This window comes from Rhea pennata, chromosome 4 (genome assembly GCF_028389875.1).
Source record: "Rhea pennata isolate bPtePen1 chromosome 4, bPtePen1.pri, whole genome shotgun sequence".
In the NCBI taxonomy this organism is placed as follows: Eukaryota; Metazoa; Chordata; class Aves; order Rheiformes; family Rheidae; genus Rhea; species Rhea pennata.
The window spans coordinates 71,856,146-72,083,512 of record NC_084666.1 but is presented as its reverse complement, the minus strand read 5'-3'; the positions used below and the strand labels follow the sequence as shown (position 1 = coordinate 72,083,512).

At 41.3% G+C, this 227,367-nt stretch overlaps 9 protein-coding genes and 1 non-coding gene across 14 annotated transcripts; 6 read left to right on the top strand and 4 right to left on the bottom strand.

Moving 5' to 3' along the window:
• Positions 1-5,498: 5,498 nt before the first annotated feature.
• Positions 5,499-13,046, top strand: JCHAIN (joining chain of multimeric IgA and IgM). Its single transcript, XM_062575049.1, has 4 exons — positions 5,499-5,627; positions 9,897-10,038; positions 11,008-11,088; positions 11,623-13,046. Exons 1-4 carry the CDS (start codon positions 5,564-5,566, stop codon positions 11,822-11,824), a joined length of 489 nt encoding a protein of 162 aa, XP_062431033.1. The 5' UTR covers positions 5,499-5,563; the 3' UTR covers positions 11,825-13,046.
• A 26,937-nt stretch (positions 13,047-39,983) lies between these two features.
• SDAD1 (SDA1 domain containing 1) lies at positions 39,984-59,958 on the top strand. The gene is made up of 22 exons (XM_062575048.1): positions 39,984-40,129; positions 40,465-40,569; positions 41,259-41,357; positions 41,547-41,657; positions 43,042-43,113; positions 43,206-43,306; positions 44,866-44,923; positions 45,846-45,920; positions 46,775-46,876; positions 47,421-47,490; positions 48,322-48,425; positions 48,709-48,766; positions 49,451-49,509; positions 50,187-50,263; positions 51,749-51,846; positions 52,295-52,371; positions 52,763-52,895; positions 54,564-54,661; positions 55,114-55,304; positions 55,800-55,884; positions 56,280-56,441; positions 59,721-59,958. The coding sequence occupies exons 1-22, from the start codon at positions 40,040-40,042 to the stop codon at positions 59,769-59,771; spliced, it is 2,076 nt and encodes a 691-aa protein (XP_062431032.1). The 5' UTR covers positions 39,984-40,039; the 3' UTR covers positions 59,772-59,958.
• A 2,299-nt stretch (positions 59,959-62,257) lies between these two features.
• NAAA (N-acylethanolamine acid amidase) lies at positions 62,258-76,725 on the top strand. 2 transcript variants are annotated; one of them, XM_062575046.1, is made up of 11 exons: positions 62,258-62,548; positions 63,256-63,420; positions 65,303-65,429; positions 66,170-66,260; positions 69,595-69,671; positions 70,713-70,885; positions 71,734-71,796; positions 72,398-72,464; positions 74,561-74,589; positions 75,513-75,594; positions 76,420-76,725. In XM_062575046.1, the coding sequence occupies exons 1-10, from the start codon at positions 62,343-62,345 to the stop codon at positions 75,586-75,588; spliced, it is 1,074 nt and encodes a 357-aa protein (XP_062431030.1). In that variant the 5' UTR covers positions 62,258-62,342; the 3' UTR covers positions 75,589-75,594; positions 76,420-76,725. The 2 variants fall into 2 exon arrangements, with proteins under 2 accessions (XP_062431030.1, XP_062431031.1); XM_062575047.1 differs by lacking the exons at positions 74,561-74,589; positions 76,420-76,725.
• A 7,828-nt stretch (positions 76,726-84,553) lies between these two features.
• PPEF2 (protein phosphatase with EF-hand domain 2) lies at positions 84,554-102,787 on the top strand. The gene is made up of 16 exons (XM_062575044.1): positions 84,554-84,614; positions 88,685-88,812; positions 89,617-89,674; positions 90,881-91,056; positions 92,718-92,832; positions 93,706-93,752; positions 94,226-94,392; positions 94,476-94,512; positions 94,604-94,753; positions 95,708-96,043; positions 97,863-98,048; positions 98,731-98,873; positions 99,584-99,690; positions 100,852-101,015; positions 101,623-101,710; positions 102,338-102,787. The coding sequence occupies exons 1-16, from the start codon at positions 84,554-84,556 to the stop codon at positions 102,514-102,516; spliced, it is 2,142 nt and encodes a 713-aa protein (XP_062431028.1). The 3' UTR covers positions 102,517-102,787.
• Positions 102,788-104,197: 1,410 nt separating this feature from the next.
• On the bottom strand, positions 104,198-120,215 carry NUP54 (nucleoporin 54). 3 transcript variants are annotated; one of them, XM_062574241.1, is made up of 12 exons: positions 120,099-120,215; positions 114,935-115,018; positions 114,675-114,809; positions 113,740-113,969; positions 110,819-111,006; positions 109,945-110,141; positions 108,171-108,225; positions 107,550-107,643; positions 106,388-106,495; positions 105,860-105,994; positions 105,341-105,451; positions 104,198-105,001 (listed from the first exon to the last, which is right to left on the bottom strand). In XM_062574241.1, the coding sequence occupies exons 1-12, from the start codon at positions 120,142-120,144 to the stop codon at positions 104,873-104,875; spliced, it is 1,512 nt and encodes a 503-aa protein (XP_062430225.1). In that variant the 5' UTR covers positions 120,145-120,215; the 3' UTR covers positions 104,198-104,872. The 3 variants fall into 3 exon arrangements, with proteins under 3 accessions (XP_062430225.1, XP_062430226.1, XP_062430227.1); XM_062574242.1 differs by having other exon boundaries at positions 105,860-105,979; XM_062574243.1 differs by lacking the exon at positions 120,099-120,215 and adding an exon at positions 117,833-118,031 and having other exon boundaries at positions 105,860-105,979.
• Positions 120,216-121,038: 823 nt separating this feature from the next.
• Positions 121,039-147,561, bottom strand: SCARB2 (scavenger receptor class B member 2). 2 transcript variants are annotated; one of them, XM_062574245.1, is made up of 13 exons: positions 147,394-147,561; positions 140,501-140,658; positions 136,477-136,624; positions 134,787-134,975; positions 134,220-134,311; positions 133,358-133,477; positions 132,246-132,424; positions 131,541-131,659; positions 129,348-129,421; positions 127,391-127,442; positions 126,563-126,721; positions 126,358-126,427; positions 121,039-124,081 (listed from the first exon to the last, which is right to left on the bottom strand). In XM_062574245.1, the coding sequence occupies exons 1-12, from the start codon at positions 147,508-147,510 to the stop codon at positions 126,398-126,400; spliced, it is 1,437 nt and encodes a 478-aa protein (XP_062430229.1). In that variant the 5' UTR covers positions 147,511-147,561; the 3' UTR covers positions 121,039-124,081; positions 126,358-126,397. The 2 variants fall into 2 exon arrangements, with proteins under 2 accessions (XP_062430229.1, XP_062430228.1); XM_062574244.1 differs by lacking the exon at positions 126,358-126,427.
• Positions 147,562-154,353: 6,792 nt separating this feature from the next.
• Positions 154,354-169,191, top strand: FAM47E (family with sequence similarity 47 member E). Its single transcript, XM_062574971.1, has 8 exons — positions 154,354-154,358; positions 154,426-154,786; positions 155,390-155,547; positions 156,108-156,258; positions 160,517-160,660; positions 166,978-167,130; positions 168,410-168,481; positions 169,129-169,191. The coding sequence occupies exons 1-8, from the start codon at positions 154,354-154,356 to the stop codon at positions 169,189-169,191; spliced, it is 1,107 nt and encodes a 368-aa protein (XP_062430955.1).
• A 2,635-nt stretch (positions 169,192-171,826) lies between these two features.
• On the top strand, positions 171,827-173,645 carry STBD1 (starch binding domain 1). Its single transcript, XM_062575035.1, has 2 exons — positions 171,827-172,124; positions 172,364-173,645. Exons 1-2 carry the CDS (start codon positions 171,827-171,829, stop codon positions 173,182-173,184), a joined length of 1,119 nt encoding a protein of 372 aa, XP_062431019.1. The 3' UTR covers positions 173,185-173,645.
• A 5,760-nt stretch (positions 173,646-179,405) lies between these two features.
• On the bottom strand, positions 179,406-217,865 carry CCDC158 (coiled-coil domain containing 158). The gene is made up of 23 exons (XM_062574970.1): positions 217,777-217,865; positions 212,172-212,292; positions 211,697-211,806; positions 211,088-211,415; positions 208,768-208,844; positions 207,693-207,803; positions 205,683-205,797; positions 202,631-202,750; positions 199,947-200,144; positions 198,171-198,653; positions 197,226-197,415; positions 196,086-196,238; positions 195,487-195,599; positions 193,931-194,089; positions 191,993-192,085; positions 190,522-190,647; positions 187,818-187,978; positions 186,615-186,674; positions 185,189-185,248; positions 184,780-184,847; positions 183,066-183,278; positions 180,684-180,788; positions 179,406-179,482 (listed from the first exon to the last, which is right to left on the bottom strand). The coding sequence occupies exons 1-23, from the start codon at positions 217,863-217,865 to the stop codon at positions 179,406-179,408; spliced, it is 3,330 nt and encodes a 1,109-aa protein (XP_062430954.1).
• On the bottom strand, positions 200,577-200,650 carry TRNAT-AGU (transfer RNA threonine (anticodon AGU)). Its single transcript has one exon. It is a non-coding gene; the product is annotated as a tRNA-Thr (tRNA).
• Positions 217,866-227,367: the final 9,502 nt, after the last annotated feature.

Genomic DNA, 227,367 nt, shown 5'->3' with positions numbered 1-227,367 from the left:
CTCTGCGCTTAAAATGCGGAGCCATTAGTGCTGCCTAATACATGTGTTTAATCTGGGTTTGAAATGATTCCTTATAATCTGGCAGTTGTCATTTCTTACTTCCCTTTTCTGCCTAAAATGTTCTGGTATGAAAATACAGCAGAGTGGGCCTCGTGTAGGCAGTATAACTGGGTGCAGGTGCCATGCATCTTTCTAGAAGAGGGCAAGCCCGGAGTCACCTGACACAACGACAGTGCCGTAAAACATCATCGGAGAGCCTAGGATAAGGCTTGAGTTCCAGTATGTCTCAGCCGATGCCCTGCCAGGATCAAATCCTGCTCTGCTTACTCAAATGGAGCAAGAGAAATCACTGGAATATTTAGGATGGAGAACACATACTGCCTTTGGCCCTCAGAAAGTCTCTCTTCTGTGACAGAAGATATAAATTACTCGTATTTTCTTCGTTGTGTGTGTTGTGTTTTAAAACCCAGTTTTAAAAATCGTCCGGTGAAAAGTTGCCATTAACCTCCCTTCATGGCATCCTTTTCCAACTGTAGTGCCTGCAGTTATGTATGCAGTTGTGTCTGTCACAGCTATGTATCAATGTCTTCCTGCAACATGGGCTCCCTGCGCCTCTTCTGGGTTTACGCAGTTGATTTCTTTTTAGCACCTCCTGCCCCTGGCAGTGCCCCCGTACAAGGAACACCCTGAAAACTCGGTATTCCTAGGTAGAACTGGTAAGACTGCCCCTGAGAAGACCCTGTGAAATTCTAGCTCTCAGCTGAGGTGTTTCTGTTTTGAAAATATCTCACTACCATGGCTTTTGAGTTCAGCTGCAAGTTCAAATTTGCTCCTTTTCAAGTTAAACAGCTGAATTATATATGAAATCACTCCAGATCTGGAATGTAGCTGAATTTATTTCTAAGTAATGATCCACTCAAGTAGATCAGCAATAGACAAGTAATAAATCTGGAAGAACACATCTGTAAGAAGTTGCATGATGTAGGTAGCTACTAAAGTAGGGGGACTTACGGGGCCTTGGAAGGTATCAGAAATTAATAATGTCACAGAGGAAGAAAAGAGCACCTCTTTTCAGAGGTTTTCCTTCATCTAAAAAGCATAGGCATAGTCACACCAGCCGTCTGTATATTAATCTTACAACAACTAAAAAAAACCAAGCAAGCTAAGAACTGCACCTGACATCTGCTTGCTTGTTAACCGAAACTTCTTGTTACTCAGTTCCTTTACGCCAGACCAAAGTTTCAGAGAGCAAAAGAAATATCTGAAAATCTCCCTGGACACATCTGAGGGAGAGAAGATTAACTCTTCTGACTCCTTCACTGACTTGCTTCTCTGCAGGAATGTAGGCATCCCCCAGTAGAAACCAGGCCTACTCCTCAGACAAGCCTTCAGCCTGTAAGGCTAAGGGTGGCTGTAAAGCCACGCTGTTGCTGCTGCAGCACTAGCTGTGCTACCTGGATCAGTTATTTTATGTCAATAGACAGATGAGTCCGGGGCATTAGTAAATTAACAATTCTGATTTTCAGCAGCCAAGGACCCCTGAGAGCAATACAGATCACTTTTAAGGCAATTCATATTTGTTCGTGTTTATTGCCACATCCCATAGTTTTGCTCATTCATTTCTGTTGTCGGCTGTGAAGTACCTAATCCAGCCTCCCCCTTTTCCTATGGAAAAATCAAGTCAGCACTGTGCCAAGTGGAAGTAATTCTGTTTTAAAAAATACAGATAGCTGTGCCCCAAAGGCAGAGAGAGCCACAGTAATCAATTTACAATGATCTCAGAAACCCAGAGTCTCATAAATTAAGTACCATACACCCTAGCAAGAGGAGGTCTGTGCAAAACAAGTGCAGGTGCTTTTTTATTTAAAAACCTAGCCACAGAACAGGTGCTGTTTTATTTATAAATACTTTAGTCACCTTTCTGTGAAAGAAGACCAGTCAAGCTAATGTCAAAATTAACTGAAATAGATGAGGGGGTGCAAATTTGCTCACTTTTTGGTGCGTCGTTTGGATTCTGACAGGTCTGATTGCAGAACATCTCAGTTACGAGCCTTTTTCTGACACGCTCAACTTCTCCATGTAGTCACCTCCAGGTCAAAATTTTCCATACACGCTCTTGCTCCAAAGATATATTTTGCCTCAAAGACACCTTGTCCAAATCTGTCTGTGCTTATTTTCAGGTATCAGCTCCCCTGGATACAGGCCTGCATGAAAGAGAGTAACAACCATAGCTTTTTTGATGAGCAAGGCATAGCATTCACTGAGTTTGTTAGCCATATCTAGGTGGAAATTCTCACTTTATACTTATTGGTCATTAAAATACAGCCATCTCTGCCTATAAGGCTTTATAATCATGCTGTTTAGTCCTACCAATTTTTGTGAAGTCCATCCAGAGAAGCCTGCAACCATTTTCTGCATGGTTGTCCCTTTGTCAAGTTGAAATTGCAGGTAGCTTTTGCTAATGTGACTTAATGAAATCCAGGTATATTTTGTTCCTGACTGAGTTTTCCCATGCAACTGCCTTCACAGTGTAGTGCCCTTGGTTTGTTAAAATTTTCCCTTTCAAAATCTAGAGCCTTTCTGACAGACCAGCTTCACTTTAGACTCTCATCAGTTTAAATGGAATTGACAACTTGTCTCTTGACCCAAGGTTATTTTCTATGAGCAGAAAAGAAAATAACACCTAGAGATATTCTAATGCCCTTCAGGACCTGCTGAAGGACCTTCCCTTCTGGGAATTGGAGACAGCCTCCAATTTGAGCCATTTTACCCAGCATCAGGAACTGCTCAAGCTGATCCACACTGGTCTGCTGTGAATGTCAGTGGAATTACTGCTCTCAATTCCATGTTCAGTGACCACTGCAGGTCCATTTTAATCCACCATTTCCTCTGCTTCTGAGTGAGAAGCTATGAGAAAAGAAAGCCAAAGGACAGATTGCCTAGTGGATGATGCATTATCTGGAGTTACTCTGTGCTGTGATACCACTGTCCTATTCACTTCTCACCCAGCCTAGCAGGGATGCACAATGACACAACTATTTTGCCAAGTATTCCTTCACCTTTTCATACCTGCTCAGCTTTTCACCTGGCAAGTCCTAGTCTAACAGGTCTGGGGCCAACTGGAGGCACAGGGCAAATGCAGGGCAGCTGAGTCTGCAAGGCTTGTTCTTATTTCTTTTCAAATTCTTAGTTACTCCTCCACTAGCCCCTGCTTTGCAGTAGGATCAGGAGTCTGGCTGCCTAATCAGCCCAAAATCTGAGCCTGAGGTAAAGGTTTGCCAGCTCTTCACTGAACTGCCACAATTCTTTAATGCCTATTTGCCCAGTTCAACGTATCACACAGCAAAAGGAAGACAGTCCATAAAAATAACAGTCCATGGAAGAAAAGATCCACTGAAGGCTTTACAGTCTAGGTGGTAATCCTCAGAGAAATACAGGTGGCTGAGAGTGACTAAAAATGGCTCTCAAGTTGCCACATAAAGACAAAAGGGACTGTGTGTACAGACATGCAGATTTAGCACCTGAAATTGGGTGATGCTGAGTACCAGCAGTCAGGGGAAACCACCAAAATCATCAGAATCACACAGTGATTCAAAAAAATCACAATTCTGCAGACTCTTCCCTCGGGTTTAAAATACTTATGGATGCATCTGTCTGCTTTTTGTGAATGCCAGATTTTTATGAGTGCAGATGAGCAGAACTGGCCAGAACCAGCCTCTTTTGCATGTGCTTGATTCTGCTCTCTGCCTTGCCCCTTCTTGTATATATTTTCAAACTTCTTTGATTACAAGAAAAGTAACTGAAACAAATACTGCTCTAGATAGAAAACCTTCTGTCCATCCTTTGTTAGCCAGGTTTATTTATAACATTCTACAAAAGGTGAGGCAGAGGGAGCATTATCCTGCTGTTTCAGAAAAAAGCTCCAATTTAAACTCTCTTGGCAATACTTTCTAGCAAGGGTGAGGAAAGAAAAGTAAATTCGGCTTTTGTAAAGATGCAGCCGTATTAAGAGAGTAGGATTTGACTCAAAGAGTTATGGCATAGCTTGGTGTCCTGCTTGGAGATGGGACTCGCACCCATCATCTCCCACTACTTCCCCGAGGAAGCCTCGCGTGCCCGGACAGCTGATGCAACACAAAAGCTCTTTGCATCATGCAACAGTCTCAAGAAATGTTTGTGTCAGGATGAAAGCTCAGGACAGAGGTCCCAGAGTCTTTGAACAGCTCTGGGACCAGGATACCAGGTAGCAAGGTTGCAGGAAGAGCCAAGGGTGGGATGTGCTGTGCCTGTATCTAGGCATTGGGCAGCTGCCCAGCTACATACGGAGAAGTTGGGGCAGCACAAAGAGATTTGCAATGTGTTGCTGGTTTTAATTCAGAAAAACGTCTGTTGCAGGTACCAGAAATAAAGGAAAGCCTGGTCTAGTGTTATAACCTTGGATACAAGTGGGTTTGTTAGCATCACACTTTGCTGTGCCTTCTTTCTACCGTCAATAAAATGACAGGCAAGGGGATTTTATCTGCTGTTGTAAGGTGTTTGGAGGTCTGTTAAAGGTCAGTTATCGGGCCAGACTATTAAAGACTGAGTTTCTCTTAAAAAATGGCCTTTTCTGTGCAAGACACATGCATGCACTACGGAGACATCCTAGTCATTGCAAGTTACATAGTAATATTTTTTTCAGAGCTACACAGGTGATCCCAAATCTGAGACAGTAAAAAATGGGTTCTCCAGTACTCCTTTGTGTTCCAGACTGAGCCAAGTGCTTTAGGAAAAGCTTGCTTGACAAATACCTCTGAGCGTTTAAAATGCTCCCCTTTACTGGCAGAGAGTTGCCTTGGTCCTCACTCAGAGGCTTTCCTTACACCCCAAATCCCATGAGGTGCCTTTTCCATTCATGAGGAAAGAGACACTATGGTGCAGTAGACAGAGTCCCGGAGGAAGAGCTTAGCTTTGCCACTGACCTGCTGTTGCTTTGCCTCTTTTACCCCTCCCACCTCTCATCTTGTCTGCTTTGACTGAGAGCCTTTTGGGGGCAGGTTTTAATATATGTTTGCATGGCATCTAGTGCAAATAGGACTCTGATCTTAAGGTCCAGAATGTTCCTATAATATGGGTCAAACTAGCCTGATTTATAGTCTGATTTCTCAAAACTAGGAGGAAGAGCTGTTATCCCTTGGCTATCTGTACACTTTCCTGCCTTGCACTCTTTGCTCCCAGACGGGAGAGTGCCACTGACCCTGGTGGTAAGTCGGCCCCTAAGGACCACAGTGATTTTGCATTCCTATGCACTCAGCAGCTTTGCTGCTGGTTACGTGATGAACAAAATAAAGATGTGCAGTAATAGTGCAACCCCTGCCCCCATCCACCTTTGAAAGCCAGAACCCTTTGTGCATTAAACCATTAAACGTGCTTGGTTTCAGTCCCCGAGCCACATTTTCCACAGTATCAGTGTTAGCGGGCTGGGCTGTTTATTTTAGGAAACAAATAGCTGTATCATTTGCGCGCTCCCTTATAGGCAGATTCAGGTTCTGCACTCACGTTCTTCAAAAGAAGGAAAGGCAAGATGAAGAGCTCTTTGTTGCTGTCGGTGGCCTTGGCTGTATCCTTGGGGTTCATTCTTGTGGCAGGTAGGTGAGAAACAAAGACCATAAAAAACTGAGCTTAACAAAACAACAATGTATTTTGTATAATTTACCATTAATAATATTAACCATCAAAATCGAATCTCAGAGCCTGCTCAAGAAGTTTAATTCCTATTGCAAGGCTAAAAGAGTGATGACTGGCTGCAAATTTAACTTTTTACAATTAACCATTCCTAACCAGATTTCTGAGGCAACAAATCACAAGCTTGAATGCTTGCTTTTCTGCAGTGCTAGGAAGATTGCAAGACTTTTACTGATGTAAAAGCTTTTAAATTCTTCTGGATGATCCTGTCATATGGCTATAGATGGCTCATTTCTGGTCACACTGTAGTTTAATATCATGTAACTCTGTTGATTCTGGTGGAGACACTCTTGATTCACACCAGATATACTGAAATTGGACTCTCATCAAGCAGACTAGTCAGTGTGATTCACAGATAGTTGATATTGACTGTATTAGTGCCAGATTTTGATATAATTGTCTGAGGCCATCTGCATTCCTGTGGTGGATTTGGTCCACAGAATTAAATCTGTGTTCAAGGAAAAGAATCTCAACATCACAAATAAGAACCTCTTTGAAGTTCCTCTAACTTTCAGCAAAAGGCTTATTACATACCCAAACAGCTCATTTAAAGCAGTGTTTCCTATGAAGTGTGACTGACTGCATAATCCATTAGCTGCAATTGGAGAAAATGGTAAATATTGACTGTTGAATCTGTGTTAGTTCAACAGAGCCCAGTCTGGCTTTCTCCATTCATACTCATGGCTTGATATATGTGTGTGTGTGTGTGTGTGTGTGTGTGTGTGTGTGTGTGTGTGTGTGTGTGTGTGTGTGCATGCTGCTTAAAGGAAAGCAAAATTTGAGTTACTTGCATCTGCAGCAGTGACATTTACACTATTTGTTTTGAAATTAATAGCTGTTTGGTCTCTCTGGACCTCTTTCTGCTTTAATTAAGTAGCTGCTTTCACATTCAGCAGTTTGAACAGCCAGTTTTGGAATGCACTTGCTTCTTTAGTACGCTGCAGCTTATTAGCTATGGATTTTGTTGGGCTCCATCTGCATGTATTGCTGCATATCACAGCATATTACAAGACAACCCAATATTAAAAGACAAGACATTTTGTCAAAATATCTCTGCATAGCATCCGTTAGAGAGGGAATATGATATTACAGTAAGCCATGCAGATGTTTAGGCATTAGGAATTTTGCATTTAACTACCTTCTGCATGCATTGCTGCATATCACAACATATTACAAGACAACTCAATATTAAAAGATGCGATATTTTGTCAAAATATCTCTGTGTAAGCAACCATTAGAGAGGGAATATGATATTATAGTAAGCCATGCGGATGTTTTGGCATTAGGAATTTATGCATTTAACTACCTTCTTCTCCCAAAGGCGCTTTTCTGGGTGATACTTTGAGTTGTTGCTGATAAACCTCAAAAATCCTACTCACAACGTTTTAGGTAACGTTGTCAACAACTTTACCTAAAAAATGTGCAACACCTGTGTGTTGAATGATTACTGAAAATATAAGTAGGTAGAACTACATATGGAATTAATTCAGGATGGTAGTTTTAGAGTATATTCCTTACAGTTTGTCTTAATAAAGTAGTACATTTGCTAATGCAATTTTATGCATAATATGAATTAGAACCTGCTCTAAAGCCAGGCAAAGCCAATGGGAGTCTGACTTCAAGACTGGCTTTGGATCAAGGTCTTAGAAGAATTGTGCACAATGTTGCATAGAACACAGTGACAGATATCAGAGGGAGATGGATGTGGCTGCAGAACATCTGTAAAAGAAGAAACACCAAGGCTCAGTAAGGCAGAGACTAGAGAGGCTTTTCTAGACAGCCTCTGCGTCAGGGGGGAAGATGTTCATGCTGAGTGATGAGGTGGCAGAGAGGAGGCATGCAGAGTCTTTGGGGGAGGAGGAAGAGATACAAAGACAAATACCATTAAACCCCAAATAATGATTTTCTCCTTTATCACAATGGGTCAGATATGGGTGTGGATTTCTGCCTTGGGGGGGCACAGAGCAATCAGTCAGAGGTGTGACTGAACTTTTGCTCCATATTCATTCTTTTCTGCGTAAGTGGGGCGGGAAAGGAGATGCAAAATAAGTGATACTTATTTTAAAATAATGTGGAACATTCTACTGCTCAAAGCAAGGGAGTGTAGTAATTTCCTTCCTGATCTAAAAATCACAAAGTGAATATTCTTCAGAAGGGATTCTGCTGCCAGTTGTCACAGGAGCAGCATTTGCAACCAGTGTATAAATTGTAAGGTCATTCTGAGGATTGATTTTAAAAAGTTTCAATGCCTAAGTGTTTCACAGCCATGAGGGCTGGCAAGATCTCAGTGAATAACCATCCAGCAGAATGGAAACAGAGGAAACCGGTGTATCGTGAAAGCAGGAGGACAGCTCCAAAAAACCCTATGCAGAAAACCCACAGTGCTATTTGCATTGCATCATATGGACTAGATTCTCCAGTGGCAGAAGTGGGCTCTGCCAGTTGATGCTGCGGAGGACTGGGTGCTGTTTGGTCCTGCAGACAGCTTCGGGCACAATTAAGCAGCTAATGATCAAAAAAGTACCGTATCCTGACAGACCCCCACTACCCTCTTGTTCCTACAGGCTTTGAGCACCATCCCTTTCACCTCTCTCCCTTTCACCCTGTAGCAACAAGTTCTATTGCTCGTGCAAACCAGCAGCATCAGACATGAAAATGAAAAACTAGATGTGAGCTTGTGCATGGGACTGGCTAATTATTTAATGATCCATTATTTGGTGAGTCAGAAGAAAAGTAATTCACCTATTAGGACAAAAGCTTCTAACTCAGTCTGAAGTTCTCCATAGATGCTGTGATGAACACAAATGGACTTAGCATGCTGCTTCTTTCTCCACATGTTTAAACCAATGGGCTAGGAGAGCAGGCAAGCTTCCAGAGCTATGAGGTCCATCTGAGCCCAGTAGAAGTTGTCTCCGTCCCTTACGAACAAAATTTTATCACAATGCTTTTGGTGCTTTGAAGCAGGCTGGAAATGCTATAGGAACATTGCAAAGCAATAGCTGTGAATCTAATCTTAGTAGCATTTATAAATACAGAGGGAGGTGATAATGACCATTTAGGAGGGATGTAACTCTGCTATGTAAGACCTGTTAAGGGTCTAGAAACCAGAGGCTTAGAGAGAACAAGTTACTTCAAATATGTCTACTTGCTCAATGAGGAAGTACGCATTGCACACCACCAGCAACACTAGAAGAGTCTTCTGGGTGACAGACGGAAAGTTTTGCCCTATTATTTTGACTGAGTTTCATATTGAATGATGTGTTAAAAGTGAAGGAGACAGTCACAGCCAGGCTGGCTCTTCTCTGTTTGAGTAAGAGTCTTGGATGCCAAACTGAAGTCCATTAGAAACAGGTCAGAAAGTAGTGGTTAAAGTTCTCCCTGCAAACCGCATGTGTCAGTGGCACTTGCCTTTCATTACCAGGTCACCAGGGTGGCAGGTTGCCTTCCTACTGGGTCCTTTAATGCTTTTTGGCATTTGTTCCCTAAGGCACCTGGGGACAACGGACCGCTGTAGGAAATTGGACAAGCCTGACAGCCGCATTGACAAGGTCATAGATATTTATTTAAAGTCCAGATCCAAACTAGAGTTCAGATTGCCAGAATAGTCATGAAAAATGATACAGAAATTGGATAACCTCCCTCTAGACAGTTTTTCAACCATTGTTGCCTATGTTTCAGAAGCCACCAGAGCAGCAGTGGAGTAGCCCAGCCTTGTTTGACTACAGGAATTGCGTGAACGGGAGCCACTACCTAGGTTTCATGCTGTGTTTTCATGGTTCATTCTTAGGCCATGTGCTGGATACACAGCACACTTGAACTGCCAGTCAAAGTGCCAGGTGTAGCTGTATGGGTTGCTTGGGTACTTTCTGTCTTCTTGTTTCATAAGATACCCCTGCCAATTTTCCTTGCTCAATTTCAGTTTTCGTCTTTGCCTCCCCATCATTCCCATTTCCTCCATGTACAGGAGCAGACTGTAGGCTGAGCAGTAGAGAGCGCTGAATTCAGCTTTGCAAAGGGACTCAGTCCTACCTGTAGTGACCTTGGCTTCAGTCAATCCAGATGCCATAATGGGGAAGCACCTCTAGGAGGTTCTCATCGCTTTGCTTTCTGCTAGAGCAGCTTGCAAGAGAGTTTTCTTTTTGATGCTGAGATTGCATACCCTGTACTTGCAGGTTATCCACGGGCATATGAGGATGAGAATAAGGAGTATCTGCTGGTCAACAACAAGTGTAAGTGTGTAACAGTGACCTCAAAGTTTGTCCCCTCTAAAGAAAACCCTGAAGAAGAAATCCTGGAGAGAAACATACGCATCATGTAAGTAACAGGCACCTCTTACATGGAGATGGTGAAAGGGAGGTAGTGTTTCTTGGTTCCTTTTGGTTTGCATTATTTCACATCTACTGGCATTTAAGGTGCAAACAGGTTTCCCCACAGGCTGTTTTCTATACTGGCCTAGAGTGATTACTTTTGCTCCCGTCTCACGCCTCGTCATGTTTTCCTAGCTCAAATGTGTCCAGCTAATGTTTGCCTCGCCAGTTACAAGAAGCATCTTTATGTTTTAAGAAGTCCCATTGCAGCTTTGTAAAATGCACTGTTCCACAGTCAGTCTAATCTGATACCAAATTTGTCCCATGACATTGAACTCTACCATTTCCAGATTAGATCTCTATGTTATGAATTGAGCTATTTGGGCCTAGGGAAAGCCAGTTAATGCTTGAAATACCTGAAAAGGTCAATGGCATGAGACAGATTTTAGTTCAGACTGAGATTTCTGTCCTCTTTATTCACAGAAATCTGCCAAAATGTTTGACAGGGGGTGGGGGAGAAAAGGAAATGGATCCAGTTCAGTTTGAGCTACAGGAGTTTGAGGAGGGCTCATAACAAGGAAAAATACTAATGAAATGCCTCTGTCTCAATATCCTACAAGTCTCACATAGGCCTCTGCAAGCCCAGAGTGGTAAAAGTAACACCACTGTTGGCACCTTGGAAGCATCAGTAGTGAAAGGCAGCACTTTCAGAAATTGCTGCATTGCTTTTGGGGAAGGATTCACTATCATCCAGACTTCCCATAAAATGCCTGGAAACCAAGCAAAAATCTCTAGCCTTTGAGGGCACAGAAGGGCCAAGATTTCCCATCTGGTGCTTTACCAGGGAGAAGGGTCAGAAAGAAAATAACCTGAATAAAGAACAAGATGAGAGCTGAGAACACATTATATCAGAAAAGTAGTTTTGTGCTTAATAAGCAGTTTTCATCAGAGCAATTCTCACCCTCCCTTCCTCTAGAGTCCCCCTGAAGAGCCGAGAGAACATCTCCGACCCCACGTCCCCACTCAGAACCACTTTTGTCTACCGTATGTCTGACCTGTAAGTAGTCTTTACAAAATTTCCTAATGCTTAACCTCCTTGCAGCATTACCCATGGCAGTTACCAACATCCTTGAAAGCCAGTAGATAAAGTAAGGCAAGGTCATACAAGACAGTTTTCCCTGGAGAGCTAACAACTGCTACCTATTCTGTTACAATGCCTTAGCCATAAAACAATGCTTTCTTCCAAGTGAAGAAATTACTCTTCCTGATGAATTCCCATAGAAAGCTCTCATACTTGCATGGTAAGTTTCATTCCAATCCCTTGTTGGAGATCCCAAGCTCTGTTCATCTTGAAAGTCTCCAAAAGCAGGAAAATACACCTTTCCTGCTTAATACTTCTTTTTAGGGGCCTGCCTTATGAATAGTGGTTTAACAATGCTGTTTGCAGCCAGAGAACATCTGATAGGGAGTTCCTTTGTAAAACAGGTGGCCTAGAAAGGCCAAGCTGCCAGATAAATGAAAGGTTGAGATTCATCAAGGGTGTCTTTTAGTGACAACTTTTAACATTTCTTCTCTTCCCTGTCTCTTCCAGATGCAAAAAATGCGATCCCATAGAAATTGAGCTAGGTGGTGAGATATACAATGCTCAGCAGAGCACCTCCTGTGATGGTACGGAAACTTGCTACACCTACAACAGAGAAAAGTGCTATACCACAACCTTCCCATTCCTCTACCGCGGGGAGACAAAAACCATTCGAGCAGCTCTGACACCAGCGTCCTGCTATGCCGATTAGCTCAATCCATTGCTGTCCTAATGCCTTGCTGCATTCTGTTTTCCTATCACAAATACATTTATGCTAGCAGCATAGTACCTAGACAACAGTGTCTGAAATATCAGCTCTCAGAGTAATGCAAACTTGTTTCTATTTGTTTTTAAGCATAAAAAGAACGCTATTCCCCAAGAACAGCTGCTGAGTGTCAGATATACTGTTCTTACATTCTTGGCATATATTTGCAACACCATTTACATCTCAAACACTATCATCCTATAGACTGATCCTCAGAAGGTATAAACCTGTGTAGTTCCATTGAAATCAAGGGAACTACACCAGTTTACAGCAACGGAGCATTGATTTGGCTTGACAGCCTTCAATTAGTCCTTATCTAAGCAAGGCTGTTACAGACATCAGCAGGAATGTCTGTGCATTTGCTCTCCTGAGCAATCTAAACCAAACCTCTGCACAAGCTGGTAGCATTATTAGAAGTCTGGTGTACAATCATACTTGAGAGAGAAAAGATGAGGGGCAAGACTTTGAGAAATCATATTTTCAAAATATTTTGTAAAAAAATAAACCCTAAACCCTTCTCTTGCTTTGGTAATCACAAACTTCTGGTTTTCACAAACACTTAGAGAAGATCAAAAGATGCTGCTGCTCCGAAGCTTTTCACAAAGGTGCCAGGACCTCAGGTGTTCCAGGAATAGTAAACTCATCCAGGACACATTAGGTATTAAGCTTTCCATGTTTATGTACTGATAATGATTCATTCCTCTGCCCCTGCTCCCAGCTGAATTGCTGTTTTAAGAATCAAGTTAGCTTGAGTATTTTCTTCCTGGTTTTGCATTCAGATCTGCAAGAAATCCCATGGGGCTGCTCCAATCACAAGAGCAGGTCCCTAGTTAGGTATTCATTTAATCTGTCACCTCAGTTCTCTCTTCTTCATATAAGAAACCCTCATTGAATAAAGGAGCTGATTCCGTGTAGTACATTACATTTATATGCATTATACATGGTATTGTCAGTAGACGCATCACATATGCAAGTGCATTCCCCAGCATTACATTTGGGAAAACTGGTATGTTTTTTCTCACTGTTGTTAAAAGTTGATTGTAAAACTTTAAGCTGTTCTGAGAAGCCCTTATTGGGCTTGACACATTACTGCAGTAACAATAGAGCAAAACCCTGATGCCCATAATTTGAGCTTTGTTAGTGAAATATTAAATATTTTTCTGCAGCAGTCTGTGTGTTAAATTCCAGTGGTGTTCAGAAAAAAAAAGCCAAATCTTTAATGATGCTTCCCCACTTCACAGTGAATGGCATGAAGAATTCTTCCCTACTTCCTACTTATATGGGCAGGTCAAGGCACCTGAAATACTTAGATAGAAATAATGATACATTTGAGGAAACTATGACACATTGAGGTTGAATAGGTTTATGATTTTAGGATCTGCTCTGCACTACTCTTGTAACTGTACATTGATGCTTCAAGGTCGTGTGAGTCAGCAAGACCAAAATGGGAAGATCTGCACAACACCTAGATACTGCTCAACACTGGAATCTGTAGGTCTGAATTTTACTGGTCTGTTAAGAAATACCTTCAAGATAGTGTACGTTGGGGGTTAGTCATTTCTACACAAGATCCCTGTCCTAAAAAGGAAACCTTTCAGTGTCCAATTTTGAAACAAGAAAAAAAAAGATAAAATGAAAAATACCATAACATTACACTAGAGTTATATAAAACAGCCTTACAAAAATATCAATTGCCTCTGTTTACTGCAAAAAGAGGATAGCCAGTTAAAAGGAGAAACCAAACAAAAAGGGGCAAAGACTTGTGCAACATATTGATATGACTGTCTGGAAGTACTCCTGTGATTAGGTGTTCAGCTTACTGAACTGTATATTCTGACTGTATATTAGGCTCAAGTAAAAGCACCAAAACTGGTGTATGTTTGAGCATTGTCCCAAGTCCAGACTGAGCAGGAGCAGATGGTCACAGATCCAGACAACAGTTCAGGAGAGTGAGTGCAGCTCTTGGCCCTGCTGCAGGCTGCCTGTGAGAAGCTGTGTAAGCTATGTTAGGCTCAGGCACAGCTATGGTTACAGGGACACCACAGCCCAGCAAGTCAAGCTTCACATCTGGCACTGCTTCAGTCAGCAGACAGGTAGGCACCAGCTGAAGCTCCAGTTGCTGGAGCTCCCCCAGCTTCAGTGCCCCTGCCAAGCTGGGAAACCGCCACATATGGCCCAAGAACCCTCTCACTGTTCCCTGACCATGCTCTGCTCAATCCAGCAAGTGGCTTAACCCCTGTACGTGAAATTGTAAGATGATTTAGACTGAGGTCCCATCTGAAATGAACTAGTACCTCATCTTCTTTACCTTTTTAGGACTAGCTCTTAGTCCCTAAAAGAGGGTTAAATGTACAATTAAGTCAGAGATGCTAATAAATAAATGGATTAAAGAAACTGAAGTGTCCAAGCATTACAGTAAGAATGGCTACAAAACTGCTTAGGGGAAAATAAGATCATATAATATTTGCCTATAAGCAGAAATGTATAATACACGAAAACATGACCAAAGAGGACATTCAGAAAATGGTGTGTGTTAACAGCCTTTAGATCCACATAGCCCAGAACTGGTGAAACACTTAGAAAACAAAATCAGATGTTTTCACACTGGGCAAGATGATGTCAAACTCTTATCAAAAGAAACTACCCTCTAGGATATAGTATCACAAGGTGTGCAGGTAAGAGGAATCGGACATAGACCATTTTCAAAGCAGCTGTACACAAGTGCTTGCTTAGAGGATCTTGGGAAGAACAGGCAACAACCAGGAAATGGGGGCAGGAGAGGGAAGAGACAAACAAACCACTTTCAAAGTCCCTATATGAGCTGCCTGTTTTTTTTTAGAAAAGCAGGATTCATTCCTCCATCTTTTCTGAGAGGGAAAACCCAAAATAGCTATCCCAATCCTGTAACTATGAATGGGCTGGGCTGCCAAGGTTTTAAGTGAAAACTCAAACTAAGTGAAACATGTAAAAAAGACTCCTTTTATCTGAAAGATCAGGACTATAAAACAGGAGGAACAGATCTACTTGTCCCTAAGAGCACACATGGACAGGTCTGGGGCCTTCTAACCAAGGGAAGAGGTGCCGCTGGACAGGAGTAATGCCTCTTGTTGGGGACTGCATTCTTTGAGATGCCGATGAAAAGATGCTTTGCCTTGAAAGACCTTCTTTCTGAGAGTGTGTGGTCAGACTACTTGAAGATGGTATTGCTTGTTAGTCCTGATGCTGGGCTAAGAGCCTCCCTTTAAAGAGAACAGCTCCATCCTGCGCTTCAGGTGACTGCAGGGGGCAGCACTTTCTACTGTATGCAATACCTTTCTACCAACCCAGTTCACTCCGTCCCTTTCTTTCCAACTCAGATGAGCTTTTCAGCTCTATTCAATATTTTTTGAATATTTTGCCTCAACCTTTAAGCTAAATTGATTTTTTGTATAGGACTCTGTAGAAACACATTTCTATTGCATCTGCTTACAGACTGGTTCTGCACTCACCTCCTCCCAAACCTGTTCTTGTCAATCTTCTGGCAATTTTGCATGCAAGAGGGATTTCTTGCTTTTTTAAGGTCCTTCTGAAGGCATAGAAATTTATTCTTATAATCCTGTTTCCAGCCTAGGGAAAAAGTTCAGGAAACTGCAAAAACTGAAGTGCATAAAGTTGAGCAAAAATAGTCTTTGAACATATTGTTTTACAGTAGAGAATTCAGCATATAAGCAACTCCTTATCAAAAGTAACTGCTGGCCAGCAGGCCAAACTGCAGTTGAACTCAGATAGGCCAAGGACTCTAGGACAGCCCAGTTCCTAGAGTGTACCTGAAGTGTACAGGCTTCAGATCTGAGAGACTCTGCTCTGAAAAAATCCATTTCTGCAGTTAGACTGTTTCTAAGAAAATTGTTCCTTCTATTGTTATCCTGTTTCTGCTTTTCTGATATACTGGTGAAGCAAAAGTATTGGAGGCCATCTGGAATCCCAGCTACAATGAAAGTCTTGCAGCAAACCAGTGCTTTATCTCCTACATGTAGTAGTATAGGGCTATGCATGATTGCATTTATCTTTTAGATTTTTTGGTATATTAATAGATAATAATCTATGATTTTGATGGCATCTATATTACAAAAGGCTGCTTATGTCAGTTTTAGCTGTGGGCATGTTGGGATCATCCTGCAGTGTATAAAGCAGTATAGTTCTCTCAGATGGAAGGTTTCCATTTTTCTCTAGATATATAAACTGCAATCAGCTAGTTCTTACAGAAATCATATAGAAGGACTTATTCTATAAAGCAGCAAACCCATTCTGGATACTTTCAAAGTAGTAAGTTAATTGTGGACAAGGCTCTTTGATTAGAACAGCGTATTACAGTGCAGCTGAAGTCTTCAAGCCAGACTGAAGCACTACTAAGCTGTATAAGTGTTCGGTGTCTAGAATTTCTTAGTCCATGTCTGACCTCCAAACTTGATCTGGCCACTTCTGCAAGCTATCCTCAAGTTCACTCCAATGTGAGATTATTCTCCTACAAGCAGCTCAGCTACCACCTCCTATTCATTTTAAGAAAACATTTTTTTATTCAACAACTATGAAATAATCTTCTCCAGTTTTGTCATGCCTCTTTGGGCAATGTTACTTGCAAGCTTTGGATGTTTCTCATAAGCTCCACCGTCATCTCCCCCAGCCAGCATTTTCAGAAGGAACTAAAACAAAAGATTCAAAGTGTAAACATGATACTTATCACTGAACAAGTGAAGAAAGTCGCTTAGATATGAAGAGGAGTCAAAATCCCATACACACACTGCTCACATTGCAGATTGTTCTTATATGATACAAGCCCCCAAACCCAGCAAGACTCCTTCCTGAGCCTTCAAAGAGCAAGATCCATTTTATGCCCAGTTATCCACAGCTAAGGTAGTGCTGGCTTCTACACACCTTTCAAAGGGTCTCAGCCTCTCAGCCACATTAGCTGCAGAGCCATGCTACTTAAGCGTACGTCAAAATAGCTGTTGTTCATTTAAGGACAACATTAAAATATGGCACTGTATCCTGTGTTGCTCCTTCAGGCTAAGCCTAAGCAAGGGGATCCAGTACTGCTTTCAAGCTCCCCTGCTGAATGAGCCCCTTGTTGCAGCTGGACACCCTGACTGGGAGAAACTCATCCCTCCCCTGCTCTCAACACAAGCTCTAACACTCAGAGGAGCAGGGAGCCAGAAGTCCCTAATCCAGCTAATTGCATGGCCAGGGCCCTGGAACAACACCATAAAAGCCACAGGCTCACTGAATTGGAGGCACAGACAATACCCTTGGCAGGTTCTCCCAACTCACCTGAGGCTTTCGGTAGCCCTTTCTTTCCAGGAACTCCTTAAAGGCAAGTGTACTGTGCAACTGTGGAATTTCCATCTCCTAAATTAATTTCAAAAATAGATAAATCACACAAATTTATAGACAGCTTCATCAGGCCAAACAAAACCAGAAAACATCTGTCTGGCTCTCAAAACTAATCACTAAACTTTAACTGGTAACAATAAGTTGATGTTTGATTTGCTCTTTTGAAAAACATGAATTTGCTTCATGGACTTGATCTTTTTTCTAGTCAGTTTTAACTTGACTCTATAATTCAATGGTCTGTGCAATATGAAATAATTGTTCTCCCCCCCTCAAGCTCCTCCCATTCTCAGCATCTTTGGGAGGGGAGGTTTATTTTCTATGCAAGTAAAACACTACCACCTTCAATCTGTGGTATATTCCCAGGATGAGTTGGGAGTGGCAGAAAGCTTTGCCTTTGTTCTTAGGCAGTAGTCACAAAACAATGATCTTTGCCTTTGTGTTCTTCTGAGCTTAGCTGCTCCCAGGCATCTTGGTTCCAAGAGTCTCTTTTGACAGATGCAATTAAGCTATCCTGTATTCTGGCTTCAGAACCAACCCCATTCCGCTTGTCAAATACTAGCATGTATCACTATATTCCCTGGTTTGGAATCTGGCTCTATTCCAGCTTTTAATAAGAAAACAGCAGTGGCGCTCATCCAGCATACCGACCTTCACGCATGGACAACTGGTTTAGTAATGTACAACTCCTTGGTTTTACCTTTGGAAGGATTTCCCTCTAGACCATGAAGAAAATCTTCTGCTTCCCTTATGTTCATGTAGCAAGCATGGAGTACATCCCCCTCTTTTTCTTTTTTTTTTTTTTTTAAAAAGGAATTAAACCCACATCCAAATAAAACCAGCAATTGAAATAATAATAATAATAATAAAAAAATCTGCTGGCTCTTCAAGCACCTTTTAATAACCTGAAAAGGCCAAAGTACAGCGCTAGCAGCCTTTATTTCTCATCATTCCTTGGGATATTTTGGGCAGGCATCTGCTTGTACCACAGTTAACCAACTCGTTTGTAAAGTCAGATGTAACAATAAAACAAAATCAAGTGAAAAACACCCTACAGTAGTCTGAAAAGTCACATGCTGGCTTTTAGCAAAGGAATACATTTTGGCCACATTTAATACCAAGAGCATTAAAGGAATTCCATTTACAACAGTTCAACTAAGTCTGGATTTGCGCTTAGTTGCCTCCTCAAGCCATCGTCCACATGCAGGTGCTGTAAAACCCCAGTCTAATTGAGTGAACTGGCCTCTTCTAACAGCATTTGTCTCGGCTTAGATAACACTGGTTGTTCTACATTTGTCTGTAGTTGTTGGGCATATTACAGCACCCAGAAGTGTTCCCATAATAACATAAGCTCTCCCATTTCTATGTCACATAAAAACAAGGTTGCAGATTGCCTTACACTCATGGTACCTTTTCAAACTGACGCTTTCCATTCCCAAGGCTATTGCCCGCTGCTTCCAGAGCTTTTAAGGGTTCATTCCTTTTCTGTTTTCTCCATGTTTTGGGGTCAAGGTACCATGATCCATATCTGATCTCTTTTGGCAGTGAAAATTCCTGTGAAAAACACCATTACAATGTTCTCATCATGTTGGCATTTGTCCTTCGTGCCATATGGGTCTACAGACTGGTAGTATCACAGAAAACTAATACCGTCTATAGAGGGTCTAGCAGCAACGATCTTTTATCCCAAAGTTACATAGCAAGTCCGATGGTTGGTGCAAGTGTACGACTGTTAGAAGCTGCTTCTGTAAACCTCTAGCCTCAAGCGCTTTAACCACCATTTGGCTGTCTCATTTTGCAAAGACTCTGTGAAGGAGGTCTGAGAGATTTATACTTTGGGAGTTAGGGGCTGAATAAATGCTTCATTTCAGAATGTTTGAGCCTTAAAACAAACCTAGCTAGAGGGCTAGGGAAAAAAAGCAGTGCCAAAACTGGACCAGCTCAGGCATCTTCTATAAAATTTTCCCACAGAGGTTTTCCTAAAAATCTTCCTCCAACTACAACCTCAGTGTATTACCTTTTATCTACCTATTCAATGATTTAAGAGAGTAAATGCAGCAAGAAAAGCAGATAACAGTAGAGACTGGAAATCAAATGTTCTGTTTCAGCTTCTTCTGGTTACTTATGCCACCACCATTCCCTCTGCTTTCACATGCCAGGGGCACAGATCTACTCAGGACTAAGGTGTTTCAGAAGCACCAACTACAATATCTAACAAACCACCCTTTGAAATGAATCAGAGACCACATCCTTCACATGATCCAAAGCTCACACAATATTCCAAAGTGCTTTCCCAGTCGGTCAATTGCCATTGAGTGCAAAGCTGCTGAGAATCCTCTGCAGTTTGACCAGCAAAAAATGCTATATCATTAAAGCCTAAGTAATACTCTCAGGTCTCATTCTTTGTTTTACTGCTCTGCCACATTTTAAAATAGTAACTGTTCTTCAATAGTTCCTTGTACTACTACACTGAATTCTTAAAACGCATCTGCAGACAAAAATAACAAGTGCTTCTGGAAAACCAGGTCCCTTCCTTGTTTCCAGTGGACATCCTTCCCCAGAAACACATCCAAAATATATAGGCTTTTGAAAATGTCAACATGGGCTTATATACCTTAACATGGCAGGGCCGGTACTTTGTGTGATGAGAACTCCTGCCAGCAGCCCAGGGAGCTGAAACCTCCCGGCCCTTTGGCTGCTCTGCTTGGATATTGCCAAGTTGTACAATATGAAAAGGTGTGGGGAGGAGGGCCTTGCTTTCACAGTTGGCACTGAACAGGTTCATGAGGGCATCTTTGTCAATGTTGCAGTTCCCTCCTCCCTGGAATAAAAGCATCAAGGCAATCTCAGAATGGACAAAGACAGTTTCTCCCTACAACCTTTTTCATGCATGTATTTGCTTTGCTTTTACACACTGCCTCTTTCCAATCCTCCGAAAGTATATCTATAGTAACAGTAAGCCCAAGGTCACAGTTTGAGCTGATCTACAAGTATGCTTGTACTGGCATCATTGCAGTGAGCAGAAGGTATGCCCAAAGTCAATTTGGGACTAAAATATGAATTGGTGTATTAATGTCAGGTGAACAGGGAATGCTCCAAGGTAGGGAGTTAAAGTGACTCATACACTGATGGCTCCTTCTGGGAATCCCTCATTAAGCAAACTTACCTGGCAGTGTTTCTGCTTATCCTTGCTTTACATTTCAGCAGACTGAATCCTGTTTGCCACAACATGACAGAGCTGAGAGTCAGAAGCAAGGTTTTCTTTGGCTCCTGGATTAACACAACCAGAATCTTTTTTTTTTTTTTTTTTTTAAATATACACACACTACCTAAATCTAAAGACATTTGACCTAGGTGAAGTCATTGGTTTCTAGAAGAAAAATAGCAGATGGTGGCAGGTTTTGGGGCAGAAGTCCTCCCTCCCTGCCCCCCTCACCTCTGTCTCTTGCAACTTACCAAAGTAGTAACCCAGCAACAAAAATGCTTGGTAACTCGCTTTATATTTTCATCAAGAAGAGCAAAGTAATTCAGTTTGGTCACCTTTTCTCTTGCTGCTACCTTCTTGGAAAACCACAGATACATGTTTTTGCCTTGAGACTCCTTGCTGCTGAAGAGATTAATACAACAAGTTTGAAACACCTCTTGATCAGTTGCAGCTATAGTTGTCAGTTCTAGCAGACAACCTAAAGCTGGATCCTGTGTTTGCACCTCTGCACCACAGTTCGCATATTTTGCCACCAGACACAGCAGCATTTTTTGCATGGAGTAGCATAAGCAATTTGAACCAGTTCTAAATATCCGCCTCATAAAAGGCAAGGCTCCACCTGCCACCTAGCAAGAAAGTGCCAAAATTTAGATGCAAGACTTCAGATTTCAGAAATAACCTACAATTTTCAAAATAGAAAACAAAAAAGATTGCAGTCATGTACAACCATTACTATTCCTCTCATTATTAAAAAGCACCTAGAGAAAAACAAAATACTGCTTATATTCTGCCTCAGCTGATTCAGGCTGTAAAAAGTTTTTTTTGTTTGCTTTTTTTTTTTTTTTTTTTTTTTTTTTGCATCACTCAACACAAATCTTGACTAGACTCTGGACAAGTTGAAAGATATAAAATGGCTTATCAGTGGTATCATTTGAGGAAGGTAGAGAAATTCATCCTCTACTGGCAGTTGCTCCTTTGACAGATTTTTCGTGAAAGGACTAGCTGAAGTAGTTTTTATAAAATGCTTACAGGAACACTAAGTCTCAGAAGGATAGACAACACTGAAGTAAATTAAATGTTAAGCTGATCAGCACTAGCTGAGAGGTTTCCCTGTAGTAGGTTTGGTTTTGTCTGGTTCTGACTGGGAATGTGCCTGCCTGCATGAACCTGAATTTCCTCTTTCCACACATCTCGTCTTAGAGCAAGGAGGATTCAGAAAGCCCTTAACATTGCTCTCCATTTCATCCTGTACTCACAGTGGCAGTGTCTGGGGTCCTGTTGATTTGGTTTGCTTGTCCTCCTGCATCTCCTCAGGAGGCTGGTTCTTCTGTTTATAATCATTGTATCCAACCTTGCTGCTCAAACACATTTCAGGATACAGGACACCAATGACTTCTTGAAAGAGCTGCAAGCCCACCAAAAAGAGAACATATGTTCAAAAATACTTTGTGGATGAAATCCTCTCGGGGGCTATGTGAAAAACTGCCCAACATGGAGGCCTCATCAGCTCTGTTAGTAGAGCATTCCATAAGCCAGAAGATTCACGTTATATATTTTTCTTAGAACTGCTATTGCATTAGTTGCAATTCAGGCTGCTTACCAGCTCTCCAGATCCTACTAAGTTGCTGCTCTCTGCCATCTTCCATGTCAATCCACTATTCTGCATGTGAGATTTTCCTTCCAGTGTTTTAAAGTTTTCTTTCCAGTACAACCCCTTGTTACATGACCTCATTGCCCTGACAGTAGTAGTCTGGGGTGGGGAGAGCTCCACTGCTGCCTGGTCTTACAGAAGATGTCAGGGACTCAGCTACCTTCTCTGAATCCAGAGGTTTCGCCCAATACAAATTGGTATTCTTTTAACAGGTAAAGCATTTTCTGTAATCAGTTGACCATCATTATCAGGCACTAGATTTCCGAATTGCCCATTGGTAATACTGTTCATAAGTTATTTGCTGACAACTCAGACCTGATGTCTAAAACTCTGGTTAAATTAAGTATCGTTTACCCTGCTTAAAAATAAAGTTGTGTTTAAGTGACAAGAGAATTCATATGCTAAGTTAGTTTCCTGGTCTAGCTCTCTGAAGAATCCTTGTTTAACTGGAATTACAAAGTCATTACCTTTAGAAACATACTTTCTTACAAATGTAGGTAGACCACTAAAGAATGGTGACTCAGGAAATACTTACCTGTGCAACATAATCCCTCCTGGCTTGCTGCTGCAGGCTAAGCTTGGAAAGACAGACCTGTATTTTGCACCTCTTCCTTTCCTTCCATTTAGCCGTGCAGGGAGATTTAAGTGTATTGGTTTTAAGGATAATCGGGACAGCTCGTTTTGTACCATACACAATCATGTTATCGGATGAAGGAGGAAAGCCATCTCTGAAGTCATCTAAGCCTTTTTTCAGGAATATCCAGCGCTGGCCATTAAGGGACTCTGATAACATCAGTTTGCTTTCTCGAAAGTAGCTAGACATTTTCTTAGAAAATCTGAAAACAAATTGCATTTTTTAGAACTTAAAGGCTGGATTCTCATGAAAAGCATTAGAATATGTCCTGAACATCAAGCATACAAATGGATATTCAACTCCAAGTACATTAGTCTACATTGGCTAGCAATTTCATTGCTCTGCTTTAGTTAAAAAGCTTATAAACACTAACTTCTGTATCAAAGACAACTGTCAAAAATTAGAATTCCTATCTCATAGAAATCCCTGACACTTCAAAATTGGTTTTCAAATAGAATTCTTAGGAACACTACAGAACATGTGTCTCAAAGTATATATTACATATACATGTATATTACTTGAACTACATAACATTTTAAAGCTTAGTTTTGGCCATTCCCATCATTAAAATGCAATATATCTATTTACAATAAATGCTGAGATGCTGCTATACAGCCTTGCATACATCTGTGCTGCTCTCTAGCAAGAAGAAAGCCAGACTGAGATTTGCAGCTACATAGTAGAGGTGAGTGGTTCTTCATAGATGCTTTAGGGCCAAGTGTTAAGCAAAGCAGTCAAATTCTGGGAGAAAAATGACATCATAGCCCCCATGCAGCACAGCTCCTGCCTCCACAGGAGCAGTAAAGGCATAGGAAGGACAGTGCACTCCCGCTCCACACTCACTGTCCCTCTCCACAGCTCTCAGTCAAGGCAGTGAGTGGGCAGAGAAGGGACTCAAGGTTCTTTATCTTTTTTGTCAGGATTTATGCACAAACAGCACTGCCTCAAACACTGCATATAGGTATCTGGTCAAGGCCTATGTGTAAACATCCTAACCTGGAGTTTGCACTCGTCCTCAGTCCAAATGACCCCTACACTCTCGACACTACTTTGTAGTCCTCACTGTCTCCAGAGGCACAAAGGTCCTGCACATTTATCAGGTTCTTAGGACCCTAGGTAAACTCTGTGGCTTCTTGTCTGCAGAATTCCATTAAATCCCCTCTCCTCACCCCTTGCGCAGTTTCACAGCCACAAATACCTTTTACTTACCAGACTTCCAGATACCTCCTCCAGAACCTGGAGTAGCTGCCTGACTTGAAGTTGGAGCCGAACTGGAACCAAAAACACAAATGAAACAGACTTGCTTCAATCCAGCCTGCCCAGCTTCAATTTGCTGTTACTCACTCTTTACTTGCTTTCAGGCTCACCTAATTCACTTTCTTTAACCTATGTTTCACTGTTCAAAGCTGCACAAGGGGCTACCATACCAGGCCACTTACCATCCGTATACAGTTTGAGACATTTGTTTACCTGTACCAGCATACTCAAGCAACTGATTAGAAATGGACATGCATTTTCAACTGCTACTTTCAGTGCCTTCATAATAGTCCTCATTTGCTAAAGTATAACAAAATTGAATACATACAAGATTTACATTAGAGAATGTGTTTTTCATTTGCAGTAGCAGATGCCACTGGATTATGCTATGTCTCATCACCATTTAGTACTAAATCAGTATTAAGAAACTTAAATAGAACAAGAACTGCAAACAGAATATTACATACCTGATATTTTACAGCTCTGACTGAAGATTTCATAGGTAAAACTAGCATTTTTATTCCATGATGATTGATATATAGAAATGTAATTCAAAGTGCAAGCAAATCTGAAGTTAACATTTTTCCAGTTTTGCTTCAGGCAAAGGCAGCTCTAGTTTTAAGTCCCAGCTGATAAAATACACAGGTCATGTTTGGATTTGGTTGTTGTGGAAACCAGACCTATTCATTATCTGCCTGCAAAGGCTCTCAGTCATACACATCCTGACACAAAAATACAGAGAATTCCCAAGAGCTATAGAGAGCAACTTGGGAATTAAGTTGAGTTTCATTTCTTTAACACATATTTGCTTATGTTTAATATCAGTGCTTTGTTCATGACTCAAACCAGGTCCTTTCTGCTGATGAAAAACAATGCAATGCTTTGTGCAACATGCCTTTACTAACAGTTATTTAACATTGATCTCCACAGAATATATGAAAAATAAGTATGTGGGTCAGGTCCGATCTTGTAAGTTAAAAGACCAAACTTAGCATGGTTTGAGTAAAGACAGATGCATGAAATCCAAAGCAATTACTTGTGAGAATTAGAATATACCTGTGTAGCTCTCTCCACCAGGTTGTGAAATACATTCTACTAATTCCTGATCCAATTCAAGGCAGCATTTTTGATTTACAGAGAGCTTGATCTATAGCTCCAACTACAGAACTGAACTGCTAGTACAATAGAATACACAGTAGGCTGGAACATTTCATTAGTCTCCAGCAGGAAGGCAGGCAGCAGTTTCCTGGGGCTATAACCCAGCAAAGGCAAAGCCTTCCCGTGCAACAGAAACTCCTTCTCCCCAGAATTGCCTATGAGGAGGAAACAGAACTCAAGTCTGAAAATCCCATCCTTGAGAAAGGTACCATATTTGTTTGTGGCTTCTTTGTTTATGTAACAGAATGATCAGTCACCTCATTGGGGCAAAAGATAAAAAGACTGAAAAGATGAAAGGCTAAAAGATGAACTAGACAAAAAGATGAAAGACACATTTTTATAATATCTGTCAAACAAATTAGTAAGAAGACTGTACTAGAATAAACCACCAAGACATAACATCGAAAAGTATACATTTATTCACTTTGTGCTTTCTCCCTGCAAGAAAAACAGGCATTTTCCCTTTTTGCCATTTCTCTGCCCAACTTCAGAAATTCTTCATGCTTCAGTGTTAAATGCAACAAAATGCCTTGAAAGCCCTGTTCTACCTTAAAGAAAAAGACTGGTGCAATTGCCTGAAGGAACACACCACATCTGGTGTGCAGGGTGGCAATAGCACTACAGATTTGCCCCAGAGTCACCTTTGGATGGACTTAATTCAAGGATGGACTGTAACTATACCATCACAACCACTACAACCACTGAAAAGCTTTTGCTTCCAGTTGAGAGGTTCTCCACTTCTAATGCAGCTAGGTACTGGACACCAGAGGTCAGGCCAAGCCTGCCTGTCCAAAGCAGGTAGGTTACAATGTATGTGCTCTCAGGACCGATTATTCAAAATGTTTCAGAGGAACTACAGAAATACCTGAATATTCAAGATATGTTCTTTTGGATTACTGGAGTGATATAAACTACAATACTTGATTCTGCTGCTGTGCCACAGCTCACTTACATTCAGTTTTCACTGAATGTATTATCTCACTTTGGAGGCACAGTTCCCCTTAAGCCTCAAATTCCTTTCCTTTGGTTCTACTATGTGCTAATAAACCTCTTTTTACCCTATAACAGAAGTCTATCACACTAAAGGACTAACACTAAATTGAATATGTGTTCCAATGTGACTGAGTTCCGTTAATGAGAATATCAGGTACATTTTGCCTGTGATGTCTGATTTGTCTGGCATATATCTCCCTTTTAGGAATATAAATAAAGACTTTGCTATTAAACAGTAGGCAGGACCACTACCCTTCCTACCACACCCTTCTTAGCTGAAAACTAACTCTAGCAGTGAGAGAGGCCGTGGGAATAGTAAAACAAAGAAAGATAAAATGGGACAGGAAACAAGGACAAGTATACAAGACCAGAATGTGAAGACAAGACAGGAAATTCAAAGTGAATAAGAAGAAATCATAACTCACAGTATGCAAACAGTAGCCCTTTTAGCAGAGGCCAGGAAAACCAATTTTTTTTTTTTTTTTTTCCCCCAAGGTTTTCCATCTCAGTGACTGAACCCCAGGCATTTACAGGGACTCTCTTCCCCATTTTGCAGTACAGTGCAGAGCCTTACACTTAGAGGAAAATACAGTTTTCCCAGGATAAAGATGAGAACCGTGTCTACTCTGGGCTGTCTATATAGAACATTACACTTTCCCTTCCAGTGCCAATCTCCCCTTCTTTGAGAAGGCAAACAAGCCACAAAGGTGTTAGTTCTGTGGTTAGCCCAAGTCACTGTGGTTAACTCAGTGCTGATTAAAGAGTCTCAGTCAGGAGAAAAGAGGAAACAAAATTCCTTTTTCTTTAACAGCATGAAACACACCTACAATAACCCAGGGCATGGCATGAGTCAGCTGATATTCAACTATAGGATAAAATCATATTTTAAAATCACTGGTGAGGGACAAAGTCTGTATCTGAAAGTGATAAAGTTGAAGGAAACATATGCCTTGGATGGGGGATTTCCCTGTCTGACTGCCAATAAGAGGTAGTCAGTGGAGTTGCATATAGCCTATATACCAGCATGGACTAGTCTTTCCACCCACATTTATTCATCCTTTACCTGGTAGGCAGCAGAGAAGCACACTCAGAAGGCAAAGCCATGGTGAATGAAGCTCCTGACATTTCTGTCATTCCTTCTCTTGACTATGGCTGCAGTGCAAGGTGCAGAGCTATTTCCCCTTGCAGTCAATAGTCTTCGTCATCTTCCATCCTTCCTTGCTCCTACAGTAACTTATTTTAAACCAGCAGCTTCTCCACCCTGTAAGGGAAGAACCATGTCATTTTTTGCTCTGAAAACACTGGAGTAGAAACAAAGCTTTCTTGTTCTGCAGAATCAAAAACTTTAGCAAATATATTTAACAAATAGCTTTACTTTATCAGGTGTTAGAAGAGAGTTCAGCAGCCAGTCATCAGCAGAGATCTGAACTCAGTTACATCCTTCACTTCTGCCTGAGACTCAGCACATAAATGAAAGGAGCATTGGAATTGTTTGGTCATCAGTGCACTGTACTTGTAACAACTGTCATTGCAGGAATAATGGTATCCTTTGCCAAGGGACACTATCCTCGCAAAGGACCTGGCCTGTCAGGTGTCAATCCCAAACATACCAGAAAGCTTGAAATATATAGACCAGGAATCAATTGTGATCACACTGACACAATGCAAGTAAATAGTAAAAGTGTGCAGAGCACACTGCACAACCACAGTTAATATTATGCTCCAGCAGCGCTGAGATGCTTATTGACTTTTCTTTCTGACAGTGCAACACTGAAAAACTCTGGAAAGAAAAGATGCCTGAGCAACAAATCTAAAAAAGGTTGATTATTATAGAGGTAGGTTACAAGAATTATTTTTATGCTTTTACAGCTCGAAATTGTTAGGAAGGCAAATGTGTAGTACAACTTCAAAGGAATGTAAACTCTAGATCAAAGAGTATTTTTGTTCCTCAGCTCCTCTAGGTCCTGGTAATTGATAAAACATCTCTTCGAGCTATCAAAGTGTCTTGTCACACTCCATACGCTGAGACTGACAACTGAAATCTAGAAATGGTTAGAAAATTCTTTGTAAGAGTTCATTTTAATTAAATGCATAGAGCACCTGAATACACCAGATCAGATTCTTTTAATTGCTAAACATCAAACCCATCTGAACCTGAAAACCAAGTCCAATGGGTAATGAGCAGATTTCTTATCCTGAAGCTTCACTTTGGCATATGCTGTCACTTCCCCTCATTCTAAGAAGTCACGTTAACTCAGATAGATTGTGTTTATATGTTCAATATAATTTGGAATCAGGTTCTTCACTTACTGAAGAATTATCACTGTTATCAGTAGCAGTCAGACCAGAAGGTAAATTTGTCATCAGCTCTATGGATTTGATAAATGAGGACTATAATCCAACAAGATACACAAAGTGGTTTTCATTAAGCATAAGACACCGGAGGTTTCTCCTATACATGAAGCTAACAGTAATACTTAGCAATAATATACACTGCTGGTCACCATTAGCTTCTCCTCCCCCGCCCCTTTTTAAATAGGAAAAAAAGATTAAATCACAACTATCTCTCATTTGAGTGCCCATTTGCCACTCAGTTCGGCATCTGTGCCTTTTACCATAAACTTTGCTTCTCTCTGAAGAAAGATTGGAAAGGGGGCAGTTCTAGGATATCCGTTGGCAAGGACGAGGTAGGGTCATTTCCTGTGGCCCCTCTGTACTCTCACTAGCACTTCTAATGCTTTAGATGAGCTGCATTTTTAATATTTTCAACACAGTAAGTTCATATTCAATGGACTCAGAGGAGGCTGTTAGTGAGCCTGTGTAAAAGGTCTCTTAGAAGGGAAAAAAAATCCAGCCCATTATATCTAATTACTAGAAAACGATTAATTTGGACACACACACTAAGTTCTAAAACAAGAGAATTAACTTATTGATGTAAAAGGCTAAGCCTTGTCATTACATATTACAGGAAAAAGGCAGAGGCCTTCAGCTTCTCTTGAAGCTATTCTCAAACCCCATTAAGTTGATTCTTCCATAGTACTATGAAAAACCAGCCACACTAATCCATCAGTCTCTTCCTCAAAGACCTTCAACATATGCACAAAAATCTACAGGCAGACCCTGCAGTACCTTCACTAAAAAACTACCAAAGCTAATAGAAACAATTCCCAAAACCTTGGTTGTTTGAAAGCCTGTTTATCCTCCAAATGCACTATACTTTATCCACAGTTTCCACCTCACCAACCTCACCATTTTCCCTGCACCCCATCAAAACTGTCAGCTCGTACTGCTGGTTCTCCACAGCATCAGAGCATGCTTTGAGTGCCTGCAGTAATACTACAATTGCCCAAACATCATACTCCAGTTTACCTAGTCCAGTTTCACTCACGAGCATCTTCATTTTCAGCACCAGGCATTTCCATATCATGCACAAGCCTCCTTAAGGAGGAAACTGTAGTCAAAATCCTTACAAGAAATTAACCTAAAATTTAGAAATCACTAAACATGCAAGCCACTAAGTGGTATGTTCCAGGCCAATCTGTCTTAACCAGAAGGGATATGGGTCAGATATAGGTTGACTTGAATTAGTGTTAGCTGTTTGAGGTACACCTATTTTGTACTCAGGAATTGTATAATAAGGTAAAAAAACAAGCCCACAGAATAAATAAGCAGAAACTAAGGCAAACTTTCCAGGATATGCTCACCTATTTGAGTACCTCATTTTCTGGGTTTTCAGTTTGACATACTTAAATATCCTGTTGTAAAGAAATGATAGAAGAACTACACCTGGCTGTGAGTCCTAGAGGCTGAGAGCTGCACACAACCCATTCTCTTCCCAGGCCCAGTAAGCCTGAAATCATACGAGACCCAATACTTAAACCCAGCAATAAGCATTCACCACCAGGTAAGATCTGGACTAAATCAGTGCTCTTATGTGAAGATAAAGTGTGCTGCAATTGGATTCCATGTTCTACTCAGTTTGTAGCAGAGGTAGGCCTTTGGAGTTATTTTATAGGAAAAAAAATATTTAGTATGTGTAAAGATTACTGCAAAGCTACACAAAGAATCTTCACCTTATTGTCGTTTTGTCATATGACATCCTTTTATTTAAGGGAAATCCTATAAACTTAAGAGAATACCTCTGCTGGCTTTAGGCACACGATTCACATCCAAACTCTATATTCACTCTTTCTGTGGTTAATAGCTTTAAGGTCAAAGACCAGTGCATCTCTCTTCTCTAGTCATGCAGACTTCTCAAGTGGTTCAGCCCATGCTTTTTATCTTTAAAAGAACAAACTGCATCTACTATTTCATATTTGAAGTACATAGCACAACATACAGATACTACCTAAAGTAGTCAATCCATTGAATGCTGAGAGAAAGATATCTAATCATCCATCTGGACAACATGAAACAATAATATTCATTTCTAGAACAAAGTAGTGTTTCAGACATCTAACTACAAGAATGATCCATTTAGGAAAACATTGTGCTTTGAACCCAAGTCTTCAAAAGTCAGTGGAACTATTTTTGACCTGGACATCCTAAATCTCTTGATGTGCAGCTACAGAAGCCACATTTTATTACCTCGATCATGCATTAAAAGGAAATATGCAGTCAGCAAGTCTGTGTGCTATTTACCTCCATCAGAGGTTATAGACAAACATGACAGAAAAAGCAAGCAAGGAGAGCATTTCTTGTACAGTACAGAGCAGGCTGATGTTTAGCCATATTTCGTTACTATTTCAAATCCATAATGTGCTTCTGAGCACAGGTTTGGTGCACCATTACCATCTGTACCCTAGCATGTGCAGCAAAAATATGGTCTACAATTTCCTCTTCAAGTGTGCCAACCAAGCTGTGAGCAAATTCATGCATACTAAGAGGCATTATTCTTACCACAGAAAGTAGCTCCTGCAGGAAAGTCCAAGCCTTAAAAGAATCCCAAGAAAACACAAACAGTCCTCAAATTCCTGTCTAGCAGGAAGATGAGTACAGCAGGGACTTACCCAGACTGGCTAGGGGCTCTTCCAATACCTTATACTGTCCACAAGATCAAGTTTCTTTGCATTTGTCATGGCTTCCTCTTCCATATAGCCCTTGTTACAAACCATATCCCTGCACTCCTCCCCTCTGTAGAAGGCAGCCTTAGATTGTCTTATATCAAGTCTAGTACAGAGCAACCTTTCTTTGATTTTTGGGTTTGATGTTTCCACTTAGGTGGAAACTGTATTGCAAGCCTGTTTCAATAATTTTTTTTTTATCACAGTAACTCATTAAGTAATTGATGCATAGATACGTCAGTTTCTTCACTTGTTGCTTGGCTTGTGAGCATCTACTCTGAATTCTTACCCATCATGGCCATATAGATCACAGCAGGAAATTCTTTTCAGATGCAGCAATACATTTGCAGGGAGAAGTACCCATTGCCTAGCCTTCAAACCTTTTGTTCAACTATCTGACTGAATAACTAACAAGTTTCTGCTCCCTGTGTCAACTGCAATTTTAACAGTCTCCTTGAGAAGCAGAAGAAATCAGTTCTTAAGTTCTCTATAGTGAGGTATGGTTTCTGCATTATTTCCAGTCTTTTCCCTATAAAGCATACCTCTGAGACCTTGCTCCCAGCCTTCTTTCTTAATTCTGAACCATCCTCCTCTGTTTATACATTCAAAGACTACATCAGCTCTCTAACTTAAAAGATTATCTGAACTTGATTAGTGAATAATCACTAAAATAGTCACCACTTCCCAGAACAGAATCCCAAGTATTTTGTTTGTTGGACCATACGTTATTTGCCACTTTTTATCAGCTTCTTATTGCTAGACAACTAGGCAAAGCTCACTTTCAGCAAGACCCACCCTCTATTACAAACTGCTTCTCCAATACGTTTGTCATTTGACAGAAATGGAACCAAAAGCCATAAATATTTGACACCTTTGTTCAGGCCCCCAACTGAAAAGTTAAATACTTAGTTTCCAGAGAGACATAGACAAAATCAAAAATGGCATTAAAATGCCATGTGAAAATATGGCTTCTATGCCCAAAGCAAAGCAAGTAGATAACTGCAGTAGTAAGAGCAGTATTTTCCATGTAAACTTAATTATCCTAACAACCTGAAACTGATCCAGACCTTCATATCAAGGATTTTACAGAGATAGTAACTCAAGTCTGAAATATGCATCTGTTTCATCATCTTATTATCCATTTGGACCAAAGATATTTGTGGCAGTGGAAGGATGCTCTGCCTCCCTTCTCTTACTGTAGATGCATTTCAAGTTCACTGTATTCCATCAAGCAGTAAGATCCTATGGAAACAAAAACACTTCCTTAAGTTTAACTAAAAAGCAGTTTACTGTGTCTAACCACTGCAAGTTTCTTGCATCTTGCAACAGAACACACTTAAGCAGTCAGTGCCATCAAGTATATTTTTTAACTTTGAAGTATTGTGGAAGCAAACAAGCTATAAATATGGCTTCCAAAAGTAATACATATAACCCAGATCTATGGGCCAGCCAGGCCAGAATTATCTGGGACAGCAGGAGTAAAGAAAGCACAGAACAGTCCACTCTTCACACCTCAAGGTTTGTGCCAGTAAAAGGAAGGTTGGCTTCATTCTGTATAGAATATACACAGTGACTACCACTTCTGACTAGTGCCATCAGGTACTATGCCAGAGTTCAGTTATTTTTATTGCTTCCCATGCATTCACTAATTACTTTTAGCAGACAAGTTCTAATTATACATATCCTAAACACAGATGCTACAGTAGAACAAGAACTCCAAAACTGACCCTTCTGCTATTAAAAGGCTGTTGACATCATACTTAGCTTACTCTATTTACCTCAAGAGCCTTGCTTTTCTCCTGTCCACCCATCAGCAAAAGCACATGCGAAGAGTGATCCTGTTGAAAAAGAATGATTTGTAACTCAGAGACAGGTGCCTTAGAAATTATGCTCTTACAGGCCACCCATTTCATGCCTGTGAACAGCAGCTATTACAAACTTGTTTGTGATTGTTGTATTCAACTACAAAAAAAAAAAAAAAAAAAAAGGCAAGAATCAACAGTGGTAGGTCAGCTTCTCTGCAACAATTTGAGGGCCAGAAACACAAATGAGGTAAGACCAAGTGTACTGTATGAGTTAACTGAGACCCCAGACACAGTCCAAAAACACTGAACTCTACAGCCAGATTTGAAGCAGCAGCCAGGACTGTCTTCTTCCCATCTGCTCTTCCCCCCATCTGCTCTTCCCAGAAAGTCACCACTGAAGCCAGAGGTAGGGGCTGACCAAGGGTGGCTCCAGACACCTGTGGCACACTGATAGTAACAGTCAATATGGCCCAGCCCCCTCTGTGCCACCCCTTGCCCTAGGACCCTTATTGCAGGAAGGCTCTAAAGGAGCCTGACTGCAGCAAGAGGAGGAGCTGTATTGTTCTACCCTTGCAGTGATGGTGGTCCAGTGCAGAAGTGCCTTGCCCAAAGTTTCTGAAGGCTGGCAGACTGTGCTGCATGCAAGAGCAACTGTGCAGCTTAAAAGCTTGCTTAATGCAACAAACCAAACCAACAGGGCATTTCATGGATATCCATTGACCACATAATGTGATAATACAGAATTAGATATAGGTCCACACAGAACAAAAGAAGCAGTATCTGCCAGCCTTCAGATCTCACACCTCTTACAGGAAGCTTTACACTCATCCAGGTATACTATCACTGGAAACACTATTTAACTAATTAAATAAAGTAGTAATAGCTAGTCTGCAAAGGGATATCCTGATAGTAACTTATAGATTTCTTTTTCTCTCTTCTTAATTGCTCACTGAATTTGAGCTACTGATTTAGTATTAGAGTACTAAATACCATTTCATTAGCAGTGATATTCTTCTATTTATCTGCTATATAAAAGAGTAAAAATTATTTAAATAAACTAACATGAGGAATTTTTACAATATAGCCTTAAAAATATTTGAAAGAAACTGGAAAAAGGAAAATCCAATTTTTAAGCAATAGCTTAAAAAAACATATATAGACCAAAAACACCAGCTAAATATTTTCTCACTTCCCCCCCCCCCCAACACACACATACTATACTTCATTTTGGGAAGTAAATGGCTATTAGAAGTCTCCATATATTTATCTACTAAACCAGCTCTTCTTACAACACACATGTGGAACACTTCCTAGCTTCTATCCAAACAAACAAAAAGCTGAAAATAAAACTTCCTTTCTCTATGAAAAGTAACACATTTCATTGAAAGAAAAAAAAAAAAAACTAGGGACCTCCCACATGACTTAAATAATGCTCAGTTTGATTAGCTCATGGAAATCAGACCAATCAGTGTGCAGGAGGGAAAGGACTCAGATTATAAATACTCACGTGGAGGGTCTTAGCTTTACAAGTATATTTATGTTCTTTAAAATAGTTAAGAGGGCTGTAGATTCATTTTGTTAGTGGTGTGATCTTGGTCTCAGGATGAAGTGCTTATTTGCTATTGTACTTTGTCTTACACTAGTGGCTGAAATTCAAAGTAAGTAGGTAGGACAAGCTTAATGTGTTTTTATGTGTGTAAAGCTAATGAATTAATGAAGCTCTACATAATTATAGTCAGTATAGCTATTTCCTCTATTATGGATAAACAGGCTTAATTTACATAATAGCTTATTTTTGAATAATTGATGTGATAAATGTGTGTGTGTATATATATATATATATATATATATATATATATATATACACAAAAATCCATGAGGTAGTTAAATGTCAGTAGGAGAAATGAACTTAGTTATAATGGTAACTTTTTTAAGTAATTACTTCAGAGGTAGTTTAAGCTTCTCCATTTCTGTTCCTCTATTGTCATTTTTTTCTGGTCTCTTTAGCCCCTTACAGAGGGTATTGTCTCTGCACAGAGAAAGGTTGTAACCTTGTCTTTACAAGAATTCTAGGAAACTTGAAGTGTTTCCCTAGGGCTGCTCTTATGAACATGTGAAGATTATGTGAGTAAAGACTTCATTTCTTTGCACAGCTTCCTTATAACAAGATTGCTTTTTCACAGTTCTTGAAAATACTAAGCTTAAGTTAATGGAATGTTCTTGTCCTAGAAGAAATAAGCCTATTTAAGTCTTCATCTTTAACTATTAATTTAAAGAATAAGCATGTTATTTTGATTTTTGGAAGAGCAGACCTCTGAACAGATACAGCTTAAGAGTGCAGAAATGAGTGTTTATTGGAGAAAGAGCAGGACTGAGTTGTTTAGGTCTGCTGTTCATTTTAGTGCTATGTTGTAGCTTTCAAAAGACCAAAGATGCCTGAAGCTAAGCATGTCAAGATGATGTGAAGTGCTTAACAAAGAAACAGTAAGAACAATACATAGAAGTCATGTTTGGATACTAAAGAGCTTCTTTTGTCTTAATGGTTAATGGCAGCCCATAGTAGGGCTCTATTTTATCTCAGCATTCATTGCAGATATGCAGACTGAGGCTAAGCCTTATTTCTTTGTATCTGCATAAGCATGTAAGGAGTGACAAATTGTTTGTGCAGAAGTCAGTATAATCAGGGATACAGGACAGCCTGCTGCCCTGGTTTATGCTATCCCTTATGAAATGAATCTTCTTAAAGCTGTGAATAAAGGAGTTTGTGAGAGGAAAGGTATGACTTTTCCTGTTTGTTCTAGCTCTGCACTCAACCCTCTGGCTGCTTCCAGTCTGGGACCTCTGTGTGAAGCAGCAGTAGGCAGTCATGAGAAGGGAATACCCTTGTGAAGGGCTTGCTGCTGATAGTTCAGCTCTTGCTGTTACCAGTAGTAGCATCTAGCTTAATCTACAATGGGAGGAAATGCTATAGCAGATGCCTGTACTCATTGTGAAGAAGGCAGACTTGTAAATTGTCCTATGAATCCAGATTGGAGGGGGAAAAAAATCCTGTTAAGATTATCTTGCTAGACTTGCAAGAAAACCTCATGTGTGAGTGACTAGCAGAGACCTGTTCTGAGTGATGTTAAGCAGCTACAGAGCCTCTAAGCATGTCCTTCCCCCAGAGGCTCTGTACAGCTCTCTGAAGATAAGCTGCAGCTGAGGGTTTTCCATATCCAGTTCTGAGACTCAAGCACCTGTGGCATCACTGGTGATTAACACCTGGAGCAGCAGTGTCTCAGCAGGCACTGTACATGCATGTGCTTCCCACTCAGAAGCCAACTGTTATGATGGTTATAGTACCCTTGGGGTGTCCAATAGCTTCAGGCTGCAGCATCTCTTGTTTCTCTGTTACCAAGTACTTGCTTGAGCAGCTGAAGTGACTGTTTTAATCAATTACAGTAGTAAAAGTGAGCCTCCTACTGAGGATTTCCCCTTAGACTGAAAAGTCCCTGCTCTGTTTTGCCGATAGGACTCCAGACCAATAAGTATGAAGCAGGGAAAAAGCCTAGAGTATAAATATATGCTTCAAAACATCTCCATAGGTTTTTCCTGTCTCTGGAAAGCATTCAAAAATACTACAAAAAAACTTTCATTCTGACCATCATGAATAAAACATTTGTTCTTGTTCTTTGCTTCACGTTTGTGATTTTTTCACTGCAATTCAAGGTAAGAGAATAGAATTTAATATATTTGTGGCATTGATAAAACCTGAGCTGTACTTAATTGTGAAGATCTGAAGAACTGTAACATGTGGAATTCCTATTTGGTTGCAGAAAGAGGCATAAATGCAGAATTAATGTTTTGCTACTGGGTTTTAAAGTTGTGCTTCCATATAGTGATCGCTAGAGTAAGAAATCAGGTTAATGAGGTCCTTGACAATCCCTCCACACCTGCCTTTATTGGTTGCTCTTTGTTTCCTCACCCCACCCCATCCCTTATTATCCAATATCAAACTCATTTATTTGACTAATCTGTGCAAATAAGGCGCACTGTATCTGTTTCTTTTGGAAAGAAACACAAATAAATGGCTGAGGGCAGGACAGAGTGAGTTCTCTTAAATGAGTTTGCTAAAGTAGCTATATTACCAAAGTGCTATTCATGGCAAAAATATTGCATTTATCATAGTGCTGCCTGAATGCAACTAGATACCGAGTGGGAAGGCAGGGCTTTGATTCAATAGTCCTGAAAACCATGGAAGTCCATGGAGGAGAGTGGCGGTTCTAACTTTGTCCATCCAAAGTTCTTAAAAAAAAAAAAAAAAAAAAAAAAAAAAAAAAATACTCCCTAGTAGCACTGTCTGTGTGTTCACAGTGCTCTTAGGAAGTAATTCAAAATTTTTTAAATTATAAAATTATAAATAAATTTTTACTGAGATTATGTGAGTACAGACTCTGCCTTCTAACAACATATAAACTGCATAAGATGTGCTGAACATGGCATTGGTTTAGAAAAACATTGAGATTTAGGTGTGTTAGAACACGTAAAACGTTAACAGGACTTCATGTTTTGTCATTCAATAATTATTCCTTAGGACACTTGAGATATGGTGTTCAGCTTGGGATGTAGTCAGAGCCCTGAGAATCTCACTAATGACTGATACGTTGAATACGACCAGCAAACGACTAGGATGGGACATTCTCTTCAAACTGGTCATTTCAGTGCTACAGTGAAGTGAATGGTAAAGAAAAGATGCCTGCACCCTGATTCTAAACAGGTGAAATCCCTAATGAAGACTTTCTTCATAGACAAGTAAGACTCTTTTTTTTATTTTTAAGTTCTGTCTTTGCTAGTCTTGAGGAGTAAAGAGCTCACTTGGTCTTCATGTCCCTAAGATCTACTGGGGGCTGCAATAGCACCTCTGTGTGGATCCCTCCCGAACTGAGTCTCAGCTGGAGATCACAGAATCAGCATAAACCTACTCAGGCCTCAGATATGCCCCTTCCCCTGGACACAGCCCTGGCTGCAGTGCATAGACTTCATGGTCCTCATGCCTGCTCCTCACAGTGACATGGGCTGAAACCCTGTATTGCTCTAAAGCACTGGAGTGAGGAAATAGTGCTGATAGTCTTCCAACCTTTACATGCTTCAGTCTCAGCAGATAGGTGACAGCTTGTGATGTGTTGTTACCAGTAACATCAAGAGCTACGTAATTGCAAAGGGCCATATCCAATCCCTCAGCAGCATTGGCTTCTGTGTACTGTGATGCTTGCAACACCTAATTTTTCAAAACTACCCTTTTCCTACAAAAGGAAGTGAGATTCAGTCAGTGAGTCCAGAGTCACTGGGCTAGAGTGACATGATGTTAAGTGAGGGAGGAGTCATTCAGGAAAGTGGAGAAGTTATATTTGTGATACTTGATTCTACTTCTGTTTTTGACAGGGTTGCCCAAAGCCTTTCTTAGTAAGGAGGAGGACACCAGCAGGAACTTGCTTTTCTGGTATTTTAGATCTCTGGATACTTCCCCTCCTAGCAGCAGTAAAAAAGCAGATGCTTATTTCTCACAGGCCTGGCACAAATGTAGATGCTAAGACAGCCACTGAGTCATCTCAGCAGAGCCTCCTGTGACAAACTGTCATTGCAGGGTAATGTGCTATCTCTGTGGTGACAAAGCATGAAACATCATGTTTGCTAGGCATGATGAGCTTTTGCCTATGGCCTTTCTGTCCAAAGGCTATAATGAAGCCTGAATTAATCTGGAGTCTCCTTGTAGTGTCTAGTTGCACTTGCTTTACTGTTTTGCATGATCAGTCAAAGCTGGATGGTACTGGAGAATTACACAAAGATAAAGATATGTTGTCTCAGTAATCAAGTCATACATTATCTATACTGGCCACACATTCTGAAAGCTTTCTTTTTCCTTAGCAGATGCTATATGAGAATTACTTCTATATGTACTCCTTGTTTCATTTTATTCTACCATCTGAGTTGCATGTGGCAGTAATTCTTCAATAAAAGGAAGCTATTGTCTAAAAAACCTGTAAGAGATCTTTTAAGAAATAAAAGCCTCTATAAGATGCACAAGTGACTTTTTTTTTTTTTTTTAAGTTCAGATGTTGCTACTTTGTTTCACTGTGCTAAAAATGTATGTAGTGGGGCTTTATGCAGCATAACTATTTTAGCAGAGAAGAGTGAATACAGTAGATAGTAAATTCTTTAAATGCTTTGATTGGTTGAGCTTACTAAACACCTAGGAACTGCCTTGGAGTAATATGCTAATACTATAGTAATAAAAAAATGATAATAAATAGCAAGAATGTTTTGGCCTTATGGATTGTTCAATAGCCTAGAGTATCCCCTGTACTAGTTTCCAAAGCCCTTGGACCTGATTCTGTTGGGGTGGGGTGAGAAAAGAGAATCTTTTCAGCTGCACGTGGCCTGGTGCTACCAGTAGCTGAGAATGGGGTGGAAGGGAGGAGGCCTTCAGAACAGTTCTCACATGTAGTGCAGGGCTTTTCAGGCCCAATCTCTTGTGTTTCTTTACAGGCCATGATGGCCCTGTCTCTTGGGAGAAGCCAGTTGTGTCACAGCTTAATTCAAAGGACAACATAGATTATAGTTGGCATTGCTGGAAGACAAAAGGAAGGGCAAAGGTGGTAGACTTCCCTTGCAGAGAGTGGTTCTGTATGGTTGTGCAGGAGCTGAAAAGGGACGACTGCTATGAAGTCGTTGTCCCAGCCGCCATCCTTTTTTGGCCTGCAGCAGCCGTTTCAGTGATGTAATTCTCTGACTAGTATTAGCTAATGTGCACATTGTCAGCCCCCTCCGCTGTGCCTGCACGCAGCAGCTGCCAAACACAGCGCGACAGGCGCCGCGGCGGCGAACCCGCTACTCGAAGAAGTTTGTCCCTCCGCGGCGCTTGTCAGGGGGCGGGGCCGACATGGCGGCGCCCAGCTGATAGCTCACGTGGCTGCGGCGGCGGCTCGCCGGGAGGTGCGGAGGGGGGCGGCAGCAGCAGCGGCAGCAGCAGCAGCAGCAGCAGCAGCAGCATGTCGGGCCGCCAGGGGAACAAGCTGCCCAGCAACCTGCCCCAGCTGCAAAACCTCATCAAGCGCGACCCGACCTCTTACACGGAGGAGGTGAGAGAGAGGGGGGCGCCCCAGTAACAGCACCCTCCGCGGGAGTGGTGGGGGCGCGGCCGAGGCGCCCCGGAGTGTGGGGGTGCTGGGGCCGGGTCTAATCAGGAAGCTGCGGGGGGCTTTGGGCGCTTCTCTGCTTTAAGGAAAGGAAGAAGACGATTAAAGAAAAAGAGAGAGAGAGAGATGGGCTCTTTGGGATCCCAAGCACTGGGCTCTTTACTGGTGCGTGCTGGTGGAGTGGGATAGGGCCTTGTTTCTCTGCTCGAAAGGGTAGGAAGTTAATTCTGCTGTAAAGGCTGCTTTGAAGGAAACACTGTGTGTGTGTGTGTGTTTAGTTTCTCCAGCAGTATCACCACTACCAGTCACATGTGGAGATTTTCACATTCCAACCGGATAAGCCCAGTAAGGAGCTGGCGGAACTGGTGATGTTTCTGGCACAGGTAAGCTACTGTTCTTCTGAAGGAAAACTTTTGAGCTAGCCTGAGCCATTCACCAGGCATGAAGTCTTCAGCTTGAATACGATTATGAAAGAATACGTTTCACACAGTTTTGCTGTGATGGCCCTGAAGGCATTGGCATTGTTGTAAAGCTGCAAAGATTTCTGTAGCAGTATTGTCTGTTTCCAGGAAAGCAAGTTTTTTTTTTTTTTTGGGGGGGGGGAAGTTTTTATAACTGCACAGTGTATTTTAAATATGGACAGCTGACAGTAATTTGTTTGTAGTTGAGTATAGTTGGACAAACTCTTTTCAGTGGTCCCGTGTGACAGGACAAGAGGCAATGGGTAGAAACTGAAGCACAGGAAGTTCTGCCTGAAGGTGAGGGGGAATTTCTTCACTGTGAGAGTGACAGAGCACTGGCACAGGTTGCCCAGAGAGGTTGTGGAGTCTCCTCCTCTGGAGATCTTCAAGGCCCGCCTGGATGCAACCCTGCCTAACATGCTCTAGGTGACCCTGCTGAGCAGGGAGGTTGGACTAGATGATCTCCAGAGGTCCCTTCCAACCTTACTGATTCTATGATTCTGTGGAAGAAGAGCTTTCTAGGTCATTTATCATAACTCTCACTTTTTTAGAGTTATTGCGTAGGTGAAGTTTTTCTATTAGAGAACTCAGTTAAGACTGTCTTTACCCAGGTGGCCCACTGCTACCCAGAACACATGGCTAACTTTCCACAGCAACTGAAAGAACTGCTTTCTTATCACCATACAGTCTTGGATACAGATCTTCGAATGGTAAGGCTGACACTGAACGGTCTCGTGCTTGTTAATAACAAGTTTTAGGCAGATTGCATCCTGCAGTTAAAGAACACCTGTATGAGATTAGAGCCTACAACTTCCTTTTGATTTTTTTAATAACTATTGAAACTGTGGAGTGTTACCGAAGTGTGAGTTTTGGTTCTGATCCCTGCTTCTTTATTACAGACGTTCTGTAAGGCTTTGATCTTGTTAAGAAACAAGAATCTAATAAATCCTACAAGTTTGCTGGAACTCTTCTTTCAACTGCTGCGGTGTCATGATAAACTTCTACGAAAAGTAAGCTATACTTACAATACTGTTCTTGATTTCTACTGGGTTTTGACCACCTTAAAAGAAGTAATGCAGCACTGGCAGGCAGCTGGTTTGCTTTTCTTGGTAGCAAAATAGGTAAGCTTAAAATAGCTCTTTTCTTCAGCCACTGTGTATGCCAAAGACAAGATTTGATCTATATGTGTGATTAGCAATGACGCATGCTGCTGTAAACTACTTGACGTAGTATTGCTGTTTTTAGACCTGTTCTACGTTTGAAGTTGAGCAGCTCAGAAGTGTCTGTAGCTGAAAACTGTAAGCACATTGCTGTCAAAATAGTGATCATTGAAATGTTGTGAAGACTTCTAAGTAAAGATGCTCGTGGTAGCCATATGGACCCTTGTAGCCAAGAAGGCCAATGGTATCCTGGGGTGCATTAGGAAGCAAGTCGTCAGCAGGTCGAGGGAGGTGATCTTCCCCCTCTACTCAGCTCTGGCGAGGCCTCATCTTGAGTACTGTGTCCAGTTCTGGGCTCCCCAGTACAAGAGAGACATGGAGCTACTGGAGAGAGCCCAGCGTAGGGCTACATAGATGATTAGAGGCCTGCAGCATGTCCCTGTTGAGGAAAGATTGAGAGCTGGGCCTTTTAGCCTGGAGAAGAGAAGACTGAGAGGGGATCTGATCAATGTCTACAAATACCTTAAGGGAGAGTGTCAAAGGCCAGACTTTTCAGTGGAGCCTAGTGACAGGACAAGAGGCAGTGGGCACAAACTGAAACACAGGAAGTTCCACCGAATATGAGAAGGAATTTCTGCCCTGTGAGAGTGACGGAGCACTGGAACAGGTTTCCCAGAGAGGTTGTGGAGTCTCCTTCTCTGGAGATAGTTAAGGCCCGCCTGGACACAGCCCTGTCTAACATGCTCTAGGTGGCCCTGCTTGAGCAGGGAGGTTGGACTAGGTGATCTCCACAGGTCCCTTCCAACCTCAACCATTCTATGATTCTGTGATATTTAATTTCTTTTTGACATAAAAATGAAAATAGTCACTTCCTACACCAAAGTTACTTAACTAGCCATTAGAACATACCTGAACTTGCAAAAATGAATCAAGAAAGTGCTTTTTGATTTTGCTTTTTTTTTAAAGCTATGCTTTATGCTATTCATTTTTCTGCCTCACTGTTTGTACTGTAAATTAAGCAGACTGTTCAGATACATTAAATTGAGCATATCTGAAGCTTTACAGGATAGCTTGTTGTTTTTCCAATTTTGCCTTCCAAAAGGCAAAATAATATTTAACACAGTGGTTATCAGTTCTCTCTCTCTCACCTTAGTACTTGGGGAGATTGTAGTACATCTGTGGTGCTTCCTGCATGACTTCTGTAGGTAATTCCCTCTTATCTCTTCATTTACAGACTTTGTATACGCACATTGTGTCAGACATCAAGAACATAAATGCTAAACATAAAAACAATAAAATGAACACAGTAAGTATTTTAGCATTCAGATTTATGTCAGTTTACCTCTTCATATGGTGAAAAAATTCTAATAATAAACTTTCTCTTAACTTTTTTCTTAGACACTGCAGAATTTCATGTACACTATGTTGAGAGACAGCAACCCCACTGCTGCCAAGATATCTCTGGATGTCATGATTGAACTTTACAGAAGGAATATATGGTAGGATGGCAATCCCAAACTGATTCCCCGCTTACCATGGGACAGTCCTCTTAACATCACTCTTGGAATGTAGTGCAAAACCTAACATGGAGGGGCTGTGGCTTGGCATATTTATCCTGTTTGTGAACTAGATTGAATCTTAGACATTTTATTTTACAAATAATATAGAAATTGCTTGTAGTATAGATGAGTAAGTGCTGTGCATGACCTATTTTTTTTGAGCTTTTTCACATAAATGCTAATACAATGGAGAGATAGGAAATTTGCTTTTTGTTTTTCTTTATAGTTTGCAAGATCATTCTAGATGACTGATCTAATAGATTTTTTTTTTCTTTTTTTCCTGAGGGTATAAGATAGCTCCTATTTTTAGTAAATAGTGTCCTGAATAATTGCAGCCTGCAGCTTAGAAAAAATGCTGGAAGGGGTAACAGCACACTGAGTACTGTCAGTTGTTCTTTCATGCCTCAGATGTTGTGAAGTCATTCTTTATTGTTTAAAAAAAATGCCCAAGCAGATGTTACCTAGTGGGAAATTGTATGAGAAGATGGCATTTGTTTACTCTCACCTGCTTCTCGATTGCAAAAGCACATTATAATTTTTAAGCTGCCCAGTTTCTACCTCCCTTATTCTTCCTGGTTCTTGAACAGAAATGAACTGTATGAAGAAGCCATATGAATTTGGCTAGTGATACTGCTAGTGTGCAGTGTATCTGCTGCTACAGAGGCAGAACATTAATGGTGTGGTTCCTGCGTTCTTACTTGGGGAGAATTCCCACTGACTTTTGCATGAGTTGTGCTAGGATGTGAATGTCACTACTGCTCTTTTTATGCATTACAGGGAGGCAACGGCTGATGGAAGGAATATTGTACCAGCATGTAGTTGAGCTTAAGGAGTTCTGATGTATAGTGTTCCAGAAAATACCATCTATTCTGTGGCACAAACAAAAATGTCATGGTGGCTATGTTAAGATTTCTGGTGTAGCAGTGAGATGAGAACTGTTACAATGGAGAGAAAACAGGGACAGCTTAAAATATACGAATGTTGTTCAAAGGAAAGGGTTCTGCAGTTTTAATAAATAGTTTTGTAAGCACATGAGATTTAGCTAAGTTCAAATTTTTATATTTCTTGTAAACCCTTATTTTTAGGAGATAAATTATAAACTATCTCAAAACTTTTCAGCAGCTTTCTAGCATAAATCAGAATTCTGCATTGATTTTATCAGGCAGTGTTTTTATTTTTATCAGTGGAAAAAATGTAACAACTGTCTTCCATTATTCTACTGTAGATTCATTTTCATTTTCACAGTTCAGCTGCCCCCTTTTTTCCACAATATGAAAAACATAAATGTGTCTGTTCATCTAGATGAAGCCACTGTTATGTTAGAAAAATAGAAGAAAATGACATTCAGAAACATAACTGTGAGCCTATATGAATATTGAGGGATTTGATTCTAATGAGCCTTCATGCTTGTTAGGAGTCCTATTTTACACCCCTACATTTTCTAAGAATGTTGAGATGGCCCAACTTGAAGTAAAAGATGATGTCTTGTTTTATTCCAGGAATGATACCAAAACAGTAAATGTTATCACGACTGCTTGCTTTTCCAAAGTGACGAAGGTGAGAACAAAAATGATCTGGTGTAACAGTGGGTTTTACCAAAGCTGTTACCTCCCTGTGGATGAACCTCTATTTCTGTACCCTAATTGCCGATGAATTTCATCGATTATTTGTCTTGTTTCATTTTCAAAGTATCACTGATACTGTGGGAGGAGGAGGCATTTAGTTCTTACCTGCAAAGCAGCAGAATTGGCAGCTTGTCTTCTAACAAGTGCAGGTTGGCATAGAGGGCAGGATACTTTCCAGTTAGTCAGAAGTAATTGTCAGAGTGTCACTGCCTTATAACTGGTACTGTAAGGCTTTCATTTATGAGATGTGAAGACAGTTGCTATCCTGCTTGTGGTTTTAATAGATATGAGGCTTGCTGCCATCTGATTAGGTTCTACAGTGCTGGACATTCTAAGAAAGCATATTATGGTTTGAGAAAAGTTCTTCCATGATAAAGATTCAAAAGCTGTTCTATATAATACTAACAAAAAAAAAAAAAAAAAAAAAAGTTGGGGGGAGAGGAAGGAAGACCTGACCATCCCATATAAACTAATTAAAGCTTGGAGTTCTGAACGTCGTGGCTCAGGTATTGGCTATGCAGGAGTTCTTGATAATTGTGGCATGGAGCAATTAGATTGATACTACTGTGAAGAACCATAGTAAGAGAATTTGCATGTTAAAATTTGCTAGCAGCATTGTGGAAGCCCAGCTGCTTGCTGACTCTTCATATGCTTCTGGTTTGCTGTTGAGAATTGGCAGCAAAGGCCAGCCGTGTTTGTGCATAATGCGTGTGCTTTTCAGTCTTTGATCTGATTTGTTTTCTGTTCATACAAATGATTGGAGTGGCTTGGTGTGACTTAAGATAGGGATGCTTGGCTGTTGTAACTCCCCTGTCTCTTTGTCCAGTCCTACCTAAACTTACTTTGCTTTTCAGGTATTAGTTGCTGCTTTGAAGTTCTTCCTTGGGAGAGATGAAGATGAGAATCAAGACAGCGACTCAGAATCTGAGGTGGATATTGCAGTTAAATCTTCCACTCATGATTCTTCAAATGCTAATAGAGCTATCATCCTGCTAAACCTGCGTACACTAGTCTGTCTGTTTCTGTATTACTGTGTTTTCCTTGTTTCCTCAACTTGTTTGTCCACATGACAAAAGCCTTTAATGTTTTTGAAAAGCTTCTAATGATTTTGACAGCTGGCTACTATTGATAGCAGGATGCCTTTGCCATCTCTCTCCAGATTGATACTAAGAGTTCCTCCCTTCTCTTGCTGCCATTGTGCAGGAATCAATTTATTGTAACAGCTAACCAGGCACTGGTTCACCTGGTTTGTTCAGCTAATGAATTGCTAGAAGTGTAATGCCCTTTTGTGGGGAAAGGCTTTCACCTGGTAATTAGAAAGGAGAGTTAATTTTTTTGGGCTCTACTTTGGATTTCTCTTAGTCTTTAGTTCTACCTCCTGGGCTCTGTTTCTCATTTATGTACAAGTGAACATAATTCAGTGAAATATGTTATCCTGAGAATGCTGATAATGTGATTTCAGTCTTGAACCTCAACATACAAGGATATCGTTTATTTGGGTGCCACTGAATAATACTCTGTGATTACCTAGCTATAAGAACTACTGTGTTGCTTACTGTTACCTCTTTTTAATCTGTTTTGTATGTAGATATATGGCTAGTTTTTTAGAATCAAGATTTTAAGTGCTAATGTTTATGTATGATCAAATTTAGGATGGAAGAGAGAGAGGGAAGTTTTCAAATATAGTACGTGATCCTGAAAAATATTGATATTTTTTGTTTCTCTGCTTCCCATTGAAGCCTGATTGCACCTGAGTCTTATTTTCCTCATGTTCTTTCTGAAGGATGATGGCCCCACAGCCAGAGATCTGATGGTGCGGTATGCAACTAATAAAAAAACCACCAAGCGCAAGAAGAAACTGGAGAAGGCTATGAAGGTCCTCAAGGTGAGGAAATTAGCATCTGACTTGTTAGCATTTTTGTGTAACCTTTCAAGTGCAAGAATTCTGTTGTTTTTAGCTAGCTTTTGTCCTCTCTTGTAGATAAAGCTCCTCAGGTGTTCTAGCATCCATTGGCTGGGTGTATGCCATGTTTGCCTGGGAGAGAGGTCTTTTAAAACAGATTTGTCTAGTATAAGCTGTGGACTAATTTTAGTCTAGGGTACCTCTCATGTGGTCCCCTACTTGAGTACATTGTGTCCCGAAGTAATTACTATCTGCTGTCTAAATGGCAATTTGCTAAACAGAAACGGCTATCTCGGAACGAGTATCTGTACTTACTGGGTAACATTTATGCAGCTCCTGTTGCCTCTGAGGTCCAGTGGCTGAAAAACATATGCAATTGAAAGAATGTCTGTCTTGTTAAAATCAAAGCACATTTCTTTGAAGGGAATAATGGGGAATAGCAGCTTTCAACAGCAGCCTGAAACTGAGGCATCTACAGCTTTAGGGGAAAGAAAAAATGTCTCATTTATTTTTTTTTGCCATACAGAAACAGAAGAAGAAGAGCAAGCCAGAGGTGTTCAACTTTTCTGCTATTCACTTGATTCATGATCCCCAAGGTAAGTAGGGATCCTGTTCTGTTTTGTGTTCTTTTTCGATTGTCCTGCAAATGCTAATATTAGAGTGTTAACAATTGTGCAACCAGAATAAAAATGGCAAGTAGTTGCATATGCAACAACGTGATGCTTGTAGCATGCTTTCCCAATGTCTCATAATACTTCAGAAAAGTAATTTAAAACTTATTGTGCTTGTCCAAGTTAATGTTACACTTCTGTATCTTCAGACAAGGAAGGAGCAATGTCACATTCATCCACTTTAGCTTGCTACACACTTGCCTCTTCCTTGTATGTGTCAGGGCCATAACTTATGTAAATGGGGAATACTTTTATCTCTTATTAACTTTGTTTTTTAGGTTTTCTCTTTAGTTTTGATATGAGTAAATTGTTTTGGTGGTTAAAGATGGGCTACCAGCATTTAGAAATTAATTTGTTACTAGTCTGACATTTGTCTAATATTGTTTGACTTTATTTCAGTCTGATATATTGCACCTGTGGGGATTTTGTTTTTCAGGTAGATCCAAAATGTATTTAAAAACTCCTAGCTTTAAATGCTAATCCTGTATTTGTGATGTTGTGGAGCTTCAGTTTTCCTTTATCTTGCACCTGTGCACAGATTTAGACTTTTGATGCACATGACAGGAGAAAGAGCTGCTCAGAAGCAGTGTTCTTGGGCACCTTCAGTTTCTTCTAGCAAGGACACTGAAGCTTGAAAAAGCCTGACCGCCTTTTTAATCTGAGTTTGGACTGAATTCTACGTTGTGCTCTATAATCTGCCTTGCACCTGTTTCTTTCTCTTTTTTCTTTCTTTCTTTCTTTTTTCTTTTTTCCTAGAGTTTGCAGAGAAACTGCTGAAGCAGCTGGAGAACTGTAAAGAACGATTTGAAGTGAAGATGATGTTCATGGACCTCATTTCTAGGCTGGTTGGAATACATGAGGTACCTACTAAGTTAATGTTAGTGGGTTATTGACTTACTGTGAGAAGCTTGCTTGCAGCTTTGTAAGCACTGCCCTGCTTCAAATATGGTACATGTTAAGAAGAGCCATTTTCTGGATTTCACAGAGATTGAGCCTTGTATTTCCTTTGAACAAGTGACTTTCCTAACTCCCCTTATTTTCCCCTTAAGCTCAAATAGGAGAATGTCTTGTCGTGGCCTAAGAAGGCGATCTCAGTTAAAGGGGAAGAAGCTAATCTGCCAAAATTTTTTTCTTTCTCCACAGCTTTTCCTTTTTAACTTCTATCCCTTTGTTCAGAGATTCCTACAGCCCCATCAGAGAGGTAAGCAGCTACTGGTAGATAATAATGCTGGTCCATTATGTCACATACACAGTCAGTTAGTAGAAGTGTTACTGTAAATGAGTAAGCAACAGTAGCTTAGTAGGGAGTAATAGGTTGGAATAGTCCAAAAAGGTTGGATGAAGGAAGGTCAAGAACACAGGTGATTTTCCTTTCCCCTCTCCTTGCCTCCCCCAGTTCTCCTACTGGGCAAAAGGCCCCAGTTGCCAGAAATGCAGGGCCCTTCAGACTAAGGGGGCTAGGTGTCACAACTAGTGGTGTTAGCAGCTGAGAAAATCCAGAAGTGGAATAGAAATGAACCTGCTGAGTTCCTAGTTCCTTGGAGATTCTGACAAGCTTAGCAAAGCTATGACTGCTTTTTGCTGCTTTGTTTGACTGGTGTTTCAGTCTAGAACTGGAGCATTTAAGTGTTGCTGGCAGTCTAAGGGCACGCGCTACCATTGGGTGGATAGCAGATGAGCTCCTGATGTTTGAAGGCAGAGGGTGATACAGAAGAAATTGTAGTACAAGATGGTCCAAATAAATGCCGACTGAAATGTTCTTGATACTAAGAGACTGGGTGCCTTGTTGATTTACTGTATTTGTGGAGGTGTTTATCAGCTCAGTTTATCAGAGTAGGCCACAGCAATTTACTTTGACATCTTTTTCCATTTTTTGTTTTTCCAGAAGTGACAAAGATTCTTCTGTTTGCTGCACAAGCTTCACATCAGCTAGTACCACCAGAGGTCAGGACTCCATCAAGTTTCAGTGACGTTAAAAATAGGCAGCAGGCCAGCATGGAAATATAATTGCTTGAGTGCATTGATTGAGTGTGAGGAAACAGGGAATCTGGTCAGACCCCTTGTATTGAATACCAAAGCAATCCCAAAATGATTAAAACTCACTGGCAGAATATTTCTTTAGTAAGATTTGTTGGGAGACTTATGTAATGCAAAAATTCCTTTTTGGAGATCTACACTAGTGCCTGGGCATTTTAGTTACTGACTCCACGTCTCCATTTTGTCCTATGAGCTTTATAAGCCCAGAAAGAAAAACAAAAATCATCAAAAAACCCAATTTCTCAGTGGTGCCTGCTATTTTTCTACAGGATAGCTCTTTTGTTGATATTTTGGATGGTTTGAAAGGCATATGTGAGTTTTTGTTCCTGTTAGCTGCTTTTTTAAGTTCTGAGGGGTTGTTTTGTATAAAGAGAAATAACCTTCACCCCGAATATCTGCATTTCTGCAGGAGAATCTATATGTTGAAAATATCTGCAGGTTACAGTGACAAGACCTGGGCTCTACCTTTCTGTGAAAAGGGGCTCTGTTGCCTGCTATATGCTGTTACTTAACAAAATGTAAACATTATGACAATTTTTTAAATACACATACTGCATTTTGAATACTTCTTTTTTTCTTTTCAGATTATCCAGTCAGTGTTAATGACTATAGCGAACAACTTTGTCACCGACAAGAATTCTGGAGAAGTTATGACTGTGGGGTCAGTACAAAATCTCATGCAAACCATAAGACTGTCTTGGAATGTGGAAAATGTATTTATTTTTAAACCACCTGCAACTGATTCTTATCATTCATGCTATGCTTTCAAGAACCTGCTGGAATAAAAAAAAAAAAATAGGGCAATTGAGGTGGGGAGGGGTTGGGGGGAGAAGAGGCAGTGTTTTAAGTTGTTAAATAACTTCTGAATGCTTCAAAATAGTGGGTTCTCTAGTATAGTCAGTGCTATGACCAATGGGCACAAACTGAACCACAGGAAGTTCTGCCTGAAGGTGAGTGGGAATTTCTTCCTAGGGAGAGTGACAGAGCACTGGAGTAGGTTGCCCAGAGAGGTTGTGGAGTCTCCTTCTCTGGAGATTTTCAAGGCCCACCTGGATACAACCCTGTCTAACATGCTCTAGGAGACCCTGCTGAGCAGGGAGGTTGGACTAGATGATCTCCAAAGGTCCCTTCCAGCCTTACTGATTCTATGATTCTATGCTCCATTCTTGTTACTTCCTCATTTGGCCTTGTGCTTTTATTGTCCATGATACTATGTTATTTCTATTTTGAGGATATAAAAACTGTAGTCTGTGAATTAAAATAGCCTGTATTTGTGTAAACTCAGTGATTGGACAGCATTGTAATTCAGGACTTGGAGTTTACATGTTTAGTGGAAGAAATTTCATTACTGGTACCAAATTTAAATATTGCTGTTAGTGAAATATAGCATTCTTGCTTTGACCTCTTGAGAGAGGTATACTTTCATAAAACCTCTTGTATAAACAGTGTGGAGTATGATTAGGAAATGGAGGAGAGAATTGTGCTGTCCTGAAAAATAAAGGAACAGTTGGCAGGGGAACACAACTGTTTGGAACTATGTTTTGATTTTTGAGCAGATTTTTTGGTTTTTGGGGGGTGGGGTGGAGGTTGCTGGTTTTTTGGTGTGGTTTCAGTGCAAAAGTGAAGCTTAGTATAAAGCATATGCATGAAGATAGTTTAAAAGACAATTTATGTGAGTGCACAGACCTCTGATATTCTGTTCTTGGCCTGTTTATGGTTGACTGAAGAACTGCTGCTTGATTTTGCCTGGCTTAGCCATGATGATTATTTGCCTACCTTTTGCTTCTCTTTTTGGACCTAGACTTCAGTCGCCATTAGGCCTATTCTCATTATTCTCATTAGGCCATGAGAATAATGGCACTGTCAACAACTTAATGCATTACATTTCAAGCAGTCAGGCACTGGCAGTCTGCACAACTGGAGATCCAACAAAATAGCAGCTGGAGGGTACAGAATATGAGCCAAAGAATGAGGATTTTGGAGAACTGTGGCAGAGACTGCATCTTCTGATGTTCTTGTCTTTTATACCTAGTTTTGTAGAAATGTCCTGTAAGATTCTTTGATTCAGTCTATTGCTGGGTCAGTCTCAGTTGGGAGTCTCTCCCAATTGTGTTACTGAAAAAATATTTCATTTTCAATTTTCTAGAATCAATGCGATAAAAGAAATCACTGCAAGATGTCCTTTAGCCATGACTGAAGATCTGCTCCAAGACCTTGCTCAATACAAGACTCATAAAAATAAAAGTAAGTCTATTGCATGGATATGATTTTTAGATTTTCTTTTTTCTCTTTCTTGTATCGTCTTGTCTTCCATTGCATTGTTTACAGCCTTCAGAAATGTAATGTGGTGTTAATTCTTTTTACTGTGAGATTGAGTGATTTAACTTCTAATGGTAGTCTGTCAAATTTCTCTACTTATTTTGAATGTATGTAGGTAGATGACTAAAGCAGGTCAAAGGTAGTTGTGGCAGGGGAAATAGCAAAACTGAAGAAAACAACTGTTTGCTGAGGAAGATTTGACCCTAAATAACAGTTGGATCTTGGAGAAATGAGTGGGAGCTTTGATTTCAGAAAAGTCTATGAGTGGGCTGTAAATGCTTATTTTTTGAGCAGGCTTTTCTTTTGCTCGAGATTCTAGTTTTTCTCCCCTGTACTTAATCCCGATTTTATTTATCTTTTATTTTGACGATAGATGTGATGATGTCTGCAAGAACTCTAATACACCTCTTCCGTTCACTGAATCCAGAGATGTTGCAGAAGAAATTCAGGGTAAGTGTTTGTGCACTGCATTCATCATAGAAACAAGCTTACATGCTGAAAAGTGATGCTGATGCAACTAATCTCCTTATGCCCTGGGGAATGCAATGGAATCACGCATGCATTTTAAGAAAGCATGTGTTCTCCCCATGCCTGCTTACTTGCTGCATTTTGTTTGGCATGGCTATGTTTTGTTTCAAGGCTTCTTCACTTTGAATTTATCGAACTCATTGATAGAAAAATTGTGCTACAGGAAGTTGACTATCTTCATAGAATTTGTTCAGCCTTTTTTAATAATTCAAGATCACTTATTTCATCAGAGAAAAGTCATCTTAAAAAATGAAACAGAATTTGTGAGATTGAAAACAGCAATCTGCTTAACATGTATTTTACTTACTTACAGGGTAAGCCTACTGAGGCCTCGTTGGAAGCCAAGATTCATGAATATGGAGAGCTAGATGCAAAAGATTATATTCCAGGAGCAGAAGTACTGGACGTTGATAGTCAAGAGGAAAAGAGAGGAAAACAAGAGGAAGGTTGGCCTTGTCTCTTTATTATTTCTGTTTTATGTATTATTGTTACTAAGACTGTTGTTGCACATAAAATGTGATGTTTGTCTGTTTAGTTTGCTGCTGTAACACTCTGCATGCCCTGGGCATGTCTGCATTTGTCCATTAAGAAGCACTGATTCTATCCTGGAGTGAGTGTGATTCATCCAGTGAAGTCTGATACTTGCTATAGGATAGACACACTTGTTAGAGCTAGAAAAGAAAGGGTCATGTTGTCTATGCAATTTATATGGGTGGGAATATTGTACAGCTTTGAAACTGCATGTGTTTGTCCCTATCGAAAAGGAAAGCTTTTTTTGCTTATTAGAAAACATGAAATTGAAAAAAAAGTATTTCAATTAGTAGTTAGTTACTTAATTTGTTTCTATTGTAAAAGCTCCACACAACCTGCAACACCTGCCTGAATTGGAAAAAAGGTGGGGAAGGACTTGAAACTTAAGTCACAAGAGTTTTGCAAATCAAGGCTGAGGTGCCATGGAGATGTATTAGAGGAATATATGTGCCCTGACATGCCCTTTTTCTTATTCATTTGAATGCAGAGATTAGAAAACAAGAACTTTCTCTGCCTTCAGTTTTTGAGTTGATTCTTAACTATTCAAAGTGATGAAGTTTTACAAGAAGCAATGTGTGTACTGTAGAAAACAACTGTCAAACTTACCTACAAATTGCATTGCTTTCATCTTTGGTTACATGATGGGGGATATCATGGAATATTGCTGAACACTGTAATGAGGATTAGTATCTGTGAACTACTGCATTTCAGATACTCTTCCAAGTACACTTTAGTCATCTTGAGGATCTTAAACGTGCATTCTGAGTTATGCTTTGCAAAACATAGGATTATTGTACAGTCTGCCTCTGTCATCTGTTAAGCAGCTGAGATGCTGACTTTTTGCAAGCTGCTTTGGCTATTTTTTATGGCTTGCTCTGTTTTGAGTGATGATGCGTACATAAATGCATTTCCTGTAAAGGCTCTGACGGCTGTTGTTCCAGTGTTGTTATGAGCTTGTAATAAAGAAGTATATTAAGGAGACTGCAGTTGACAGTAATGACAAGATACACTAGGTGTTTTAAGCAGTCTGTTTCAGGTGTGCGTGTTCTCAGATATCGTGCTGACCTATGCTGCTTTCACTATAAAAATGAGTGCTTGTAGCTGAATATGGTTGAGGCAGGTGATGTGGATGCACCACGAAATGAATGCTGAGATTTTTTTTTTTCTTTTTGGTATGATGGCTACCAGGGTTAGGTGCTGTGACACTCAGGACATTGCAAGCTGGACAGAAACTGGTAAACTGGTAGCACAAGTGGGGTTTGGAGCTGAACTTGCCAGTGGGAAAGCCTGGGAGCTACTAGCCTTTTCATTGTGGGTGTCTTTAGGAATATACCATTCAGAAAGAGCAATCAAATATACTTGAAGTATCAAGTGGCTTTTTAATGTCCCTGTGATTCTGAGGCTTGGGATGCTGAGATCTACAGGTGATCTGTTTGATAAACATGTTCCTGGGCATAAATGCAGTTATCAGGTAGATAGTGAAAGGCAATGAGAGCCTGGGACCTAATTTTTAAATTACTTGCAACTCAGGAAGTTGAAATGAAGCTGTACTAAAGGCTCTGTGTGCTTGTTCCCTCAAAAAGATGGATGGGAAAGTGCTAGTCTAAGTGAAGAGGAAGAGGATGAAGATGGGGAATGGATTGATGTGCACCACTCTTCAGATGAGGAGCAGCAAAAAGTAGTGAGTTTTAACTTTCTTTTACCCCACGTATCAATGTGATTTGCTATTAGTAGACCTGATTCTCTTGCTCTGTACCTTCATGTGGTTGCTTACAACTGTGCAGAGCTGCACAGTGATTTTACCAGAATCAGTGAGGTGAAGCATGTGTCTGCACATGTACTGAAGGATGTACGCTGAGGGGGAATTCTGTCCCAGTGCTAAATTCCTTCAAAGCTGTAATATTTACATACCGAGTGCTTTCTTTCACTCTGAATTATTATGAGCTGATGTATTCCTTTCCTTTAATACTACATGTTGGATATAAGAATATTGAGAATGCTAACAACTGATCATAGCTTTTTCCAGCATTATTGCCCTTTTATAGGTATGTGGGAAGCAAGGGTTGTGGATCATAGCGTAGAAATTGTTTTGCAAAGCTCTGGATGATTCTTCTTTTGTACTTTTTACGAAAGGCAGAGAAAATAAAAAGCATGCCCTTAGAGGAACGAAAAGCCAAAGCAGCAGCGGTCAGCACAAGTAGGCTGCTAACTCAAGAAGACTTCCACAAAATACGCCTTGCCCAGCTCTCCAAAGAGCTCAATTCTGCACCAGGAAAAGCTGCAAAGAGGAAAAACATTGAAATAGATGATGAAGAGGAGAGCAGGTAGAATATGAAATATTGATCACTACTTTTTCTCTACAGTCTGATGATTTTTAATTGCAGCAGGGTACAGAACTCTACTGTTGTATCAGGATACTCTGGTGGCATGTGGCAAATAGCAATAGGGCCTACCATGGACCCGCACCCCAGGGATTTGTTTATACTTGAGAGGCGAGAAAAGAGGAAGAGGCAAGATGGACTGATGAAAACCATGAGACTGTTTAGCTTGTTCAGACTGACAGGAATGGGTTTTTTTCAGTAGTAGTTGCATGCTTGTATCTCCAAAGTTTGTTAGATTATGTGATTAAAGGACTTGAAAAACAGTAATGAGAATTTGTGAGAGCTGTCCCAAGCACAAGGATTAGCCTGAGAGAGAACAAAAACTACTTTTGTGTGACTGTTTATACAAAGACAATGGGTCAGGAGGGCATTCTGTTTTTCTTGCCAGATGGTGCTTTGTGTGTGATGACCTTTTGTTGGATTTTTGTTTGTGTGTAGGGGAGAATTGCTTTCACTCAGAGATATTGAACATCTGCATAAGAAGCCTAAATCGGACAAGGAGACCAGATTGGCAACTGCAATGGTGAGGAACTTTGCTATTTCATATCCCCTATCTTTTTGGAGTTCTGAAGGGGTTGTATTTTCCTCTGTAAAATGAGGAGGTGGAGTTGACTGTGTAAGACAGAAACCTAGCTACCATTTATGCTTTGAGATATCTTTTCTGTACTATTTTTGCTGTTGCATTTTGGCCGAACCAGTTAAATGTTCACAAGTTATGATGGGAATATGAATACACAGACACCTGGTTTTTACCCTTGCTTAATAAATACAGCCAGTAGGGAGGAATGTGTATAATATTGAGAGTCATATTGAATCTGGAATTGTAGTTTCTGGCATAACATTGACTTAAGATGACAGGTTTTAATTGTGGGGAAAGGAAAATGACCCCATGTTATTAAAATATGTTTTCTATTCTAGGCTGGAAAAACAGACAGAAAAGAATTTGTGAAAAAGAAAACTAAAATGAACCCATTTGCTAGCTCTACCAACAAAGAAAAGAAAAAGCAGAAGAACTTCATGATGATGAGATATAGCCATAATGTCCGGACAAAAAATAAGCGTTCTTTCAGGGAAAAACAGGTAACATTCAATATTGAGGACAGATTGGGCAGTCTGAGTGATAAACTTATAGTTCGGGTGAGGTAATATCCATCCTGTGCCTTAAGCCTTTGGTATGTAATTGGATGGCTGAGTTGCTGGAAAGCACTGTGGGCTAGGCTGCCTCTCTTGAATCCTGCCCAGGTGGAGTGTATCAGAGATTGTGGGGATTGAGAAGAAGGCTTTTGTCTGTATCTTTATAGCATGAGTTACTCTTTAACATGCATCAAGGACCAAGCCCTGGTGCAAAATCATGCCTAGGCTACGAAGGCAATGATAATGCGGTATGATTTCCTCTGTATAAGTAAGAGAAGATCATAGGAGAACCTTGATGACGATTGCATGATGAAAGAAATGTTTCCTTGACATATTAGAGTTGTCTTTCAGAAACGGTTGTTAAATTACGTGTGTGTTTCTTGAACTCTGTATTCTTTCTCTGCCCTTTCTCATGTTACAGTCATATGGGCTCATTTGTCCTGGCCTAAGGTCGTTCAACAGCTTGTCAGAAATAGACTTAGGGCACGGATCTCAGTACCTTTTTTTTTTTAAGACTTACTTGGAACTGTTTAGAAAATCACTTCTTCAGCTTAGCATACCACCATTCTTTTACAATATGCTAATCTCAGTAGTGGAATTGCCAACTGATGCAGGTTTCAAAACAGCCCTGGCAAAACAATATACAGGTTAAACATGTCTGTTCTGTAGTCTAGTTGTTGCATGGTCCCACAGGCAGCTGTAGCAGCATAGCTGAAGAGATACCTAAGAAGGTAAAGCAAAAACCTTGGCATCTCTTTGCTCGTGAAGGCTTTGGACTGGGGACCCACACAATGCCCTCAGGGGCCTGCAGCTGAAGCTGGTAAGCACAAGGTGTTAGACAGCCCCACTCACACCCTTAGCTCAGCTGGGGATAATGCCTAAATTGAAGCAGCTGTTGCTAGAGCAAAAGCCTAGGCATATCCTCTTGCCCTGCTGCATTTCACCTTGTCAGGATATATCTGTGTTAACAACAAAAGTCTGCCTTAAAATCCTTTTATCTAACCTGGCAGATGGCCGATGTAGAGTGTTACGGGGCATTATAAAATTGAATGCTCTTGAACATGTTCCAGGAAAAACTTGTTGACTAATCCACTCATGCAGGCTTCTTGGTTTTGTGCAGATTTCTAATTTTTGTGTTTTCTTGCCAGATTCTGTCTTCTACTAGAGCATATTTAGTTTTTTCTTTTACAAAGCCTCCTTTGTAAGTTGTTTGCAGGATCCTATCAATAGGATAATGTATATTTGTTTGCCATTTGTTGCCCTAAAAGCAGCTAGACTGAAAAAAAAATCTGTATAGAACTCAAGAGACAGCATGTCTGAGGTGTTTCTTGTTGCATAGGAAGATTTGGCCTAGTATCTTGAGCAGTCTTTTGTTTGCTGCCTTTTGTTCTCCCTCTCCCCAAGTAACACTGATAGCATTAACCCAGGTCTCAAACAAAACACCAGCAAAATGTAGCAAACAAACTGTTCAGCTACTCTTAGGAAACTGCTTCAAATGTTCATTCTTTTATTGAGATTTTGAGTGAATTTTGAGCCAGAGAAGTTTGGAGTAGTCAGCCAGTAGCTGCTGGAATTCAATGCAATTTATTTTGATATGACAGATAAATAATCTTAAAAAAAACTAACCTCTGTTGTGGTGTCATTAATCACTCTTTCACAGATTTTAGATAAAAATTCTTTAAACTAGGCTCAGTTTTACTAAAAAGTCATCTTGAATTGTTTCAGTCTTTATTTTTGATTAATGTTTTGAGTTTAAGCATGATAGATAAATGTCCAAAGAAGAATTTTTTGACACTCTCTCTTTTTAATTAAAAAGTTAAAATAGCTTAGGCTGCCTTTCACCTAGGCCACAGCATCAATCATGATGATGTTGACCATGATTTGGGAGTGCTTCTTAGTAGTGAATTTGGAATACTGTAGTTGTCTGATACTGTATTGTTACCTGTTTTGGTGGTAGCATAAAATGGATAGTCCAGAGATACATCCCCCTACCAGTTTGCCTGAACTACACAGTAAAGTCTCTCTGAAGTGATACAGCACATGTAAAAGCTGTAACATCCCTTCCTTTCTCAGTTTGAAAGAAGCTCTGTAATACTCTTTCAAAAACTGCCTCTTAATCCTACTTAGCTCTCTCAAATGAACGGATGTGTTCAGGGTTTTTTTCTGATCCTTTCTAATAGAATAAAATGAGTCAGTAGAAGAGCAGTTTGTTACTTTGTTCTTTTTAATTATAGGCTCTACTAAGTGCCATACTGATACATATTGACCTTTTTTTTTTGTGATTCAACTTTAATTGTACTACCAAGTTCAGCTAAGCAACCACACCATTTCTGCCACTGTAGTCTTCAGCATTTCCTATTTACTACTCCCAATTTTACCTGAGTAGTTATTACTGCCTGTCTCTGAGCTGAACAAAATATTTCAGGAATTTTGCATCATTATGCATTTGCTCATTAAAAATTGTGTAATTAAATTTTAGTAAAGTAAACCATTCTGAATAAATTTTACCCCAAGTTCTTAGTTTTACAGATAGAAAGGTTACTGTTAGTATGCTTTCTGTAGAAATTTGTGGAAATGAGATTGCAGTTGCATCCCGGTATTTGACTACTTTTCAGCCTCTTACACCACACTTAGTTGTCTACAGTTCATTCATAGTGTTGTTTGAGGTTGTCTTTTTTCATCTTTTTATTTTATTTTTTTTAATTGGGTACTAGTAGCCATCAATTTGCACAATAAAGAGCTGAGGGTGGCCAGTTCTCTCCATGATCTGCAGCCTACCCTGTGCTCAGGGGTGTTACAGGTACACTGTTACTGGTGCCTGAATCAGCTGGTTTTAAAAGCTAGCACATGCGCATTTTTTAATCTTGGAGTCCTCCCCCCCCCCCCCCCCTTACCTGCAGTATACAAATGCCTTGGTAGATATGTCAGTATCTCTGCACGTGTGATGTAAGCTGTTAACCCAAACAGGAATTTTCTCTTAGGATGTTGGTCTACTTAATGAATATTCTATGCACAATTTTAATTGATGTGTAAATTTGAATTCTAGTGTGGTGATTTTGCCTACAGACATATCTGCTGACAGAAATAACAGTGGGAGGCATGGATGTGATTGGCATATTGAAGAGAATTGTCAATTTGATAGTGTTACAGTCTCCTCATCTAATTTGATACTTAAAACTAAGAGTTTGGAATACCTGAATATTCCACTGTTGTTTCATATTCCAGCTGGCTCTTCGAGATGCACTTCTGAAAAAGAGAAAACGGCTACTGAAATAACGAACAGTGAAGGAGAGAAATATTGCGTATACAGAACAGACTGATGAGGCCTTAATCCTTACAAGATTTTGATTATGAAAGCTTTCTAGGAAACAAGGCAGTTATCTTTTATTGAATTTAAATTATTTCCAGCTAACTGTTTTTGTATGTATAAGTATTAATTAAAATATACATTATTGTAAAAATTTTTTACTTGAAGCAGTTGATGGTAACTGGAAGGAAATCTAATCTTCTGGATCAGTCCAGAAAAAGTAAGTGTGTGTGCATGTGTGTGTGTGTGTATTTATAATGTGTATGCACATCTTATGGCTGTGATTTCCCAGACTTAAAAAATAAGCCATTTTCTGAGTAATCATTTTTACCCATTGAATAATAATAAAAAAAGAATTATTGTAGCACAGGTAAATTCAAACAGTTGATGGGAAGAACCACTTTACTACAATGTATGAGGAAACAAGAAAAAAATTAGTATATGGTTTCACATTTCCATTTAAATAGAAAGGCAGAAAACTAAAGAATCTTTGTGCATTTTGTGATGTGACTTGATTGTGGGTTTTTTGTTTTAGCATGCTTGAGAATAACACGGATTTGTAAGGTGGATTCTCCACCTTATACCAAGGGTTGAATTCTTGCTTCAGCCTTTACCTTAGCTGGGACCATGCATAGGTTCTCTTTCTCTTATTAGCCACCTGTTTTCATGCAACTTTTGGGAATGATGCATACTATCCTTTGTCAAATTTTGTTAGAAACTGATTTCCTTGTAGGGAAGAAATGAATCTTATTGCACAGTATAATGAGAAAGCATTTGTTTTTTCTTTAGGAAGCTGGGTTAATACTTATATCCTACACCAGAATTCCCTTAATGTAGATATCTGCTTCTTGTGTTGAATGCCAAATGAGACAAGAACTCCTTTTATATTGGAATATCCTTTTTTCTTCCAGGACCTGAACAGGGCCTGCTTGGTCAATTTTGATATGAGGATATTTATATTTAGAAAAAAGTCATTTTCATTCTTGCTGTTTATCTTCTCTTGTTATGTTTGTTTTCATAACTTGCTTCCTAAAGCAAAAAGCTTGTTAAGGCTTTGAAGAAAACAACAGAGTGTAAATCAACTGAGTTCTTCAAGCCAGTGGCTGCAACTGAAAATTAATATTCCTGCTGAGGGAAAGGCAGGGATGGTTGGATGGTGGCAGTAGCCTGACAGCACCTTGGAGGGGTAGGTAGCTGTGAAGGGACGCAGAGAAGTGGGAGCTATTGGGGCATAGGGAAAGAATGGTAGGCAGGTTGTTGAAGAGACCACAAGTACAGGGAGCAGTTTGGGAATACAAGACACATTGGTAGGAAATGCAGCTCCATTGTTTTCTCTGTTCCCCGACTGTTGTCATATTTTCTGTGGGTGTGCTGAAAATGAAATACTTCTGAATTTAAAGGGAGGAGGCCTTCACTCCCCCCACCCGGTTGAGTTTAGAAGCAACTGTCCTCCTGTTCTTCCTTCTCGATATAGTTTATAGAGTGCTGCTGTGGGGCAGGCATACAGAAAAAGGTGCACCTTTCCTCAGGGTTGTGGCCATTTCATCTCCCCTGGTTTTTAGAGTGACAGATTTTTCTAAGGCATGTGAGAGAGAGAAGCACAGGCTTGGGCAAAATGAAACAGTCTAAATACACCCTTTTGGGTATGTTTTTCTTTCTTTTTTTTTTTTTTTTTTTTTTCCTCCGTTACCTTCTCTGATTTCCTACCTCCAGACATGCCTCGACAGCCATGCACTGGCAGGAAGACGGTATCTGGGGGGGGGAGGAGGGAGGGGAGGAAGAACAGGGAGGTGGCAGAGCCCAGCGGTGCCCTGGCTGTGAAAAGGGCGGCTGATGAGAAAGGGGCAGTTGATGCCAGGGCAGGTGGGTGGGTGGGTGGGTGTGTGGTGTGTGTGTGTGTGTGTGTGGTGTGAGCGGGGGAGATGTCGGCTGTCCGGGAGGAGGGGCTGAACCGTACGCGCGGCGGGAGGAGCAAAGCGTGGGGAGCGAAGTACCGTTTTCCCTGTGGAGAAGCGCGAGGGCAGCCGTTACAGCCCGCGTGCGCCTGAGGGCGGCCGTTACAGCGCGAGGGCGGCCGTTACGGCGGGTGTGCGCGCGCGCCGTTACAGCCCGCGTGCGCCTGAGGGGCGGCCGTTACAGCGCGAGGGCGGCCGTTACGGCGGGGGGGCGCGCGCGCCGTTAAAGCGCGAGGGCGGCCGTTACAGCGCGAGGGCGGCCGTTACGGCGGGTGGGCGCGCGCGCCGTTACAGCGCGAGGGCGGCCGTTACAGCCCGCGTGCGCCTGAGGGCGGCCGTTACAGCGCGAGGGCGGCCGTTACGGCGGGGGGGCGCGCGCGCCGTTAAAGCGCGAGGGCGGCTGTTACAGCACCCGCCCCTCCGCCCCCCATCCGCCGCGGCGCCTGGGGCCGCCGCCATGTCCTGGCCCTGCCCCCTGAGCCGCCCCTCCGGGACAGGGGGCGGGGGTGGCCCGTGTCGCTACGAGCCGCCCCGCTCCGAGGAAGGCTGGGGCCGCTGTGTCAGCCGGCGGCAGTGTCGGGCGTCATGGGGCAGAGAGCGGCGTGGGGGTCTCCGCTGTGGGGGCTGCTGCTGGCGGTTTGCGGAGCGGCAGCGGCGGCGGGCCCCGCGGCGCCGCCGCCGCCGCTGCAGTGCAACGTGAGCCTGGACAGCCCCGCCGAGGAGCGGTGGCTGCCAATACTGCGGCACTTCGAGCCCGCTTTCCTGCGCGCCGCGGTCGCCCGGATCATCGAGTGAGTGTAGGGCCCGGCAGTCTTGTCTTCGGGGCTGGGGCAGGCCGGAGGTGTGCGCGAAAGGGTCGCTGCTGGGGCGAAGTGGCTGCGTGACCCTCCGTGGAGAGCAGCAAAGTGTCTGTCAGCCGGTCCTTTGCCCCCTAGGACGAGAGAATGGGCTGCGCCGGGTCCCTGCCACCCTCCCAGCAGCTAATGCCAGGAGCGGGACTGGGTCGGGGCCCCTTTCTTCTTCCTCTCCTCCCCCTCAGCCCTAGCAGTGGGGCTGGAATGAAGAAGGGGAGGTGATGCCACACAGGTTCTGTATTTCTCTTTATTCTTCATAAATTCTGTTTTTATGAGTATTAACCTGGGTAAAGGTACTACTGCATTATGTATATGCTTAGGAATCCATCAAAGGACGGACTGAAGAGATTTATAAGAGTCTGAAAGTTTGTGACTTGATCCTGCAGGCAGGAAACCTGTGCTCAGTGTTAGTTTCAGAGGTTGTGTGGACTTCTCTGGGGATGTGTAGAAGTCAGCAGGATTTGGTAAGGGATGGGGTGCAGGAGTTCAGAGTGGGAGAGGGTTCTAATAACTGATCAGTGCCAAATGGTGTAGGCTGATCTGAGTAGTAGTAGATTCAATGAGTGCCTAATTTCTGAGCATAAGTTGCAAACCTTTCTGTCTCATTCTTGGGTAATGACTAATTCCTTGAATGTGTTTTGCAGTGAAACTGTACCAAAATGGGTCCATGAAGTTATTTGGCCGATAGCAGCAGAACTGGAGTTCTTTATGCCCCAGCCCTTTGCAGGGGAAATTCTGGGACTGTGCAAAGCACTGGGAGTAAGTCTGGGAGATGGAGTTTTGCTTAATTTTGCCTATGAGTCCACAGCGTAAGTATCTGATACTGATAGAATCTGTTAAAAGTGGATGTAGAGATTCCTTTTAGTTCATTGAAGGCATGTATTTGAAGACACACGGTAGATTAATTACATAGTTTGTTCTGTTGGATTTTATATATTTAGCTGGAAAGTTTTATTCTCTCTTTAGGCAGTTTGTGTGCTGAATTGAAGAAAGCACGTTGTAGAGCAGTGTTATTATATACTAATAATGGTAACATACACCTATTTTGTTTGTGTACATCTACATTAATATAAGCATAAAAGTGTGAAAACCATTTTTGCTGGTAAGGAAGGACCATCTGTTCAAACTTTTTTAGTTTGTTACTCTTTTAAGATAAATCTAATGCATTCCTTTAAGTTGTTGGATTTCAGTAAAAAGAAAACAGGAAAAATTAGTTGTGCCTTAAAAAAATAGAATATGTTAATTTATTCAGCTTGTTAATTACATTTAAACCCTTTAGCTGGGATAAACAAAGTTGCTTCCAAACCATTGTCTGGATGGACCATCACAATGGTTTTATAATTTTTATTTTTTTATTTTTCACAATGCAAAATGGAGACAGTTACCTTATTGATCGCAAACAAAACCTCAGTGAAAAAAATACTAAGTTTCATTTCCTTCTTTTGCACTAGAAGTATGTAAGGGAGGCCAATAAAAACACTCTGTGTTGTCTCTGAGGATCATGAACAGTATTTCTCTGTCTTTGTTTTAATAAAAAATAGTTGCGTAGAAACAATTCTTCGCATTTTTGTTGCTACTTTTCCTGATCTCTGATACTCAGTTAAGAGTAATACTGTTTCTTTACAAGGATTAATACCTGATAAGATACAAATTTAAATGCTAGCACTTTTAGTTTTTCAGGAAGGATGTTCACCATTCTGAATCACAGTAAAGCCTATGCAAGTCTAAGATTTTCAGTGCTCACAAAGCTGAAGGAAAACCAGCAACCAGGAAAGAAGTACTTGTCTGCGTTTAGAGCTCTGAAAGGCAATGTTTTATATCACTGGATTGACAAATTTAGCATTCCAGAGAATAAAAGTTTTGAATGCCACACTCATTAAATATATTTAATAATAATAAAAAAATCTATTTCAAGAAAACTGAAACTCTTAATATTCAAAAAGTAATTACAGCACATTTCCTTTTCTGGAGGTAAGGTCTAGCTATTGTAGAAAAGGCAAACTTGAAGAACAGCTGATGTGCTCAATTTAAGAGGACTCTATTTAAACTTTTAATCTAATTGTAATTAAAATATAACAGGATCCAAATTAAAATAAAATTTAAAAAGTTTCAGCCTGATAACATTATGAATATTTTTAGATGTCACTTTTCATCTTGATTTTGAAAAGGTAGGTTTTGAAATTGTGGATTTTTTTTTAAGTGGAAATGGTGCTACCTACCTAGTCTGTAATGTCTGACATGATGAAAACACAGTAGGCATTTTGACTTTCTGAGCCAGGTGGGACCTGATAAGGTAAATGTTGTACAGTTCTGGATGTTAGAACTCTCTAGGAAAGAGCTCTCGTGGATATCATGCATGAGTTACATACCTACATACATAGGATGTTGTAGTGCTACCTAGTTATGTAGAGCTTTAGTCAGACTTGTCTGTGCCCTTTTTTTTTCAATTAGCAGTGAAAGTTCTTAAGAAATTCCATCAAAAAGTACAGGAGGAGAGTATTTTCTCAAGTCAGAAAGTGTTAGTGTTGTAGTGTGAACTTCTATTTGTATGTTTATATTAGTAAAATATTTTCCAAAAATAGATACTCAGTTACTGCTCCTGAAATGTTAAGCTAGTTTGACTAGCTTGTAATACTGAAAAGAGTCAACTTTGTTTTTCTTAAATCATTTTTTCTGCTTTTTGTTTTGAAGGTTTTGTACCAGTATTGTTGCTCAGGATGATAAAGGAAATATTTACCATGGTCGGAACCTGGATTATGATTTTGTAGATATACTAAGCAAGATTACAATTGATGTGCAATTTATAAAAAGTGGGCAGGTATGATCTGTGATTGACATGACTGGGTGGTATTCTCTGGAAGAGTGGTTTGCAGTTGTACCACTGTGTAGGCAACAAAATTTAGTGTAAAAATACCAATCTACTGAATTATCAGAATACTCTAGTTCCTTTTTCTCTAGGTGCATGAGATGTATGTCGGGTTGTTCTGCTTTCTGAGCATCCAGTTAGTGGGTAGATAGAACAGATAGAACAGCAAACATGATCTAGCTTCTCAAGATCATTATTTAGAAGGAAACATTGGAAGAAAATATCAAGACATCTAAAAACAAGAAGAAATGCTACAGAATATTGAAAAGAGATCAGTTTTGGCAGAGAGAGAGATTCCAACGTCCTTTTCAAGTGTTAATTTTCACAGCCAGTGTGTATGGTTTAGATGCTGAAAATCACCAAAAATGAAATGGTTGTTAACGCAGTCCTCTTTAACGTAGTTTTTCTTAATATTCATTAGTTGTTTCTGTAATGCAGAATTCTTTCTTTTTGTAAAATTTTGGTAGCAATTTGTTATCATTAAAAAATTAAATAGGTAAATTTTGGTCTGTAGGGTGTTTTTATAATTTACTTTGCAAGGTTTTCTCTATCTGAAGGCAAAGTATTCATGGTGACTTGTAAAATGATGTATGAAATTCACAGAAAAAATACAGGATGTTGTTTCAGAGTGTTATTTGTATTAAAGTGCTCTGTTCCAGAACGCTAAAATATTGTATGTTTTCTGATTTCAGATAGTATATCAAGGCACTACGTTTCTTGGTTATGTAGGCTTATGGACTGGACAAAGCCCACATAAGTTCACAATCTCTGGTGATGAACGAGGTAAAATCCATTTTCTGTGCTTGACATCATGTTCACTATTTCAGCTGATTGTTGCCTCTTCCAGTGCTGTTGCCTCATCCTCCTAGAGAGAAAATGCTGTAAGGATACCAGAAAGGAGCTGAAATTGAGACAGCTTCTCTGGCCCTCAGGGAATAAAGGCACATGTAGTGCTGCTTTTGGGCTGCTATGTAGAAGAGAGGTGTTTGTCAGTGCAGTGTTGTTTGAGCTTGAAAAGTGTCAAAGGAGACACAGAACTGTAGGGAAATCAGGAAGAAACAAATACATATGATCTTTTCAAGAGACATAATCAGAGAAGGCAGAGTAGGGATGGAGAGAAAAAAGATGTCCTGTCTTGTATAGCAAATAGACTGCTGCTTCCTGAGACATTCTGTTCCTTTCTCTTTATTCTGTTTTTATCTCTTCCTATAAAGACAATTTGAATCTTTTAATAAGCCCTTATACCAACATAAAACATTAATTTGTGTGTAATAAGTGACACCTCTCATCTTTCCTCTGCTCACTAATCTTTCCTCAGTTGCCTTTCCAGTATGTCCAGGCATTCTTTCAAGCCCCACTATCTTTCCCCTAGATCTCTCAGTCTTCTGTTTGCTTCTCGTCCTATCTTCTCTGTTTTATGTTGGTATAAGGGCTTATTAAAAGAAAGACAGAGGAAGGATCACTGCTATGTCCTTCAGCACTTGAATTTCATAAGCATTGATAGACCTGTCCAAATGAGAGCTCGGTTTGTCATCCCCCAACCCCCCTTTCTCTTTTTTTTAAGAACCAGTCATTTTATGTTGTTCTTTGGCTGTTTGTATGAACCAGCAACAATCTAGTCTGAGCTAGAAGCTAAATCTAAAATAAATGCTTACTTTTGACTAGTGGTAAGTAAATTTCCCTTTTTAATTTAGACAAATCTTTTTTTCAAAATTTTTTAGATGTTTTGTGGTTAGTATTCAATATATACATTATACACACATTCATTATCCCTTGGAGTAGGGATTCTAGTATGGAGCACATGTACCTTTTGATTCTTGTTTTCTTTGTTAATATTGCCTTAGTTCATTTCCTAGATTTTTATCGCAGATTATACACTTTTTTTTTTTGTTTGTTTTTATTCTTGTTTTAAGATTCTGCTTCTGATGCTAGTGTGGTTATTTATTCCAAAGCTGGACAATTATGAGCTAATATTGAGTGATACTAACTGCCTTTAATTCGTACTCAAAAGGAAATCAGGTCTTAAGTATTCTGAGTTTTTGTAAAAGATTTGATTTAGAAAATATTGCAGGCAGATCCTCTGTCTGTGAATGGATATAACCAGGGGACAAAAGCGGTGCTGTCCTGTTCTTCCTACTTTTGCTCAGTAGTGTGCTTCAAACCTAAGTATAAGATCATGTGAGGCAGCAGTGAGATGGTATAGTCCATGCACAGACCCATTCTGTGTACCTTACCCTGAAACAGGAATGAAGGACTGCAAAGTTGTGTGTGAAATGGGCTCCTCTTGTCCATCACAAACTGATATGCTGTCTGTCATCCACCTATATGCCTTGAACTTTGTTACTTTTTAATTATATATAATAGTAATTCATTCAGCTTACGCAGCACTTTATAAATGAATTGAGGCCAACTGCTTGCTTTTGTTTATGCATCACTGTACAACAGAGATAAAATTGAGGGAAGTGAAAGTATGCTTTATTGTTGGAGAGAAGGATGTCTCCAAATTAGGATGAAGGTCTTTCATGTGACAGAACATATTTTTTCTGCAGTCTTTTTCTAGTTTCTTTGGTATTTGAATAATTATAAACTTGACCTTTATATTTCCCATTTTCTTAGTTCTAATTTTCTCCGATAACACTCATTTGCTATCACTACCTTTTTCGTGGCTATTTTAAGATTTCTGCACAATTGTTGTTGTAAAATTTCAGTAAGATAAATCATGAGGTAATTTATGCTAATTGAGCTGACAGCTGTTGATTGTTATATAAATAGAGCTGCAGTCGTTTTGGTAGAATGCTAAAGCATTGCTATTGTGTGTAAAGCATTGAAATTATTGTTTCAGACTAGTTGAGTTTGTTGCTCTAGCTCTCTTGAATCTAGCAGTGTATACAAATTGTTCTGTCATCTTTATTTTCTATTTTATCATCTCCTTATTATCTTGCTGTACCGTCTTATGTCATAGTCACAAAAGTGTTGTAACTTCCAGAACAGACTGAAAAGCTAAAATCCCGATCTCTTATGTCGTTACATATCCTGAGATAGGTTCTAAAAAACAGGGATGTTAATCCAGCTGCCCCTGACTGAACTTCGATTGGGATTATGTAGTCTATTTATATTTCACCTATAGTTTCAGGTAGATGTTGTGCTCATCAGCTCCTTTACTGAAATGCTGTCATTTGACATTGATATGCAACTGCCCTGTTTCACTGAGGATTTAGCTTTCTGTGGTAATTCAATCACATATCCTTCCTAATGATTTATAAAACTGCAAAATTTTATGGCTGAGCATATGAGGATGATCAGAGGGCTGGAGCACCTGCCCTATGAGGAACGGCTGCAAGAGCTGGGCCTCTTCAGCCTGGGGAAGAGAAGACTCAGGGGGGATCTTATCAATATGTATAAGTATCTGAAGGGAGGGTGTCAAGGGGATGGGGACAAACTCTTTTCAGTTGTCCCATGTGACAGGACAAGAGGCAATGGGCAGAAACTGAACCACAGGAAGTTCTGCCTGAACGTGAGGGGGAATTTCTTCCCTGTGAGAGTGACAGAGCACAGGAACAGGTTGCCCAGAGAGGTTGTGGAGTCTCCTTCTCTGGAGATACTCAAGGCCCGCCTGGATGCAACCCTGTCTAACATGCTGTAGGTGACCCTGCTGAGCGGGGAGGTTGGACTAGATGATCTCCAGAGGTCCCTTCCAGCCTTACTGATTCTATGATTCTATGATTTGAAACATGAATTTTGTAAAGTGAAGGCTTTGAGGTATGTTAGCCTGATTACGCAGAACATGCTGCAGGTTTTATATATAGCTATCAGTGAAATAATATAACAATGGAAAAGGAGCATATCAGTATTCAGTGTTCTGAACAGTGTTGATAAACCCAAGGTAGCACAAGAGGCACCTGTTACTTTGAAGTGGCATATGCTTTGCCAGTCTGGTATAAGCTGCATAACTTTACTGATATGATGATAATGGCACAGTGAAAGAGTTTATTGCACTGCTCTTTTGTAATGCAGTGGAGGGAAAGAATGCAGAGCTAGGCCTGCAAAAGAAATGAAGACAGAAAGATATATTTCACAGAATGTAAGTAACATGCATTTCTATTTTTTTCCCCCCCAGAGGGTGGTAAATGGTGGGAAAATGCAATAGCTGCTTTCCTGAATCGAAATTACCCAGTCAGCTGGCTTGTCCGAGACGTAAGTTCACAGTATTCTCAGGTTTCACAGTCACGTTATTTGAACTTAAAATCTCTAACAAATTTGATGTTGTAACTGATACTTCCACAGAAAATTTAGTAGTTAAAAAAAAAAAAAGTGTGTTTTATAAGGGGGTTAAATCTTGTTCCTAAGTTGTCAGTGATATGTATGATAGAGGAAATTCTTGTCCTTTGGGGGGCTAATTCTTCTAACATTGACAACCGTGCCAAGACATCTTTGAGAGCTGTGCAATAACTTCCATCCCAGGTTGTATTTCAGTTAACCGGGGGCGATACAATAATAGGGGAGGTTGGGCAGTTGTTCTCGTAGATGATGATCCAGTAGTTATTTTAACTACGTTTGATATGTTATCAGTGAACTCTGTATTTGCAATATGTTGAGCGGTGCTACTTAAACTGGTGTTTTGTATGACACATTTTATGAACAGTGGGTTCAGATATTGCTAAGATAAAACAGGTCTGCTGCTTCTCAGATTCATCAGTTGAAATAAACATGAATGATTTGATTTGTAGGTAATAGAGACTCCCTGCAGAACTGGAATGTCTCCTGGAGACCTAATTGTTCATATTTTTGGAGTTTAAGGTGTGACTTAAGGCTGTGACTCAAAACTACTAGCAGCAGTGCTGCTGTCAGAGATAATTAATTGTTCTCTAGGGCTTTCCTTGTCCGTCTTTTTCAAAATGTTGTTGGCCTGATCACCCAACAACTTTGTTGGCCCAAATAGAACTGTTCATATATATGTGTGTGTGTGCGTGTATTTTTTTTGTTTTGCTTTCTTTGAATATTTGCTAAGCTGGGATTATTGAGTTCAGTTGCTAGCCATACCCATTTCATGGTCATAGGTTACAGCTGTGTTGGAAAGTTATTTTCAGAAAAATATTTTGAAATAGCACTTGGTGGTCAATTGTAATTTACAGAAAATCTGGGACTGTTGGTCTGTTTAAGATGTCTCTGTACTTGCTTTTGCACTTGAGTGTGCTGTGTGATTTTAGTTTCATTCTGGCCTTCTTTTTGCACTAGACCCTGAGCAGAGCAGAGGACTTCCAGTCTGCTGTTCTCAGACTAGCCAGCGTTCCCATCATTGCTGAAGTATACTATATTGTAGGAGGTGTGTCACCTAAAGAAGGCATGGTCATAACGAGGAATAGAAGAGGGCCAGCAGACCTCTGGCCTCTTGATCCTTTAAGTGGAGCGTAAGTAAAAAAAAAAAAAAGGTGTTGTTTTTGTCTGTCCTATCTCTTTCTGAGCGACAGGCAGGAATAATGGAAGTGCTTTCTTTAGCGGCGGAGGCTCATCTCTTACTACTGCTTACAAGACAAACTTTAGTGAGGCCCCCTGAAAGGAGCACTTGTCTTCCTAGAAAAAGAATGAAACCAACTTGTCAGGTTGGGGGCAGTCCAGAAGGACAAGAGTGGAAAAAATATGTATATTTGCTTTTTAGCCAAGTTACAAAAGAAATGAGACTTAAAGGCACCTCCTATTTGTCTGACAAGTATTGCATCAGTATTTCAATAATTGTATGTTAGTTTTGACCAAATGCAATAGGAGATTTGAAGTTTCAGAAATAATTATTCCTGTGAATCATTTGAAATCAGCAGCTTAATACATGAGGGAGACCCTAAATTATTGCCTTGCTGTGAGAACTGGTACTGCAGTCTACTGCTAAACATTTACTTGGCAACAGCCAGGCAGCCTACTGACTTTGCTTGCTTCAAACTGATGCTGCAGGCTGCATTGTACGCATACTGATGATGGTCGTCTCTTTAAAGGTCTGATTTTGCTTTTGTTGTAGTCAGTGGTAGTTTCATCACTGTCACCAGCAAGAGTTGAGAGGTCCCTCCTTTTTCATTTGTGTTCAGTAGTTTATAGAGGCTGCTATGTGTATCAACATGGGATCCATTTGACTTGCAAGAAATATAGGAAAGAGGCTTTTTAGGGAGCTTCCCCCTCCCCTTTGGCAATATGGAAATACTGATTTGTGGCCTTTATTAATTACCTGCTGACACATCTTTTGCTTCTGTATTTGTGTATTATGTTATAGGTGGTTTCGTGTGGAGACAAACTATGACCATTGGACCACCCCTCCACCTCTTGATGATCGAAGGTAAATCTAGTTTGGAGCTGTGCAGTGAGATACCGTTTTTGTTTTGAAAAAGTGCAAAGACTTGGATATATTCTTCTTTAACCAGACGTTAGCTTGGTGAGCAATCAGCTAGTTCAGTTTCTGTAATGCCTCTCAAATAGGAACAGAGGAGCTAAGGGGTAATATTCATATGTGCCAGAGGAAAGTCTATGTGATATTGAAGGAGATGCAAGGTGAAAAATCACAAGCATATAGCTTGTACCAAAAATTTCCATTTAAAGCAGAATGCATTAAAAACCATGGGATTTGGACTTCACAGTGAAAAAGTATTTGACAGCATTATTAAGAAACTCATAGACATATACAATCGTTAGGCTGTATAGTCTGCAAGAAGTAGTTGGCAGTTTCCTGTCTGTTTTGTACTCATAGGGTAGTAATAGAGTAGCTTTGGCAAGAAGAGACTAGATGCAGTCGCACAGCATTGTTTATTTTGCTCTAAAATGATATATATAAAAAATATTCTAATGTAAGGGCATTTTGTGAGAGATTTTTCTCAGTTGTGCTTTGTAGCTTTTGAAAGAGTGAAGTGTGTTTAATGATACTGCATTTTTTTTTCCTGCAGAACTCCAGCCATCAAAGCTCTCAATGCCACGGGGCAGCAGAATATTAATTTTGATACACTCTTTCAGGTATTTCTTTTAAATTCTACGTAATGGCATGTTGGTTTTGACTTAAGAATTCTCTTTCAAAGCAGAAGTGCAGTTGCATTTTTGGCAGGGATTTAAAAACTGTACAAGTAAGGCATAATGAAAAGGGTGTAGTGTAGGACCATCTTTGGAAAGCTTGTAAGCGAGCTTCATTTTGAAACGTTGTCTACTGATGGACACCCACAAGTCGGATTCTTTCAGTAATTCATTGTGTGAGTTGAGTCAAATCCAGATTTTCAGGGGCATTGTAGTTCTGGGTCTCTTTGTGTCTGGATGCCCAGATCGAGATATCTGGACACTGATTTTAAGCTCTTGTGAACTTCAATTAACAAACAGGTGCATGACTCTTCTGGACAGTGTTTTGATTTCCCACTGTGAATTCAGAAGGAGTAGACCTGAAGCAGTGCTTCTATTTTCTGGCAAATTAAACACAATTAGTAGGAAGACTTTGTTTCAAGAGAAGGCTTAGTTTAGAGTGTTCATTGAATGCTTCAAGGCATTTTGGTAATATATGTTGTGAAAGTATAAATTATTATTTTGTTGTAATGGGGGATTTGAAACATTGGTGCTAGGTTAGGGTCCTGATGTCAATACTCTCATTGAACTACAGATATTTCAGAGTTTTTTTAAAAAAATTGAGAATATAGTTAAATTATTTTGCATTTATCAAGAGTAATGTGTAAGTCTATTCAAGAATCAAAAACTACCTGAGTCTTGATGGAGATTCTTAGTATTACTAATCTAGAAATAGTTTGTTATTTTCAAAAACACTTAAAGGCTTTTAGAAACACAGCTTAATTAATTTAATTTATCAATTGTGTGCTGCTTTAACAATTTCAAGTGAGGTTTGATTTTTACAGTGCTCTAAGAAGCAAAGGAATGCAATATTTTTAGATTTTTAATCCTGTTGGATTTCAACAGTAATATCAAATTATAATTACCTCGTTGGTGGAAAAATACAGTTTCTTTTAACTAAAATAACTTTAATGATGGAAGGAAAATTGCAATGCTCCAATAGTTGTACAGTGAGATGATTCTGAGTATGTATTAGTAAAAAGAAAAAACCTATATGACTTAGTTTGGCACTGATCAGAAGCAACTATGCTTCTCATACAGTACATTAGTTAGTGATGGGCTCAAATCCTGGGATTTAGATCAGGAATTAAAAATTTCAGCTCTGTTTTCATGAGGATTTACGTTTCGCTCACCTTGGTTATAAACAGCAGTGAGTATGTGTGATGATGTACATTCTTTACAAAACATTTCTGAACTTCCCACATAGTCACTTCATAACAGTCAACCAATCCAGGTTTTTTTGATAGATGCATCAATGCTAAAAATCACTGGAATAACCCAAATTTCCATAGGTATGCATAGGAGAAAATAACATGACATCAGAATCAGGGGCATCTAGAACTAATTCTTATGCGTGATCCAAATTCTTCAGTTTTCTTTGTGTGGATTTCCTTATGTGCATTCAGACAGAAAGATTTTATTGAAGGAATTCCTATAACCTGATTATAACATTGTTATACTGGGGGTTGATACAAAGCTTATTGAAATCAACCAAAAGAGCACTGACACTTAATGGAATTTTTATCAGGTATATTGCATGGCCTGCAGTTGCACGCAGTTAGGGGTATGGACTACCTGAACTTTGTGTAGAAGTCAGCTTTGTTCATTTCGGGGGGCTGTGAATGGCTGTCCTTAGCTAACAGCCTTTAGTAGCATGGCTATTCTGTGGCTGCTAAAAGGAGAACATGAAAGGGTAGGAGGTGAATCTAGGACCATCATTTTTGTGCAGTTCAAGCACAGCTACAAATGCTACAGCAGGCAAAGAAAGTATTACAGAAGAGTGGTACTTTCTAATTAGTTTTGAGAACTTAGGTCTTGTATATTTCAGAGTTTTTATTTAAAATATTTTTGTGATACAGTGTGATGTTAAAAAGAAAATGGCAAGACTAATCCTTGATTCTACATTATTCATTTTCATAACTTAATCATACTGCTGTTTCTAAACAGCCTTTTAACTCCCTTTTCATTTACCAAAATGACAACTCTTCAAACTTTCTGTACAGGTGTTGTCAGTGAAGCCGGTCTTAAACGAGTAAGTATTAGGTTCAGTGTTGATCAGTGCTTCCTGCCATGCCTCAGGCCACTTAAAATCCAAACACAAGCTTCCCCAAGATTTTTGTGTATGTCTTTTTGAATATCTTGTGAGTTCCCAGCTTGGATTTCTGCTTGTGCACGTGGAACTGTGCCTTCACTTCCACAGAACTCTTCCTTCTTTTTTTGTCACTCACTTCCCAGCCATCAAACTGCACTTCCTTAGTTTGTCTGGTTACAGGAAGACTCTACCTTTTGTAGTACTGAAAAAAATGACTGCTCAAACCTGCAGCAGTACTTTCTGCTGAGTCATTTCTGCCTTTCAGTTCTGGAAATTTTGGATTTGTATTAACACTGAAAAATGGCTTTCCCTGAAGTTTCTGACATAGCTCTGCTTCATGTATGAAAAGGAAAAATAATACATGAGAACATGGTTTTTAGGTACAGGATTTCTAAAACAGAATCATTTCAGTATGCAATTACTGTTCTGCATTGTTACACAAATTGTGCCTCTGCAAGTTACCTTGTTTTGTTTTACTCTGGTTCATTCACATTCGAGCTTGGCAATGGTGTCTTCAAAGTCAGTGCCAGGACTTCATCTCTGTTGTCTTATAAATGTGAGCAAATTTGGAACAGGAGAAAATTATACCCACGTGACTGCTAAGATCAACAATGCTAATTTAATGCACCGATTAAAACAGATGTAGAAATATTTTCTTTGCTGTACTAAGTGGAAAACAAATCTGGTAAAAATTTGTGCCAAGAACCTTCGTTTTTGTCAGTGTCTTTCTAACACTACTGTATGTAAGCAGAACATTTGCTTCTGCTAAAATTAGTTCTGCTGCTTTGCTGGGTTTATAAATGAATCCTCTTGTCTTTGGAATGATTTTTCACTTGTTCACTGTTCTCTTCTTCCTCCACCAGTAACACAGTGTATACCACAGTAATGAGTGCTGCATTTCCAGATAAATACAGGACATGGATCAGAACTATGAAGTGAAGAAGGGTAAGTAGCATGCTGGTTCTCTAGCTACTTGTATTTAAATAAAAATTTCAAGTGAAAAGTCATTGAGGCATAAAGCACTGCAATGGCACTCAGGCAACCTAGTTTGAATTCCTGACTCTCCCTTGGTTTGCTTATTGACCTTGGGCAAATATCTTCCCTTGCTGTTTTAGAGAGAGAGTTAAGTATTGACTTCACAAACTCTTTATTACCTCAGGAAAAGTGCTTTATCAGAGAGAAGAGGATGTGTAGTGTTCTGACCAAAGGTAGCACTTTCCAATGTAAAGGGTTTTAGCTATTATTTTTACAAATCTCACTAGTGTGAAACATATCATGTGTCTTCACGTTGTTGGCTATGGCAGGGAGTCATGCCCATAGTGAACTGAACCCCAGCAGGAGAGGGCTGTGCACTTGACACCAAGAAAGATAAAGCTTATTCTATGACAGCCACTCACAGACAACTGACTGTTAGCATCCTCTGAGGGTTTTATCTTATAGACTTGCAGAAAAATCAAAGTGCTTGAACTCTGGAGGTGCTCCAGATTGTAGCGTTGATGTGTTCAGAGGAAGATTCTAAGTTACATTTAGTTCTGGTCCAAGAGACTCTGGTTGCATGCGATTGACAGGAGCATGAGAAGCTTCATTCCAATGTGAATAGTTAATCTGTGAACTGTTGTTGTATCTTACTGGTAGCAGTGGTACTGGACGTCTTGATTATAGGTGTCTCCTTTGGAGATTCTAGAGAATTTGCTTTCTTTCTTGACAAACATATGCTCTCGTACAAACCTATGCTCTCTTATTTATCTATCTATCTGTTTATTTCAACAGACAAAATGGGTGAAAAGCTGAAGGTTTGCAAGACCAGCACATGCTTTTAAAATTAATCTTAAAAGCACTACGGTTGTTTTGCATATTAATTACATGAACCATTCAGGTAATAACTTGGTAGTTCTTTGAAGTGTTACCAGATGATACTGTTAATGAATAGTAGTGGAAGTATGATTTTATTTTATTTTATTGATGTTCTAGCAAATGTTTATGGCTAAAAAGTATTTTTACTGTTTCTGGAAATAGTTATTGTGCAGTTTGAATGTACTGATGTAATTACTAATAAATAAAAAGTTTATATCTTCACTTGTCCTGTAGGTCTGAATACAAATAAATAAAGATATGCAGCTGATTGTTTGATTTATGAAGACTTGTAATGTTACCATTTATGTCATAGTCCTTTTCTCTGATATGTGATGGGCCTGTGATCCTTAGCCCAGCAGGGTCTGAGGCTATGCCCAGAGAGAACTGGCCTGAGTGCCAGGGCAGGCTAGGCGAGATGGCAGACCAGACAAAACTCTCCTGAACCCTGCTACAATTACAGAATGGGATTGCTGCAGGTTCACAGACCTTTTAATCCTGTGTTGATCTGCATCAGTTTGGCCATCTTGTCCAGATGTGCTCTGTGGGACCTTTCTCAGCACAGAAATTGTTGCATGCTTGTGAAGGAATGTGGCTCTGAGCAGTGTGGATTCCACTGCAGGCAGTGTCTCTCCCCTTCAGTTGTGGTTCATCAGTGCATAGGCCCAAGCTATTTTCACTAGGGTTGTGAAAGGTGAGTGAGAAGCATGTAGTCTTAAGGAGGTCCCTAAATAGTGTTGAAAACATTTGTTTTAAGTAGTAGAGAGGGTGTTTAACCACAATAGAAGATTCTCAGTCAGTTTAAGGAGTGGTTATTTGGTGTAAGGGAAGGAAATGTAGCTAGAAGGTGTAGCACTCTATGTAACTATAGTTTATTGTGATTTTATTCATCAGAACTCTGGAGCTGTTTATGGAGATGAGATGATATAGCTTTTTTTTCCTCTAATAGGTGAAAGAAGCCTGTGGTCTGATAGCAATGACATTAGAAAAGGGATGGGCTTCATGTATACATTTGAAAGTTGCCTTTGGTAGAAAGTTTACAACTAATTTCTCTAGGGCACAGGTTTTTTTGGTTGGCTGCTTATGTTGTGCCTGCATACTGTCAATTCAAGCGCTTCTTAGAAGTACAGTAGAAATGCAAAAGGGTTTGCAAAGTCAAGACCAGTAGATACCTTCACATAAAGCTTAAAGGTTTGATTCTTCATTGGACAAAATTCCCACTAATGTCAGTGAGAATTTTACCTGGGAGAGGATGATGCAATCAGATCTTCAAATGGAAAGTTTCTCCCATGACCTGGAGCACAGAGGTCCTTCGGTAATGTCTCACGTATCCAAAGTGGTGGATGTTTTACTCTGAGATAAGAACCCCTCTTCCTCCATAGTTCCTATGATGGATAAAACAAGCAGATATATTCTGACAGCATTTTAGGTTGTAGGAAGAATACTCCCTTGTGAGCAAGGTGTAGGGTACAGGGGGCGTGTCCCTAGGGCTAGAGCACTGTTTACAGATTGCAGTGCTGTCTGCAGTATTTGTACATGAGTTACGCAAACTTCCTGAGAGCGCCTTACAGAGGTGAAGGCCCTTTATCGTCTTGCACTGAGTCTCGCTAAGTGTCATAACCTGCTTACCTGCATGCTCTACTTCTGCCTGGATAAATGCACTGCAAGCTTTGCCTTGACCCAGTTTGCACATTGATGTTCTGAGCAGTCCTATGTCAGAATTGATGCTGTTGAAAAACAGAAGTTTTCTGAAAGACAACACAAAGGAGATCACACTACCTTAGAGACTTCGTATTGATACTGCTTTAATTCGCAGAGCAGACATGGACTCCTGATCCCAGCAGGTTTCCTTTATGCAACAACCACCCAAAAGTAGAGACAAAAGAATCCTCACTTGTGCAATTCAACATAGTCGTCTTGCCCTCAGCGGTGTTAGGCTGATTAGCTTCTGGCAATGATGTGGCCAGATTCTCTGTGGTTTATAAACTGATCAAATATATTCATTTTCATATTGTTCATGAATAAAAAAATAGAAGCTCTGGTCCTGTTTGTCTTGCCGGCTATTCAGAAATGCTTAGGTCCAGCCATGAAGTAGAATATTTTAATAAGATTTTTTTTTTTTTGAATTTTAAACAAGAAAGAAAAGAAACTAGTTTTAAAGAAGTCAATTTTATTTTATTTTGTTATTTTTTTTATAAAAATCTTGCATTTGATCAGTTTGTAAACATTCAGTCATCTTGATTCCCAGCAGAGCAAAGCCTATATGATAACTTGAATACTTCTTTTTGCTAACCAGGAGGAAATCGAACTTTCAGGTCATAGCAGTTTAATTACATGCTAAAAAACATAAACACTAAGCAAGTGGTAGATGATGTATTTTATGAAATAGATTATTTAGCCTGTGAGATGAATATTGGGTTGCTTTTGTATAAGAATTGAAATTTGATAAAAACGAGTGTCAGCGTTTTTAAGTTTTTACCATTTTAGTAATGCTAGATAGGTAAGAAAGCGTAAGATATAACACTGATACTTTTTAAAGGGTTTGGGGGTTTTGCAGGTTTTTGTTTTCTGCTCTTAAACAAAAGGAAGGATCATTTGTAGATAATCAAATAGCTTGCTGGTCATCCTTCTGCTTGTGATTTCATCTGCTTTGTATGTCTATTTTGCTTCTCACGCTCTAAAAACTGGCATTTTGGCTTTTTCAAGCCCAGTCAGTTCCTTGACTTGGAATTAATAAGTAAATAAATAGAACTAAATTAAATAAGTTATCCTTGCATCCTTCTACCTCTTGCTTCTATATGACAGACTTCCTGTCTACAAAGCCTAAAAGATTTATTGCCCAAAATCAGGAATGAGTGGAAAACTTTAGTTCTTTTTCTTCCAGAAGTTTGTATTAACAAAAGGCAACTGGAAAGTGTGTAGGAGCTGATTCGTCTTTTAAGATGAGAGAAGCCAGCGTATTGCATTTCTCATTCATAATCCCCTTCGGTAATCCTAATCTATTTCAGATCTGTGGCCTTTCTTAAGCATCACATGGGAGGGTTCTTAAGGCTGCTCAAAACAACTGTGCAGTAAATAAATTGAAGGCTCTACACTTGTTGCAGAACACCACACACATCTTATACTGCAAGTGCTAAAAGAAATGGGAGTTTCCACTGCATGACCAAGAAAGCTGCTTACTTGATATCTGAAGTTAGATATCTGAGAAGTTTCTGAATCAAACCAAGTATATTGCTTCAAAGATTATTGATTGTTTTGAGTATTGAATGATGATTATATAAGCATACAAACAGAAAAAAAATAAAAACAAACAGTGGAGTGCTTCTACACTGTTTATCCTTAAATTAGAAATTGGTGGCAAGGTAAGTTTTATTTTTCATTTTGTTTTCTCTGTAACAATGTTTTATGTGCAGAAATAATTACTAAGCATTCATAGTTTGAGGTGGAATATCCTTTGTATGTCAGACTATGTAAATTTATTCGGATTTTTCTAACTGAAATTCTCTTTTTTGGCGTTGCAGTAACTGTTCAGGTGCAGAACAGTACAGCATGTATAGAACAAAACAGGTTTCACTTTCTGTTTCCAGCTAGGAGCAGCTCTGAGTGGGATGTACAAATGGGACATAAATGTTTACCTTAGGAAGTAAAGGCGGGATCATCACTTACCCTAGTGATAGCTAGCATCTTTATTCTTTTGAGACTTTATTGGAATTTTTTTTAAATTCATTAGTAGATTTTAAATGACCTGCTACCTTTTCTCTTTTAGCAGAACTTAAATTTATTTCCTTCTACCACCCATTTTTTTCCACTGTTTTTTGCTAGTAAACTCTCGTTAAGTCTGTCTTGTCCTCTTATTGTCTTCCAGATTCATCTCTTTCTTCAGTTGTCCAAATGTCTGTAACATTGTTAAGACAGCGGGGATTCTGTTGTGTACATGAAGTGTGTCATCTTTCCTAGGAGCCCCCCCACCCCCCCCCTTTTTTTTTTTTTTTTTCAGAGTTAGCTGTTTACCATGCCAGAGCAATCTGGTACTCCTTGCAAAGGCCTTTAGTTTATGTGAATGGAGCACCAAATTCTGTGCAAATCTTTACTCTGAACAAGCTCAGTGACGCGATGGAATGTGTAGAGTTTAACTCAAAATGGTTTCACCTGTTTTTGTTTTGAAAGAGTTAAAAATAATTGATGTGGTAAGCCAGGAAGTTTCCCAAAGCTTTTTTTTTTTTTTTTTTTTTCCTGGTTTTGGAGTGGTTTTTTTCCTAAGTTGACACAAATTGATTTATGCAAGTCTTCCCTTAATCAATTTTATATCTTTTTATGTCCTTTAATCAGTTTTATGCTTGTGTTATTGCAAAAGTGAATATCTCATCCCTTTGCCTTAGAAGTACTTATACAATAGAGACACTAGAAACTTCTGACTTTTGGGGATAACTGGTGAGCAATGAAAGCGCATCTTCTGTGTATGTGTGTGTGTGTGGTCTCCAATTGAAACATTAAACTTTGTTGTTTTGTTAGTTGTCTACATCTGTATGTCACTCTGACTGCAGGCTTTTTGGTGACATTTAAGTCCTGGCCTGATATAAGCATATATAGCAGGTTTTATCTCCTTGCTTTACTTACAATGCATTTGCTACGGGATGCTCCTTGCAGCTTTGTGTCCTGGGGGGAAGTCATGAGCTGATGCCGAGGTGCATATGCATGTGCTGCAACTTCTCAAAAGGTTTGGGGAAAGCCTGTCTCAGAGGACTTTTAACTGGACCAAAGAAAATGTAGACATGTCTGCAGCTAGGGAACAGTGGCCAAGAGGAAGATGAGAAAGGAGCAGGTAGCTGACTGCTTCGCAGATGCACTGTTTCATCTCAACTGTTGTTTAGTATAACTCATATTTGAGGTAATGCCACTGCTGAATTTTCTTAAGTCTTCCAGGTTGTATTTTTTGGGGGCCCTGTTACTTTTTCTTCTTCTTTTTCTTTTTTACAGGTTTTCTTTTTTACAGGTTTTAAGGTGCATTTCAGGAAAAGTGCATTTCACTGCTGGGTGGATGAGGAAAGGTCAGAGGTGCTGAGCAGTTGGGCTGGTTCTATTTCTTCCTCACTCTTCCCACTCTTGGAACAGATTTGATGCTATCGGAGTCTCTAGTTTATTACTGTGCACTGCTTTGGTCAGGCCTCTGTTTTCAGAAGCATCTGAGGGTTAGAAGGTGAAAAATTTTGTAGATTCAGGAATTGCTTGGGAGAGACCTGTAGACAGATCCTTGAGGACAAGAGAAATAGGTAGGTGATGTTGCCTGTGCTTGTTCTCTGCAGTTGCTCCTATGGCACATTAGTGCTGGACCATACCTATTTCTGGACAGCCACAATTTATGTTTAAAGTAGGGCTGTGAAAAATCAACAAACTTTTATTTACGTTTTGGATGAAAGGGAAATGAGGCAAAGTTTTGTTCTGTGCCTCTAATGTTGATTTCAGAGAGATGTTGAAATTTCCATCTCAAAAAAAATCCCAAGATTGCATCTTATCAAAACAGACCATACTCCTGAACACGTCGTAGGCAAGCCAAGTGCCTGGCTCTGTACTTGAGCACTTGCTTAAAATTTGTTCTCCATTCTTTAGGAGTGATCTGGCAGTATTGCAATTCCTGAAAAAAGTATTTTCTCATGATTATGGTTTTAAAGGTACGTATAAAAAAGATGCTCTTCTCTTTTGAAAAGCTGAAGCATTTGGCTTTCATTGAAACCAGCAGCGCTGCTGAGGAACCTGATACTAAAGATACAGCTAGGCACACAGGCTGTATGTGCGCCTAGAATAAATTGACCACAGTATCCACATTTCAGATTTTTTTTTCCCCCTTGGGACTGTCTTGAGTTTTGTCCTGTGGACTGGTCTTCCATTAGTACTGGAGTACGTCTTTCATAAGTTTTTTCCTGAAATGGCATTTGCCTTATACAGGAGGAAACAAACAAGAGCCTTGAATGCTAGGTATTGTGATTTTTGTGCATGATTGTCCTTTTGGGTACTTACTAACCTGGAAAGTTGTCAGAGTGCCTTCGTTGTTAAGCATGAACACCATAAACTAACAAATGTAGTAATTTGGATGTAATTCAGCAATGGTTTCAGGCTGTTTTTCGGCCTATGTGAAATGAAGTAACGGTGTTATAAATAAAACCTACGGTGACTGGTACTTTGTTGTTAGCATTGCTAAGTATCATGTTGCTTCATCTGGTTAATGTGAAGATCCTCTTGTACAATTCAGCTTTCTGGGCAAGGTAGAGAATTTCAGCATTTTGTTCTACTTAGAAACCTCCTGGGCTGAAGTGTTATTTAGCAGGGTCTGCATCTAACTGAACACTTTGGATAGCGATATCATTCTTGTATAAGGTGACCTGGGCAAGTCATTTTCTTCTGTAGCCTCTCAGTTTCTGCACCTGTGAAATACTACTCCAGTTCCCTTTGCAAAGTTTTTGAGAACCCCGGAGTTTGAAATGGTTTACCAGGATCAGGACAGTGATGATCATTTTACCCTGTACTTCCTGCAATGAGCACAGAATTTCAGGTGAATTGGTCTTACGTGCTGACCTAGATGAACTGTGATTTTAGACTTTTTTCCTGTTCCAATCTGATATTTGATGCTGGATTTTGTAGCCCCTATTTTTACAGTTCTTGTATTTTTCATGAGACCAAAATGGATCATCTTTCTGCACAAACAGTGTGTGGATGTACCTTATACAGTACTGGTCATATTCTTTCAGTTAGCATTTGTGTCAGAATAAGAATCCATAGTTACTGTGTGATACTGCCTGGGACTGTTCTGGCAGTAGCAAGTGGTGCTTTGTGTTCCCTCCCCCCCCCCCCCCCCAAAGGAAACATGTCTGAGAGTGAAAGAAGGAATGTGCTGGTTCATTTTTGGTTCTTCTCAAAGTAAGAGTTTTCAGAATCTGACCTATTCTTGAAACAAGATCTGTTCGCTCTGGGTAGGGCTGTCTTTGCCTCAGTGAGATTGAAAGAAATCTGACTGTCCTGTCCTTTTATGCTGGCAAGGGTCTGAGCAACTGACTGATGGTATAATACACCCCTATGTTCAAGCAGATCTATGAGGTGAAGAAAAGCAGTATTTATTTAACAAAGCTGATTATTTTCTTATGACAGCTAATTGTTATTTTAGACTTATCTCCACTCCAGCTGTGGAACTGCAAATAGATTTAAATACCATCTGTGTGTTCATCCCTCGTAATTAGAGTAATCCTTCATAGAGTGGTATATATTTGTCTGCAGATCTTGAAATGAGCGTTAGTGAAGCCACAATTACTTTTTTGCTTCCAGATTAGTATTGAAAAACTTGTGTTTTTTTTCCTCTACAGTGTGTGAATGCCTCCAACATGCAGTCATGTGCACTAATTTAGCACCTTTTGCTTCATCCACTCCCTTCAATTGTGCATAAGGAAGGGGGGAGGCTGGGAGATTGGGAGATGTAGTCTGCTGAGAGCATGGCTAGCTTCTTCTACCCCCTCAGTGTGAAAATGTGCATATCCTTTATTTTTGGTCTGAATCAAGCTTATTTTAGTCTACCATTTGAAATGAAGGTCCAGGTCACCATATTGCCACGTTACTAAGAGTTTAGGTTTAGGAATCTAAAATTAGCCACATAAGGAATTGTGAGAATACATGACTGCCTGATTTATACAGCCACTGTACAACTATGGTATCTAAATATGTAATCTCTGATATATTTATATAACTAGTGAAGGTGCTGTAATTATTCTCATCGCTGACTTGAAATTTGGAAGAAGACAAACTGAAATTGTTATCAGTAGTCTTTCAGATAGTCTAGAAAACAACAAAGTGGGGAAGAACCTGGTACTAGTAGATGTACTTGGGCATAAGACAAGCCATCTGCTTGGTGATCTTAATAAGTGTTAATATGTTTAATTATAGACTCCCAGTGCTGTGGGACATGTTGCAGCTGGTTTGATTCTGACTGAATACTCTTTCCTGCATCCCTTGCATGGTTTTGGTGAGACTGGGTCAGTTCACAGCGTTCTAGGAGTATTGGCTGGAGAACATGGGATCTGGTAGTTCTGTAAATGGCAACTTCAAGTACTCCCTGCAGAAGTCTGAAAACGGTGAGTGATTCTTTGAAATGTAATCTTCTCCTGTCTGCTCATGCACATCCTGTTGGAAAGTTGTGGTGGATATATTTCTTTTCTGAATAACCTGGTTTTCCTGATACTATTGAGACAAGATTGTCTCTTCAAATACCCTCTGAAGAGGAATCTCAGCTGTCATGCTGAAAATCAGTACTAGGCTTGAGAAAATAACAGCCATTTAGACTAGAGTGAGATTAAAATCAGTCAAAACCTGACTGGTAATAAAGCAGAAAAAAACTAGTTCTGTTGGAACTGACACAGGATGAATTAATCAACTGCTGACTAATGTATGTGTATTATAACCTCATGTTCTGACTGTGAGATAGATGATACCACCAGATGCTTCTGGTGAACGACATGTTTAAAGGCTATTTTAGGGGTGCAGGTTTGGTAAAACAGAAGCATTAGCAAAGCCAAAAAAAAAAAGTTGATTCTAAAGGAGGTAAGATACTGTGGCTAAGAAAAGCTGAAAAGACAAGAATTGTGTGGGTTTTTTTTTTTTTTTTTTTAATATGTCAGTACAATGTCCTTATCTCTGCTCATAAGCTAGGCTTGTTTATGGGTCCTCCAAGATGTCTAATGATTCATTTTTATGAAACGCTCTGTATGATAATACCAGTTTTCTGTGTGTGTATTCTAGTCTGCTGTAGTACAAAAGCTGCTTATGAGTGAGGTTTCACACATAAGGAAACGTAAAAAAGTAAATAGATAACTAGCTTTGTTATTTCCTTTGGTCATCTTCATTGGCACTACAGCAGTGTGGTACAAACTGTTAGCAATTGTCTTAAAAGCAAAAACAATTATATTTAGAAATTAAAAAAGTGGGGATACTGTTGTGACTCAGCATTATTCATTTGTAACTTTTGTTTGTTGAAAAGCTCCGCCTGTTCTTTAAATAAGTGAGTTCGCCTACTGCCTGTAGCACCAGAAAACCAAGTACTTTCCCAGCAAGTTCAGGACTATTTTGTGACAAATACTATGCAGGAGCTTGTCCATAACAAAACAAAATGTAGAACTAGTTATGTGTTTGAGACTATGTGTTAGGTCTGATACTTTATCAAAAGCTTCTCATGGCTGTAAAATCTCTGAATTTCTGTGGGCCTTTCAAAACCATTTAGATCTGATGATCTGCAGATGTGGAGTTGCTTAGGAGCAGCCAAACCCTCAGCTGGTATCAGCTGACAGAGTGAGGCAGCGGGGCTGAGCTGACGGGGCATCAGCTACATCTGCCTGCTGTGGGGCCTGTAACTTGTCTCATAACAGCTGTGAGGCACTGACGGTGCACATGGAGGCATTGTGGAATGTGTGCCTGGTGTAAGTGTTACCATTTGCCTGCGTAGATGTGCAGCTTAATTAGTTAAATCTTATTTAATTACATCTGAATATTCGTAAAACTTGGGCTGCCTGTGTCAGTTTAAAGTGTACCAAAAGTAGCTCCTTAGCCTGTATTTTCACTCATTAAAATTTAACATAGTTCAAAACAGAAGATCTTGGAATAGGCTTTACAGTTTGATTAAGCTGCTGTTAAAATCATCCTCTAGCTATCTGCCTGTATTTCTGTAGTGCCCTTCTCAGGGAATCTTACTGTGCTGTCACTTTTCCCTGAAACAGACCTGAAAGGATGGTCTGAGGATGATCACTTCTAGGCAATTGATTTGATTATCTGTTATTTCAGGAAAAAAATAGGCAATATTTTTTCACATCTGATTTGTGTTTGCTGAACTATATTACTAGCATGAATACGCGTGTTTTACTCAAAGTGCTGCCACTTTGGCGTGCTTTCAGTGGCTTATACAATGATTGTGATTCAGTACTTGGATCCTCATAGAATATGGATAAATCTGTTTCTCTTCCTTTTTTATTATTTTTTTCTAAACTAGTACAAACACTGCCAGATGCAACTCACCCAGGTAAGCTGGTAAATTAGAATACCTGGCTTTTCCAGTTGCAGATTCACTTTGTGTAAAAGTAGCATAAGAAAATAATACCTTGCCTATCTGAAGCTTGAAATGGTGTGGATGGTGATATATGTACTCACTGCACTTGATAATCGATCTTTTGTAGATTCAGTGTTTAAAAGGGTCTGGTTTTCATTGGTGTATGTAGAGGTATAACTATAAACTTCTGCTTGGGTTCAATTGAAGAACATGTGAATTCTGCTGCAATAATAGGACATTATGTTGATTATTAAGGGAAGCAACATGTTTAGAAACTGTTTCTTTTAGAGACTGATTATCACTGTGTTATGTCTCAGCCAAATTACTATACAAGTGTTGGGTCTGTTTTACTGGTGGGTTGAGGAAGCAATGTCAGAAGTGCCAAACTGCAGAAAGAAAAAACAGCCTATTTTATTCTTTTCTGGTCCAGCAGGTCAGCAAGCACACTCGCACAAAGGCACAAGGTCCAGGCCAAGGGTAACATAAGTTATTCATGTTCTGTTCTGAAATTAAGACTGAGTCTTACCTTCCTAGGACTTCACTGGTGCTCAGTTCCCCATCTGCAAAACACCAATAGCTCTTCCCTTTCCATGCTCTGCCCATTCAGAGCGTGAGCTCTTGGGAGCACTGGCTGCTGCTGACTAGATGTAGGTAAAACAGCTACAGCTCCCAGACATTTTATGGTAATGTAATTTAGAAGGATTATTAGTTTCAGTGCATAAGCCACTGGGATATCTTTTCTAGGTAAAGGTCAAGTAATATTTCCTGCTGAAGTATGTGTGGGTGGTTTTTGTTGTGTAATACAAGCTAATTGAATTAAAGCGATCTCTTTGTCTTCTGCCAGCACTTAGCAACTTTCAGGAGGTTTTTTTTCCTTTTCTTTCTTTTTTCTTGTTTTTGTTTTTGATCAAACTTTTCCACTCCGCATACCCTATTGCTCTCCTTGCTTTGGTGCCTTGTTGAACACAGCAATGATCTCTCACAAACAAAAGGCCAGTCTCTACCAAGACAATGCAAGCTTCTGCAGCAGGGCTAACTCTAACTAAAGGGACACAAAGCAAAAGGAAAAGAAAGCAGTCGAGTAACAGAGCTGGTTGGCAAGGTGGTCTGAAGTAACCAGGCAGTTCAAGCTGGGTCAAGACCAGCTGAGGAGGATGGAAGAGTTTATAGAGGTACATACAGTTCTGTGGCAGAACATGAAAAAGGAACAGATAAACTACACCAGTGCACTTTGCTTTAAATATGCACACATGCTATCCGCAATAATCTTGTAATGAAAACCCCTGGAACTGGGGAAATGCAGAGGAATAGTTAGGTTTTAAACAGCAGGGCAGGTGGGCCATCATTTGGAGGGAAGAGTCTGGTGCCAGTGCTGGCTGTGGATTGAACAATTACCAGGGACCTGGAAATTCCTAGTGTTTCATTTCTTCTACACCACTAAGCAGCCAAAGATCCATTTCCCTCTTCTCAATATATGTGTTTATTTTGTCTTTATTTTACTCCAAGACAGTGTGATGTTAACATTTATGTCGGAACAGATCTGTTCTGAAGTTTGTCCAGAACTGTGATAACTCAGGTCCTGTATACACTTGGCTTAAAGGAAGTTAGACAAAGCCCATGTTTTTAAGGCTCTGGAAGCAGACTCAGTATCTTGTTTTCACCTGACTCCTTGAGTGGTTTCAGTCAAATCTCTTGCTTCCTGCAGCCCCAGTACCTAGACTGTAAGGTGGACATGATAATATGAAGGTAGAGAGAAAGTGATGATACTGTCTATTAATAATAAAGAATGTGGTTGGACTGGTAGGCACTAAAAGGTTGTTAAGTAACACTGGTACTGAGGAGCTGGCAGTTATGATTAGAAGTGCATTGGAGATCTCTGGCTTGGCAAGGTCAGCTTGCTTCTTAGAGTATGGTAAGGAGAAGTGAGTGTTCTGATATCTCCAATATTTAGGCTTCAGAACACCTTTCCTGAAAACTTAATCCTAAAAGAGAAAGGTCCCCCGTTAATTTTCAGGGTCAGGAAAGGGACGGGGTGTGTGTGGGGGGGGGAGTCCTGCAACTGCTACAGCAATTGCAGCTCAGCATGTTTTTTCTCTTTTTGTGTCCTAGCTTTCAAGGCAGCTGTCTTGATCCAGAGGTGGTATCGGCGATACGTTGCTCGGCTGGAAATGCGCCGACGGTGCACCTGGAGGATATTTCAATCCATTGAGTATGCCTGCGAGCAGGACCAAATCAAGGTAAAGTGCCAGAGAAAAGAGTTTGTGGGAAAAGCTTCCTCTCTGTGCAGTTTTAGTAGTGGCTGAGTTTAATTCCTACTTGTGTATCTGGAAGCAATCTCTGTGATCCAAAGCCAGCCAATGGCAAACTACTTTCTAAGTAGGGGGCTTCTTTCTGTCTGGGAGTGCAAATGTAGATGCATCTTTTAGGATGCTGTGCAACTTACAGAGCAAAAGAAATTGGCCTCTAATGGACTGTATAGACTGCTGCTGTAAAGGGAGCTAAGAGCGAAGACAGATCCTAGTGCCCACCGTGGGTGTGAGTAGAGTGATGGAGCAGTCTGCTGAGCAAAGCGCATCGTGTGTTAGGGTAGCTGAGTAATATCCATGTGTCAAGAATTTTGCGACCTTGTTTTAAATTCAGGGAGGATGTGGGCTTTTTCTTTTTTCCCTATTTTTTAATAAGCAGTTCTCAGCCTTTTAGAGCCTGTTCTCTGTTGCTTCTAGGGGAGAGTGTTACCAACCTGCTGCTCTTTGCCATTTTAGTAGACAGGGCCACTTCTTTGGATCCTCAAAGAGGAAGATAGTTTCTGTGCCACTGACTCACTTGTGGGCCAAGGACTGTGTTGTAACTCAAGCCCTTTCTCCTTTTTTGCCTCTTTTCCTGTCTGCTTGTGCATGATGAACCCGCAAGCAATGAATCATGAAATAAAGCCACAAAGAGCATTTAGTACCATAGCCCCTTTCTGAGAGTCAGAACATGAGAGGGGAAGCCTAGCTGTTTTGTTTTATTGTAGTGCTCTCTCTGTTTCTGTCTTCTTACAGCTTCACAACTTCTTCAGTTACCTGGTGGACCATTTCACACCAAGCAGCAGTAAAGAACGTAAGCTTCCTCATGCCGTTTGTAGACATGGCACCTGCAGCGCAGAAAGTTACACCCTGTCTTGATTTGTGGCTCTCTGCTGGCCCTTCAGGCTTGCTAAGGGACCCAAAGGGCCCTCCCTAGGTGTTGCTAATGAACAAGGGTGTCAAGAATTCGGATAGGGAGTGAAATATCTGGAGACTGTCAGAGCCGTGTGAAGGATGTGGAGAAATTCTACTTCATTAGGAACTGGAAGAGAGAATAAAAGCTTGGTATGTTTTGTAAGAGCAATAGCAGAAATCTGCCTTTTTTCAACAATCTCTGGTAACCTGGCTTCTGCAGAGTCTGCTTCTGAAACTAGAGAATCTGTCTTTAGGGAATCATGCTGCCTGATACCTGCTTTTTTACACTGAGTCTCTCATTCATGATTGTGGTAAGAAAAATGCAGTGGGAACCAATATAGTATCTTCCTTAGTCTGCAGATGATGGGATTATATGTTAGTTCTTAATGCTATGGACTTCCTAATGAAGGTTATTCTGAAATCTGATGGAAACACTTGGGTATTGACTGTTTACGCTGCTAACCTGAACCTGCTGAAGAGCTTGTTCCTTCATTTCAAGCTGCCTCCCTTTTTCTTACTATCACCCAAAATATTTTACAGCAAAGCTCTGTGGAACAAAGGGTCTTTTTTGCTGAGTGTCCATACAGGGCATAGCACAGCTCCTTGAGGTGGACTTCAACGTGTTACAGTAGTAAAAGAAAAATCATGTTTCTTTATACAAATTTTGTGCAATACTGGGAATGTAGATGCAGGAGTATTAAAAATGGAGTGTGACATAGAAGACAGTTCCTTGTTATACTGTTTGCTTTTACATGTTATTGTAAATAAAATTTCACTTAACTGTGACAGCCAACTTTCATCTGGCTCTGCCTAAGTATTGCAGAAGCTACTGTAATTGCTAGCCCTGCTTCACATATAGCACACTGACCTTCGGCTGAGTCTACTCCATATAGTCTTCTGCCTGCCTCAAATGTTGCAGCAGTGTCAAATTAGGAGCTATCGTCCACTGCTGCTGTTGCACATGAACTCTACCCTAAGCAAAAAGCTTTTCTTTCGCAATTTACTTGAATGGTGTATTGAATCAAGTCAACTTTTTCTTGTCTATTTCTCTTTTCTCTTCTTCTTTTTTTTAAAAAAAAACCAAACAAACAACTAACCCATCCAGGAGATTTCATAAGTCGCATGTTCATAAGTGGGGAAAGCTTCAAAGAAGCGGAGCTGGAAAAATACTGTGACTATGAATCCATGGAGGTGCCAGACTCCTACACTGGACCCCATCTCTCCTTCCCACTCCTTCCTGACCATGCAACTGCCTTGCTGGAAGCTTTCAAACAGAAACAAGTAAGGATCCCAAAAGTAACCACATTTCCCCCTTCTCCCCACTGGGGAACAAGTTGGGAGGAGGAGGAATATAGGGTGGGTCCCCTCCCTGCATCTGCACCAAGAATATCAAGTAGGTGATTTTTAGACTGTTACTTTCAGAGGGTGATGGACTTGATGTGTGCTTCTCAGTGATGTATGTGAAGACATAGAATCAGTATGGTTGGAAGGGACCTCAGGAGATCATCTAGTCCAACCCCCCTGCTCAGCAGGGAAACAACTGGCCCATTCAGGGATTGAACCCACAACCTAGGCATTATTAGCACCGTGCTCTAACCAACTGAGCTAAACCTAACCCCTAAGTCTCTTGACTACAGTCAGTGAGGGTGGCTCACTTGAAAACTTTATCTACTGGAATTTAGTACTAGAATTTGGCCTTCACTGTGTGTGTGTTGATGGCAAAGTGAAAATTGGCTTCATGTTCTCTCAGATGATCTGACAGAAGTTTTGAAGAGGATGTATATTTTTCCGTTGCTAAGAGGAGGGGAAGGGATTTCATGAAGCAAAAATTAATTGAATATCTGCCAGGGTTCGGGATAGATAATTTGTTGTTAGGCTTCCTAACAAACTAAATGAGCTGGAGTATGAACAGCTGGCTGGCTATTAAGCAAAGCAGATCACAAATTATCTGATAGGTACTTCCCCCTGCAATGGAAGGCTATTTTTTTTTCTTTCTGAAAATGAGGTTCTGACAAAACTGCAAACTTTTCATAGGTGTGTACCTATGTAAACCTGAATTTCACTTTAAAGGGAAAAAAAACCCACTATAGTCCATGTTGAAACATCCTTTTGCCATTATTTGTTGTAGTGCCTCAGTTTGTAGAAATATATAGAATGGCCAAAATGGAAACAGCTGATCAAAAATATTTTTGTTCCATGTAACTGATTTATGGGAAAAAAATAAATATTTCTATTTTAAATGTAAAATAAAAGCAAAGTTTAAAATTGTGGATTTTTAATGAGGAAGTCATCAAAAAATGCATTGCAATCCAGCAGAATTAACCATGCAGATCCTCCTACAATTGCAGTACTCTGCTTCCATCCATCAAAGTGCTGAACAGTAAAATAGGGAAAAATGCGGAGAAGGCTAAGAAAGATCTAGAGGATTAGCTGCTCCTTATGCTTGATACCAAGGTGGAATTGCTGCTGCTCTAGGGGTCATGTTGCCCAGTAGGCAGAACTTTGACTATGGTGGAGCAGGAGATTTGGGGCTCTTTTGGTAGTCATGTCATTAGCCAAGGCTGAGCTGTTTTGGGCAAGTCTTTTCTGTAGTCCGGTTGCCTGTTACTTGACTTGTCTTGTTTGTAAGCCTGTAGGTCAGCATGGACTGTCACAGAGAGCAATGTGTGGGCCCAGCTGTCTGTCAAAGCCTGGATTTGGTGTTGCAAATGGAGAGTTTTACTTAAAATTGGGAGAATAGTGAAAAGTTGTAGCAAGCACTCAGGATCGCTTGCTGAGTTCTGCTGTTCCTGCTGAGATTCGTACCCTTGAAGCCCACTCATTTTGCCATCCAGGCTATCACGGTGTCATCTTTGAATCCTTGGGGCCTGTGCAGACAGAGCTGTGCAGCTGCTCAACGGTCCCTGAATTCCTGCTCTAATTCCTTTGCTTTCTCCTAGTAGCAGCTTCATGCTCGCTATGTCTTAAACCTACTGCATGAGACCAGGAAACACCTCAAGCAGTTGCCAAACATCAGCCATGTCTCTACCCGCTATAGTGAGGAGGTCACCGTGTGCGGTGAGTCTGGGTGGGAGGGCACTGTGCAGGCTCTGGGAGGAAACAGCCACGTGGAAGGGGCTCTGCCGAGGGGTACCAACGATATAAAATGGTAGCGTGGGCACCATGCTATACTGAGCGTGAAACACAGATACAGTCCATTCATGTGGAAAACATGCTTTGTGTTGAGAGGCGACTGGGGGTCTCTGTAAAATACCCAGGTTTATGCTAAGGTGCTGTATTTGAGACGCTGCCCAGGCTAACCTGAACATTGGAGGGAGTAAGCCTCCAAGTAAGTCTCGCAGTATGTCATCCTATCAAGCACATTTGAAAGAGACAAAGCTTTTCAGCATTGTTTTTTTTTACTCCATTGTTTTCCTTCTCCATTTAAACTTTGAGATGTATCTGCAAAATATCCAGTTTGCCCAGAACTTGTGTGTAGGCAGCTTCCAGGAAAGAAGGCTCTTTTTAGTATCATGGTAAATGAAGTGATCATTGGCCATTTTCTGTGCAGACCCTTTTCCCATTTAATGATCAAGGTCAACAGTTTCTTGTGCCATTTTGCCCTATACTGAACAGAAGAGAGAAAAGGACTAAGATTTTAATTCAGAGTCTTCAGAAGCTGATGTAGGTTTTTTGCTGCCTTTCCTAGGCTTCAGCTCAAGCCTTTGCTTCATGCCCTTTTCTTCTGGGTACATTGTCTCAGTTTAAGGAATCTTGGACCTTGAACTTCCCAAAGCATTTCAGTGGTCATTAGTTTATAGAGGAGATATTTTATGGGAAGTTACTTTATGGGTGATTTTTTTTTTTTTTTAAGTTAAAAGTATTTACTTCTGTGTTAAATACCAATGAGGTGGCTAAACATACTGTGTCTTGTGTTTTTGTTCCTGTTAGGAGACTTGCATGGCCAGCTGGATGACTTGTTCCTCATATTTTATAAGGTAGGCATCATATTTGGTGAGACAGAGGCTGGTCTGACCATGTGTGGTATTGCTTTTGTCAGGCTGAGAAGTATATTGCAGGATTGGGCACTTGAAGTTTGATTAATTTTAAAGTGGCTTCACAAAGCTGAAGCTTATTCCTTTGCAGGCTTTTACAATCTGTTAGAGCCATTGTCATATTAATGCACATTTGAGAAATGTGTTTTAAGTGCTAATACAAGAGGCAGCCTTTTCTGGATGCCAGTTTTCCTTTATCAATGTATTTGCCACTGCAAGCCTACAGGATAAAGAAGAAAAGGTCAGGATCTATCATATAGCATAAACGGGGACCCTTCTGAGAGGTGTATAGCTAGAGGGTAGCTATCCATCTTCATACGTAGATCAGCGTTGTTGCAATCCAGAACTCCATGTGTTTGGGGCAGTGCTGTGGGGAGGCCTCTCTTGTAACATCCACCTGTTTCTTCCTTTCACAGAACGGCCTTCCTTCCCCTTCTAAGTCCTATGTGTTCAATGGGGACTTTGTAGATAGAGGCAAACAGTCCCTTGAGATCCTGATTGTCCTCTTCACCTTTCTCCTGGTCTACCCAAATGAGGTTCATCTCAACCGCGGGAACCACGAGGATCACATGGTCAACTTACGGTATGGATTCAGTGCGAGACTGATTGCAGTGTCAGGGTGCCACTGCAAAATCCCACTAAACCTTCTTTCTCTTGTTCCTTTAGCTATGGTTTCACCAAGGAAGTCATGCAGAAATACAAGGTAGGCGTACATTTGTCTCTTCCTCCACCACATGGGACATGGACTTGAAGGCTTGATGCTTCATCTTTTCCTTTCTGCCCTATTCTCCTAGGTGCATGGAAAGAAAATCTTGAAGATGATACAGAATGTCTTCTGCTGGCTACCCTTGGCCACCCTCATTGACCAGAAAGTCCTGATTATACATGGGGGCATCTCTGATACCACTGACCTGGACATGCTTGAGAAAATTCAAAGGCACAAAGTAGGTTTTCTTTCCTAAACACTGCAAGACATGAAAGTTAATTTGTTTTGAGGGGAGAGCTTTTGAGTACTTAGGAGCAAATGGTGTTTGCATTATTAGCCAATTCCTACAAGTAAGCTGCCAGGGAGGTCAGACCCTGGGAAGTTAAGTTTCTTCATGTTGACTTGGCTGGAGACAAGACAAATGAAAGGAGTTTGTTCTTATTAGCCAAAGTGTCTTTGGATACAGGTTTGGAATGGATCACTTTAATAATGTGTAGACAGAAGGCGTAAAGGGAAGAAGCATTCTTGTGTGTAAGGATTGTAGCTAGGACAGTGGTGGATTATGGCATGGGTAAATGGATGTGCTTGTGCTGACAGTGAGAACCACAGTGCAGATGGGACTTGGTCCCATAATCCCTTGGCATGAGTTCTTCCCTAGATTTCCAGAGAGACTGTGGCAAGTCTTTTAGCTTGTCTCTGCCTCATTTTTCAGTTGAGAAATACTACTTCCTTTGGAATAAGAGTCTCACTGTTCTTAGACCAGCTGTGAAATTTCTCTGTGTGCTCAAGTCCTCCTAAGGTTTAAGGTTTTCTAATCAGCTAAACCCTTCTGCATTCACTTCCGGAACGACAAACATTAATCTTTCCCTTGTTCTGTTGCCTGGTTCCCATTGCAGACTAAATCCATGTGATCTACCTTTTGTGAGATGTCTGAGCAGCATAAAATCAATGAAGAAAAGATGATCTGTGGTCAGGAAGGATGTGGGACCCCAGTTCTAAAACAATAATGATACATCTGAGAAAGCTGCTCTAGTAACCTAGCACAATTAATTAGCATTTGATGGCAGGGAGGAGAACTGAGGCTCAGGGGCCTGGCTGACTTGACAAATGCCCATGGAAAATGTTAGCATTGGAGTTCTAAGAGGTTTCCAAGCTCTGTGACCAGCTCACTTTTCTCTCTTACCTCTTTCAGTTTGTTTCTGTACTGAGAGGGAAGAAAAGAAAGGAGTCAAATAGAAATGTGGAAATACAGGAAATAAACGGGGAGAGCAAAGCAGATGCCTCCCCAGCAGAGCATGACGCAGCAACCAGTCCATCCCTGCAGCCCCGGCCGGCCCAGGCTCCCAGCATGGCCAACAGGCTGGAGTTCTCCAAGTGGATCCGGCAGACAGTGCAGGAGCAAATCGAGCGGTGCCGGCAGCTGGTGGACATCAGCGAGTCGGAGGAGGAGGAGCTCACCAACTCCAGCTTTCTCTCCATGACTGACTTGGATACACCATGCTGGACTCGCCAAGAGGAGTGGAAGCAGGTGAGTAGTGTAAGCGGGGCCCTGGGCTTGGTGAGCTGTGGGTGCTTCCTGCAGCCTTACTCTCTCTGCTCATACCAGGAATCTCGGTATAAAATCCTTCTTTCCAAAGGGGATTTTGCTGCCCTGTAAAATGGACTTAATGAGCAAGTCAGCTTTGAGTGCCAATGGGATTGCTGATGGGTTTTGTACTATTTTATACCTCCTGCTCTGCTCTCCCAGAGCGCCTGGTATTGGTCATTCAATGGTTATTGGTCAGGAAAGAGCTGTCCTGAGTGAGCATATGACCTCTGCTCCCTGGGGATGTTTTGTTAGATACTTGCTCTGCATCTGGCTCATCCTGTGGTACAGTTCCTTTGCAACTGAAGAGCTGGGCCCATGAGTCACACAGGAGGAGGAGGAGGAGGAAGTCCTAGACTGTCTGGGCAACCATACCAGCCAGCATAGCCGAAACTAAACTGGGCTGCCCATGCTGGTGCCAGCACAGATCACAATGTTGGGCAGCAGGTGTTCACTCTTTCGTGTCAGTCCCTCCTTCCCTCGGCTACAGCAGTTGGTTCGTTGTGTGAGAGCTGTGTCTGTGTGGCCCTGATGGATTCCCTCGTGCCAAGGGGAGCAGCTGTGTTTAGGGAGCGCTTCGAGGAGCCAGGTCCCCTGGGCTGCGTGCACCCAGCAGAGCAGCGCTTGACTGTTAACTGGGCACTGCGCTCCTGCCCGCTGCCCTGGCTCTTCCTGTGGTGAGCACGGCGTCGGCAGCGCGGCCAGGCCCTGTCTGGCAGGACCTGTGGCAGTGTGGGCTCTGGCTGCGTGCGAGACTAGTGCTAGCTCCTGTTTTGCTGGCACTTTTTTCCTGTCCTCATGAGTCAGCCTCTTCGCCAGCCTTTGTGGCTTCTGAGCTCAGGGCTTTGTCCCCAAACCTGCTGCTGAGGTATAAAGTGAGGTTACAGGTTTTCTTGGTTCTCAGTAAGAGAGAGAAATATTAAACAAGACTGACTGTGGAGCACAGTGGTTATGTCGTTTACTGAGTACATGGGGTATTTGCAGTCAGCTATGCAACTAATTAACGAGCTTGTCATTTGCTGATGGAGTCCTGATCTTGAGTACTTAAGAGCAGATGGAATTCGCATTATTAGCCAATTCCTACAAGTAAGTTGCCGAGGAGGTCAGACCCAGGGAACTTAGTATCCTGTTTTTGTTAAACAGGTTTGTTTGTAAACCTCTTCTGCAAGGTGTGAAAGAGCCGTTCTGTACCTCACATTACATATGATATCCTGACACATTGTACACCTTATCGGTGTAAAGCTGCATATTGAGGTCAGGGTTAAAGAGATTATACTTTAATCCATATAGTGGTTACTGAGCCAGCACTTCTGTGTACTGGAGGCTGCTGAATGTCCTGGCCAGAGAGCAAAGCAGTTTAATGGTGAGCATGCTCTTGGCCCTAGGATCTGCCAGGGGTTCTTGCTGTGGGACCTGTGTTTTGGGCTGGAGGAGGACAGGAAAACTCTATGAAATCTAGAGGGAGCGAAGGGAAGCCTTGTTTCAGGCCTGAGTTATAGCTACCCATCCCCACCCCCATCCCCCCAGATACTTTGGGTGTACTTGTAGCTCAAGGGCAACAGCATTGTCACCTCAGTGAGGGCTCAAGTCTGACAGCCCCACACAGCGCTGTGGGAGACTCTGACGTGGATATGGGAGGCATCTCTGTTCCCCTGTGGTCCAGTGCTGTATTTGCTTGGAAAACATTGATGGGTGATGGCCACTCCTGTGCAGCACAGTGATGTGGTACACGTTTGGCAGTAGACCTTTCTGATCCTTTCAGATTTTAGACATTCTCTGGAGTGACCCCATGCCACAGGAGGGCTGCAGAGAAAATACAGTGCGAGGTGGTGGCTGCTACTTTGGGCCTGACGTGACAGAGAAGATCCTCGAGAAGTACAGCTTGCAGTTCCTTATCCGCTCCCACGAGTGCAAGCAAGAAGGCTACGAGTTTTGTCACAACCGGAAGGTCAGTGAAGAGGACAGTGCTAAGGATACGTGGATTTCCATTCCACCAGGATGGGATTTCTGTGGTGGTGGTTCTTAGCTCTGTGTTTTTCCAGTGGGATTTTGTTAAGTATGTACAGAATCCTTGCACAGTCTTATCGAGAGTTACTGAAACGTGCGCCCAGCTGAGCTCTTAGGTCAGGACAGTTTGAAGCCACCCATGCTACCGGGGGCATGTGCTGTGCGGGCAAGGCACGTTTCTGTGTGGTAGCTGTGAAAAGATCTGAACCTCTTTGTGCCGTTGCCCTCACTTAAAGCAGCCATTCCTGAAGATGGACTATAAAAGGGTGTCGCTAAGCTGACGCAGCAAAGTTTTGCCTTGGAAGATTCAAAGTAGCCTCAGTGGCTTCCGCAGAGGTACCTTTGACTCTGCCCACTGCCAGGGAGAGTAGATGTTTGCTGGGAGAGTACTGTGAAATAGCAGAAGCCCAGCGTGGGGCTGGATCTGCATGAGGTCAGTGCTTGCTCACACCTCTAAGGCTTCCGGCCCGGCTGCCACCTTACTCTTCCTTTTCAACATAAAACACATTGCTTTCGCAGTCTGTTGTCTGCAGGTGAGATTGATTGTATTGTTTCACTGATACATATATATGTATGTGGGATGTATATACTGACTGTAAATGTCTGTCCTTTTTTTGGGTCAGGTTCTGACCATTTTTTCAGCCTCAAACTATTATGAGATTGGCAGCAACAGGGGAGCCTATGTGAAGCTGGGGCTGGACCTGGTCCCCCATTTCGTTCAGTACCAAGCGAACAAGACAGCCCATACTCTCACCATGACCCAAAGGCAAGGCTTTCCAGTTGCTCAGCTTTCCACTGCTGACGAATTCAAGTCAAATTCCCAAAGGGAAAACTTTGGGAGCTTTGAGAAAGTTTGGCTCCAGAGCTGAACTTTCACAGCTTGATTTACTGAAGATTGTTTCTTAGGGTGTGTAGTAGCCCTAAGGGAGGATTCAAGCTTGGGGGGGGGGGGAATCTGAGGAAGGTTCCGGGTGGGACTGGGGCGAAGGGAGTGTTGCCAGATCAGAAGGCGGCTGTTTGTTAGTCTGTTGTTTTCCAGCTTCTCTTTTCAATGTAAAGTTTTAACTTTTGATCCTTGTTGAAGTTCCTTTCCACTTCGTCACTGCACAAGTTGCACAGCTATTAAAAGCCTCTGTGACTGGTATTCTAGAAGTGAAACAGATATGGGTAAACACCAACTGCAGAAGTTAGCTGGGATGCAGTGTTCCTCCCTGGGCCGGAGCTGATTGCCATCAGCTTGTATGTGCAAGGATGAGGGGTTTGTGCTGTGCCAGGAATGCCCTGTACCGACTGTGGGAACTCTGCTCCAGGCATGCAGTGACTTGTGGCAGGCAGTGCGATTCATCGTAGCAGTGCACAGCTGTGGTGTGAGGGTCCAGGCAATCCGGGGAAAGGCCAGAGGAATGGGAAGATGTGGTCACTCTTGTAGTTTGTGGTGAGCCCTTAAGTGCTCCTCTGTCTGTCTGCGTCCTCCAGAATCAGCCGAGTAGAGGAGTCAGCTTTTCGAGCCTTGCGGGAAAAACTCTTCGCTCACACGTCAGCCCTCATCAGTGCATTCAAGGCCTACGATAAGGAAGATACAGGTAAATCTGAGCTACGACACACTCAGGTCAATTCCCTGACGGTACAGGGTTGGAGAGGGCAAGTTGGGCGTGCAGCTGGTTGGGAGGCTCCTCACAGAACTGTCGGCTTCTCTGTCACGAGGAGGCTGCGTCAGACTTGGTCAAAGCCTTGGTCCTGTTTGCTGCTCTTCAGCGTCTGTATTAGGAACCTGTTAATGCCTCAGAGCAGCACTGTAATGAGGAAGGTGGCGGGAGGAAAAGCAAGAGGCAATTAGCTCTCAGGGGAAGGGCTGCGCGGTCTCTTGAGCCCCTTCAGCCACAGAGTCTAAAACCAGCAGCAAGCAGAAAGCAAGGGAGCCAATGCCCTCAGCAGTAGCTGCCGTAGCTGCCTCTGTCAGAGCCTTAAGGTGGGAGCCACGAGTTTGTAATTCCTGGGCTGCTTCTGTACCTGCCAGGAGTGCTGGGCTCGTGCAGATCTGCTACTGAGATCCGTCCACGAGGGAGAAACAGCACCCAGCAGAACTACGTTCTCGTGTGTATCCCTTCCCTTGCAGCAAAGGAGGTTGCGGAAGTCCACTTTAGCTGGTACAGCAGCTGCTAACGTAGGGGCTTTTCCAGGTTCCTGGTCGCTGAGAAACTACTAGCCCGGTTGTGAAGACAACAGTCTGCAGGGCAGACCTCAAGCTTACAATAAAACATCCGAAGTTAGTATCCCCCTGCTCTTCCTTGGTTTGGAGATATGCAAATCCACCACCCTGATTTATTGCGGCAATAAAGAACTTCCTGCAGGTCAGGGGGAGCAGCAAGTGCTTGTGCCCTGCAGTGACTGCTGCAGGCTATGTAGGGCTTTTCCTTCTGCAAAGCGCTCAGGTGTGCCACGGAGGAATGAAGTGAGAGTGCCTGGGAACTCGGCCCGCAGCCTCCTAAACTGGTATGTGTACTGTGCTTCCAGCTTTTCACGTTGGTGAGGAGGAGGAGTGTTAAACACATTTGCTGTGTTGCTGTCCCACCACACTACCAGCTGGGCAGGGGGCAGAGGCCCTTGAGAGTTTTGTTTGCCCCTAAAGGGGACAGTGGTATAGCAAGTGGTGGCACTGGAAAAGCAACATGCCAGTTGTCTGAATGCGCTTTCAGCCTCCCGTCCCTCGGGGATCTCCGGGGGTGTCTCCCTTTTCCTTGCAGGAAGGATCACGCTGAGCAACTGGGCGACGGCAGTGGAATCTGTCTTGCGCCTGGGGTTGCCGTGGCGAATGCTGCGCCCGCAGCTGGTGCGCAGCACGGCAGGTGGCACGCTGGAGTACAAATCCTGGCTCGAGGACTTGGCCATGGAGCAGCGGAGCCAAGAGGTAAGGGGTGGGGTGCTCGCTGCCTTCTGTCAAAGCACGACGCAGGGCAGCTCACAAGGTTCCCAGGGCGTGGGACCCTGTGTGGCAGGAAAGCTTAGGAGAACAGATGGTTCCTGTACGATCCCAAAACATACTGGAATCAGTGGAAAAACTTGTGTGAATCTGAGCGGTCCAGAGGCGTTTGGACCATTACAGAAAAGGAGGCTGCCTGTGAAATAGAAGCCTACAGCTAGATTCCTTTCTTTGACTCGCAGCTTCCTAATTACAGCCAGCAAAACCAAATCTGCAATGGTTAAGTCACAGCCCAAATCAGTGTCTCCCTGTCAGCCAGGAAAAACATTCTGTTTGGAACTGACAGGCTGATGATGCGCGGTGACGCCGAGGTGCGCAGCGGGGTCAGTCATCGCAAACTTGTTCCGTAACGCACGTGTGATGTGCAAGTGGCAAACTCGTCCCTGAGCACCTCGGGCGTTAGCTCTGGAATGAGTCCGGCCAGCAGCAGATGCTTCTGTTTATGGGAAGGGCTGTGGTATGGCCCAGAGGCAGCACAGAGCGCTGCGGCGTTAGCTAGGAGCCAGAGAAGGAGCGTGACCGCGTTCTCTTTCAGCACATCCAGTCGGGCTTGCTGGAAGTCATTTATCGAAACCGATCCAACTTGGAGACCATATTCAGGATCATAGACAGAGATCATTCAGGTAAGGGGGGCGTATGGGGGGCCTCGGCCCACGGGTTCTTCTCCATTCTGCTTCTGGGCTCCCTTTATTGTATACTAGTGCATTTTTGTGTAACAGTTTTAAGGCCTGGGTCTTGCTGCTGCCTACGTCAGAATTACTGTCTCAGGGGCTGTTGGAATTTCATTGCGTGTTTTCCCAAACATAAGGCATTTCAAAGGAACATGTGCAGCCAGGGCAAAGAATTGTAATTAGTTGTTCTGGAGGAATTTAACAGAAAAAAAATGGAGATGAGAGCACCACAGTAACGCTATGGGATCTGAATGTTACCTGACAGCGAGCAGCCACACTACAAAACTACTTTAGTAAAGAAAATGCAGTTGTCTTTGCCTTCCACTGTTCTCCCAAATGATATTATGCCCCTCTGCTGCTCTTCAGTTGTGTTATCCAGTGCTCTCCACCTAGGAAATTTAGTTGCAGCACTTTAGAGGTAGACGATGAGCAGTTTGCTTCCCTAGGGGTCTGCAGGCAGTGGGGATGGGCCAAGAGGTTGAAGCTGAACAGGGGCTGCTGCTCGCACGATGAGCTGGGAGCAGGCAGGCGGCAGTGCATGCGCTGCCCTTGCACTGAGGCGCCTTTCTCCCCCCCCAGGCCTCATCTCATTTGAGGAATTTCACCAGACCTGGAAGCTGTTCAGCTCCCATATGAACATCGAGCTCACGGACGACGGCATCAATGACTTAGTGCGCAGCATTGATTTCAATAAGGATGGAAACATTGACTTCAATGAGTTCCTAGAAGCCTTCCGCCTCGTGAAACAGTCGCAGTAGTGAGACGACAGCAGCGCTCCTTGGCCCTCGCTGGATTGCCACGTCCGATGCCCGCACTGCCTACGAAGCCAGACACGCCGCGCCCGACCTAACCGGAGAATGTGCCTGCGGATTCGACGCCCTGTAGGGAAAGGGAGGTCAGGGCCGTGTAGCACATCTTTGTTGAAAGCAGTGGTTTCCCCAGTAAACAAACAGAAGCGTTCTGTTTTGAGACGGTAACTGGCAAAATAGGTAAGCTGCACTTCACTGTTGACAATTTCTGAAAGGAAGCTGTGGTGTTTTGAGAGCTCCACTCAGAGGGAGATGCAATTTAGTCTCTTGTGAATGTACGTGGTGATGATATTTTACAGGTCTATTCACGTTTAATAAAATAGGAGCAAGATTGTTTCTTGTAGGCACTGTTTTGAGCAGTTGGACAATTAGACTATTAGACTGCAGCCTTCTCCTCAGTTTTTTTCTAAATAGCTTCTGCTGAGCTGCTCATACTCTAATTTTCCAACACTGTTAGCAGCAGTGGTGTTTTATTGACAGTACCTGCAACACTGCTGTTCTGCTCCAACACAGCTGTCTTGTAAGTCTGAAGCTATTAAACATGGGCAGTGGAGCAACACTTCCAGAAATAAACTATCTCGAACGCGCAAAACGTTCTCTAGCAGAGGGCTCTTTTATAAAATCCCCTGGGTGTTAATTTTCCCTTTTGAAGAGCCACCTTAGTACCTTAACAAACTGACTATAGTGCATGTTCGAGACAGGTTATTTTTGAAGGTATGGTACAATTGAGGATAAAAAAGGAAGTATGTTTACATTATTTTTTGCATTGGAAACACTTCTTACCTCAAACATGCACACTAGTCAGGCCCCTGCTGGAGTATGTTAGAAGCCTTTACTTCATGTATAAACTGTGGCTCCTGCAAAAGGTAAATATATCCTCAGAGGATTTTGTAAAAGAGACCCTGCTAGTGCCATATTGCATGTTTGAGATATTTAGTAGAAACACTTGCGAAAATATGTTCCCTCCCCCCCCCCAAATTAAGTTCCAGGTCACTTATTTTGGAAGTGTTTCTAACAAATAAAACAATCCCTTCTTTCCCCCGACACCTGAAGTTCCACCTATACTTTTCTCAGCTGCAGTAGAACCATGTTTCCAAAAATAAACAATCGTCTCGATATGCAATACAGGCACTAGCAGGCGGCTTGCCTACAAAATCCTCTGAGGATATGTTTCTCTTGGTCCAGAGTGTGTGTATGTTTTACAAATGAAAATCTTTATTTTGATTGCAGCTAATGAACAAAACGTTACACCTACTGCTGCAGAACAGGCAGGTCTCCACCCCAGCACGATCCCTCCCTAGGGTGGTTGAGTTCTAATTGTCACTGCTGAATAATGTATTTTAGTTTCAGCTATTTTCAGGGACCTCTGTAAGGAGGCAAAAAGGTTACCTGAGCTAAAAGCTGCCTCTCTCGTGCCTGCAGTAACCATCTGCTCTGCAGGACATGGTAGCAGGTAGGACCTAAGGGAATGACTTTGCTGTTGGGGGACTTGAGCTGCCAGGCAGTGCGGTGGTACCACATGTGATGGCCTGTTATCTTCTGTTAAGGGAGCAGAAGGAAGTGCATTAACTTGTCACCAGTTCCACGTCTGTTCTGGCGTAGCTGAAGAAGAGCCAACACCATGCACGGCTTTTGACAAAGTGAGACTGAATTTATTAGTCTCCAGAAATTAAAAAAGGCAGAAGACATCTAGACATTCTGTTGCATATTGAGGGGCAGGAAAGCTTTGTATAGGTCACGTATGTAAAGAGATAACAACATAGCCTTCAAGTCCTTGCAGGCCCACGGAAGGGCAACGATAACGTCAACTTCCTGCAATTTACCCCCCAAAATCATAGTATCGTAATGGCTTACAGTAAAGTAACATACATGACTGTAATGATTTAAATAAGCTCTTTACATAATGTTATTAATTCAGTTCTTTTGACAAAAATGGAAGCAGGCTAAGCTTTCCACAAAACAAGTCACAAGTGGAACAATTCCCCCAGCACTGTGTTTTTTTAGACAATGCTGTTGTGAAAAAATAGAAACAATGTACAATAGTACATATAATTTTATAGTAAACCAGTATCTGAACAGATTCAGTTTTCCTTCCTTTATTAAAGCGTATACAGCTTTATAAAATATAAACCTTCCAAAGGTCAAGTTCAAAAGCTTAGAAGAGGCTTTGCTAGTTCTAAAGATAATAACCAATACACCATTGCTTCTAGAAGATGCGTGTTTTATTTTACCTCACTGATTTTGGCCTTGGAAGGTGAACCAAGAAGTAACACATTCTGTTTAACCCCAGCAGCCATCTGACAGGTCAACTGAAGATGCCTCCTCTGATGGGGATGCTCTCATTCAGCCCATGTTCTATTAGCTTTATATCCTCCAAGTCATCCTTTATAATGCTTATCAAGTGACTCAGGCCTTCTTGCTGCTGCTTCAGATGCTGCAGATAGATAGGTTAAAAAAGAAAGTGTTAGTGTAGTGCAACTTGACAGATTTTAAGTAATATTCCTCAAAGCTGCCATGAGTGGGGAGGCCTTGGCAAACCCCACATAATTTATTTGAGAGAAGAAAAATCAGCACTTTCCACATTGATGGCTTCACTGCATCGAGCAACTTTGTGCAATCTTGATGTACTGTTGCGAAAATCAGCAAAAAAACCCCCTTGATCATCAAACAACTGAAGGCCACATCAAATTCAAAATACCTCTCCCAAGTTAGTGCCAGGAGTAGTTTTACTTATGTATTTTTTATGTATCCCAGGCTTCTCCAAGTAACTTACTTGCTTGATTTCCCTTAAGAGATCAGCATCTACGTAGTAGCGCTCTTCAGCCCTTACCGCTCCAAAGTGGTTTTGCATCCTGATTTGGGACATGAGCTCATTCAGTCTGCCCTGGAAAGACAGATGAGAAGAGAAGGGCTTAAACAACTCATTCACTTTGTCAGCAGCATCTAACACTGCTGGAGTCACCAGAGCAGGAAGTACTGCTGCTCATTCCAGTTTTAGCACACTTTTTTTTTTTTTTTTTGAAAGACATGTGAAGAGCACGTCTTTCAAATTTATACTCAAATCATTTAATAATTTGTTTTAGAGTAAAACTATAAATTAATGCACGTTAATACTTAAGAAACCCTCAAAGATATGTTTTCACAGTCATGCAGCAAAGAGCACGACACTATAACCTAGTACTTGTAGAAAGTCTTCAAGCAGTGTTTCTATGCTGAATTTGCAATGCTTCCTAATGATTTATGAGAGAAAAAAAAAAAAAGAGTGGTGGGCAAAGTTCTAGTAATCACTCACCTTGAACTGTGTAGGTGCATTAAGCTCACACTGAATTGTATCCAACTGCACACGAAGCTGCTCTTCATCCGCTTGAATTGCATAGCCGCTTTTCCTTTGGATTTCCTGCTTTATTAATACCTGCAAAAGAAGCCTCTGAGGAGCATTAGGAGGGACTGTCTGCTTTTCTCTTTCCCCACTAGCCCTTCCAGATCTCCTTTTGCCCCTACTCTGGCCTTTCTCTGGTCAGATTTGTTCCATTTTGTAGCCTGCTCCTCAAGGCAATCCCACAGCTTCCGGGCAAGGGAGAGAGAAGGGCCCCGGAGGAGCGAGACATGCTACGTCCATCAAGCCTTTTCCGATGGATTTGCATGCAACTTAAAGCAACAGCATTAAATGAAGTCAGCATTTCTTTTTTTTTAATGTTGGTCACACTATGAGGCTGGGCACAAGACTGCCAAAGCCAACCTGTCAGGTCCATGCCCCTGCCACTCTGCTTGCTGGCACTAGGCTGCCTATCACAAGAGTTATTTAGAATATCCACATTACCTGTAGTGTCCTATGAGAAAGCTTCATCAGTTTCCTTTTGTACTGTGCAATTTTTGCCATAGTAGTTGTCTGGGTTTTTTGCAGCTCACTGATATCTTCCGATATTATCTGCAAAGGAGACAAGTCATTTGGAAGCTGTGACACTTTTTGATATTAGGACACGTTAGTCCCGATTTCAGACTAGGAGCACCAAAACGCCTGGTGGTCCAGCAGCTTAGGGGCCTCCAGAGATGCTTTCACATGCCAATATTCCTTGCAGCAGAGTCATATCTGCTTCTGGTTCACCTGCTGCTAGTGCTGACTTTTCCCTGGACTACTACTGCTCTGCTTGCAACCTGTTTTCATATGCAACAGAAAAAACTAGCTGTAAGTGGGATTTCCAAAAGGCATCGGCAAACTGGGTGCCCAGCTTAGAGTCCTGCCATTACAGTGTAATTCAGCTGTTCTAAAAGTACAAGTTTGAATTAGCGTATACCACCACAGTTAGCCTGGGGGAAAAAAACAACCCCAAAAATATATTGCTCAGATTTTGCCCAGAAGATTAAAAAGAAAAAAAAAAAAAAAAAAAAAAAAAAAAGGGGGGGGAGAGAGAGAGAGGGTACAAAAATGCAGAACAAAAAGAGCTCTTATCTTGGAGAAAAAAAAAGGATAGTCAGGGTCCTTCAAAGTTACCAGTTACAAAAACTGGACTGGCATCCTGTGGATGTACTGATATCTGTTGGACATGTCCTCTGTGATTAGCAGAGGCCCAACTGCTTCATTAAAAGCAACTATTTATTTCTTCTTCCTTTGTAGGCCAGAAAGGGAACTTTATACTGCCTCAGGGTAGCTCCTAGCACAAAAAAAATTACGTTGCTTCAGCTAAGCTATCTGCTCCCTTCATACAGGTTTTCCCTGTTTCTGAAGGATTGGGATTATGCAGATACAAACTTCTCCCTTTCTTTACAATTGTTGACAACCACAAAGGAAATCAGCCTAAGTAAGTTACCTGTAATCACAAGAGGGTACCTCACTTGTTCAGCTGCAGGAATAATGAGAAAAAAAACCAAGAACCCCACAGCTCTACGTTCATGGTTCAATTCACCGTGCGGAAGGGAGGGTCATTTAATCCCACCTCCCTCATGGACAAACAAACAGTCACAATAAAGACGAGAAGCCTTACATCTAATCGGGTTTGATGCTGTTTGGTCATCTGATCTTGGACCTTCAATCTTCTCAGCAGTTCCTTGAAACCCACCATTGGCACAGGAATAAGCCTACAAGAATAGAAATATTTCTTACAACATATTTTTATACAAGACATACATTGGACAATAACTGTGAATACAGTATGAGCTAAAGTTGCAGGTGATCTTGGCCCACTATTAATTAACACAGCTCTTGATAAATTCTACCGTCCTCATTATTCCTAACAATTATAACAGAAGTCAGCCCAAGTTATCTGTAGCCACTGCAGTGTACAAGGCTGCAGGAATAGTACTAGTAGATTACAAAAGTCATGACTGTGGAAAAATGTTACATGAACTAGTTCATGTAACAGAGAACACCACAACTCCAAGTCGTTCAAGCAAGGCTTTTCACCCTGACTCCCATTAAGCATCTAAACGGGTTAGGGTATGAGGCAGGCATCCCTAGTTATCTTCACTACTTCAGACAAAATCTCTACTTGACAAAGTTGTTCTCCAAGTGGTTTCTTAGAAGTTACCTGAAGAATAATCCAGACTATTCTGTATTTCTCTATCTTTACAAGTCTTTTTTGTAATACTCAGACTATTAGACTTACTTGTCAGGATCAGGATTATCAACTTTGGCTTGTTCCCAGATAATAGGATCAACACCTTAAAAAAAAAATATATATATATATATATACATACATATTATGCACAGATCTGAACAGATTTTCTATCACACAGCTGTTAAGTAGAAGTACTGTGAAAGACAAAACCCATGAATTATAGTAACCTGAATTATTGTTGTACAAACTAAGATTAAAAGTTAGCTCTTAAAATCTTGGTCCTGGGCTGTGCCAGTAAGTCCAGCCCAAAAGGCTGTCACACACGCCTACTAGTTTGAAAGAGTGAGAAAAAAAGACTAGTAATTGTCATAATAATAAAAAAATAGTAATAATAAAAAAATACCCACACACTGTACATGCTTCAGGAGGAAAAGTTCTTTGTGTTCCCACTGTATGCTACAGATGGTTTTTATTTATTTATACACACAGACTTTGAAGAGGAAAGATGATAAATGCTTTAAGTGATCAGAGTGCCAAAGCAGTTTGGGGGAGAAGGGAAAAAAAGTAGAATTTATCGTGGCTCCTATTAGGATTTATATTAAGGACTACTATGTCTTCCCAGAAGAGCTGCTTGTTTTGCCATGAAGTACTTCATCAAGTGAATACACATTAAAACAATCTAGTTCTAATTCAACACCATAACGCATGTTATTACGTTCTCCAGACCTTACTGCAAATGAAACCAGTGTTTAAAATGGTAGGAATGCTAGTGTTTAAAATATTAGGAAAAAAAAACAAAAAACAAAACCAGATATAGAAGTAACCAACTTTCTGACCAAAAACACAAAAAACATATTAGTTTCAGGCCAGTATAACAGCAGACTTTCCTAGTCTGCTCTTTACAAACCATAATCACGGCATGTTTTAAGTAAACGACACCGCACGTTGTTCCTCCAATGTACTGCCTTAACGTTCGTGTCCATAGGTGACTGCTCCTCTAGCGCTCAGCACTGAGCATGTGTGCGCGTTTCGTACCGCTTGATTAGCCAGCCTACAAAATCAGCTTCCTCCTCAGTCACGAGCCAACAGCCTGCACTCAGCTACCAACACAGAGCCCCTGCGAAACGCCTCCAGTATCAGAGAAGGCCACAGCTTCTCCCAGCACCGCAGTAATTGGAAAACATCGCTCACCTCTGGTTTTTCTGCAAGAATAGGCCCAATTCGTTTTGCAATCCAGGTATAATGATTTTTGCTATATTTTAAAATTATGGGGTCTCATCAAGCATGCTATATATAGCCTGCTGGGTACTGCACATTGCCTTCCCTGACTCATTTCAGGGAGCTTATGGCAAGAATTACCTGTAGTACTGTACACAAAGAAATAAGCTAACAGTTACCCTATGAAGTGGTACTAGCAGCACTGCACTGTGGAACAAAGCAGTAAGGTTACTACCTCTGGCCATGCCATGTCTCTACACAGTCCAAATGACCCAGAAAAAAAAATGAGAAGCAAATACAGGATGCGATTATTCTGATATTTAACTTAAAAAATAATAAATAAATAAATAAATCTAACAAGCTGAAGTGATTTATGATGGCTAAATGGTATAGCCTAGTGTTGTGTGGCAAGTCTTAATAAACTACAATGCACTTCAGTGTTAAAGCTGGCTGCAATTATAACCATGCCATCAGTATGTCAGAGTGTCTTGGAAACCCCTGCCAGCATTACAAGGTGGTTTCTAGAGAGATGAAGCACGTGTTTTTCTCAGAGGCCCACGAGTGCCTGACTAGCAGCCTGAGCTTGCTGCCCCGGGCTACATACCGGCAGGAGGGTTTTGCAGGAGCTGCTTGACTTGCGCCGGAGAAAGCTCCGTTCTGGCCATGGACAGAGTGACCCCCAGCTGCTGCAGGGACGTCTTTATGTTGGCTTGCTCAAAGTGAGCGTGCAGGGTCGTTGCTGGAACTCTCCTGGAAGTGCCGTTGGGCGAGCGCTCAACAACGTAAATGATGACTTCAGTCCTGAGAAAGGCAAAGGATCCTGTCAGCTCGGCAGAGGCCAGCAGCTTAAACAAGCACAATGAACAGCAAACCTAGATCTAAGTCGCCACTTCTCCCAGCAGACTGCTAGCTTTCTTTAGCAAACTGAGATATGAAGTAGCAGTAAACCTGGGGTTTAACACAACAAAATTAAACATGAAAGATATGCTGCAAATACACTACAGGTTACAGCTTCCCCGTTTTAACCACCATATCACATGGTGGCATGTTCATCAGGTTCCATTTCAACAGCAAATATGTTTGTATGTATCCATGCCCTGTTTTATTTTTTCCCCTATTGTTTTTCCTGCTGTATTTTCCTACCCGCTGTGGGAAAAAAGAGCAGCTATGAAAGTCCTTTACTTCTCAATACATCAGGAGTCACCTAAAAGCTTTGGTCTTTAAAGGAACATGCACAAGAAAGATACTGGATTTAATACCTTAAGAAAAAGCACTAAGAAAAAAAAAAAAGATACAAAAGTCAAACACAGGAAGAGTAAAGGCAAAATTGAGAAGGAGGAAAAAAAAAAAGCTATCACCATTTAGGAACACCAACCATATTAGAAGAACAAACACTAACATACTGAAGTAGACTAAGGACCAACCCTTTATAAATACAGTGCTAGAGAAAAGGGCAAAACCACGTTAAGTTCACGTACTGGTCATCTGGCATCGTTCTAACACCTTCTACGTTGACAGTGAGGGTCTGGTTTCCTCCCAGAATTTTGTGTAGTGATTCTACTAGCTGCTGCTGCTGGCTTCGAATGTCTATTTCTTTTCTATTAAAGACTAAGACTACAAGGCCATCTTCATCCTTGTTGTTGGGCATTAAACTGTAACCCACAGCCTGCAAGTCAACAAACAAAAAACAGACACGTTACTCAGCAAAAGCATACCTATGCAGAGTGAAGGGGAGAAGCAAACTTAAGATAAATCCCCCAGTTCTTAGAGCAATTGATTCTAAATGGAAGTCGCAGCATATTCAGAAATGCGAAAACAAATCAATTGCACTTCAAGAAGTGCACCAAAAAGGCCAGAGTAGCTCCTGACACAGTTTCATTTTACATGAAGTTTTTAGTGATCATACCCCATCTTTGATCAAGAGGTGCAAACTTAGCAGAATGTTTATGGTACTGAAGATCTCAGTGAGGAACATTCTACAATTTACACCTTTTCTAAGGTGCAAAAGGAACCACAGAACCAAACTCCAACACAGAACAATTACTAAGGATTTCCAGAAGCAGCCTGCAAAATGGAATTTCCAGATGTCTGAATGACAAACAGCCACTATAATAGTTTAAACAAAATAGGCCAACCATAATCCTCTATGGATTTCTGGAACTCACCCTTAGTATCAACTTACTCTAGATCAAGACAGTTTACCTGGCAATACAAGTCAAACACAAATATGGAATATTTCTACTACCTAAGTCATACATCAATCAATATAATCACAGAAACTCTTGGGACAGCTTTCGTTTGATTATTAAGTATCATCATTTTGTACAATTGCTGATAAGGTTTAATGTCATCTTTATCCTGTCACCGATAACGCTGTAGTAAGAATAGGTGTTTTAATGTATCATCATAACCCAATACAGGGACACTTTACACTAATTGAGCTAAGTAACAATAACTGATCACTCATCAGAAGCTAAGCAGAGTGGGCAGTTTGTTTTGTCTCCGTACTGTTGCGCCAGCATACCAGTGGCGACATGTTCAACAGCGGGTGCTTTATGAGGCACTGACGTTGCTCGTGGCTCAGTTGCTGCTTTCCCTGCAAGCTCAGCTAAGGGGAGAAGCGAGCTGGGGACTGGCCACAGAGCCCATCCTCGGTCAGCCCGGGCGTAAGGCTCACAAAAGCAGCTTCCTTCAGTTGTTCTGTCCTATCACAGTGCACAACAGTGAAAGCTGGGGAGGAATTACGCACTGTAAGAGTGTCAAACAGAAAGCTGTCTTTTAAAGAAAGTGACTTAAGTTACTGGTATTGCATCTGTTCCTGAATTAAGCTATTTGTTCCTACCTAAACTCAAAAGAAAAGACAAAACACCTAAACACACACACACACACACACCACCTACTGCTTTTTACATGTACCTCTGATTTTCACACTTGTAAGAAAGACCTGTGTATAGGTGAGTTTTTTCCCCCATGCAGAAAACTAAAGCTCATTATATTCTAAAGAGTACTAGTAGTACTGCGACCATACGTATTACCCCTCTAGTGTTTCTGTTAAAAAGAAAAACAAACAAATGAAGAAACAACCTCCCTCCCCCATACCCACACACTCTCTTCCACTATTTCTTTTCCAAACTTAATGAATTTAAAAAATCATGTTGTAGTTTGAGATTAAGGTTCTTAAAAATGTTGGCCTGAATGACATAACCTTAAAAGTAAAAATTTCTTGGTTAATAATGTACACATCTCAACTGTCTAGAGCTGGAATTGTGTGAAGATGAATTCCTTAACTCCTATTGAAACCCTTTGAGTAACTTCATTCCTATTAGATGTGTGATGCTGACAGAGGCAATAAACCAACTAGCTTATGATGCTCTGCACTGATATCTGGGCTAGAAAATTCTGTGCTATTTTTCCTGGATGTCTGCCATTGCTGGCATATAGCTGATTTCATTATTTCATTCTAGATGCAGGAATTCATACCAGCAGCAGTAATACTCAAGCCACAGAGACAAGAGTCAATTTAGTACATGGTACCTCATGCCTAACTTGAAAGGAAAACTTCTCCTTTTTGTTAATAAAAAATAAAAGCCAAGAAAGCTCTAAAGCCACTTGAGGTGTCAACTTTTCAGGTGCATTATCCAAAAAATGTTCAAGATAATACCATAAGATGTAATGCAAAAGCCACCAAACATTTCTTATTCAGACACTGAGTTGCAAAGATTTTTATAAAAACTCCTGATTTGTGTATCAAAACTAGTCTTAATTAAGCATTAGCCTACATTCAGATTAGAAAGTTTGTGCTTCAAAGAATAAGCTTGGAAAAGGAGGTTATTACCACACCTGACCTGAATTTGCTTCTAAGTCCAAAGCTTAGCAGGAGTCAGCAGATGTGAGATTTGCAGAGGATGAAGAGCTACATATTCTTTGCTGATATGACAGACAAAATGAGAACTGCTGACGATACCATACACGGAATGAAGTCAGCTTTAGCACTTGCAGGGATAAAGGCAGAAAAAATGCCACAAGCTGTCTATTTAAGACAGTACGTACAGGCCAGGTTCACAGAGCGTTCTTCTACAATTCATTTCCAGGTATCTGCTCTAGCCACATGCACACTGATCTCAGTACTATCACAGAAAAGGCTGGTTTTGTCATCCACATGTGCACATCTAGTGCGTGGGCATCCAGCACTTCTACTACCTCAGCAGTATTCCAGGATCTATACATCTTCAAACCTTTTATTATCATGCACCAGAATTGCATACATTACCTAGAAAATAGTTTCAGGTTATTCATAACAGCAAGTAAACTAATCTAGCTCTCATGGCACAGTAGTTGCAGAACTAACAAGCCAACTAACCCTTCAAAATCCTTTGTAGGTAGATAAATAGCAACATACCTTAAACCTGCAAAATGGGTTTTCCTGCGTGAACTCCACGGGAGGAATGTTATTGTTGAAGTATCCTTTGCCTGTTCCCCAGAAGGCCTGCAGCTGGTTCCATTTTGCCAAAAGAGCATCCCTCTCGTCCCCCAAAAGCGTCGGGGCTGAGAGGGCGCTGGCTGTGTTGATGAGCTGGTTAGACTGGGCAGGTGTCTGCGTGGGCTGGCTGAACAAACTGCTCCCCAGTGCTGCAGCAGAGGGCAAAGAACAAGCGAACTCCTTTATGAAGACTTGCCTGCTAGCATGTACCATCTGCATCTATCAATATCACTTCATATTTTGAGAAGCAAAATAAACATACAGGACAGGTAAATCAGCATCCGGTGTTTTCTTTATAAAAGCATCTTTTTACATCCAGTCTTCATCAGTAACAGTAATTATTGAGTGCTGAATAGAAGAAAATACTTTTTTCTTTAAATGAGACTTCTATAGTCACCCACTACATGATCTAGTATCTCCAGTATCTTAACTGGAAGGGTACATCTGTTAAAAATTCAGTGGACTCAGAGCCTGCAGCTGTTCGTTATCTAAATGCAGCATCATTTCCTCCCCTTTGTAATAACTGTTGTTGGCAGTCACAGCCTTATATAAATGTAACTACTTTTTCTATCACTGCTGAACCAAAAGGATAAATATCAGAAACTCAAGGGTGAAACAGACACTTGCTTGAGTTCTTATTTAAGGGAGGGAAAAAAAAAAAAAAAAAAAAAAAAAAAAAAGTGAGGACTGTGGAGGTAGACATTTTAAAACTATATTCTAGGAAGTCTCCATCAACCAAGAGATGGACAGGAACAAGCTCCTTTCATGATACTTTCAGCTCCACCACTCAGTCTTTTGCAGTCTCACACACTTCTTAAAAACCAAAGCATAAATAAACAGAAGCCCATACTTACTAGTCTGTTGCTGCTGGGTACCGAAGCCTCCAAAGCCTAACCCAGTTCCCAACCCAGTGCCCAAGCCAGTTCCAGTTCCTGTGCCAAAACTGGTACCAAACCCAAAGCCTTTGTTCTGGGTAGCACCAAAGAGTCCTGAAAATAAAATAAGAGCTATTGAGCAAAGTATGAGAACTCTAGTTGTGAACTGCAAAATATGAATTGTTATGAACTGATGCTAAGTTTAATTTTAAAGCATTTTCAGCTTTGTGCTCTCTTACCACTGGTGCCTGTGTTGGTGGGAGCAGAAAAACTAAACGCTGACCCCGCAGTGGTGGTAGTTGTCCCAAATCCTCCAAATGCACCTAATGAACAAAGTTCACAAGTAAGATGGACAGCAGGTTGTGAGCTGCAACTATGCATAACATGACACTAAACTGCACGCTTCGGTGATGGCATGAGATGTTGACAAATGTACTATGTTACAAGCATGTACTTCACACTGACCATGGTTACTGAGTTCATTATCTGAGTAAATGAGAAAAAAAACCATGAACCAGAAAGCCAATACATCTATGCTGTGCAAGAAGTGCAAATAATAATAATAAAAAAGCAGTAGTTAACCTACTCCTTTACCACTGGGACATGCCTTCCTTACTGACACTCACAACTAACAGCAGTATTTCCTAGCCATTCTCAGGAATACTTTTAGATAACATTGTTGCTAGGTGTTTAACAAGCAATCTAATGTCTTGCACATTTTAAAAACATTTTTAAGTCTTAAGAGCAAAAACAGGAAGAAACTGAGTGTGGTTAAACCTGAGCCTAAAGCATATGCAATTGCTGTTCCTACACTGGAATGCTGTCACACCATTCCTTTCTATACGTGGGTAAGATTTATGAGATCTTTTCTGAGGCTTATTTCCCTGTTAGATAACAACTTACCCCTTAAACCTGGTTTGGGGGTTCAGTCAATACCAGAAGGAGACAAATTCCAAAGCTATCAGTGGCAGAAGGAGGCCCCAGCAAGCAAGGGCCTGCGCTCAGTCGTACCAGAAGAGCCCCAGGAAACCACATTCCCATTTGCCCCCTTGACAGAGGTGGCCCCACCACAGGGCAGCAGCATGGTGCAACACATTACCAAGGGCCCCCCAGCAACAGCCCCACGCAGGCACATGGCCCGTCACCATAGCTGAGTGGGTAGGGCCAAGGCACTGGCAGCACCTCCTGTGACAGGAGCTTCCCTGGCCCTCAAAGCCACCCCCTTTTCGCAGGGCAGCCTCACCTCAACTAGTCCCCCTCTGCGGGGAAGGGCAGGCTCCAGCACCATCTCTGAGCAGCCCCCGGGCCAACATCACCGAGCCCAAACCGCAGGACAGAAGACAGTTGCTCAGATGACTGGAGAGTTTAGGGCTGAGAGAGGCGATTAAGAGGGGGGAAAACACTGGCATAAGCTCACACGCTCAGCAGGTGCCCTTATCCACAGGATTCATCTCGGACAAGAAGCCGCAGTGCACCGGTTACTGTCCTTTACGAAGAGCAGCAGCACAGCCCTCTCCATCTCCAGGGGGCAGAGAGACCTGGCGTCTCCCTCAGGTGATGCCTACTCCTGGCAGCCTGTGCTGTGGTCCCCCCTCCCCCGGTTACCCCTGCCAGCCCAGCACCCCGGACAGGGCTCCTCAGGTGATGCCTACTCCTGGCAGCCTGTGCTGTGGTCCCCCCTCCCCCGGTTACCCCTGCCAGCCCAGCACCCCGGACAGGGCTGTGAACACCTCACTAGCTCCGCAGTATCAAACAACTTTGTTCCCAGCTCTTTTAAAATGGTGTTCACATGAAAAATGACATCAGTGAAGCAGGCACTGCCACTGCCAATTCACATGTCAAGAGAGAAAAAAAAAAGTTGCATCTTTAGACTTACTATACTTACCATCCTCTTGTAGAAATAAAAAAAAAAAGTTTAAACCAAACTTGACTTGATTTGCAATTGCATTTTATTCTCATTCAGCATCAAGCTTAATAAAACTGGATATAAGGAGCCGTTCCCTTTAGCATTCAAGTTTCAATCCTGCTAGAAAGTGAGGAACTGTAACAGGAGTACCACCACATAGCACAATTTTTAGATAGTTTCATAATTTAGTGTCCTCTTTTGGAAAAGGATCTAAAATTGCAAGCTACTAAATAAAAATATGTATCCAAGCTGTCTTCCGGAACAGTTCAAATTCAGCTAAAGAAACACAGTTCAACAGCATTCATACCAAATAAAAAAAGCAAGTCAGACCCTTCAAGTGCACAGAACAGATAAGAGCAGTCTAACACAGGAGCAATGATACTGGGGAATGAATAGAATTCCTATACGAGCAGCTGCAACAAGACCCCGTGGGCTAATTCCACAGAGCTGAAAATATTGGAAATCAACATAGTTAAGCATTTTCATGTAAAAGGGAAAAGATTAAAGTTGAAGTTGTATCAATTGATCACTCAGAATTGATGGATCTACACTGGACCATGAATGCTTTTTGTAAAAAATATCCAGTGTACACATCACACAAAAGACACTCCCCAAAATCTAGAAAATCTTTTCAAGACAGCCTGGGACATGTGCCAGAACAGTATTTAGTAAACTGAGATTAAAGGGAGGACTGTTAATTTTGTGCTGATCGTATAAAATTTGTTTCTCCACAGAAACTACTCAGGTGTAGTGCATTCACGATAACCAACAGAAGGCCAATGAGAAGACACAGGAAAGATGAAAAACATGACTGCAGTAGTCCAAGAATCTCATGTAAGGAAAATGTGGCATTAAGGGACCAACTCTGCAATTATTCCCGATTACCTGGATCTGATCAGAGAATTGATGTTTCAGTTCTGCTAGGTAACAGAGGATTGATTTTAGACTAGGCAAAACAGGAAGGACACCACGATTTGTTTCCATTTCAGCAACTGAGAGTTTAGTAGACAGTGACTTTTTTCCCCTCCTCAACAGCTTTTTCTCGAGAATTTAACAGGCAAAAGAATGTATGGCTCTCAAACCCATTCCACTTTCAGAGCATTTGTCTCTAATTCCCGCTGAATATGAAGCAAGAAGATTAGTACTAAATACAGGCTCTCAGTTAAGAAAATAATTCTTGGACCCCTGCTATTAACATTTAGTATAGAACAAGCATGTATGCATTATCTACCTGCACTTGCCAGACTGTTACCAAAATTGAATGGTGGAGTTGAGGTAGTGGAAACACCGAAATTCCCAATATTAAAATTCACTGCAGGATTAGCAGTTAATCCGAAACCCCCAAAATTAAACCCGCTGGCGGTGGAGTTTGCAGTTTCAAGCCCACCAAATCCTGACAAGCGGGAAGCAGAAAAAGAGCAAGGTAACATTAGTTTGAATTAAAAGGTAGGTTCAGGAAATAAAAGCTAAAATATTTTTCCCATCACCAGCAACAAGGCAGGCATAATTAAAACACGAAACTAGAAAGTTAACTGATATTAAAGAATATTACACAAGTAAGACAATTGCAAGTTTACTGTTTGATAAACTCTCCTGACGCCACTGCTGTAAGCATATTTTTCAATTATACTGCATATAAGACATTTCAGAATTTTCTGGTCCTATTTCAAGCTAAACACAAGAATTTCCATGTGATTAAAGGATTTTCATTAATAGTACTTTTAAAACCACCTCTGACTGCTCGATACAGTTGCATCAGTATCAGTGTGACCGACAACAGTATGATTATTTCATAAACTATCAGGACGGCAAGGATAATGTGTCTTTATATCAATACAATACCCCCACATAGGCAGCTACAGCAGTCTAATTACAACAATACAACCAGAGCTGCTAAGATATGTTTTTGCTACAGTAATAACTCTAGTGACAAGCACTGTAGGACTAACAGTCACTGAAGTGTATTCATAACTCTTCTCTGTCCACTCTTGTGCTTGCAGGTGTTTCACCTGATGCACCCAAGTTTTTCCAAGTAAAGAAAAATGGGCTAATACACTGTGTCCCTATCATTCCCTTTCCAGTACAGCTGGAAAACAGGCTCATGCTAGGCAGACAACTTGGAATTCTTGGCTGTGTGGTCCACCTGCACAATAAATCAAGTAACTAGCTGTATAAGCAGTGAAAGATTATCTTTTTCTCCTAACATGGGCCAGAAAGTCTGGATCTGGAACACTGACACAATGAGGCTGAGAGCCCCTGTATTAACCCAAGACAAACTAGCAAAGAAGACAAGCCCTGTGCAAACAACTCTGAAAACGTGACTATTCAATCTGTTTTACACATTCCCAGAGCTGATAAAGAATAACTTTATTAAATGAGAGTTGGAAGGCTCTGATTTACATTGACAGTCATTGGACAGCAATAAAAAAAAAGGGGGAGGGGGAGAGAGGAGAATGTCTTATTCTTCACAAGATTAACAGCATTTTGTGCTTCTCAGAATCGACTTCCAGAAGTCTCATCCTTAGACAACTATTATTGCAATTGAAAATGACAATCTGAGTGATACAACAGCATTAACCAGGTATCCCTGTGCAGTGACGCACATACCCTGCATGCTCTACAAGTGAGCGATACTTTAACATTTTCACGACCGCATGAACGCGGACAAGCCCCAGCTACCCCTTTACAACGACCTCCCATCACTACATGAGGAGAAGAAATAAGCAAGTGGGGGAAAAAAATCCGTAACAGAAAGACAGACCTTGGCCGAAGGTGCGTGGGAGAAAAAAGCAGAGGGGCCCGCCCCGGAGCCGGCGCCGCCGAGCGCTGAACGCTCAGTCTTGGCCCAGCCGTGCCGGACGCCCGCGACCGTTACGGGCTCACCTGCTGCGCCCCGCGACCGTTGGGGCTCGGCGGCTGCGGTGCGTCACGTGTGTGTGTGTGGGGGGGGGGCTCGCGCGCGACCGTTGGGCGCCCCGCGACCGTTGGGGATCGGCGGCTGCGGTGCGTCACGTGTGTGTGTGTGTGGGGGGGGGCTCGCGCGCGACCGTTGGGCGCCCCGCGACCGTTGGGGCTCGGCGGCTGCGGTGCGTCACGTGTGTGTGTGTGTGTGGGGGGGGGGGGGGGGGGCTCGCGCGCGACCGTTGGGCGCCCCGCGACCGTTGGGGCTCGGCGGCTGCGGTGCGTCACGTGTGTGTGTGTGTGGGGGGGGGGGGCTCGCGCGCGACCGTTGGGCGCCCCGCGACCGTTGGGGCTCGGCGGCTGCGGTGCGTCACGTGTGTGTGTGGGGGGGGGGGGGGGGGGCTCGCGCGCGACCGTTGGGCGCCCCGTGACCATTGGGGGCTCGGCCGCTGCGGAGCGTCACGTGAGGGGGGGGGGGGGACGGGAGGGGCTCGCGCGCGACCGTTGGGCGCCCCGTGACCGTTGGGGCTCGGCGGCTGCGGCGCGTCACGGGGGAGAGAGCGGGCAGCCGCCCGCCGCCGCCGCTGCGCACTCACCGGTAGGGTTGGCGGCACCGGCCGTCGCCCCGAAGTTGAAGGCCATGAGGCGCTCGTGGCGGGGCCGCGGGAGGCGCGTGCAGCCCCCGAGGCGTCCGGCTGGAAACAAAGCCCGCTGCTTCCGGCCACTGCCCAGGAGCGCTTCCGGGTTATACCGGTGACGCCGCCGATGACGCCGGCAGATGACGCCGCCGATGACACGCCCGCGCGCGGCCCGTCGCAGGCCGCGCGGCTGCCGGCGCGCCCCGGAGGCGCAGAGCCGACGCACGTGTCACACGGCCGGGGGAGGGGGTGAACAGAAGCAGCGGCTGTTACTAGTGGCACGCCCGATGCGAGTCCAGTGCCTGCCCGCTCGGCCGCTGGAAGGAAGCTCCAGGTTAAAGCTGGTGGCCACCCGCGCGGGGCGCCCCTGGCTCGGCGAGCAGCGAGCCGCTGGCGTTGCGCCGGTCCGGTCCGTGCTGGGCGCAGCACGCGCGGCTCGCACCAAGCCGTCCCGGCGCGCTGCCGCATCCTGCCCGCGCTGGGCCCCGGCTCTTCCTCAGGAACGCCACGGAGCAGAGCACCAAAGCCCCAGCCCAGCCGCAGGCACCGGGTGGCGCGGGGCCTTGCGCCGGAGCACGCACAAGCGCGACTAACCATCGTCTCGCACACGATGCGCCCACAGGACAAAAACACGTGTCGTAGTGCTTTCTCACGCACTTACAAATGAAAATAGAGAACGAAAGGGACCCCGGTGTTACACAAAATATCCAGACCACCGATCTCACAAAAATAGTGCAGTAAACTGGGCGATAACCATCCCACAGCGTGAACCACCAAACTGGCCTAAGTCAGCGAGGGAAAGCCTGCCGTCCAACGGGAACAGCTCCTCCAAAGCACAGCGTGTATTTTGCAGGTGTTGTATTAGTAGAAGGAGGGCATAAGACTCCACTACAAGGCATCACATGGAAATACATTGGTTTAATAAATCAAAAAGAAATTAAATACCAGCCAAACCAGCAGGCATCTTTTAGGCTTGTTTCTTTCTAAAATTCTGTAGTCATTTTACAAAGACATTTTTATACCTTCCTCCAAGTGGCTAAGTGTTTGTCTGTCAATTTGCATGCATTTATAGGGAGGTTTCAGAGGATCTCACAGAGCCTACAGGGAACCCAGGTGACTTCTGTGGGTGCAGGGCTACGTCAAGCCACGGTCTTCTGAAAGTCTGTCTGCTTCATTACCTGTTGCAGAAGAGTCAGATGTCCAGAGCACCGGAACAACTGTGTCTAAACCAAAGGACCAACGGCAACTTTTGCTGGCACTTTGCCTTCAGGTCCTCACCACCAACAGAGAAGAAAGCAGCCCCAAAATCAGTTGAAAGTCACTTTCCACAGCACTGTGTGAATTTCCACCCTTGCACTGAAACTAAGAATATGCAGCAAAACAGACCAACTGTACAAGAACAAATTGAGCATCTAATGGTAGGGCAGGAAAAGAGTAATGAAGAAAAGGAACCTAACCAGATCTTCCTTGTGTGTTAGGGAGAGTAAAATCTCCTTTTTGGTTTAATGGAGATTTAAGAAATAAGTGATTCCCAAGGGAAAAAAATTCTCAGAAACAGGTCACAGAAAGAAGGTATTGCAGCAATTCAGTATGGAAAATAAAAGCACAGCATAATGTGCTGGATCATGTTAGGGAAGGTGTGTTTGTGTGTACAAACACAGCTAGCAGAAGTGATTCAGAGAGCTAAAAAGTTCATCTTGTGTCTCCAAGAAGAGAGTAACACTGGCGGGCAAAGCCCCTTGTGTACGTAAGGAAGAACAGTTCCCTGACTGCAAGGCAGCCACAGAGGTTTACAGTGGCTGAGCAACAAGCCCAAGGAATGGTGTTGGCACCTCTGAAGTCCTGGGTCAGGCTCTGGCTGCCTCCGCTCCCTAGTGCTCGAGAGCAGCTCCAGCCCTGAAGTCACCTCATCTGCCTTGGAGTTGGCTGAAGCCACTTTGGCCAAAGCATCTGTGGTGCAGAGGCTGCCTGCTAATTCTCTGCTGAAGAGCGGATTTTACACTCTGAAACACTATCATTTGATTAGAATAATCTTATTCCTTATAGGAATCTTGCTGCTTATTTATTCAGACTAACACTGGGAAAACCAGTAATTAGAGGGCAAGTTCTCCCAAGGGAATGACTTGGCAGGCAGCTAGGAAAGAAAAACCACTGGACTTTCCCTACAAGACAGATTCTCTCAGAAATCAGCCAAGGAAGGAAATGAATAGCACAAAAACACTGAGGTGACTAACACTAACTATTTATCTGGCATGTGGGACATGGCAAGAAGAGAAGCAGTCGGAATTAAGGTAGAGCAAAGAAAGTTCACAAAGTGTTTTCACAAAGTATTTTTTTTTTCCAGCCCAGACAGCCAAAAGGGAACATCTGGGGGGCATGGAGAAGAGAGAACAGTTTCAGCCCACGCTGTCAAATAGAGGGGCTGCTCCTGAACAGCTCTGCTGAGATGAATGTGTGTAGAAAGCTGGAATGAGTTGCTCGTTCCTCGGGTGTATGCTTGCAGTTCACAAGGCAATGGGCAGGCAATGTCTTAGTGTAATTCTGATTCTCAGCCAAGCAGCAAGCTCAGGCTCTGGCTTAGGATACTAATTTGTTACTCTCCGGCCTTCTGCTGAAAGCACAGCTTGAGGCAAATCTGCTTGTTGTGTGGAACAGGCAAAGCTGGAACTGCAGTACTGTGAGGGCCCTGGGCTGCAGCAAGTACTTTTAGACAACACAGGTAATAAATAACCATAATCATCATGAAACTTCCAGGATGGAACTGGCTCCATATGAACAAAACTGCTGAGCCAGTTACCAGCTAGGCAAGGAGAAAAACCAAAACAATGCAAAAAGAATGCCTCTATTTTGAAGAAAATAATACATTTTAAGTTTTGATTCGCTATCTTCAGTTAATGGAAATACTTCTCAATGAAAATACTCTTTTCACTGGGGAAAAATACTTTTGTTTTTAAAAGGGTTTCCACTTGACAAGTAGAAAAATGTTTTGGCTTTTCAAGGCCCTATACACACCTTAATATTGAGGTCTGCTTGTATACTAAACAATAAACGTAACGGCCAAGTCTTCATTCACATTAAATCACACAGTTGATAATTGTGACACAATTATCAGAGAAAAATGAATACCATTTTGTACCCTCCACCATCAAGACCAATGCTATCTTTTGTTTTGTTTTATAAGTTGAATAAAAAACTTAAGGATAAATGTATCACTAACATGCAGTGGGATCCTGTGCACAGTTAGAAAAGGTAAGAGGTCTGTAAGGAAAAGCATTTCAGATCATTTGCTTCCTTTTATCTGATATCTATGCGTATGTAACTAAGTTTCAGTGAATGTTTTGGGTTAGTTTTACAAATCAGTCTTGTGAAATGACTGATGATACTAACAGTCAGTACATACTGGTAGGAAGAAGCCTGTAGCACTCTACAGAAAAGACAATACTAGGCCTACAGCAACATTTTTAAGTATTCCTGGGTAATACAGGAACCTGTTGAACTGCAGCCTAAAGTACCCTGTTAAAAGGGTACTCTGCAGCCCACATTTCTAAGGCCATCTGCAAATTTACCCGCATCATTCTTATAATGAATTAGGGCATTTTATTTTCACTGATATAGTGGTTATGATCATCTATGACTGTCAGTGCAGGTACAAACAGAGTGTGGAGTTGAAAAAAGCAGGATCTCAAGCAGTTTTAAAATGTAGTTTTTAAGTTATAACTTAGCTGGTAAGAAAAGTCTCCTCCTTTGACGACGTTGCCGATTCTCTTCCATCTCTATACCACAAAAAATTATACTTGACACGATCGTTTCTCCACAGTGGACAACACTGGGTAGTGGTAGTTGGTATTACATCAGCTCTAATAGTTTATTCTCCAAGCTCACATGTTAAGGAAAATCTACTAGGATGCCCTGACGAGCGGAGCCCTTTCATCTTCAGTGCTCTGAAAGCAAAAAAATTGCAACACACTAAAGTTAACTGTCACACATCAGACAGCTTCCAAGGAGGGGAAGCTGCATTTCTGAGACTCAAAGGAAAAAGATCTTGGCACCTACTTCTAAGTGCAATTTTCAGTAAAGGAACCAACACTGCAAAAAAGCACCGGAGAGCAGATGGTAGCTTTTGCAGGGACATACACTGAGAGGATACAAACAGCCCTCCCAAGTTTGCTTACTCCGTGCCACATCCCAATACAATGGCAGCCACTGCGTGCACACTCAGGAAGCTCCTCAGGGCTTCAAAATCAAGGAGGGGATTGGAGTGAGTGAAGGAAAAGGGGCCAGGACATGGTGCTCACTCCTGCTAGAGGGAAGGATTTGCTTTCTCTAAAGTGACATGGATTGAGACAGTGTTGGTACAAGGCAGCATGTAAAGAGACTATTAGGATATACTTGAAGAGCTGTGTGCGCCACTGGGGCCAGAGAAGGTTTGTACAGCAGAATCGTTGGGTCAAAGGTACGAAATATAGTGAGTCATGTGCATTGGAGAAAGTATTGTCCTCTCACCTTTGGAAGGATGGGAGATAGGAGGGAGGAAGTGATGGGCAAGTCATTAAGTAGTGAGATAACAAGGAAGCAAAAAGAAAAAAAAAAAAAGGCTCCGACTGCATCCCCAGAGGGCTGGGAGGGAGATGGGGAAAAGGGCAAAGGGAGAAGGGAATCCTCTCGCTACAGCTGGAAGCATATCTGAAGGTGTGGCATGCTCAGCTGTGAGCACTGCATCTCTTGAATGTCAGGGGCGAGCTGGGGGGATTTCAGGAAGGACAGCATGGTGGATGTACTTGTTCACATGCAAAGACAAAAAGCTTGAGAGACTGAGCTGGGCCCCTGGTAGCAGGCTACTGCTGATGGAAGGCCATAAGCACCCTGGCAGGAGGGTAATGACACAGAGAACTGTAATTGGCTGAATTATTTTTCAGAGTCATGAGGGGTCTCCACATTTGCACGGAAAACAATAAAACCGATGTAGAAAAAGCATGAAATGTAGGTGTCTTTCAGTCATTTTAGTTACTGTGCAGTGTTCAAGAACATCCAAGAGACCTGGTATCAAGATACACATATGTCATACAGGGGCCTCAGGCAATAGGACTGTTGAGACTTTGTGGCTGAGCCTGCTGATGACACAGAAGGGCTCAAAAGCTCAAAGGAAAAAGGATCAGGCTTCAGGAGTCTGAACTATGGTCTTGAGTGCATCTGCCTAGAGAAAGCTTCCTGAGTATAGGAATGAAGCTGAGAGATCCAAAGATCCAGTTCCTCAAGCCACTGCTTGAGGAAGACAGGCTGCAAGAGCACACCACCTCACTGGTGAACTGCTACCACTGCTGCCACTACCATCGCACACTGAACCAGCACAGGGTCTCACAGACTAAGATGAAGCATGTGCACAGCTTGTTGGGATGCTCGGAGGTAGCTGTGAGGGGGCTCCTGACAGTTGTGAGGGTGTACTTAGCAAACATCGTACAGGCAAGATCACAATAAAACACAGCAACTACAGGGAGAAAACAGCCTCCTAGAGTACCCAGTCTATTTCTCTAATCAAAGGATTCAAAGTTTGTCTTGTCTCAACTCCTCTGCATTTCCTAGTAGGGCAAAGGTTTGGCATCAGCTTTAAGGTATCTAACAACCTTAATGCCAGTATGTCACATTGTAACGTAACTTTTCATAAATAGGTATACAAACTAGCATTGTCCAGATAAAACTGCCTGCGTGCTTTTGTCTGTACAACTAATTTGCTTTTTGGTCATAAATCTGCCGATTTTGAAAAAATAATCAACTTATTATCTCCAGCTGTCTGAAAAGCTGATAAGGGAAGCTGCTTAAAATCTCACTGCAGTTCAGTGAATAAATAATGCCAGACCACACATTATGAACAATTCCCAGTTCTCCGATGAACACACTGAGGGAAACTACATTCAGATAAACCAAGCTCCGAGGCCAAATGAAGGGTTAGAATGGTCTTAAGGCTCACAGGCTTTAAGAGGCCTCTCTAGCAAGGACTCTTAGTGTATTTGGAAAGCTGGCTGAGCCTACAAAAACAGAGTTGCACAAGACTCTTAGTTTTTGCTCAGAATGCTGTCAAATTGTCTGTTCATCAAATATGGTGGACTTCTTGTACCTTATCCTTTAGGATCCTCTAGATAGGCTGTTTTTTTTTTTTTTCCATTTTTTTAAAACTACTGTTTGCAAGGAAATTAGGCACAGGAAAGACTACCTGCCTTACCATGTTTCTTGTATTAGCTGCAATCCTTTGTTTGGTGCACTTACTCTGAGTCTATTAAAACTTCCCTTCCCTAGAAAGGTCATTTTAAACAAAATGACACATAAAAAAAGTTTGTGGATGCTGAAAAAGTAAAATCAACCAAAAGAAAAAAAATCAAATACAGGCAAACCTAGAGCAAACAAAGTCAAATTCAAATGCTACTTACCTCTTCACTTATTCCACGAGACCTACACACAAGGACAGTAAAAACAATCCCAAAAACAATTCCTAGAGCCATAATTACGAAGGGGATTCCAGTTACAACATTGGCTTCCAGCAGGACTTGCTTGAGTTTGTTAGCAGACATTTCATCGATTAGAACACTCTAGAGGGGGATTAACAAAAAAAAGAAAAAGATTTATTTCTATTCTTCTGTATAATGAACCATTTTACTGCTGTGAAGAGCAGGTAAATAACAGTCTCCCAACTCTCCATCTTTGCTTCATTACTTTTTGATATATCTTCCCTGATAGGAATTCTTCAAGCTCCTTGTTTGGCCAGAGGAATAATCTGGTCTGCATTTTCTAAAGAAAGCAGTGATTCTGAATGCTCAGTTTAGGATCACAACAATATAGGCCTGGAAGAATGACATGAATCACCAAATCTAGTCTCATGTGATCCACCTTCAATCTGATCAATTCAGTGATCCAACTGCAGTACAGAAATAGCCACAAAAATCTCCTCAGCAAAAGGTCTGACCTTGTGAGCTCCCTCCTCCTCCTCCTCTAAGCAAGCCTTTTTTCCCATGGCCAGTACCTTTGAAACTAGGAGGGCTACGTGACCGAGGGCGTTTTGCAGGACTCAGCCTAATGCAATGAAAGATCAGTAAGCAATGGCAGACTGCTAGTAGAACAGTCTTCCAATAACAGCTTCCTATCTCTCACTGCACAAAACATCAAGAAAAACTGGAAATTATGGGGTTTTTTGGTCAGCTCAAAGACTGTATTTTTGTAAGCAAAAAATAAAATTATTGCAAATAAATAAATAAATTTACCTCATTTACATACATCACTGGGAATACCAGTGTTCGGATGTTGCCTGTTTCACTGTGTAAAACAAAACAAAAAGAAAAAGGTAAGAAATTATCATTTTGCAACTTTTCAACTTGAGGTTTCTGAAAGTTGACTGATTACAAGACAAAATTAATGAGGAAACCGTCTCTAAAGAAACTCTGGGCTGTCCTTTTTATTATTACGGATTTTCACCTCCCCACTGGAGTAGAACAATCTCAGCCTCCAAGATGGAAAAAGTTTTTTGTTTTGAGAGCAATAACATACCTGAGGACTTGGTGTGGAGAGAAAAAGATGGATCCATAAGAGGCTTATTATTAACAGACTGAATGGAGAATTTGTGTCAGTCAGTGGGAATGCTAAGCTAAGCTGAAGTTGAAAGTTACTCATATTTGTATAACACTGAAACTATTGTCCATACAACATGCAGACAGCAACTAAAAAAAAAAAGAAAAGTTTGGTGCACATGAAATAACAGCTCACTGATAAGTTGCGTTAATGTAACAGCTCCTGGGCACTAGAAAATAACATGGTAGCATTCTGAAAAACTATCATGAACCACCCCAAGAGGATTGGGCAGATAAGTTTTTTTTTGTTTGTTTTGTTTTGTTTTGTTTTTTTTAAGTTACAATACATAGCAAAGCTGTGCCAATAAGTATCAGCTAAGAAGCTGAGCAAGAAGAAAAGCTGCTACATGGCACTGGTAACAATGAAATCAAAGTGTCAGAAAGACAGAAGACTAAGTAAAAGGTATTTGTGCACAATTGAACTGCAGTTTGGGGACATCTCGTCACACTGGAATACCCAGAAAACTATGCAGAATCCACTTAGCACATAGAAGAACAGGAGCCTTTTGCTCACATGTAACTTGCAGGGTTGTACTAACTGCAAAGTTGCAGTATGAAAGCTTCTCTTACCATAACAGTGTAGTCACAAGCAAGTTACTTCCCTCTACCTGATCAGAGAACAGGACTCATCTGCCGTTGCGAGACATTACATTCTATCTACTTTTTACGCCTGTATGGGAAAGGCACAGGCAGCTCTGTCTGGGGTCATGCCTTCTCATTTGGTTTCCATGCAAACACCGATGAGAAATACTGATAACTGCAATACTCCTGCGTTTTAAAAGCTGTGAGGAATAGGATGGCACATCCTCATGCTCTGGGTAGCAACACCCCAAGCTCAAGCTCCGCTCCCCTATGGCACACCCTCTCTTTGAGTAAACACAAAACCAGTGCGCTGATGCCACCAGAAGTGCCCTCAAAGAAAACTACAGAACAATGATCTAGCTGCTACAGCAGAAGAAACACATTTACTCCTATAATTGATATAGCTGGCCTGACTTAGACCTTTACAATGCATAACAAGAAGAGGTTCATTCCAAGGCAAGGGAGTTTTATCATGTTAAAATCAAAACAAATTAAATCAGATTCAGACTGAATTTATCTTCTTTTACTTAAGTTTTGCTCAAGCTGCCTGTGACTAAAAAGAACACTGACCAGAGATCCTAACTGATCGACACAAAAAATTAAAAGGGAATGGTGTTAAAATTATGATGTTAAATATGGTAGTACTTTCTTAGGGGATGATTTAAGTCCCCAAGTTTCCGAAATTCCATGCAAGACAGCATCACCATGCTCTTCTGTTGATTGCTCTCTGCTTTAAAAAAGAACCAGCAGCCTCAGAAAAAGTGATTTACACTTGAGGAACCAATCCACAACATTTTGCTTTCCTTGAATACTGTCTTTGCATGCAGTAGGAACTTCAATACCCACTTCATCTGTGAAAGGAGAAAATACTGTCATTTCTAACTGAGGTTTGACTGGATTTCTCATTCTCACTTGTTCTTGCCACTGGTATTTCATCTCAGCACTGCAGACAAATTTATTTTGAGTATCAAATCAGATTTGAGATTTCCACTCAGCAGCAGAAAATACTTACACAAATTCACGTAATTTTCTTACATGAACATTGATCTGCATACGCTTGGCTGCTTGCAGGACCAGCCCTGTCAGCTGGGGAATAAAGGAAATGCAAGTTAAAAAGAATAAACATAAATTAAAAAGAATTTAGAAATATGCTAACACTTATGCCAGTGTGGACCTCCTTACAGGATAGTGACACAGTATGTGTACCAGTTGAGATGGAACCGGGGCAGATCAACATTTAAAAGAAGACCCACTTAGAGGTATTACTTGCATCCTTCCACCAAGATAGTCTTGTAACCCATGTACCTAGATTCCAGTCTGCAACTAAATTAAAGTGATGTCAAGAGGCTACAAGAGAGATAAGGGTGCCATCATGCTGTCTGTTCTGTCAAACTTACAGTTAGGCTATGGAGGGATCCCCCTTCTTTCAGATCCAGCTACAGTTTTGTAAAAGGTGGCCACCTACAGCTACTTATTCAGTAGCAACAGTATACCGTCGCAGAGTCTCTGCAGGGCATTTTAAGCATTTCTGTGACCACTTGAGCAAAATCAGGTGCCTGACCTCTCCTGATGAGAGGTTAACTAGCACATACAAAGTCCTGGGGATAAGACAAGGACTGCTTTCACGAGTTCAACCATAAGACAAACCTTTCTTTTTAAAGGGTAAAAACCAGATACTAACTATGGCCTGTCACTACAGACCACAGGGAATAGGAGTGAACACTCACAGAGATGAACAGCATAGAATACTTCTCACAGTATTGCAACTACTAAAATAAAGGCTATGATGGGACGAACAGGAATATTTGCCTTATCCAAGCCCCAAAATTTAGTTGGGGGGGGGGAAGGATAGAGATACTTTTATCCTAATACTTAAAAACAAGAGCTAAGCAACAGAAAGCACTTGGCACCAAACCACATCCCAAACAGCACATGCACTAGAGCCGAGAGAGGAATTACGCAACTTCCTCCTGCTTTAGCTACACATAACAGCTTGATGAGTCAGAGTACTCCATTTCTGCCAACTGAGCAGGTCATGATTTTGCTCTTTCCTTCAGCCTGCAGTCAGATGTGGGCATCTAGGCAGCATAAAACCCCAGACCATTAAGTACTAAAAATGCTCTACTAGGTCTGCTCATCAGCTCTGACTTCCCCAAGGCACTGTCTGTGGCAGCTTTGTATCTCTGGGAAAGGGCCACTTGGTGGCTGTCGCAGGAGCACTATTCAGGCTGCAGGGATGGACAGGGCGAACGAACAGAATTTACACACACCGTTCTCAGACTGGTAATGAACTAGAACATGCAGTGGCAAAACCTGTCATTTTCCAAGCTGCTACCTTCATGACTTGAAAGGTAGCCACCACACAGGAATGGGACTTACAGAGACTTATGAGAGCAATTTATAAGGACTCCAGTTTGCCATCAGTAGCCTACAGGACTTGACTCAAGCCTTAATATCTTTATTCCTTGTCCAGGGATTCTGCTGCCTCAACTTAACTCTGGGATTAACTCCAGCAGAGATCTGAATGGCCTCCCAAATTAAGTGCAATAGTAAGGTGCTTCTGTTGCTTTCATTAATAACACATCGCTTTCCTTTTTATTCAGCCAAATTACTCTGAAAAATATGGCAGGTTTTTTTCCCAATATGGCATGGACAGCAAATGAGAGTCGTCAGCTCCCTTTATTTCTGTCATCTCACAGTGAGATTACCAGGAACTCTGCACCCTTCCATGAAAGACACAGTCATTGTGCTTCTGTATCTCTCCTTACATGAATCCATGCTATCTAAACTGAGTCCACTGTCCATAGAAACTGTATTGTTTTGCTCTCCTAGTCCACAAACTAGCTTTTTCAACCTGGGGAAAATACAGCCAAGAGCAGTGATGGGGATGGCAAGGTGAACAAGAAAATTAGCTTCATCTGCTTCTGGGAAATATTTTAACTCCTTCATCTCATCATTACCAGTCTGATGGCATATTTAATTGCACAGGCACAGTGGACAAGTATTTTAATTCTTGTTTTTTTATGAAAGCTTGCTTTCCACAAGCAAATACAAATAGATCAATTCCAACTAAGCCAGCATAGCATCCCCAAAGCCATGGGATTATGTTTATTCCATTCAAGGAGGGGACCTACACCCATGTTCTTGCATTTGCCTGCATCACTCTTAAAAAAAAAAAAAAAAAAAAAAAAAAGGCCATACTTACAGGATTGATGTCTACAAATGTCTCATGATATTCCTTTCTTGGGTGCATGCCTTGTATGTCCTTAATAAATTTTTCATCTGCTTGGTAAAAATGTGGAGCTGACAGAAATATGGGAGCACCTGAATGTGAAAAGATAGAAAGTCACCATTTAAAAAAGATAAAGCAGGACTCCAGGAGGTTACTTTAATTAAAGTTGCTCTTTGAGGACCCCAAAAGTCTTCCCACTGTGCCATCCACAGTGAAAGGAAAGGTCCATTTTGGAACTACAGAACTGACACTCAGATCCCCTGCCTTCAGAGGAAGCCAAATTCACCCTCGTGCAGTAGTTAGCATGGCTTCATGTCAGGCTTGCGTGTGGTCATTTGCAGTGTTTTCATCCAGCTACTCAGATGCAAGAGCTACCTGGATAAAAGCAGACTATAAGCACCCAAGCTGTTCAGGATGGATCCTGGTACTTCCATTTCTTCTGATTCCTTTATCTAAACCTTGCTGAATGGACAGCATCTCACAGCAACTCTTCAGAACACTTTCCTCACTACTGTAATTTCACAACCAACAGACCAGCAAATCACTTGCTGGTGACAGATTTCACTGAGCACAGTCCTATCCTGACAAGGCTGACCAAATTGTCTTCATGTATTTCAGACAGAGAAATATGTTGCAGCTGGTGTCCTCCCTGTGTGGTTCCACCACGTGGCAACATACCTTGCTTGCAAATGCTGACATTGAGGACACCGGTGCCAGGACAGTTTCCTGGTGGCACACAGAATCCAGCGTTGTCCGGGTTAATGGTAGTGTTGGCAAACACCTTAGGAGAGGGTACAAAGCGGTAGGTTGGGATGCCTGCAACACTTCCTGAGCTCTCGTACACCAAATACAAAGATCTGCAGGCAAGAAAAGCCAGATCCAGATTTGTTAAGTCTTGACCGTACACTAACATCTGCTGCAGATTTCTCCTTGCTGGTGCCTGCATTTCTACTGAAGTTTACTTCAGTAAGATCACTTAAATGATCTTTTGCACTAAATTCAATAGGCATTTGATCAGCACATACACATCTTGTCATTCTGCTGCTGCATGAAATGGACAATCCCTGCACTAACAGTGCTGCTCCAGGGACACTGATCCCTGCCTTCAGCATTTCCGTCTCACTGTGGCACCCATCTTGTTATTGCTGCTACATGGTACTGTGAGGACAAGGAAAAGAACACAGCTGGGCAAGAGAGAACAGAAGGGAGGAACAAATTCAGCAAGCCCCAAATTTAGCATAACACACATTTGTGTTGATTTAAATAGAGAATTTCAGATTGGTTTTACTCTTCGCAGACAAAAAAATCTGGAAGGGAGGAGACCAGCAGGTGGAACATAGGAAAGAAACAAAGCTTTTCTACATCTTGTCACATTCTAAAGAGCGTTGTTTCAAGTCACTAATCCAAATAGTGCAATCTGCCTTCTCTAGAAAAGCAAGGCACAGAGAAAGATTTTGGAGGGAAAGAAGATGCAGGCAAGGTCTGTATAAATGTTTCCATTCCCCTCACTACATGCATTGTAAGGCAGTCCAGCCTGCCTTTCCAGTTTTCTCTCAAATTTCCACTTTATCTTTATTTAGATATAGATCATCCTTAATTTGATGCATTAGTTTTTTTTTTTTCTTTTCTTTTTTTTTGGTTTAACTCTTGTCCTTTATGGCATGAATGAATGCAAAACATCAACGCTATTAGATAAAATTATGGGACGAAAATCATGAAATCTCAATAGGAATGAGGAATGGATATAAGTGCTCTGTTGTAAAGCTTGAGAGAAAATTTCCTCTTCTTACCTGCAGAAATCAGAAGAAAAGATATAAATGTTTTCATCTTTGCTTATCAGTGGGTGGAAGGATGTCCCATCTGTTCCGTTGATCATGTTACACGTCTTTGTTGTCCACCAGTTCAACGACCTGATGTAAATGATGCAAAGACAGAAAGAGTTAAAAGATCTTTAAGCAGTAGTGAGACAATATCAGCTAAGGTCTGAGCAAACAAGAATCAGACCTGTACAGTGTTAAGTCCTATTGCCTCAGGTCTGCTAGCAAAAAAGGGCATTAAAATAGGCATAAATTACATTTATCTCCTCTTTAAACTGGAGCGATAGGGAAGTAAGAATCTCTCTGTAACAGTTCCTCCCATACTTGTTACTGCTGACACACAACTTACTTAATGGGAAAGGAGTGCTTTAGATAATTCACATTTGGCTTCTTTGTAAAACAGACTGTCCACTGAAGACTGTCGGATACCCCTGCACAAGTTCTCCCAACTTGGCTCTGGGTAAGTAAACAGGTACTGGGAACATTTACTGTCCCATGCTTGTTACTCAGGGGAGTTTTCCCTGCACTGGGCAGGGAGGGATGTCCTAAAGAAGGAAGTAGAGACAGAGGCACCTAGGCCAAAGGCAGTCAGAGATTCAGAGGTGAATATTCATAGCAGCTCACTCTCTAAGGGCAGGGGCTTAGGGCAGGGGATGTTTTCTTTTCATAAATATGCAACACCAAACATTGGGGGCCTGGTATGAAGCTAGAGCTACTAAGAACCACCACCATCTTCAGAATAAAAGGACTGTTTTTGTAAAAAATGCTTGTGTCCATCAAAAATGTGAAGAGAGGCAGATTTTGACAGAGGCCTAGCCATACTGAAAAAACTTACTCTTTTCCTTTCCATTCCACAATTCTTGAGAAGTTAAGGTAGTTCCTTTCCCCACTTAGGAAAACATATTCTCCATCATCAGTTCCATTCATCTAGAAAGAGATATATGAACTTTTATTGTTCCACTCATTCTGCAACACCTGGCTAGTAACTACAACAGGGTGGCAGGCATCTAAGCTGTCATCACTTTTTAAAATCTGCCTTGGGAGTGACAGACTCCCCCTGAGGTAAGTGCAATTTGTTAAACTCCACCTTGAATATAAATGAGGTGGAAGTGACTGAACTAGATTCTCATACCTCCCGAGGGAAGGAAATATTATGTAAGTTAACCTTTTTTCCTTTGGAATTTTTCACTGAAGAAAAACAGCCTTTAATTAAAAAAGAATATATTCACTGAAAATATCCTGAAAATAGAGCCAAACTGAAGGGAGGAAATCCTCTTGCTGTCTCTGCAGCCCACCTCCTACTTCAGTCCAGCTACCAACTGACCAATGATGGCAGTCTCAACTCTCTAGCAATGACACCACTTCTTACTTAAAACCTCTGAAAATCTTGTATACCAGTTACCTTATTAAAGAAACCAAACTCTGGATCAGTCTCAGGATGCAAAAGATGAATGGCTGACAGAAGTCTGTCTTTGTAGCCCCACAGTAACTCATGAACGGTACGTATTGTAAACAGGGATTCTTGGTAGAGAAGTAGTAGCACTTCTGTAGCAAACTGAAGAGGGGTTGATCTGGTCAACTCCATCGCTGTCTGCCAGGGGATTGGAATGAGGGATAAATGATCAGATTTATAGAAGAATATGTAGTAACAGCTGCATGCAATCACAGACTCATGGACACATGGATGGATTTCCGCATGCCATGAAATTTCATTATTTCTACTTGCAGCAAATAAGGTGTTGGCTAACAGGTTCTTCAGCTGTTTCTCCCACAAGGATGTGCTCTTGCATATTCCCATTCATCCAAGCACTGCCACACAATCAGTTTGGTTACATGCCGTCAACTTCTGTATTCTTAAGACTGGATTCTAAGTGAAATGTGCAAAACCACTTTCTAAACAGTCTTAATTTCACTAGTGTATTACAACTGAAGATGCTCTTTGAATTTCATTGTTAGGAAGTTGTAGTTTACAGTTGTAAAACCAAAGGCTGTAAAGATAGCCACTTCCCCAAAATGCAAACAATTCCAAGATTTGTTTCCTTGGTAGCTGACAAATGGTTTTACAACACATTTTTAAAACACAAAAACAAAAAAACAGGATATTCCTTCAGTTAACCAAGCTGTACTTCTTCTAGTACTGCCTGTTACAGTGTATCATGGTCAAAAATATGACCAAGAAGTAACACTTAACAACACTTAAATGCCAGGGAGGAAAAGTAAATATAATGACTGTATTGTCCACAACCTATAGTAAGCTAAGTTCTATCTAAGGCTATACATAACGCATTATGTATCCATTCATACAATCAGACAGCCATTCTGAGAAATGCTGGGGAAAAAATAGAAATGAATGTACCCTATAATTGAAGTTAATTAAATTAGTATGGAAAGTAAAGGCTTAGTTACACAACCAACAAGTATTATGGTATAGTCTAATTTCCTTTGCAAGGTGTGACTACTTTGTCCAGACTACATGTCTGCTCTCATGGTATCCTTTTATAAGACCAGATACAGTGGTCTCTCTCTGATCACTAAAACATAACTTTCTTTGCAGACTATCTTAATCTGCCACTCTTTGGGAATGTCTTTCTTAATCTTAGTATCATTCTGGAAACACCTTTTCATTCAGCTGTATCTGAAATCCTTCCACTTTAGGTGTTATTTTGCAGTTTCAGATGCAGATTTGGAGGTAATTTTTGCAATTTTGACTTTAAAAAAATTACAAGTTTTCTCATTCAACTCTCTGAGTTCTGATTCATTTGACATCACTAATCCCCAATTTCACTTGCTGGTGAAAACCCAACAAGCCTGATTTCTGCTAATCTTTGAAGTGTGTATCAGCTCTCAGGGCAAGAGTGAGGCACTGACACTACAGAGGCCTAAGGCAAGGGAGGAAGATCACAGAAAAAAAACAACTCATCCCAAACTTACACTTCCAAAACTGAATGCACTATCTGTATTGGACATAACCTGCCTTTCTAGTTCTTGAATCACCTTTATCTACTGCAATGGGAGTGACAGTGAAAAGGAACAAGCTGCTAGATATGAAGTGTTTTAGGATGATTTCCAAGCAGAAATCAAAGAGAACTCACCAGTGCAGGAATATTAACAGTTCTAATCAGGTCTACTTCAGGGTCTCCCACAGACTTCTGAGGTTCAAACACATAGGTCTTTGGATTCAGAGCGGATACTTTTGTACCGTTGTCCAAAAACTGAACGTGCACTCTAGGCCTGTATTCTCTGAGAAACAAGAGTTTTTCTTTAAGTTAAACATGTAAAAATAATATAAATTGTAATCATCTTACAACTATTCTACTGTTTTAAGCACATAAAGGGTGGGATTTACAGTTCTTTAGGAACTGGTCCATCTTTGCTGCTGCTGCTGTCAGCAGTAAAACTCCCCTTTGTGTCAATTAGACTTTACAAGGTGCTTTTGAAAAAGGCATCCCACAGTCTCATTGCACTCCATGCATTTGCCTTGTCTTTAAAAATCTACAAGGAAAGATGACAATTTGACAGTTCAGAAGGATTCAGAGGCACTGCATATGGTCCTGCCCTTGACATACAGACTGAAAATTACACTTTTGCCTCATTGCTGAAGGCAAAATTCACTCCCAGGCAGAACGAGATGTAGGGTTCATCTAAGTCTCATTAACCTGACCTAAGAACCTACCAGGATTTTAATGCTGACTTCTAAGTACTTTGCACTAGGACTTCTAGGTTTACACCTGACACAACTGGCAAATAAACCTCATGGTGGCTCTTTTTCTGAAATAGGAATCCTGGACACAACAGAAATGAACTGAATTTTTGTCCTGAATTGCTCACAGCCTGGGAGGTTGCTTCTAAGTTTGTGTCTAAGCACTCAGAAAAGCATCAAAAAGAACCCAGGATTGCTGACAAAGAAGTGCAATTGGCAAAACATCAAACATGCTGTCCTGAGGAGGGAGTCAGATCTTAATTATTCTGAAACATATGCCATAACCATAATTCAATCAATTGCCACTACCATCTTACAAACAAGAAATAGAATTTTGCAGAACTGGCTGGCGCAGGTGCTAAAACCTTCACGAAACCTGAAAATGGAAGTAACCAGTTGTCTACCCATGGCATGATCCTTTCAGTGTAAACCTCAGGTGAATTAGATTGTATTTCACAAGTCTATATTCACTCAAGAGTTTGTTGCCTCTTACATTGCCTTGCTTCCTGAGTAAATCTTAAGTGCCAATACGCAATGGTGGATTATTCTGCAAGACCTAGAGTTGTGCTGTGTTTCATTCATTTTAGATCCTAGGTTCTGTCTCAGCTGTGCTAGATCTGTTCATGCAGCTTACTGACATGCAGTATTAAGTATTATTCCCGTTCAGCTGTTCTAATTTAAAGCAAACTGGATAGGCCCACAAAACTGCTTTTATTAGAAACCAACCATTTCCCACTTCCTTTACAGAAATAGCAGATCTACCACTCTTCAGCCCTGCCAGCTGGGAACATTTTGGTCTGGCAATACTTTCAGTGTAATTTGGCAAGAGCCTCCTGTATAGTGATCTACTCTAGAATCCAGGGCTGAGGGGATGGGAATGGACAGAATGGACTGCCCTAAAATAGGCCAGAGTTAACCTGAGAAGCCTCTGCTGTTCTAAAATGGCTGGAGAGGAAAATAATACTCCCTGATCAGATGTACGAGTAGGAGGATCTCAAACATTAAAGACAAAAACTGTATATGTAGGCAAAACCAGTCCATATTAGAGTGTTCTTCAGGACTCAGCAGGCTTTCGCAGATAAGCAGCTTGTACTTTAGAGTGAATTATTGTATATGCTGTAAATCCAACTGCTAACTTTTAGAAAGATAAACACTACTATATCTTTATTACAAACCTACCTCTGTGCTAACTGTTTTTCCAATCAATGCAAGTCAAAACTATGAACTGCTAGAAGCTCAGGCATGCAGGAAGCAATTCTGCTAGCTGTCTAGTGTACACTCTACCACTCATGAGAGCTTTCCTCCTGACCTGCCTGGGATAGTTCACTTCCACCTTTTCTCCCCACCCCCGCCTACTTTAGAAAAACACGGAACCATGCATTTCATTTTAGGGTGCTTTAGGAGTTCTGCTATATGCTTAAATCTAATTGGTTCTTGAAAGCTTTGCTACATCAGGCCTGCGAGACAAACCTGATTATTTTGTTGCTGGCTCTAGCATGCAGTAAGTCTGCAATGTCTCTCCCTTCTCCCTCCCTTCCTGCCTGTCTCCTCTCTACCCCATCCACTGCTGACGCTCTGGTACAGTCAGCAGTGACAGTCAGGGGAGGACTAAAGAATCTGATGAAAAAGTTTTTAACTCCAGTTTGAAACTCCAGTTTCTAACTTACTGTTTCTTCTATCAGGCCAAGCACAGCAGAATTGAATCGTGCTGAAACATGTCAAAACCAGGCAAATCACATAAGCCAGAAGCAACTGAAACAGGAAACGTTGGAACATGCAGCCTCTCTCACTCAGACTGGAATAAACAAAGGAAGGAGAGCCTGCACGGATCGCCTCAACCCTCTCAGAGATCGCCTGCGGTGCGCGTTGCAGGAGAAGGCTCTCCCAGGGAACCACAATCCAGTAGCTCAGGCTGTGCCTTCCCCACAGGCACAGACCAGACCAGCCAGCTACACCACCAACCTTGTCCCTCCCACTCCATGTCTTCTTTGCTGTGCAGCTTCACAAACCTGGCTGTGTGTGACATGCATGAAGATACCCAGAGCTGAGGAAAGGGAAAAGAAAGAAACTAGCAAAGGGGCATGAGTACCAGGGTGCAGAAAAGTATGGGCCTGTGTGGTTTCACATAGTTCTATTATATCTGGAGCTAGTCCCATTTATCTGCCTGACAGAAAGGAAGCACTGTTGACTAATGATTAGCATTATACTACATAGACCTGAAGAAAAGCTTGTGAACCTGAAAGCTTATCTTTTTTTCCCATTCTACTGATTTATCTAATAAAAGGTATTTTGCCAAGGCACCGCTCACAGGATGCCAAGGATAAAAAGACACAGTGATGGAAAAGAGAAGAAAAAGGAAAAAAGATGAAGGGCAGAGGATGAAGCAAAGAGATGTAAATAGAGGTGCTGAGCCGTAAGAGGAGAGAAAGAGAGAAGGAAGACATACCACAGAGCTTGAGATGACTACTGAAGGCTCTCTCTTTTATTCTACAGTATTTTTTCAAACACTAAGAGCCTGTTCTTGAGTTATCTTGCGGCTTAGGTAAAGACAACTCCTTCTGACACTGAACTGCTGCCTGGTTTGAATGACTGTCAATGATCAGACGTGAGACCAACGAGAACTCCACATTTTCGCCACAGTTCCATGATGTCAAAGGCCATAACGCATCCTGCCTGGTTTACACTGCTGTGTATAGTGGAGCAGAATCAAGTTCTAGAAAAAATCTCACTTCTGTGGTGACTTTAAATTCTCTCCAAATGCAGCCAAGTCAGACCATAATGTGTGGAGCCACACCATCTTAAAGAAGAGTCCAGGAGGTATGGCAAGCTCCATCACTGCACATGGTCTTACTGGGTCCTGCTTTCTGTAAAAACAATAGTTAGGTCTGATTCTAAGTAGGTTTTATTGTGAGGGTTGGATGAGGAAGATCGCTGTAGTCCCATTCAGTAATTGGCTCTACCTAGCATCATTTTTTATTGATGCAATTTGCTACACACTAGCTCAGAACTAATTTCCAAGTGAAAATATGAGTGACATGTTTATGATGCACTCCTCACCACATACTCCAAAACATTATCCAACCAGTCACTGTCTTTTCCCTTCTAAGGCAGCAGACCAGAACGCAGAACTTCCTCTGTGTTCAGCAGCAGAGGAAAAGGAGAACATGAGCATATTAAATGCTTTGCCCAAACTCAGATGGAACTGACCAGCTGAATCTGGAACAGATTGCAGGTTGTCTCAGTCTAGTTGTAGTGTCCATGGTGGCACATATCCCATTCTCCCTTGGATAAGCTTTCACGCACACATCAACAGTTTGGTTTTCTTCTAGAATGGGATCCCAAATGCCCTCACACTTCTTTGACTCCTCACAACTAATAGATTTGTTTTTATAAAAACCACAGTGAAATAGTCTTACCGGTAGGTGTATGGCCCTACTTCCTCCACATGAGGAGAAGCTCCTTGAAGCACTTCTAAAGGATTTGTCACATTAAAAAAGTAGAACTGCATATACACTGGTGGAGAAGGATCTTCCCAGGCTTCAAAGGTTTCTGTGCCATTCCTTAATACTGTTCCCTGAAACAACACAAAGGCAAGTTAACTGTTTTGATAAATGCTATGTAGTATTTACAGGAAAGAGGAATGCTATGCCCTCAAAACATGCATGGGCAATAGGCTTGGAGATGCCATTTCTATGAATACTTACAGAGATGCTTTACTTTAAAGTATCTCACTAAATCTCAACAGTCAGACAATGCCTGCATGCTAGGGGAAAGTGTTTGTAGGGATTCCCATTCCACTTCTCCTCACAAACATTTCTGCCTGACATTTCTGAGAATGAAGACTTAGCAGCTATTACACGATGAACCTGTTTAAGTACACCTGTTTAAAGTGTATCAGCAAAAACTGCATATGAGACACCATGAGACATGTGTGCACATTGCAGATAAAAGAAGTGGAACTCAACATTGTGAGGCCAAGAAGTCTTAAGAGAGGCATCTTAGGAGGAGGAAGGCCAGAAAAGAAGTTGAGCTTCCTTGTGTTTTTAATTTCTTTGCCAAGAATGTCAGATTCCAATATGGCAAAGAGATTCTGTCATTTAATATAGGTTTCAATCCTTCATTTCATTACCATTCCACTTTAGATAAAATTCATCACAACTATAAAAGCATCACCACAACCATCACCAAAATCAAGGCTTTTTGCATGGTTATACCACTGGTACTGACACTGTGGTAGCAGGAAAAAAAATGGCTTGCAGAGCAGAATTTTTAGGAATATGTACAAAGAAAACCCTAACTTTGATGCTACATAACCAGTAGGCGGAAGAAGGGGGCAAATAATTTGCAACTAAATAGGTCTCATCGACACTTGTTCTTTTTATTCTTCTGAGAAAACAAGTCAAATATTGTAAGAACAAACCAAAAAGCAGGGCAGATTGGACAGCTGCCATTTCGTGGATACAATTTATAAGGTCTTAGTGCTATCAGCCTCAGGATTCATTCTGGGCCTTCCACTTAAGTAGTTGTTTTCCCTCTGTATTTTATTTTAATTTTCAGTGATTAGATAAAGAGAAGACTGTTTCAAAGAAAAATGCATTGGCAGGAGGTTTGAACAGCAGCAGTATTCCTGAATGCCAGTGAAAGCCAACCCAGCTGGCAGTATTCAGAAGTTGCAGACTGCTTTCCTCTGAGGATTTCAAACCATGTACTCTGCATACACCACAAAAAACAATGTATTTTAGGCATGCCTCAGGAGTTCTGTGCATTTCTTTGGGACTACCAGCACCTCATATATCCTGTTGCCTACATAGCCCAATGCATTTTATCCTATTTTCTTGTCATCTATGCCAAGGAGGCTTATCCATGTATTCAGAGAGAGCCTTTCTGAAGTTGGTTTGCAGAATCGGGAACAGAATCTCAGTGAATCAGGTCTACAGTTTCCATGACTCTAACATAAAAGGCTGGGAATGAGACAGAAATGTATCTGAGACATGAGTTAGAGATAACCATAACAGCTTTTCGCCATATGCATATAACTACGTTACCAAGTCAATTATTTCAGAGATTGCATTGCAGCAAACTACTGGTCTGCTCCCTTCCCAAGTTGTATAAAGCTCACATTTCTCATGTGCATGAAACATAGTGAATATAAGCTTAATGTTGATAACCAGACTAATTATTACCTGTCTTGAGCTTAACCATCCATATCTAGGGATTTGTACTGTTCCCCAGCAACTACTGACTAAGCGTATTCAGGCCACCTCTCAAGTGCTCAAACATCTCTCATATGAGACAACCAAAATGAGGGATTCTTCTCAGTCTAAACGTGCAAAAAAGTGCACCTTGGTCATACTCATTCCAGTTTTAAGCTCCAGTCTATCTTTTTTGACAAGGGGATCACATTTATGCTGTGCAAGGATGCCACTTCCCTTGTCCTCCTCTCCTGAACTCAGCTGAGAACATGAAGCTCCTCCACTTGATGCAACATTGTTAAATTTAACACTGATTTCTAACAACCTATAAATATATAAATACATGCATCAGATTACATGCAAAGAGCATTAATAGAAAGGAAATGAAGGAGTTTTCCTCTAGCAGACTGGTGTAAGTACATATTCTTGAGATTCTGAAGTCGTAAGTGATCTCCAGACTGCCTGGAGACCAAAAAGGTACCAAAACAGTAAAAGTAATCTGGTGATTTATTACCTGGATCTGCATAACACCATTTGGATCTCTCATAGAAATGACAGCATCTATTTTTAGATCTGCACACTGAAAGCGCTAGTGCAAGCCCAGATTCATAAATTTCTAAGGAGGATTCAGACTCCATGAATCTCTCAAATAATAAAATATTGCAAGCTCTTTTCTTCTATTTTTCACTAAATGTTACCAGGAATATTTGGGTCTATGATATTGTATTATACAGCTTGTATTTGAGCGAAAAACTATAACCATGTATTTTTGAGAGAAACGTATGTCCACACTCCTCAGCTGAAGACAGTCAGTTTGGCTCTGTTGTCTTTTATTCAAAAGGTAGGTGAAGCAGGATCTGATGCTACATGACTGGGACTGCTTTTTTTTTCTTCTTTTTTTTTTCAGAGGGTATGTTCACTGCTAGACTGGGCAGGCTGTGAGATGCTAGATCACAGGACTGCTCTTAATCATAGAATACATAAAAGCTACAGTTCCACTGTAGTTATAGTTACTGTACTGTGTAAGGCTAGGGCGTCAGACATTTCCTTTTGATACTTACATGTAAAAACAAGAGATAAAACTTGAAGTACCCAGAAACCTTACCTTAGACACTAGTCCTGCAGGCAGGTTTAGAGGGCAGGCCTCAAACACCAAGATCCTCTCTCACAGAAATGCAAAGGTGCACCTTACTGCAAGATCACAATCTGAATTCTGCAGACAATGTGATTGTGCATCCTCGCCCAGCACAGCAGGGGTTCTTCTTTCCATGTGGAGTCTGCTTTCATTTCAAGCCTACCAACACACCTTTCCCACTGACTTTATCAGGCCAGTCCTGAATTTGCCCTTATCTCATTCTCCTAGGTTTCCTTCCTTGACCATTCTTCACACGCAGGAAATAAAAAGTATTTCTTCCCTCAGAAGTGTAACAGATGTTGGTGGTGATTATGGAGGATGGGGGAGGTACTGTATGTTTTTTGGCCTTAGTTAGAAAATTAAATTTCTGTTGTTTTCTGGAGCTGTAAAATGTTCTAATACTAGGGCATAGTTTTATATGTTCATCTATGACAAAATTTAATTGCAATTGTTAAAGAAACAAGCAATAGGGTAAATTTTTAGATCAACGAAAGTAGAATTCTTTGATCTTGATATTCCCCTGCACCTTGGGAATAGTCTGCATAGAAGGAGTATCTCAGCTGATCATTTGTCTAAGCCTCCACACTAAACTGTACTGAGAGCTCTAGTACTTCACATTAAACAAAACACACACCTGAAATGATCAATACATAAAAAAGTCAAGAGATAAAACTATCTTCCTTGGCCTTCCAGACCCTAAATAATTCTACCAGTCCAGCTCTAGAGATAGCTCGGAACAAAATTCTGATGAAATTTCAAGGAGTTAGAACACTAAACGTTTTCTAAAATGATCAGTATAAGATATGTGGCATAAACAAAACACTTGAGGGAAAGGCACAGGGATTGATTACCTAAGTTTGGAATTCAGTACATAGATCAAAGCTTATTATACTCATAAACTGCATGCTCATGGCAGTTAAAGCTATAAACCAACAAAGAGCATAAGGCAAGGACTGCTGGCAGCTAGGATGGCCCTTTTCTCGTGCGTAGTTATTTTTTTTCTTGTTCGTTACATGTTTTGTTTTCCACCATTTGCTGCATTTTCAGGTGCTATCCTGATAACTAACATATATATTGAACAAATTGGACATCTGATCTGATCCAGCATGACACTCTAATTCATAAAAAGCTAGTAAGACTGGCAAAGAAGACAAAGAATAATTTGACAAGGTTTGAACACCTTCTGAGAAATGTGCTCCTATTTCTCTAGTCATGACATGTGTCTGCCTGCTGATTTTCAAGGAGATGGGAAGTCTGATACTCTGCTGGATTCCCCATTCTTCATACATCCCCTGCTCCTCTATCCAGCAACAGATTTCCTTTTTCCCATCTTTAGCTGGAAAGCACACAACATGCATGGCCTAGTGAAAGCTAACCCATCCACAATGACTCACGGGTCCTAGCACAGGACACACAGGCACTTCAGCCAATTCAAAGTGCAGTCTTCTATTTAAGCTATGAGACCACAAAGATAGCTCTCCATTGCAAGTCATCTCTGTTTGCTGCTGCAAGACCGTAGGAAAGTCATCGGAGGAGCACGAGCTATCAATCATAAAGGCGACCTCTCTCTCTTTGCAGAATCACAAAATAGTTGAGGTGGAAAGGCACCTCTGGAGCTCCTCTGGTTCAACCCCCTGCTCAAGCAGGGCCACCTAGAGCAGATTGCCCAAGATTGTGTCCAGCTGGGCTTTGAATATCTCCAAGGACGGAAACTCTGCAACTTCTCTGGGCAACCCATGCCAATGCTCAGTCACCCTCACAATAAAAAAGTTTTTTCCTTATGTTCAAGCGGAATTTCCTGTGTTTCAGTTTGTGCTCACTGCCCCTCATCTTGTTGTCCTTCTGCAAGGACAGAGGGATTGCTGAGGCTAAGACGAGTCAACGTGAAATTCATGAGCACAGAGGTAAGATTTCATGTTGGGTGACTTGGACTGCAGAGCAGTAAGGCAGGTGGAAAAGCTTAAGTCTTGCCACATTTCAAAGGCAAAGTAAGATTTGTCTATTTGCACAAGATTTTCTAAGATGCATATATGGTTACACAAGAGACAGCAACTTCCTAGGTCACATACAAATGGGAAAAAGCTCACATTGGTAAGACCACATGTAGAAAGCAGCAGAACCGCAGTGACTGAGAGTGCACTGCTTTGGGGCTGAAAGCTGTTCTTCTGCAGTTTGTGTGTGAGGCTCCTGGTGAAGGCCTGGAGGGACTCACAGGCAACCACAAGGAGCAAAACGCTTGATTCTGCACAGTGCAGATGTACCGTAGCACAAGCTAAGAGCAGTAATGATGAAAAGACTGTACTCTAGAAACTTGATGCTGCATTACTGAAAGCTGTGCTGACCAACTTCCAACTTACTCTTTCGTAATTAAACATTAAGAATAAGGAGCATGTAGCTAAGAGATAATACTCATAAGGAGGATCAAACCTAATTCCTGACAGTCCTATACTCTCCTGTCAAATCTTTCTTTCTACCCTACTGCTCTTTGGGTAACAGCATGGACTAGGCTTGAAACTAATTTCTGACCTGATGCAGAAGATGACAGAGCTCCTTTCCAAAGAGACTTGAGATGTGGGGAGATGGAACTGTCCATATCTACACAGTGCTGTACTGATTTGGTTTGGTTTGACACACATGCAACTTTGCATACATTACCACTTACATCACTTTGCACTTGACTTTCAAATTGCCTAGAGAAGGATATGGGCTGATGAACAATAAACCAAGTATTACCCATGATTACACTCCAGCACAGCAGAGGCATGTACCTAAGAACAAACACTACAGAGATACCTGTATGAGCAGTTCCTAAAGAGCAGCTGACAAACACTGGAAGGCTGTATGACAACTTATACTATGCTGACTTTTTTCTAGCTTCCCTTTAACTTTACAGGCACTCTTTAAAGTGAAATAACTTGTTTTAAGCCGACTGTCAACCTAAAATTGCACTTGTTTAACCAAACTGGTTTAAGTTAAGACAATACAGCTTCTACATTAGGGAATGTTTCCTGAAAAATGTTAAAGAAAAGATCAATACATTCATTAGGACACTATGGGGATCAGCAGACTTCTGTCACCAATTAGACAGTAGCGCTAGTCAAAGGACTTTGTTTCGTAGCACTCTTGGTTTCTCTGTTTAAGTAATAGAGAGGATATTCTTCAGAGTAGGTAAGTTAATAATTACTCATTTACATTGGTCACAGCTATTTTAAGGGAAACACCCAACTATCTGCATTTCTAGTGTTAAGTATGGGGGTACTAATGCTAAGGCAGCGGACCATTCTCACTGGACCACCATATAATTGCAAAGGGCTAGTAGAAGAGCAGAACAAAAGCTTAGGCAGCCTATAAACAACAAGATCCTGCCAATGGTAACAATGCCAGGAAGGGTATCTCGAAGTGCGCTGCAAGCAGCCTTGAACAATTGAGTGAATCGCTTTGGTGTCACCACCCAGGCTATGGAACGACTACAGGTTTGGGGCCTACAGCACCCTGGAAGGGCTGTGCTCCAGAAGTGGCAGAACAAGCCAGCACAGGAAAGTCTCAATGAGCATATGATAAGGATGGTGAAAGAGCAGGCAGGAGCAGCACTTTAGGCATCCCCTGGTCACCCCCAGTGCTGCTGCTTTGGAGCAGGCCCCTCAGTACAGCTGCTGCCTCACGGTCAGTAAAGCTGCCTCACGACCATTGATTTTTACTCACATGAAAACCCAGCCTGGGCCCAGCCCACACTGAGCCCCAGCCAGGCGGGCAGGTGTAGAGGGTCTTTGCTGCCTTGCGATGCTTCGGCCCTCTCCTGACCACTGCCGTACCAGGCCGGGACAAAGATGGGGGCACAGCAGGGCCACCCGCCAGCCCCCTCCAGGGGGTGGGCTTCCTCCCTGCCCCCCTCCCCCGCATTATTTTGAGAGGCTTCGCGAAGGAGTAAAAGCCGCAAGGAGAGAAGGGAGGGGCGGGGGGAAGCGCGGAGCCGGGCTCTCACCTGCTTCACCTGCAGGTCCACCACCGTCTGGAAGACGTGCGCCACCAGCAAGGAGATGCTGGCGATGAGCAGCGTCATGGCCAGGACCCCCACGGTGACGAGGCACAGCGACTTCATGGCCGCCGCGGAGGAGCGCCCCTGCCGCCGCCGCCGCCGCCGCCAGGCTCCGGGCCGGGCGCAGGGGGCGGGCGGCCGCCTCGCCCCGCCCCGCCTCGCCTCGGCGCGGCCAGCCCGCACGGGCGGCTCGCCGCTTCAGCAGGCGCAGTGAAACTCGCGGCGAGTGTTTTGGGGGGTTTTGGTTTTTAATCCTCACTTACCAGGAAAGAAAAACCTCTGGGGAGATTTTTTTGTGCTTGCTTGCAACCAAAGCTCCCACTGGCATGGCAGAAATCTTGCTCTCTGCTGTGGACAGATCTGCTAGTGTGCGTTTCTCTATACAGTAGACACATTTAAAAGCTTTTCTGTCAGACAAGCAGAAAAACAGCTATTCTTCAGAAAGAGGATGAGGGGAAAACTGTTGGAGGGAAGACAAGTTGCCTCTAGACTGAATTAACCTTCATAACGAACAGATTCTGCCATAATTCAATAAAGTTCAGCTTCCACTAACACAGTTAAGCCACTAACAAAAAAATAATCTGATGTACCCATTTCTCATTTAAAAGACAATTAACTGGACACTATTGCTCCAGCTTCCCACCCAAAATCACATCTCAAAGCATTCCTAGCAGTAAGGAAAGCTATCCACAAAAGCTCCTTTCCCAGAAACGGGCACCATGCTAATTGCTTTCCATCGTGGCCTCCAGTTTTCACAAAAGGCAAGCAAGGCCTAGCAATACCGGACTCGTGTCCTGTAACTGTAATCATGCTGCTAGCAGCACCAGGGTTTCCCAAGTCATGAGTCAGTTCCCTCTCCCCTTGCCCTTTCAGATCACAAGACTAGCAGCTTGCTGATGCCTCCATCACCCCGATCTATGCAATGCCTTCTCCAAAAGACAGTAAGCAGACCATCAAGTGGATTTCCTGCTAAGATAGTCTAAAGCATTTTCCTTTATAAATATGACTTCCTGCTATTGTAATTGCAGCAGTTAGTGTTATATTAGTTTGTACCTTTCTGCTCATTAAAGGTTATGCGGTCACATTGCACAGTTGTTTGGGAAGCTAGAAATATTGTGGTTCCTCTCATGCAGTAGAAAGAGATTGTGCTGTCAGCGTATTTTAATTTAGATTCCCGCTGTAAAGTGGTGGTCTTTAATCTGTTTCATCATCATCTCCCCAAAAAGCAAGCAGCAGATTAAGTGATTAAAATCCCATTTTGAATGCTAATTTAACTACAGAAATAGAGTCCTCTCCTTGGAAGAATTTTCTGTGGGAATTCTCCCTCTGATGGTACAAACTCTTCCCTATACCCTAAAATATTGTCCTGGCCAGGCGCTAGCAAGTAACAACTTTTACAAGCAAATATCTTCTCCTACAGTACATGAACAATGCTTTCCACAGCTACTGAAGCAGTGGACTGGAGACCTCTCCTCTCTCATCTGAAGTAGTTTAACTGCTCTGTGACTTCTGATTTTAGTAAAGATATCCTGATGCACATGCTCCAATGTAGGTGAGAAGTGAATCAGGTCCTCTGTTTCTAAATCACACAGACATTTAGAAAAATAAGAATGAATAACAAACCTTTAGTTATGTAAAGTCATTTTTATCGTAACTAATTTTCATAGCCATGAAACAATTTTTATGAAAAATCTTAAATAAAATGCTGTTTCACATGAAACTTCGGAAAAACAAACAAACAAACAAAAAAAAAGTCAGAAACATTGAAGAGATACCAGTAATCATATCTGAGGTGATATCTTAAATGGGACATCTAATTTTTTCTTAAGGGTAAATTTGATTAGCTATTGCAACAGATAAGGATTCTGAAATGAAATGCTGGACACTGGCATGAATATTTACAGATTGACCAGTGAAATCTGCAGAATTTTAGTTTTGCTTAATTCAGTGGAGGGTTTTTTCCATAAAAATCTACATGTGATGCACAGAACTACATGTTTTCACCATATAGATTTCTAGATTCTTGATGTGAATTATTTTGTTTTTTTGGCAAGTTTTTTTTTTAATTATTTTTGGAAATCAAGAAACTGCTTATTGGCAATGATATATTTAAAACATTCCCATGAAGAGTGACTCCACCTCTCAAGTGCGGCATGGGAATGCAGTGGGTGCAATGCTGGCTTAAGGCACAATCCCGTTTCATAATTACCAAACTGTGAAACAAGCAGAGGCAGATCTTCCCATTCCAAAATCATATTACAAGGGCAAAAGGCAGAGAAAGCCCTAATTCAGGAAAACGTGCTTATCCCAGGAAATCTTCATGTCCTTACTCTTCCCTTTCTCACCCCCTTCAGTCTTCTTCCCCTCTTCCTTTCACTTTCTTACCATTTAATTAGCCATTTCCAAGAACACCTCCTCACATACTTAAAAGGACAGTGTTTACAGAAGTTCATCCTAGCTACTCTGCTCATGTGCTACACCCTGGTCTTTCCTCTTCCATTGTAAACCCTTGGGGTCAGTTGTTTCTCCTGTTATTGTACAGACCTCAGTATAACCGAGACCCTAGTGCAGGTGGGTCTCTCGTGATAACACCATAAATAGGTGAAAATAGTAGGCCAGCCCTACCCTGTAAAACATACCAAGTGCCAGCTTCCCTACAGGGACCTCACTGACAGTCACTTAGCAAAAAACAAACAAACAAACAAACCCCTGCAATATGACAAGCCTCAATGCATAATGGAGGGATCTGCAGGAGGGGAGCATATCAATGTGGATGCATATGACCAGCAGGATCTCTTAGGAAATGTAAAGTTGGAAGGCGTGTGTAGAGGTGATAACTCAGACAGCTGTGGCCAGAGAGAGTGCCAAGTTGCCTGGTTGTGAAGAAGCCGAACTGCAGCAATACAGACCCAGCAAGTAGTCACAGAGCATGCCACAGAGAACCCCAGTTTCTTTTCTGCCCCCATCACCCACCCATACTGTTGGTCACCTCTAGATTTTGCAGTTGTCTCATGGTGAAAAGGGCAAGCATCATGTTCCCAAGGGAATAGCTCAGGGTCTCTCCAAATAATTTCCATGATGTAAAATGTTTTTGAGAACCTTGTTTTAAAACCAAACTACGGGTGAAATACTCCCATCCCATCCACTGGGAGAATATAAAAAAGGATTACTTACTGTGGTTGTCAACCTGACTTCTTCAATTTGTCCAACACCAGTTACTTGGCTCCTAGGGGTCTACGTAAGGAAGAAAATGGCTTGTCAAGGAAGGAAGTAGGGAATCGCACAGCACCATAGCAATCAAATTGGAACAGACCCCAGAAATCCTGTATGTTATTAACTGTTAGACCTTTCTTTAGTGGATGTTTCATGTTGGCCATAGTGGGGGGTGGGGATGGGGGTAGAAACAGTAGGCAGGAGGAGTAGGATATTGTTCAGTTGTCTCTTTGTGTGCATTCTTGTCACTTCCTGGACCTCTGGCTTTCACCACCCATGCAGGAATCACACTTATCTTTCTTTCAGACTTAGGTTCTGCAATACACTGTGTCAGTGCTAACAGACCTGTTCACACCAGGTTTAACTGGATCCAGACCCCGTATTGCTTCCCTGTAGCAGCTGTGACCCAAAGGCATAAAATAAAACAACCTTTTCAAAGCCAAGTGTAGTTTCATCTTCACAGCGAGAATATAATCATAACTAGAAATATGTTTAATTCAATATATACTCTACAGGTTTCTGTCCCATCTAAAACTATGTTAGACTTATCCACCTATTTCCTTCTGCTGGATGATGTTTTCAGTCTCCTTTCATCTTTGTGTCCCTGATGCTCTGTTTACATCCATCTCTATCACCATGTTTCTGAATCCTATCTGTATTTTCTTCTGGGATATCCAACAGAACAAATTCAGAAACAAACTTCAAAGGAACTGATATCTAGTCATCAGGAATGGTGCTTTTATGAAGGTGGGGCATCACTCTGTTTTGCATACTGGCTGGAATTTACCCCCTAGCTGTCATTTAAACCCCACCCTGCTCACCAACAGAACATAAAACATAATAAAAGTAACTTCTAGATCATTAACAGTTGTAGTTTTCTGATAGCTTACCACAAAGACCCTTTGTTAGCTGGACTTTTCACAGCATTGGCCAAGCACAATAGCAGAAGCTTTACATGTAATACACTCCCAATCTTAGAGAAGACGCTCTTGAGAAAAAAGTGCATCAATACTAGACAAGGAAAATGTTCTCAGAGACTTAGCTCTTCTGCCTTTCATGTACAGCTAATAGACACACTTGTCATCAATGAATTTACACATACTATATATGTTTCTAGCACGGCATGCATATTAATAAAATAATAAAATAATTATAACCTACTGATTTCAGCTGAGGGTTGAGAAATTTCTGAAAGGCTTGGAAGTTGGTAGGAATCAAATTTCATGTACCCAAGCTTTAATTCATTATTCCCACACACTACAAATTAGCTACTAGCAGGAAAGCAGTTCATTACAGGGCAAAAATACCCTGCAATTTACCAGGTTCCACAACCCTGGAAAGGGCTGTGAGCAGAGTTGCTGCCTGTGAAACAGCAGTTTTGCTCTGAGTTTAAATGCATATGGAGGTACCTGAAGCAAGTGCATCACAGAGACCAGGCTGTGATTTATTTTTATAAAGGGCTTCACCGTTTGGTTTCCAAATTTGGCACAGTGACTTTTTAGGAGACAAGAGAATTATCTGTAGCACTTCTTTTTGCTTCTGAGGAAATTAATGCTTACTAATTTTTATCAGAACAGTACTGAAAATGTACTTTCTTCTGAAATTTGGTCCTGCTTGACTCAGATGTTTTGACTCTCTCTTACTAAATATTCAGTTCTCATAAATTCTAAGCCACACACACACACACATTCTTTACACACACACACACACAATATTTGGGATATAGATCATGCAGTACTTTTAAAAATTACACGCATACAACTATATTCCTCATAATCCAAGTTATACAAAAATTAGCCAGTGGAACAGCTCCTACCCATCAACTACTACTGGTTTGGTTTGCTGCTTCCCTGACTCATCAGCTGCTTCTGCATACAATGACCTGTGACTCATAGGCTTCAAACTGGACTGCGTGTGTAGGATGACAGAGCATTGTTTCAGGCCACCTTTCCCTCTCTGTTCTTTTCACCCAGATTTGTCTCCTCAGTCACTCTCTGCTCTTCCAAACTTTACCTTGAACCTAATCTGTCTCTGTCCTCCTCTCGCTGCTGTATGGACTGCCTGCGCACAATACAGCCTCTCCACTCAGTTGCTTGCCTGAGTTTAACCACTGCCACAGCAATGTTACAGCTCTCACTGCTGAACTGGGGAATTCTCACAAACTGAATGTGGCCAAGAAACCCATGCGAGGGGGTGGGTATGGAGGAAATATGTTGAGGAGAGGAATGTATCTAGCAGCTGTGTACGTATAGGCTATAACTTGGCACTAAGCTGTGAAATAGAGTTCTCGCTATAAGAGGAAGCAGCAGAACCTGGATTGGGAGCGTGGGAGACTGGCATTTGGCATTGATTGCATAGCCCAAACAGCATAAACAGTTTGCTGAGGACCTGGCTTTCAGTACCAAGCCCCACTAATCTGCAAATTTACTACCGTCAAAGTTTTATTACACTAAATCAAGTTATAGCTGCTAGACTGCATCTTCCTCCAAAGCAGACTGCAGCAGTCAAGAACACTGTCAGGAAAGCTTTTCAAGTGCCTGATCTTACACTGCTATGCATTAAGTCATGCTCTCCACCTGCTTTCTTCCCTGAGGACACCTCAAGTCCTGGGAGGAGCAGAGACATTGCAAGATGGACAGCTAGAGCTCCAGGAGACTGACAGAACTGCTTCGAGCTCACAGCTTTCCATACAGTCCTGAAGCAGCCCCAGGACCAAAAATATTTTCTTGTTCTTTGCTGTTGAGCACTGCAAACAGCTCTGGGCTGCTGGGCAGGCCCTCTGCACCCAAGTGACAGGCTGCAGCAACCAGGGAGAAACTGCGTATGTTGGATGAAATATGTGCCTATGCTGTACACTGAGGTACAGCAGAGGTGAGCCTGGCCATGATGATCCACCCAGGAAGCAGTTAGCCATAATTTCCTTACGCTTTCTTATCTGCAACAGCAGGGTCATCTGGCAGGGGCTCCTGGCAGACCTAGTGAGCATGGGGGCAGAGAAGAGGAGCATGTGGGGCACAAGTCCCAGGGACAGAGCAGAGAAGCCAGCCAAAGCCTAGGGATGAGTTACTTGTTAGAGAGCCTCCCCCAGCCCTGCCAGCACCCTGGACACCGTCTCCTAGCGACCTGAAGCCACTGAGCTCTGTCCTTCCGCACCAGGCAGTGAGGGCCTTGCGGTGTGGAGCCGTCAGGATGAGCACAGCCCCACTGTGAGCATGAGCAAGGGACCAAGGGAGGTCTAGTGAAGAAATATGGGGCTATGCACTGTTTCGTTAGCCTGCCTGTCACTCTGGCATGTTCACGCTGCCCTCCAGAAGCTCCAGCTTAAAGATCCTAGGCAGACAGCAGAGTCTGGCCCCATTCTGAGTCAGGCTAGCAGCCATCAGGGTTAGTGGGTTTGGAATAGAGTTTTTTCCTGTGAAATGTGTTAGTGGGCAAGCAGGCAAAGCAATTAAATCGTCCCTCTGGTCTGTAACCTAATTCTTTGCCTGACTCCTGAATGTCAGCTTCCAGCTCCCCTTTGACATTCTGAGCCTATGGAGCCCAAGTGTTGCTGCATATTTGGTCCTAGGCTTTGACACTAACCACTGAACTCAGTTGCTATGTCCCACTTCCATGTGGGGCAAACAGTGGAGCTAAAATGTCCAGCTGCAGCCTAGACACTGTTAGCCTTTTATTCCTGCTTTCTTAATACAAATGAGGTAAGTCTTAAAACACACTTCCTTACAATGCACATTTTCTGTACTAACTAGAGTTTTTCCTGTTCAGGTACAAGGGAAAATTGTCAGCAAGATGCTTTCCAGTACATGGCACTAAACAGAGGTTCTCAGATTCCCTTAACAGCCAGCGCTGGCGATTCTTAAAAAGTGGCCTGGATGATTTTAGAAATGGCGTCCCTCCTCCCTGTGATAACATCATCATCTGTAGTACAAAGGGGCTTTCCCCTGTTGTGTTACAGAGTAGATCACACCTGGCCCATCAGAAGGCACGGAAGACATCTGCCATACCCAATTGCAAGCTCATGTCAGCACAGGAAGCCCAGGAGGATTTCAGTGAGAAGATGGACCACAATCTGAGCCAGCACCCTCAGTCATTTTACTGTCATTTGAAAGACAGCATCTTTCCAGAGGTAAAGACAATTTAGTTGCTGATATTCTTCATTGAAATGAGCATTCTTTCAGCACTTGAAATGCAATTCCTTCTTGACTTTACATAAAAATCAAAACTCCTTATTCCATAAAAATAGCAAGTCAACGAAGTCTGAATTGCCATTTAAAAATATATCCCCAATCTTATCATATCATAGGGACAGCTCAGAGGAGCTGACAGGTTTCTCAGACACTTTTCTAACACGGTGAGATTAGTTGCACAGTTTTTTTAACTGGTCCCACACCTCTCCGTCAATATATGACGCTGGAGGGTAGCGGTTTTACCCTTTGGTGCTGGGTACATTTCACAACATCCCTGAAAGTTCCAGGAATACTAATAATCTTCCCTCCTTCAAACACAATAAAGGCCTGGTGTCCTGCACTGCATCTGTAATTCAGGATGTCTCATACCACAATTAAATCTCACGTCTTTAGACAGCACCTTTCCCATATGGAGGGCAATCTTCCTTCCAGCCTATCCTCTTACTGTGTTCCTTATTCTGCTGTGAGGTCCTCCCCAAACTCAGTGGAAGTAAGAATAGCTGGGGCAGTCCTTTTGAACTCTCTTCTCTTTTGGCCCTCAGCTCCTTCTAGAGGTGATGAATGTCTTGGAAGCTGAGATGCACAAGAGCTTCAGGGCTGTGAAGAGTGATCATAAAGAGGAGAGCCTCCCTCCTCAGAAAATCCAGCATTATCCCAAGGACAAACACCAAACAGAAGCAATGCGTAGGTCATTGGCACAGTGAGTATGGGACATGGCAGTCTGAGTTCAGAACTGGTTTCTGAATGTAGGAGTGGGCTTAACTCAAAATGCAAGACGGAGAAAGAGAAAAGGTGCGTATATCTGTGGGTCAGATGCATTCCACATCTTGCAATGTCAGACGCATTCCACATCTTGTACCTCTAGAAGGACTCAAGGAACAGCACTGATTTCCTGATTACTGTCCTTTGTCTTAAGCAGCTCAGTGAATATGGAATAGTTTGGATACCCTACTTAACTCCTCCAATCATACCTATCAAAGAGGCTATTATGGGCCTGACCCACAGCCATGGCATTCAAAGGGAACTCCCTTTGCTATGGCTGAGATCTGCAAGCCTATGCATGCATCTCTGGCCGTCACAAAGCTGCCTAAAGCTCCACCAGTTCCAGAAACTTTCTTCATTTTCCCCATGGATAAACTGGAGAGTGACATAACTACAGTTATCCAAATTGTACTGACCTGAAACCTTGTGGTCTCCTCTACGCTGTCAAGACGTACCTACAGACCATGACTAATCGTGTCATGTCTCTTCCTTCTGCAGCAAGGAGTCCAGAAAAAAAAGCCCACATACATCTCTTCTCAAAGGAGAGGTAGCAAAAAGAGAAAAGATGCCTGGATTGAGCTACCTTCCTCCTGTGAATATAAACACAAAGCCAGCGGCCATGGAATTTTGTGTCTGGGATGCATCTCTGGTAAGTAAAATACCCGGCACTTTCTCACCAAAGGCAGGTGTCATCAACTCACACTACTCTCTTCAGACTAGTGTGCCTGAACATAGTTTGAGCCCTGAAAAAAATGCTCTGCACACTCGCAGCTGTGAGCACTGCAACACTTGGCTGCTGGGATTTTAACTGGGCTGACCCTCAAACATTAGCTGAGAATACAAACCTTTTCCCAAAGAGAAAAGGCAGATAACAAGAATTTGACTTAGCAACTCAGAAGTCATGCAGTACAGGGAATAAATAAAGACCATTGCAATATTAATATAATATGATGCCAAATTCACATGTGATGATAGACAGAAAATGCATAGAAACAAAATGCTATTGGACATGTAATGTAATTGAAGAAAAGTAGATATGAAATCAGGAGCACAGATGATTTCAGAGAAATGTTAAAAAGGAAATTATGTATTAGGATAGAAATATGACCTAATTGCCCTAAGCTCAGTAGCTAATTTTTTAGAAGGGTTTAGGTAACCGTATTTGGGAACCTCTGCATAAAGACTGGGCCCTAGAATGCAATCAGAATGCCAAACTCATCTTTTATTATATTACTCGAGTATAAAACATCTTTGTGTAAGCTAACATGATACAATCGTACTACTTGATCTAAATACAGCAAAAATTGTAGCTACTCAAACTGCTGCTTCCGACCTTTTGCCGGTGGAAAGCTCCATGTTATCTCTATCTTACCTTTCCAAAATATTCCAATCCTCTGACTTCTGCTTAGCCTGACTACGACTGGACAGACCTAAGCTGCCAGTAGTAGTTACTGGTACAAGCCAAATTACTATTCATCTTCTTACCCTACTTTTTCTCTAATGGTTATCATACACTGTTTCCTATATGACCTTTTTATGAAATACTGTACTCATGCCTCCTAAAAGAGTCTGGATTAAAGTCTACAACTGTTGGAGGAGCTGAGGGCCTAAATCCCATAGGAGCTGTTGAGAAACCTGGCATGTAAGGGCCCCTGACTGGCCCTTCTGATTTTATAGAAGCTTTGTACATAGAGAATGACAAAATATAAAGTAAATCACAAGTAAATTTATTCTGTAATGCTGCAAAGTCCATCTGTTTACTCCAACATCTGCCTGCCTGCAGGGAGGGGACAGAGAGAGACGCTTGCTGTGTTTATTTGCTTTATGTTGGATTCAGCCTGACTGAGCACAGTTTCAGCAGTCCATACTTAGTTTTATGCAAACCACAAAGGGCACAATTTAAAACTGGTGACCAGTGGCACCCATTTTCCTGATCTGTGAGTCGTATTCTACATGAATACCACTTCAGCCTTACAAAGGTGAGTGATGCTCCATTGGCATGTTCCATGATACAGCAGACTCTGCGAAAGCAGATTTGTAATGTGTTGTACCTACATCCATGCTCGGGCTCCATGTTAGCCTTCTTTTGTATTCAAAGATAAACTTTCTAATTATTTCTGTTGGAGTAGGTGACTCTGCTTTTGAAAATTCCACTGCATTGCTTTATGACTCTTGGGTTTTCTTTTGTTAGCCTGTGCTTAACTTCTTATCAACCTCAAAGAATTCGAGAATAGATTATGGAGCTAAAAATGTATGCTGCTGCATTAAAACATACATGCATACTATCTCTACATACCATCTTATGGAGTAAAAGCAGAGGTCTTGCATGATGAGCAAGGGATTTTTACAGCCTCTTCTAACTGCAGTTTACTGTGGCTGTACACTTGAGTGAGCCTGCAGTCCTACGGTCAGTTTCTGCTTTGTTTTGGCTCTGTCTTATATCATAGGCCGATCCATTCCGTGTTCCTGAAATAAATACAAGTATTACAGGCTGCAATTAGGTCATTTTGCTAGCTTAGATTACATTATTATTTGCTCAATCATTCATCTAACTATTGAAATTTTTTAAATATATGTATCTTTTAGCAGGCAATATCAGTGGAATGAGAGCAGCACAGCTGAGTCCACTGGGGTCTTAGCATGCACAAATTCTGTGGTCTCAGTTGTTAAGTGCAGAGAGTTCATTGGCACAGATGAGAAGAGAGATCAAAATGGCCCACATAAGCAGCATGAGGGTTTAAAGCAGAGCAGCCCAAAGGCTCTTCTCATTTGTTCAAGCTTGAGGTAGCTTTCTGATGACATATTTTTCTTGTGAGAACTCTCAAGATCCAAGGGCAGCCCCTCCTCCCCATTCCAGTGCATCTTCAACACACCAGGCAGATGAACTCATGTCATCAGCTAATTCCTGTATACATCAGAAATACTTGGGTATCTGTCTGCTTCATGCAGCATGAAGGCCTGGCCAGCAAACCTTTACAGATGTCTATGAACTCCCAGAGAGGTTCAGCACAGAGACTACAAGGAGAAGAATTCACAGCTTACCTGAGAGGTCTATGAGTTCTACTTTAAAATAATGAATCAATTGGGAGTCTCTTCCTGATTCCCAGTGTCTATTATAGTTAAACGCATGCTTGACATACCTAGAAATAAGCCAGAATAAGTCATTCTTAGCCCCTGTCTCCCACTCTCCTCAGTTGGTCTGTAGCAGCCACTAGTAAACAAATGCTTTATATGTCAGCCTTTATGCAAATAGCTCATGTCTATCAGCTTATACAATGAGGCTCTGTGTGTGACAACCCTTGGCTCCTGTCCTGGGGCAGGGCAATACTAGCTAGAGGCATGAAAGGCACTTGTTCCCCTGGAAGTGTGCCGGATAACAGGGGTCTTAAGTGACCAGTACTGGAGAAGGAGGAGCTATTAGAGACAGACAGCTTGTTTTCTAGCTGCTGGAAGGGTGATTCCAGACAAGAAAGTCATACATGGCAGGCCTAGCCCCATGACAGAGAACGCAATGGTGATGTGACTTCCCCAGTTTGCCTGGTCTCCTCTGGAAATCTGGCCTTTGGCTTGCAGAAGGAGCAGAGCAGGCCCTGGCCTGGACTGGGCTGTGCTCCTGAGGTGGGCAATGAGAAAACCCATCTCTGAACACACCTGTGCTAGTGAACACATCAACATTCAGGTGTATTTGTGCTAACATGAACCCCACTTGGCTGGAGAGAAGCTAAGTTGCAAGGAAGGCATGTTCAAAGTGGTTCTGAGAGAACAGATGGGGATGTTAAAAAATAAAGGGGACTCTTAGGGGCCTTATGCCTGTAAGGAAGCCTATAGCATCTCCTTCCTGTAGTTCCCTTAGGATCTCCTCCGTGCACATGCACAGATCTGGAACAAACTGCTCCTCTCAGCAGATCTAGTCCCTTTCCCAGCCCCACCTGAGGAGATCCAGAGACACACTGCAGAATTTCAGTCACTCAGGTTCACCTCCCCTCAGTCTTCTTGGTAAGCACAAAGCTTTGGCACCATGATGTCATGTTGCCCATGATGAGCACCTGCATGTAGCAGTATTTTATTCTAGCACAAGAAGCATGAAGTCCACCAACTGTTCCAATGGGCATATCTCTAGCCTCCCTCAAGAGTACAGCTGTTCACATCATGACAACAAGGTGTTCAATAATTTGTAGTATTTTTCCACCACAAGTGGCATTGAGGAAAGAACATTATGGGGCTTAATACTGTCTGAGAACCTATTGCACTGCCTGTCCACCACCACCTTCCTCAGGAAGACAAACAACTGAGCATACCTTCACTATTCCTAGTCCCCTGCATCCTGCAGAATATCACTTGAGTGATAACTTGTCTGTTCCCAATCTTTGTCAGCCCCTGGGCATCAGCCCTGGCTTAGTGTCATATTTTGTTGTGCCTGCTGGCCCAGTATTGAATATTTTGTGGCCATTGGCAATTCTGGACACTCATGTTGCCAACAGTCCCCAAGATGGGGACTTTCACTGAAATCTGCATTGCCTCATAGAGGTTAGCTGTACCTCTTAACACCTCAGCCCGGGCAAAGCAGGGAATAATTCAACAAAGCAAAAAATCACACTCTTAGTCTGGCACGTGACCTCCGTCTCACGATGGAGTCACTGCATCATGTGCTGGCTTGCTAAGCACAGATTGAAGGCCCACATCTTCCTTTATTCTCTAACATGACCGAGTGGGAAAGGGCTTTATGATTTCTCCTGTTATTAGACCAAAGCAGCACATGATTCAGTGACTACAGTGACATCCTCCCTCAAACATTACACTCAGGAAAGAAGAACTTGCGGGAACAGTTTCAGAATAGGGCATGGTTTCCTGTCAGCAAAAGTGTATTTCAAGGCACATGGAACTTTCCTGTCGCTATCTTATTTCAGGGAGAAGAAATATATTACATCAATGAGAATACCAGCTCTGATACCAAGAGTGTCCGAGTCATGGAGATAAATGATCTACCTCCAGAGCTTATAGAATGTCTGGGAGGCTCATCTCCCAGGAAAGTTATAAAGAGTCCTCATGAGGTAAGGAGGCCAGGCTACACAGAAAAAAAAGCAAAGTCAGGGAACTGGTAGCTTCATTTAGAATGTAATCATGCAATTTATAAAATAATCAAATAACTTCTAGCTTTCAGGAAAACATTATCTTCAAAAAGGAGCAGGAACATTCGTATTCAGAAATTATATGAAGGTCTGCCGTAAGTAATCTCATGAAGGTTAGGACTCTCCTTTTGGGAAAGAAGAACTTGCACTCAGTGATACATGAAGAAATGTAAAAGAGTCCATAGGCAGGCTAGGGGTGAGAAAATGCTTGCCAAAGGAAGGAAAGCTCTCCTAGAGAACTCTGTGAATTGTTTCTGCTCCACTCTGCATGTTCTTGGTTACTTCATCCAGACATACCTCAGCAAAATCCTTCCTTGTGAAAGCAGATGAAGTTATACCTGACACCTTATAAATCTAAGAGAATATTTAAACTGGTGTAAAGAAGGTATTGCAATATGAGCCAGGTGAAGACATTGGTGACATGGCTCTAAAGCCTTCTTCAATTCTGATGAACAGCTTTATTTCACAGTACATAAAACTTCAGAGCAAAGCTGTGAGAATATACATGGGATGCTCCAGCTGAAAGAAAAAAAATCTGCCTGTAGAGCTTGCTGATACGGGTAGCAAGCAGTAAGACAGAGTGAAAAATGGACCACGCTCTACACTAGCTCCCTGCTGAGTATCCTCCCAGGAGCTGTTCTTTCCCTGCAGTTAATAACACCTTCCTGGTATTCTCTCAGCATCAACTGTTTTCTGTCTCCAGCTCAGAAGATTATACCTGTCAGCTACAAACAGGCACATACATGTTCTTTCTTATCACCAAATTCAAGCTTGTGTTTGTTATTTTAGTACTCTTCAGACTTTGGACTTGGATAATCTTCTATGTTGAAAGTTGCCTGAAAACAAATATTTGGATGTCTTTTATGCTGCTCTACTCTAACAGCTGGGCAATATAACAAATCCACATGGAAATCACAAAAATTTTCTAGGGCTTTAGATGACCTTGAGGGTCTATCAGCATGAATTTGTTTATTGGAACAGTTTAATTATGATTCAGCCTTTAACAGTTGCTGGGTACCACAGCTTCACTGAACTCTGGGATGAGCTCAGGACACTTAGCACTTCACAGAATCTGGCCACTGTATATTACATTGTTTTATGTACTGGGGGCTCTGCTACAGATGTTATTCTGCCATCACTGGCAAAATAACATAACAGAATAGAATAATGTCTTATTATTGTTTCAGTCTATTCCTTTACTGTATACTGACTCTGTCATTCTGCTGCACACAGAACTTCCACTGAAAAACAAAGGCATTTTGGAGTTTCAAGTCAGATTACTAAGAGCAAGTAGGAAAGAGCAGCACAAGAGTTTAGGGCAAACTAAGAGGAGTAAACATATCGAATGAGATGCAACTACCAAGAGATATTAGGTAACACAGAGACATTCTTTACCTATGCTTATAATGAGCAGAACACCAATGGAAATATTTATCACTGGAGAAAGATGCTGTCAGCAAATGATGAGATAGACAGAACCTTTAATACTTTCTCTGCCTCATTTTACTGAAAAGTCAATCACAGTCAAGCAGCTAAGGCAATTAACAAAGGGCTAAGATCGAGGCCGTATCAGGGATAGAACAGTTGTCATAGTAATTAGTCCTGTTAGTTGATTTCAAGGCAGCTAGATGAGGATGAAATACGTTATTCTGTGGAAAAATGGTAGAAACAAACTCAAGATCCACTAGCTGTTTCCTTGAAAATTCAAGCAAAACACATGTAGGTCCAAAGAATCTATCAAATTTACAGATGAAACCATGCTAGAAGACACTGCATGGATGTTGAAGGGATTCAGAGGGACTCAAAATGATCCTGACATATTAGACCAAAAAAAAAAAAAAAAAAAAAAAGAAAAAAAGAAAAAAAGAAAAGAAAAAAAAAAGAAATAGTGCAAAAGAACAGGGCCAAATGCAAATTACTTCTCCCAAGTGTATATTTTCAACTGCATAAATACAGAATGAGGAACAACTGAATAGGATGTAGATCAGCAGAAAAGGATACGGGGATTTTAGTAGGTTGTGTCAGCATCATCTTGGTCATGCAAAAAATTCATAGAATCATAGAATCAGTAAGGTTGGAAGGGATCCCTGGAGATCATCTAGTCCAACCTCCCCCCTCAGCAGGGTCACGTAGAGCATGGTAGACAGGGTTTGCATCCAGGCGGGCCTTGAAGATCTCCAGAGAAGGAGACTCCACAACCTCTCTGGGCAGCCTGGTCCAGTCTTCTGTCACTCTCACAGGGAAGAAATTCCCCCTCACAGTCAGGCGGAACTTCCTGTGCTTCAACTTCTGCCCATTGCCTCTTGTCCTGTCACATGGGACAACTGAAAAGAGTTTGGCCCCGTCCCCTTGACATCCTCCCTTCAGATACTTATACACATTGATAAGATGCCCCCTCTGGCTTCTCTTCCCCAGGCTGAACAGGCCCAGCTCTCGCAGCCATTCCTCATAGGGCAGGTGCTCCAGCCCTCTGATCATCCTCGTAGCCCTGTGCTGGACTCTCTCCAGTAGCTCCATGCCTCTCTTGGACTGGGGAGCCCAGAACTGGACACAGTACTTGAGATGAGGCCTCCCCAGGGCTGAGGAGAGGGGCAGGATCACCTCCCTCAACCTGCTGGCAACACTCTTCCTAATGCACCCCAGGAGACCATTGGCTTTCTTGGCCACAAGGGCACATTGCTGGCTCATGGTGAACTTGTCGTCGACCAGCACTCCCAGGTCCTTCTCCACAGAGCTGCTCTCCAGCAGGTCAGCCCCCAGCTTGTACTGGTGCCTAGGGTTATTTTTTGCTAGGTGCAGGACTCTGCACTTGCCCTTGTTGAACCTCATGAGGTTCCTCTCCACCCAGCTCTCCAGCCTGTCCAGGTCTCTCTGAATGGCAGCACAGCCCTCAGCTGTCTCAGCCAGTCCTCCCAGCTTGGTATCATCAGCAAACTCGCTGAGGAGGCACTCTGTCCCCTCCTCCAGGTCACTGATGAAGAAGTTGAACAGGATGGGACCCAGCACTGAGCCCTGGGGGATGCCGCTAACCGTAGGCCTCCAACTAGACTCCAGGCCACTGATGACAACCCTCTGAGCTCTGCCTTTCAGCCAGTTCTCAATCCACCTCACTGTCCACTCGTCTAACCCACACTTCCTGAGCTTGCCTAGGAGGATGTTATGGGAGACAGTGTCCAAAGCCTTGCTGAAGACAAGGTACACAATGTCCACTGCTCTCCCCTCATCTACCCAGCCAGTCATTCCATCACAGAAGGCTATCAATCAGGTTGGTTAAGCAGGATTTCCTCCCTTAAGTGAATCCATGCTGGCTACTCCTGATCACCTTCTTTTCCTCCACATGTCTGGAGATGACATCCAGAATGAGCTGTTCCATCACCTTCCCAGGGATGGAGGTGAGGCTGACCGGCCTAGAGTTGCCTGGGTCCTCCTTCTTGCCCTTCCTGAAGACTGGAGGGACATTGGCTTTCTTCCAGTCCTCAGGCACCTCTCTAGTTCTGCATGACTTTTCAAAGGTGCTGGAGAGCAGCCTGGCAACAACACTCACCAGCTGCCTCAGTACCCGTGGGTGCATCCCATCCAGGCCCATGGATTTGTGGATGTCCAGCCTGCCCAGAAGGTCTCTAAACCTATCCTCCTCAACCAAAGGAAAGTCTTCGCTTCTCCAGACTTTCTCCCTCACATCCAGGCTATGGGACTCCTGGGGGCTGCCCTTAGCAGCGAAGACTGAAGCAAAGAAGGCATTTAGTAATTCTGCCTTCTCTGTATCCCTTGTCACCAGGGCCCCTGTTCCATGCAGGAGCGGGACCACATTTTCCCTAGTCCTCCTCTTGCTGCTGATGTATTTGAAGAAGCCCCTCCTGTTGTCCTTGACATCCCTTGCCAGACTCAATTCCAATATGGCCTTAGCCTTCCTCGCCGCATCTCTACATACTCTGACTGCATTCCTATAATTCTCCCAAGTAGCCTGTCCCCTCTTCCACATTCTGTGTATTTTCTCCTTCTGTCTGAATTTGGCCAAGAGCTCCTTGCTTGCCCATGCAGGTCTCCTGCCCCTTTTGCCGCACTTCTTACTCACAGGGATGCAGCACTCTTGAGCTTGGAGGAAGTGATTTTGAATACTAGCCAGTATTGAACACTAGCCGAATTGAGGCATCCTACCATGAGAACGGAGAGGAATGTGAGATAATCTGCTCTGCTTAGTCTGGGTAAGACTTCAGGGGGAGATGTTTCTGTACAGTTTGATCACTATTTTTCAAGAAAATTGTGAACAAGTTCAAAAGAAAATGGTGAGAGCTGAAGAAATCACCACATACCTATGACCAACATGCACAGATGTAGCAAACTGGGTTACCTAATGTGGGTAAGAGATAATTGCGGATATACATAAGCAGCGCCAATTAAATAGAAGGGTGATACAAAGAGACCAGAAATACTTTGCTCCCCATATTTCTTTGGGATAGGGTAAGAAACACTGAGCTCAGGGGGAGTAGAGAGATGTAGTTACAAAACTAGCAACAGTTTTCTAATACAAAGGACAGTTAAATAATGAAATACATTGTTTTGGAGGATCATCCCTCTTTCAGGATCAGGTTAGACAATCATCAGCAAGTTGATGTTGTCTTAGGGTAGATGGGTAAATTAGTGCTTCATAATTTTAAGATCACAAACTTTCTGAAGAGAATCCACAGATTCTCTTGTATCCTACAATTTTTTGATGGCTATGAAGAAGAAAGCCCTCAAGATACAGATAAGCTTTACTGTTTTCCAGAATTTTGATCTTACCATTAGACTTAAAAATATTTGAATTTGTAACTGGCACTAGCTGGAAAACAGTTCCTGAGTCTACCTGCTGATAGGCAGAAACATATCTGCCTTCCATATTATATATATATATATATATTTAATAAATACATTCATGGACCATAAGCAGCCTGCAGACATTAGCCCTAACACCAGACTCTTGAGGTCCCTATTGCCTTTGATACCTCAGACACAAGAAAAGACTTTGATGGTGCTTGGTTTTCCTCCACTATCACTGTAAGCCATACGCACACACGCTGCTTTATTATGAGAAACAGCTTTCCCTTGTCTTCACTGGCTCCTTTCCAACTTTTAATGGCTGACAATGTAAAGCAGCTCTAGATTTTGGGTGTCCTCATGACTGGCCACCCTGAAGACTATATAAGAGGACAGCACTCCAACCAATACTAAACCGCCTAGTTTGGTTTCTATGCTCTCCTTACCTTTCCAGTGTGTTTTTGTAGAAAATAGCTTCTTGGTCAGCAATCTGAATCAGAAGGCATAATAATCACTGCTCTTCAAAAGCTGTCTAGCAGTAATTAAGAGGAACCATCCCTTCACTGAGCAGAAGCAGAAATAAGCTTTTATTATCAGAAATACTACTCAAGTGCCACCCGCCGGCTGCCAGAAAATACAGCACATAGGAGAGGGTCAAGATATTGCACGACTACCAATTAGCGTGGGGAAAAGGATGGCACAGAAAGATGGTCAGGGTTACCATTTCTTCTAGGAGGATGAGGCATGTCCAAGATGTATGAACACTCCCCTCGTCTGTTTTGCTATCTGGCTGAGTGAGTATCCAATGCAAAAAGTTGTCAAGCCTCTGCTTTAAGAAAATCTGAAGAAAATCCCCATGGTGGAAGAAAGGCTAATTCCCGGTGTGTCTCAAGTCCTGAATTTGATATTTTACCCTGGCAAGTGGCTTCTAGGGAAAGATAATTTAGACTCAGCCTTGTGAGCTACTAAGAGCTGATGCTGTTTATTTTCCTATCTCTTTTTAGCTGTGGCTTCGGGCACACCAGGGATAACAAGAAGAGATGAACAAATCACCTTACTTCTTTACTTGTTTTCACACTTCCACCTGGGTTTCTTTTTTCTAACTCTATCCGCTGCTTGCCTTCCTCCACTTTGCTGTGCATCCTCTTTTATCACAGAGGCTCTTCCCAAGTCTGCTCCTTTGAACACAAAGAAGAAACCACTCACTAGCAAATGGGTGGGTTAGAAAACTCAAGAGGAATAGTAGACAAAACATTGGTCTTTTGTGTAATATTCTTTACGTTGAAAGAATCAATGGTGATGAACATGGTTACACTTTACTATACTGCTGCTCTAAGGGGTATGTATTGAAGTGTGCTTATGTAGCATTAGTACTTGGCATCTGCTTTATCGATATGAAATATGATCAGAGAGTTACCACTCATTATTCTATTCCTTTTTAGGAACCACGTCAACCCAAATTTGTTAAGATCAAATACGGAGCCTGGTACCTTGACCCCAAAACATGGAAGAAACAAAATGTAGGTGAACCTTTAATGGATCCAAAACAAAGAGGCGGTGGCATTAAAAATGTCACGACACCATCCATTAAGAAGGTACTATAAGCACTATGAAATTATGGACATGGAGCTCAACTGAGTCAATGACTACACAGTACATGTTATGGGAGCACCATGTGCACTGTTAACAGGAGACATAAGGGCTCCTACTATTCACCTTACTGGTAATAGTGACTGGATTTTTCACTTTGTCGCACTAAGAAGCCACAGTATAAGGCCTGGCAATATGCAGACATAGGCAGCTCTTATTCATCAAAAAGCTGCTACCTGCCTCCACCTCACCTATGAGCTATTGTCCTTTCCTTTCTCATTAGAGCATCTTAAAAGCCTCCCTGGGCTTTCTCCCTTGCTGCCCTTATGCTCAGGAAGAGCTCCCTGCAAACCTCCGTAAAGCTTCCCTGGCAAATCTCTTCCCTGAATTGTCTGTGGAATTCCCAGTAGTACAGCCAAAGGGGATAACAGGGCTGCTTAACTGTGATTTCTTCTCTGCTTGTTCATGTTTCCGTTTTGTTCTATTACAAAAATAAAACCAGAAGAAGCACTGCACTCACACAAGTTAAAGCTAAAAGCTAAAGTTAAAAGAGCAGTGCTCTCCCATATCCTTAATACAGTAACTGTAAATACTGGGAGATCAGGCAGTGGAAACTGGGCAGGCTCATGAGTGCTCCCTAAACTACTGCCACTGTCAGAACCAGAACAGTCAGGTAGATGGACCACTGTTCTGATTCAGCAGGGCATTTCTTATACTCTTCTAAATTACACTGAAATTCCCTGTCACCACACTAGAGGGCACAATTTACAGAGTAAAATTCAGAAAGTTAATTTGAGAGACAGAATGAACATGGGCTTTCTAATAACAGCCATGGCTGCAGAGTTGTTGTTTATAGAGCAGTCATAAGTAAATATATACCATACTGCTTTGGTTCTGAAATGTGAGAAGGTGGCAGGTTTGAGGCTCCTGATCTTGCCCCAGTCAGCTGGCTAGTAAGTCTACAAAGTCACAGGTAGCTTTTCAAAATAAGGTTCAGCAATTGCTATCACATTTACTGAATAAAAAATAGTGCAACGACACTGCAGTGTTCGCTGAAGACACTAACTTCCAAAACGATGCCACATTAGAAATGATCTCATGAACAAACTAAAATCTTGAATTAGTTAGAAACAGAATTGGTAGTATCTTTGAGATTCTCAAAAACTGCCTCCTTGTCCCTCTACTGCACTGTTGCTTTGTTTAGTTCCAACAAAAACTAAAAAAAAAAAAAAAAAGCAAGATGCATTCTGCATTTCTATTATTCTGCTTTGGAAATTCTCTTAGGAGACTCCCAAGTACTATGGGATGCATGCATTTAAGGAATTCCTGGAGAGGAAAGGCTACCGGAAACCCGGGGTAAGTTACCAATTACGACGATCTGTATTCATATTGGAGCAGTGATGTTGGTGCTCAGCATCCTGTAGCTCTTGAGACAGGACTCTTCTCACTTCTCTTCTGTCAAGCATCTCTCTTTCTAACACATGGTAAGTGATCACAGACCCAGGAATTTCAGTCTTCACATTCACTGAGAAATTGTTCTAAAAAAAAGGAAATACAAGGTAAGTTATAGACAGCATAGGAGGCATTCCAAAGCTCAAATTGTCTGCTACCTGGACAGAGTACCATTGCTACAACCATAACTGGACCACTTGCAGCTAGTTTAATCCAGCAGAAAGTCACATTGGCTCTGAAAGGGACAGGTTTGCCTTTCCCTTAGCTATTCATTCTTATTGCTTAGTAGTACTGAGCTCCCTTCTCCCTTTGACCCGGCGCAAAACAGAAGCCACCCCACACCTAGCAGCAACTGCAGTGGGCTGGGGAGCTCAGCAGAGTGAGCAAGTCAGGAAAGGGTTATAAAACTGTTCTTTCCCACTTGGGAAGGCTGTACAGTTGTGTAGGAAGCGTTTCTCTAGTGGCATCTAGGTCCTTGTCACTTGTCTTTTCCGAGCCATTCAAATGCATTACTAGTAACTACAGTTTTTTGTGTGTGCATCTTGTTTTAGTTCCTTCTGCAGATACTAGGGGAAGAGGAGGCTGAAGCAACAGATGATGAATTTGTGAGATAAATAGTCAGAAGATAACCCTCCTCTTTTCTTGCTTATTAAAGAGCCTTTGTTTAAGCACTCTGCCTTTAATCTCTCAGGCTTCTGTGTCTTCAAAATAAACTGTTCCATAAAGATTTCTGTAACAGTCACTTCTAAGCTGTGCCAGTTTTGTTTTTCTTCCTTTCTAAATTGTTTTATCAGATATATTGAAAGAAAGAAATGTTGGGGTTAGCAGATCCAAACACTGCCTGTTCAGCTGTTCTCAGAGCTGGCAGAAGGATGTTCTTTTACAGTGATAAGAAAGGTAATGATTTCCGTCTGCTCTGTTTCAGGGAGGTAGTTAGGAATTTTCAACTGCAGTACACACTACCTAAAGCACAACAGTATGTGGGTGCCATAACTGAAAAGCACAGCTTTGCTAAGTGTTGTATAAATATAGAACAAGGGACTGTTTCTACTGTGAAGACTAGAAAAGGGGATATAAGCAAACTGCAGAATTATAATCTACTATGCAAGGAGTAGTTAACTCACTGATTTCAACTTTCTGTTTGAATTTGCAAGGCTAAGCTGCAGGTATTTATCCCCTTGAAGCATCAATAGTGCTAAAACAAAGGGTGCAAAAAGACAGATTCACTGAGAAAGTGCCCAGGCAGGGCTTGCTTCATAGCTCTTTTCTTTCCATGTACTATTGACCAGAAGGTCCAAACAGTGCATGTTTAGCACGTCTGAACACATACCGTACATCAAAGCGCAAAAGCACATACTTATGCTATAGTGCAAGTTCAGAACTTTGTTGGAGCAAGGTTTCAGAGAAGGTGTTTTAGCTATTAGACCCATGTTGTATGCACAGAAAGAAAAATGTTATGGCTTTGGTGTATTCACAGAGATTGACACGCACCACATAACCAGGGAACTTCACTGTGAAGACTGCACACTTGTGCTTCTATAAATTTAAATGACATTTCATGTCCTGTTAAGCTGATATAGCATTGCTCTAAATGACACTGAAAGATTAAGAACTTTGCATACTGGAAATAGACTTATTCGGACATCCACTTAGCCATTCTCTTTTCTAATGAGATAGCCGGTAAGATCTCATCAGTGGGCTTTAGAATTAAATAAAGACAACACCTTTGTTCAGATGAAGGGGATGTTTTCAAGAAATCAGTAGTCAAAAATGAATGGAACTATGTCCCCTCATTCTTTCTCTGCTGTTAACAGTGCTAATAGTCCAATCTATATTCATTTGCTAAACATTTTGAACATTTGTCACTCCAGGACTATCAATTTGAAATACTAAATCATAACATCTTTTATTGAATTTTATGGATACTTTGTGTAAGATTTAGCTGTATAATCCTTTAATTCTGAATTAAAATCTGACATCCTCACTTCAAGAGGAACAGAACTGGGTAACAAAATGAAACTATATTAAAGTCATTGTCAATTTGATTCTGCACTAATGGAATCTGAAGTCCTGCTAGTCCAAAAAAGCCTCCTGGGCATAATACAAATGACGGAAGAGCGTGACGATGTTAACAAATCCAATTGTAAGCATTAGCGTATGATATGGAAGTTGCACCTTCATCTCACTTCTCAGGGAAAACAGGAAAATATGGCCCAATATTAATCAGTACAAGCATTAAAAGTACAAGCAAGTTAGTCACTCTTAGCATATACAGTCACCCTGTAGAACATATAAATCATAATGCCACCAGCACTGCCAAATTTAAACTTCGCAAACTCCTGCACTTACTAACAGCTATAAGCCCACCAATCATGAATGCTGCTTCTATGAAAAAAAAGAAAAGAAAAGAAAAAGAAAAGAAAAGAAATCAAGCCTTTGGTTGTCAACTTTTGTCATCTCTCCTCATTTTTGCTTTATCTTTGATTTAAAACACTTGGAACGAGCGATGCCTCTGTTGTTACCTTGGGCAGACTGCCTAGCTGTGAAGACAAAATAATGAGAGGAGAAAAAAAAAAAGAAGCATGACAGAAAAGGTAAGGCAGGGAGGAGGAGAAGTAAGCCTTCTAACTTCATCTCCCCTAGCTTATTATCTCTTGTTTTAATCCTTGTTTACATTCCTCGGGGTAAACGCAAGCCCAGATCGCATACAGAAGTGAACGGCGGGGAAATGTAGATGTTACAGAAACAGTACGGAATTATTTCAGCAGTTCCTTGAGGCCCCCGAGACCTACACAGAGCTGCGTCAGAGCGCGACCTGCAATCTGCAGACAAGCAAACGGCAGCACCAAACGCCTTCGCAGCTGGACACCTCCCTGCACCGAAAGCCAAGGCGCCGGCGGAGGACCGGCCGGGGCCGCGGACACCGTGGCTCTTCTCTTTTTTAAACAAACCTCAGGGGAAAACAGGGACGACCAGGCGAGGAGAGCCCGGAGGGAGGGGGGTTTCTCTGGACGCGGCTCCCCCGCTGCCTCCACCCGCTCCCGTCTCTGCTCACCGCAGCCACGAGGGCCTGCCCAACGGCCCGCCCCAACGGCCCGCCCCAACGGCCCCAACGGCCCGCCCCAACGGCCCCAACGGCTCGCCCCCGGGGCGGGGCGGCTCGTGGCGGCGGCTCCTCCCCGCGGCCGGGACAGGACTTAAAGCGGCCCCGGAGCGGGCCGGCCGTGGCCCCGCTGCCTGCGCCCGGCCATGGCCCGCGACCGCGGCCCGCCCGTGCTGCGGCAGCCCGCTGCCGAGCCGCCCCCGCCCGCAGCCGCCCCCGCCCTCCCCGCCGCGGCCCGCGGCTGGGGCTGGGGCTGGGGCTGGCTGGGAGCGGGGCTGTGGCCGGCGCTGGTGGTGGGGCTGCTGGCCGCCCTCGTCGCCTGGCTCTGGTACGGCGGCACCGACGGGCGAGGCGAGGAGGGCGGCGAGGCGGCGGCTCCGGCCCCAGCCCCGTGCCGCGGCGCCGAGGGGGCCCCGCAGCCGCGGGGCGAGGCGGCAGCCACAGGTAGCGTGGCGGGGGCAGAGCGGGGGGCTGCTGGGCGCCGGCGGGTTGCAGGGCTGTTGCTGCCTGCCCAAGCCTGCCCGCACTCGGGTTGCCCTCGCTTAGGAGTAGGTGCAAGCAAGCTGTGCCGGTGGGGCGGTGCTCCAGGCCTGGGAGCTGCTTCTGGGGGCTTGCTGCTGCTGAGCTTAACTGTGCTGCTGAAACTGTTGTGTGTGCCTGTTTTAACTGAATGTTGTGCTTAGAGGATCTCCTGGCAAGCGGTGAGCAAGTTCTGCTAGAAGCCAAGGCCACTGCCCTGTCCAGCCCAGAGAAGCCAGGAGAGGATTTGGCAGCTGTAGCCAGGAAGGAGCTTAACCATGTTCAGAGTGATGGAGTTTCCTGTGAACCTCCAGAGACAGAGCCCCTGCTCCCAAATAAGCCTGCCACCTCTGTGACTGACTCTGGGGAACATCCAGCTGAAACGCATGGTGGGCAGGCAGGGGAACTGAGACCCCAGAAGGGGCGGGCAAGTGATGGATGGTGTGTGATGAACTTGGCAGAAGCTTCTGGTGATGCTCATGAGGACAAAAGTGAGGAGCAGCTGAGTCAGCCAGCAGAGGGTCGGGATGTGGACCATGAAGAGTGGGAAGTTGTTTCTGAGCACCTGGCCTTGGGGGAGGCTGTTAAGAGTGGCAGCGCAGAAGACTGTGACAACAAGGAATGGGAACAGGGAGACTGCCCTGATGGGGACTTGAAAGCTAAGAGAGTGGCAGCGGTGCCCCCAATGTTTCAAAATATCCACGTGACTTTCCGTGTGCACTACATCACACACTCGGATGCTCAGCTGATTGGTGTTACAGGTGACCACGAGTGTCTTGGCCAGTGGCACAGCTACGTTCCACTCAAGTGTGACAAGGATGGCTTCTGGTCTGAATCCATTATCTTGCCAGTAGACACCAAAGTAGAGTGGAAATTTATCTTAGTGGAGAATGGGAAGGTCAGACGTTGGGAAGAATGCAGTAACAGAACCCTAGTGACTGCACATGAAGATCAGATGGCCCACAAGTGGTGGGGATATCATTAATTAGATCTTGGAAGCTGCTTATTTAATGACAAACCTGCTTAGATACATCATGGAGCCCCAAAACTTTGCTACTCTTCAGTAGAAGATCATCTCAATTGCAGAGCTCTGTAAATCTTTTATCAAACCTGTTTAAACTGAATGAGCAGCAGATCTTGTTGTCTATAGGAGGTAATTTGGCAACCTGAAAAGCTAACATCAAAATCTTCTGAAGATGTGCAAGGTAGGCTATGAAGGCATGAGCAGCGTTTCAAGCAGCTGCCTGTCAGGATAAATCTGGACCCTGGACTTGAGTTTGCATTGCTTAGAGTGGGGCTATGGGATGAAATGTTGTACAAACTGCTTAGGGCTTTAGAAGCATACTAGAAAGTGTGGTTGCCTGCACTGTAATAGGAACTAAGTGTTTTAAGTTATGTAATGTATAAATAAGCAATAAACACTTTCAGACTGACAGTCCTTTATAACTTGAGTTGTGAACTGACTCTTAAGTTGAATAGAATAGAACTGATATAGTTGACCTGTACTTTTAGTGCTAAAGTTCCCTCAAAAGTGGCTGGCACTTGGTAGTAACAAAGGATCGAACTCTTAAGTACTTCATTCTCTGCTCTTCAGAAGTACCTCAGTCCAAATGAGGCTTGGCAGATAGGTCTTTTTTAGTTGGATCATCCTGCTAAGAGTAGAGCAAAGGTCAGAAGCGACTGTCTGATGAGCTTAATAAATTACTTTGTCAGGGCAGGATGAGGCTTTGGGGAAAAAAAATGGACTGCTGTTGTGGCTAAGGGATGGGATTCTGAAATAAAGCAGGTGGCTTGTCCTGCCTACTTGTGAACAATACAGACTGATCTCTCTCCAGTGCTGGTAACTTTTTTCTTAAGCTCATATGCTTGTTTCAGGACTGGACTTTACCATATAAACATGTTCTCTCTAAATTGTGAGCTACTAGCAAGGCAGATGATGCAAAACGCTTCCAGCCACAAAAGACAAAGCATCCAGGAGCTGACATTTATAAATGACAAAAGCAGAAAGCTGTTGCCTGATCTTTGTATTGTAGGGTACATATACATGATGCGACTCTGAACAAGCTCTCCTTCTCATAATGAGGAGCCTTGCTTACAAATATGACTTCCCTAGAGTGAACCTGCTCTGAAGAGCATTGTTTTGTAGGACTTCTGGAAGTGTATAGGTCAACAATTTAGTTAAGAAGACTTGCTTCAAAAGCATGTTGCTAACCTAATTATCTCTGATTATTCTTCCCCCTCTGCCACACGCACACACAGACATGATAGAGCAGCCTGAGTAAAGTGAACTGGATTGGTTTTTGAGTCCTAACAGATTGGAAGATGAACTTCAGAAGCTTGGCACCTGCGGTTTAGTGGTTAACTGGTATACAGCTGGTGGGACTGCAGTAGAACTGCTGTTAAGAACAACTCTCTGAAATGTTGTTACTGGGTCTTAAGTGTCAGCTGTTTCATTTTACAAATCCATTCTGAGTGAGCTGTGCTGTCTGCTCATGTAGGCATAGCCACAGAATAGCTAAAGATGATCTAGAGTTTTTTTTTGAGGGGAGGATGAGGAGGGAGGGAGACCAATACAAATGAACTGTTGCATTGGAAAATTGGAGTCTAAGTATTCTCAGGCAAAACAAATATTTTTCAGTTGTTATTACATGACAGAGCATCTTGTTCTGTGGGTCAAGGTTATTTTCGCAGATACTGTCAGCTTTACTTTCTGGCTGTCTTAGCCTAAAGATTCAGAGGAAGAAAAACATAATTTCCTTTTTTCAAGAGATTTTGTATACAAGAAAACATTGTAGGAAAGGTAGTGAAAATAAGTTCAAGATTGCCAGCTTTTTATGTTAACTGGATTCAAAAGGGAAAGGAAGGTGCTGTCATCACAGGAGGCAACTAACTGATGCTGGTTTGGGATCTGGAAGGAAGAGGTCTTCCACATGGTGCACATGTTAGTCCTCAACTTCTTCAGAGAAACTAGTACTACACTTTATTTAATGCATTAATTTGAAAAGAACAGACCTTTTTTTTGTGTTGAAAATACTAACATGAGGCTCATTCCAAAAAGGAGCTACTGCTTCACTGTAACAAATATTCCTGCTGTTTAATTACGAAAATTAGGAATATTGCTTTCTCTATGTGTATAAGCAGAAAGCTTCAAGGTCTGTCAATGTGCTTTATGACTGAATACACAAAATACTTGTATGGATTTCAGTGAGCAACTTAAGACTTTAACTGAATAAGCAGAATTGTATTGAAACTACTGGTCTTTTAGAGTAATTACATTTTTTTTTGTACTCACTTTTTTTTTTAACTTATAAATCAACATTAATAATATACCCAAGGGGTACAGTTGAAATATTGTATTTTTCTTTTAGGAACCAGTCAAGTTGAAGTATGTTATTTCAAGATGCTTTAAGTTCTTTTCCCCATTGCTGCTAGTTCTTCAAATAGTAAGGTACTGTGAACCTAAAAACAACTCATTGAACAGCCTTAGCCATTTAAGTGGAATTGTACATACAGTGGAGGCTTGTCTGAGAAGATTAATTGTGTTATTAGATTAAGATATTCACTAGGAAGCCACTTAACCTACACTAGAATAGATCCTCTAAAGCACCGATGAAGATATTTCAGACCAACCCTGAAAAGTCTCTCAAATTATGAATGAGGATGCTTTTTTTCCAATTAAACACCCTGCACTTTGATCCCATAGACAGCACGTATAGTCTTCATGGTTGCATCATCTTGCTGAATGTCCAAGCAAAATTTCTATACAGACCTGTACCACACTTCTAAAACCTCTAAATTACTACATCATTCACCTTACTCCTTTTGCAGCAGGGCCCATGCTATGTAAATGAAATGCCATTTGTATGGTGAATTAAACAAATCTGGATTTCAATATCAGAGGAGTAGTTAAACAGCATTTTCTCTAAGTTTACTGAAGTGATTGTTCATTATTGAACAATGCATCCACTCAAGCCTTAAGGTAGCCTTAAACAGGTATAAAGTTGCTTTGTTACATGAAGGTGGTCGTATTGGAATGGGCTGCTGACTTGTCTAGGACGAGCCCTGACTGTGAGAACTGGTGGAAGCTATATGTGAGAAGTTATTGTTGACATTCCTATGTAGATAACAGCCTAACAGCCAGCAGCTTGGGATTTCTAAAAGCAAATAAACTGCCTTACTCATAGCCTGGCAAAGAGAGAGAGACACTGACTTAGAATGTAGGTCTTTGGTCGCAGTCTGCTCAGGCTATTGCCAACTTGACTATTTTTAGGTGAAATGCAATCTAGTCTCATTTATGAAGTGCTCTGGCATACAAATGCCAAGTGATACATGTCACTGGTAAGCTGAGCAGACAGCCTAAGGCCTGAATGGGGACTGGGCTCTCTTTTGGCAGGAACTAGTTAAAGTAAGTGTACAGAAACTTGCATTGCAACTTGCTGCTTATTTATTTTGCAAGTGCTCTTGCAGAAAACAAGTCTCATATTTTCTCTGGAAGTTAAATTTGCTGCTTGGAGTCTCTGTACATGATCCACTCAAATATAGTAGACTGGTATTAGGTTTTATCTCTAGGGGGTTGGTTGCTATCTGTGTTCTTTTGTTGTAGTCAACATTTGCCTAACAGTCTTCCTGTCACACATAAACGTGTATCTGTATGACACAGGGTAACAAAGTGCTATTCATATTGCAACGTCCAGGACACAGATAATCTGGTTTTGGCTCTGTTAGTGTATGGCCTTTTCACCTTCGCAAGCTAATGTTTTCCTCTCTGATGGTGGCAGAGAGGGAGCCTAGACCTGTACCAAATTCTGCTGGGTTTCAGCACAGGGATGTTAAATTGCTTTTCTGCTTGGCAGATCTCCTTTCTCCCTGGCTAATTGCACCTCTCCACCTGCTCCCTTCCATTCTCACAGGGCTGCAGCCTTTTGAAACTCTTTTAACTTGGCTGCTTGAGGACAGCTAGAAGTCACTTTTCATTGACCTTTTCCAGCCTGATAGGCTGCAGGCTGAGTACAGGCTCTCACTCACCTCACCTCTTTCTTACTAAAGCCTTGGTAGAGCTGTCTAGTATGTAAAGCAGGCTAAATTGTGATGCAAAGTCCACCTAAAACAATCATATCAATGCAACTGATTCCTAGGAAAAGGGATGTGCCTTTGCTAAGATTATGACTAAAGCTTGCAACACTGTGGCAAAGAATCAGTGGAAAAAATGATCTGCTCATACAGAAAACTGCTGGAATTAAGGGAAAATACTGTTGCCAATGATAGAGGACAGCTTAAGAACAGTAAGTAATCTCTTTCCCACAACAAGACCCAAAACTAAATTAATATAGAGGTTTGGTCTACTCTGAATATAGTTCCATGTAGCTTTAAGGCCAACAAAACAAAGTTCATGACTGGATGTTTTGTGCTAATGAAACTACTTTTGCAGAGCCATGCTTACTAATCATTTGGTTTGGAGAAGGTTACTGGACTGACTGTAACCCCTTGAATGCCAGCGTGGTCTGCCATGCTGCCACAGACCCAAGGCAACCACTGCTTTCTGTAAACCAGAGAAAAACAAAAACACTGGTGCTAGTGAACCTGGCCCATAGCCACCTCCTGCTGACCTAGGTACAGCTGTTTGTCCTACATTTTTTTGTGCTCAGGCACAGATTTACTGGGGGAGGCATCCTGCCTCTTACCTCATTAGTACTGTCAAGGTGTCTTGAGAAAGGTGCTCCTGCTACTAGGCCAGCAGCTTCAGTGACCAATTTTTTAGACAGCCATGCTGGACTCCAAGGGGGCAGCATTGCCTCTGCTCTTTATGGATGGTCCCCAGAGGGGGGAAAAAATCAAATGGCATATTCTGGAAAAATAATCAATTTAGAGAGGGTATAAAATTCCTCTTCCATTTTGTCTTCTTTCTTTGTCTATCTTGTTTCCCAAGGTACTGTCAAATTCTGATTTTTGAGTGATTTTTGAGTTCATCTTCTTGCTTTTGAGTTGGTTTTGGTATCAGATATTCTGTTAATTCTTTTACGTGCAGTAAGTCATTTGCCCACTGCTGCAAAAATCCTCAAATGGCAGAAGTCATAGGAGGTTTAAAAATAAACCTGTGTATGCCAGATGTGCTAAACATTCTTTCCTGTTTATTACTAAATCTCAGACTGGGAGTGGCCTTCAAGAACATTATTCTTAGGCACACATATTAAGGGAAGGCTATGTGTTTTGGTGACTCAACTGAAGATGATTTTGGAGAGCAACGGGAAGTAATATGCTCAGCTATTCTAGCAAGCTTCTTTTAAAAATGGGTGCTGGGGCCTAGCATGTACGTTGTACTTAGATATTTAGTTAGCATGTTATAAGAAAAGTCAGTGTAGATGCAAAATGCATTTTTCTTCTGCCTAACTTTCCCCCTTTTCGGTTCTTAGAGGGCAATGGATTGCAGAAAGACAGAGAGTCCCAAACAAACCAGGAACCTACACGCCCTCAGAGTTTTGACTTTAAGTCAAAATATGAGTGCTGTGCTTACAAAGCTGATCCCAGGGCAGACTGTGGACTCCACTTGTACTGTGAATAAAACCATACATTACAACAAGCAGAGAAAATAACCAAAAAAAATACCATTTGCTGAGCCCCTTCTGCTTGAAGGAATCATGGTCTAGGATGAAATCTGTGCAGTCTGGCAGCTGTAGGCATGTGGTTCAACACTTTATCGATCTCAGTGTTAATGAATGCCGAGGTGAGATTTCCTGCTTGTATTGGAAATATTTGGTTATTCTGGGGCATTCAGATGAATCATAATTTATTAAACTAATAACATGAAGTATGGAGGGGGAGAGGATTTTTTTTTCAGAAGAGCAAGAAAAACACTACAAGACATTTCAAAACTTTCTAAAAAAGAGTACCTGAAATTGCGTGCAAGATCCAGAACATATGGGGTGTATTGTGCTTCAGTGGAAGCTGGAGCGGTCAGCAATTCCCTGTGGCCAGTGTCCCTTACAGCACATAGCTATTCCAAATGTGTGCCAGTGAAAGAGTCTGTATTTAGATACATGTTTACTCCTCTGTACTTCCCACTCATTTGAAAATAAGGACTGTAAAGAGTGTTCTAGTTCAAGGCACACATTACAAAACTACGAGAACTTTTATTATTAATCTTTAAAAGTTTTAAGATATTTTAAACACAATGTACATACGTGAAAGCAATCACTAATGTATAGGTCTTCATTTTGCTAGTTTTTTCTCCTTTTCTTTCACTTTCTCTATCTTCTTCTCCTGAGTTCTGATCATTGATGACATTGCTGAAAATAGCAGTGAGAAGGGATTATCTGAACATCACCTAATGTTAAAATGATTGAAGTGCAGCTGTTTCAAGCTGTGTAAGATCCTCCCACGTGTCATACTCTGCACTTATCAAGCCCTTACAAGTGCAACTTCAGTTTGCATTTCTTTAAATGCAGGCTTTTAATAGAAAAGATAAACCTAATTACAAATGGAAACCACCTAATCTGCTTTTGGGACTAAAGGGCCACATCCAAAGCTGGAGTAAGAGGCAAAATACTACTGATTTCAGACTCTCTTAGGTGATGGCTTGAAATTAATACCTTTGGTCCAATGTTCATGGAATAGGGTTTACTTAGCATGCATATAAATGGCTTTTTGATTTCATCCCTTTCATATGGTTAGCTGTTGATACATTACATATTTCAATATATATTTTGAAGGTATGATAGAGAAAACAAGCTACCTAAACATGTTAACAGATGGTGAAAGAGTGAGAACAGTTACTTTATCCTTTATGTAAAATAATATGATTAGTTTTATCTAGATCAGATTATTTATACATCCCTATATGAATTATATGTTGTGAGGATATAATAATTTTCCAAATTCATGGAGGCAGCCTAAACGGGCAGCAATTAGAATATGCAATAAGCACAGAAAAAAAAAATTCCTTCTCACCTGGCATCCTGCCGTCACAGAAATTCGTGAGGGTTTTACCAGTGATTTCAAAAGAAGTAAGAACAGAACTTGAAAAGACCTTCATGGTTACTGTGTGGTCATCTCAAATTTAAAAAATGTTGAGGAAGAAGGGATACACTTGATGGCCACTGCTGGGAAACTGTGTGTGTTTTGAACTCTACTGCTGTCAGAATATCTTTCAGTTTCCCTGAAAGTGTCATCAGCTCTTTAAAATTTTCATTTAATTGGACATGACAGCACATGAGGGCACCCCTGACCAGATGCCATGTTTAAAATGTAAAGGATCTTGAAGCGTATTAGAGTTAAGGGGCTGAGCAACAGTACATTGTGCAGTTAATCTAATTATTCTCCTAGGAGCAGGATAAAGTACAAGTGGGTACTAGTAAGTCAGTCACATCTAAACTGATAGAATTCAAAAACATAGCTAATGCTATAGCTATGCTATAGGTACCACAAATAGTTTATGGCAAATGCCGGTATTTTAAATAAAACAGGAATATATTTGGTAAATTGTAGTACCTTGGTTTTTCATCTGCAATGTTTCCACCAGGTTTTGCAGGCTTTCCATCTTGTTCTGTAGCTTCCTAGACGTACTCTCACTAGTCTCCATGGTCTGAGAAGCTACTGAGAAAATTATTAGTCAAATATTATCACAGAGATAAAAATAAAAAAACTAAAATATATTACTGAATTATTTAACGATTACATCTAAAATAAAGCTCCTAGAAAATAGCATTTCAATGGATAGAACTTAAAATAAGAAAGAAAATGTCAAAGTTATTAACATTATTTTATACTTAATAGTATTCCTTTTTAAATGAGAATGGAACCAAATTTCTAGATTGCCTGTAAATGTGTTTTGGGGGAATGGATAAACAGTGTTTTATACTAATAAAATAACATTTATGCCCACAATTTATAAGCTGCTCTTTGCCAGTAGATCTGAAGGGGTTGTACAACAGAAAGCAGTACTATAATTTGCATTTTACAAATATGAAAACTAGAGGACAGAAAGATGTAACTAAGTAAAGTCAGGAATAAAACCAGAAATTCCACGTCCTGCAACTCAAACCAGTGCAGAATTCAACAGGCACACTGCCTTTCTGGCATCCACAAATGGACCTGAAACATAAGGCTGCAGCAGTAGTTGCTCTGCTTGGGATTCAGCTTAATCAGAAGGTGCTGTGCTGATGTTAGTACTGATAGTCTTCTCCGGCGAGGAGGAGTGCAGGGACCTTTACGAAGTGCATTATGAAGAATTACAGTCTGTTTCAATGTGTGGCTGGCTCCAGCCTTGAGTCTCTTCTGACCAGAACATGCACTGTTTAATTTCTGCTACAGTCATTGATCTTCAAATAAAGCAAAGAACAAGAAATGGGAGCCAGAGGGGGGAAAAAAGAAAAAAAGCAAAAGTGCTACAACTCATCATCTTTCCCTTTGAACAGAGCAATGTTGGCAATGACTGAAAGTCATGGTTGGGATCACTAGATCTCCAGTGGTCTGTATAGAAACAATTCGGGCTTAAACACCAATTACAGTTGCAGAGATATCCACGCTACAAAACCTGGCGTTATGTTTGCCACTGATCCCTTGCCTAAAACAGATACCACCCAGAACTGAGGCCCACTGCAGGGGAAGGTGGTGTTGCTCTCTAGGTACAGAAATTTGCATTTGCATGAACCCTCTTTGATGGGGAACCAGCACGTTGATGGGGAAATGCCACAGACATTTGAATGCTTTTTATGAGCAGGCATTTCTTAGCTGTTAAACATCCATCAGAAATGTAAATTAGCTAAAAAAATGCACGCTTCATCTTTGTACAGCCAGGCAGCCCACAGAAACAAAGGTTAGTCAGTGATATTGTTAATGTTCTGGTCAGGATGGCTGCTCAGCTCGGCCTAGGTATTGCTCTGCATGAAGCATAAAGAGAAGAACCTGATGTTTCTAAAATGCAAAAATATGAAGTGATTGAAGAGAGCTAGGATATTGTGATAACAGCACAATACATGCATGATGAATTTAGGTTGAAACTACCAAAAAATCCCACCTGAGCAGCAAGAAATATTTTTTTGAGCTTTTTGGAGCCATGGTTAGATTGCTGCTTGTATTAAGTGGGGTTCATCTTGATTACACTGCTACCTGCAGTGCTTATGCACCCTCTGAAAGAAATGGAATTTTCAGGCTTTTAGAAAGATAGAAAGACAGAAAAAAAATTTTTTTAAATGCTATCTGGTAAGTAAGTATTGCTTGAAAAGTTAGTCTCTCACCTATTTTCCCTATTGTACTTAATAATTTTGAGGGCTTTTTGCAACTTAATGTAATAAAGCATTCCTGACAGCCTGACTCATTGGCAAATAAAAGCTATCATGAAAATACTCATCATTTTCATAACTGTGAGAATGAAGGTGCAGAAAAGGTACAGGAAAGCCTATTTTTATCTCAAGTTCTACAGAGAGTGTGCCTTACATCAATATTTTCTGTAAACCCCAGAACTTTTCTAAGCATATTACAGGAACTACAACTACTAAAAATATTGATATTAGGCAACTATATTGCCTGTTATTACAATCACTGATGTTAAGCAACAGCACATAGCATTTAACCAAATAAAGCAATTTACCAGTTCCTAAATTTAGTGGTGTATTGCATTTATCTTCTATTCTCTTTGTATAAAATGTTAATTAGATGCTATATTTTAGTCACATTTCATTCACCACAGGAAAAAAAACATATCTCTTTTAAACAGAACTGTGACAATGCTAAGCTTTCAAAAGGTAAAAGCCTTTTGCCTTGTAATGAAGGCAGTCTTGAGGTAAGCAAACACCTGTTTGTAAGTCACTACTGTACCGGCTGAGGAGAGACCCAGCCGAGCTCTTGGGCTGGAAATGGGACCAGACTTACTTATCCGGATGCCTGTGGCTGCACCCTCTGGAGAGCCACCCTTCTGAGTGGATGGTCTGTGCTCTGGTGAAGCGCTAGGGCCAGCGGTAAGGTCATTGGCTGGAGCAGTTAACAGCGAGTGCACAGGAGACCTTTCTTTGCACTTCTCTTCCCGAGAAACCTTCTTGGGGGAGGATGTGTAACGAGGAGCTGCTAACAAGATGGACGCACCACCTAGGAGAGCACCGAGCGAAGCCCAGTGAGTGCACACCTGAACACACACCCTGTTACCAGCATCGGTGTTACCTATGCAACGTCTACAATGTTGGTTTCCCTTCACTGCACAGGTTGATCTCTTCTGTTCCTTATTAGTAGCCAAGGGAGCAGGCTACTATAGCCTTTTTGCAAAACATGCTTGCCTCTGCTAAACTGTCATGTGAAGAATGGCTTTTAAACCTGCCTAGGAGAAAGCAGTGCCGTTTTTTTCTGCTGGCAATTCACTTCATGTTTATTTCCACCAAGCCAGATGGGAATATCATAGCTGTTAACCACCCAATTCTCCCTGTAAGTTGTTGCTCACTTGGAGCCCATTATTTAGGTGTAAGAAACAGAGAAGACAACATTGTGTGCTGCAGGTCAGCCATTTCCCTCCTTTGACATAACAGATTGATACACTTTGAATTTCTGGCAGAGAGAGGGTCATAAGGAAAAGAGGCAAGACATGCACAAAGACATGTGATCAATAGAACATGCAGTGTATTTTCATGTGCAGAGTTTACATAAATACATGTAAAGAAAAGGTTGCATGCAGCTAATGATAGCACGCCTTACTGCAGAATCTTCTCTTTTCTTTACTCCTAACACCAATTTTGGGACATCTTGAGAAGAATTCTGAGGGTTTTTTTTTTCCAACAAACTCCCCTTGTCCAACTACTTCTTGAGTCTTCTGACATAAAAACTAAGGCTTGCAGCTATTTTGGAATCTAGGAGAATCCCTATATGTTGTAGTAGGTTTGCTAGAAAGCTAAAAATACCTACTCAGGATATTTTATCTATTGTTCAAAAGTTTAAAAAGAGGACCCAAAATAGTTACTCTTCAGTATAAGCAGTGGTGATCTAGCAGATCTCTGAAGTGCAGAGGCATAAATACTAACAGACAACACTTAAATATATCAGCATCTGCAAGGGAAATTTACAGAATGGAGAATCTATGGGCAGCAAAGGAGATGGCTGCTAAGACCAGTATCTTCAGACTTCCATGCTCAAAGCTATATCCTTAAATTCCCATTTAGGATAGTAAATGACATTTTAAAAGGTACTGACTACCCAATTTTTTGAATAAAATCAGTCTGCAACTACCTGACTCCTCTCAAAAGTACATCAACATTTAGATACCTGAATACAGAATTTAGGAGTCATAATGTCAAGAACCAAATTTGAAAATATTATCCACACTAATTACACCAGACTGTCACTATTCATGAATAACTGTCACAGAAGATAATCATTTTAGGTATGCTGGTATCAGTCTCCATGGAGCTGATTTGCAACAAAATATAGATTGTGCACCAAGTGCAATAGAGACTTTGTAAATAGTTCCTGCTAAGAGGTATTTCAATGAATGAATTAAGAAAATACACTGTATTTGGACTGCATTTGTTTTTCTACTACTCTGTAATGTTCCAGTTACACATCTATATGGGGCATTCATCCCCAAAAGCCAGTGAAAACTTACCAGTGGATGTGAAAGGCAGGGTAACATCCGGGGACTGAAGATCTGCAGTATGTAAAGGTAAAGGATCCCTGTAAGCAAAATGATGGCAAAACTCAAATTTTGAAGTACCATGCTAGGTTTTGCTAATGCTAGCTAGCCACCACAGTGAGTGTGAAATTTTAATATGCAACCACAGATCTCATACATGTGTATTGAAGTTAAACAATGCAAATAAATTCCAGAGTTCTTGATTAGAGGGATTAAAGGAGCTTACAGCTTAGTTTTATAATTCCCAGGAAGCTTTTAGCATAATGAATAAACTAATACAAATAAGCTCAGGACTGATGAAATTTAAAGATGCCATAGAAACTGAATCTCAAATCAGTACTTTGAAAAGCAGGTAATTCAGCTAAGCGAAATAATTTCTCACCAGCTGAAAGTATCCCGTTCCATGCTGCTTTCAGTAGTGGAATCTCTAACTGGTGTTTCCCTGCATGGAAAGACATATTGCTGTCAAAATCACAACAAAAGCCTTGCCAGTAAGATTGCTGCATTTTACATTTTTAGACAATTAGCTTGTTTTTTAAGCAGAATGCAATGGTATGCATCTGCTGATGTTGTTCATATCCTAATACTGAATACAAAGCATGGTAGAATTATTATCTATGGATGTATTGGAGCTGGAGGGAATTTAGACCACTGAAGCAATGGGTATCTTTGGGATATACAAGACAATACTCAGTATCAATACTGTATAGTCATAAAGATTAAAAAAAAAAAAAAAAAAAAGTCTGTTTGCATGACCAATGCCATAACAATCCCCTTTCTGCTTACTCACGCAACAGTGTTCCTATTTAGCTTTTACAAAATGGTGCCTAATTATTTGGAATGTGCTTTTTAGCCCATATTTGACCTAATGCCATCAGATGATGGCATTACCTGCCGTGACATGAATTGTTGCTTTTTTCATGTTTGGTCCCATATGTATTCTCAGGCACTGTGAATTCTTAGAGTACAGTGATACTTGATGAGATAATGGAAATGGATCATTAAACTTGATTAATTTTCAAAACCAAATCAGACTCATTTTATCACATGGAAATGTTCCAGAGAAGCAAAATCCTGTTGAATTTAATGTTGAGTTTTTGTAGAAATTCTCCATTCCCACCAGAAGCTCTACTATTTTACTTGTAACTTTAGATACACCACAATTCTTAACCAAGGCACTGGAAACAGGAAAAAAAACCAAAACCAAAAACAACACCCCCCCAAAAAAACGATCTTAATCTCAGTTTTCATAGGAGACAATCAACAAAACCTCAGCTCTGCTTTAGCTAGCTAGAAGCATTTTGTTCTAGCTTTCCATATATCTTGTGTTTCTTTTGACAAAACTTTTCCATATATTGTGTGTTTCTTTTGACAGAAGAGCTCTATTCAATTATTAAAAATTATATTTAAAAGGAAATGTATTCATTTCTAGGGATTTTAATAGCATCTTCTGGATGTCATTGTCATATTTTGCTTTACAGAAAATGCTAAGGTATAGAATGCCTTTTAATTATCCTTCTCACCCATTTAACACTGAGTCAATGGCATACGGAAACAGAAACTTTGGAGATTAAGGAACACAAGCCTAGTCAATGAACCTTATACATCACTACTTGACTAATCTATCTCAGAATTTTGATCTGCAAGGAATTTCTAATCTTTAGGAACATCAATAGTATTTTCTTTATAATTTTTAATCCTTTTTGCCAAATAGCTCTGTTTGCTTTTGTTTCTCAAAATGCCATCTGTCATTTTGCTGTATCAATAACTGTATCATCTGGGATCTCTTCAGAAAAGTGATTTCTCACCTTTTGCAAGGATCTGAACGTAGACTGACAGTAGCAGCACATTCTCTACTTGCACCGCCTCTGTGTAAAAAACAAAACAAAACATTAAAGACATTAGCAGAATTAGTAAAACCAAAGGGACTTAGAAAGCCCTGTACTTTGACAGATAATTTTATATTTTGAGGGATGTTTAGGTATAGGATTCTCCCATCCTCGCTTCAGCTCTGAAAGAGAGTACTGTTGTAGGACAGGGAAAACACTGGAAAAATTCTCCTAAAACCCACTTCTTTTCTAATCTGAACCATACGTTGAATTACACAAGCTTGCAACCATATGCAGGAAGCAACACTTTCTCCCACTGCCACTATAAACACAGAACATAGGCAATAATCATACAGCAGATGCTGGTAAATCAGCACTTTTGACTCTTCACACCCCCAAAGGACCCTATGAATGATAGACAAAGCCAAGTTTGTAGGAAAAGGTAGTACAGTTATTACTTGAAAAGACAGAAAAGCTTTTGAGCATAAGTCCTTTTTCAGGCCTAAAATAGAAGCTTCTATAGCTTCTCTACTTAAGCTCTCAAAAATTTGCATGTCGATAACATCCAGATCTTTGGTTTACTATGAATAGCTGGTGAAAAGGGGAAATATATATATATATATATATATATGTATATACACACACATACATATATATGAGCAACCTGACACCTATCTGATACATTAAAGAGAAAAGTCATGTTTGAAATAAAAAGATCCTACTGAAAGCCCTTGAATTACATTTTCTGTTACAAAGTGTCTTTATGTCTAGGATTGGAAACATCAGAATTTGTGTTGTATTGATTTTTCAACATAATATACCATTATCATTATCATTTGTATGTTAAGAAACCTGCCTGCTTTCAAGAGAAGAGATATTAACATAACACAGAAAAGCAAGAAAGGAGTTGAAAATTAAAATAAAAGCACAAATGTCTAAAAGCAAAAGAATAAAGACAAATGGTGTAGTCACCTTCTATTTCCCTGACACCTAAAGCGTCTGATGAACCAGGCAAGCAGCCTGACATAGGAGCTGACAAAGCCCTTAGGTAGCTCAAGTTTATTCCTAAACCCAATTTTCCCACAAAAACCCACCCCATACCACTCCTGAAGTGCATGAATAGCCAGACCTTAGTTTCAGGAGGCAATGCAAGTACACAGCACACAACAGAAACACTCTTACACTGTGTTCCTTATGGTTGCTAAAGGTGATGTTCTCCCACCATCACTGTCATTCTTGTGAAGAACTGCAGAAGGGATCTCACTGTCTGAGCTTAGTTCTTGAAGAATCCTCTTTAAATCTCGCAGTGGTTCCTCCTTCAAAATGCCTGGTTTGGGTGGTATCTGAAATAAAATCATTCTGTTATAAAGTTCCATTTTTTAATTCCTATATATATTCATCCAAAGTTACACATGTATTTTTTCCCTCTTTCCTTGACTTAAAATTTGCGAAGTGGTAATTTTCTGGTAATTTTAGTTGTAAATTGGTGGAAGTGAGATCATGGTAACTTGAAAACTGTCAAAATACTCCCTGAACATAATCAGATCCTTTATCTGTTATCTGACAGAATTTTGTAAAGAAACTTATTACTATTAAGTGAGAACACTGGTAAAATCTATATCTTAAATAAATATTACAAACAGTGTAATACTCTAGTGGCAAGGTGAAAAACATTACAATAAGTCTTTAAGTATGAGATGATACACTCTTTTCTCTATTACCTTTTTCAGTACCAGAAATGGATAAACTTCACTTAAATGACAGCTTTGTTTTCTCCTTCTTTATAACGTGTTATTGCAGGTAATACTGACTGAACACTATGCAAACACAGCTTTGAAGACAGAAATACTAATTTCTCAGGGCATTCATTACTGTAACGTCTGAGTTATCTGCAAATACTAACCACCACATTGTCACAGTCCTACACTGAGATGAAGGACAATATTACTCTCATTTTACTGATCAGGACTTGAAGCAAAGGCCTAGTTCAAAAGAATCAATTCTTTCTGAAAAAAATTTCAGGAGGCAAGAACTGGATTTTTCAGAGTACACAGCACTTTATGTGTTCAAAGTACTGCTCCCATTGACTTAAGTCTCATCTGGGGACAGAACTGGCTAGAAACCATTTGCTAACATGTTTGCATGGGGAAAAAAAGGTCAGTTCATCAAAATGGGAATTTCCAATGTTCATATACTAGTTTCAGCAGAACTTAAACCAAGAACAGATCCTCAGCTTCAGAATAGATTGATGCAGTTCTTCTATCCTACATCCCTGGTGAGGATCCGGGCTATTGGCTAAGACAGGATTTGTCTCAAGAGTTGGGGCTGCTTCATGTTGTACAAATAACTAGTGGAAGTGTGCAGTGGAACCTGGAACCAAGCTGATTCAAGAAGACCTTGAATCAAGAGCTTCTAAATCCTGTTTTCTTAACTGTGTTACCACGTAAAAAAACAAACAAACAAACAAAATACAGAGCTTTTTTTCTTCTCTATCCCCAGAAGTATAAATTGTATAACTCAAAGAAAAAATACTGGGAGTACTTGATGCTGTAGGGATTTTACAGAATTAACTATCCTTTGTTCCTTCATGTAAATGTTTGTCACTGCATCAGAAAGGGTAAAATATAAAAAATTTCTAAATACTATCTGCACTAAATTGCAGTATTGCACAGATTTGGGGATAAAATCTGCTGGCTCCCCAGGGTCATTAACTGTACTTGGATTCTGTGAAGGCAGCAGCAATAGGACTGGACCACATATGTAAGTTAAGGGGAAATGGAGGATCTCTTTAGGGAACAGCTGGTGCTGGAGTTCTCTGAGGATCCTATGGCATCTTTATACCTACGAATTAATTATGTACATAACATTGCTTATATTGTCAATACTGTGGAACTTGGGAAGATTTTCTAGATGGACACCTGTCCTGTTCACATCGTAATTCCACCCTAGTGCAAGCTCCGGGTACTCATCACCCTCCCCTCCACACCATGGCTTCTGGCCTGGCTTCTATGGAAAGAAGAGCTGTATGTGCAGGAGGAAAGGACAATGTGAAAGAAGCTTAGGAGAGCAAGAATGTGAGATGTTCCCTAGAGTGCACCTGCCTCTCAGTCTAGACATGCTTTCCCTGTTATTGTACATGGAGACTGATCTAACTTCTATGTGAGCTACATCAGGTCAAGTTTGGAGAGCTATACAAAACTATACAGAAAAAAAAGGTTTTTTTGCAAGAAAGATTTAAGATGATGCTTTCAATGATGAAAAATCAGAACAGCACAAGCATCTAATTTAAATCTAAATGTAAAGACTCAAAAACAAAAGGAAGGAAAGAAGGAAGGAAGGAAGGAAGGAAGGAAAGTGGTATGTCTAATATTAGGACAAAATTGGTCTTAATCCGTGAAAGTGAATTTGGAGAAGAATTCAAATATTTAGAGCTATCACTGGCGAACCACCTGTATGAATATGATGAAATTGATCAGATACTATGTACATGTCTATTTTCACTGCCAAAGATACATGATTTACAAGCAAACTGTCAGCAAAAAAAGAAAAGAGAAACAAAATGTTTAAAAAAGCAATTCCTTCAGTTTTGAGAACTCATAATGTCATTGGTGACAGAGAATAAAATATGAAAGTAAGAAAAATTGCTGATCTACGTAACTTTTTATTGCTTAGTTGTTTTTTAGATACATTTCACAAAGGAAAAAAAGGAAAAATTGCTGAGTCCATAATGTAAGAGAAATACAGGAAAGGATTTAATTTTTATTGCTAGGAATACTCTTTTGGATTCCTCCTACCACCTACTGTCCCATTTATAAATTCCAGGTATTTTTACTCTTTGGAACATCCCTGTTTCATTGCAGTTTCCCAGCTCAAGGCAAGTACTCACATGAGGAACACAGCTGGTCACGTTCAGGGAAGGTGGCACACTAGCGGAGTGCTGGCTGGGAGGGGGCAGTACCTGCCGCTGCTTGCCTGAAGTAGAAGCTGATGAGTAGCCTGGGCCCTGCAGCTCCTGTGGAAGAACATTAGTCACCTAATGTTCTTCTGCAGAAAAGGGGGATATGGACAGCAAGGCCTCTGGAGTAGGGCCTCTTTTTTGCTTACATCTTTTTATAGCACTCAGTTTTCAAAATACACTCTAATATTTATTACATATCCTCAGACATAACCCTTTCAAGTCCTTTAGGGACAGAATTGGATGCAACAATGGTTGTTTCATTTGTTTTCAGGTATTCATCATATGTTCTGGAACCATTCAAGTAGAGGAAGTCTCAGAGTCATTACAAAATTAAACTGTCACATGTTTCTTGTGTGTTCTTTTCCCACTGAGGTGAGAATTTCTCTCATTAGCATGAGACTCTCCACCTTTGCATGGTTCATATGAACTCTCTTTTGCATTATTTATGTAAGTTTGTTTGAATATAACATTTTATTTCCCACTCAAAACTAAAAATCGAGGTCACAGTAAATATAATGGCTTAAAAGAATTATTGAACATTAAAATTAATGAACAAGATTACTGTTTTCAGTGTATCATTAGTTTGTAGTACTAGTTCTACCGTAACTTAATCATCTGTGGTCATCAACAAAGCAAAGAGAAATAAATATCCTGTATTAAACTGAATAGTAAAGATAAGAGATTAGACCAATTCTACCAAGCAGTAGGAATTCTGGACTCACAGAGATACAACCTCTCTCATTAATGCTGTACAGCTCCACAGATACTAATTACATGTCCTTCTGTTTCTCTCACAGGCACTTACTGACTGTATTTGCTTTTCCCTTGCTAACATCTTTGTGTCTTAAAAGTTTATGATTTTTTTTCATGTTTCCTAGCTAATTCACATAAAAAAGCAAGACCAAAAGCCACTGTTCCCAGCCTGCATACAGCTTGAAGTTTGCTGCTTCTGTTTCAGACCTGGAGCAGGGTATGCATGTCCAAAAACTTGTTAGCACTTTCTAATACTTATAGTTGGTCTAATAAAAGACATCATCCATCCCTGTAGGCTTTGCCACTCTAATTCATTTTTTCATAATAATGTTATGTTTCTAGTTTTAATTTGTCTGAAACTGCAAGAAAATGCTGAAGTGTCATTGAAACCAAGAGTGTAGTAGCTGGAGCATATGATCAAATATTCTTACAACTGTTTAATTTTTTATGTCCTTCCAGTATATAGCACTTCAGAGTAATTGAAATTATGGACATTACTTGTGCAGTAAGGAGTTATTCCACGTAAGTAAAGGTTTCAGAATACAAACTTTTGAGAGCATGTTGCAATAAATGGGGTTAGTACTGAAATTAGGATGCAAGGTACATGCACCTGCTTTACGTCTGCACTTATCAATAAAGTACGTACTTTTACATCCAAAGCATGCTGCAGTCTGAAGCGCATAGCTTCTTGTTCCTGGCACTGGATTATGCACTGACATTCTGAAAACTGCATGGATGCCTGTAAAAGAGGACACAACAGGCCTAAATTAATTTTACCAGTTTTCTGTGAGTTATATTTTCTCATGTTTTCCTTTTGATACAGGAAAAAGAATGCACGTATGCAGATATTTTATCTATTGCCAGCAGTATGGAAAGTGCTTTATAGAAGTGTAGGATGACCAGATGCCTTCCTTGATAGGGTTACATGGGTAATAGACTTGTTATATGATCCTAGGAGCAGTAATATGCACACTACAACATCACAGAAGGGCATTAATCCTGTTGGGGACAGTCCTAGACCTACTGAACACTTTGGGGATTAGACAATTCAAGTGTTTTAATAAAGCAAAACCCTACTCAAGGTTTTAAAGTAGATATTTGACAACTTTTGTTGATGTGTCTGTATCTCTACTTCATTATTAAATAGTATTTCTTCTTTAAAATGGTATACTCTGACAAGACATGGCAACTTCTAATAATGTAAGTGTTTTTCATTGAATGCTCATCTGGAAAATTATCAAGAAGAGTAGAAGAAAGCTCAAAGCCAAAGCAGTGAAGCACATTAAAAAAAAGGAGGGGGGGGGAAGGGGGGGTGAGAAAGAGAGATTTTGAGAGAGAGAGAGAGAGAGAGAGAGAGATTTTTAGGGGTCAAACTGCTTTTATCAGTCTAAAAGAATTAATTCTTCAGTATCAGAATAAAACAAGACTTTCTTTTTGTGCTTCTTTGTGACTACCACTGATGGAAGCACCTACTGAGGCACTGTGCATTTATGGTTACAAGTAGCAGCTTTTTGAACGTTTAACTATAGATCACTGTTCATGAGCAAGATGACCAATTATGCTTTATGATGTTTATACAGTGGATAATCTGCAATGGTAGGTACTAACATCCTGTCAGAAGTCACAGTGAAATCTTTAGTAACTTCTGTGAATTGGTATTCAGTGTATCATGTGCGCTAGTTTTCAGTTAACACTGGCCTCCATTGCATCTCAGGATCTCTGTCGGTTGGCTAGTACTGTTCACAACAACTTACATTAAAAGTTAGTTAAGTTTCCAATGTCAAGCATTTAGAGTAGGAAATGCCATGCCTGGGCGATACCAGAGCTATTTTTTCAGGAATGAAGCAATTTATTTTTCTTTATTATTATTTTCAGAAAGAGTGGAACTGTTTTGCCTCAAAACTGTCTTTCCTGTTCATGGCAGACACCATCCATGGAAGTTTATATCCTGAAAAACTAAAAATTCTAAGCATCTGAAAAGGACTCTTGCAGTGGGAAGAGTCCAACAGGTCACTTGTAATTTATGTGCTCGTTAGACCTAGTCCTAAGGCCTCAGTTTAAGAGGTAGGTATGTCAGCAACAGAAAGTTCAATTAGAAAAGGCAAATGCAAAAACATGAGCTACTTAAAAAATTCCTGGGCCCTGGGGGACCCACAACCAACTGATTCAGTCCCCAGAAAGGGCTGGGCACTGACATGTGTGTTGAGTTAGTGTGTGCCCATGCTCAACTCCAGAAGAGCTCTGGACATAATTGTATAGTGTCCTTTCTGGCAGCAACATCCAGGAAAAGGAGTCATACAAGAGCCTGTGCTACTGCCTGGAGGGTTGATCTGCTTTCAATTCCCCCAAATTTCTATTTCTCTGAGCTAGTAAGGAGTAAATCAAGGATTCTCATAATGAAAATAAAAGCATTTTGCCATAAAATTCAGGTGACGGACTTAATCACATTTTTCTCTTTAGGTATTTAGCTTGCAAAACATGTGACTAGAACATAATAAATGCAAACTGGACAAGAAATCAGACATCTTCTCTTCCTAAGAGACCATGGGAAAGCACCCAGCTGTCTTAATGAACTGAAAGCTACCTTATCAAGGGCGGTCTCCATCTTAGATATTTTTTCTTTCAGACGTTTGTCTTGTGACCTCAGGATCTCCAGCTCCCCAGCCATCTTGGTATTTTCTGTTGTAATACAACTCAATTCTTGGCTTAGTTTACTATTTTCTTCTTTGAGATAATGCTTTTCCTGAGTTTAAGGAGATGAAGGACAAAGTATGAGACAAGAATTTATAACTACCTATATTATAAATATTTTTTTTCCTGTGATCTTTGATTTTTGGAAGTTTTGAATGAACCATTCCAGAAGCTTGGCTATTTTATTTTGCAGAAAGACAAGTTTTTTCAACAAGAAGATGAGATCTTACAAAGAATGGCGCAATTGGACTAGCTCTGATGAAGTAATCTCTCAGATTTTAGATCCATTTTCAAGCTGTAATTTTAAGTTCAGGAGTTCATGACCAGGTCAAAGTTCTATATTATACTTTAATGAGGTCTTCCAGTTTAAGACTCCAGAAATTCACCAGAGTCTAAGTACTATGGTAAAGATATTAAGTGGTCCATTGTACACATAAAGGCCACCAAGGCTTCAAGGCTGTTCATGGCCACCAAATATCAGTCCAAACTCATGCAAGTCACAGAAGCCAGAAATGGTAGAGAAGTACAGGTTACAGTGAACAGATAAAAAGATTCTCTGTCATAGAATATGCTAGACAGACCTCAACACACAGAGCTTACAACCAGAGCTGTGAAAGTCAAAAGTAGAAACTATAGCAGGAAAGTTTGCAAAACACTCTTCCCTTGTAAATAGATGATTGTATCCCCACATAAACAACAAAGCTTACAAAGACATAAAATCAAGTTGTTGTATCGCATAGATCAAATGTATTATTTGCCAAATAGAACAACTGATTGCCATTGGGAACAATAAGCTCTAATCATCTCTGGATGGATCTTCCAGCTAGGAAACAGTATATTGTAAGGCTATGTAGCTGCAAAACATTTAATAAAGATGATTGTGTTGAGACATTGTGGTCTGGGAAATACTTTCAGATTTGCCAGGATTAAGAGCAGAACCTACAGTAAAGGTATCTGGAGAGTTACACTGAAAACATAGCATTTCCTAATGTTTCAAATACAGATTCAAAACAGAATCAGATTTTATGATACAAACTGATTTCAATAGGCCTACATCAGATGAGAAATTAGCTCACTGTCTCAAATTTGTCTCAAAGAAAACAAAGGGAAACGCTATGGGTCAAATTCAGAAGGATACAGAGTGCATTAGTTAAAACATTTTAAAAGGTCTGAGGTTAAGAGCATGAATCTCATTGACACTTGTACTGTTCTTTCAGAGAAAACAAATGTTAATGAGAACCTGGCTCTGTGTCTGTGGGAGTCTGATTTACATTGTGGACACATTCCTTGTACTATCTATGCTAGCAGGAAGCAAAAGGAAGGTGCCCATTACACCAAGTAATACTCCCTTTGTTACTCCTTGGGCTAAATATGCTTTTGGCCCTACGTCTCTCCAAAAAGCAATGTCTCTAAATATAGTTAAATACTTTTACTTGGAGCTTTTGTGACCTTAGCTGCATTTGTCATTGCCTCTTCCAAGAATTTAATCTTGCTCTGTAATGCATCTATCTGTCCTCTCTTGGCTGTGATTTGCTTCTGCATTCCCATTGCAACTTTCATAGCTGTAAAAGAATAAGGTTCCCAACTGTTAATTCTCAGTAAGCAACATTGACTATGCATTCTGAGCTCTGAAGAAAGACTCTGGAAGTCAGTTATCAGCAATACACCAAGGCAAATATGCTGAATCAGGACACCATTGTCAGCAAATATCAGCAAACCATTTTTTAGGCTCCACAAAAGTTTTGCCGAAGGTGGTAGTACAAGGCTCACGCCACATACGAGACAAGAAGAGGGTGCTCCCTCGAAGTCTAAATAAAGATCTCATGAGAAAATTCAGCACATAGTCCAAGTTTTAAAATATGTAGTAAATGGTAGAATATGTCTGCATGTGCAACTTTTTTTTAATTATTATTATTATTTTATTTCACAGAGTATCTGGAATATCATTAACCTCTATTGAGATTACTTTTACTTATAAATTTTATCAATACTTATAAAAATCTTCTTGTTTAAAAGACAAATAGGTGGGAAGTTCTTTCCTTAATTACCATGGCCATCAGACCCTTCCATAGTCTTTAGAGCAGCTCTGGTCTGATCCAGTTCAGCTTTGGCAGATTTCAACTGCATTTTCAGTTTCTTTGCAGTATTTTCCATCTCTTCAGTTTTATCTCGGTAATTCCTCTTCAAATCTTCATATTCCTCTGATGAGTGTAAGTAAAGATAGAAATCACAGTGGACAAAAGTTATCATTCTTGTAGACAAAGACTGCTAGCTTGTTACCTGCTTCTTTAAGGGAATATTAGATATGCAAATAGCTAAGACCTAGAGCAAGTAATAACCATTGCTAACAAATATAGAAGCTGTAGTTCAGCGTAGTTCAGCATGTCAGCAGAAGCTTCTGTTTCACTAGAAAAAATAGTATGTTCTTCAATTGCTCCCCAAGGCAATAGTTCAACAAGGTGATATAAATCCACATTTCCGATTCCCCCTACTATAACAAATTGCACATAGTGAAGGGTAAAGCCACTGATGAGAGACAGCATTTTGTCCACATCATTCTCTCCAGCCTCATTATGTGCCTGATATAGGTCCGAACTGATCCCATTTCCCACTCAGCTATCCCCCGCTCTGCTTCTCAGCTATGTTTCTTATATATCTCTCCAATTCTTCTCACATCATTCGTATAGTTATGGACTCTTGCACTGCAACTGCATCAACAGTTTGGCTGCGAAGGTTATGTGCTCTGATAAACCTTTCTCATACCTCACTCACTTGGCTAGTACCATAAAGCCTAAGGAAGACCTTCTGTGTAAAATTATATTATCTGTTTAATTCTTATAAAACTGATGAGTTTAGAAGTGTGGCTGTGTATTGAGCATGACTGTGAAGCAACAGATGTCACCAGCGGGTACTTTATAAGAGTATGGGCTCTAGAGAAAGTAATTTAAGCAATTACTATTTTTGCACAGGGTGGATAGAGATTGCCATAAGGATTGTATCTGTCATTCTGTGCCAGAATCCCAAACCATGACTTAGCTCTCCAAAGCAATCTGACCATCACATGCTGACAGGGAACCTTCTGATGTACTTGCAGCCATATTTGGATTCAGTAAGAAAGCTGTTCTTCTATTTTTAACATCAGCCTGATTTAGCAGCTATCTGAGCTGAGCTAAGCTGAGGCTCCTTACCTGCAAGGCCAGCTAGCTCACTGCGATTGGCTTTCAGTTCGTTCATTAGCTGGTCTTTTTCCAGTTTCATATCTTTCACTGCATGGAGCCTCTCAGTGCATGTGTTCACCAGTTTAACCTTTTCCAGTTCCAGCTCACTCAGTCTGGCCTCCATTTCAAGTATTCTGGCTTCTTTCTCCTCTTTTACAATCTATTTATACAAAAGAAACCCACAATAATTATGTGAAATATGTAAAAATACATAAATTAACAACAAAGCTGTGCAGACATCATCATTACTTTAAATCTCATTTGTCAGAGAACAATTTGAGGGAAGAAAGAGTAATATAGTAAAGACACAAATTACTTGAATATTGTTAATCCAGGCAAAAAGAGTGTAATAGAACCTGAACTGATGGCTTTAGAACAGGCGTATCATGCCAGGTGTATAATAAAGAATGATTTCCATCCTTTTGCAGCACTGCCTCTATATTCATTCCTAATACTCAATTATCCTCTCACAGAAGAGAACCAAATTCTCTGTCTGAAGTAAAAATTTTCTGAAGTTGCTGACTTAAGACTACCATATAATGTGATTCTTGTCTGAGAAATAACCAGTTATAAATAGTGTCCTCAGACTGGAATTCTCCATACTCAGTGCATTTTATTTCTTAGTAATACTTTATATTTCTTGTCCTGTTACTCATGTGGACCATTGCATCACTGAGGACAGTATGCTACATTCCAGCTCTCATAAACCTTTTGGCAACTGCTTTGTACAAATAGATTTTTCCATTGCTGATGGTCATGTGATAGTATCATCCTTATCTATCCACTATCTACTAATGTTGTTAGGATTCAAGGTGCGTTGTCTGACCTGATTGAAAACTATACAGTGTTAATATATGGACATAAAAAGCAAATGAACTGTCTTAAAGTGACATAAATACAGTAACATCTACAGACCTTAAGTTCCTGTACTTCTAGTTTCCAGTCATTGATTTCTTTTATAAGCTGAGACTTCTCAACTTCCATTGCTCCAGCAGTGCGACTGTGCTGGCCCACAATCTGGGTCATGTTGTCAATTTGCTTTTGGAAGATTCCAATAATCCTTTCTTTTTCTACCACCTGCAGTTTCAGTGTGTCACACTCTGACTGCACATTGCGTAAACGATCTTCTTCTTTCTTTAGGTGCTGAAGCTCCTGCATCCTACTGCCGACTTGTGAACGTAGCTTCTTGATTTCCTTATTGGTAATGTCAGTGGCTCTCTCTTTCTCCTGCAGGCAGGCTGTCAAATTTGAAACTGTTCTCTCGGCAGCCTCCAAATTCATCTCTTTGGCCGTAAGATCTTCCTTAACTTTACGGAGTGTCTCTTTGGTTGACTCCAGCTGGGCAGTCAGGGAAGAGACTCTTTCAATGCTTTCATTTTTCTCCTTAATTGCAGCCATCTGAACAAAAGCAATGAAACTGTCAACCAACAAAAATGTTTATTTCTACCTTCAGAATTTCCTCTCCCCTCCTGGTTTTCTATACTTCATCTTAAACATCTAACAGTCTTACAGAAAAACTATGTTGGCATAGTCAGATCTACAATGACTGTATGATTCTTCTGTTTTTCCTTCCCCTTTCCCTGCCTGATAAAGTACTGCTTGCAATAGATATATTTTGAATTACAGAAAATGAAACATGTTAGAGTGATGCAAAAATAAAGAACAAAATAGCAGTACTGTACAGTACTGTACAGAATTCTGAGGAGTTGGGCTAAAGATTAAAACTCAACTGCACTGTAAGTTGTAAATGTTTTGTGTACATGGTTAATTTATCACTGATTTTATTACTGAGGCAACAATGCACATTTATGACACCATTATGACACAAATGTTGTGACTCTGGAATTGCTAACAGTACAGACTAGAAGCAGTAGAAAAGAATGAACACCATAGTATGAAGATTTGAAGTGGAAAATAATGGCTTGGGAAAGTGTAGAAGGTACATGCAAAGTAGCACAAGGCCAGTGATTTGACAGATGACAAAAGAAGCAATATGACTTGATCTTTTCTCATAATTCAAAGTAGCTAGCAAAACTGCCAGTGAGTTACTTAATTATAGCTCATTTTTGAGGGGCTGAGGTCTTGAAGAAGCTTCAGAGATCGGACGATGGTTCAATGTCTAGGAGGTTACTTTGACGGTAGTAGTTCTTTCTAACAAAAGATTCCATTCAGCTTAAAATTTGGGTTATAGATATAAATATCATTATGTTCTCATTAAGCATTTCATAAAGTAGAGCAATTATGAAGGCCTTTAATCTACTCGTTACTCTTACAGAAGTGCTCCCTACTGAAAATACTGCCTCGAACAGTTTGTTTGTTTCTTTTGGCAGCCTCAAGCTTTTTGTAGATTTTTAAAAAATGTTATTTTGGAAGTTTACAATCAAAGCAAATACATTATCAACAGAATATTCATTTTGTCATGAATCTTATGTCACTGACAAAAATAAAATTTAAAAATAATGCTTCTACTGCAGCATCAGTGAACACAGATCAAGACTAGATAGGATAGATTATCAGACAGAATATGCAAACTATGCCTGTCCTACAATCATGTATTTGGTTGGAAAACTTTGGCACATTGGCTGCAGAAGTCTCCCAATCACAACCCATAATGTTGCAGCTCTGACTGAACTACAGCCCCCATCATTATTTTGTATCCAGAACACCACAATGCTGCAGTTGCTCACAAACCTGGCACTCCATTTGTTCCTGACATTCGATCCTCATTGCCTTCACTGTATTTTCCATGTGCTGCAATTCCATGTTCTTGGTGTCTAGTTCTCTCCTCAGATGGTCAATTGTGATGCTGTTGCCTCTATCCCGATCCCAAAGTCTCTTGTTCTGCTCTTTTTCTAGACTTAGTTCTATCTCTTTTTTGTGTAGTTCAGTCTATGAGAAATTACAGTCATCTCACTCCTTGAATCATATTTTGTTTTTTTCATCTTTCTTCTTAACACTAGCAACGTTCAGTTACACAGCTGCATATCTAAATAGGGATTACTGCATGGATTTACACATAACAGAAGACAAGAGTATTGACTGAACAAGTTTGACACCTCCTACACATGCTTTCTTAAAACAAAACAGTACCTTTCAACTTTATCTGCTTTACATCATAGAATCACACAAAATCACAGAATGTCTGAGGTTGGAAGGGACCTCTGGAGATCATCTAGTCCAACGCCCCTGCTCAAGCAGAGTCACCTAGAGCAGGTTAGACAGGATCGCATCCAGGCAGGTTTTGAATGTCTCCAAAGAAGGAGACTCCACAACCTCTCTGGGCAACCTGTGCCAGTGCTCTGTCAAAACAGTCCCCAGCCCAGGCACCACTGGGAGTCGAACCCAGGATCTCCTGTTTACTAGACAGGCGCTTTAACCAGCTAAGCCATGGCACCGTGCTAGAGGGCAGTTGCTGTGTCCTCTTGAAGCTCTCTCCTCTCCAGGCTGAACAAGCCCTTTTCTCTCAAGTTCTCCTCAAAGGGCAAGTGCTCCAGCCCAGACTATCCTGATAGCCTTCTGCTGAACTTGCTGTAGTGTACTGATTTCTTTCCTATATGAGCGGGTCCAAATCAGCTATAGTAATCTAGACTTGGCCTAAAAAGTGCTGAGCAGAGGGTGAAAGTCATTTCCTTCACTCTACTGGCTACACTCCTATTAGCATAGCCCAGGATACTGTAAGCCTTCTTTCTTGCCTAAGGATGAACTTTTACTTCACATTTAACCTATCATCAGCCAGGACCTCCAAGTCCTTTTCTAGAGAGTTACTATCAGACACTCATTCTCCACCTTGTATTTGATGCATGGGGTCATCTGTTCCAGGTGCATAACTTTTTGTTTGTCCATGCTGAATTTTATGAGGTTCCTTTCAGCCAATTTTTCCAGCCTGTCAAGGTCCCCCTGAATGGTGGCTCTGCTTTCATATATACCAACCATACTCTGTAATTTGGTATCATCCACAAAGTTGATATTGCTACTACAATTATATTGAAGCATATAACACTGCCACACGGAAGTCTTTGATGTCATTTATATCTATCCTGAAAATCAATATAAGCAGTGAAATAAAAAGAGATTATATTCTATCAACATTAAATGAACAACAATAAAGCATTACAGAGTATACCAAGGAAGCCTTCTCAAGTAAATATCCATCCTTTACCACTAATGAGAATTGTTCATTCCTTGCTTGATTACATACAGTAATTTGGTACGTGTTCTCCAGATCTTAAATCTTTCCTATCTCAAATAGTATATGTACTAATATGTATAATAATAATGTACCAGTAGTACATAATTAAAATTATGAATTATAATTAGAAATGAAAATAAGACTAAAAACACTGTCACCCACATTTTATAGTTACTAATTACAAAAATATGAATTAAGAATTGGCCAAACGTAATTGTGAATAGACATTTCTGCTGCAAATAACTTTTGCTATTATTTTGGAAGTTGAGACTATCCATATATGGTTAGAGAATGGAAAGCTCAGAGAATGGAAATACAAAGTGAAGGCACTGAAACAAATGAGATCCTAAAATTAGAATTCCTAGCTTTCGATTATACAATGATTATTCTGACTCCAGTCTTCACTACAGCTATGTACAATCTATAGGAAAAGATTTACTTAACATACTTCTCATTAGAAGAATATCATACTGAATGAAATCATTTCAGCTGCTCTTTCAGAAGCACCATGACACTAATTAAGCAAACAGACTTAATGAAACCACACAAACTAATCTCCCAAAATTCAGTCATTAAAGTATAATCTTATGTAAATAAGGAGAATAATAAGGGTGATTATAATGCCAGTGGTGATGAAACCATTTGTGTATGGCAAAATTTCTACACTACATATTCAATTAGTGAATATTCTTAATCAATCACAAAAGAATGTTTAAAGCTGTTAATGAAAATCTTGTATATGTCTTACAAAATATGTGTAAAAGGACCAAGATTCCTTAACAAAGGGATTTGAACTGTGGGGTTAAAGTGAAGGCAGATGAGGTCTTTAATATGATTTGTATACTTTCAAGGATTTTGAGCCTCTGACAAAATTAATCTTAATTCTCATTTTTTCCATATTTCTGATGGAAAAGGCTTTGGGGAGATCTTCTTCACAGCTAATTCAAATTTATAATGAAAGTTCAGTCTCAAACCTAATTACAACCAACAACCAGGAAATGTTTGGGAGGTTGGACTAGATGATCTCCAGAGGCCCATTCCAACCTTACTGATTGTGTGATGACTGATTGTGTGTGATAGAGAGGCTACCACACCTATAAACCAAGCAATGTACAAGCCAGAACATCAACAGAAAGGAGAGGCTTTTAAAAAGCAAGATTTTTTCAATGTTATCATTTGATCTTACCAACAGCTGATGAAGCTGGTCATCCAGATTTCCAGATTCTTGGCTGTATTGATCCCGTTCTGTCTGAGCTTCTGCTATCTCAGAACGAGCTAGGTGCAACTGCTTTTCAAGATCTTCTACCTAAAATAAAAGCACAAATAAAAGCAATCCAACACCTCAAGGTAATTATTTTAATATGTTTTACTTCAAAAGGTAGCTCTGCTTCTTTTTAATGCTACTCAAAAGAAGTCCACATGTCTTTTGACTGAATAGAGTTGTTCTGTAGGTATATTCAGAATTATGTTGTCTTATTTCAGCGATTAAGCCCAGTTTCATTGCAGAGCTCAGGTTCATGAGTTTGATTCTACCCTAACCCAAACCTCATCAAAAATTCCTACACTGTAAATATGAAATTTTATGCATCATCAGCACAATGGTGGAAAAAGCTTTAGCAAAAATATTCAAGCTCTTAACCTGGTTTGCAGTATTAGCAGCTAGAAAAGCCAACACAGTCTATATATATAAGCAAACTGCCATTGACATGGAGTCCTTAGGAGAAAACATATTAAATCCCTTGCAGTGCTATTCTAATAATCACTTTAAGATCCAAAATCTCTGTTTTGGCCAACACCAAAACCTGGGCTTTTTTTTCTACTTCTTTAAGAATGTTTCTTCAACATATAACAAAAGTAATACATCTCTTCCCCTTCTCTTCCTCCACAGCGTCTGGCAGTGACATTGTTAAGAGATGTGAATGAGATGATAGGCCAGTTTACAACTCTTTCTAATAAAGAGAAAAATATTAATAGTGGCCTATCCAAACAGAACATTTACTGTTAAATATGTACATTTATATTCACAAATAAGTATCAGGTTTTCTGAATGCTTAAAGTATCTGTTATCAACAACTCACGCTGGGTTTAATTTTCACATCTTCTCTTGAAAATTTTAGTTGGTAAGGTATTTTCCTACCAGAGAAGCTGTGGAGAAATGGTTTTTGTAAAAGAGAGAAATACAACTGCAAAAGCTTCATTTAGATTCTCTCCCACTCCTCCCTGGGAATGATTCCACAGAGTAGCCTTAGATCAGATGTTCTTCACCTATCAACTTGTCTCTCACTAAAGTCTAGCTTAGTAATTCAATATACTGTACTTCCTATCTGAAAGCAAATTTATATTGATGGACTAAATAGTATATCCTTTGTAGACATATGAAATTGACTTTTCTTTGAGTCAATATGCTGTGAAATACAACCTATAATTGATACCATAGTTTCCAATTTTATATCTGCTATGACTTAAACATTTTGAAAAGGCAGATGTCTAAGGTATATACAGCACAGTTGTGGTTACACTTATATGATATGCTCTTACGCAGTATACTGCATGATTTAAATCAAAAGACCTTAGATAGACCTACATGAAAACCACAGCATAAATTGTACTTCTCCTTAAGGATGAAGCATAGCAGAGATTAGTTTACAAATTCACAATACTTTGGTTGTGATGCTGTGAAAAGTCACTTTTGAAATTGACTAGTGTGAATTTTGGTGTATGTAAATCAATGGAATTGGTAAAAGTGAAAACTATTGAAGGGATAAAAGGCAATGTCTTTCCTGCTCTGCTTTATAGTCCAAGTATGTGCACACCACAACTCCACACCTGACCTGCCACATCCATACCATTCCATTCCCAGACCTTTTTGGATCAGAGAATATCAGTTCTGTCAAACCACACAGCATTCTGTGGCCTGAACTTTCCAATAGTATGTAGGAGAAGGCTGCCTAAATCCTCCTGACTTGTAATCTAAGATGGGTTTGGATCCACCAAGCATTTCTGCATGAGTCAGCTCCACTAATTTTAAAGGGACAGCAACTATTTTTGTATCATCTTCTAAGAAAAATGCGAATTATCCTTTATCAGTCATGAAAAAAGAATTAAAGTTATTCAAATTGTTGATAAAACTGGAGTGAATGAGAAAATGTAAATTATATGGAACAGGAGATAAACGCTGTGATTAGTGACCTGGAGTTATCTGCTATTGTAAAAGGGTAAATTGTCCTGGGCAAATGTGCTTATTCTAATAGTTGCTGAAGAGCATGGGGGATATCTAGTAGGCAACTGCATAGTAGTCCTCTGCTGTCGTTGTGCTCTTATGGTTCACTTATCGACCCTCAGCAAAGCAGGGCTAACAGGCATGCCCCAGTCCTCAAGTACTCAAAACTGGTAGTAGCCCTTTCTGAGTAAAGCCTCAAACTTCTGAGTGAGCCCACAAGATGAATGTTTTCGTTTTAGGAAAGTGTCCTCAAATTAATCTTTCAATTCTCTTGCTGTTCTCACTGCAAAAAGGCAGACTTTAGCCTTTGCATTTTCTCAAAAGAAAGATTCCAAGAAAGGGAGAGATTCTGTGATGGGATTGTATGAAGTTCTCTCAATTTATCTGCAGTAATTCCATGCTGTACCACACAGAAAAAAAGTTGGTCTCTAGGGAAAAGTGTAGTTAAAAGAAAAAAAAAGGATAATTTATTGAGAATGTTTTCTAATGGGATAAAAAAAAAGTTCAAATACACAAATGTTCACCAGCCTGTTTTGCTTGTTATTGTATCCTTATAATAACAATTCTGTGGATTTCGGTGAATGTTAGATTCTCACTCTGGATTATCTCTTGGCCTCTGCACTTACCAAGACAAACTTATCAGGGAACTTTTATTGGTGCTACAACTCAGATAAGAAGCTATTTTTATTGTTGATATATTCTTTAGTGGTAGAGTGGAACAATGTCCACTATATGACATCTGTAATATAGAATCCTTTCTTCTGTATTCCCAAAAGGTATCATTTATGGTATGCTTTCAATGCATTCTGTACAACTATTCCATGCAAGAGAAACCTTGTTTGTTCTTAAAAATAATACAGATTTATGGAGTCAGAGATAACATGACTTATCTTTTCATCTACCCAGTTTTTCCGAAGCAATGCCTTGCAAAAAGGCTTTCCTTAACTATCCAGAACATTTCACATATGTATACATCCAGTTTAGCTAGCACTAATCCTAACCAAGAATCCACACGCACCTTATGTTCGTACATCTTCTTAACTTCACGTAATTCAGAACGCAACTGACAAACAGTAGATTCCAGTTGACTAACTTGATGCGCATGCATTGAATTTCGGCTTCTTGTTTGTTCTCTAGGAAATATTTTAAATGAAGAAATTAAAAAACTGTAAGAAGCATGAAAGCTTAAAATATTTGTGGGTGTTCTTAGATTAATCAATATGATCACTGAAATGCACTTTTTAAAAATGTTATCGTCATTCACAATGGAATCACATAAAAATCATACCTTCTTATTGAACAGATTTGCTCAGAGTTTTCTCACAGAAAACTACATAAAATGAAGTCTTAATGCTTTTTATTCCTGATGATGACTCATTTATCATCAAGTAGGTTCTAAGAAAGCTGTTTTCAGATGCACCTCAACTACTGCACAAGTAGAAATGAGTAGCATTTTGCTATCAGCTATTCAATCTCAATTACTCAAGTCAGAGATAATGCATACTGATATCCAAATCCCATCTTAAATCTGCAACAGTACAACGCATATCTTTGTCTTTTAACTGGCAAATTGAGCACTGAATCCCAGGTCATCAAGTAGTTGGTGAGAATTATAATGCTGTTTTATTCTCATTCAGTTATTGGCAATGTCAACAGTAACAAAAGATGTATTTTTCCCCACATGTAAATCACTCTTTACAATTACCATTCACTACTATTTGTACCTGTACAAAACAGCACAACTGTTTATCTGTTCTTGTTTATTATTCAGTTGATAATATTGCTGGAAATAAATTTTGTATCTGAGACCACCAAACACCCAGAAGGCAAAGGCTATGGTGCAATGTGGGCATCCAATACTGCCCACTACCACAGTTCTTAGTTTATAGCTCATTTTGCAGTTCTTTTGCCTGAGCAATTCAAAAGCAACTTTGCAAGTCAGCTAAAAGGAAGTACGTAATTTTCATCACAGCTACTAAGAACTTATTTCCATACTGAAAATTTTGATGAAAACAAAAGTTGGAATTCCTCCTTTATTTTTTTCCACAGAAGATGATTAACTTTTTATGAAGAATCACAGCTCAAAATGCTTTGGTTTGAAAATGCTCCAGTAGAAGGACAGCAAGTACCTGAAAAGCCCAGTCTCCCCAAATGCTGGGTCACACCCAATGTCTACTGGAACTCCCTCATGGTCAGTGTTTTGGATATGAATTCCTGCCTGAGAGAGAGATCATCTGTCTCTACCGTCCATTCTATGTGGGAAAAGGGGATTATGAGGAAACCAACTAATTGTAAGATCAATGAATCAGAATAATTTAAAAAATAATTTTGATTTTCAGACAAAATACTTGCTTTTTCCCTGGGTGTTTTGATTTAAAACTCAAATTCTCTACAGAAATAAGACATTTCCCCGCCAAAAAAATGCTTAAAAAGCAGGACAGTTGCTTTTAATAATTTCATGTTTTAGCCATATTCTTAACATCACTTTGCAGGTTCAGAAACTACAGCAAACTGAATGGTCGGGTGTTGCGCCACAGCAATGCATTGTTTCAGAAGCAGCACTTCAAGCTTTGTGTTTACATGGTGCCTCAAGTGCTGGATCTTGAATGAAGGGTGGCCACATGCTCTGCAGAAAACTATTCACAATTCAGATTCCAGAGATTCATCATTCAAAAAGCTGGTGATAAAACAGAGCCAAGGCCTCAAGACACAGTTTGAACTTCAAGTGACTTTGCTGGACTTGCTCTGCTTCTTAACTACAGCGGTTCAAGAAAAGATTTAGTCCCCAAGTCTCCTGATTCTCAGAATTTGCTTAAAGTGTAACTATTTTCCATTTCATTAATTTAGCATGGTTTGGGGGGCTTTTTGTTTGTTTCTATTTTTCCATTCCACAGTTCATTCTAAAACAAAGACACTAAGAAACCAAGAGAACAGGGCAGAGTACACTAGCAATGTAAACTTTTTCTCAAATTAAGGTTACCCTTAATATTTTCTATACTTTCTTAACATTTTCTATTAAGAAACATACTGAATGATCTCCATCTGGCTTTGGATACTATTTGCATGGCTGCATGCACTGTTAGCCTTTTCAGTTAGTGCTGCCACCTCCTGTTCATGTTCACTTACTAGCTGCTCAACCCTGTTTTAAAAAGAAAATACTGGTTATAATTTTAGTCATGTCAGGTAATAACTTAATAACTCTTCCACGGAACAGATAGTGATATTTTTTCAATAGTCAGAAATGTAATGATTTTGATGGTTTATTGTGGATGAAATACAAGATATCAAGTTATTCACCCCTTTCTTCATAATGCAGGTGGATAGTTGGGGAAATTGAAATTCTTAAAGAAGGAAGGACAAAGTTCTGAACTAAATTAGCAAGAGAAAATACTGATGGAACCACACAAGTGATTCAATAAACTTCATTCTTTTTATTTAATAATGGAAATACTCTCCAAACAAGTTCCAATGATCTACCTAAGCATAAGTTCCTAGCTACACTAACAAAAGTAAGGTACACCAATATTCATGACCAAGAAGCACATCAGGAAGTCATGAGATCACATCTGGTGAGCTTGGCCTCCCCAGTGCAGATGACCAAGTACTCTTTCAGACTCAGAGGCATGGGGCCTCTAATTCTGGTGAAAATGTCCAACCAAGCCTTGAGCAATGACTGAAGAATACTCTAATGCCTTAAATGACTCTACCACCATGCAAGATTATCTTCATACTCTTGGGACATTGAAAAAAAAAGTGCTATGTGCATATTAAAACTCAGGAAAAAAAATCTACTACAACACACTGTGACCCTTTCCATCCAGATTCTTCTGGTTTCTTTTTAATTCATTCATTCATTTTATTTATTTTTGTTTTTAGGAAGTAACTATGACTGAAAAGAAACAGCCTGGAAGGAAACAGTACCAGGAAGTCATGAGCAAATAAACTGTTAGAATCAGAACAATTAAGGCCTCCAAAACAGTATTGATTGTGCAGCTTCACCACTGCACTATAATGTTGTCATCATCAAAGAAGAATCATGTGTGGAAAATGCAAAAAAAAACCTGTCTCTACGCTCTATGAATAAATAAATGAAGAACAGGTACCTATTTTGATGTTGCTGAAGCAGAAGTTCTGTTTTGGTCTGTGAATCTTTTTTCAGTGACTCTAGTTCTTCTTCCACCTATTGTAAACAGATAACAATGCTAACCCCTGAAGAAAACACAGTCTAAACAGCAGCTTGCAAAGTAGTAACCTACCTTTTGCTTCTGCCTTGAACAGTGAAAATGTGCACAAGACAGGTTAAATTCCAGCCATAAACCTAGATCAAGCTAGTGACAGTGGAGAAGCCTAGCATTCCAGCATTTGCCTTCTTAACTGTGAAAGTAATTTTTTTGCCCTTAATGCCTGGATGTATTTGTGCTTTTCCAGGACTTGCACATTTTCTTTTGAGAATCATGTGATCTCCTGTGCATATGCTGCACAGCTACAGCATGTACACACTGAGGGTATCTTGGATTTTTGTATGAAAAGCAGCTCTTGATTAAAACACCGGACCTTTTAGACAAACAATATTTATTACATGTTGAGAAATCCAAGATTAAGTTATCCTCTGGACAATATTTCTGGACAAAAAAAAGGAAGAGTTTTTGAGGGAAAACCAGGATGGGACAAGATGGTATACCTTAACTCAGTCATCTCTGTTTGTCATGTGGAGATAAGATATAATCCAGGCTCTCACTGCTTCTCTTCCTCAGGATAGGGTGGACTGCAGTACTAGCTGTTTGCACCTACAACACTAGACTCCTCTTTCATCTAGCTCTCCAAAGAGATGTGTAAAAGAAGTGGGACTCACTATGCCTTCTAAGACTGACTTCATTAAAGAAAAAAGAGGGTTCTTACGTTAATCATCTTGAATTAAAATCCTAGTGAAATCCAAGCACATCACAGTTTTTGTGTAAGGATTAGCTCTTAGCACCATTCAATGATTTATAATTACTAATACTGATCATCTGTAGCACTGTAACTTGTTAGGGGGTCTCTCTGTGAGAAGGAACTTAGTAGATTTCATGTGGCACAAACAGAAATAAAAGAACTCATCTTCCTCAAAAAGCATCACACTGACAGTTAAAATATTCTTTGTATTCAGGAGGGTTTTTGATCAAGCCAATTAACTTGAGTTGATGATGGCCAATTTTGCGTAAGTGTTAGCGAAATCTTTCCTGTACCAGTCAGATGGTCTGGTATGTTTGGCTTTAGATAATCAAACATCACAACATGAACTAAAGGCAACTTCAACAGCTGATCTCTTTGGATTCTTTTTAAAACATGCTAAGCTTGCTAACCTTCAGCAAAGGTAAGAAGGAGTAGAAAGCATAGGTGAGAAGCTTCAAGAAGAACAGATCATTATTAACCAACATTATTGTTAGTTGCCTGAAAAGACAGCTGATATCCAAGGCCTTCTTATGTTATTTGTTTAGAGAAGAACCTGGTGATGCTAGTTCAAGATGTTTTTGGCGACATACAAATGAAATGTCTGAGAAGTCCCATTTTCATGAATGAAGTGGGAATACAGAGTAAATAACTTCCCCAGTGTTACGTAAATGACTTCCGCTGCTTGTAATTTCTAAGACTACAAGTGCGCTCCAAGTGGCTCTGTCTTGCCTTCTTACATGTTTCTCATTGTCTGCTGGGATTTTTTTTTTTTTTTTTTTTTTTGGCCTTTTCTTCCACCTGCGAGAAACATCATAACTACTATCAAGCCTCTGCTCCTGGGTATTGCTGTCTTGACCATTGCCTTCTTGTTTCACCTTTTCCTAAACCAGCAGGCTTTCATTTAGCCTAGGGAGAACTGCCCGTACACTCACGGACTTCACTTATGGTCAAGTCGATCATTTTACCAGTTGCACTCCTTCCACCGATATGTCCTTTTTAGGATTCAGAGGAAGAACTTACATTCACCTAATGCTCTCTGAAGCTTATCTTTTGACTCTTTAAAAGCAACACCTGAACACTCCAGATTCAGACCTCATAGTGCACAATTGCCACTGTCAACCCAATGTAAAAGATAAAAAAAGAAAACCGTGGAACAAATAAATTCCACGAGCTTTTGAAAACTTTATATGAAAACAAATTTGTCTTTTGTCTTTACATAAAGACAAAATTGGGCTAACCTAGCTTCCAGCAGGCCCTTCAAATTCAGGGGTGTGGGAGATACTCACAGAGCACACTCATGCAGCCTTTATAGGTCAATTGCATAATAACCATTTTTAGATGGAAGAAACTTCACCTAACCCTCATTTTGTGGACACCTATGAATCATTTGCTTACGCTAGTGTAGACGTGAACTCAAGGAAAGTTAAAAAAATATTTCTGTATAACAAAACCCAGTGTGGTGGAAGAAAAAGTAGAACTTGCTCCACATACCAGGACAACCTTTTCTTTGAGGTACAACACCTCTGAGTCTAAATCTCGCAGGACTTCAGTAAAGGCTGTGCTCAGGTTGTGGGTGTGGAGGCTGGTAATATTCTCGTGCTCATACAGTTTCTTGCCTGTGCTGTCTTCGTAGTCCATTAGGATGCCACGCAGTTCCATGAGTACTTCCTCATGGCCATGGACCATCTTTTTCAGATGTTCAGTTTGGCTGTCAGCCTCCCTCAGCATCTCCTCCTGTAGGTGATTGGCTGTTTCCAGCTCTTGAATGGTAGTTTTAAGCTGTATTTTTATGCTCTCTTGGCTCTGAGATTCCCTTTGCCTGAATTTGGAAACCAAAGAAATGTTTTAAAAGGTAAGATTCACAACAGGACTTTTATTCTGAATAATAAGTATAACATTTTTGTTAATATTTTAATAGTAGTTTAGTAGAACTTAATATAATAATATTTTGACAATTTAATAATCTGTTTTCTAAATCAAAGTTCCGGAGTCTCATTTTCTTCATTCCTGAAGACATGTCCCACACTTAGGAGATCTGGTCTGCCTCCCACAGCCCAAATATAAACTCTATACAACATAGAGCTGGCTTGACATTTGTACCTGATATCCTCAAGTGTATCTCTTTCAAGCTGTGCTTCTAGTAGTTTGGTTTGCAAATCAGAGATGGTTTGTTTTAAACTGATTTTTTGTTGCTCATGTAGCTCAGTGGTCTGTAAAGAAAAAAAGTCAAACCAATCAATTTATTGAACATGTAATTTAAAAAATGTGGCTAAGAAAAACACATGGATTAAGAGTAAGAGAGCTTTTAAAAATATTTCTTGATTAACTAGCTACTCAAGCAGTGCTGGGGTGAATGGAGTTTGGGATGCTATTACAATGGTTGTACCAACATTATTACCTATTAACTATTTCTGTCTGTGAAATGGCACTTGGGAATCAGAACGGCCAGGTACAATTTAGAGCAGCCAAGAGACTGCTCAAAATAGTGCTAGTAAAACTGTTCACAGACTTAGCAATTACAAAGATGACAAAAGCTCAGCTGTACTTAGGCAGCTAACCCAAATTTACAACTTACTTCATTCAGCCTCTTCTGCAGATCTCTGACTTTCTGTGAGTATTCTTCCAGAGTATTCTCAATGTGTTCTTTGCCAGAATAACCTGTGGTTTTTTTCACAGAATCAATGTCCATTTCACATCTGGAATACAAGACAGCTTTGGGGGGACTGCTACCAGTATTTGAAGAGGCTGAGGTTTCCATCATTGCACTGAGAATGGAAGAAGCTAAAACATTCTGGTTGCTGAGAAATGGGCTAACAGCATCTGAAAGGCAGAAATTTTAAGTGTTGAAAGAAGAGTCATTACATAAGAATAAACAGTCGTCTCTTCCCAAACTGGGCAATGCTGTCTCTCAGTGCCTATCTATTGGAAGGCAAGCCTAGGAATCATCCTTTCTAAGGACAAGAAACCCAGCCAATTCCTGGTGTGCATACTCTGCCTTCCTATACACCAGTGCATACTGGATGGGGAACACCACAGAGATCAGACAAGAATGCTTCAAACCCACTCTGCTTCTACTTTGGACTTGTGTCAACAAGAGCTGTACAAGATGCAGGGCTTTGCTGAGGCAGGCTTGGCAGCCTCAGTCCAAGGTAGGACAAGCAGCCGGTGATGCAGCAGATTTCTTACCCTTCTCTCTGATCAAGGCGGCATGGCTAAGGCATTCCTGCATTCCCATGACACTTGGCTGCTAATATTGTTGGTCTGACAGCCTGCCTGATTTTTTCTTGGGACTCAATGTTACTGTACACTGGATCCCAAGAAAAAATCAGGCAGAAGGAGAAAATACACAGAATGTGGAAGAGGGGACAGGCTACTTGGGAGAATTATAGGAATGCAGTCAGAGTATGTAGAGATGCGGCGAGGAAGGCTAAGGCCATATTGGAATTGAGTCTGGCAAGGGATGTCAAGGACAACAGGAGGGGCTTCTTCAAATACATCAGCAGCAAGAGGAGGACTAGGGAAAATGTGGTCCCGCTCCTGCATGGAACAGGGGCCCTGGTGACAAGGGATACAGAGAAGGCAGAATTACTAAATGCCTTCTTTGCTTCAGTCTTCGCTGCTAAGGGCAGCCCCCAGGAGTCCCATAGCCTGGATGTGAGGGAGAAAGTCTGGAGAAGCGAAGACTTTCCTTTGGTTGAGGAGGATAGGTTTAGAGACCTTCTGGGCAGGCTGGACATCCACAAATCCATGGGCCTGGATGGGATGCACCCACGGGTACTGAGGCAGCTGGTGAGTGTTGTTGCCAGGCTGCTCTCCAGCACCTTTGAAAAGTCATGCAGAACTAGAGAGGTGCCTGAGGACTGGAAGAAAGCCAATGTCCCTCCAGTCTTCAGGAAGGGCAAGAAGGAGGACCCAGGCAACTCTAGGCCGGTCAGCCTCACCTCCATCCCTGGGAAGGTGATGGAACAGCTCATTCTGGATGTCATCTCCAGACATGTGGAGGAAAAGAAGGTGATCAGGAGTAGCCAGCATGGATTCACTTAAGGGAGGAAATCCTGCTTAACCAACCTGATTGATAGCCTTCTGTGATGGAATGACTGGCTGGGTAGATGAGGGGAGAGCAGTGGACATTGTGTACCTTGTCTTCAGCAAGGCTTTGGACACTGTCTCCCATAACATCCTCCTAGGCAAGCTCAGGAAGTGTGGGTTAGACGAGTGGACAGTGAGGTGGATTGAGAACTGGCTGAAAGGCAGAGCTCAGAGGGTTGTCATCAGTGGCCTGGAGTCTAGTTGGAGGCCTACGGTTAGCGGCATCCCCCAGGGCTCAGTGCTGGGTCCCATCCTGTTCAACTTCTTCATCAGTGACCTGGAGGAGGGGACAGAGTGCCTCCTCAGCGAGTTTGCTGATGATACCAAGCTGGGAGGACTGGCTGAGACAGCTGAGGGCTGTGCTGCCATTCAGAGAGACCTGGACAGGCTGGAGAGCTGGGCAGAGAGGAACCTCATGAGGTTCAACAAGGGCAAGTGCAGAGTCCTGCACCTAGCGAAAAATAACCCTAGGCACCAGTACAAGCTGGGGGCTGACCTGCTGGAGAGCAGCTCTGTGGAGAAGGACCTGGGAGTGCTGGTCGACGACAAGTTCACCATGAGCCAGCAATGTGCCCTTGTGGCCAAGAAAGCCAATGGTCTCCTGGGGTGCATTAGGAAGAGTGTTGCCAGCAGGTTGAGGGAGGTGATCCTGCCCCTCTCCTCAGCCCTGGGGAGGCCTCATCTCGAATACTGTGTCCAGTTCTGGGCTCCCCAGTTCAAGAGAGGCATGGAGCTACTGGAGGGAGTCCAGCACAGGGCTACGAGGATGATCAGAGGGCTAGAGCACCTGCCCTATGAGGAACGGCTGCGAGAGCTGGGCCTCTTCAGCCTGGGGAAGAGAAGCCAGAGGGGGCATCTTATCAATGTGTATAAGTACTTGAAGGGAGGGTGTCAAGGGGATGGGGCCAAACTCTTTTCAGTTGTCCCATGTGACAGGACAAGAGGCAATGGGCAAACATTGAACCATAGGAAGTTCTGCCTGAAGGTGAGGGGGAGTTTCTTCCCTGTGAGAGTGACAGAAGACTGGACCAGGCTGCCCAGAAAGGTTGTGGAGTCTCCTTCTCTGGAGATCTTCAAGGCCCGCCTGGATGCAACCCTGTCTAACACGCTCTAGGTGACCCTGCTGAGGGGGGAGGTTGGACTAGATGATCTCCAGAGATCCCTTCCAACCTTACTGATTCTCTGATTCTATGAATTTTCCTTTGTTCAAAATTCATTTCGTTTTTTCATAATACCAGGAAGCAATTAGCTACTGAATATTCAACTTGAAATATGAAAAAATAACTTCTGAGCAAACTTAAAAATGATGTAATATCCTGTGATGTTAATAGTGATTTAGTCCTAAATCTCTCTCTGAAATCTGTAGTACTTGCCAAGGCTAGGCATGTTGCCTCTTGGTAAAGTCTCCTCATGACTAAGAGAATGTGTGAGTGATTCCACTGAGAATTTGGTGACTTCTTCCTGGAGTTTCAGATCATCTTTTGTTTGTCTTTTTGGTGCCTCCCTGCAAGATTTAAAAAAAAAAAAAAAAAAAAAAAAAAAAAAAAAAAAGCATTTGCTGAAACAGTAGGTCTAGATACAAAAGCATATACAACTGCATTGTGTCACAAGTGGTACATGAAATAAGCAACTGAAAAGAAAAATAAAGCCAAAGAATTTGTTTGGTGATGCTGCTACACTTCCCTGATTTACACTTACATTTGTCAACACAGTAACAGATCAACTACTGCAGCTCCACTGTAGTCAATTGAACTATCCTGTTCTGCCACTAGCATGCATAACATAAAAAAGTCCAGCCAACAGGATTTCAAACAAATCAAATGAATAAATGGTTATATCTTATGAGAATACATTTCCTTTTATTGCTATATTTTTCTCCCAGCTGGACAGTAAAATGTCACCTTACTGACACAGAACTATAACTGTAGCTCCAGAAGCTGTTTGAATCCTTGCCACTTTTGCAATCAAACTCACAGAACTCTGAGAAATACTCATTTTCAGGTATAGGTAAGAAACACTTCAGAAAAATCGTACCATTAGAGAAACTGTTTGGTCATGTAAAGCTTCAGTGCACAAAAAAAGGAAATTAGTGCAGATTAAATATACATATATCTGTTGGAACTGATCAGGCATCAGATCATTCCTTACACACAGTTCCAGCATTCTGCAAAATGAAGGCCAGAAGCAAGTGAGGAAGCAGAAAGGAAGCAATTTTGTTTTGGTAAATATTTTGTAAAATGAATTGAAAAAAGTCTATTTTTTATTGTAACTGAAGTCCTCTTGATTAATGTTTAGTTTCTTGTCAGCACTTTGATGGCTAGGGAAATGAAGGAACTCCCCTTTCTCTTGGGACTTCAAACAAGACAGTTGCTGTTGGAAGGGACTGTCTCCCACAAGAATCTGCAGGAAGGGATTTTGGAGAAGAAGAAAGCAAAGTTTAGCTCATTCCACTGGCTAAAAGAGCAGCATTTTTGTACCACAAAAACAGGCCTGTAAAAGCCCTCGTCTCATAACTTCATAAAATGATGAAGATAGGATGTCACAAAGTAGTCATTGCTATGGAAGCATTCTGATTCCATGATGCTCCCAGTTTAGACTGAAATGCAAGATCCCTGAATGTTAGAGGAATACATAAATCTGAAGACAGACTCCCTGTTATAAACCATATATATATAAATTATATATATATATATATATATATATATATATATTTACCAGGCATAAGAATACACATACAGGAATGGCTCAGAAGGGATGCTGCAAAGCTAAAGAAAGGAAGGGGAGGTCACAGACACTAGAAGCACTGCTATCTGACTAGCAGGAATATATAGGCATTAACAAAACCATCAAGTAGAATATATTGCACTGATATAAACCCTAGGTTACACTGTGTTGTCCTTACACACAAAGTAGTACTAGTTCTAAAAGCTGGAGGGACACCTCGTAGGACTGGAAAAGTAACAAGCAACAACAAATTATGGTGTGGTGTTAGCTGCTCAGCTCTCCCTTCAGTCTGTGCAATGTCTTGATACAATGTTACTGTTTCTCAAGACATTGGTGTTGGATTACACAAGGTTGGAGGTTGTACTTCATTTTGAGTACTTTGAATGAGAATTGCAGGAAAGAAAAATTGGTGTAAATACTATTAACTTATCACTGATCATAAAGTCTTTTGGCTGGACATTCTCTATCCTCTACATTGACTCATTTACTGCTGAAACTGGGTAAGACTTCCTCAAGTGAGGATGAAAGAAAATAACAATGTAAAGTCTAAGCACTCAATATGGAAACACTTACAAGCCTAGAAAGTAACTTTGTCTCAGGAGGTGCAAAGTAAGGGACAGATATTCAGAAAAACAAGCAAAAAGAATTCTTCTGAACTAAAACAAAGAAATCCCACCGAAGTGTGAGTAACAGCCTTAGACAAGCTTTGGCAGGTCACCTACAAGCTGGAAAGAGAAGGAAACTACAAGGGAACATGAAGAAAAAATAGTTGAGAGATAAAGAGAAATACAAAATTATGGGGAAAAAAATTAAAGTGAGAATCTAGAGAAGCAAGACGAATATAAGATCAGTAAGGAGGGCAGCTCAGTGTCACTCAGTGTAATTACTACTGTGTGTGCTTAGCAGGATTAACATTCACAAATGACCCAATTACGCCACATACATTTCTTTTTCACAAGGAACAAGTCACTGTGTGCACCATGCTAATTAGGCTACCTCTCTGCATTTTTATCAACCCATCCTGAGAAATCTGGATTTTCATTCCATACCACTAAAGCAAAGGAAAGAGAAAAGCTTGAGAACTCAGATGCAAAGAGCTGCAGAGCATAGGGAAAAGCATTCTGAGGAGTCTGTTATCCTGAAAATTGGGAAGAAGGGGCATAAACCACAGGGAAGGGTAGGGTTTCTATCAATACAGCCCAGCTGTTGTAGAGTATAACCCAAAATCATAAATGGTTTCAAAGAATGGTTAGAGAAATCCACAGGGCTTGCTAGTTGGGATGGACATTCTGATTCAGAAAGTATTTGAATTTTAAGTTCCTGAGTACTTAGATACTGAGGTATATTGAGGATAGTATCATTTTTACCTGACCATTTTTGTAAGCATCTGCCACTGGACACAGTCGGAATCAGGACCATGGCTAGATGAAAACTGGATTTGATCAAACATCCCCATTTTTCTTATTTGGCCATTAATTCTGAAACTCATTGAAGATCTATTTTGGAAGAAACTTTCAAATATTAGGTACACAACTGTACCTAGAAATTATTAAATCCAAACACCACTTCAGTGGGGAGAAAAAAAAGACAAAAAAATCACAAAATCTCACAATATCTTTCCCTATATTGAATGATATTGAGCACAATAGTAAACAGAACACAGCCCTGAAAATTCATTTGCATAGGGCTACACTATACCCTGATCTTTGTACAAAAATCCTGTTGCCATCAGTGAGAACTCATTCCACTGTGGATAGAAATAGAGCTAACTATAATCTTGGCACACAAATTACAATACTCAGTGTAATTGATTCTTCACTATAGAGTGTCTTGGATAACCATGTGGATAAATTCTGTGATGTTTACATTTTTCCTGTTAAATTATTACTAACAGAGTACACGTCTGCAGTTTGTTTGCTTCCATTTTCAGTGTGCATGACATTTATTGTAATGACAGATAGCAGCTACAGTATTTCTCAAAAGCATCCTACCTTAATTCCTGGACGTTCTTGCTCATTGTAACAGCACCTGTGGAGAACAGTAACTGTCATTATTTTGTAGTGTTTAAATATTCAACTTTACGTCATAAAAAGTGTATTTTGACCCCCTAATTTTAACAGTGCAGAGGGAACTCAAGGATATTGTTAGTTACTCTCCTTTACAAAGTTTTATGTGTTATTTATTCTGAATTTTGATGAATACAGCTGTATGTTTTTATAAATAATCATTAGTATCTCCTGTAAATTTTCCAATAGTAATTAAATGGAAAATCATGTATACTATCATTTTCCTGAGATATGTTCTTAGATGCATATTTTTTCTTAAAAAAAAAAAAAAAAAAAAAAAAAGTTGGAGGCTGGGTTTCTACTGAAGTTGGCCTTGATTTAACTCAGCTCTTGCCTGTCCAGTTAGCTTGATTAAAGCCAAACGGACTTTCTGCTCAGACAGGTGCTCCGGGGTGGTGCCATGGAGGAAAGAGAAACCTGCGGTCTGCGATGAGCCCGAGAGGGACAAACCCAGATTCATACACGTTGAATTTTGGAGCCGGACTGCGATAAAAGCCCCTGGGGGCACCAGCAGGGCTGGAAACGCCAACGGCGCCGCGAACCGAAGGCCTGGCTGCCGCCGGGCGCTGACAGCCGCTGCCTCTGCCGGCTGCGGGAAATGGCGGTGCGGGGGGGGGGGGGGGGGGGGGGGGGGGGCGGGGCGCGAGGCGGCGCCCCCTGAAATGGCCGCCGCGGCCGCCACCTGCCCGGCTGGTGAGGCGCCCCTCAGGGAGCCCGCGGGCACAGCCCGCCCCACCTGCGGGAAACCCTCCCGCCTGTCCTCCGCGGGCTTTGCGGGCGGCAGCGCCCTGATTCCCGCCTCACCACGGCGGGCGCCGACTGCGGGCTCCCGGCAGGGGTGGTGCCCCGCCAGGTAAACCGCCCGCTTGCCCCCTCCGCGGGGGGAGGCGGCGGCCGCCGCCCGTTTCACCTCAGGGCAGCGGCACGGGGGCAGCTCCGCGGGCGGGGCCGGGGCGGGCGCTGCCCTCTCCGGGCCGGGGGGAGGGACGGCGCAGCTCGGGCCGCCGGCGCCCTGCCAAAATGGACGCTCGCGTGTGACAGGAAAAACGGGCGGGGAGCGGGTGGCGCGGTGGGAACGGGATGTAACGCGGCCCCCGTGCCGCCTCGGGCCTGGGTTTCAGGCGTCAACGTGCCGCTCTCGACAGTCTGCACCTCTAAGTTATTCCAGATAACTGCCAGCAGCATATACCGGAGAGACCGCCTTACGGCTCTCAGGGAATACTGCTCCAAAAAGAACAAAACGCCACAGAGCTCCAAAAACTTCAGTCAGAGAAAAGACAGGAAATACATACACATGTGTGTAAGTCTGTATAAATGCCACAGCTAAGCAGCAAAACATGTAATCTCTCCTCCAAAGGAGGTAACGTTGCCTTTAACAGAGAAGAAAGCCATAAATTACTACTAAAAGACTGAGCCCAAAAGGTAAAGGGGGGGAAAAAAAGTGGTTTTACAGGGATTGCTTCAGATTGAGGAGAAAAGGGTGAGAATTAACCAACTGGAAATAGAGTCCTGGTCACAGCCCTCCTTACTGCGCTTCATGCCACCACTGCAATCGGAGCAGCAGCAGGGAAACAGGCACGTGGGGTGGAAAAATATCCTGAGGAAAGTACTTGCTGCTGTACCACCTGGAAAAAGAGGCAGCACAGGAAAGGTGCTTCCTCATTCTGTCAAAAATGAAAAGGGATGAAGGAAAGTTTATGGGTAAATCAGTGACAGAAGGCAGATGGCAGTACGCTACAGTGTCCTGCCTCTGTGCCAAACTAGGTTTTAATGCTCAGCCTTAGATGTTAACAAAGGATAAAAACTCATCCAGGATGGGAATTGCACCTACCTCTGACAGACACTGGAGAGGTTTGTTTTTCTTGGGTTTTGGCAGCTCTTGAAGGGCTCGTTAAGCCAATACACGGCACTGGCGTGCGTCTCCTCCTGAGGTGAGGATTGCCCTCCCAAGGATGGTGTGTCCTGAGATGCTCCTTGCAATGGGGCTAGGAAAAAGGGTGTGTGTGGGGGGGTGCTTCCAGTCATCTCATATTAGCTCCTGATTTTTTTTTTATTTTTTATTTTTTCCTGGATGCAGGATGTGTATCCAGCCCCCAAATCCCAATTCCTGAACTGTTGGAGCCGTTGGGAGCCACCTGCCCCTTGCCCCCGTGCCTGACTCTGTAGCCTTGGGAACAGACCCCTCCTCTGAAGCAGATCATGTGCATGAGTGAGAGCCAATAAAAAACACATACAGCGTTTGATTTCTCCACAAAGTTTCATTCAAAATGCTCCAGCTTCAGCAGGGAACTTGATAGTACAGAGTGCTTCTTACAGAGCATTTGCTCTCCTGGCAACAGGTGCCTTTTTTTGCCTAGCAAGGGGCTTGGCTTTTCCTGAGTACCCCAGTCTCTTCTCCTGCTGCTTCCTCCCCCAAACACCAGTCATGTGCTTGGTAGAGAAAAACCCTTTTAGGTATGTTATTCCCCAATAGCTTTTCTCCTTTTTTGGGGTGGTGGTGGTGGTAACTGACAAGAAAACCTAAGATTTTCCACATACTTGTTAGCCAGATGCAAACACAGATTACTGTCTTTAAGAGAATCCATTTTTTCCACTGTCTGCAGGGGGATATAGCTTTACGGAGAGGCAATGGAGTTATGTATACCAGCTGAGACTCTGATTCTAAAGTATCTGGGCCATACCCAACAGCCATTTCAGTTTTGGATAAAGGCATTGATAACTACTTTTAATGGTTAAATAATTGTTTCATTTTTGCCCCCCTAAATTTAATGTAATAAAATTATATTATAGAACATAAGAATTATAATAGTAATATAATATCTCCTGGCTCTTTCACTGGGTTTTAAGCTAATGTTTTTACGTTATGTTTTTGGTGGATGAGAAGAGAAGCGTTTGCACAAGGAAAGCCCGCAGTTCAGCTGACCAGGGGTTACTTGTACTGTCTTAACCAAGCTCGGTGTTTGCCCTTAACAGAGTGGCTAAATACTATACTGCTATTCAGTTCCATGAGATGATAGCTTCTCCAAGTCTTTTGTGCTTCCCTCCCTTTAAGAAGCATGTAACTGAACCTGAGCAAGGAAAACCACTTTTGCTATTGCATGACAATAATGGATTAATCCAAATACTCAGACTTTTATTAATTTTGTGGTAGAATGAAGACTTCCTCTCTGATGTGCTTGCTTCTGGCAGTCTTGATCAATTCTTGCATTCAGAGCATAAAATCAGTCTGTTTCTCTGGAAGAGCTAACGGCAACATATGGAAAGTCAAGAATTCCTGTTACTGAAATGTGCTTGGTGTTACTACAATTTTAATGCTGTCTGTGCTGTAAGTTTTGGGGATTGTATTATGAATCTTTTTTGATTTCTAGTTCCTGACTGAAACAGTTGTTTTAGCAGGATTAAACTCTTTGCATTACATTGGAGAGGTGAAAATTCAGATGCACAAAGAAATTCTGCAGTTCTGGATTCAGGTACCCAGAATTCACCTCTTTCAGTTATGACTGCACTTGTTCTATCTTTAGAGGGACAGATTTATTCCTCACCTTGTCTTGTTGCTTTACAGTTTGCTCTGAGCAACTGAGGGCTGGAGAGGTGTTCAATGCCAAAGGCAACGTTGTATGGAAAGGGTACAATATTCTCCTTGCTAACTAGAGAGGATTCTTTCTTTTCAGACTTCAAAGGTAAGCAAATTTTTCAACATGAACCAGAAAAAGATTCATGATATTACAGCTTCCTTGTGTGCTCTTTCCTTTCACTTTTGGTTCTCTTTTTTTTTCCCCCTTCCCTCTCTATTTTTTCTTATTTTATCCTAGACCTGTCCAGGAGAGTTTATTCTATGATCTGAAAGGGAGGAGGACTGAAATCCAACCTGGCATCTGAATGCAGCTTCCCTGTGTAGCCTTAAGAATGCCTTCTTGGAAACATATTTTGAACATTGCTACTTGATGCAATCCCTTTGAGTCCACGTAAAGGCTTAATTTTGACTCTTCCTGTCATTCTTCTTTCTGATGCCAGAATGACATTTTACAGAGTTGAGTGGATGAATATTTTACAGAGTCAGCTCTATGTGACTGGAGTAGAAAAGACTGGTGCAGAAAAACACTCTTTTCTGTTTACCTGTTTCTAAATTTATAGATATAGTAAACCTTCTGAAGAGTTGTTACCTCAAGAGCCTAAGAGGTCCTTGTCATCTTGTCACCTAAGAGGTCCTGGACTGATTCATTAAGGCTATAGCTTTTGACAAACACTGGGTTTTTTATTTTTTTTTCTATCCTTCTACAGATATAAGTGAATGGCTTTAGGATTTAGAGGAAGAGAAGGAAAATGAGGCACATATTGGTAGCTGATTAATAGTCTCTGTTTGTTTCTGTGAAAGATATGAAGATCCCAGTTTCTACTACCTTTTGTCCACCTTGAATATTTTAAAAAATATGCATTTAATATAATTTTTGTAGAGCGCAGGTGTTTGAGCCTTGAGTAAATTGTCATTTGTGTGAGTGCAACTAGAAATATGAATGCAGCTCCATAATGCCAGCAGCTCAGGTGCTGGCCTGATGATGTAGGTGCACTGATACTCCCAGCCCTCACCAGCACAGAAGGCTCTAGAGAGACTCCTGGAAAAGGTGAGACCCAGCCTTTCCCACTCCATTCAACTCAGCTTTTAGAGACATCCTTTCTCTCCTGACTTGCACAGTCAGCATATATATGTCATATATAGGACCATGTACCATGCATTCCCTGACTGTCTCCAAAGCCTGGAATGGTATTCATTTGCATCCTTGCATGAAAAGGATAGATGTAAAACTGTAATAATCAAAGATACTTTATGCTTGGAAAATGACTGTGAGCCATTTCTCACTTTCACAGGCTCATTCCTGTGAGGTCAACAGAGTTATGCTAGTGTAAAACAAGAATGTAAGGAGAGTGAGGCAGTTCAGTGCTGGCTCCTGACCTCTTAATGTGCTTGCAGTGATGTTTTTCTGCCAAACTCAGCATGTTCAGTAATCGGTTAAACCTATGGTCTTCTCATGTGCAAATCTGAGCCATTTTGGCATGTTACTTCTCAGGAGTCTCATCAGTACAGATGGGGGCTGGTTTATTTTATAAAAGTTCTCTTTAGAGATGAGCATGAATTTGCTTCCTCCTTTCTCTGAACTGAGAGGATAGAGCTAAAGGGAAAGCAGATGTGAACTGATCTTAATTCTCAAGCCAAAAAAAAGCAGTAACAAGTGCGTACAAAACTGAGGAGCTGAATTTACTTTGCTTGCTAGGTTTACTTTTGATCTGACCCGATGACTTCCCCAGCTCAGGGACCCAATTAGGATCAATAATGCTGCTTTAAATACTTACTAAAGATTTAGCTTCCTTTTTGAAAAGCAGAAGTGTAGTAGATGCTTATCATCTAAACTGTGAAATGTTTGAACTGAAATTAATAAAGAAAATTTAGTAAGTTATAACTGTTAAAAACCTGTGTTAGCTGGAGGCCAACAGATGGGGGCAATATTGCTCTGATGAATATCTTCATTGGGAAAAGAAACTTAGAATGTTTGAAGAAATTTAAACAAAATCAGAGAAGCCAGAAGCAATGAGGCAATGCCTCTGATGAGAGATGTGGGTTTTGACCTTGAACACTGAAAAGTGAAATCAATGGCAATTTCTCCTGCATCAGAAGTATAATATCAGACAGTTGAAGGAAAGAATTATTTTCTCCTGCACTGAAACCCTTAAAAGTTTTAATTCAGGTATATCACTCTCTGTGGGCAGTACTTTCCTAAACCTAGGTCTCTTCTATTACAGCTTAACAGAGAATTATCTCTTCTGAAAGGATTTTTCAATTATTCATCATCTCAGAGTTCCCTTCTGGTAGTAAACAATGCTAAAAATTCTGCTATTTGAGGATATTGCCAGAGGCAAGATGATAAAAAGGTTTGTATTTAAGAATTTGAAAAGTTTTTATGTAGGTGAATGGAGAATATTTCTTTAATTGTATTCAGCACTGAAATCCATTTCTTGGAATAATTAACTCTAAGCTAATTCACAGCAGCGATCTGTATTATGTTAACTCCACCTTCTTCATCAATATTTGTTGTATGTTATTACTAAGTTATCTGTGGTGGTATTTGCATTGGAGGACTTGAGGAATGAAGTTAAATTCTGCATATGTGGCCTGAAATTGCTGCTACCTGTAATATTTCAAAAACCTTTTGATTTCTTTGAGCATTGCTAAGGAGGTAGCCCAAGCAGTTTCCTGGGAAGAAATGTATGTGTAACACACAAGGCAATGGGAAGCACCATATAGATTTTGAACTCCTGTCTGTGAGTGAAAGACTGCTGAGAAAACAGCAGTGTCTGGCAGCCCTTTTTAAGTGTTTGATCACCAAATCTTTTTCCCTAGCTAACCGTGGCTCTCTGATATATCAAAGCACCTGTATGTTAATCTCTGTACAACTAAATTAGCTTTATGGAAAACTGAAAGAACTAGCAAATCTGGAGGTAGTGGGGAGAGAACACTGCTTGAAATGACTACAAATTTGACCAAGTTGTTATAATGCCCTGGGGACCCTATTAAGTGAGAGTGTCCCTGTATCTGCAACAGAACCTGGTATGCTAGATACAGAACAGGAAATGGTGCAGACAGGATCTATACTTTACAACATATCTTAAGAAAAATGTATGAACTTATTTAGAGTTTAATAGATGAAGTTCATAACCTGCTGCAGAAGGAGGTAATACACTGGATATACCCATGCCTCTGATTATACACAGAGTAGCAAATGTGGATGTAGGAGGGGTTCCTAAAAGATAATCCTCCAATTCTCAGCCTTCAAGTTACTGTTTGTCTTGAGGTAATAATGCAGGAGACAGATGCTTATGAATTGGCCAAAAAATTGGAAACAGTCCAGGTACGAGTTGTTTGCACATGGGGCGTAAGTTAGGTGAAGGAGACTTTCTTATGCCTCTTTGAAAAAAGTAGGTCCAAACTTTGAATTTATGAAATTTTCCACAGCAGTGGAAAATATTGCAGGGAAACTACAGATCAGGATGCTGTAGAACGTAAGTTAACAACTTTAAAATGTGTCATGAGAAAAAGCAACCAAGATGCATGCAATCTAGCATCCAGAAATATTAGCAAAATGATGCTGGACCCAAAATGAATTTAAGTGTAAAAGCAAAGGAAAAATAGTGCCTCAGAAATGACATTGGTAACTGTTAATCATCACTCACTGCAGGCACCGTGAGAAATACAGCTCTTATTGAATCTGCGATTTGTACAGACATTAGGTGCAGTGAGCATTTCCCCGTCTTGGAAATTGTTTTAATCCAAAGTACCTTGGCACATAAAGAGTCTGGCATGTTCTCACACAGTCTTCAAATAGTCCTGGTGGGTATGGATAGCAGGAAGTATAGCCCCCAAGAGACAGCTCCCAGAGCCTTAGCCCATCTGCACAAGGCCTGTGGAGGTACAGAAATGAATTGTTCTTTGTGGCGGCTTGGAATGAGAGTTGCTGCAGTGAAACCTTAGGAGTATCTGAAACTACAGAAATCTGATTTGAGGCAGGCTAAAGAGAGAATTCCGGATAAAAGCACTCTGTGCGACAGACCAGGATGTGAAGCTAATGAAAAATCAGTCTTTGGGAAGGAAGCAAAGGGTACAAAGCTTAACGTAAGTGAGGACTGAGGATCAGCTGCCACTGAAAATGAGAGAGGGACGTCTTTTCCCAGTTACTCCTCTTGGCTGTTTGGAATGAGCAAATTCAGGGCAATGTGGAAAGTAGTATCTTAAAGGGGATAGGAGTGGGGCAGCATGAAGGGCCAGAAAAATATGAAGATAAGTCTGTTTTTAGACCCACAGTCCCACAGCTGGTCCCCCACAATTAGGATCTGAGCACTGAGTTGTATAGGTCTGTTAACACAAGATCTTAACCGCTCTTAATGCGTGAAGGAGAAATATTGCACATCCCTGGCAGCGGGAGATCAAAAGTGCTTGTACCTTACAGGCAAAAGTGCTATTGTTTATTCAGCTTCACAAGCAGGAAAGGGAGTGGTGTGTGGGCTACCCTCTCCACCATCCTATTCAGGGGCAGATACAAGGCAGAAATCTTTGTCAGCACCTTCACCAAAGTATGCTAGGAGTAAAATTAATACCTGCTAAAGCAGTGAGTCAGATATTTACTTTTACATATGCATATGCAAGTACAGATGCAGCCATGCTGATAGATTCTACCAAGTCAGTGATGACTGCCTACATTCACAAAAATATCCTAAATTCTTAGTATTGTTTCTTATTCCATATAGTGGGAAATGATTGTCTTTTTATGACTATGTAGTGTTTGAGTGAAAGAAATTATGTCAAGTGAAGCTGGTAGTCTCCATGTGGAGGAAAAGCACTTTATGAGGGGAAAATTATTAGCAATACTCCACCGTACTGCTTTGGAACAGGTCCATTGTATTTTCAGCAAGTGGCAGTTTGGATTGTTACAATTCCTTGGCAAGTACAATAGAAAAATGGTGGTTTCCGGGGGCATTATAAAAGAGTGAGCACCAGTTTTTGCACACTGCATTCTTTAGCTGCATGCTTGATGTGCACAATTGGGCAGCACTGCCTTATTTGCTTTAATCCATCTCTCTCTCATTTCCTCACCCTTCCTCACAGCAGCAGTGGCTGCTGCCGCTCTGGTAGCTTGTCGGGGAGAGCACAGAAAATGAAAAGAGCTCAGCTATTGTCTTAACATTTTTCCCAAAGGATTAATTTCACCTGCTTCTCTAGTTTTCCTAATAGACCTTTTTGTATTTTTTTAGTCAAAGTGTGGAGTTATTTCAAATTTTAAACTCCTATAAATAGTTTTAGGAATGTATTTTCTTTTTCTTCCTTCCCCCCTCCACTATTTTTTT

Excerpts from the sequence above, each read along its gene's own strand:
- JCHAIN (XM_062575049.1), top strand. The coding sequence starts at position 5,564 with ATGAAGAGCTCTTTGTTGCTGTCGGTGGCCTTGGCTGTATCCTTGGGG. Across the intron at positions 10,039-11,007 it reads GAGAGAAACATACGCATCAT|AGTCCCCCTGAAGAGCCGAG; the intron begins GTAAGTAACAGG and ends CCCTTCCTCTAG. Across the intron at positions 11,089-11,622 it reads GTCTACCGTATGTCTGACCT|ATGCAAAAAATGCGATCCCA; the intron begins GTAAGTAGTCTT and ends TGTCTCTTCCAG.
- SDAD1 (XM_062575048.1), top strand. The coding sequence starts at position 40,040 with ATGTCGGGCCGCCAGGGGAACAAGCTGCCCAGCAACCTGCCCCAGCTG. Across the intron at positions 49,510-50,186 it reads ATCAGCTAGTACCACCAGAG|ATTATCCAGTCAGTGTTAAT; the intron begins GTCAGGACTCCA and ends TTTTCTTTTCAG. Across the intron at positions 52,896-54,563 it reads GAGAGGAAAACAAGAGGAAG|ATGGATGGGAAAGTGCTAGT; the intron begins GTTGGCCTTGTC and ends TCCCTCAAAAAG.
- NAAA (XM_062575046.1), top strand. The coding sequence starts at position 62,343 with ATGGGGCAGAGAGCGGCGTGGGGGTCTCCGCTGTGGGGGCTGCTGCTG. Across the intron at positions 62,549-63,255 it reads GCGGTCGCCCGGATCATCGA|TGAAACTGTACCAAAATGGG; the intron begins GTGAGTGTAGGG and ends TGTGTTTTGCAG. Across the intron at positions 63,421-65,302 it reads TTTGCCTATGAGTCCACAGC|GTTTTGTACCAGTATTGTTG; the intron begins GTAAGTATCTGA and ends TTTGTTTTGAAG.
- PPEF2 (XM_062575044.1), top strand. The coding sequence starts at position 84,554 with ATGGGATCTGGTAGTTCTGTAAATGGCAACTTCAAGTACTCCCTGCAG. Across the intron at positions 92,833-93,705 it reads TGAGGAGGTCACCGTGTGCG|GAGACTTGCATGGCCAGCTG; the intron begins GTGAGTCTGGGT and ends TGTTCCTGTTAG. Across the intron at positions 98,049-98,730 it reads AGTTTTGTCACAACCGGAAG|GTTCTGACCATTTTTTCAGC; the intron begins GTCAGTGAAGAG and ends TTTTTGGGTCAG.
- NUP54 (XM_062574243.1), bottom strand. The coding sequence starts at position 118,031 with ATGTTACCTTGCTCTTTTTCTGCTTCCCGCTTGTCAGGATTTGGTGGG. Across the intron at positions 111,007-113,739 it reads ACCCATTTTGCAGGTTTAAG|GCTGTGGGTTACAGTTTAAT; the intron begins GTATGTTGCTAT and ends GTTGACTTGCAG. Across the intron at positions 108,226-109,944 it reads CCTGCAAAACCCTCCTGCCG|GTGTTGATCCTATTATCTGG; the intron begins GTATGTAGCCCG and ends TTTTTTTTTAAG.
- SCARB2 (XM_062574244.1), bottom strand. The coding sequence starts at position 147,510 with ATGAAGTCGCTGTGCCTCGTCACCGTGGGGGTCCTGGCCATGACGCTG. Across the intron at positions 133,478-134,219 it reads GTGGAATGGAAAGGAAAAGA|GTCGTTGAACTGGTGGACAA; the intron begins GTAAGTTTTTTC and ends CATTTACATCAG. Across the intron at positions 129,422-131,540 it reads CATTTGTAGACATCAATCCT|CTGACAGGGCTGGTCCTGCA; the intron begins GTAAGTATGGCC and ends TTTATTCCCCAG.
- FAM47E (XM_062574971.1), top strand. Across the intron at positions 156,259-160,516 it reads GTGTCTGGGATGCATCTCTG|GGAGAAGAAATATATTACAT; the intron begins GTAAGTAAAATA and ends ATCTTATTTCAG. Across the intron at positions 167,131-168,409 it reads CGACACCATCCATTAAGAAG|GAGACTCCCAAGTACTATGG; the intron begins GTACTATAAGCA and ends AAATTCTCTTAG.
- STBD1 (XM_062575035.1), top strand. The coding sequence starts at position 171,827 with ATGGCCCGCGACCGCGGCCCGCCCGTGCTGCGGCAGCCCGCTGCCGAG. Across the intron at positions 172,125-172,363 it reads GGGCGAGGCGGCAGCCACAG|AGGATCTCCTGGCAAGCGGT; the intron begins GTAGCGTGGCGG and ends TGTTGTGCTTAG.
- CCDC158 (XM_062574970.1), bottom strand. The coding sequence starts at position 217,865 with ATGGGGATGTTTGATCAAATCCAGTTTTCATCTAGCCATGGTCCTGAT. Across the intron at positions 202,751-205,682 it reads AGAAGATGTACGAACATAAG|GTAGAAGATCTTGAAAAGCA; the intron begins GTGCGTGTGGAT and ends CTTTTATTTTAG. Across the intron at positions 184,848-185,188 it reads GAACGGGATACTTTCAGCTG|GGATCCTTTACCTTTACATA; the intron begins GTGAGAAATTAT and ends TTTTGCTTACAG.